At 37.7% G+C, this 288,358-nt stretch overlaps 1 protein-coding gene, 1 non-coding gene and 1 pseudogene across 3 annotated transcripts; all 3 read right to left on the bottom strand.

The window, feature by feature from the left end:
* Positions 1-56,966: 56,966 nt before the first annotated feature.
* Positions 56,967-57,038, bottom strand: TRNAK-UUU (transfer RNA lysine (anticodon UUU)). The gene has a single exon. It is a non-coding gene; the product is annotated as a tRNA-Lys (tRNA).
* Positions 57,039-79,109: 22,071 nt separating this feature from the next.
* On the bottom strand, positions 79,110-230,404 carry DMXL2 (Dmx like 2). 2 transcript variants are annotated; one of them, XM_059913301.1, is made up of 44 exons: positions 230,275-230,404; positions 198,261-198,386; positions 195,389-195,460; positions 191,333-191,411; positions 190,376-190,511; positions 189,667-189,733; positions 171,669-171,847; positions 169,472-169,655; positions 166,614-166,788; positions 164,719-164,958; positions 163,899-164,170; positions 162,558-163,254; positions 162,098-162,219; positions 149,703-149,792; positions 147,210-147,327; positions 142,551-142,670; positions 139,074-139,301; positions 135,521-137,197; positions 132,417-132,527; positions 128,826-128,995; positions 123,596-123,693; positions 122,989-123,154; positions 121,404-121,668; positions 108,406-109,484; positions 107,806-107,997; positions 105,734-105,810; positions 104,069-104,199; positions 101,976-102,224; positions 98,873-99,051; positions 95,003-95,133; positions 94,426-94,511; positions 93,794-93,995; positions 92,814-92,931; positions 89,144-89,206; positions 87,635-87,721; positions 87,429-87,550; positions 86,146-86,284; positions 85,423-85,483; positions 85,162-85,289; positions 84,532-84,609; positions 83,637-83,728; positions 82,879-82,931; positions 81,285-81,502; positions 79,110-80,549 (listed from the first exon to the last, which is right to left on the bottom strand). In XM_059913301.1, exons 1-44 carry the CDS (start codon positions 230,359-230,361, stop codon positions 80,340-80,342), a joined length of 9,174 nt encoding a protein of 3,057 aa, XP_059769284.1. In that variant the 5' UTR covers positions 230,362-230,404; the 3' UTR covers positions 79,110-80,339. The 2 variants fall into 2 exon arrangements, with proteins under 2 accessions (XP_059769284.1, XP_059769285.1); XM_059913302.1 differs by having other exon boundaries at positions 104,069-104,196.
* LOC132359386 (HUWE1-associated protein modifying stress responses 1-like) lies at positions 153,989-154,589 on the bottom strand (annotated as a pseudogene).
* Positions 230,405-288,358: the final 57,954 nt, after the last annotated feature.

The raw sequence follows: 288,358 nt of genomic DNA, 5'->3' as shown, positions 1-288,358 counted from the left end.
GTCAAAGAGGTGGCTGAGGAGAAATATCTGTGAGTTTGAAGACATATCAAGAGAAACCTTTAAATCTCAAAAGAAAAGAGAAAATGGGCAGGAAAGAAATCAACAGAACAGAGTAATCAATAATTGTGGAACAATGAAAAATGCTGTGACCTATACGTAATGGGTATAGCAGGAGGAGAATAAAGATAAGAAAGAACAGAAAATATTTTTTTAAAATGACTGAGAATCTCCCCAAATGAATGTCTGACACTAAAACTACAACATCCAAACTTAGAGGAACATATGAATAGTAAAGAAAACTGACCAATATCTCTCAGGAACATCAATGCAAAAATCCTCAACAAAATATTAACAAATCAAATCCAACAATATTTTGAGAGAATTTTATATCATGAATGAGAGGGACTAATCCCAGGTCTGGAAGGCTGGTTCAACATTCTAAAATCAAATAATTTTATCCATCATATCAACACCCTAAAGACAATCATTAGCATATCAATAGATTCAGAAGACCTTTGAAAAAATCTAACACCCATTGTTCATAAAAACTCAGTTAAAGAAATAGACTGGAGCTTTCTCAAGTTGATAACAAAGTTCTACAGGAAAGTTTTATCTTACATCATGATTAATGGTCAAAAACATGAAGGTCTCCCACTAAGTTCAGGTAAAAGCAAGGATGTCCCCTTTCATGACTCCTTTTCCATATTTTACTCCAAGTCCTTGCTAATGCAATAAGGCAAGAAAATAAATAAAACAAATACAGATTGGGTAGAAAAAAATGAAAGCAGCCTAAATAAAATGTGGACCAATATACTTTATGGACACCTCACCAAGGAAAATAGACACTATGCTTATAAGTATACAGAAGAATAATCCAGATTACATGCTGCCATGAAAAAGCAAATTAAAAATACAATTGCATACCACTACATAACACTTAGAATGGCTAAAATGTGAACAATGACAAGAACAAATTCTGTAGGGGATGTGGAACAATAGGAAATGTCATTTGTTATTGGTGGAAATGAAAAATAATATAGCTACTTTGGTAGTCTGATTGACACTTGCTATAATATTGAACATTCCCTTACTGTACAATCTGGCAAATGTTCTCATGGATATTTACTGAAAGTAGTTTAAAACATACTTCCAGTCGAAAACCTGCATATGGATATTTATAGCATCTAATTCAATATTGCCAAAATGTGAATGAAACTAAGGTGTCCTCCAATAGGTGAATGAAATGATATAGTATTAATATATTCTGGGAATGGGATAATATTGAGCACTAAAAAAGTAAGCTATCAAGCCATAAAAATATATGGGAATTCTTTTTTTTTCTTTTGAAATATAGGTGATTTTCTTTATTTTTTAATTTAAATTTTATTGGAGTATAGTTGATTTACAATGTTGTGTTCATTTCAGCTGCACAGCAAGTGATTCAGTTACACATATGCATATATTCATTCTTTTTCAGATTCTTTTCTGATAAAGGTATTCCCAGAATATTGAGTAGAGTTCCCTGTACTATACAGTAGTTCCTTGTTGCTTATCTATGTTATATATAGTAGTATTCGTATGTTTACCCCAAGTTCCTGATTTATCCCTACACCCCACCTTTCCCCTTTGGTAACCGTAAGTTTATTTTCCAAGTCTGTGAGTCTGCCTCTGTTTTGTAAGTTAGTTCATTTGTATCAATTTTTAGGTTCCACTAGAAGTGATATCATACAATATTTGTCTTACTCTGTCTGACTTACTTCACTTAGTACAATCATCTCTGGGTCCATCCATGTGACTGCAATTGGCATTATTTTCTTCTATTTTATGGCTGAGTCATATTCCATTATATATATATATCACATATTCTTTACCTATATTCATATGTTGATGGACATTTTGGTTGCTTCCATGTCTTCGCTATTGTAAAGAGTGTTGCAGTGAACATTGGGGAAGATGTGTCTTTTCGATTTATGCTTTCCTCCAGATATGCTCACAGGAGTGAACTTGCTGGATCATCTGGTAGCTCTATTTTATTTCAATTTCATATTTTTTGGAGTATAGTTGATTTACAATGTTGTGTTACTTTCTGCTGCACAGCAGAGTGAAGCAGTTATACATATATCCAATCCTTTTTGGATTCCTTTCCCATACAGGTCATTACAGAGTATTGAGTAGAGTTCCCTGTGCTATACAGTAGACCCTTATTTGTTATCTCTTTTATATATAGTGGTGTGTATATGTCACTCCCAATTTCCAATTTATCCCTGCCGCCTCCCCTTACTCTGGTAATCTCCATTCTGTGCTCCACAGTGGCTGTTACCAATTGGCATTGCCACCAATAGCATAGTATTGGTGGTGCAGTGGTTAAGAATCCACCTGCCAGTGCAGGGGACACAGGTTCGAGCCCTGGCCCGGGAAGATCCCACATGTCGCAGAGCAACTAAGCCCGTGCGCCACAACTACTGAGTCTGTGCTCTAGAGCCCACGAGCCACAACTACTGAGCTCACGTGCCACAACTACTGAAACCTGTATGCCTAGAGCCTGTGCTCTGCAAGAAGAGAAGCCACCGCAGAGAGAAGGCTGCATACCACAGCGATGAGTAGCCCCCGCTTGCTGCAACTAGAGAAAAGCTGCGCGCAGCAACGAAGACCCAACACAGCCACAAAAAAAAATAGTAAGTTTCTCTTTTTGCCACACCCTCTGAAGCATTTCTTGTTTGTAGACATTGTGATGATGGCCATTCTGAGTGGTTCCAGGTGATATTTCTTCGTACATCTGATTTGCATTTGTCTAACATAAAGCAATGGTGAGTATCTTCATATGTGCTTTTTTTTTCTGAACAGTGTGAGTAAAATTTACCCCTTGAAAAAGGGTTATTGAAAGGTTGCCTTGTTTTGAAGTCTATTTCGATTGCCTACCCCAAGACATTTTTTGAGGGCTGTTGTCATTTACAGCTCCCCAGGCATTGTGAATATGAAGTGCCTATAAGGTCCAGTTTTAGAGTTGTTGTTATGGGAAACAGAAGGCGGCAGGATTTCTACTATCCCTCTCTGGTTACCGACACAAACTTAGGTGTAGGGAAAGTCTTGTTCCTTGTTTTTAAATTAGAGTGGAATGTGCCTGACCAAACATGTAAGGGCTTCTGTCCCATTCCTTCTTCCCCCTTACCTTTCATCCCCCGAACAAATACAAACCCCTGCAAAATCACCTGTTGAGGGTGCTGTCTTGCAGAGTGGGATGACCCTAATGAAGGAGTCTGGAGGTCGGAACCCCAACACCAGGATATGTTGAGACCAGGTGATTTTCCAAATGTCATCCAGCCCAGAGAGTCCACCATCCTTTGGGTGTCAGAGGGTTGGTTTCGTAGTATGAGGGCACACTTAGATCTGGAGATTGTGATCCCATGCAGAGGGGACCAGGTGCTACATGTTCAAGGGGGGCGAATTAGCTGGCATGTCCTCCCAAGGTCCTCAGGCCCACAACAGTCCAGCCTTGGGACCAAATTGGGTCTGTGTCCAGGGATGTGACACTAGCACGTTCACTGTGACTAAACGAATTTAGTGATCATTTTTCTTTTCTGTAATTTAATTTTAAATTTATAATGGAGTATAGTTGATTTACCATGTTGTGTTCATTTTTGATATACACCAACATGATTCATTTATACAGAGACTACTATATATTCTTTTTAGAATTATTCTCCCATTGAGGTTACTACAGGGTGTTGAGAAGAGTTCCAAGTGCTCTGCAGCAGGTCCATGTTGATTACAAGTTTTCTCTCTGTAAATATGTATATTCTAACTCCAACTTCATGATTTATGCCTCCAAAATACCTTTCCAGTTCGGTAAGCATAAGTTTGTGTTCTAAGTCTGGGACTGTTTCTGTGTTGTAAGATAGTACCTTTGTATCAGTTTTTAGATTCCACCGGTAAGTAATATCATATGATATTTATCATTGTCTGATTTATGACACTTAGTATGAATGTATCTAGGTCCTTCCCAGTGGCTGCAAATGGCCTTATTTCATTCATTTCATGGCTGAGTAATATTCCATTGTACATATGTACCATAATTTCTTTATCCATTCTTCCTTCCAAGGACTTTTAGGTAGCTTCCAAGTAGAGGCTCTTGTAAACAGGGCTGCATAAAGGTGGGAGTGCCTGGGTCCTGTCAATTTATGTTTTTTCCAAGATACAGCCCAGGAGCGGAAGCGCCATATGCTCTGAAGCTCTGTTTTTTAGATTTTTAAGGAATCGCCATCCACTTCTCCAGAGTGGTTGTTAGCAATTTACATTCCCACCATCAGCTTGTCAGGGTTCCCTGTTCTCCACGCCGTGTCCTGCATTTCAGGTTTTACACTTTGTGAGGTTGGCCATTCTGACTGGTGTGAAGTGATACCTCTTTGTAGTATTGATTTGCATTGTTTACCTGATTTGTTGGCCAAAAAGGGAGTAAGGGATTTTCCTGAATATATTAAGGAATAACGCATATGGCCTTTTTGGCCAACTGCATCATTGGTGATGTTCAGCAGCTTTGCATGTGCTTTAATGGCGAGTGCAAACTACCTCTTGAAATCCCTTTCCTGCAATTCTGCCTTGCTTACAAGTGCTTTACGAATATTTGGCTCAAGAAATGACTCCATTAGAGGTGTCAGTTACAACCCTGCATGTTTGTGAATTGCAGTGCCCCTGAGCACCAGTTTTTAACTTGTTGTTTAGGGAAGCAGCCACAAAGGGGCAGGATTTCTACAAACCCATTCCGGTTACTGGGGCACCTGAAGAATAGGGAAATTCTTCCAGATTAGGAAACTAGAGTGGCATATGCCTGTCCAAACATCTAGGGCTTGTGTCTCATTCCATCCCCCCATTCCCCTTCTTCACCTGGAAAATTCCAAGCTGTGCAAAACCGGCTGTTGAGTGTGCTGCCTTCCCAAAGTGGGAGACTCTAAGGAAAGAAGCTGGAGGGGGGAACCCGAATACCAGGAGATTTGTAGATGAGGTGACTTTTCCAAACTCTTCCTGATCAGACAGTATAGCATCCTCTGGTTGTCCCATGCATGTTTTAGCTGTAGGAAGGTTCCCCTGCACCTGGAGATATGGGACCCATGGAATGGGGACCAGGCAGTATTACTCTAAAAGGGCTGCATTTGCTGTCCCATCCTCACCAAGCCTCTCAGACCCACGAGTGTAGAGCCTAAGGTCCCATTCAGCTGTGTGTCTAGATGTAGTCAGTCCAGGTTGCATCACAGCCCCTGAATAAATTTTGTAAGAATTTCTCTCTCCCTCACTGTCTTTTTTTTTTTTGTTCTTGTTATTTAATTTTATAATGGGGTATAGCTGATTTTCAATGCTGTGTTTCTTGCTGCTCTACATCTATCCACTTGATTCACTTAAAGAGAGACATCAATAAATTCTTTTACAGATTCTTACCAGTCTTATATATTCTTTTCTGGTGACAACAGTGTGCTGAGTCCAGTTCTTTGAGCTATACAGTAGGTCCTGTCGATTACGTATTTTGTTTAGAGAACCGTATCTATGCTAATTTCAACCTCCTGGTTTATGCCTCACCCCACCCCACCTTTCTTCTTTAGCAGACATAAGTGTGTTTTTTAAATGTGTGACTCTGTTTCTGTTTTATAATTTAGTTCATGTGTAGACATTTTTAGACACCATCTGTAAGTGATACCTTATGGTAAGTCTCTTTTTATGTCTGACTTGTCACTTAGAATGATCGTACCTAAGTCTCCACGAGTTGCTGCAACTGGCCTTATATCATTGAATTAATGGCTGAGTAATATTCCATTGTACATAAGTACCACATCTTCTTTATCCATTTTTTCCTTCCAAGGACATGTAACTTGTACCCAAGTCGAGGCATTTCTAAACAGAGCAGCACAAAATGTAAGGGTGCCTGTGTCCTGTCGATTTTTAGTTTTCCCAAGATATACGCCCATGAGTGGAAGGGCCGTATGCTCTGTAGCTCTGTTTTTTAGATCTTTTAGGAAACACAGTACTCTTCTCCAGAGTAGCCGTTGGCAATTTACATTCCCTCCAGCAGCATAACAGGGCTCGCTTTTCTTCACGCCCTGTCCTGCATGTGGTTTTTACACTTTTTGAGGATGGCCCTTCTGACAGATGCGAATGGATACCTCTTTGTAGTGTTGATTTGAAGTGCCTGCTTTTTTGATTGGGAAAAAGGGCGTGTGCTTTTTTCCTGAATATATTCAGGAAAAATGCATATGCCCTTTTTGGCCAAATTCATCATTGGCGAAATTCAGCCGCTTTTCATGTGATTTAATGCCGAGTCCGATCTACTTCTTGAAATCCCTTTCCTGAAATTCTGCCTTGCTTTCAACTCCTTTTCGATGACTTGCCCCAAGACATTTTTCAACGATAGGTATCATTAACAACCTGCCGGTTTGTGAATTGCAGTGCCCCTGAGCTCCATTTTTCAACCTGCTTTCATGGGAACTGGCCACAAAACAGCAGGATTTCTTCAAGCCCTATTCTTGTTCTGGGGTCAAGATGAGGTTTTGCTAAATTCGTCTTCCTGATTAGAAATTAGAGTGAAATGTACCTGTCCAAACACCTAGGGCTTATCTCTCATTGGTTCCAACCGTTCCCCTTCATTCTATGGACAACTTCCACATTGTTCGAAACAGGATGTTGAAGGTGGTGATTTCCCGAGTGGGGAGATTGTTAGGAAAGAGGCTGGTGGAGGTAACCTGAGCACAAAGAGATGAGAAGATGAGGTGCCTTCTCCAAACTCTTCCCGATCACATTCTGTACCATCTTCTAGGTTTCCCATGCATGTTTTAGCTGTAGGAAGGTTCCCCTGCATGTGGAGATTTGGGTCACATGGAATGGGGACCTGGGAGTAGTACTCTATAGGGGCTGCATTTGCTGACCCATCATCACTAATCCTCTCAGGGCCATGAGTGTCCAGACTTAGGTGTCATCCAGCCTGGGTCTAGATGTGGTCAATCCAGGTTGCATCACAGCCCCTGAGAGAGTTTTGTAAGATTTTCTCTCTCTTTCACAGTATGTGTTTTTTTTTCTTTTTTAATTTATTTTTATAATGGGGTTTAGCTGATTTTCGATGCTGTGTTTATGCTGCTTTACACCCACTTGATTCACTTACAGAGAGATATCAATACATATGTTTTAAGATTCTTACTAGTCAGATATATTTTTCTGTGGTGAATAGGGTGCATTGTGTCCAGTTCACTGAGCAATGGGTAGGTCTTGTCTATTACATGTTTGGTTTATGGAACGGTATCTGTGCTAATTCCAAACTATTGCTTTATGCATCACCCCACCTCACCTTTCCCCTTAGGCAGCCATAAGTGTGTTTTCTAAATGTGTGACTCTGTTCTGTTTTGTAATTCAGTTCATGTGTAGCGATTTTTAGATTCCCCCTATAAGTGATATCTGATGATAAGTTTCTTTTTCTGTGTGACTTATTTCACTTAGAATCATCGTACCTAAATCCACTCATTATGCTGCTACTAGCCTTATGACATTGATTTCATGGCTGAGTGATATTCCATTGTACATAACTACCACAACTTCTTTATCCATTTTTCTCTTTCCTGGGATATTTAAGGTGTACCGAAGTCAAGGTTCTTGTAAAGAGAGCAGCCCTAAACTTTGGGGTGCCTGTGTCCTGTCGATTTTTGGTTTCCCCAAGATATACGCCCATGAGTGGAAGTGCCCTATGCTCTGTAGCTGTGTTTTTTAGATGTTTTAGGGAACACCATACACTTCGCCAGAGTGGCTGTTGGCCATTTACATCCCGCCCATCAGCGTAACAAGGCTCCCTTTTCTCCATGGCTTGTCCTGCATTTCTGGTTTTTACACTTGTTCAGGATGGCCCTTTTGACCGACGTGAAGTGAGACTTCTTTGTAGTGCTGATTTGCATTGCCCACGTGTTTGGTTGGCCAAAAAGGGCGTATGCGTTTTTTCCTGAATGTATTCAGGAAAAAACGCATACGCCCTTTTTGGCCAACTGCATCATTGTCTAAGTTCTGCCGCTTTTCATGTGCTTTAAAGGCGAGTCCAGTCTACCTCTTGAAAACTGTTTCCTGCAATTTTGCCTTGCCTTTAAATCCTTTTCGTTTCCTTACGTGAATATATTTTTGGTCAATAGTTATTATTTATAACCCTGCAGGTTTGTGAATTGCAGTGCCCCTGAGCTTCATTTTTCAACTCGCTTTTTTGGGAACTGGCCACAAAACCGCAGGATTGCTTCAGGCCCTATTCTGGTTCCAAGGGGCAGGCTGAGCCTTTGGTTAATTCTTCTTCCTGATTGGAAATTAGAGTGACATGTGCCTGTCCAAACACCTAGAGCTAGTCTCTCATTGTTTCCCCCTCTTCCCGTTCGTCCTCCAGACAATTTGCAAACTGTACGAAACTGGAGGTTATAGGTGCTGATTCTGCAAGTGGGGAGCTTGTTAGTAAAGAGGCTGGAGGGGTGAACCCAACTACCAGGAGATGAGGAGATGACGTGCCTTTTCCAAACTCTTTCCAATCAAACGGTGTACCATCTTCTGGGTGTCACAGGCATGTTTTAACTGTAGGAAGAGTCCCCAGCATGTAAGGAGAACACCAGGGATTTTTCCAAATCAGTGTCTCCCCGAACCCCAAACTGGGAAATTTTTAAGCTTCGGGTACATATATGTTCATTAAGGGCCATGGGCAGTAGGCAGAGTCCGAGCTTTAGATGATTGAAGTCTTCAGGGTCAGAAGCGCTAACCATCGGCCTACTTTAGGTTACATTTTATCTGTTGCTGATAGATGATGTAGATATAGATAAATATCTTTTCTTTTTCAGATCATTTCCCCTTAAATGTTATTACAAAATATTAAGTGTAGTTCCCTGTGCTCTACAGTAGTTCCTTGTTGATGATCTATTTCATACATAGCAGTGTGTATGTGTTAATCCCAAACTCTTAATTTATCCCTCCTCCAGGGTTTCCCCTTTGGTAATAATAAGTTATAAGATTTTATACTTCTCAGAAATGGGGGAGCTGAAAGAGAGGTATCATTTTCAGTGGAAAAACATTCAAAACTAGGTTGAAGCTTCAGCCGAGATTATTAGATGTACACCCTTGGAAAGAAATCCCTTCATTTCTCTAATGTTGACCTGAAAAGTAAGACAGACCCCTCCACTGAACTTGCTTATAATAAAGTGATGGAAATATCAAATGGAAGTGTTAGAAACGTTATTTTACACGAGCCTTATACACTGCTCTACGTTAATAACAGTTTGGCTCACACATCTGTTCATTGAAGTTACAATGTTCTCAAATTCTGTCACTGATCCTCCAGAGTGGGCCCCAACAAGGGTCCCCCTGCCCAGTGTCACTGGAGCCAACAGAACGAGACAGAGTTTGGTTCAGAAGCCAAGGAAAACTTTATATTTTGATCAGAGAATGGAGAGGTGAGAGCGTGCGCTCCCCCACAGGCTGTGGGCAGGGCTGCTGTGTAGGGATCCCGTCAGCGTCAGCGGGAGGGACGGGGCGGAGCTCTCGAGGGCCGGGTTGGCTGGAGCTCAGGCTCTATGTCGCGGAGTCTGCATGGGGCCCCGAGAGCTGAGGTGTTGGCCCAGCCATTTTGCACTAGGAAATCGGGTCTGAAGTGCCGGGTGTGAGGCCTCTGAATGCGGAACCGTAGCAGCACGTGAAATTAGACAAAGCACAAAGGAAAAAAGGTTAGACTTTATTTTATTGCCTAGATTATATTTTTATCTCCCAGGAATTTTTAATGGGCTTTGCCGGTGACAAACCCTTCCTCTGCCTTTAGTCCCATTCCTCATTATTGGGGCGCTGAGGGTGCAGACCCCTCTTCTGTAAATGCTTCGTGTTGAGTTGGGAGTCCTCATACCCAGGGGGAGGGGCAGAACTTATCCCCAGCAGCCTCCAGGTGAGGTTGATTGTCCCCAGGCCTCTTCCCTCACTGCTCGTCTGCCTGAGCACCAACATTTGAAGTTTTATAGAGTCTAATGACTTTTAAGGGTCCAGGAAAGAGATGCCCAGAGACACTAGGGTGGCCGGTTTTACCCCGGCCCCACATTTATTCGGCCACCTTAGGCTGACGGTTTCTGCCAGCCAAGACGCTCTGACCAGTAGTCTGTGCTTTCTTCAGTTAGGCCACTGAATTAACTTAAAAACAGCACCAGGTGTCAGATCCCTGCCTGGTCAACTCCCAGAGAGTCCAGGGCCGGTGGTGATCCAGGACCATGATGGCCACTGAGTCAACGGACTTTTGAAGTAGCCAGGAGTCCAGCCGGTCTCATTGGCCGCCGTCACCGCGGTGGCTGTTGGCTTTTCTATGGTGACAGCGTTATATACGCTTCCCCCGCCAAGCTTATTAGCTCCCCTCTGGGTGCGATAATTCCTGCAACCAGTAGTCTGCTCTTATGCGGCACACTCTTGTTGTTTTCTGGAAGAGAAGCTCCAGGTCAAGTGATGGTCACACAAGTCGTCATGGGGGCCTGTTGCCCCAGGTTGTCTCACAGGAGGTTGGAGCTTGAGGGCCTCCTCACTCGAGGTCAGTGTGCCCACGGAGCGATCCCTGCAACTGCAGGGCATGGTGGGTGGTTAAGATCACCAAGTGGGGTTCTTTTCCCTTAGGAGTCAGCTGGCCTTGCGGGCTGCTGATTTACAGGTTTTTAGATACCCCCAGTATCCTGGCTGGGTGGGGCGGCAGGCCCAGCCCTTGGTTACCGTAGTTTCCCCTACCTGGAGCGCATTCTTGAGTTGTTCCATTTCAAGTGGTCCCAGTTTTTGCACTAATACTCCAGGGGCGATTCACCTTCTACCGGGAAGGTAAAGGTCAAAGGGTTTAGTTAAATTTGGGAGGTCCAGGGCAAGGGCCTGAATTAACTGCTCTTTCAATTCTTGAAAGGCCGCTTCTGGATTCCATTCAAAAGGATCATCATCTTTTCCTTTCAATGTTTCATATAGAGGCCCAGCTATTAGACTGTAGTTAGGGATCCAGATGCAGCAAACCCCGGTCTCTCCAGGAACCCTTAAGCTGTTTTCTTGTTTTAGGAAGGGTAAGGCTGCAAATGGCTTCTTCCCTTTCCTGGGATGGGCTTCTCCGACCTTCTGTGAGAATGAAACCCAGGCAAGTCACCTTCGTCTGTGATATTTGAGCCTTTTTCTTGGACACCTTCTATCCTTTTTTGCCAGGGTAGTTCAGAGACCTCCTTAGTAGGGCTGGCGATCAGAATGTCGTCTGCATATTGAAGGAGGGTTCACTTCTCCAGAGGTAGATCTTTTAGGTCTTTAGCTAAAGTTTCCCCAAAGATGGTGGGGGAATTTTTGAACCCTTGCTGTAGGACAGCCCAGCAGTATTCTTTTTGTTGTATGTTGAGTCCTGCCAGTCAAAAGCTAAACTTTCTTGTGACTCTGGGACTAATGGAATACAGAAGAAGGCATCTTTTAAGTCTAATACAGAATACCACGTCCTGGTGGATGGTGGAATGACGAGCAGTGTGTAGTAATTAGGAACTACTGATGTATATCCTCGGTGGCTTCACTGACTGTCCTGACGTCCTTTACCAGGTACCCCGCAGCCCACGGGGCTCTCATGGGCAGGGCCCTCCCAGGATACAGAGATCACCTGGGCAGGTACCCTGGCAGGACTGGGCACACAGGAACTGTGCACATAGCCCTCATTGCAGAGCACCCCCAGCTCACCTGTCAGTCAGAGCTGACACAGAGCACCTCAGAGCAGGACTTGAACTAACAAACAGCAGCTCCGACAGGTCTGTGACCCTGGGCTTCACTCTGTGCAGCCTCACTCCACCTGGTCTTCCAGAGGCTTCCACTGCAGCTGGGGCACCAGGCCTCTGTCTCCACCCACCACCCCTCCTCTCCCTTACTCATGGCTTCTTCTCATTAGGAGAAGGTCTTCTTGAAGTTGTCTCCCACTCATGGACCAGATAAAATGATTAGAAAACAAGCCAGAGCTGCAGTCTCTTGTCTATCCTGACCCTCAGGACGCCACACCTATTGCTTGGACCTGGCCAGTGCAGCAGGGCCCATTTTCTCCAACTCTGCGCCCCTGATGGGCAAGGATTGGCTGACCTGCGCAGCCTCACTTGGCCGGCCAGCCCTCCCCAGGTGTACCCCTCCAGGCAGCAAGAGTGCCTGCAGCTGTGCCTGACGCCATATTCTCTGCCCCGTCAGCAGTCTTGGGGCTGGGCTGGTGGGACGGAGTAGGGCCCACGGCCTTGTGGGATGCCCGGTGTGAGTGCGGCTCTGCTGGACTTTCTGCAGGAGTTCCCAGGCTGCTCCCTGCTAAGGAAGACGATGTGTCACCCATACCTGCCATTGGAATTTCTCCCCGGGCAGAGGTGAGGAAGCAAGAAAAAAAGCAGTGGGGGCCAGGACAGGAGGGGTAACTCAAGTACGGAAATGGAAAGCTTCCAGAAGAGTGCCCGGGGCCACGACAATCCTGGCTGGCCTACAGGCACCGACTCGGCCTGCGTGCTGTCGCTGGTGTGGCTCCAAGTCCCTTCCTCTAGGCGTTAAAGTCTTTGTACATATTCAGGTGTTTTACCTGGGAAGGGTGGAAAAAGTTCAGGAGCAGCTGGCCTGGGGCTTAGCTCACGTTTACTTAGAGACGCCTCCTCACGGTCCCCCAGCTTTGCAATGAGGACGCTCCTTGCGGGGGTGCTGCTGGCTGTGTAGGAGACGATTCCCCACCTCTGACCAACTTCAGAATTGTTTACCACTGGAGCAAGTGCCCTGATAGGCTTTTCATCTTCATATCTGGTGGGTTCTGGGTTTTTTTTCCTTTTTTTTCTCTTTTTTTGGTTCAAGGTAGGTTTTATTCCTTTTTTTTGTATTTATAGATATAAGCATAGAAATAATTCATTCATATAAATACGTCTATGGGAAGAGAAGAACTTTTTCTTTCTGTTTTATTATTTTTTAATTTTTTAATTTAATTTAATTTATTTTTTTATACAGTAGGTTCTTATTAATTATCTATTTTATACATATTAGTGTATATATGTCAATCCCAGTCTTCCAATTCATCCCACACCCCCAGCCACTTTCCCCCCTTGGTGTCCATACGTTTGTTCTCTACATCTGTGTCTCTATTTCTGCCCTGCAAACGGGTTCATCTATACCATTTTTCTCGGTTCCACATATATGCATTTATATAAGATATTTGTTTTTCTCTTTCTCACTTACTTCACTCTGTATGACAGTCTCTATATACATACACGTCTCTACAAATGACCCAATTTTGCTCCTTTTTATGGCTGAGTAATATTCCATTTGTATATATGTACCACATCTTCTTTATCCATTCGTCTGTCAATGGGCGTGTAGGTTGCTTCCATGACCTGGCTATTGTGAATAGTGCTGCAGTGAACATTGCAGTGAATGTGCCTTTTTGAATTATGGTGTTCTCTGGGTATATGAGGGATTGCTGGGTCATATGGTAATTCTATTTTGTTTTTTAAGGAACCTCCATACTGTTCTCCATAGTGGCTGTATCAATTTACATTCCCACAAATAGTGTAAGAGGGTTCCCTTTTCTCCACACCCTCTCCAGCATTTGTTGTTTGTAGATTTTCTGATGATGCCCATTCTAACTGGTGTGAGGTGATACCTCACTGTAGTTTTGATTTGCATTTCTCTAATAATTAGTGATATTGAGCAGCTTTTCATGTGCTTCTTGGCCATCTGTATGTCTTCTTTGAAGAAATGTCTATTAATATCTGCCCATTTTTGGATCGGGTTTTTTTTTTTAATATTGAGCTGCATGAGCTCTTTATATATTTTGGAGTTAAATCCTTTGTCTTTTGATTCATTTGCAAATATTTTCTCCCATTCTGAGGGTTGCCTTTTCGTCTTATCTTTTCTTTTGCTGTGCAAAAGCTTTGAAGTTTCATTAGGTCCCATTTGTTTATTTTTGTTTTTATTTCCATTACTCTATGAGGTGGATCAAAAAATATCTTGCTGTGATTTATGTCAAAAAGTGTTCTTCCTATGTTTTCCTCTAACAGTTTTATAGTGTCCAGTGTTACATTTAGGTCTCAAATCCATTTTGAGTTTATTTCTGTGTCTGGTGTCAGGGAGTGTTCTAATTTCATTCTTTTACATGTAGCTGTCCAGTTTTCCCAGCACCACTTATTGAAGAGACTGTCTTTTCTCTATTGTATATCCATGCCTCTTTTGTCATAGATTAGCTGACCATAGGTGCATGGGTTTATCTCTGGGCTTTCTATCTTGTTCCATTGATCTATGTTTCTGTTTTTGTGCCAGTACCATATTGTCTTGATTACTCTAGCTTTGTAGTATAGTCTGAAGTCAGGGAGTCTGATTCCTCCAGGTCCGTTTTTTTCCCTCAAGACTGCTTTGGCTATTCGGGGTCTTTTCTGTCTCCATACAAATTTTAAGATATTTTGTTCTAGTTCTGTAAAAAATGCCATTGTTAATTTCATAGGGATTACACTGAATCTGTAGATTGCTTTGGGTAGTACAGTCATTTTCACAATATTTATTCTTCCAGTCCAAGGACATGGTATATCTCTCCACCTGTTGGTATCATTTTTAATTTCTTTCATCAGTGTCTTATAGTTTTCTGCATAGAGGTCTTTTGTCTCCCTAGGTAGGTTTATTCCAAGGTATTTTATTCTTTTTGTTGCAGTGGTAAATGGGAGTGTTTCCTTAATTTCTCTTTCAGATTTTTCATCATTAGTATATAGGAATGCAATAGATTTCTGTGCATTAATTTTGTATCCTGCAACTTTACCAAATTCATTGATTAGCTCTAGTAGTTTTCTTGTATTGTCTTTAGGATTCTCCATGTATAGTATCATGTCATTTGCAAACAGTGACAGTTTAACTTCTTCTTTTCCAATATGTATTCTTTTATTTCTTTTTCTTCTCTGATCGCTGCGGCTAGACCTTCCAAAACTATCTTGAATAATAGAGGTAAGAGTGGACATCCTCATCTCGTTCCTGATCTTAGAGGAAATGCTTTCTGTTTCTCACCATTGAGAATGTTGTTTGCTGTGGGTTTGTCATATATGGCCTTTATTATGTTGAGGTAGGTTCCCTCTATGCCCACTTTCTGTAGAGTTTTTATCATAAATGGGTGTTGAATTTTGTCAAAAGCTTTTTCTGTATCTATTGAGATGATCATATGGTTTTTATTCTTCAATTTGTTAATATGGTGTATCACATTGATTGATTTGCGTATATTGAAGAATCCTTGCATCCCTGGGATAAATCTCACTTGATCATGGTCTATGATCCTTTTAATGTGTTGTTGGATTCTGTTTGCTAGTATTTCATTGAGGATTTTTGCATCTATGTTCATCAGTGATATTGGTCTGTAATTTTCTTTTTTTGTAGTATCTTTGTCTGGTTTTGGTATCAGGGTGATGGTGGCCTCATGGAATGAGTTTGTGAGTGTTCCCTCCTCTGAAGTTTTTTGGAAGAGTTTGAGACGGGTGGGTGTTAGCTCTTCTCTAAATGTTTGATAGAATTCACCTGAGAAGCCATCTGGTCCTGGACTTTTGTTTGTTGGAAGATTTTTAATCACAGTTTCCATTTCATTACTTGTGATTGGTCTGTTCATATTTTCTATTTCTTTCTGGTTCAGTCTTGGAATGTTATACCTTTCTAGGAATTTGTCCATTTCTTCCAGGTTTTCCATTTTATTGGCATAGAGTTGCTTGTAGTAGTCTCTTATGATGCTTTGTATTTCTGCTGTGTCTGTTGTAACTTCTCCTTTTTCATTTTTAACTGTATTGATTTGAGTCCTCTCCCTCTTTTTCTTGATGAGTCTGGCTAATGGTTTATCAATATTGTTTATATTCTCAAAGAAGCAGCTTTTAGTTTTATTGACCTTTGCTATTGTTTTCTTTGTTTCTATTTCATTTATTTCTGCTCTGATTTTTATGATTTCTTTCCTTTTTCCTAGCAGTCTTTCCTTTCAAAACTTTGGGGGTTTTTTTCTTCTTTTTTCTCTAGTTCCTTTAGGTGTAAGGTTAGATTGTTTATTTGAGATTTTTCTTTTTTCTTGAGGTAGGCTTGTAGAGCTATAAAATTCCCTCTTAGAACTGCTTTTGCTCCATCCCATAGGTTTTGGATCGTCGTGTTTTCATTGTAATTTGTCTCTAGGTATTTTTTGATTTCCTCTTTGATTTCTTCAGTTACCTCTTGGTTATTTAGTAATGTATTGTTTAGCCTCCATGTGTTTGTGTTTTTTACGTTTTTTTCCCTGTAATTAATTTCTAATCTCATAGCGTTGTGGTCAGAAAAGATTCTTGATATGATGTCAACTTTCTTAAATTTACTGAGGCTTGATTTGTGAGCCAAGATGTGATCTATACTGGAGAATGTTCTGTGCACACTTGAGAAGAAATGTTATCTGCTGTTTTTGGATGGAATGTCCTATAAATATCAATTAACTCTATCGGGTCTATTGTGTCTTTTAAAGTTTCTGTTTCCTTGTTTATTTTTCATTTTGGATGATCCGTCCATTGGTGTAAGTGAGGTGTTAAATTCCCCCTCTATTATTGTGTTACTGTTGATTTCTTCATTTATAGATATTAGCAGTTGCCTTATGTATTGAGGTGTTCCTGTGTTGGGTGCATATATATTTATAATTGTTATATCTTCTTGGATTGATCCCTTGATCATTATTTAGTGTCCTTCCTTGTCTATTGTAACATTCTTTAAAGTCTATTTAAGTCTATTAAAATCTATCCATTTAAATCTAAGTCTATTTTTTTTAATAATTCATTTATTTTATTTATTTTTGGCTGCGTTGGGTCTTCGTTGGTGCACGTGGACCTTCTCTAATTGTGGAGAGTGTGGGCTACTCTTCATTGCGGTGCGCATGCTTATTGTGGTGGCTTCCCTTGTTGCGGAGCACGGGCTCTAGGCTCAGGGGCTTCAGTAGTTGTGGCATGTGGGCTCAGTAGTTGTGGCACACAGGCTTAGTTGCTCCGCGTCATGTGGGATCTTTCCGCACCAGAGCTTGAACCCATGTCTCCTGCATTGGCAGGCAGATTTGTAACCACTGCGCCACCAGGGGTTAAAATCTGATGAGTATTGCTACACCAGCTTTCTTTTGATTTCCATTTGCATGGAATATCTTTTTCCATCCCCTCACTTTCAGTCTGTATGTGTTCCTACGTCTGAAGTGGGTCTCTTGTAGACAGCATATATATGGGTCTTGTTTTTGTATCCATTCAGCAAGCCTGTGTCTTTTGGTTGGAGCATGTAATCCATTCATGTTTAATGTAATATCGATATGTATGTTCCTATTACCATTTTCTTAATTGCTATGGGTTTGTTTTTGTAGGTCCTTTTCCTCTCTTGTGTTTCCCACTTAGAGAAGCTCTTTTAGTATTTGTTGTAGAGCTGGTTTTGTGGTGCTGAACTCTCTTAGCTTTTGCTTATCTGTAAAGCTTTTGATTTCTCCATTGAATGTGAATGAGATCCTTGCTGGGTAGAGTACTCTTGGTGTAGGTTCTTCCCTTTCATCACTTTAAATATATTGCGCCAGTCCCTTCTGGCTTGTAGAGTTTCTGCTGAGAAATCAGCTGTTCCCTTGTCTTTTATTTGTCATTTTTTCCTTGTTGTTTTCAATAATTTTTTGTTGTCTTTAATTTTTGTCAATTTGATTATTATGTGTCTCAGCATGTTTCTCTTTGGGCTTATCCTGCCTAGGACTCTCTGTGCTTCCTGGACTTTGGTGGCTATTTCCTTTCCCATGTTAGGGAAGTTTTCAAAAATAATCTCTTCAAATATTTTCTCGGGTCCTTTCTCTCTCTCTTCTCTTTCTGGGACCCCTATAATGTGAATGTTGTTGCAGTTAATGTAGTCCCAGAGGTCTCTAGGGCTGTCATCATTTCTTTTCATTCTATTTTCTTTTTTCTGTTCTGTGGGAGTGAATTCCACCATTCTGTCTCCAGGTCACTTATCCGTTCTTCTGCCTCAGTTATTCTGCTATTGATTCCATCTAGGGTATTTTTCATTTCAGTTATTGTATTGTTCATCTCTGTTTGTTTATTCTTTAAATCTTCTAGGTGTTTCTTTTTTAATTCTTCTAGGTGTTTGTTAAACGTTTCTTGCATCTTCTCGATCTTTGCCCTCATTCTTTTTCCAAGGCCCTGGATCATTGTCAGTATCATTGTTCTGAGTTCTGAAAGGTTTCCCTCTTTTGAATTTTTTGGTTGATTTTCGATCTCTGGATTTTTTTGGGGCACGTGTCATTTAGGGACCTGCAATTATTGTTAATATTAAGTGATCATTAGCACTGGGTTTAAAGCTGCTGTTGTGGGAAACGGCCACAAGGTGGCAGCGTTTCTCCATTCCCAAATCTAGTTACTAGGGCAGTAGATCTTTCCTGGAAGTCATGTTTCTAGGTTGTAAATTAGAATGGAATGTGTCAGGAAAAACCCCCATAAGTTTATGTCTCAGTACATCTTGTTCGTTGTTTTAATGTATTTTTTCTAATCAGGGTAATGATTAGAATATTATTTGTTCTAAGTGTACACAATCTGGCTCATTAGTACATTATATATATCTATTCAAGTACAGATCCTCTTCTCATGTAAATTAATACAGAGTGTTCAGTAGCCCTGCCTTGGTATATGGTCGGTCTTTTTGATATATGTATTTTATATGTATTGGTATAGGTATGGTAACCCTAATCTTAATTTATCCATTCCTCCCACCTTTCCTTTTAGATAACCATAGTTTGTTTTCTAAGTCTGTGAGTGTCTTCTCTGTGGAAATAAGTTCATTTGTGTCAGTTGTTAGATAACACCTAGAAGTGATATCATAAGATATTTGTCTTTTGCTTTCCGACTTACCTCATGTTCTGTGATTATCTCTAGGCCCATTTATGGTGCTGCAAAGAGCAGTGTTTCACTGTTTTCAATGGTTAATATTCCATTGTGTACATGGATCACTTCTTGTGCATTCGTCTGTTGAGGGACATTTTGGTTGCTTCCATTTCTTGGCTATTGTGAATATGGATGCAGTGCAGCTTTGCCAGCCTGTGTCTTGTCAATTCTGGTCTTCTGAGGTGATAGGCCCAACAGTGGGCCTGATGGATCAAATGATAGCTCAATTTTTACTTGGAAACGTAGCTCCTTTCTGTTCTCATTATTGGCTCTTACCCCTTTACATCTCACCAGCAGCTGGAAGGTACACAGTTCTCTAAAACCTCTTCAGCATAGTTTTTGTAGACTTTTTTGCTGATTGTCATTCGACTGGTGTGTGTTGAAACAATTTTGTAGATTAGATTTGCTTGAGTCTAAGAATTCCTGGTGTTGAGCTTTTAGCCATTTTCCTTTTTTAATTTTAAAATAGCGAGTAAAACTTAATTTTTCATACGATTTTCTTGAAAAATTTGCACTGTTTTGAGTTTTTTTGGCCATTCCCTCCCTCAGGACATTTTTTGAGGGCAAGTGTCCTTTACAGCCCTGAGTCCTTGTGAATATTAAGTGACCATTAGCTGTGGGTTTAAAACCGCTCTTGCAGGAAACGGCCATAAGGCGGCAGCATTTCTACATTTACAACTCTGGGTACATGGGCAAGAGAGCCTTTCTGGAAATCGTGTTAGTAGGCTGCAAATTAGAGTGGAATGTGCCAAGTCAAACCCCCAACAGCTTATATCTCCTTACTTCTTGTTTGTTTTTTAAATTTAACTTTTATTTTGTATCAGAGCAAATTTGATACAATGTTGTGTTTTTTCTGGATGTACAGAATCTGGTTCATTATATCTATGCATCTATCTATTCATCTTTGGATCCTTTCCCATGTAGGTTATTACAGAGTGTTGAGTAGACCTCTCTTGCTATTCCATACGTCTTTGGTGATTATATGTTTCATATGTATTAGTATAGGTCTGTCAACCCCCATATCCTAATTTATCCATTCTTCACACCTTTCCATTTGGTTAAATGTAATTTTGTTTTCTTAATCTATGAGTGTCTTTCTCTAGGAAATAAGTTCATGGGTATCAATTTTTAGGTAACACCTATAAGTGATATCATAGGATATCTGTATTTCGGTTTTTTCCTTACTTCAAGTTGTGTGATTATCTCTAGATCCTTCTTTGTTGGTGAAAACGGCACTGTTTCATTCTTTTCCATGGTTAATATTCCATTGTGTACATGGACCACTTCTTCTTTGTGCATTCATTTGTTGATGGACATTTTGGTTGCTTCCAAGTCTTGGCTATGGTAAATATTGCTGCAGAGTAGGATTGTCAGCCTGTGTCTTTTTGATACTGGCCTTCTCAGGTGATGGCCCAGCAGTGGGCTAACCAGATCATATGGTAGCTCAATTTTTACCTTTAAACGCACGTCCATTTTGTTCCCACTACTGGCTGTTACCATTTTACATCCCACCAGCAGGTAGAGGGTACACAGTTCTCTACAACCCCTTCAGAATTTATTGTTTGTAGACTTTTTTGCTAATGATCATTTTGACTGTTGTGAGGTGTACGTTTTTGTAGATTGGATTTTCATGTCTTTATTAATTTCTGATGTTGAGCATTTTCCCCTGCCCCTTTTTGGTTAAAGAACAAAAAAAGAAAAGAGAAAATATGAGTAAAATATGCCTCTTGAAGTTGTGTTCTTGAAAGTTTGCCCTCTTTTGCAATTTTTGGTGTATTTTCAACCCCAGGATTTTTTTTGAGGGCAGGTGTCATTTACGGGCCTGCAATCATTGTGACTCTTAAGTGACCATTTGCACTGGGTTTAAAGCTGCTGTTGCAGGAAACGGTAAAACGGTGCAGCATTTCTCCATTCCCAAATCTGCTTACTAGGACAACACAGCCTTCTTGGAAACCTTGTTCCAAGGCTGTAAGTTAGAATGCAATGTGGAGAAAGAATCCTCATCATTTTTTGCCTCATTACTTCTTGTTCGTTTTTTTAATTTAATTTGTATTTTTTATCACAGTAAATTTGATTACAATGTTTTGTTTGTTCTAGGTATGCAAGATGTGGTTCTTTCACACATACACATATATCTATTCTTCTTCGGATCCTTCTCCCATGTAGCTTATGACACAATGTTGAGTAGTCTTCACTTGGTATTCCGTAGGTGTTTGGTGATTATGTATTTCACATGTGTTTGTATATCTCTGTTAACCCCAATATGGTAATGTATCCAATCCTCACACCTTTCCATTTGGTGAACCATAAGTTTTTTTAATGAATCTGTGGTTGCCTTTCTCTGTGGAAATATCTTCATTGGTATCAATTTTTAGGTAACACCTATTAGTGATATGATAGGATATGTGTCTTTCGCTTTCTGACTTACTTCAAGTTGTGTGATTGCCTCCAGACTCAACTATGATGTTGCAAACTGCATTGTTTCATTTTTTATCCTTGGCTAACATTCCATCTGTGCATGTACCAGTTTTTCTTTTTCCATTCATCTGTTGATGGACTTTTTGTTTGCTTCTATGTCTTAGCTATTGTGATACTGCTGCAGTGCAATTTTACCTGCCTGTGTCTTTGAAATTCTGCCTTGTTAGGTTAGAGGCCCAGAAGTGTGCCTGCTGGATCATATGGTAGCTCAATCTTTACCTTTTAAGGGCACCTCTATTCTGTTTTCATAAGTGGCTCTTAGCAGTTTATGTCCCACTTAATATTGAGGGTATACTTTTCTCCACAACCCTTTCAGCATTTATTGTTTTTAGGTTGTTTTTGCTGATGGTCATTCTTACTGGTGTGAGCTGATACCTCTTTGTGGTGGATTTACATGTGTCTAATCATTCCTTATATTGAGGTTTTAAACATGTCCTTTTTTTTTTTTAAAGAGTCAGTACAACTTACCTATTCAAATTGTTTTCTTGAAGTATGGGCCACATTTTGACTTTCTTTGGCCATTACTTCCCTCAAGACATTTTGAGGGCAAGTGTCATTTACAGCCCTGCAGTCCTTTTGAATTTGAAGTGACCAATAGCACAGGTTTTAAAGCTGCTGTTGCGGGTAACGGCCACAGGGCCTCAGCATTTCTACACTGCCCTCTCTGGTTACTAGGGAAACGGAACCTTCCTGGAAGTCATGTTCTTCGGTTGTAAATTCGAGTGGAATGTGACCGGGTAAACCTCCAAAGCTTATGTTTCCTTACTTATGTTTGTTTTTTATATTTAATTTATATTTTTTATTGGAGTAATATTCCATTGTGTACATGGACCACTTCTTCTTTGTCCATTCATCTACTGATGGACATTTTGGTTGCATCTATGTCTTGGCTACTGTGAATATGGCTGCAGTGCAGCTTTGCCAGCCTGTGTATTGTTGATTCTGGTATTGTAAGGTGATCGGCCCAGCGGTGGGCCTGCTGGATCGAATGGTAGCTCAATTTTTACTTTTAAACGTAGCTCCTTTCTGTTCTCATTATCGGCATTTACCACTTTACATCTCACCAGCAGCTAGAGTGTACACACTTCTCTACTAAATTCCCTTCAGCATTTATTGTTTGTAGACATGTCGCTGATGGTCATTTAACTGGTGTGAGTTGAAGCCTTTGTGTAGATTAAATTTGCATGAGTCTAATAATTCCTGATGTTGAGCTTTTACCCATTTTCCTTTTTGTTTTTTAAAAGAGTGTGTAAAATTTACCTTTTCATACTATCTTCTTGAAAAAATTGCTCTCTTTTGAATTTTTTTGGCCGTTCCCTACCTCAGGACTTTTTTTGAAGACAGGTGTCCTTTACAGCTGTGAGTCCTTGTGAATATTAAGTGACCATTATCTGTTGGTTTAAAGCCACTCTTCCGGGAAATGGTCACAAAAGGCAGCATTTCTGCATCTCCAACTCTGGGTATTTGAGCAAGACAGCCTTCCTGGAAATTGTGTTAGTAGTGTGCCAATTAGTAATGGAATGTGCCAGGGCAAACCCCCAAGAGCTTATATCTCCTTACTTCTTGTTTCTTTTTTAAAAATAATTTTTTTTCTTATCAGAGCAAATTTGATAAAAGTGGTGTGTTTGTTCTACGTGTACAGAATCTGGTTCAGTGTATCTATGTTACATGTATTTATCTATGGATCTTTCCCATTTAGGTTATTACAGACTGTTGAATAGACTTCTCTGGGTTCTCCATAGGTCTTTGGTGATTATATATTTCATATGTATTAGTATCTGTCTGTTCACCCCCATATCCTATTTTAAGCATCCCTCACACCTTTCCATTTGGTTAAACATAATTTTGTTTTTTTAATCCGTGAGTGTCCTTCTCTTGAAAATAAGTTCATGGCTATCAATTTTTAGGTAACACCTATAAGTGATATCATAGGATATCTGTCTTTCAGTTTCTTTCTTCAAGTTGTGTGATTATCTCTAGGTCCTTCAATGGTGGTACAAAGAGCACTGTTTCATGCTTTTCCATAGCTAATATCCCATTGTGTACATAAACCACTTCTTTGTTCATTCATCTGTTGATGGACATTTTGGTTGCTTCCAAGTCTTGGCTATAGTAAATATTGCTGCAGTGTAGGATTGCCAGCCTGTGTCTTTTTGATCCTGGTCTTCTCATGTGATAGGCCCAGCAGTGGGCCTACCAGATCATTCGGTAGCTCAATTTGTACCTTTAAACGCACGTCCGTTCTGTTCTCACTACTAGCTGTTACCAGTTTACATCCCACCAGCAGCTACAGGGTACACAGTTCTCTAAAACCCCTTCAGCATTTATTGTTTGTAGACTTTTTGCTGATGATCATTCTGACGGTTGTGCCATGAACATTTCTGTAGATTGGATTTGCATGTCTTTATTCATTTCTGATGTTGAGCATTTGTCCATGCCCTTTGATTGGTTAAAGAAAAAAAAAAGAAAAGTAATAATGTGAGTGACATACGCCTTTTGAAATTGTCTTCTTGAAAGGTTGCCCTCTTTTGAATTTTTTGGTCGATTATGGTCCCCAAGATTTTTTTTAGGGCAGGTGTCATTTACAGACCTGCAATTATTGTGAATAGTAAGTGACCATTAGCACTGTGTTTAAAGCTGCTTTTGCAGGAAACAATCACAATGCTGAAGCATTTCTCCAATCCCAACTCTGGTTACTAGGGCAACAGTGCGTTCCTGAAAGTCCTGTTCCTAGCTTGTAAATTTGAATGGAATGTGCCAGGAAAAACCCCCATAAGTCTATGTCTCATTATTTCTTGTTCGTTTTTTTAATTTAATTTTTGTTATCACAGCAAATTTGATTACAATGTTTTATTTGTTCTAGGTGTGCAAGATGTGGTTCTTTTACACATATACATATATCTATTCATCTTCGGATCCATTTGCCATGTATGTTATGAAACAGTGTTGAGTAGTCTTCTCTTGGTGGTCTGTAGGTCTTTGATGATTATATATTTCACATGTGTTTATCTTTGTTAACCCAAATATCCTAATGTATCCAATCCTCACACCTTTCCATTTGGTTAACCATGTGTTTGTTTATTGAATCTGTGATTGCCTTTCTGTGTGGAAATATCTTCATTGGTATCAATTTTTAGGTAACGCCTATAATTGATATCATAGGCTATGTGTCCTTTGCTTTCTGACTTACTTCAAGTTGTGTGATTACCTCTAGACTCATCTATGGTGCTGCAAATGGCATTGTTTCATTTTTTTCCTTGGCTAATATTACATCTGTACAGGTACAAGTTGTTCTTTGTCCATTGATCGGTTGATGGACTTTTTGGTTGTTTCCATGTCTTGGCTATTGTAATACTGCTGCAGTGCTGTTTTTCCTGCCTGTGTCTTTCCATTTCTGTCTTCTTAGGTTATAGGCCAAGGAGTGGGCCTGCAGGATCATATGGTATCTCAATGTTTACCTTTTAAAGGCAGCTCCATTCTGTTTTCATTAGTGGCACTTACAAGTTTACGAGCCACTTAAAGTTGAGGGTATTCATTTCTCCACAACCCCTTCAGGATTTACTGTTTGTATTTTTTTGCTGATGGTCATTCTGACCGCTGTGATCTGATACATTTTTGTGGTTGGATTTGCATATGTCTAATAATTCCTTATATTGAGCTTATAGCCATGTACTTTTTTTTTTTTAAAGAGTGAGTAGAGCTTACCTATTCAAATGGCTTCTTGAAGTCCGTGCCATATTTTGAATTCTTTTGGCCATTACCTCCCTCAACACATTTTGTTGGCAGGTGTCATTTATAGACCTGCAGTCCTTGTGAATATGAAGTGATCTTTAGCACAGGTTTTAAAGCTGCTGTTGTGGCAGACGGCCACAGGGCGGCAGCATTTCTACATTCCCCACTCTGGTTACTAGAGAAACAGTACCTTCCTGGAAGTAGTGTTCCTTGGTTGTAAATTAGAGTGGATTGTGCCCGGATAAACCCCCAAAGCTTATGTCTCCTTACTTACGTTTGTTTTTTATATTTAATTTATATTTTTTATCGGAGTAACATTCCTTTGGGTACATGGACCACTTCTTTCTGAATTCGTCTGTTGATGGACATTTTGGTTGTTCCAAGTCTTGGCTAGGTTAAATAGTGCTGCAGTGTAGTATTGTCAGCCTGTGTCTTTTTTGATTCTGGTCTTCTCATGTGATAGGACCAGTAGTGGGCTTACCAGATCATATGGTAGCTGAATTATTACCTTTAAACGCACCTCCTTTCTGTTCTCACTACTGGCTGTTACCAGTTGACATCCCACCAGCAGCTAGAGGGTACAGTTCTCTAAAACGCCTTGAGCATTTATTGTTTAGAGATTTTTGCTTATGATCATTCTGACTGTTGTCAGGTAAAAGTTTTTGTAGATTGGATTTGCATGTCTTTATTAATTCCTGATGTTGAGCTTTTTCCATGGCCTTTTTTGTTAAACAAAAAAAGAAAGAAAGAAAATAAAAAATATGAGTTAAATATGCCGCTTGAAATTGTCTTCTTGAAAGGTTGCCCTCTTTTGAATTTTTTCTTCGATACTCGAACCCAGGATTTTTTTTGAGGGCAGGTGTCATTTACAGAGCTGCAATTCTTGTGACTATTAAGTGACTCTTAGCAGTGTGTTTAAAGCTGCTTTTGCAGGAAACAGTCACAACAAGGCTGTGTGGCATTTCTCCATTCCCACATCTGGTTACTAGGGGAGCAGAGCCTTCCTGGGTGTAATGTTCCAACTTGTAAATTAGAATAGAATGTGCCAGGAAAAGCCCCCATAAGGTTATGTCTCATTACTTCTTGTTGGTTTTCTTAATTTAATTTTTATTTGTTATCACAGCAAATTTTATTACAATGTTTTGTTTGTTCTAGGTGTGCAAGATGTGGTTCTTTTACACATATACATATATCTATTCATCTTCGGATCCATTTCCCATGTGGGTTATGACACAATGTTGAGTAGTCTTCTCTTGGTATTCCGTAGGTCTTTGGTGCTTATATATTTCACATGTGTTGGTATATCTCTCTTTACCCCCAATATCCTAATTTATCCAATCCTCACACCTTTCCTTTTGGTTAACCATAAGTTTGTTGATTGACTCTTTGATTGCCTTTCTCTGTGGAAAAATCTTCATTGGTATCCATTTTTAGGTAACACCAATAAGTGATAGCATAGGATATGTGTTCTTCCCTTTCTGACTTACTTTGAGTAGTGATTACCCCTAGACTCATCTATGGGGCTGCAAACGGCATTGTTCCCTTTTTTCCTCGGCTAATATTCCACCTGTACATGTACCAGTTCTTCTTTTCCATTGATCTGTTGATGGACTTTTTGGTAGCTTCCATGTCTTGGCTATTGCAATAATTCTGCTGTGCAGTTTTGCCTGCCTGTGTTTTTCTAATTCTGTCTTCTTAGGTCATAGGCCCAGGAGTGTGCCTGCTGAATCCTATGGTACCTCAATGTGTACCTGTTAAAGGCACCTCCATTCTGTTTTCATTAGTGGCTCTTACCAGTTTAGTCCCACTTAGAGATGAGGGTACGCATTTCTCCACAGCCCCTTCAGCATTTATTGTTTGCTTAATTTTTGATGATGGTCATTCTGACCGGTGTGAGCTGATATGTTTTTGTAGATTGGATCTGCATGTCGTTAATAATTCCTAATGTTGAGGATTTTTCCACGCCCTTTTTTTTTGTTGTTAAAAAGAAAACAAAAAGTACGTGTAAAATATACCTCTTGAAATTCTCTTCTTGAAACCTTGCTCTCTTTTGAATTTTTTGCTCGATTTTTGACCCCATTATTTTTTTTTTGAGGGCGTGTGTCACTTACAGGATTGCAATTGTTGTTAATATGTAGTGAACATTAGCACTGGGTTGAAAGCTGCTGTTGTGGGAAACGGCCAAACGGCAGCAGCGTTTCTCCATTCCCAAATCTGCTTACTAGGGCAGCAGAACTTTCCTGGAAGTCGTGTTCCTAGGTTGTAAATTAGAATGGAATGTTCCAGGAAAAAACCCCATAAGTTTATGTCTCAGTACATCTTCTTCATTGTTATAATTTAATTTTTTTAATCAGGGTAATGATTAGAATATTATTTGTTCTAGGTGTACACAGTCTGGTTCATTTGTACATTATATATATCTTCATGTACAGATCCCCTTCCCATGTAAATTAATACAGAGTATTCAGTAGACCTCCCTTAGTATATGGTCGGTCTTTTTGATATATGTATTTAATATGTATTGGTATACGTATGGCAACCCTAATCTGAATTTGTCCATTGCTCCCACCTTTCCTTTTAGATAACCATAGTTTGTTTTCTAAGTCCGTGAGTGTCTTTCTGTGTGGAAAAAAGTCCATTTGTGTTAGTTGTTAGATAACACCTAGAAGTGATATCATAAGATATTTGTCTTTTGCTTTCTAACTTACCTCATGTTCTGTGATTATCTCTAGGATCCTCGATGGTGCTACAAAGAGCAGTGTTTCGTTGTTTTCCATGGCTAATATTCCATTGTGTACATGGACCACTTCTTCTTTGTCCATTCATCTGTTGATGGACATTTTGGTTGCTTCCATGTCTTGGCTTTTGTGAATATTGCTGCAGTGCACCTTTCCCAGCCTATGTCTTCTCGACTCTGGTCTTCTCAGGTGAAAGGCCCAGCGGCGGGCCTCCTAGATTGAATGACCCCTCAATTTTTACTTTGAAACGCAGTTCCTTTCTGTTCTCATTATTGGCTGTTACCACTTTACATCTCACCAGCAGCTAGAGAGTACACAGTTCTCTAAATCCTCTTCAGCATTTATTGTTTGTAGACTTTTTGCTGATGGTCATTCGACTGGTGTGTGTTGAAAACTTTTCGTAGATTAGATTTGCATGAGTCTAATAATTCCTGGTGTTGACCTTTTATCCATTTTCCTTTTTTTTTTAAAGAGTATGTAAAACTTACCTCTCATACGATCTTCTTGAAAAATTTGCTCTCTTTTGAGTTTTCTTGGCCACTCCCTACCTCAGAACATTTTTTTGAGGGCAGGTGTCCTTTACAGTCCTGAGTGCTTGTGAATATTAAGTGACCATTAGCCGTGGTTTAAAGCCGCTCTTGCGGGAAATGGCCACAAGGCGGCAAAATTACTACATTTACAACTCAGGGTAGTTGGGCAACAGAGCCTTCCTGGAAATTGTGTTAGTAGGCTGTAAATTAGAGTGGAATGTGCCAAGGCAAACCCCCAACAGCTTATATCTCCTTACTTCTTGTTTGTTTTCTAAATTTAATCTTTATTTTTTATCAGAGCAAGTTTGATAAAAATGTTGTGTATGTTCCAAGTGTACAGAATCTGGTTCATTATATCTATGTATCTATCTATTCATCTTTGGATCCTTTCCAATGTACGTTATACAGAGTGTTGAGTGGACCTCTCTTGGTATTCCATAGGTCTTTGGTGATTATATGTTTCATATGTATTAGTGTAGGTCTGTCACCCCCATAGCCTAATTTATCCATTCCTCACACCTTTCCATTTGGTTAAACATAATTTTGATTTCTTAATCCATGAGTGGCCTTTTCTTGGAAATAAGTTCAAGGGTATCATTTTTTAGGTAACACCTATAAGTGATATCATAGGATATCTTTCTTTTGGTTTCTTTCTTACTTCAAGTTGTGTGATTATATCTAGGTCCTTCTATGGTGGTGCAAACAGCACTGTGTCATGCTTTTCCATGGCTAATATTCCATCTGTACACGTACCAGTTCTTCTTTGTCCATTCGTCTCTTGATGGACTTTTTGGTTGTTTCCATATCTTGGCTATTGTAATATTGCTGCATTGCAGTTTTGCCTGCCTGTGTCTTTCCATTTCTGTCTTCCTAGGTTACAGGCCAAGGAGTGGGCCTGCGGGATCATATGGTATCTCAATGTTTACCTTTTAAAGGCAGCTCCATTCTGTTTTCATTAGTGGCACTTACCAGGTTATGAGCCCCTTAAAGTTGAGGGCATGCATTTCCTCACAACCTCTTCAGCATTTATTATTTTTATATTTTGCTGATGGTCATTCTGACCGGTGTGAGCTGATACCTTTTTGTGGTTGGATTTGCATATATCTAATAATTCCTTATATTGAGCTTATAGCCATGTACTTTTTTTTTGTTTTTTTAAGAATGAGTACAGCTTACCTATTCAAATGGTTTCTTGGAGTATGTGCCATATTTTGAATTTTTTTGGCCATTACCTCCCTCAACACATTTCGTTGGCAGGTGTCATTTATAGCCCTGCAGTCCTTGTGAATATGAAGTGATCTTTAGCACAGGTTTTAAAGCTGCTGTTGCAGCAAACGGCCACAGGGCGGCAGTATTTCTACATTCCCCACTGTGGTTAGTAGGGAAACAGTACCTTCCTGGAAGTAGTGTTCCTTGGTTGTAAATTAGAGTGGATTGTGCCCGGATAAACCCCCAAAGCTTATGTCTCCTTACTTGTGGTTGTTTTTTATATTTAATTTATATTTTTTATCGGAGTAATATTCCTTTGTGTACGTGGACCACTTCTTCTTTGTGGATTCATCTGTTGATGGACATTTTGGTTGTTCCAAGTCTTGGCTAGGTTAAATAGTGCTGCAGTGTAGTATTGTCAGTCTGTGTCTTTTTTTTTTTTTTTTTTTTTAGTCTGTGTCTTTTTGATTCTGGTTTTCTCAGGTGATAGGGCCAATGGTGGGCCTACCAGATCATATGGTAGCTCAATTTTTACCTTTAAATGCACTTCCTTTCTGTTCTCACTACTGGCTGTTACCAGTTGACATCCCACCAGCAGCTAGAGGGTACACAGTTCTCTAAAACCCCTTGAGCATTTATTGTTTAGAGATTTTTGCTTATGATCATTCTGACTGTTGTCAGGTAAAAGTTTTTGTAGATTGGATTTGCATGTCTTTATTAATTCCTGATGTTGAGCTTTTTCCATGGCCTTTATTGTTAAACCAAAAAAAAAATGTAAGTTAAATATGACTCTTGAAATTGTCTTCTTGAAAGGTTGCGCTCTTTTGAATTTTTTCATTGATATTCGAACCCAGGGTTTTTTTTGAGGGCAGATTTCATTTACAGTGCTGCAATTCTTGTGAATATTAAGTGACCCTTAGCAGTGTGTCTAAGCTGCTTTTACAGGAAACAGTCACAAGGCTGTGGCATTTCTCCATTTCTCCCCTCCCCATGTCCTTAAGTCCATTCTCTACGTCTGCATCTTTATTCCTGTCCTGCCCCTAGGTTCTTAATAAACTTTTTTTTTTTAGATTCCATGTATGTGTTAGCATATGGTATTTGTTTTTCTCTTTCTGATTACTTCACTCTGTATGAAAGACTCTAGGTCCATCCACCCCACTACAGATAACTCAATTTCATTTCTTTTTATGGCTGAGTAATATTCCATTGTATATATGTGCCACATCTTCTTTCTCTGTTCATCTGTCGATGAACACTTAGGTTGCTTCCATATCCTGGCTATTGTAAATAGAGCTGCAATGAACATTGTGGTACACGACTCTTTTTGAATTACGGTTTTCTCCGAGTATATGCCCAGTAGTGGGATTGCTGGGTCATACAGTAGTTCTATTTTTAGTTTTTTTTAAGGAACCTCCATACTGTTCTCCATAGTGGCTGTATCAATTTCCATTTCCACCAGCAGTGCAAGAGGGTTCCCTTTTCTCCACACCCTCTCCAGAATTTATTGTTTGTACATTTTTTCATGATCTCCATTCTGACTGGTGTGAGGAGATACCTCGTAGTTTTGATTTGCATTTCTCTAATGGTTAGTGATGTTGAGCATCCATTCATGTGTTTGTTGGTAATCTGTATATCTTCTTTGGAGAAATGTCTATTTAGCTCTTCTGCCCATTTTTCGATTGGGTTGTTTGGTTTTTTGATATTGAGCAGCATAAGCTGCTTGTAAATTTTGGAGATTAATCCTTTGTCAGTTGCTTCATTGGCAAATATTTTATCCCATTGTGAGGGTTGTCTTTTCATCTTGTTTATGGTTTCCTTTGCTGTGCAAAAGCCTTTAAGTTTCATTAGGTCCCATTTGTTTATTTTTGTTTTTATTTCCATTTCTCTAGGAGGTGGGTCAAAAAGGATCTTGCTGTGATTTTTGTCAGTTTTCTGCCTCTGTTTTCCTCTAAGAGTTTTATAGTGTCTGGCCTTACATTTAGGTCTTTAATGCATTTTGAGTTTATTTTTGTGTATGGTGTTAGGGAGTGTTCTAATTTCATTCTTTTATATGTAGCAGTCCAGTTTTCCCAGCACCACTTATTGAAGCAGCTCTCTTTTCTCCATTGTACATTCTTGCCTCCTTTATCAAAAATAAGGTGACCATATGTGCGTGAGTTTATCTCTGGGCTTTCTATCCTGTTCCATTGATCTACGTTTCTGTTTTTGTGCCAGTACCATACTGTCTTGATTACTGTAGCTTTGTAATATATTTGGAAGTCAGGGAGCCTGATTCGTCTAGCTCTGTGTTTCTTTCTCAAGATTGCTTCGGCTATTCAGGGTCTTTCATGTTTCCATACAAATTTAAAATTTTTTTGTTTTAGTTCTGTGAACAGTGTCATTGGTAATTTGATAGGGATTACATTGAATCTGTACATTGCCTTGGGTGATGTAGTCATTTTCACAATATTGATTCTTCCAGTCCAAGAACATAGTATATCTTTCCATCTGTTTGTGTCATCTTTGATTTCTTTCATGAATGTCTTATAGTTTTTGGAGTACAGGTTTTTGCCTCCTTAGGTAGGTTTATTCCTAGATATTTTATTATTTTTGATGCAGTGGTAAATGGCATTGTTTCTTTAATTTCTCTTCCTGATCTTTCAGTGTTAGTGTATAGAAATGCAACAGATCTCTGTACTTATTTTGTATCCTGCAACTTTACCAAATGCATTGATGAGCTCTAGGAGTTTTCTGGTAGCATCTTTAGGATTTTCTATGTATAGTATCATGTCGTCTGCAAACAGTGACAGTTTTACTTCTTTTCCGATTTGGATTCCTTTTATTTCTTTTTCTTACCTGATTGCCAAGGATACGATTTCCAAAATATGTTGAATAACAGTGGAAAGAGTGGACATCTATGTCTCGTTCCTGATCTTAGAGGAAATGCTTTCAGTTTTTGAGAATGATGTTAGCTGTGGGTTTGTCATACATGACCTTTATTATGTTGAGGTAGGTTCCTTCTATGCCCACTTTCAGGAGAGTTTTTATCATAAATGGGTATTGAATTTTGTCAAAAGCTTTTTCTGCATCTATTGAGATGATCACATGGTTTTTATTCTTCAATTTATTGATGTGGTGAATCATGCTGAGTGATTTGCAGATATTGAAAAATACTTGCATCCCTGGGATAAATCCCACTTGATCATGGTGTATGATCCTTAAATGTATTATTAGATTCAGTTTCCTAGTATTTTGTTGCGGATTTTTGTATCTATGTTCATCAGTGATATTGGCTGGTAATTTTCTTTTTCTTGAGGAATCTTTGTCCGGTTTTGGTATCAGAGTTTTGGTGGCATCATAGAATGAGTTTGGAAGTGTTCCTTCATCTGCAATTTTTTGGAACAGTTTCAAAAGGACACGTGTTAGCTCTTCTCTAAATTTTTTTTGAAGTTTATTTTACTTATTTTTTTATACAGCAGGTCTTTATTAGTCACCAATTTTATACACATCAGTGTATACATGTCAATCCCAATTGCCCAATTCGTCCCACCACCACCCCTACCCCCCCACCGCTTTCCCACTTTGGTGTCCATACGTTTGTTCTCTACATCTGTGTCTCAATTTCTGCCCTGCAAACCGGTTCATCTGTACCATTTTTCTAGGTTCCACACATATGCGTTAATATACGACATTTTTCTCTTTCTGACTTACTTCACTCTGTATGACAGTCTCTAGATCCATCCACGTCTCTACAAATGACCCAGTTTCGTTCTTTTTTATGGCTGAGTAATATTCCATTGTACATATGTACCACATCTTCTTTAACCACTCGTCTGTCAATGGGCATTTTGGTTGCTTCCATGACATGGCTATTGTAAATAGTGCTGCAATGAACATTGGGGTTCATGTGTCTTTTTGAATTATGGCTTTCTCTGGGTATATGCCAGGTAGTGGGATTGCTGGATCATATGGTTATTCAATTTTTAGTTTTTAAAGGAACCTCCTTACTGTTCTCCATAGTGGCTGTATCAATTTACATTCCCACCAACAGTGCAAGAGGGTTCCCTTTTCTCCACACCCTCTCCAGCATTTGTTGTTTGTAGATTTTCTGATGATGCCCATTCTAAGTGGTGTGAGGTGATACCTCGTTGTAGTTTTGATTTGCATTTCTCTAATAATTAGTGATGTTGAGCAGCTTTTCATGTGCTTCATGGCCATCTGTATGTCTTCTTTGGAGAAATCTCTATTTAGGTCTTCTGCCCTTTTTTGGATTGGGTTGTTTGTTTTTCTAATATTGAGCTGCATGAGCTGTTTATATATTTTGGAGATTAATCCTTTGTCCATTGATTTGTTAGCAAATATTTTCTCCCATTCTGAGGGTTGTCTTTTCGTCTTGTTTATGGTTTCCTTTGCTGGGCAAAAGCTTTTTAAGTTTCACTAGGTCCCATTTGTTTATTTTTGTTTTTATTTCCATTACTCTAGGAGATGGATCAAAAAAGATCTTGCTGTGATTTATGTCAAAGTGTGTTTTTCCTATGTTTTCCTCTAAGAGTTTTATAGTGTCCAGTCTTACATTTAGGTCTCAAATCCATTTTGAGTTTATTTTTGTGTATTGTGTTAGGGAGTGTTCTAATTTCATTCTTTTACATGTAGCTGTCCAGTTTTCCCAGCACCACTTATTGAAGAGACTGTCTTTTCTCCATTGTATATCTTTGCCTCTGTTGTCATAGATTAGTTGACCATAGGTCCGTGGGTTTATCTCTGGGCTTTCTATCTTGTTCCATTGATCTATGTTTCTGTTTTTGTGCCAGTACCTTATTGTCTTGATTACTGTAGTTTTGTAGTATAGTCTGAAGTCAGGGAGTCTGATTCCTCCAGCTCCGGTTTTTTCCGTCAAGACTGCTTTGGTTATTCGGAGTCTTTTCTGTCTCCATACAAATTTTAAGATTTTTTATTCTAGTTCTGTAAAAAATGCCATTGGTAATTTGATAGGGATTGCATTGAATCTGTAGATTGCTTTGGGTAGTATAGTCATTTTCACAATATTGATTCTTCCAGTCCAAGAACACGGTATATCTCTCCATCTGTTGGTATCATCTTTAACTTCTTTCATCAGTGTCTTATAGTTTTCTGCATACAGGTGTTTTGTCTCCCTAGGTAGGTTTATTCCTAGGTATTTTACTCTTTTTGTTGCAGTGGTAAATGGTAGTGTTTCCTTAATTTCTCTTTCAGATTTTTCATCATTAGTGTATAGGAATGAAGGAGATTGATGTGCATTAATTTTGTATCCTGCAAATTTACCAAATTCATTGATTAGCTCTCATAGTTTTCTGGTGGCATCTTTAGGATTCTCTATGTATAGTATCATGTCATCTGCAAATAGTGACAGTTTAACTTCTTCTTTTCCAATTTGTATTCCTTTTATTTCTTTTTCTTCTCTGATTGCTGTGGCTAGGACTTCCAAAACTATGTTGAATAATAGTGAGAGTGGACATCCTCGTCTTGTTCCTGATCTGAGAGGAAATGCTTTCAGTTTTTCAACATTGAGAATGATGTTTGCTGTGGGTTTGTCATATATGGCTTTTATTATGTTGAGGTAGGTTCCCTCTGTGCCCACTTTCTGGAGAGTTTTTATCATAAATGGGTGTTGAATTTTGTCGAAAGCTTTTTCTGCATCTATTGAGATGATCATATGGTTTTTATTCTTCAGTTTGTTAACATGGCTTATCACATTGATTGATTTGCGTATATTGAAAAATCTTTGCATCCCTGGGATAAATCCCACTTGATCATGGTGTATGATCCTTGTAATGTGTTGTTGGATTCTGTTTGCTAGTATTTCATTGAGGATTTTTGCATCTATATTCATCAGTGATATTGGTCTGTAATTTTCTTTTTTTGTAGCATCTTTGTCTGGTTTTGATATCAAGGTGATGTTGGCCTCATAGAATGAGTTTGGGAATGTTCCTTCCTCTGCAAATTTTTGGAAGAGTTTGAGAAGGATGGGTGTTAGCTCTTCTCTAAATGTTTGATAGAATTCACCTGTGAAGCCATCTGGTCCTGGACTTTTGTTTGTTGGAAGATTTTTAATCACAGTTTCAACTTCAGTACTTGTGATTGGTCTGTTCATATTTTCTATTTCTTCCTGGTTCAGTCTTAGAAGGTTATACCTTTCTAAGGATTTGTCCATTTCTTCCAGGTTGTCCATTTTATTGGCATAGAGTTGCTTGTAGTAGTCTTTTAGGATGCTTTGTATTTCTGCTGTGTCTGTTGTAACTTCTCCTTTTTCATTTCTAATTTTATTGATTTGAGTCCTCTCTCTCTTTTTCTTGATGAGTCTGGCTAATGGTTTATCAATTTTGTTTATCTTCTCAAAGAACCAGCTTTTCGTTTTATTGATCCTTGCTATTGTTTTCTTTGTTTCTATTTCATTTATTTCTGCTCTGATCTGTATGATTTCTTTCCTTTTGCTAACTTTGGGGGGTTTTTTTGTTCTTCTTTCTCTAGTTCCTTTAGGTGTAAGGTTAGATATTTTATTTGAGATGTTTCTTGTTTCTTGAGGTAGGCTTGTATAGCTATAAACTTCCCTCTTAGAACTGCTTTTGCTGCATCCCATAGGTTTTGGATTGTCGTGTTTTCATTGTCACTTGTCTCTAGGTATTTTTTGATTTCCTCTTTGATTTCTTCAGTGATCTCTTGGTTATTTAGTAACTTATTGTTTAGCCTCCACGTGTTTGTGTTATTACATTTTTTTCCCTGTCTTTCATTTCTAATCTCATAGCGTTGTGGCCAGAAAAGATGCTTGATATGATTTCAATTTTCTTAAATTTACTGAGGCTTGATTTGTGACCCAAGATGTGTTCTATCCTGGAGAATGTTCTGTGAGCACTTGAGGAGAAAGTGTACTCTGCTGTTTTTGGATGGAATGTCCTGTAAATATCAATTAAATCTATCTGGTCTATTGTGTCATTTAAATCTTCTGTTTCCTTGTTTATTTTCATTTTGGATGATCTGTCCATTGGTGCAAGTGAGGTGTTAAAGTCCCCCACTCTTATTGTGTTACTGTCGATTTCCTCTTTTATACCTGTTAGCAGTTGCCTTATGTATTGAGGTGCTCCTGTGTTGGGTGCATATATATTTATAATTGTTATATCTTCTTCTTGGATTGATCCCTTGATCATTATGTAGTGTCCTTTTCTCTGGTAACATTCTTATTTTAAAGTCTATTTTATCTGATATGAGTATTGCTACTCCAGCTTATTTTTGTTTTCCATTTGCAAGGAATATCTTTTTCCATCCCCTCACTTTCAGTCTGTATGTGTCCCTAGGTCTGAAGTGGGTCTCTTGTAGACAGCATACAGATGGGTATTGTTTTTGTATCCATTCAGCAAGCCTGTGTCTTTTGGTTGGAGCATTGAATCCATTCATGTTTAAGGTAATTATCGATATGTATGTTCCTATGACCATTTTCTTAACTGTTTTGGGTTTGTTTTTGTAGGTCCTTTTCTTCTCTTGTGTTTCCCACTTAGAGAAGTTCCTTTAGGATTTGTTGTAGAGCTGGTTTGGTGGTGCTGAATTCTCTTAGCTTTTGCTTGTCTGTAAAACTTTTGATTTCTCCATCGAATGTGAATGAGATCCTTGCCGGGTAGAGTAATTTTGGTTGTAGGTTCTTCCCTTTCAACACTTTAAGTGTATCATGCCACTACCTTCTGGCTTGTAGAGTTTCTGCTGAGAAATCAGCTGTTAACCTTATGAGAGTTCCCTTGTATGTTATTTGCTGTTTTTCCCTTGCTTCTTTCAATAATTTTTCTTTGTCTTCAATTTTTGCCAGTTTGATTACTGTGTGTCTCAGCGTGTTTCTCCTTGGGTTTATCCTGTATGGAACTCTCTGAGCTTCCTGGACTTGGGCGGCTATTTCCTTTCCCATGTTAGGGAAGTTTCCGACTATAATCTCTTCAAATATTTTCTCGGGTCCTTTCTCTCTCTCTCTTCTCCTTCTGGGACCCCTATAATGCGAATGTTGTTGCGTTTAATGTTGTCCCAGAGGTCTCTTAGGCTGTCTTCATTTCTTTTCATTCTTTTTTTTTTTATTCTGTTCCACAGCAGTGAATTCTACCATTCTGTCTTCCAGGTCACTTAACCGTTTTTCTGCCTCAGTTATTCTGCTATTGATTCCTTCTAGTGTAGTTTTCATTTCAGTTATTGTATTGTTCATCTCTGTTTGTTCTTTAATTCTTCTAGGTGTTTGTTTAAAATTTCTTGCATCTTCTCGATCTTTGCCTCCATTCTTTTCCCAAGGTCCTGGATCATCTTCACTATCATTATTCTGAATTCTTTTTCTGGAAGGTTTCCTATCTCCACTTCATTTAGTTGTTTTTCTGGGGCTTTATCTTGTTCCTTCATCTGGTACCTAGCCCTCTGCCTTTTCATCTTGTCTGTCTTTCTGTGAATGTGTTTTTAGTTCCACAGGCTGCAAGATTGTAGTTCTTCTTGCTCCTTGTCTTCCGTCTGGTGGATCTTCTCTAAATGTTTGATAGAATTTGCCTATGAAGCAATCTGGTCCTGGACTTTTGTATGTTGGCAGCTTTTATTTAGTTTTTTAACATCTTTATTGGAGTATAATTACTTTACAGTGGTGTGTTAGTTTGTGCTGTATAACAAAGTTAATCACTACACATACACATATCCCCATATCTTCTCCCTCTTGCGTCTCCCTCCCTCCCTGCTATTCCCGCCCCCTCCCCCAGGGTGGTCACAGAGCATTGAGCTGATCTCCCTGTGCTATGCGGCTGCTTCCCACTAGCTCTCTATTTTACACTTGGTAGTGTATATATGTCCATGACACTCTCTCACTTTGTCCCAGCTTACCCTTACCCCTCCCCATGTCCTTAAGTGCATTCTCTACATCTGCATCTTTACTCCTGTCCTGCCCCTAGGTTCTTAATAAACTTTTTTTTTTAGGTTCCATATGTATGTGTTAGCATACGGTATTTGTTTTTCTCTTTCTGATTACTTCACTCTGTATGACAGACTCTATTTCCATCCACCTCACTACAAATAACTCAGTTTCATTTCTTTTTATGACTGAGTAATATTCCATTGTATATATGTGCTGCATCTTCTTTCTCCGTTTATCTGTCGATGGACACTTAGGTTGCTTCCATGTCCTCGCTATTGTAAATAGAGCTGCAATGAACATTGTGGTACGTGACTCTTTTTGAATTATGGTTTTCTCCGAGTATATACCCAGTAGTGGGATTGCTGGGTCGTACAGTAGTTCTCTTTGTAGTTTTTTTTAAGGAACCTCCATACTGTTCTCCATAGTGGCTGTATCAATTTCCATTTCCACCAACAGTACAAGAGGGTTCCCTTTTCTCCACACCCTCTCCAGCATTTATTGTTTGTACATTTTTTCATGATCTCCATTCTGACTGGTGTGAGGAGATACCTCATAGTTTTGATTTGCATTTCTCTAATGGTTAGTGATGTTGAGCATCCATTCATGTGTTTGTTGGCAATCTGTATATCTTCTTTGGAGAAATGCCTATTTAGCTCTTCTGCCCATTTTTGGATTGGGTTGTTTGGTTTTGTGATATTGAGCTGCATAAGCTGCTTGTAAATTTTGGAGATTAATCCGTTGTCAGTTGCTTCATTGGCAAATATTTTCTCCCATAGTGAGGGTTGTCTTTTCATCTTGTTTATGGTTTCCTTTGCTGTGCAAAAGCTTTTAAGTTTCATTAGGTCCCATTTGTTTATTTTTGTTTTTATTTCCATTCCTCTAGGAGGTGGGTAAAAAAGGATCTTGTTGTGATTTATGTCATAGAACGTTCTGCCTCTGTTTTCCTCTAAGAGTTTTATAGTGTCTGGCCTTACATTTAGGTCTTTAATCAATTTTGAGTTTATTTTTGTGTATGGTGTTAGGGAGTGTTCTAATTTCTTTCTTTTACATGTAGCTGTCCAGTTTTCCCAGCACCACTTATTGAAGAGGCTCTCTTTTCTCCATTGTATATTTTTGCCTCCTTTATCAAAAATAAGGTGACCATATGTGCGTGGGTTTATCTCTGGGCTTGCTATCCTATTCCATTGATCTACATTTCTGTTTTTGTGCCAGTACCATACAGTCTTTTGTTTGTTTGTTTTTTCATCTCTCTCTTTTTTTGTAACATCTTTATTGGAGTATAATTGCTTTACAATGTTGTGTTAGTTTCTGCTTTATAACAAAGTAATCAGTTATACATATACATATATTCCCATATCTCTTCCCTCTTGCGTCTCCTTCCCTCCCACTCTCCCTATCCCACCCCTCTAGGTGGTCACAAAGTACCGAGATTATCTCCTTGTGCTACGTGGCTGCTTCCCACTAGCTATCTATTTTATGTTTGGTTGTGTGTATATGTCGATGCCATTCTCTCACTTTCTCACAGCTTACCCTTCCGCCTCCCCTTATCCTCAAGTCCATTCTCTAGTAGGCTTGTGTCTTTATTACCGTCCTGCTCCTAGGTTCTTCATGACCATTTTTTTTTCTTAGATTCCATATATATGTGTTAGCATACGGTATTTGTTTTTCTGTTTCTGACTTACTTCACTCGGTATGACAGTCTCTATGTCCACCCACCTCACTATAAATAACTCAATTTCATTTCTTTTTATGGCTGAGTAATATTCCACTGTATATATGTGCCACATCTTCTTTATCCATTCATCTGTCGATGGGCACTTAGGTTGCTTCCATGTCTTGCCTATTGTAAATAGAGCTGCAGTGAACATTTTGGTACATGACTCTTTTTGAATTATGGTTTTCCAGGGTATATGCCCAGTAGTGGGATTGCTGGGTCGTATGGTAGTTCTATTATTAGATTTTTAAGGAACCTCCTTACTGTTCTCCGTAGTGGCTGTTTCAATTTACATTCCCACCAACAGTGCAAGAGGGTTCCCTTTTCTCCACACCATCTCCAGCATTTATTGTTTGTAGATTTTTTGATGATGGCCATTCTGACCGGTGTGAGATGATATCTCATTGTCGTTTTCATTTGCATTTCTCTAATGATTAATGATGTTGAGCATTCTTTCATGTGTTTGTTGGCACTCTGTATATCTTCTTTGGAGAAATGTGTATTTAGGTCTTCTGCCCATTTTTGGATTGGGTTTTCTTTTGTTTTTTGATATTAAGCTGCATGAGCTGCTTGTAAATTTTGGAGGTTAATCCTTTGTCTGTTGCTTCATTTGGAAATATTTTCTCCCATTCTGAGGGTTGTCTTTTCATCTTGTTTACGGTTTCCTTTGCTTTGCAAAAGCTTTTAACTTTCGTTAGTTCCCATTTGTTCATTTTTGTTTTTATTTCCATTTCTCTAGGAGGTGGGTCAAAAAGGATCTTCCTGTGATTTATCTCATAGAGTGTTCTGCCTATGTTTTCCTCTATGAGTTTGATGGTGTCTGGCCTTACATTTTGGTCCTTAATCCATTTTGAGTTTATTTTTGTGTATGGTGTTAGGGAGTGTTCTAATTTCATACTTTTACATGTACCTGTCCAGTTTTCCCAGCACCACTTATGGAAGAGCCTGTCTTTACTCCACTCTATATTCTTGCCTCCTTTATCAAAGGTAAGGTGATCATATGTGCGTGGGTTTATCTCTGGGGTTTCTATCCTGTTCCATTGATCTATATTTCTGTTTTTGTGCCAGTACCATACTGTCCTGATTACTGTGGCTTTGTAGTATAGTCTGAAGTCAGGGAGCCTGATTATTCCAGCTCAGTTTTTCTTTCTCTAGATTGCTTTGGCTATTCAGGGTCTTTTGTGTTTCCATACAAATTGTGAAATTTTTTGTTCCAGTTCTGTGGAAAATGCCAGTGGTAGTTTGATAGGGATTGCATTGAATCTGTAGATTGCTTTGGGTACTAGAGTCATTATTACAATGTTGATTCTTCTAATCCAAGAATATGGTATATCTCTCCATCTATTTGTATCATCTTTAATTTCTTTCATTAGTGTCTTATAATTTTCTGCATACAGGTCTTTTGTCTCCTTAGGTAGGTTTATTCCTAGATATTTTATTCTTTTTGTTGCAGTGGTAAATGGGAGTGTTTTCTTAATTTCACTTTCAGATTTTTCATCATTAGTGTATAGGAATGCAAGACATTTCAGTGCATTAATTTTGTATTCTGCTACTTTACAACATTCATTGGTTAGCTCTAGTAGTTTTCTGGTAGCATCTTTAGGATTCTCTATGTATAGTATCATGTCATCTGCAAAGAGTGACAGCTTTACTTATTCTTTTCCAATTTGGATTCCTTTTGTTTCTTTTTCTTCTCTGATTGCTGTGGCTGAAACATCCAAAACTATGTTGAATAATAGTGGTGAGAGTGGGCAACCTTGTCTTGTTCCTGATCTTAGTGGAAATGGTTTCAGTTTTTCACCATTGAGGACGATGTTGGCTGTGGGTTTGTCATATATGGCTTTTATTATGTTGAGGAAAGTTCCCTCTGTGCCTACTTTCTGGAGGGTTTTTATCATAAATCAGTGTTGAATTTTGTCAAAAGCTTTCTCTGCATCTATTAAGATGATAGTATGGTTTTTCTCCTTCAATTTGTTAATATGTTGTATCACATTGACTGATTTGCATATATTGAAGAATCCTTGCATTCCTGGGATAAACCCCATTTGATCATGGTGTATGATCCTTTTAATGTGCTGTTGGATTCTGTTTGCTACTATTATGTTGAGGATTTTTGCATCTGTGTTCATCAGTGATATTGGTCTGTAGTTTTCTTTCTTTGTGCCATCGTTGTCTGGTTTTGGTATCAGGGTGATGGTGGCCTTGTAGAATGAGTGTGGGAGTGTTCCTCCCTCTGCTATATTTTGGAAGAGTTTGAGAAGGATGGGTGTTAGCTCTTCTCTATATGTTTGATAGAATTCACCTGTGAAGCCATCTGGTCCTGGGCTTTTGTTTGTTGGCGGATTTTTAATCACAGTTTCAATTTCAATGCTTGTGATTGGTCTGTTCATATTTTCTATTTCTTCCTGGTTCAGTCTCAGAATGTTGTGCTTTTCTAAGAATTTGTCCATTTCTTCCAGGTCGTCCATTTTATTGGCATAGAGTTGCTTGTAGTAATCTCTCATGTTCCTTTGTATTTCTGCAGTGTCAGTTGTTACTTCTCCTTTTTCATTTCTAATTCTATTGATTTGAGTCTTTCCCTTTTTGTCTTGATGAGTCTGCCTAATGATTTATCAATTTTGTTTACCTTCTTAAGGAGCTAGCTTTTAGTTTTATTGATCCTTGCTATCGTTTCCTTCATTTCTTTTTCATTTATTTCTGATCTGATCTTTATGATTTCTTTCCTTCTGCTAACTTTGGGGTTTTTTTGTTCTTCTTTCTCTAATTGCTTTAGGTTTAAGCTTAGGTTGTTTATTTGAGATGTTTCTTGTTTCTTAAGGTAGGATTGTATTGTTATAAAGTTCCCTCTTAGAACTGCTTTTGTTGCATCCCATAGTTTCTGGGTTATCATGTTTTCATTGTCATTTGTTTCTAGGTATTTTTTGATTTCCTCTTTGACTTCTTCAGTGATCTCTTGGTTATTAAGTAGTGTATTGTTTACCCTCCATGTGTTTGTATGTTTTACAGATTTTTTCCTGTAATTGATATCTAGTTTCATAACATTGTGATCAGAAAAGGTACTTGATATGATTTCAATTTTCTTAAATTTACCAAGGCTTGATTTGTGACCCAAGATATGATCTATGCTGGAGAATGTTCCATGAGCACTTGAGAGAAAGTGTATTTTGTTGTTTTTGGATGGAATGTCCTATAAATATCAATTAAGTCCATCTTGTTTAATGTATCATTTAAAGCTTGTGTTTCCTTATTTATTTTCATTTTGGATGATCTGTCCATTGGTGAAAGTGGGGTGTTAAAGTCCCCTACTATGATTGTGTTACTGTCGATTTCCCCTTTTATGGCTGTTAGTATATGCCTTATGTATTGAGGTGCTCCTATGTTGGGTGCATAAATATTTACAATTGTTATATCTTCTTCTTGGATTGATCCCTTGATCATTATGTAGTGTCCTTCTTTGTCTCTTGTAATAGTCTTTATTTTAAAGTATTTTGTCTGATATGCGAATTGCTACTCCAGCTTTCTTTTGATTTCCATTTGCATGGAATATCTTTTTCCATCCTGTCAGTTACAGTCTGTATGTTTCCCTAGGTCTGAAGTGGGTCTCTTGTAGACAGCATATATATGGGTCTTGTTTTTGTATCCATTCAGCCAATCTATGTCTTTTGGTTGAGGCATTTAATCCATTTACATTTAAGGTAATTATTGATATGTATGTTCCTTTTACCATTTTCTTAATCGTTTTGAGTTTGTTATTGTAGGTCTTTTCCTTCTCTTGTGTTTCCTGCCTATAGAAGTTCCTTTAGCATTTGTTGTAAAGCTGGTTTGGTGGTGCTGAATTCTCTTAGCGTTTGCTTGTCTGTAAAGGTTTTAATTTCTCCATCAAATCTGAATGAGGTCCTTGCTGAGTAGAGTAATCTTGGTTGTAGATTTTTCTCCTTCATCACTTTAATTATGTCCTGCCACCCCCTCTGGCTTGCAGAGTTTCTGCTGAAAGCTCAGCTGTTAACCTTATGGGGATTCCCTTGTGTGTTATTTGTTGTTTTTCTCTTGCTGCCTTTAATACGTTTTCTGTATATTTAATTTTTGATAGTTTGATTAATATGTGTCTTGGCGTGTTTCTCCTTGGATTTATCCTGTATGGGACTCTCTGTGCTTCCTGGACTTGATTAACTATTTCCTTTCCCATATTAGGTAATTTTTCAACTATAATCTCTTCAAGTATTTTCTCAGGCCCTTTCTTTTTCTCTTCTTCTTCTGCGGCCCCTATAATTCGAATGTTGGTGCGTTTTATGTTGTCCCAGAGGTCTCTGAGACTGTTCTTAATTCTTTTCATTCTTTTTTCTTTATTCTGCTCTGCAGTGGTTATTTCCACTATTTTATCTTCCCAGTCACTTATCCGTTCTTCTGCCTCAGTTATTCTGCTACTGATTCCTTCTAGAGAATTTTAAATTTCATTTATTGTGTTGTTCATCATTGTTTGTTTGCTCTTTAGTTTTTCTAGGTCCTTGTTAAACGTTTCTTGTATTTTCTCCATTCTATTTCCAAGGTTTTGGACCATTGTTACTATCATTATTCTGAATTCTTTTTCAGGTAGACTGCTTATTTCCTCTACATTTGTTTGGTCTGGTGGGTTTTTACCTTGCTCCTTCATCTGCTGTGTGTTTCTCTGTCTTCTCATTTTCCTTCACTTACTGTGTTTGGTGTCTCCTTTTCACAGGCTGCAGGTTCGTAGTTCCCGTTGTTTTTGGTGTCTGCCCCCAGTGGCTAAGGTTGGTTCAGTGGGTTTTGTAGGCTTCCTGGTGGAGGGGACTTGTGCCTGTGTTCTGGTGGATAAGGCTGGATCTTGTCTTTCTGGTGGGCAGGACCGCATCTGGTGGTGTGTTTTGGTGTGTCTGTGACCTTACTATGATTTTAGGCAGCCTCTGTGCTAATGTGTGGGGTTGTGTTCCTGTTTTGCTAGTTGTTTGGCATAGGGTGTCCAGCACTGTAGCTTGCTGGTTGTTTAGTGGAGCTGGGTCTTAGCATTGAGACTGAGATCACTGGTAGAGCTTTCGCCATTTGATATTACGTGGAGCTGGGAGGTCTCTGGTGGACCAGTGTTCTGAACTTGGCTCTCCCACCTCAGAGGCGCAGACCTGACACCCGGCCAGAGCACCAAGATCCTGTCAGCCACATGGCTCAGTAGAAAAGGGAGAAAATAAGAAAGAAAGAAAAAAATAAAATAAAGTTATTAAAATAGAAAATAATTATTAAAAATAAAAAAAATTTAAAGTAATGAAAAATAAATAAAAGAAAAAAGAAGAGAGCAACCAAACCAGAAAACAAACCCACCAATGATAACAAGTGCTAAAAACTATACTAAAAATACAAAAGATACCAAAAAAGAAAACCACCAAAAAAAAAAAAATTTGACCAACAGAACCCTAGGACAAATGGTAAAAGCAAAGCTATACAGACAAAATCACACAGAGTAGCATACACATACATACTTACAAAAAGAGGAAAAGCAAAAAAGTATATATATCATTGCTCCCAATGTCCACCACCTCAATTTTGGGATGATTCGTTGTCTATTCAGGTATTCCAAAGATGTGGGGTTCATCAAGTTTATTGTGGAGATTTAATCCACTTCTCCTGAGGCTGCTGGGAGAGATTTCCCTTTCTCTTCTTTGTTTGCATAGCTCCTGGGATTCAGCTTTGGATTTGGCCCCCACCTCTGCAGGTAGGTTGCCTGAGGGCACCAGTTCTTCGCTCAGACAGAACAGGGTTAAAGTAGCAGCTGATTAGAGGGCTCTGGCTCACTCCCACCAGGGAGAGGGAAGGATATGGAATGCAGGGCAAGCCTGTGGCGGCAGAGGGCTGTCTGACATTGCAACAGCCTGAGGCATGCCTTGTGTTCTCCTCAGGAAGTTGTCCCTGGATCACGGGACCCTGGCAGTGGCAGGCTGCACAGGGTCCCAGGAGGGGAGGTGTGGATAGTGACTTGTGCTTGCACACAGGCTTCTTGGTGGCTGCAGCAGCAGCCTTAGCATTTCATGCCCATGTCTGGTATTTCCACACTGATAGCCGTGGCTTGTGCCCATCTCTGGAGCTCATTTAGGCAGTGCTCTGAATCTCCTCTACTCGCACACCCCAAAACAATCGTCTCTTGCCTCTTAGGCAAGTCCAGATTTTTTCCGGGACCCCTTCCCAGCTAGCTGTGGTGCACTAGCCCCCTTCAGGCTGTGTTCATGCAGCCAACCCCAGTCCTCTCCCTGGGATCTGACCTCCAAAGCCCGAGCCTCAGCTCCCAGCCCGTGGGTGAGCAAGAAGCCTCTTGGGCTGGTGCGTGCTGGTTGGCACCGATCTTCTGTGCAGGAATCTCTCTGATTTGCCCTCTGCACCCCTGTTGCTGCACTCTCCTCTGTCGCTCTGAAGCTTCCCCCCTGCCACCCCCCTGTCTCCACCAGTGAAGGTGCTTCGTAGTCTGTGGAAACTTTTCCTCCTTCTAAACCCCCTCCCAGTGGTGCAGGTTCTGTCCCTATTCTTTTGTCTCTGTTTTTTCTTTTTTCTTTTGCCCTACCCAGGTTCATGAGGAGTTTCCTGCCTTTTGGGAAGTCTGAGATCTTCTGCCAGCGTTCAGTAGGTGTTCTGTAGGCGTTGTTCCACATGTAGATGTATTTCTGATACATTTGTGGGGAGGAAGGTGATCTCCATGTCTTACTCTTCTGCCATCTTGAAGGTCTCTTGTTGGGGAGTTTTTAAATCACAGTTTCAATTTCATTAGTTGTGATTGGTCTGTTCATATTTTCTATTTCTTCCTGATTCAGTCTTGGGAGATTGTACCTTTCTAAGAATTTGTCAGTTTCTTCCAGGTTGTCCATTTTATTGACATATAGTTGCTTGTAGTAGTCTCTTATGATCCTTTGTATTTCCGTGGTGTCTGTTGGAACTTTTCCTTTTTCATTTTTTTTTTAAAGAGATTGGAGTTTGTTTGTTTATTTTTGGCTGTGTTGGATCTTCATTTCTGTGTGAGGGCTTTCTCTAGTTGCGGCAAGCGGGGGCCACTCTTCATCGCGGTGCACGGGCCTCTCACTTTCGTGGCCTCCCTTGTTGCGGAGCACAGGCTCCAGACGTGCAGGCTCAGTAGTTGTGGCTCACAGGCCTTGTTGCTCCGCAGCATGTGGGATCTTCCCAGACCAGGGCTCGAACCCATGTCCCCTGCATTGGCAGGCAGATTCTCAACCACTGCGCCACCAGGGAAGCCCCTCCTTTTTCATTTTTAATTTTATTGATTTGAGCACTCTTCTTTTTCTTGGTGAGTCTGGCTAAAGTTTTATAAATTTTGTTTATCTTTTGAAAGAACGGGTTTTAGTTTCATTGATCTTTTCTATTGCTTTCTTTGTCTCTTTTTTCTTTACTTCTGCTTTGATCTTTATGATTTCTTTCCTTCTACTAACTTTCGGTTTTATTTGTTCTTCTTTCTCTAGTTGCTTATGGTGTAAAGTTATGTTTTTTATTTGAGATTTTTCTTGTTCCCTGAGGTAAGACTTTATTGCTATAAACGTCCCTCTTAAAACTGCTTTTGCTGTGTCCCATAGGTTTTGGATTGTTGTGATTTCATTTTCACTTGTCTCGGGTATTTTTTTATTTCCTCTCTGATTTCTTCAGTGATCCATTGGTTGTTCAGTAGCATATTGTTTAGTCTCCACGTGTTTGTGTTTTTTACAGTTTTTTTTTCTTGCAGTTGATTTCTAATCTCTTAGCATTGTGGTTGGAAAAGATGCTTGATATGATTTCCATTTTCTTAAATTTACCAAGACTTGCTTTGTGTCCCAGAATGTGATCAGTCTTGGAGAATGTTCCATATGCACCAAGAAGAATGTGTATTCTACTGCTTTTGGATGGATTGCTCTACAAATATCAATTCAGCCCATCTGGTCTAATGTGTCATTTAAGGCCTGTGTTTCCTTGTTTTTCTGTCTGGATGATCTGTCCATTGATGAAAGTGGGGTGTTAAAGTCCCCCCACTATTGTGTTACTGTCCATTTCACCTTTTATGGCTGTTAGTATATGCCTTATGTATTGAGGTGCTCCTGTGTTGGATGCATATATATTTACAATTGTATCTTCTTCTTGGATTGATCCCCTGATCATGATGTAGGGTCCTTCTTTGTCTCTTGTAACAGTCTTTATTTTAAAGTCTATTTTGTCTGATATGAGTATTGCTACTCCAGCTTTCTTTTGATTTCCATTTGCATGGAATACCTTCTTTCCATCCCCTCACTTTTAGTCTGTTTGTGTCCCTGGATCTGAAGTAGACAGCATATATATGGGTCTTGTTTTTGTATCCATTTCAGCCAGTCTGTGTCTTTTGGTTGAAGCATTTAATCCATTTATGTTTAAGGAAATTATCAGTATGTATGTTCTTATTGCCATTCTGTTAATTGTTTTGGATTTGTTTTTGCAGGTATTTTTTCTTCCCTTCCTATTTTGTTCTCTTCTTTTGTGAGTTGTTGACTAACTTCAGTGTTTGGATTCCTTTTTCTTTTGTGTGTGTGTATCTATTGTTGATTTTTGGTTTGTAGTTACTATGAGGTTTTGATATAGCAGTCTATATATATAAACAAGATTCTTTTAAGTTGCTGGTCTTTTTATTTTAAGTGCATTTCCAATATCCTGCATTTGTGCTCTCCTCTTCTTAAAATTGCTGGTTTTGATATCAGATTTGTGTGCAGATGATTTCCCACCTTTACTGTATGTTTGCCTTTACCAGAGAGCTTTTCCATTTGTAATTTTCTTGTTTTTAGTTGTGGCCTCTTCTTTTCCACCTAGAGAAGTTCCTTTAGCATTTGTTGGAAAGCTGGTCTGATGGTGCTGAAATCTCTTAGCTTTTGCTTCTATGAATGAGAGCCTTGCCTGGTAGAGTATTTTTGGTTATAGTTTCTTTCCTTTCATCACTTTAAATATATTATGTCTCTCCCTTCTGGCCTGCAGAGTTTCTGCTGAAAAATCAGCTGATAAACTTACAGGAGTTCTCTTGTATGTTATTTGTCATTTTTCTCTTGTTGCTTTTAATATTTTTTCTTTTCTTTAATTTTTGTCAGTTTGATTACTATGTGTCTTGGCATGTTCTTCCTTGGATTTATCTTGCTTGGGACTCTGCACTTCCTGGACTTGGGTGACTGTTTCCTTCCCATATTAGGGAAATTTTCAACTATTATCTCATCAAATACTTTTTCAGGTCCTTTCTCTCTTCTTCTGGGACCCCTATAATGTGAATGCTGGTGAGTTTAATGTTGTCCCAGAGGTCTCTTAGATTATCCTCATTTCTTTCCATTCTTTTTTCTTTAGTCTGTCCCTCGGCAGTGATTTCCAGCATTCTTTCTTTCAGTTCACTTATCCATTCTTCTGCCTCAGTTATTATGCTATTAATTACTTCTAGTGTATTTTTCATTTCAGTTATTGTATTGCTCATCTCTGTTTGTTTGTTCTTTAGTTCTTCTAGGTCTTTGTTAAACATTTCTTCTATCTTCTCGATCTGTGCCTCCATTCTTTTTCCAAGATCTTGGATCATCTTTACTATCATTACTCAGAATTCTTTTTCAGGTAGATGGCCTATCTCCACTTCACTTATTTATTCTTCTGGGGTTTTATCTTGTTCCTTCATCTGGGACATATTCCTGTGCCATCTCATTTTGTCTAACTTTCTGTGATTGTGGTTTCTGTTCTGCAGGCTGCGGGGTTGTAGTTCTTCTTGTTTCTGCTGTCTGCCCCTTGGTGTGGATGAGGCTGTCTAAGAGGCTTCTGCAGGCTTCCTGGTGGGAGGGACTGGTACCTGCCCACTTGTGGGTGGAGCTAGGTCTTATCCCTCTGGTGGGAAGGGCTGTATCAGGGGGTGTGGTTTATTGGGCAGCTGTGTGCTCAGGAAAACTTTAAACAGCCTGTCTACTGATGGGTGGGGCTATGTTCCTGCCTTGTTGCTTGTTTGTCATGAGGTGTCCCAGCACTGAGCCTACAGGCTGTTGGGTGGGGCCAGGTCTTGGTGAGAAAATTGCACCCTCCCAAAGGGCTCACACCAATGAGTGCACTCCAGAACTGCTGCCGCCAGTGTCCTTGTCCCCACAGTGAAACATAGCTATCCCCTGCATCCACAGGAGTCCCTCCAATACTAGCAGGTAGGTCTTGCCCAGTATCTTGTGAGGTCACCACTTTTTTTCCTGGGCCCTGGTGCACATGAAACCCTGTGTGCGAACTCCACGAGTGGTGTTTCTGTTTCCCTCAGTCCTGTGGGATTCTTGTGATCAAACCTCACTGGCCTTCAAAGACAGATTCTCTAGGGGCTTCTCCTCCCATTGCCAGAACCCAAGCTAGGGAGCCTGACATGGGGGTCAGAACATTCACTTCTGTGAGAGAACTTCTGCTGTATAATTGTTTTCCAGTATTGGGGTCACCCACCTGGCATGTATGGGGTTTGATTTTATTGCAGTTGTGCCCCTCCTACCATCTTGTTGTGGCTTCTTTGCCTTTGGATGTAGGGTATCCTTTTTGGTAGGTTACAGCATTTTTTTTTGTCAGTGGTTGTTCAGCAGTTAGTTATGATTTTGGTGTTTCCATAAGAAGTCATGAGCTCACATCCTTCTATTCTGCCATCTTGTCTCCATCCTGTCCTCTCCATTACTATGTTGAATAAAAGTGGTGAGAGTGGCCATCCTTGTCCTGTTCCTCATCTTAGAGGAGAAGCTTTCAGCTTTTCACCTTTGAGTATGATATTAGCTGTGGGCTTGTCATATATGGCCTTTATTTTTTGTTTTTTTATTGGTAGAATATAGTTTTATATTGAAGTATATTTGATTTACAGTATTGTGTTAGTTTCTGCTGTACAGCAAAGGGATTCACTTATACACACATACACACATATATATGTATACATATGTATATATACATATATATGTATATATATATATATTCTTTTTCATATTCTTTTCCATTATGGCTTATTACAGGATATCGAATATAGTTTCCTGCGCTGTACAATAGGATCTTGTTGTTTATCCATTCTATATATAATATTTTGCATCTGCTAATCCCAAACTCCCAATCCTACCATCCCCCAGTTCCCCCTCCCCCTTGGTAACCACAGTCTGTTCTCTGTGTGTCTGTTTCTGTTTCATAGATAAGTTCATTTGTGTCATATTTTAGATTTCAGATATAAGTGATATCATATGGTGTTTGTCTTTCTCTTTCTGACTAACTTTGCTTAGCATGATAATCTCTAGGTCCATCCATGTAGCTGCAAATGGCATTATTAGATTCTTTTTTATGGCTCATTAATATTCCATTGTGTGTGGATATAAATACATATATATATATATATCACATCTTCTTTATCCATTCATCATTATTCATTATTGAGAAATAATGCTGCTATGAACATCGGGGTGCAAGTATCTTTTTGAATTATACTTTTGTCCTGATATATGCCTAGGAGTGGGATTGCTGGATCATATGGCAACTATATTTTTAGTTTTTTGAGGAACCTCCATACTATTCTTTACAGTGGCTATACCAATTTACACTCCCACCCCGGTGTAGGAGGGTTCCCTTTTCTCCACACCCCCTCCAGCATTTTTAATGACTTTTTAAATGATGGCCATTCTGACAGGTGTGAGGTGGTACCTCACTGTAGTTTTGATTGCATTTCTCTAATAATTAGTAATGTTGATCATCTTTTCATGTGCCTATTGGCCATCAGTATATCTTCTTTGGAGAAATGTCTAATTAGGTCTTCTGCCCATGTTTTGATTGGGTTGTTCATTTGTTTGTTTGTTTGTTGATATGAAGTTTTATGAGCTGTTTGTATATTTTGGAAATTAAACCCTTGTCAGTCGCATAATTTGCAAATATTTTCTCCCAGTTTGTATGTTGTCTTTTCATTTTGCTTATGGTCTCCTTTGCTGTGCAAAATCTTATAAGTTTGATTAGGTCCCATTTGTTTATTTTTGCTTTTATTTCTATTGTCTTTATAGACTGATCTAAGAAAACATTGATACCATTTATGTCAGAATGTTTTGCCTAATTTTTCTTCTAGGAGTTTTATGCTCTCTTGCCTTATATTTAAGTCTTTAAGCCATTTTGAGTTTATTATTGTGTATGGTGTGAGGGTGTGTTCCAACTTCAATGATTTACATGCATCTGTCCAACTTTCCGAACACCACTTGCTGAAGAGACTGTCTTTTCCCCATTGTATATTCCTGCTTCCTTTGTCGAAGTTTAATTGACCATAGGTGTGTGGGTTTATTTCTGGGCTCTCTATTCTGTTCCTTTGATCCATATGTCTGTTTTTATGCCAATACCATGATGTTTTGATTACTGTAGCTTTGTAGTATTGTCTGAAGTCTCAGAGGTTATGCCTCCTGCTTTGTTCTTCTTCCCAGACTGCTTTGGCAAGTCTGGGTCTTATATGGTTCCATATAAATTTTAGGATTATTTGTTCTAGTTCTGTGAAAAATGTCATGGGTAATGTGATAGGGATTGCATTAAATCTGTAGATTTCTTTGGGTAGTATGACCATTTGAACAATATTAATTCTTCCAATCCAAAAGCATGGGATTTTTTTCATTTCTTTAAATCATCTTCAATTTCCTTTATCAATATTTTATAGTTCTCAGCATATAAATCTTCTACCTCCTTGGTCAGGCTTATTCCTGTGTTTTTTGTTTTTTGTTTTTTTTTTTGATGTGACTTTATTTCTTTTACTATTTTTTTTTAAATTTTTTTGCTGCATTGGGTCTTAGTTGCAGCATGCAAGATCTTTTGTTGCAGCACATGGGCTCTTGCGGCACACGGGCTTCTCTCTAGTTGTGGCACATGGGCTCAGTAGGTGCAGCCCGTGGGCTCAGTTACCCAATGGCACATGGGATCTTAGTTCCCTGACCAAGGATCAAACCCACGTCCCCTGCATTGGAAGGTGGTTTCTTAACCACTGGACCACCAGGGAAGTCCCTTGATGTGACTTTAAAAGGGATTGTTTTTTCACTTTTCCTTTCTGATATTTCATTGTTAGTGTAAACAAATGCAACCAATTTCTGTATGTTAATCTTGTATCCTGCTAAGTTGCTGAATTTGTTTTTATCAGTTCTAGTAGTTTTTGTATGGAGTCTCTAAGGTTTTCTATGTTTAATACCATGTCATGCTATAATGACAATTCTTCCCTTCCAATGTGGATACTTTTTATTTCTTCTTCCTGTCTGATTGCTGTGGCTAGGACTTCCAGAACTATGTTGAATAGAAGTGGTGAGAGTTGGCATCCTTTGTCTTCTTCCAGAATTAGCAGGAAGGCTTTCAGCAGCTCTTCACTGTTGAATATTATGTTGGCTCTGTGTTTGTCATAAATAGCTTTTATTATGTTGACAGATGTTCCCTCTATACCCACTTCGGTAAGAGTTTTTATCATGAGTGGATGTGAATTTTATCCAATGCTTTTTCTGCATCTATTGAGGTGATCATGTGATTTTTATCTTTTCTTTTGTTGATGTAGTGTATCACATTGATTTGCATGTGTTGAACCATACTTGCAACCCTGGAATGAATCCATCTTGATCATGGTGTATGATCCTTTTTATGTGTCGTTGGATTTGGTTTGCTAATATTTGTTGAGGATTTTTACATATATATTCACCAAAGATATTGGTCTGTAATTTTCTTTTTTGGTAGTGTCTTTGTCTGGTTTTGGTATCAGGGTGATGGTGGCTTCATAGAATGACTTTGGGAGTGGTCCCTCCTCTTCAGGCTTTTGGACGAGTTTGAGAAGGATTGGTGTAAGTTCTTCGTATATTTGGTAGAATTCCCCAGTAAAGCCATCTGGTCCTGGACTTTTGTTTGCAGGGAGTTTTTTTGTTTGTTTGTTTAAATTACAGATTCTGTTTCACTTCTAGTGATTGGTCTGCTCAAATTGTCTATTTCTTCTTGATTCAACTTTGGTGGGCTGTATGTTTCTAGAAACTTGTCCTTTTCTACTAGGTTGTCCAATTTGTTGGCATATAATTGTTCATAGTATTCTTTTATGGTTTTTTGTATTTCTGTGGTATTGGTTGTAATTTCTCCTCTGTCATTTCTTATTTTGTTTATTTGGGTCCTCTCTCTTCTACTTGGTGAGCCTGGCCAGAGGTTTGTGGATATTGTTTAACCCTTTAAAAAACCAACTCTTGGTTTTTATTGATTTTTTAAATCTCTATCTTATTTATTTCTTCTCTGATCTTTATTATTTCCTTCCTTCTGCTGACTTTAGGTTTTTTGTTTTTTTAAAATTAATTTATTTATCTTTGGCTGTGTTGGGTCTTCGTTTCTGTGCGAGGGCATTCTCTAGTTGCAGCTAGCGGGGGCCACTCTTCATCACGGTGCATGGGCCTCTCACTGTCACGGTCTCTCCTGTTGTGGATCACAGGCTCCAGATGCGCAGGCTCAGTAGTTGTGGCTCACGGGCCCAGTTGCTCCGCAGTATGTGGGACCCTCCCAGACCAGGGCTCAAACCCATGTCCCCTGCATTGGCAGGCGGACTCTCAACCACTGCACCACCAGGGAAGCCCTGACTTTAGGTTTTGACTGTTCTCTTTTTTCTAGTTCTTTTAGGCGGCAGGTTAGGTTGTTTGAGATTTTCCCTTTTTTGAGGAAGGTCTGTATCTCTCTGAACTTCCCTCTTAGGGCTGCTTTTGCTGTATCCCATAGATTCTGTATGGTTGTGTTTTCATTGCCATTTGTCTCAAGGTATTTTTTAAATTTCCTCATTGATTTCATCATTGGCCCATTGGTTTTTTAGTAGCATGTTGTTTCATCTCCATGTAATCTTTTTTTTTCCTTCTTTTCCTTGTTTGATTTCTAGTTTCATGCTGTTTTGGTCAGAAAAGCTTGAAATAATTTCCTCTTAAATTTGTTGAGTCTTGTTTTGTGCCCTAGTATGTGGTCAGTCCTAGAGAATGTTCCATGTGCACTTGAAAAGAATGTGTATTCTGCTTTTATTGGATATAATGTGCTGAAAATATCAATTAAGTCTAACTGTTCTATTGTATCCTTTAAGATTTCTGTTGCCTTACTGATTTTTCTGTCTAGAAGATCTGTCCATTGATGTGAGTGGAGTGTTAAAGCCTCCTAATATTATTGTATTCCTGTCAATTTCTCCCTTTATATCTGTTAGTATTTGGGTGCTCCTATATTGGGTGCATATATATTAACAAGTGTAATATCCTCTTCTTGATCCTTTTATCATTATATAGTGTCCTTCTTTATCTTTCTTTGTGGCCTTTGTTTTTAACTCTGTCTTGTCTGATATGACCATTGCTACCCCACTTTCTTGTCATTTCCATTTGCATGAAATATCTTTTTTCCATACCCTCACTTTCAATCTATGTGTGTCCTTTGCCCTATAGTGGGTCTCTTGTAGGCAGCATATTGTAGGCTTTTATTTTATTGTCCAATCTGCAACTCTATGTCTTTTGATTGGTGTTTTTAGTCCATTGACATATAAGGTAATTCTTGATAAATATGTATTTTTTGTTATCTTAAAATTTGTTTTCCAGTTGATTTTGTATTTTTTCTTTGTTCCTTTTTCTTTTTGATTTTCCTATTGTGGTTTGATGGTTTTCTTTTGTATTAGGCTTGAGTACCTTTCTTTTTGGTTTTTGTGAATCTGTTTTTGATTTGTGGTTACTCTGGTTTTCAAGTATATTAACCCATAATTCTATCTATTTGCTTTAGACTGGTAGTCATATAGACTCAAACACATTCTAAAAAAAATCTGTATTTTCTTACTCTCCTCCCCCATATTTTATTATTTTGATATCCTTTTTATATCTTCATGTTTATCCTTTTGCTGTTCATTGTGGTTATCATCACTTTCACAAAAAAATTTTTTTTATCTGTGTACTGGCTCATTTAAGTGATTTACTTTCCAGTTGTGATTTTCTTTCCTATAGATTCTTGATTCACTTCTATTTAGAGAAAACATTTCAATATTTCTTTCAGGATAGGTTTAGTATTGCTGTACACTTTTAGTTTTTCTTGTCTGAGATTCTTTCTCTCTCCTTCTATTCTAAATGATAATCTTGCAGGGTAGAGTATCCTAGATTGCAGGTTTTTCCCTTCCAGGACTTTGAATATATCTTGCCACTCCCTTCTGGCCAGCAGTGGTTCTGTAGAGAAATAAGCTGATAGCCTTATGGGGGTTCCATTGTAATTAACTCTTTGTTTTTCTCTTACTGTCTTTAGAATTCTCTCTTTAACTTTTGCCATTTTAATTATGTCTTCATGTAGGTCTGTTTGGGTTCATCTTCTTTGGGACCCTCTGTGCTTCCTGTATCTGTATATATGTTTCCTTCTTTAGGTTTGGGAAGTTTTCAGCCATAATTTCTTCAAATGCATTTTTGATCCCCTTTTATCTTTGTTCTCCTTCTGAGATCTCTATCATGCATAGATTGGCACACTTTCTGTTATCCCATAGGTCTCTTATATTGCTTTCATTTTTTTTTATTTGTCTTTATTTCTGCTGTTCTGATTGGTTGGTTTCTATTATTCTATCTTCCAGATTACTTATTTGTTCTTCTGCATTATTCAATCTGCTATTCATTGCCTTTAGCTCAGCTTTCATCTCAGCAAATGAGTTTTCTTATTTTTCTTGTTAGTTCTTTATAGTTTCTAGTTCCATTTTACAGTAATCTGCATTTCTATCAATAGCCTTTCTTAATTCCTTAAGTATTTTCTATATTTTTTAAATTTACTTTTTATTTTGGCCACACCACAAGGTTTGTGGGATCTCAGTTCCCCAACCAGGGATTGAACCTGGGCCATGGCAGTAAAAGTGCCAAATCCTAACCACTAGACCACCAGGGAACTCCCTCCTTAAGTGTTTTCATTATCTCCTTTTTGAACTTGATGTCTATTAGACTGAAAATGTCTGTTTAATTCTTTGTTCTTTCACAGAAATTCTCTTGATCTTTTAATTGGGAATGGTTCCTCTGCTTCTTCATTTTGTATCTATTTCTCTGACTCTGTGAGTTTAGGAGAAAGTTATCTACTGTAGTCTTGAAGGGCTGTTTTTTGTGGGAGCATGCCTGTGTAGCCTGTGTGAGTTTAGTATTTTTGGTGTGAGGGCTGTTTTTAGTATGGATGCCTGCCATGTTTTTCCTCAGTGTGTGCTGGCTGTTATCCCCTTGATAGGGGGTGAGACTGCTGTTGTGATGATCAGAGACTGCACTGGCTATTGAGCAGGGACTCCTCTTTCCTCTGTGGTTATCACAGTCCTGTTGGGAGCAGGGTCTGCTCCCTAGTTGTTGGAGTAGATGCCCCCAGATCCATTTCTGAGCTGCGGTATAAGGTAGGTGGGATCACAGTGCTCATGCTGGGAGAGGAGTCACTGAGTGTTCCTCATATATGGCCTTTATTATGTTGAGGTTCATTTCCTCCATACCCACTATGTTGGGAGTTTTTATCATAAATGGATGTTGAATTTTGTTAAATGATTTTTCGTATCTATTGAGATGATCATATGGTTTTTATCCTTTATTTTGTCAATGTGGTATATCACATTGACTGATTTGTGGATGTTGAACAATCCTTGCATTCCTGGAGTAGATCCTACCTGATCATGTTGTATGATCCTTTAATGTATTGTTGAATTCAGTTTGCTAATATTTTGTTGAGGATTTTTGCAAGTAAGTTCATTAGGGATATTGACCTTTTAATATCTCTTTAATTTTCTTTTTCTTTGACATCCTTGTCTGGTTTTGGTATCAGGGTAATAATGCTGGCCTCATAAAATGAGTTTGGAAGAGTTCCTTCTTCTTCATTTTTTTGCAAGAGTTTAAGAAATTGTTATTAATTCTTCCTTGGATATTTGGTGGAATTCACCAGTGAAGCCATCTGGCCATGGGTTCTGGTTTGTTGTGAGGTTTTTGATAATTGATTCAACCTTGTTTCTAGTAATTGCTCTGTTCACATTTCCTATTTCATCATAATTCAGTCTTTGTAGGTTGAATGTTTCTAGGAATTTCTCCATTTCTTCTAGGCTGTCTAATTTTTCAACACTTAATTCTTAGTGGTCTCTTTTGTTTCTTTGTAACTCTGTGGTATCAGTTGTAACTTCTCTTTTATTTCTGATTTTGAGACTTCTTTTTTTTTCCTGATGAGTCTAGCTAAAGTTTTGTTGTATTTTATTTATCTTTTGAAAGAGCCAGTTTTTAGTTTCATTGATCTTCTCTACTGTCTTTTTAGTCTCTATTTCATCTATTTCTCTTCTGATTATTTCCTTTCTTCTATTAACTTGAGGCTTCATTTGTTCTTTTTTTCTACTTTCTTAAGGTGTAAAGTTAGGTTGTTTATTTGAGATTTTTTTGTTTGTTTGCTTCTTGATGTAGGCATTTATTGCTATGAAATTCTTAGAAATGTTTTTGCTATACCCCTTTTTTGTAGGTTGTCTTTTCATTTTCATTTGTCTCAAGGTATTTTTTGATTTCTAATTTCATTTCTTTGTTAACCCTTGGTTGTTCAATAGCATGTTGTGTAATCTCCACATATTTGTGAATTTTCCAGTTTTCTTCTGTAATTTCTAGTTCCATACAATTGTGGTCAAAAAAAGATACATGTTATGACTTTAATTTTCTTAAATTTATTAAGACTTGTTTTGTAGCCTAACATAGGCTCTATCCTAGAGAATGTTTCATGTGCATTTGAAAAAATGTGTATTCTGTTGCTTTGGGATGGAATTTTCTTTATATATCTGTAAGTCCATCTGGTTTAACATGTATTTTAAGGCTAATGTTTCCTTATTGATTTTCTGTCAAATGATGTATCCATTGATGCAAGTGGGGTATTAAAATCCCCTACTATTATAGTATTGCTGTCTATTTCTCCCTTTAGGTCTGTTAATATTTGCATTATATATTTAGGTACTCCTATGTTGGAGATTTATATATGTATACACACACAAATGTTATATCCTCTTGTTTAATTAACTTGTTTATCATTATGCAGTGCCCCTTTGTCTCTTATTACAATCTTTATTTTAACATCTATTTTGTCTGATGTAAGTATAGCTATCCTAGCTTTCATTTGGTTTCCACTCGCATGGAATATCTTTTTCCATCCCTTTACTTTCAGTCTATGTGTGTCCTTATATCTGAAATGAGGCTCTTACAGGCAGAATATAGATGGTTTTTTGGTTTTTTATTCATTCAGTCACTCTGTGTCTTCCTAATGGAGACTTTAGGCCATTTATATTTAAAGTAATTATTTTTTTAATAATTTTTTTAGAAATATTTATTTATTTGTTTGTCTGTTTATTTTTCTGTGCCAGGTCTTAGTTGCGGCATGCAGGATCTTCGTTGTTGTGTGCGGGATCTTTAGTTGCAACATGTGAACTCTTAGTTTTGGCATGTAGGATCTAGTTTTCTGACCAGGGATTGAACCTGGGCTCCCTGCTTTGGGAGCATGGAGTCTTAGCCCCTGGACCACCAGGGAAGTCCTTAAAGTAATTATTGATAGGTAGGTACATATTGCCATTTTGTTCATTGTTTTCTGGCCATTTTGTATTTCCTCTGTTCACTTCTTCTTCTGTTGCTCTTTTCCTTTGTGCTTTGATGAATTCTGTAGTGATATGTTTAGATTCCTTTCTCTTTTGTGTATTTACTATAGGTTTTTTGCTTTTTGGTTACAATGAGGCTTACATATAACAACTAATATTTATAATAGTCTATTTTACACTGATAACAACTTAAGTTTGAATGTATTCTAAAGTTCTAGATTTTTTTACTCTCTCCCACAATATTTTATATTTTTGACGTCACATTTTACATCTTTTTATCTTTGTATCCCTTAACTAATTATTTTAGTTATAGTTTTGCTACTTGTTTTTTTACCTTCAAGCTTTATAAGTGATCTTATATCTACCACTTTTGCAATATTACTATATTCTGAATTTTACTATATATTAACATTTACCAGTGAGATTTATACTTTCGTGTTACTAATTAGCACCATTTTCTTTCACCTTAAAGAAGTTCCTTCAACATTTCTTATAAGGCCAGTCTTTGGTGATGAGCTCCGTTAGCATACACTTATCTGGAAAACTTTTTATCTTTCCTTCAATTCTGAATGATAACTTCCAACCAAGAATACTCTACCCAGCAATGTTATTTCCTTCAGAACTTTGAATATATTTCTGCCTCTTGCTTCTGGCCAGCAGAATTACTGCTGAAAAACCTTCTCTTAGTATTATGGGGGTTCCCTTGTATATAATAAGTTGTTTTTTCTCTTAATGCTTTTAAGATTCTCTTCTTGTATTTAGCTTTGAACATTTTAATTATAATGTGTCTTGTTGTACCTCTCTTTGGACTCATCTAATTTGGAAATTTCGGGCTTCCTGGATTGGATATCTGTTTCCTTCTTCAGGTTAGGGAAGTTTTCAGCCGTTATTTCTTCAGATAGGGTTTCTGCCCCTTTCTCTTTATTTGGGATCCCTATAATGCAAATGTTGATCTGCTGATGTTGTCCCATAAGCCATTTTCACTTTTTTTCCCATTTTTCTTTTTTGCTCTAATTGAGTGAGTTCAACTGTTCTGTTTGATTTCATTGATCCTTTCTTCTGCTTTATCTAGTCTGCTATTGAACCCTTCTAGTGTATTTTTCAACTCAGTTATTGTATTATTCAGTCTGTGACTTCTATTTGGTACTTTTTAATATTTTCTATCTTTGTATTTCTCACTGTGTTCATTTCATTCTTCTCCCGAGTTCAGTGAGCATCTTTATAACTGTTTTGAATTCTTTATCAGGTAAATCACTCATCTACATTTCATTAAGGACTTTTTCTGAGGTTTTATCTCATCCTTTCATTTGGAGCCTATTCCTCTGTTTCTCACTTTGCTTGACTCTCTGTGTTGGTTTCTATGCATTAAGTAAAACAGCCACCTCTTCTATTCTTGAAGGAGTAGCCTCATGTAGGAGATGAAAATTATGGTTCAACCCTGCCTAGCTCTTGGTGGTCTCTCAAACCACTGTGATTGTCCAAGTTGCCTATTTTATTTTTAGCAGTTCCCAGTAGCTGAGAGTGTGCCAAGAACTATCAGTGCCCCCAAGGGGAGAATCTCAGTCAGCACCTAGATTCAGGCTGATTGGAAGCCATACCCTCAGGTGATAAGTTGGGACAATAATAATGCCTCTCAGGGATCACTGTCCTTCAATGCCTGATATCCAGTGTCTTGAGCCACTGTATTATATATTTTGTATATTTTTCTTTTTAGTTGTTTCAAGCAAGAGGGTAAATCTAGAGCCTCTTACTGCTTTTACCTGACAGAGGAAGTTTTCTCCCTCCATTTGAAAGCTCTCACTCCCTCTGAGCATTTAGGCTTAATGTATCCTGTCCTAGATGGGTAGCTTGGGGGCAGTTTTGCTTTAGGGACTGGGATAATAAAGTTTCTCGCAAGCTTATTTCCTCTGGCTCTTCTTGCCAGTGTGCATACTCTGACCTCCGTTACTTCAGAGCAATAGGTGTGTATATATAGCTTAAGTTAAATCATCCACCATGAAGTCCAAAGATCTACCTAATAATACATGTCTACCATATATTTCTGAGAGACTTCATATCTGTGAACAGGATTTAGATATCTGAATAGGATATCTGAATAGGATATCTGAATCTGTGAACAGGATTTAGATATCTGTAGAGCAATATTTACAATTCAATGTAGGGCTATGTGGGTGTGAACTCAGGAGTCAAACTAATTTGAATCCTTACACTACTGAGTTATACTTTTTAATTTCTCAACTGACTCTCAACTTTTTTTACCTATAAAATAGGGATTTTGAAATCTATTTATCTCTAACAATAGAAACCATACCTCATAGGTCTCTTTTGGGGGGTTAAGTGAGATAATCTATGTAAATTGCTTAGCCCAGGGCTAGTATGCAGTAAGTATTCAATAAATGATCACCACCATGCATCATCATTTTCCTGGAGGAAACAGCATCATAATTCCATCTCAATCTCATCCAATACTTTCAGTGGAGCCTAAATATGTACATATTCAAGGTATATAACATTGACTCATGCAAATTTAACTTTATATAAGTTATACCATCAGTCACAATAAAATTTTAATTATAGAAATAGCTTATAATGCTTATATAGTCACAAAGTAGAACTTCTGGTTTCAGCCCCAACTTGTAAAGAGCTTGGAAATCATCATTCCTGTCCTTACCATAAGAAAAAAACCTGAACAAAATGAAAATCAACAGTTTTTCTTAGCTCAACCAGAGAACTGAAATCACAGGGAAAACTGCCCCTCCAAAAACTGAAGAGACAGGCAAATAGAATCACAGCTTACTGGGAGCAGAAGCTGCTACAGCCAGTCACTGGTAGGAATATGGAGTAATTGACAAATTATTGGAGACTGAGTGTGGACCAGCTTGAGAGTTACAAACCAATTTGGGGCCCAATCTTAGGGGACTTTTGTGGGTTTTACCCCCAGAAGTTTCACCAAGTTCTCAGTTCTCATGATAAGTAAAGAAACAAAAATAAGGGAATTCCCTAGTGGTCCAGTGGTTAGGACTCAATGCTTTCACTGCTGTGGCCCAGGTTCAATCCCTGGTCAGGGAACTCAGATCCCACAAGCCATGCAGTACAGAAAAAAAAAAAGAATTATACTGGACTTTTTTTTCTTTCAGACACCATGCTAGCAAAAAGAGAGTGGTGTGAAATATTTAGTACTGAAAGGAAAAGAACACCAACCTATAATTCTGTACCCAATGAAATTAGCCTCTAAAACTAAAGAGGAAATGAAGACTTTCTCAGACAAGCCACAACTGTAGGAATCTTTCACTAGCAGGCCTGCCTTGCAAGAAATGTTGAGAGTTCTTCAAGAGATAGAAAATGATACGGGTCAGAAATTCAGATCTACATAACGAATGGAAGAGAATTAGAGAAGAAGTAAATGAAGTTAAAATCTTATTTTTTATTCATAATTGATTTGCATATGCAACTGTTCAAGGTAATAATAGGGGCAACGTATTGAGATGATGGATAAGGGAAATGAATGACAGCAATGTTATAGGATGGCAGGGAGGAGCTGGGAACACTTATAATGTACCTGTACTACCTATGAAGCAGTATAATGTTATCTGAAAGTAACTTAAATTGGTTGTAAATGTATAAGGCAAACTCTAGAGCAGTCACTTAAACTCCTTTTATAGAAGTATAATAGATTTAGTAAGAAAAGATAAAGTTGAATCATAAAATTCTCAGCTAAAACCAGAGAAGGCAGAAAAAGAGGAAGATTTTTAAAAGTGCAATAAAGAGAAAACAGTTATAGTTGTATTAATATATACCATGTTCATATTAATAATCACTTCAAATGTAAATGGTCTAAATACACCAGTAAAAGAGACAGTCAGCTAGGATTAAAAAAAACAAACAAAACCCAAGACCCAACACCTACTTTAAATCTAGACACAGATTAAAAGTAAAGAAATGGAGAAAGATAAACTATGCTAACACAAATCAAAAGAAAACTAAAGTAGCTATATTAATTTCAGATAAAGCGACTTTGTAACAAGTAAAATGATGAGGGATAAAAAGGAGCATTACATGATAAAGGAGTCAATTCTCCAAAAAGACATACAGTCCTTAACATGTCTGCACCCAAAAGCAGAGCATCAAAATACATGAGGCAAAAACTAATAGAAGTGCAAGGAGAAACTGATAAAGCAAATACTATAGTTGGAGACTTCAACACCCCTTTATCAGTAATTGACAGAAAATCAGTAAGGATATAATTGAACTTAACAGCACCATCAGTCAACTGGATCTAATTGTTAGATGACATATTCTATAAATATCAACAGCAGAATACACATTCTCCTCAAGCTCATAGGGATATTTACCAAGATAGACCCAAATTCTGGGCCATAAGGCATGCCTTAATAAATTTTAAAGTATAGAGATCATACAAAGTATGTTCTCAGGCCAAAACAGAATTAAACTAAAATCAATAACAGAAAGATAGATAGCTGGAAAGTTCTAAAATATTTGAAATTAAACAATACACTTTGAAATAACACATGGGTTAAAGAAGTGTCAAGAGAAAGTTAAAAATATTTTCAACTAAATGAAATACAATCTATCAACTTGTGGGATGCAGCAAAAGCAGTACTTATGTGCATTCAGTATTATGAATTTTCCTATATTAGAAAAGAAGTTCTAAAATCAGTTATCTAAGTTTACACCTTAGGAAACTACAAAAAGAAAAGCAAGTCAAAAGTAGAAGAAAAGAAAGAAAAATTAGAGCATAAATTAATGAAATTTTATAAAAAGAAATCAATAGAGAAGAATAAACAAAACCAAAAGCTGGTTCTTGGGAGAAGATCAATGAAATTGATAAACCTGTAGCCAGGCTAACCAACAAAATAAAAGAAAACACAAAGCAGTAATACTGGAAATGAAAGCGGTGTCATCACTACTGATCTTATGTACATTAAAAGGATAAAAAGGTTTGCATTTCTCTAATAATTAGTGATGTTGCACATCTTTTCATGTGCCTCTTGGCCATCTGTATGTCTTCTTTGGAGAAATGTCTATTTAGGTCTTCCGTGCACTTGTTGATTTTGGTTGGTTGGTTGTTTTTTTTTTTTGATATTGAGCTGTCTGTATATCTTGGAGATTAATCCTTTGTCCATTGATTCGTTTGCAAATATTTTCTCCCATTCTGAGGGTTGTCTTTTCGTCTTGTTTATGGTTTCCCTTGCTGTGCAAAAGCTTTTAAGTTTCATTAGGTCCCATTTGTTTATTTTTTATTTCCATTACTCTAGGAGGTGGGTCAAAAAAGATCTTGCTGTGATTTATGTCAGAGTGTTCTTCCTAACCTAGAGACTGTCACACAGAGTGAAGTAAGTCAGAAAGAGAAAAACAAATATCGTATATTAATGCATATATGTGGAATCTAGAAAAATGGTACAGATGAACTGGTTTGCAAGGCATAAATAAAGACACAGATGTAGAGAACAAACGTATGAACACCAAGGGGGGGAAGGGGAGGAGGAATGAATTGGGAGATTGGGATTGACATATACACTAATATGTATAATAGATAACTAATGAGAACCTGCTGTATACCACAGGGAACTCTACTTCACTGTACAGTAGAAACTAACAAAACATTGTAAAACAACCATACCCCCCCCAAAAAAGATAAAAAGGAATATTGTGAATAACCTATACTCACAAATTTCATAAATGAAATGGACCAATTCCTTAAAAGATATGATGTACCAAAACTCACAAAAGAAGAAACAAGTACCTTAATAGTACACAGGGGACTTTCATGGAAATGAGACTATTCTGTATGACTCTGTAATGGTGGATACATGATATTATACACTTGTCAAAACCCACAGAACTGTACAACACCATGGGTGAAGCTTAATATAATTCACGGACTTTAGTTAATAATGCATCAATACTGGTTCATTAATTGTAACAAATATATCACGGATGAAGCTTAATATAATTCACGTATTTCAGTTAATAATGCATCAATACTGGTTCATTAATTGTAACAAATATATCACACTAGTGCAAAATGTTAAGGGAAACTGGGAGGGGGGGTAAATGGAAACTCTGTAGTATTGGCTCAATTTTTTTTGTAAACCTAAAATTGTTCTTATAAAGTCTATTAACTTTTAAAAACCATACAAATTAGTGTGACACACGGCAGACTGCTATAAAACACACAAATTTAGTGTGACACATGGCAGACTGCTATAAAACAATAGCTCAAAGCAGTTGGCAGCTATCATAACGCCTTTGAATTTCAGCTTCAAAATTCTATTATCTTGGGGAGATCAAGATGGTGGAGTAGAAGAATGAGGAGCTCACCTCCCCCTCACAAACACATCAAAAATACATCTACATGTGGAACAATTATCACAGAATACCAGCTGAAAGCTGGCAGAAGATCTATTATACAACCAAAGCTGCAAGAAATATCTCCATTTAACCGGGTAGCACAAAAGGAGAAAAGAAAAAAAAAAAGGAAACGGGATGGAACCTGCATCCCTGGAATACAGCTGTGAAATAGGAAAGGTTCTCTCACCCTGGGAACCTCTTTCACAGCAGCTAGGTGATAAAACCTGGGCTTCAGCAGACAGACCTGGGGAGACGACTCAGTATGGCTGCATGGAGACAACCCAAAAGGCCTGGAATATGGTCTGGTGCATCACAGGGGGTACACGCAGGCCAAAGCACAGGTCCGCCGCAGGAGCCCTATTATCAGAGCGCAAAGGAGGGGTGTGGGTCTGCCACAGGAGACTCACTGTCAGCATGTTCACGGCGAAGCGCAGCTCCAGCCACAGGGGCTTTAGGAGTACATTCACGCCAGAGGTGGGTCTGACGTCTGAGCTGATTGTGAGCGCTCTGCAGAGGGGTCTGATCCAAGGGCAGTGGACTTTGTGGGCATGCACACCAAGTAGCGGGTGGCTTCACAGAGTCACACGTCCCAGTGGACAGCCCCTGGGGGGGAATATGCAGTTATGCTCCAATAAATTGGACAACCTAGAAGAAATGGACAGGTTTCTAGAAATATACAGCCTGCCAAAACTGAGTCATGAAGAAACAGAAAATTTAAACAGACCAATCACTAGAAGTGAAATAGAATCTGTTAAAAAAAAAAAAAACTCCCTGTAAACAAAAGTCCAGGAGCAGATGGCTTCAATGGAGAATTCCACTGATCATACAAAGAACTTATACTGATCCTTCTCAAACCCTTCCAAAAGATTGAAGAGGAGGGAATACTCCCAAAGTCATTCTGTGAAGCCACCATCACCCTGATACCAAAATCAGACAAAGACACTTCCAAAAAAGAAAATTACAGGCCAATATCTTTGGTGATATAGATGCAGAAATCCTCAACAAAATATTAGCAAACCAAATCCAACAACACATATAAAGGATCATACACCATGATCAAGTTGGATTCATTCCACGGTCACAAGGATGGTTCAACATATGCAAATCTATCATTGTGATACACCACATTAACAAAAGAAAAGACAAAACCACATGATCATCTCAATAGATGCAGAAAAAGCATTGGATAAAATTCAACATCCATTCATAATAAGAAAACTCATCAAAGTGGGTATAGAGGAAACATCTGACCACAATAAAAGCCATCTATGACAAAGCCATGGTCCACTAATACTTAACACTAATCCTAAATGGTGAACTGTGGAAAGCTGAAAGCCTTCCTGCTAATTCTGGAAGAAGATGAGGATACCCACTCTGACCACTTTTTTTTTTTTTAATTGGAGTATAGTTGGTTTACAATGTTGTGTTAGTTTCAGGTGTGCAGCAAAGTGAATCAGTTATACATATACATACATCCACTCTTTTTTAGATTCTTTTCCCATATAGGCCATTACAGAGTACTGAGTAGAGTTCCCTGTGCTATACAGTAGGTCCTTGTTGGCTATATATTTTATATATAGTAGTGTGTGTATATACCAATCCCAACCTTCCAGTTTATCCCTACCACCCCACCCCCATCCCCTGGTAACCATAAGTTTGTTTCTACATCTGTAACTCTAGTTCTGTTTCGTAAATAAGTTCATTTGTACTCTTTTTTTAGATTCCACATATAAGCAGTATCATATGATGTCTTTCTCTGACTTCCTCAGTATGACAATCTCTAGGTCCATCCATGTTGCTGCAAATGGCATTATTTCATTCGTTTTTATGGCTGAGTAATATTCTATTGTATATATGTACCACATCTTTATCCATTCCTCTGTTGATGGACATTTAGGTTGCTTCCATGTCCTGGTTATTGTAAATAGTGCTGCAATGAACATTGGGGTGCATGTATATTTTCAAGTTATGGTTTTCTCCTGATATATGCCCAGGAGTGGGATTGCTAGATCATATAGTAGCTCTATTTTTAAAGGAACCTCCATATGGCTCTCCATAGTGGCTGTACCAGTTTACATTCCCACCAACAGCATAGGAGGGTTCCCTTTACTCCACACCCTCTCCAGCATTTATTGTTTGTAGATTTTTTGATGATGGCTATTCTGACCAGTGTGAGGTGATACCTCATTGTAGTTTTGATTTGCATTTCTCTAATAATTAGTGATGTCGAGCATCTTTTCATGTGTTTGTTGGTCATCTGTATGTCTTCTTTGGTGAAATGTCTATTTAGGTCTTCCACCCATTTTTTGATTGGGTTGGGTTTTTTTGATATTGAGCTGCATGAGCTATTTGTATATTTTGGAGATTAATCCCTTGTCAGTTGCTTTGGTTGCAAGTATTTTCTCCCATTTTGAGGGTTGTCTTTTCATTTTGTTTTTAAGTTTAATTAGGTCCCATTTATTATTTTTTAAATTTTATTATTCTAGGAGGTGGATCAAAAAAGATCTTGCTGGAGATTAACCAAGATGGCGGAGTAGAAGGACGTGCTCTCTCACTCCCTCTTGCGAGAGCACCAGAATCACAACTGGCTCCTGGACAATCATTGACAGGAAGACCCTGGACTTCACCAAGGAGGATACCCCACGTCCAAGGACAGAGGAGAAGCCACAGTGAGACGGTAGGAGGGGCACAATCAGAGTAAAATCAAATCCTATAACTGCTGGGTGGGTGACTCACAGACTGGCGAACACTTATACCACAGAAGTCCACCCACTGGAGTGAAGGTTCTGAGCCCCACGTCAGGCTTCCCAACCTGGGGGTCCGGCAACGGGAGGAGGAATTCCTAGAGAATCAGACTTTGAAGCCTAGTGGGAATTGATTGCAGGACTTTGACAGGACTGGGGGAAACAGAGACCCCACTCTTGGAGGGCACACACAAAGTAATGTGTGCATCGGGACCCAGGGGAAGGAGCAGTGACCCTGGGGGAGACTGAACCAGACCTACCTGCTGGTGTTGGGGGGTCTCCTGCAGAGGCGAGTGGTGGCTCTGTTCCACCGTGGGGATAAGGACACTCACAGCAGAGGTTCTGGGAAGTTCTCCTTGGCGTGAGCCCTCCCAGAGTCTGCCATTAACCCCACCAAAGAGCACGGGTCGGCTGCAGTGTTGGGTTGCCTCAGGCAAAACAACCAACAGGGAGGGAACCCAGCCCCACCCATCAACAGTCAAGTGGATTAAGGTTTTACTGAGCTCTGACCGCCACAGCAACAGTCAGCTCTACCCACCACCAGAGCCTCCCATCAAGCCTCTTAGATAGCCTCAACCACCAGAGGGCAGACAACAGAAGCAAGAAAAACTATAATCCTGCAGCCTGTGGACCAAAAACCACAGTTACAGAAAGATAGACAAGATGAAAAGGCAGAGAGCTATGTACCAGATGAAGGAACAAGAAAAAACCCCAGAAAAACAACTAAATGAAGTGGAGATAGGCAACCTTCCAGAAAAAGAATTCAGAATAATGATAGTCAAGATGATCCAGGACCTCGGAATAAGAATGGAGGCAAAGATTGAGAAGATGCAAGAAATGATTAACAAAGACCTAGAAGAATTAAAGAACAAACAAACAGAGATGACCAGTACAATAACTGAAATGAAAACTACACTAGAAGGAATCAATAGCAGAATAACTGAGGCAGAAGAACGGATAAGTGACCTGGAAGACAGAATGGTGGAATTCACTGCTGCGGAACAGACTAAAGAAAAAAGAATGAAAAGAAATGAAGACAGCCTAAGAGACATCTGGGACAACATTAAACGCAACAACATTCGCATTATAGGGGTCCCAAAAGGAGAAGACAGAGAGAAAGGACCAGAGAAAATATTTGAAGAGATTATAGTCGAAAACTTCCCTAACATGGGAAAGGAAATAGCCACCCAAGTCCAGGAAGCACAGAGAGTCCCATACAGAATAAACCCAAGGAGAAACACGCCGAGACACATAGTAATCAAAGTGGCAAAAATTAAAGACAAAGAAAAATTATTGAAAGCAGCAAGGGAAAAACGACAAATAACATACAAGGGAACTCCCATAAGGTTAACAGCTGATTTCTCAGCAGAAACTCTGCAAGCCAGAAGGGAGTGGCATGATATACTTAAAGTGATGAAAGGGAAGAACCTACAACCAAGATTACTCTACCCGGCAAGGATCTCATTTAGATTTGATGGAGAAATCAAAAGCTTTACAGACAAGCAAAAGCTAAGAGAATTCAGCACCACCAAACCAGCTCTACAACAAATCCTAAAGGAACTTCTCTAAGTGGGAAACACAAGAGAAGAAAAGGACCTACAAATACAAACCCAAAACAATTAAGAAAATGGTCATAGGAACATACATATCGATAATTACCTTAAACGTGAGTGGATTAAATGCCCCAAGCAAAAGACATAGACTGGCTGAATGGATACAAAAACAAGACCCATCTATATGCTGTCTACAAGAGACCCACTTTAAACCTAGGGACACATACAGACTGAAAGTGAGGGGATGGAAAAAGATATTCCATGCAAATGGAAATCAAAAGAAAGCTGGAGTAGCTATACTCATATCAGATAAAATAGACTTTAAAATAAAGAATGTTACAAGAGACAAGGAAGGACACTACATAATGATCAAGGGATCAATCCAAGAAGAAGATATAACAATTATAAATATATATGCACCCAACATAGGAGCACCTCAATACATAAGGCAACTGCTAACAGCTATAAAAGAGGAAATTGACAGTAACACAATCATAGTGGGGGACTTTAACACCTCACTTACACCAATGGACAGATCATCCAAAATGAAAATAAATAAGGAAACAGAAGCTTTAAATGACACAATAGACCAGATAGATTTAATTGATATATATAGGACATTCCATCCAAAAACAGCAGATTACACGTTCTTCTCAAGTGCGCACGGAACATTCTCCAGGATAGATCACATCTTGGGTCACAAATCAAGCCTCAGTAAATTTAAGAAAATTGAAATCATACGAAGCATCTTTTCTGACCACAACGCTATGAGATTAGAAATGAATTACAGGGAAAAAAACGTAAAAAGGACAAACACATGGAGGCTAAACAATACGTTACTAAATAACCAAGAGATCACTGAAGAAATCAAAGAGGAAATCAAAAAATACCTAGAGACAAATGACAATGAATACACGACGATCCACAACCTATGGGATGCAGCAAAAGCAGTTCTAAGAGGGAATTTTATAGCTATACTAGCCTACCTCAAGAAACAAGAAAAATCTCAAATAAACAAGCTAACCTTGCACCTAAAGCAATTAGAGAAAGAAAGAAAAAAAAACCCCAAAGTCAGCAGAGGAAAGAAATCATAAAGATCAGAGCAGAAATAAATGAAATAGAAACAAAGAAAACAATAGCAAAGATCAATAAAACTAAAAGTTGGTTCTTTGAGAAGATAAACAAAATTGATAAGCCATTAGCCAGATTCATCAAGAAAAAGAGGGAGAGGACTCAAATCAATAAAATCAGAAATGAAAAAGGAGAAGTTACAACAGACACCACAGAAATACAAAGCATCCTAAGAGACTACTACAAGCAACTTTATGCCAATAAAATGGACAACCTGGAAGAAATGGACAAATTCTTAGAAAGGTATAACCTTCCAAGACTGAATCAGGAAGAAACAGAAAATATGAACAGACCAATCACAAGTAATGAAATGGAAACTGTGATTAAAAATCTTCCAACAAACAAAAGTCCAGGACCAGATGGCTTCTCAGGTGAATTCTATCAAACATTTAGAGAAGAGCTAACACCCACCCTTCTCAAACTCTTCCAAAAAATTGCAGAGGAAGGAACACTCCCAAACTCATTCTATGAGGCCACCATCACCCTGATACCAAAACCAGACAAAGACACTACAAAAAAAGAAAATTAGAGACCAATATCACTGATGAATATAGATGCAAAAATCCTCAACAAAATACTAGCAAACAGAATCCAACAACACATTAAAAGGATCATACACCACGATCAAGTGGGATTTATCCCAGGGATGCAAGGATTCTTCAATATACGCAAATCAATCAATGTGATACACCATATTAACAAAGTGAAGAATAAAAACCATATGATCATCTCAATAGATGCAGAAAAAGCTTTTGACAAAATTCAACACCCATTTCTGATAAAAACTCTCCAGAAAGTGGGCATAGAGGGAACCTACCTCAACATAATAAAGGCCATATATGACAAACCCACAGCAAACATCATTCTCAATGGTGAAAAACTGAAAGCATTTCCTCTAAGATCAGGAACGAGACAAGGATGTCCACTCTCACCACTATTATTCAACATACTTCTGGAAGTCCTAGCCACGGCAATCAGAGAAGAAAAAGAAATAAAAGGAATACAAATTGGAAAAGAAGAAGTAAAACTGTCACTGTTTGCGGATGACATGATACTATACATAGAGAATCCTAAAATTGCCACCAGAAAACTGCTAGAGCTAATTAATGAATATGGTAAAGTTGCAGGATACAAAATTAATGCACAGAAATCTCTTGCATTCTTATACACTAATGATGAAAAATCTGAAAGAGAAATTATGGAAACACTCCCATTTACCATTGCAACAAAAAGAATAAAATACCTAGGAATAAACCTACCTAGGGAGACAAAAGACCTGTATGCAGAAAACTATAAGACACTGATGAAAGAAATTAAAGATGATACCAACAGATGGAGAGATATACCATGTTCTTGGATTGGAAGAATCAACATTGTGAAAATGACTCTACTACCCAAAGCAATCTACAGATTCAATGCAATCCCTATCAAATTACCAATGGCATTTTTTACGGAGCTAGAACAAATCATCTTAAAATTTGTATGGAGACACAAAAGACCCCGAATAGCCAAAGCAGTCTTGAGGCAAAAAAATGGAGCTGGAGGAATCAGACTCCCTGACTTCAGACTATACTACAAAGCTACAGTAATCAAGACAATATGGTACTGGCACAAAAACAGAAACATAGATCAATGGAATAAGATAGAAAGCCCAGAGATTAACCCACGCACCTATGGTCAACTAATCTATGACAAAGGAGGCAAAGATATACAATGGAGAAAAGACAGTCTCTTCAATAAGTGGTGCTGGGAAAACTGGACAGCTACATGTAAAAGAATGAAATTAGAATACTCCCTAACACCATACACAAAAATAAACTCAAAATGGATTAGAGACCTAAATATAAGACTGGACACTATAAAACTCTTAGAGGAAAACATAGGCAGAACACTCTCTGACATAAATCACAGTAAGATCTTTTTTGATCCACCTCCTAGAGTAATGGAAATAAAAACAAAAATAAACAAGTGGGACCTAATGAAACTTCAAAGCTTTTGCACAGCAAAGGAAACCATAAACAAGACGAAAAGACAACCCTCAGAATGGGAGAAAATATTTGCAAATGAATCAACGGACAAAGGATTAATCTCCAAAATATATAAACAGCTCATTCAGCTCAATATCAAAGAAACAAATACCCCAATCCAAAAATGGGCAGAAGACCTAAATAGACATTTCTCCAAAGAAGACATACAGACGGCCACAAAGCACATGAAAAGATGCTCAACATCACTAATTATTAGAGAAATGCAAATCAAAACTACAATGAGGTATCACCTCACTCCTGTTAGAATGGGCATCATCAGAAAATCTACAAACAACAAATGCTGGAGAGGGTGTGGAGAAAAGGGAAACCTCTTGCACTGTTGGTGGGAATGTAAATTGATACAGCCACTATGGAGAACAATATGGACGTTCCTTAAAAAAGTAAAAATAGAATTACCATATGACCCAGCAATCCCACTACTGGGCATACACCCAGAGAAAACCGTAATTCAAAAAGACACATGCACCCGAATGTTCATTGCAGCACTATTTACAATAGCCAGGTCATGGAAGCAACCTAAATGTCCATCAACAGACGAATGGATAAAGAAGTTATGGTACATATATACAATGGAATATTACTCAGCCATAAAAAGGAACGAAATTGAGTCATTTGTTGAGACGTGGATGGATCTAGAGACTGTCATACAGAGTGAAGTAAGTCAGAAAGAGAAAAACAAATATTGTATATTAATGCATGTATGCGGAACCTAGAGAAATGGTACAGATGAGCCAGTTTGCAGGGCAGAAGTTGAGACACAGATGTACAGAACGGACATATGGACACCAAGGGGGGAAAACTGCGGTGAGGTGGGGATGGTGGTGTGCTGAATTGGGCGATTGGGATGGACATGTATACACTGATGTGTATAAAACTGATGCCTAATAAGAACCTGCAGTATAAAAAAACAAACAAAACAACTAATACTAAACTTTCATTGGGTTATTTGTATGGAAATATGTTAATATAAATGTTTCAGACATTACATGAAATTTCTAAAAATCGTAAAAAAAAAAAAAAAGATCTTGCTGCAATTTATGTAAAAAAGTGTTCTGCCTATAGTACTCTGAGTTTTATAGTGTTTAGCCTTACATTTAGGTCTTTAATCCATTTTGAGTTTATTTTTGTGTATGGTGTTAGGAAGTGTTCTAATTTCATTCTTTTACATGTAGCTGTCCAGTTTTCGTAGCACTGTTTATTGAAGAGACTGTCTTTTCTCCATTGTATATTCTTGCCTCCTTTGTCATAGATTAGGTGACCATAGGTGCGTGGGTGTATCTCTGGACTTTGTATCCTGCTCCGTTGATCTATATTTGTTTTTGTGCCAATACCACTCTGTTTTGGTTACTGTAGTTTTGTAGTATAGTCTGAAGTCAGGTAGCCTGATTCCTCCAGCTCCGTTTTTCTTTCTCAAGATTGCTTTGGCTATTCGGGGTCTTTTTGTGTTTCCATACAAATTGTAAAATTTTTTGTTCTAATTCTGTGAAAAATGCCAGTGGTAATTTGATAGGGATTGCATTGAATCTATAGATTGCTTTGGGTAGTAGAGTCATTTTCACAATACTGATTCTCCCAATCCAAGAACATGGTATATCTCTCCATCTGTTCGTGTCATCTTTGATTTCTATCATCAGTATCTTATAGTTTTCTGAGTACAGCTCTTTCCCCTTCTTAGGTAGGTTTATTCCTAGGTATTTTGTTCTTTTTGATGTGATGGTAAATGGGATTGTTTCCTTGATTTCTCTTTCTGATCTTTCATTGTTAGTGTGTAGGAATGCAAGAGATTTCTGTGCATTAATTTTGTATCCTGCAACTTTACCGAATACACTGATGAGCTCTAGCAGTTTTCTGGTAGCATCTTTAGGATTTTCTATATATAGTATCATGTCATCTGCAAACAGTGACAGTTTTACTTCTTCTTTTCCGATTTGGATTCCTTTTATTTCTTTTTCTTCTCTGACTGCCGTGGCTAGGATTTCCAAAACTATGTTGAATAACATTGGCAAGAGTGGACATCCTTGTCTTGCTCCTGATCTTGGAGGAAATGCTTTCAGTTTTTCACCATTGAGAATGATGTTAGCTGTGGGTTTGTCATACATGGCCTTTATTATGTTGAGGTAGGTTCCTTCTATGCTCACTTTCTGGAGAGTTTTTATAAATGGGTGTTGAACTTTGTCAAAAGCTCTTTCTGCATCTATTGAGATGATCATATGGTTTTTATTCTTCAGTTTGTTGATGTGGTGAATCACACTGATTGATTTGCGAATACTGAAAAATACTTGCATCCCTGGGATAAATCCCACTTGATCATGGCACTCTCACCACTTTTATTCAACATAGTACTGGAAGTCCTAGCCACAGCAGTCAGAAAAGAAAAAGAAATAAAAGGTATTCAAGTTGGAAGGGAAGAGGTAAAATTGTCATTATATGCAGATGATATGATACTCTAGGGTTTGTCTTTAGGGTTTTCTATATAAAGACTCCACACAAGATCTATTAGAATAAATGAATCCAGCAAGGTAGCAGGATACAAGATTAATATACAGCAATCTGTTGCATTTCTTTACACTAACAATGAATTATTAGAGAGATAGTAAAAAATAAAGGATTATTTTTTACTATTTTTTAAATTTTTTACTGATGTGTTAAAAATCACATCAAAAAAAAAAATCTAGGAATAAACATAACCAAGAAGACAAAAGACCTATAAGCTAAGAATTACAAAACACTGATAAAGGAAACTTAAGATGATTCAAAGAAGTGGAAAAATGTCCCATGCTGTTGGATTAGAAGAATTAATATTGTTAAAAATGGCCATACTGGGCTTCCCTGGTGGCACAGTGGTTGAGAATCTGCCTGCCAATGCAGGGGACACGGGTTTGAGCCCTGGTCTGGGAAGATCCCACATGCCGCGGAGCAACTAGGCCCGTGAGCCACAATTGCTGAGCCTGCGCGTCTGGAACCTGTGCTCCGCAACAAGAGAGGCGGCGATAGTGAGAGGCCCGCGCACCGCGATGAAGAGTGGCCCCCACTTGCCGCAACTAGAGAAAGCCCTCGCACAGAAACGAAGACCCAACATAGCCATAAATAAATAAATAAATAAATAAATAAATAAATAATAAATATTAAAAAAAAATGGCCATACTACCCAAAGAAATCTACAGATTCAGCGCAATCCCTATCACATTATCCATGAAATTTTTTACAGAACTAGAACAAATAATCCTAAAATTTATATGGAGCCATAAAAGACCCACACTTGCCAAAGCAGTCTGGGAAGAAGAACAAAGCAGGAGGCATAACCCTCCCAGACTTCAGACAATACGACAAAGCTAAAGTAATCAAAACACCATGGTATTGGCATAAAAGCAGACATATGGATCAATGGAACAGAAGTCCAGAAATAAATCCACACACCTAAGGTCAATTAAACTTCGACAAAGGAGACAAGAATATACAATGGAGAAAAGATAGTCTCTTCAGCAAGTGGTACTGAGAAAGCTGGACAACCGCATGTAAATCAATGAAGTTGGAACACACCCTCACAACGTACACAAAAATAAACCCAAAATGGCTTAAAGACTTAAAACAAGACATGACAGCATAAAAATCCTAGACGAGAACAAGGCAAAACATTCTCTGACATAAATAGTAGCAATATTTTCTTAGATCCGTCTCCAAAGGCAAAAGAAATAAAAGCAAAAATAACCAAATAGGACCTAATGAAACTTAAAAAGCTTTTGCACAGCAAAGGAAACCATAGACAAAATGAAAAGACAACCTTCAGAATGGGAGAAAATATTTGCAAACCATGTGACCCACAAGGGATTAATTTCCATAATATACGAACAGCCCATACAACTGAATATCCAAAAAAAAAACCCAATCAAAAAATGGGCAGAAGACCTAAATAGACATTTCACCAAAGAAGACATAAAGATGACCAACAAACACATGAGAAGATACTCAATATCACTAATTATTAGAGAAATGCAAATCAAAACCACATGAGGTATCAATTCACACCAGTTTGAATGGCCATCATTTAAAAATCTATGAACCTACTGTACATAGCACAGGGAACTCTACTCAGTACTCTGTAATGGCCTATATGGGAAAAGAATCTAAAAAAGAGTGGATATATGTATATGTATAACTGATTCACTTTGCTGTACAGCAGAAACTAACACAATGTTGTAAATCAACTATACTCCAATAAAAATTAAAATCTATGAATAACAAATGCTGGAGAGGATGTGGAGAAAAGGGAACCTTCCTACACTGTTGGTGGGAATGTAAATTGGTGCAGCCACTATGGAGAACAGCATGGAGGTTCTTCAAAAAACTAAAAAAAGATTTATCATGATCTTGCAATCCCACTCCTGGGCACATATCCGGAAAAATGAAAACTCTAATTTGAAAAGATACATGCACCCCAATGTTCAAAGTAGCACTGTTTTCAACAGCCAAGACATGGAAGCAACCCTACGTGTCCATCAACAGATAAATGGATAAAGAAGGTGTGGTACATATACACAACGGAATACTACTCAGCCATTAAAAAGAATGAAATACTGCCATTTGCAGCAATGTGGAGAGACCTCAAGATTATCATACTAAGTAAGCCAGACAGAGAAAGACAAATATATGATATCATTTATATGTGGAATCTAAAAAAAATAATACAAATAAACTTATTTACAAAACAGAAACAGACCCACAGACATAGAAACAAGCTTACGGTTACCAAAGGGGAAAGGTGGCATGGGGGATAAATCAGGAGTATGGGGTTAACAGATACCCACCACTATATATAAAACAGATAAACAACAGGATTTATTGTATATGACAGGCAACTATATTTAGTATCTTGTAATAACCTATAATGGAAAAGAATCAGAAAAAAAATGTAACTGAAGCACTTTTCTGTACACCTGAAAGTAACACAATATTGTAAACCAACTACAGTTTTTTAAAAAATTCTATTATCTTGCAGATTCTAAATCAGCTGGTACTGTTTTAGTATAAAACATACAATGATGGAGAGAATGCAACATATACAGATTACTGTATACAGAACTGTGGTAAGTGTCTGTATATGTTTACAATTTTTGTCTAACTTGTGTTCCTATGTATTCATTCAGGCATCCTCCCTCCTCCTCTTTTCTTCACCATTCCACATAAGCACCATCCCCAGCTCAGCTCCTTCACCAGTGTGGGTGCCAAAATCCACTCTCAGTTCAATAAACAAGGTACAGTGGAGTTAGTTCTTATCCAGCTAAATCCCAACATTGCGTGCCTTCTGTCTGGTCACCGCTGTATCCCGTTTCCTAGAAGGGCTTCTGATATAGAAGGCACTCATAAATATTTGAGTAAATGAATGAACTGCCTAATACCTTAAGAATTCTCTCACAGTTAAGCATTTTATCAAAGTTAAAATGATCTCAACTGTTAAAAATATTATCAAAGAATGCCAGACCAAACTGAGGTAAAACTCTAACAAATAACATTTATTTTTCTTTTACATATGTATTTCACAGCCCAAACACCACATTGCCTTCAGAGAAAGGTGCTCTTATGCCATTATATTTTACTATATACTGCACAGGCATTAAACATTCTCATTAACGTGATGAGACAATTTGCTGGTAAACATTTAAACACAGACATTGGTTTCAATACTTCAAGAACATATTTTTGGTCATAACCAAGAAGTACATCAAAATATGACAACACTGGCTAATATTTTTCAAGCAAATAATATTTAACTCTCTGCATAGTTTATACAATAGGCTGTGGTAATAAATAATATCACCAATCTCATCAACTATTAACTGGCCACGAAAAGCCTAACATTCATTTTAATTATGATATGAAATGCTCTATTGGTATAGTTTCAACATAGCCTTAAAATGTTGTGGGTGTTTTAACCTTGAATACGTGAAAAGAAAAAGTACTAAACTGGACTAAAAAAGAAGTACTAACTTGGTATGTTTTGGTTAACTACCAATATGTCATGTCCACGTATTACATTCCTAACATGAAGGCAAATATTTAAATAGAAAAACTAGCAGTCCAAAAAATGTGAATGTGCAAATTGTGAGGAAAACATTGCATTTAAATTTGCACTCATTTGCAAATTACAGTACTAGATCAGTATAAACACTAACAGGAAAAATATTCAGCAGGAAAGAATGGGAACGACCTCTCACAGCAGAGAACTAGTCACTGTGCGCTGCTGCAAAGTGTGCTTACACGCAGCTTACAGTGTGTGTCTGGTGTCCTGGAGCTTCTAACTCCTTATGACTATTCTTCATTCAACAAAGGAGACTGCAGGCATGCTTCAATCAGTGGTAAGAATAGGAAGAAAAACCTGAAACAGCAACATTTTCTTTCTTGATTTGGTGTAAAGGTCCTTCTCATTATTATAACTAACTTACTTATATGCTAACTTCTAACCTCAAATGTTTTCTGAATCAGGTTTGCTAAATGCTGTAAAGAACAGCTACCCTTCATACAATACTAGGTTTTGTTTTAAGTATGTCAGCATGATAAAAGGTACACATGCACAGTCATTCTACCAGCCCATATACACAAAACTCAGCCTAAAACTCAAGCTTGGATCAGATTCAAATTCTACACAGAGATTCTCTGTATTGTTTTCAATGGGTTAACAACTGCTTGGAAAGCAGAAATGCCTAATAATTTCTGCAGTGTGTTTTTTAATTGAAATGTTTATAAAAATAAAGCCCCAACCTTTAAGTCTATAGAATGTCAAGAATGCTATGAGGGATGTTAAAAGCACTGGGCAAAACCCTCGTTTTCAGCGTCCCGTCTGCCCCACAGGAGAAGATCCGGTTGCCCTGGGTGATGTCGATCTGCATGACTCCAGCCCCAAGGTTTCTGAATATGGACTGTTTAGCATGTTCATTTTTAAATGAATGAAGTAGGCCATGGCCTGTCAACCTCCAAACCTAGTTTAAAGAAAAAGTGAAAACAAAAAGTGTAAGTCATTTAAAAAAGAGAGAAAGAGACGAAAAAATTTTAAAAACATGGCCTTCACCTCTGTTCTCCCAGCCCAACTGATCTCATTAAAGCCCAACTTTCCTGTCCACTACCTCTTTCCTAACAGTTTACCTAACTGGAAATAATACCATTCACAGGGCTCATTTACCATCCTTACACTTCCCTGTACCTTCTTTCAAATTCCTCTCTTCACATCCTCTTGTTTCATATTAACCATATATACCCCATCTCTAATTCAATTAAATATTTCAGTTAATTCAGTTAAATACATTCCTAACGCTAAGTTAGGCCCTGGGACAATATAAAAGAACAGTACCACCTTGCTTCTCTGGAGACCTCAACTGTACAAAACAGAGTCAGGTACTGGAGGCAGAGGTGGGAAGAGGGGAGGGGGATGATGTGAGAAACCAAACTCATGTCATCAAAAAATCGATGCATTAATTAAACTCATACACTTACTCAGAGTTCTTTAAAGCTTTTTAATGACCTGAGAGTATACTGAGATTGATTATCTGGATTTCTAGATCCTAACAATTTAGAAAGAACCACACAGAAGTAAGGGAGGAAGCAATATTTGCACGAAGAGGGCGGTGAGTTTTTTGGTTTGGTTCCCCCTCCCCAATCAATCTTGACAGCAGGTAAAGATAATATTTAGCACATTCCAACCTCTTGTACTGACTCACCTTTATGTTACCTTCTGCTGAACCTGTAGTAAAATATTCCTCACAGGGATCGAGAGCCAGCGCCTTAATTGCAGAGTCATGTGCCTGGAATGTGTGAATTAGCTGTCTCTGCCTGATGTCAAAAATGCAGATGTAGCCTTTCCTGCCTCCAGATATTAGGAGTTGCTGTTTTGGCGCGTACTGAAGCACTGTGGCACCATGATCATGGCATGTGAAACCTGAAGAAAAACATCAAGAGCCTTTCCCAAATGATGTCTACCTTAGCGCTTCTGGTAATATTTAAATGCACATTTAAGTAATATAGAAATTACTGTCACATTTTCCCTTCTAATTTCTATAATCATGATCAAAGTATTAAAAAAGATGGCAAGCAATGACAGAAAAAACATCTTATACATAATCTCAGTATGACAACACACACCCATATACACAGGAAGTTTAAACTTTATGCCCAAACTAAGTTATACTGTCTCATAAGAATGTAGAAGCAAAAGTGCAGAGGAGAACAAGCTTCTCAATGATACTCAATGTCTTCATTAATACCCACCAATAACAAGTATTTACCCTTTCCCAGTTCCTGCCTATACATAAAACCTCATCAGAAGTTCTTCTCTATAGCACAGGGAACTATATTTAATATCCTGAGATAAACCATAATGGAAAAGAATATGAAAAAGAATATATGTATAACTGAATCACTTTGCTATAAAGCAGAAATTAACACAACATTGTAAATCAACTATACTTCAATAAAATGTTTTTTTTTTTTAAAGTCCTTCTCAGCTAAGTAATTGAAACTACACTAGTGTGAAAATTACCAGCCCCAAGTTAAGGAGTTAACCTTCCCAGGACTCTCTGCATTCTAATATGATTAACAACCTTCCCAGGACTCTGTGCATTGTAATGTGATTAACACCTTAAACTAATATGTGGCAAATCTTTAAGAGATATTAATAATTATTCGCCAAAAACAAAGACTATTGCAATCAAAACTGGGAAATAACTACATCTTTCAAAATACACGTCAGCATAGTAAAAGACTCAAATCTTTTTTTTTTTTTTTTTTTTTTTTAACAAAGTCCGCCTAGCTATCTTTAACCCAAACTTACTAGAGCTTTGAGCACTCTTGGTGGTATTATGTGAAAGAGTGATCTTTAGGACAGCGATGTGGAAAACACTGTCTTAAAAGGAATAATGTTTAAATGGCATTATTCAGATTTCTAATGATAAGGCTGACTTTTACTTTACAGTCAGATTTAATTCTTTGAAATATGACCTCATTTCTGTTGAGCTCAAGGAATACTTTGCAACTGATTTCTTCAGCAGCCTTGTTAGTAGTGCCGCTCTCCATACCATATTTTCTGAATGGAATACAACACAAAGATTATTCTAGGCTAGCTGGGTTTCTGTGACCATACATATTTACCTCAGCAAGGTAGCCAGAAATTCTAGTTAACTTTTAGAATTTTATTCACTCTATACATTTTCCCATTTTTAACCCGTGAATAAACACGCACTGGATTTACTGGTTAAAATAAAACCAGGAAAGCATTCTTTCACAGTGTACTGAAAATCAAAGACTTAGCTCACTTACCATGAATGAGGCTGTTTCCGGGTGATATCAATGTGTCCCAGAGGCATACATTTCTAATAAAGAAACAATAACAAAAATACATCATAAACAAATTGTTCTAAGTCATCACTGGGATAAACTGCGTCTTTACATCAAATATTTTTACTTATTGAATCTTATGTTGTTTTGTTCACTCACATTTATAAAGCAGTGATTCTCAACTAGGATGAGGGTAGAGTTTGGGACTGGGGATATGTCTCTTCCAAGAGTTTATCCTTTTCAAACTACAGGGTCTGTCTCACATGGTCCCACCTAACTCTGCTCCATCTCATCCCCCGGCCCTATCTCTTTTCCATTATCACTCCACGGAAAATGAGACATGATTTCCTGAGTAGAAGAGATGCTTCTATATCCTTGGGGGTAAACACTGCAGGGAAATGAGAGGTGTTATTCATGGGCACATGTTGCCAATGAAAACAATCTGAGGCAAAGAAAATGTTGAGAATGATGGCTACAGAGCCTCAAAAACTTGACAGTATTAACAGCAATTAAAAAAATAGCTTTAACATAAAAATTCCACATACTTCTTAGTAGATTACATTAGGAGTAATTTTGGTCTTTCTCTTTTTGGTAAGGAAAACTACTTGAAGAATTATGTAACAAAGTTTTTGTATTCCTGAGGTGGAAAAACCTGACTAAATAGAAATCCATACTTTCTAGCAAGAATACCTTTCTGCCTAAAATATGCTTATTTCTTTTTTGCATCTCTGTCAACCTACCTATTGTCATTGGACTGTCCAGATGTGGCAACTAGACTTGAAGAGGTAACAAATGCAAAGTCACTTGTGGCTTTACTGTGGCACTGCCAACTCTATGGGAACAAAGTGCAGCTGATGTTATCTCAAAATCCAGCAAAATGTGGTACAGTACACACACACAGCTCTGCTAATCATATACTACATGCATGAGCTAAGAACATTTTTTAAAATCTAGAATAAAAATAAGTGATAAGAGGATTAGCTGTCATCTGCATGTTACTTGGTTAATACCCAATAATTTTTTAAAACTGGAAGAGCTGGCAGAAACATGGAATTAAAGGTTATGTTTTTTAGATTATGTAACAAAGGAATAAAACACCAAGTACATGAACTTAACCTTACAGCCTCGCCGTGCCCCGACCCTCCAAGTGCAGACATGCTTGTCTGCATCACCACATGTTCTAACATGATTTGGATTAATGGATGAAGTGGCCTATTGGGAGTGGTTATTTTATAATCTAATAAGAAACATTCTGGAGCAAACTGGCATACATGGAACCTGTCTGGTTCTTAATACAGTACCTAAAACGAATCACTATAAAACTCTATCACTAAGAAGTCAGAGATTTCAAAACAGATAAAAGTTAATAAAAATGTATCCTGAATAAGACCACACACAGAGAAGGCCCCTAAAAATTTCAAATATAATGGTCACCCTTCAAGCTGTGTAAAGCAAGTTTTTTGCGTTTTAGTCATTTCAGTCTAAAACTAGGGCAATGATGGTGCTGGGCCGTGGCTGCTGGACAGAGTGGTCCCTTTCCCAACAGATCCACCAATGGGATTCGCTGTCTGAAACAAACACTTCACAAACAAAGTGGCCTCCGTATGCGCTCTGCGAATGCTGAGTGATACTTACCATGTAAGGTTTGGGATTTGATGCAGTTTGGTTTACTTGCCAGATACTCAGAAAACCCTCTCCGTCTGCGACACCACACTGTAAGAATGGTGTAAATATTAAACACAGCTTCTGAGTAGCCATATCGAAGGTAAAATCATTTATGAAACGGAGAGTTACTCAGTCCCCACTTAACCAACATTCTGCCTATACCTATGCTCCTGCTGCTGTAGTTCTCAAGAAAGCCCAAGTACTGTAAATATCCTGCCACCTTTTAAATGCTTTTCCATGCCTGTTTCACTGTTTTCCTCCAAACTTCTGTAGCAGAACTTAGTAAGAAACTGGAAGGTTTCTCTTAGGTGTCTGACTCTGCACACAGGCACCATCAACACACTCAACAGAAACAGAATTCTTTACCCTCACAGAATATTTAGTATCTGTAAGTAGATGATTAATTAATCCACACAAAATTCTGTGGATTTATGCTTTTATTGAGAGCCAAGGGGCTATATAAACACACCATCAAACTGCCTGCTCAACTTAAATCCAGAGTGACTGAATTTGTTTTTAAGTGTAGTTTTACTAGCTATTTACTCATAAATATCTGCAATTCTTTTCAGACAAGTTTAGCAGTAACCCCCAGGAACTAACCTTGTTGCCTTGTGAATTGAAATATAATCTGGTAACTCTTGCATTGCCAGCTTGGCGGAAACAGACAAGCTGCTGAGGTCTTGTCCATTCAAACATTCGTACACTGCCATCCTGAGCACCTGTAAGATCTGAGATGCAAAAGCAAAAGCAAAAAATAAGAAACAAAGCTGAAGAAAGAGTTCCAACATTTCCCATTCTATAAGCCAACTTCAAAATGATAGAGATCACTTGCAGTCCTTTGATCATAAATAATATACTTACAGTATTGATGGACTGGGTGTGAGGTCGTTCTCTTAACATTATGTAGATTCCTTTTCATAAGCTTTAAAAGAAGATAAAAATGAATTTCTTTTGCAACACAGAAGAAATAAGGAAGGATATGATTCAGGCCAACTCTAATTCTGATAACAGTTATTCTCTTACACTGGATTATTACTAAAATAAATAAACCCTGTTGTGGATTTTCTGACCCACTAAATATACGACACTTGTCTGAACAGGCTGGGAAAGCATAGTCACTTACTGGCGTGCCCTGGTCTGCGTGGACTGTGAGGATACCAAGCTGCTTCATCTAGTGATAAAGGGAACTCTCCTCCAAGTGCCCCTCCCTGAGGGCAATCAGGAGTATCTCCAGATTCTTCAGAGCAGAACATGAGAATGGGACCCCTTTAACTACAGTGACTAACAACAATGTTATTGATGCATTTTTCAAACACTTACAGTAGACACAAATTCCTCTCTATCTCTGCTTTACCACTTTGTGCCTCTGTTTGCTCATCTATAAAATGAAAACCACTTAGGGTTGTTATAAGAAAAAGCATGCGCCTGACATAAAGAAATTCACAGCATGCTAGCTATCATTATTATGGTGTACTAACTGTTCACTGCCTCTGACCTTCAGCATCATTCCTATGTCAAAGTGATTTCAACCTATTTTTGAGCGAGTCCATATCCAGAAACCATACCTAATAGTAAAGAACATACCACACTAGCTCCAATGCTAGTCTGCCCACTGCCCAGCCACGGCAGAGATGAAGATGGATGCACCTGACTTGCTGAATGGGATGTTGCACTGGGTTGATAAAGAGCTGTAGTGGAACCACGATAATCAATATCATCTGAACTGTGGAAAACATTCATGTGTTACTGTGACAGTTCCATTTTCTCAACACAAATTCCAATTACAGAGCTTTTTATCTATCTGAAGGACAGTCTTTATTTAAAAAAAAAAAAAATGTATCAATATCCATAATAAAAACATAGGTACAAGTCCTAATCATCACCAATTTTAGTACTGGTTAACTTTTTCCCCTTAGGCAAAATATAAGTTTAGTCTAATGTCTGGGGGAATTTTATTGCTGCACAAATTAGAACAAATGTTTGTTTTGAAGTATTTAACACAGATTTTCTTTTTATCCTGTAGAGAAAAAGACTGTATGTTCTCTTCAAGTACAGAGATCCCATTTATAAAATTCAAACATTTTAAAGAAATTTGAGTTAAAAGTTTTCTTAAACTTAGGTACTAATTATCACATTAAATGTTAAAGTAATTTTTATGATGGGCCATATCATATTACATGGTTACATCTACTCTGAAGTATGACTGAAACCTAGTTGTATTATATACTAACGAGACAGAAACAGAAATGAAAGAGGCTATCATGGCACCACTCCCAGTACATAAAATTTCCGAGAGTCTGGAGAAAAGCAAGAGGGAGGGAAAACATGGAGGAGAAACCCCAAAATAGGAAAGCGTTACTGCACCCTTGGTACAGTGTCCATAGTTTTACTGAAAAGTAAAGTTGGCTACATTTTTATCTGAAAAGAAGGTATGCTTATAGAGAGATAATCAAGAAGAAACACTGAAAACTACTCAGTAAATGTGACTCATCAATCAGTCTAATATATTGGTGTATTCTGCTTTTTATGGTAATTATCCAGATCAGCTGAATCTATTGAATATTGTGTAATTTCTGACATTTCTTTGGGGTTAAATGTCAAAGTGGCAGTTGTTAGTGTTAGGCTCTGGTGTTGGGGATTATTCTGACTCAAACATTATGAATAATTCAGGGTCTAATGGAAGAAGTAGGAGTAATTTGTACACTGATGTAAGCAGAGCCCTTTATTGGCAGCTAAACCAATTATGTTTGTCTCCTTACCAAAGAAATACATAGTTTTCAAGACAACTGAAATCAAGTGCATAACCACTTAATAGGTTCTTTTTGAAGAAGACTACATTTAAAATTGATTACATAAGGCAAGCAAACCTTTTGGATTCTCTGTCATATTCTTCTCCAATCCATATGTATGACTGACAGGCCAGTAGAGAAGTAATATCAAGTTCTTGTACATCATGCGTTGAAGCCAAAACAATTTCATTACAGTTTGCCTGTAAAGCAAACGCAAAGTCAATAATTTAAGCAATTTCACTAAAACAAAGTACTACATTCTTTATAATGACTAAAGATTTTACCTTATTAACAGAAAATGCCATGATCATATCTGACTCCTTATGAATGATTTTTGCCTTTCCTCCTGGATAGCCCAGATCTGCTTCAACCTACAAGACATTTGTCAGCAGTTTTAGTTGTTGCAGCACAGCTCCATACAGATATATGTACATCCCACAAAACTTAAAAGGAGGACAAGAAGAAAATGTAGCAGTAGCAGCAGCAGCAAGAAAAAAGGTACCAGTAATTTTAGTGTGTTGAAAATTAGCTGTGGAATTAGCTTAGATTCTCTGATGCCCTGTAATCACCCCAATTACAAAAATTTCCATTGTGATTACAGGATACGAGTAACTGTCACAAAAGATAGCTAACATAATTTTCATTAGTATTTATAACAGTAACGTGTCTCTTATCTCTTCCAAAAGTGCACAAAGATACAGCAGTAAGAATGTGAGAGAAAAAGACACAATCAGAAAGACAAAGGAGTCACATAAGAAGTGAAATATTTTTAAATAAGGGTGATGAGATAGGAATAAGAAGTTGGGTAGAAGAACAGTTAGAAAGTAATGAAGGAGGGCTTCCCGGGCGGCACAGTGGTTAAGAATCCACCTGCCAGGGGACACGGGTTCAAGCCCTGGTCTGGGAGGATCCCACATGCCGCGGAGCAACTAGGCCCCTGCGCCACAACTACTGAGCCTGCGCGTCTGGAGCCTGTGCTCCGCAACAAGAGAGGCCGCGATAGTGAGTGGCCCCCGCTTGCCGCAACTAGAGAAAGCCCTCGCACAGAAACGAAGACCCAACACAGCCAAAAATAAATATAAAAAAAAATGCAATAAAATTAAAAAAAAAAAAAGCTAACTATTATTGTTATTAAAAAAAAAAAAAAAAAAAAAGAATCCACCTGCCAATGCAGGGGACACAGGTTCAAGCCCCGGTCTGGGAAGATCCCACATGCCGTGGAGCAACTAAGCCCGTGTGCCACAACTACTAAGCCTGTGCTCTAGAGCCCGCAAGCCACAACTACTAAGCCCGTGTGCTTAGAGCCCGTTCTCCGCAACAAGGGAAGCCACCACAATGAGAAGCCTGCACACCGCGACTAGAGAAAGCCCGTGCGCAGCAACGAAGACCCAATGCAGCCATAAATAAATAAATTTTTTTTAATTAAAAAAAAAAGAAAGTAATGAAGGAGATTGATGAGAGGAAGGTGTAATGCTTAGAGTTGAAGGTGATGGGGAGAAAAGAAGAGGCAGAATCAAGAAAGAGGCAAGAAAATACAATCATGTTTAAGAACAGATGGGGAAAAGGGACAGAACTGAAGATGGAAAAGGAAGCAAGAAAGGGAAGAACCAATGGCAAGAAAGATCAAGCTGGACACAGTGGAGCTTCTCCTACCCTGTGCCAGTGAGGTGTGTGGGAGCAGTGAGCACTCTGACTAGTTAGCCAGCTGGGCAGGTCATGATTAGTATCAGAGATGAGGGGTTAGCTCCTTGAATTTTAAAGAATGAGCTAAATTCGAGAGCGTGGAATACTACCTTGATGTGGCAATCTTCTGCTATGCAGTTTTGTTTGACCTGCTCCACATGTTCTTCTATAGACTAAACAACACCACACCGTCACAAACACAAAACACATGCATGAAACGGAATTATTAAAAAAATGAAAGTTTTCAAACTGAAACGGTTGCTCCATCACTTGATGGTAAAAATGAATTTGCAAGCTTTAAAATGAATTTAAAAGCACATCAAGAAAAAAATTAAACTGAGTAAAATGTGATGTCATCAGAAAAAAACAACACAAAGCAAAACAGGCAAAATTAATGTATTACATATATAAAAGCAATTTCAAAATAAAAATTCATTATTTGTATGTCAGTTATGTAACTTGGAAGTTCTAACTTAAACTGTAATCTCTAAAAATAAAACCTACTTGTACAAGCAGATGCATCCTCTACTACATAGATTCCTAACCTATAGGGGTTTATTTCAAATAAATAAAAACTATTTTTTTCTAAACACAGATTAAAAGTACTGATAATTATTTCACTCTTACTCATAAGGAATATATCCATGAAGAGACAGTCAAGGATTAAAATTCACATCAACCATTACACTATACATAATCTTATGATTTTCTCCTTATAAGTAAATGTTTGATGAGATGAGGCATGGGAAAGAAATCACACAAATAACTTGCTTCTGGTTGATGACAGGGCCATTAGGAATGGCTATAATCAGAAGCAATATTTCTGCTGTGCTGTGGAAACCTCTGAAGGTTTGATCAGAGCAATACATTCCTACCAATACTTCCCTGAAGTGCCTGCTTCTCTTTCAGCCAACAGGACCCCAATTCTCCATGCCTTGTGCAACTGCTCAAGGGCTGCTGCAGCTGACACTGAAGGAATGGTACACGTGTGCAAGGGCCAACTCAGCAAAAGCCAAACTGCAGAAGAACCTATTTGCCTTTAATCAAGTGGCTAAGTTTGCCACATTTATCCATTTCACAAAAAGTTGTTTTGTGGAATAGTCTTCTCTAACATACTCAGTGAGTAAAAATACCTTCTTCTGAATATACCTAAAATTTCAGCATTTCTCAGAATTTTATTTTTATTAAGTAATTTTTAAAAATTAGCCAATTTTAGCATTCTTAGGATTATTTTGCCAGTTTTGCTAATTAATCAATTCACTGAATTTACCAAATTTATTGACCACCAATATCCTATTTAACAATCTAAAAAGATAAAACACTCTTATTAAATGGGTAGTTTTAATAAGTTCTGCGTATTTCTTAACTAAGTGACCAATTTTACTTTGCCTCAAGAGCTTTCACATTGTTTTCATAATTTTTTTCGTAAATGAAAACCATTTTTCAGCAGATATGTGCTATTCAATACAGTAGCCACTAAACACATATAGCTTTAAATTTAAATTAAAGAAAATAAAAAATTCAGTTCCTCAGTCACACTAGCCCACTTCAAGTGCTCAATAACCACATGTGGCTGGTGACTACTATACTGTACAGAACAGACATAAATTTCCATTATCAACAGAAAGTTCTATCGGACTGCATGCAACAAGATATTAATTTCATTCAATAATTTAAAATTCAAAGGTACAAAAGGGTACATGATAAAAATTCTTCCGTCCAGACTCCCAGCCATGTACTTCCCTTCCTGGAGCCAACCAATGCTTACACAGCATTTTAAGAAATGTTCAATTTATCTCTGTCCCACCTCCCTGTACATGGAGAGCCTCTTCTGGTAGAAAAATAGAAAAGAACACACAGCTTGGGCTGCTGATCCCAAGAGCACAGAAATGGAGGGGCATAAAGAAGGGGAGGTAAGGGGCAGAATCGGGGAGAAACTTGGTTAAGGAAGAGGGAAACCAGAAAGGAGACAACAGGTCCTCAAGAGCAAGACAAGAGTCTGAGGGTCCCAGCAACCTAGACCCAGTCTTTCCATAGCACTCTGAGGCTCTGACAATCCAATGAAACAAAACTGCTAGAAACCTTATGAATAATTACAACATATCACTGTGTTTAATAATTTGAAGAACTAACAACTCAGAAAATTGATCCTTCAATGAACTCTCTTTCTGTGAATAACAGAGCCCTAAGTGAGCAAGTATCTTTTATCTTAAATCTATTTCTTAGATTTCTGTATCTTATTTTATAGAACTCAGTATCACTATAGGAAATGCAATAAACAATGGATTAAACGAAAGAGGAAATGAATTTGGCTCTGATTCCCCTAACAAAACCCTACATCAGTAATTTCAATACCATTGGGGCCTTTTGTTATCAAATAAGCTTATAAGACACAAAAGAATCTCTACAGTTCACTCCTCTAATTCCTCACTTAAGTACATAATTTTTAAATCTACAGAAAAAATAAATGACTGTTCACAGGACTGCCCACAATGACCATCCAGGTAAGTGGGTAGTGGAAAGAAAAGAACAAATCTGGTCGGTTCTGCTGCTCTAGGTATGGAGAACATTTGAGAAGCAGTTCTATATGCTACCTTGGGAAACTGAGCCACATAGACTGTCCCTCTCGGTTTTCACTTTTCTAAGTGAAATATAATTCATTTTTCTTTTCTCATAGTTTTTGTTGCCAAATCTTTTTTTTTTTTTTTTTTAAAGATTTATTTATTGATTGATTGATTACTATGTTGGGTCTTCGTTTCTGTGCTAGGGCTTCCTGTAGTTGTGGCAAGCGGGGGCTACTCTTCATCGCGGTGTGCGGGCCTCTCACTGTTGTGGCCTCTCTTGTTGCGGAGCACAGGCTCCAGACGCGCAGGCTCAGTAGTTGTGGCTCACGGGCCTAGTTGCTCCGCGGCTTGTGGGATCTTCCCAGGCCAGGGTGCGAACCCGTGTCCCCTGCATTAGCAGGCAGACTCTCAACCACTGCGCCACCAAGGAAGCCCTGTTGCCAAATCTTTAATCACATGTGACACTCTACTCTGAACACTACTCTCCAAACTGCTCATTACCTCATTAAATAGCCAAATGGACTGAAATGCTTATATATAAAACATCTGTGTACCCCTCATTTTATAATGAAGAGATCGTTTTAAGTTCTAAAGTGTCACTCTCTCAAATTCATGATTCTTCTTGAATCCTGTATGGCATTACATTATTAACTTATGTATAGCTTAAAAATCACCATGCAATGTAGAATCTCTGCCTCACTTTGTAAATGCAATCAATCTTCCTTCATCATATTTAGTGTTTCTGTAGTTTAATCTCTCTCACAAAATTATTCTACAGTTTATGCTGTTCATTTTTAAATGCTAAACAAATAAAAATGCTTTTAAAGGGTTATGCTGTATTTTCAATTAAATGATATTCAGAGAATCATAACATAGAGTATACTCATTTATATACTAAGTTCCCCAAACCATCCCTCACAATGTTTATTACATATGTAAAGGCCCAATGGCAAATATTATAAAGGACATACTAACTTTCACCTGATTATACAGGATTTATCGAAGGACCTATGTTGTTTCATTGTTATGAAATAAAAATTGTACGTTTTTATCTTAAAAAAAAATTCTCTGTAGTTTGATAAACTATTACCTATGATGTATGAAAGATAATGAGTTCCAACCAAAAGTAAATTTCAAATAAATCAAGCTGGCTTCATTAGAAATGTTAAAGAAAACAAACAAAAATTACAAGAGAGAATATTTTTTTCTAAAATACCTCACTCTGCTTTCTTTTCTTAGTGAAAATATATCTAATAAATGTCTGTTGAAGTACTTCTTGTTTAACAAGGAAATGCCAAAGTCGTTTGACTGGAAGCGCAGAAGAATCCCGGGATCTAGTTTAAAAGAAAAAAATCAACATATCACACTATTTAGTCTATATTCTAGTCTATAGAAAATGTTTCATTATTTGCAGATAATTTTTTTAAAACCTCCATTATTGCAAAGAAGATACAGCATTAAGCTCAACAAAATTTTATAATTTATAATTTATTTCACTTTTAATTTTTAGTTCTACAAATCATTCCTTCATCTAGCAATTAATTCTCTAATTACAGATTCTCTAAATGGACAGGTTGGGCTGAGAGTCAATTGAATCTCATTATTCTCTTTTTAAATTATACTTTAGGTTGGTTCTGTTGGTTACAGCATATCACCAATGAATATAAATGAATATAAAGTCCCACATTTCATTTTTAACAGCCTAACAAGCCTAACAAGCTAAAAATCCTTGCTCTTTCAAGCTTATGAGCAATACTCTAAATCATGGCTGGCTGCCTCAAAAAAAGCATGCTGCTTATCAAAAGGGGCCTAGATGGACAGATAGAAGATCAAAACATCAATAAAAACCTTACTGTGTTTACTATTAAATTACTGACAAAAGGTCAGTAGCACCTTGTTTGAATATGTAGATTGTTATCCCAAAACATTTCTGTTAAGAGTTCCTAAAATGATGACAAAAATAAAGGTTTTGTCCTGATTATAAAATTAGTATGTCTACTGAAGTATAGGTAATATGGGAAAAATAATTTTTATCCAGATTTCTGATATTTTCCTTGGCATATACTGCTAGAAATAGTATTGCAAGTTCAAATTTATGAGTGTTTTGAAGGCTACTGGCATATTATTTTGCCAAACTGACTTCCAAAAAGGTTAAACCAAGCTACACTCTCATTACCATTGTAAGAGAATTCTTACTTGAATGGAGTATTTTCAGGTTCTAGCATTGCTTTATTTCGAAGAATTGCTGGTCCAGCTCCTACTGAAAGGTCAGTTGGATATGTGTTGACATAGTTGGGGGGAGGACCTTCAAATTGATCCATTTTCTCTTGCAAGATCTGCTCCCAATTCTCCAAGTTTTTAATCACAGCAATACCTAATGGTGATGTTACAGGCAACTCTAAAATGTAATAGAATATGATATTTTACTTTGATTAAAAATGTTGACCATCACCACATATTTACAAGATCCAAATTCTTAGAGCCAAAATTTCTGAAAATACAAATAAATCTGAAAATGTTAATCTAACACCATTTTGATATTTAATGCTTTGAACAAAACAGAAGACCAGCTTTCTAAAATGAGCTAAGAAAATGTTTAGCTTCTCCACGCTGGTTTCCTGGTTTTTCTTCCAACCTTCTAGGTCGTCAGTGATTCTTGCCATATGAATTAAAACCACAGAATGGAGCCTAAGATAAATAAGACCTCATAACATCTCCAATGCTGTATTTTTTTAGTACCAAATGTTCTTTTATATGGATTTTGTAAAGAGAAACTTGATGATAATTTGTTGTATTTAATAACATTAATTTTCAAATTCCAAACTTACCAGAGAATTCCAATCCAGCGATGGGAAAGAAATTCTTGACATTGTGAAGTACTAGCTTAACCATTGTCAAATGTAGAAGAGCCCAGCTGTTCAAAGGGACAAAAAAAAAAAAATCTCCTTAATTGAAAAATAAAATCATGAGAATATAGTACTGATCCCTGTCAACTGTTTGGCCCAATCTCCCACCCAGAAAAAAAGCTGTTTTTTTCTAACAACTTACTATTAAAAAAGAGTACCTTTGTAGTCTGAAAATAAAAGATATGCAACAATGTATTACACTTGCACTATCTGAAATACCTAATGGAAAGAGATTTACCACACAGCTACATGAAATTTAATAGCATATCAATAAATTATGTATTTTTTCTCACTAAAAATGTTTGTGCCAGCTATTCTTTGAAACTGGAGGTGAAATACTCTACTATCTAGCAATGTACCTCAAAGGTACAGAATTCCTAACCTGAAAACACAGGTCAGTTCTTGTATAAATTCATGAGAGTAATGTTGTTTAAAACTAGTAACATCAGGTACTTCTACAAAAGAAAAGACAAAAAGAAAAGAGGAAAGTTTTATTTACCTATAGGAGTTAGGGTCTTGGTGTTCCTGTATCTGTGTATCTGAAAAAAAAGCATCATCTTCTTCTTCATCACTATGAATGCTTTCATCAGAATCATATATAACTCCACTATCAGACAAAGGGAGAAATGGCTGCAATAAAATGTGAAGTTATTTTTAAATGTATAATTGGGTTATTTTTATCCTAACTTAATATTGAACATTTTAAATGGTGTCAACCTAAACTAAAATTTTCTTTTGAAAATGATACTAGACCTAGGAAAGTCAGGAAAACCAGGTTAAAACTCTCAGATTCAATAAAATAATGGAGTAGCTAGATACGACACAAATATTTTTTAAAATCAATGGTCTTTTTCTCATATATCAGCAATAACTAGTTCAAAAACTCTGAAGAAAAAAGGTGCATTAAATAACATAATACCAAAGGAAAAACTTTATGAAAACTGAAAGAGCTACAGTGAAGGAAATTACAAATCCCTCTAAAAGCTAAATAAGGAGACTGAAACATGTAAAAACTATCATTCTTTAATTTACAGGTTTTAGGTAATTGCAATAAAAATCCCCATGGGGATTTCTTTTCCTTTTTTGAAACTTGATAATGATTGTAAAGTTCATAGGGAAGAAAAAAATAGGTAAGATTAGCTAAGAAATCTTTCTAAAGTGAAAGATACTATTTCTTAGTGGATATTAAAATAAGTAATTAAAATAAGTGCAGTCTAGCAATTGATCAGTGGAAAAATATAGTCCAAGAAGAGTATATAAATAAGAAATTAATATATGACAAATATAACATCTTTTAAGTCGTTGGGAGGAAAGGAAGGACAACCAGTGTAAGTGTGAGAACAGAAGATAAAGAGGGCACCCAAAGTCTGATCTTCACTTCATTTTAGATCAACAGGAGAGTTAGAAATTAAAAAAGAGAGTTAAAAGTTAAAAAGAATTAGGGGGAAGATGGGCTTCCCTGGTGGCACAGTGGTTAAGAATCCGGGTTCAAGCCCTGGTCTGGGAAGATCCCACATGCCGTGGAGCAACTAAACCCATGTGCCACAACTACTGAGCCTGCGCTCTAGAGCCCGTGAGCCACAACTACTGAGCCCGCGTGCCGCAACTACTGAAGCCCGCGCGCCTAGAGCCCGTGCTCCACAACAAGAGAAGCCACCACAATGAGAAGCCTGTGCACCGCAACCAAGAGTAGCCACCACTTGCAGCAACTAGAGGAAAGCCTGCGCGCAGCAACAAAGACCCAACATAGCCAAAAATTAATTAATTAATTAATTAATTTAAGAAAAGAATGAGGTGGAAGAGAAGGTGGAGGAAACAAAGGAGGAGAAGATAACAAAAGTAAACATTTATTAGTGGAAAGGACTTTCTCTGCTTAAAAACAATGCAACAAATCATTTTTAAAAGTATGGATAGACATGACTAACTTTTAAAAACTTCTGTATGTCAAAAGCATAAAATTAAAAGGCAAATAAATCATTTTTTAAAAGTATGGATAGACATGACTAAATAAACTTTTTAAAACTTCTGTATGTCAAAAATATAAACAAAATTAAAAGGCAAAGAATCTGGAAAAGGTATCACAAGTAAGATAAATTGTTAATATCCTTAATAAATAAAGAGTTCATTAAAAGTAAGGAAAAACATTACAATTCCAATAGATAATTTTGTTCAGAACATGAACAGTCAATTCCTCACAGTAGAAAACCTAATGGCAATAGGTTCATTAACATTTTTTGATATCACTAATAGGAAATAAAAATTATTTAATCAAATTAACAAAAATGAAACAGGAATACTTAATGAGGGTAAAGTCAGATGCGTGCTCACTATTCTCAAGAGAGTATAAATCAGTAATCTGAAGATATATATCAAAAGATATATATATAAATATATATATATATATATATTTCAGATATATATCTGAAATAATCAGAATGTGAACAAGGCTTATCTAAAAAGATACTAATCTCAGCATTATTTATAAAAATGGAAAAATAAATACAGCAAATACTGATAGGCAAATGGTTATATAAACTATAGTATACTCATCAAGCTGAATAGTTATTTGGTCATTAGAAATGATATGTACCCAGAAACAAAGACAAACCCAGTAACAATGAGCACCCATACACCCACTTGTGGTTTCTAAATTATAATTTCCCACAAAAAGGAACCAGGTTCTTTGGAGGTTGTTCCCACTCTGGGGCAGGAAATATGCAAAATTAGCCTAGAATAACTTAAGCTAGAAAGAAAAGAAACTCAAAGACTATTGGAAGAGTTCTCAAAAAGATTCAGGAGCCAACTGGAAGAGGCTCTCATTGGCAAAGATGGGACAATCTGAACATCCATAAGAATAATAACTGTACTGGATTAAAATACATAAAATATGTTTAAATCCATAATATAACACAACTAATAACAAAACAAAGCTCACTGCTTCCTCTGAAGGATGCTAGAGAATCAACTCATCACTTTGAAAACTGGCACAAAAAGCAAAGAATAAAGCACTTTTCCTGTCTTTCTCTTTCAAAATGTAATTCAGGATAACCAAATAGGATGATGGAAGAAAGTATTCCAGCAAATAAATGAAGACTAAATGAGAAGATATATCATAATTTTAAAACTCCCCTAAATTTAAAATAATGGACTTGGGCAAAGATCATCAACTAACATCTCAAAAAGAGAGTTTCCTGATGGAAATACACAAAACCACCTATGAAGTAATCCTGTACTCCCCTTTCCCTATCCAACCAGAATGGAATCTGATAAAGCCTCTAAATTTAACTTTCACTTTACAGAAAAACAGGAATCAGGGGAACATGGTCAGAAGACCAAACATGCGGATGCCATCAGCAAAAGCCACTGAGAAATTTTAAAGGACAAATTTGGGGGCCAAAAATAGGGGGGTGTAAATTTAACAAAGAGAGATGGAGGTAGAACCTATAGATTAAAAGAAACTTAAGACGTATCAACCAATTGCAATGTGTGAATCTTATTTTGGACCCTGATTTAACAAACCAACTGTTCAAAAACATTTAAGGTATAATGGGGAAAAATGTGAACACTCTCTGGATACTTGATGATATTAAGGAATTGTGTGTGTGTATGTGTGGTGTGTGTGGTGTGTATGGTGTGTGTGGTGTGTGTGTGATAATGCTAGTGTGGTACAGGTTCAAAATCCTTCTTTTTAAAAAATAAATGGTGAAATATTTATGAATGGAATTTCATGATGTTTGGATTTGCTTCCAAACAATCTGGGGAGTGGGAAGAAGTATAAATGAAACACATGTAAAGAGGGAACACAGGTAAAGAAGGAAACCTATCAATAGAAGATGATGTGCTTGAAAAAACAAAGTGCAGAAAAGCACACACCCAACACGGTACAAAATGGGACTATGTTGGATCCAGTCACCGTGAGTATTCTGATCCCCAGAGAAGTTTTCTCTGCTTTGGAGAAACAGAGATATGTCATGGGGCCTCATGAAACCCATGGTCTCATGAAACCCTCAAACACCCATCCATCTCCTTCTGCTCTAGTTTCATGCTGACCAAGGGAACTACTGATAATCAGAAGAAGGGAAGTTAGACGGTAGATACAGGTATTCCAGTCTCTAGAAAAGGATGATGCTGATTATATGTTAATAAACTAACTTCTGGTTTATACCTAAGTCCCATATGATTTTAATTTGTCTGGTCCATTTCAAGTATCTGATCATTCTTGAATGATTATTCAGCTTCTGGAGTTGAGAGATTAATGTCTAAACTATGGTGATTCAACCCAGAAGCTGCCCCGTCATTCCTATGTGATGCAAACCTAAGAGTTAATAAAACAGACACACATAAAGCTTGCATTCCTCACGCCCCTTACCTTTGCAACAAAATAATCCCACATACTGAGTTCAGGAGGAATAAACTTTTCTTTGTAAGATGGTCTTTCTGCAGGCACTGGTGGTGGGGTAGCATCCTTTACAGGTCTTCCAGGAACCAGCATTCGCATGTTAAACCTCCTGCGGTGTTTATCTATGTCTTCAGAAGGAACAGGAGGTGCTGAATAAAGATAGAAAAAAAAGCCGGCCTTATTTTCCATTATTAATTCAAAGAGTTATTAACCTTTCTTTTCATCCTACTCTTGCCATGTTTTTAGTGTAGACTAAATTACCTACATCTGTGCTTCTTTACTTTTCTAGTTACTGCATCAGTTTTCCAACAATCATGGCAGAGATGCAGATGAGGATAGAGTATAAAAGATTAACTTGCAATGAAGCAGCCTATGTGCTATACAGAATAAGAATTCAAGCAATTCTATATACAGTGTATTAAATAAATGATATATTCAACAAATAGTACAGAGAGTGCTTGAGTGATTATTTCTGGCTATGTTGTTCAAGAAAGATTCATTGAATGAATATGTAGGATGTAAAGTATGCCTTAAAAGAAAAGCAGAAGCTCACTGTGAAAAGAGGAAGTTGACACCAGAAATGAACGACCAAAGGTTTGGCTAAATGAGGAGTAAACTTCTTTTGCTAGACAGGTGTCAGGGAGGGGAATAACAACGACAGTCTGGAGTTAGGGTGGGACAAGCCTGTGGATAGGAAGCTGGGAGCTCATCCTATGGGCAATTCTTATGAAAGTATCTTGAACTAGGAACATGATGAGGTATAGTCTGCAGGATCAATTAGAGAAGAAGATGGAAGAATCTGACACAAGATGGACCTGAACTAGTATGGTGGGTGGTAAAGACCGAGAGGAAGTGTTAGATATGAGAAATACATAAAATAAATATCAAAAGGATTCAGAACTAATTGGATATGAGAGAACCAGAAAGAAGTCAACCTGGTCCTCTTCTGAAGCTCCCCGTCGTAGAAAATGATAATTCTATCTCAAGTTCTCTTTGATGAATATGACCACTTTTCACTCTGTCCATCACTAGGCTAAACCACTTTTATCTTTTTTTAACTGAGGTGAAATTTATATAAAATTAACCATTTTAAAGCGTACAATTCAGTGGCATTTAGTACATTCACACTGTTGTGCAACCACCATCCCTATCTAGCTGCAAAGCATTCTCACTACCCCAAATGAAAACCCTATACCCATTAAGCAGTCACTCCCCATTCCTCCCTCCCTCTAGCCCACGGCAACCACCAGTATGCTTCCTGTCTCTATGGCTTTACCTATTCTGAATATTTCATATAAATGGAAGCATGCAATGTGTGACTTTTTGTGCCTGGCTTCTTTCACTCAGCATAATATTTTTGAGGTTCATGCTAGCTATATAGCATGTGTTAATTCTTCATTCTTTTTTACAGCTGAATCATACTCCATTGTACTTATATACCACATTTTGTTTATCCATTCACTCTTGATGGTAATCCACAATTATCTTTTAAGTGGGCTATTCCCAGAGCCTCCCACATGGGCTCCCTACTTTTATTCTTTCACAGTCTATTCTCCACATAGCAGTTAGAGTGGGTCTTTTGAAAACCTAAATCAGATTATGTCACTCCTCTGCTTAAAACCCTCCAGTAGTTTCCTATCTTTCTTTAGAAGAACAACGATAGTTTTACATGACCCATGAAACCCTCAATGACCTTGGCCCCAGTTACTTATCTTACCTCATCTCTGACCACACTCCCCTGGGTCAGGATAGCCATTCTGGCCTCCACTGTAGTTCCTGGAAAAGGTCAAACTAGTCCTACCTCATGACTTTTGCACTCACTGCTCCGTCTGCTTGAAATGCTCTGGCCCCAGATATCAGCACGATCTGATTTCCAACTTCCTTAGGACTCTGCTCAAATGCTATCTAATCAGAAATGTGTCTTCTGATCACCCTAACTAAACTGTTCCCATCCCCTTTCCCTCATCATTCTCTGTCCACTCACTCTGTTTTATTTTTATCGTAGTTCTTCTCATACCTGAAATATTATCACTTGTTAATTTGTTGTGTTTACCTCTAGTGGATGTAAGCTTCATGAAGGTAAGGGATTTGTCTGTTTTGTTCACTCCCATACCCCAAAAGCCTGGCATAGAGCAGGTATAGGTAAATGCAAACATGAATACGTACTCAGAGGTTTAAGCATGATGATCTGATGAATGTATTACCTACCATGAAAAAATAATAGAAAACTCAGGAAGAGAAAAGAAGTGATTTGGGAGGAAAACTTTTAAATTTACAGTGGACTACAAGTAGGTAGGAAGATGGAGATTAAGAGTCATCCACATGCAACGGGAGTGGCGACAACGCAAGTTGATGAGATTGCCTACCTTACTCTGACTTATGTAGGAACCTATCCATCTGATGCGATCTTGGGCAGTAAAGACACAGGTTAGAACCTGTGCCATTTAAACTCTCTGTGCCACTAACTCCTCATCTGTAATATGACCATTTCTAAGGATGAATTAAGACAGACAATTTCTGTGTTTCAGCGCCAAGGTGTAAACCTTTCTCATGGCGTCAGTCTATATCTTACCATCCTACCATCTTAAAAAGTGGGCTAAAAAATCTATTTTGGTCCATAAGAAAAAAAAGAGGACAGAAAATGGAATTTAAAAACCATGTGCATGATTGGAACAGCCTTCTTGTCTATGACCATAAACTTAATCTGAAGCCAACTACTGGTATACTCTGTAAAGATTATGAGGATTTATTTAAATCTTCTTTCTCTAATTAAAAACAATCCTTTTTCCATGAACTTATTCCTTAACATTGTCTCCTTGCTTACCATTACCTTTCCTTTTTTCTTTTTTATCCTCCTCAAATTTGTCCTGGTTTACCAAAAAATGTTAAACTGAAACTATATTCTTTATTCTAACATGAGTTTAGTTATTTATTACCCTAACAAGAGTGATTATACCTTAAACATCAGTGATTTTTCAAAATAAAAATTCTTAGAACATTAAAAAAAATCTTTTACTTTCACATTGGAAACTATTTACATTTACATACATTATTGATATCAAATTTATCTTACCTGAAATATTTTCTGATTGTCTTTGAGGCTTCACAACAAGTTTTACACCTCCCCCAAAAACAGCAGCCCACATTCGATTGTTTAATGGGTGGGCTGCAAGTCGAAATAATTCATTGGAGGAATTTGTGGCAAGAGCATGTATCAATAAACTTAAGTACACAGCAACAACAGCTTCACACAACAAAATGTTCAATTTTGGCTGGTCTTCATCTTGGGCTGAACTCAAGAGATTAATAAGTGAACTCACACCTGTAAGGGTATATAATATTATAAGAAGTATATCAGCATAAAGCTCCAGAAGGAAAAGAAATCCAAATTTGCAGTTTAACCAAAATTATGTATCTATATTATACTATATATATAGTGTGAATACATACACATGGAGATATATATATATATCCATAATTTGAGCAACAAAATAAATGATAGGAATGGTTTATAAGCTATAGAATAAAATAAGAATCCATTCATCCCTACTGATATAATAAATGAGTGAATAAGTAAACTAAAAGAAGAGAAAGCTCTTCCTCACAGAATGATTTCAACTAATACGTAGAAGGAAGGATAGAATTAGAAAATCACCATCTAGTAATCCCCACAGTAATATCTGATTCAGTCAGGAGTCATCACTGGATGCTATAATTAGTGGGTAAAAGTATGATATTTTACACAATCTCAAACATTCTCTTCAAAAGATACTTACTAATTGCAAAGGAAAAGAAAGTAACTTTACAAAGGAGAAATCTGGCAGAAACTACTATACAAAGTGATCAAAGTTAATGGCACCAGTAATGGCACCAAGTGGCATCATGTGCCTCTTGATATTTTACACTGAGAAGGGTACAATATCTCTTCATAACCTGAATCTAATATTAAGAAGACATCAGAAAAACCCAAATGGAGGGACATTCTAAAAAATAATTGGCTAGTACTCTTCAAAAGTGTCAATGTCATGAGAGACAAAGAAAGAAGGAGGAATACATATTAGAGGAGATTCATGAGACAATACAACTAAATGTTACATGGAAGACCTTAGTGGGACAACAGGTGAAACTGTCAAAAAATCTATAGATTAGAGAGCAGTATTGTATCAATATTAAGATGCTGAATTTGATAACAGTGCTATGGTTATGTACAATAAGAGAATGCCTGTTTTTAGGAAAGATAAACTGATATATTTAGATGTAAAGGGGCATCATGTCTGCAACTTACCCTCAAATATTTCAGAAAAAAGTATATATTCACACAGACACACAATAAGTGAGTGAGAGAGGAGGAGTGAATAACAAAGCAAGTATGGTAAAATGTCACTGTTTGGGGAACCTGGGTGAAGGTTACACAAAAATTGTACCATTTATGAAACTTTTGTTAAGTCTGAAATTATTTCAATAAAAAGTCAAACGACAACAATATGTTTTGAGAAACTTATGCATAAATGAATTTTAAATACATTTAAGTCTGTCTTTGAGTCTGTCACTTCCTTCTACTGCCACTCTTCACAATGATCATTAACATGTAACCACAGAATTATAAAGCAAGTAGAGCAAAAATTAAATGACGTGGCAGATGAGGAAAGTATATTAAGAGAGTGGAGAAGGTTTGAAATAACTGATATGGAGAGTGAGAAAGAGCCAACCGGAGGAAGAGGACCGGCAGACACCATGATATATGTGCCACAGAATGGTCACTCCTGTCCTAACATACATCTACACTCTTGAGAATAACTGTATTCTGATGTATCTGTGAAAAAAAGCTCTGTGATACTGGCTCTCTAAGATTCTAATTCAGGATGTCTAAGGATAGGAAACATGACGTGCTCACCCTTGCGAAGGATGTTAAACCTTGCTTTTTTATGCTGGTCAACACAGCTGGTTTTTGAAGTCTTAACTTTCTGAGTCTTCAGACAACATTACAGTACTTAAGAATTCCTAATCCATGGCAGAAAACATCATCAAAAACAAACAAATAAAAAACTATTCACCAAATCCACAAACAACAACAATCAGGAAACCAGTTGGTAGCTTTGTAAAAAGGAGTTGCCAAATAGAAGATTTAAAAAACAAACAAACAAAAAACACCACTCAAATTCTCACCAGGCCATTGAGCAGGAGAAGAACTTGGTGTTGCATGTTCTTCAATGCTTTCTGTCCTTAGCCTTCGACGATCACTTAAAAGAAGCCCTTGATAAGCCATTCCTGTAAACTGGTTCCCTTCTGTCTGACTGCTAAAACAAATAAGGTTCAGTTATTTATCGTCCTAATAGAGGTAACAAGCAATTATACCCTATACGTATTTATTTTAGATAACTGTAACAAAAACAAAACTCTTAAAACTGAGTTCACTGTTCTAATAAAAACTTATTTCAGAAAGTTCTTTAAATTAGTTACAAATATTTATCGATAGCTTTTTAAAACAAAATACCAAATTTTCTATTTAGGCAGATGACATTTAGTCATTAAAACCTTTTCCAAATGCCACCTAATACTTAAAAATCTTTTCTATATTCACTTATTTGTATTTTTTTTTAAGTCTGCTGTAAGGAGACTACTGTTGGTACTAAGATATATCAGAAAGTTTCAGGGCACTATTTTGTTGCATTTCTTAGTTCTGTAAAGTTGTGCAAGCTCAACTCTGAATTAAAACATCAACTAAAATCTGAAGAATCCTACTTTAGAAATACCTAGTCCTAAAGCCAAATGTGCCCAAATATTTACTTTCCTCATCTTTATGGAGTGGGGGAAGTACAAAAGAAGAAAATAAACCTGACTCCCTGGAGAGTCAATCACAGCCTAAAAACTAGAAAATACACATTTAAACAAAATTTATTTGGATTCTCATCTGGTGCCATTTTAAGCAGTGACTGATATCAAACAAGTTGTCTTTGATCATTAAGATGACCACAGTCAACCAAACAAACTCTTTTTCACTTATTTACATTTCCAAGTTTTTGGAGTTACTTAGACATGGCCTTATTAGGCTAACATCAGAGAACAGGCCATTTTGAGAGAGTAATTCCCTATACAATAAAAAATCTTCCCACAAGAGACTGCTGAATTTATAAGAAAAAAATCTAGACATATGTGTAATATAAATTTAATGTGATTCTATTTATATTACAAACTTCATTTATTAATATAATCCATTTAAATCTAGGTCATCTTTCCGAGTGATTCAATTTCTTACTACTTATACTGCCCTAGTCATTAAAATACAGAGTATACACTGATGAAGGCAATTAGACATTTAACAAAAATTCAAACCATTACATCTATTGATATCACTTCTAAAGACATACAGAAATGGGTAAGTAAAATTGATTTTAATAATTCAATGTTAGGAATGTACTTTCTCATTTTTCAAAAGTTCTTCCTCTTTCAACTGAAAACCAAACAAACAGAAACTAATCTAATGCTAAAAGGAATAGTTCCTAAGGGGGAAAAAATAAGAAAACTTCATATCATAAATTACTTTGGATAGCGAACACTTCTTTTCTTGAAAACAAAAAAAAAGGTGGTGATGATAATTTTCCTTTACTATTTGTCATTTTCTATATGTCTCTTGTTACTAGGTAATAGCTAAACTAAACAAATAATTATTTTATTTCTCATTCTCATCTATTAAAGTACACATGGCAGTCATATTTGAGGATTTTTCAGTCCCTAGGAAGCAGAACTTTAATATAACTCTGGAACAGTTTAATGCTTTTGCTGTATTAATACTATTTGGGTAATTTTTTTTTTTTTTTTTTTTTTTTTTACCTGTAGCTATGACTGTCACATAATGCTTGGTAAATTGATGCAGAAAGTGATGCTGCTAGTGAATGAAGTGTGTGCACCTAAAACCAAAACAGCCACAATTACATTTTGTACTAACATTTCTACACAACAGTAGTATGTTAAAAATCAGAAAATACCCAGGAAACTAGCAATATCATAAATAAGACTAGGTCCTACATGAGACTACTAACTCTACCTTAAAGCTTCTAAAATAAAACTCATCCAATTCAATATCCATGCTCACAACAAAGCTAACTGATTCATATGCATCTTTATCAAATATTTATTACTGTGAGCCTGCCACTTAGCAGGCCCTAAGCAAAGTGCCAACGTTCACATTGCTGGGACTGTGTCCTAGCATGCTAATGAATAGCTTAAATAGTAATACTCAAGAAAAGCAGAACCAAAATAAGCAGAGAATTTTCAGAGCTTTTATTTAAAGTTGCCTTATGAAAACTTCTCCTTGATGAAACTAAAAATTTGATCTTATCAGTAAGAATGAATTAAATGTTTAGAAAGTATATCAATCACTGTCTGAAATGGTTAATTTTCCAGAAAGCAAGTAATCCACTTAGTACTTAGAAGTAATGCAGTCTTAGAATTTTAAATTTTGAAAGTTTAAAAATTATCAATATAATATAAAAACCACATCCTACAATACCACACTGAATCAACATTTTGAGACTCACACAATCTTAAAATTTGAAGGGATCTTAGAAATAGTTTCATACTTTTTGAAAGCTTATCCAAATTTCTAGGAACTAGAAATGTTTACTTAGAGCTTATATGCATTGAATGCATTTTCTGCATTTCCATATTCACCTATCAAATAATTTAAGTAATCTCTGCTAAACTACTGATACAGATTAATTCATGCTATGGATTAGAAGTCTCTAATAGGATGATATGACCAGCAAACCTTGGGTCCTTCAGAAGAATGTACTACCAGAGGTTGAATGTACCTTTCAAACAAAAAGATTAAAAATAAAAATACTGGGGACCTGAAATGACATCAGCCACTGGAATTGGAAAAAGCACAGTACAAATACACTTAGGCTAGCACAGTGGAAGTCTGATCATCTCTCCAGATCCTGCCACACTCCCTACTGTTTCTTAGAATCTATCCATTTTTAAGTTTTCAGCATAGGATATAGTTTTAATTTGGGGTAGTAACTCTGCCAAAACTCTAATTGCCCCCAACTATTCCACAGCCTCCAACAAAACACAATCATCAGCGAGACAGTAATGAGGGTACTTTCTCTGGGACTATTTCTAATCAATCATGATTCTCTCAAAGATACCCCCCTGCACTTATATTTTCATAATATCCTGGCATCTAAGCAAACAGTTATAAATATTTCTACTTAATGATTCATTTAACGGAGATGGAGAATCCAAAGGAATATTTGGCAAGAATACTGTCTAGAAAGTGAATTTTATTACCAAAAAAGTATTTGCCTGTCTTAAAGGAGGATAATAACTTTTCCACAAGTAAGAAGAAACTGTTATATTAATTTCAGGTATACAGCACAGTGTATATTTTTATAGATTATCCTCCCCTTTAAAGTTATTACAAAATAATGGCTCTATTTCCCTGAGCTGTACAATATATCCTTGTTGCTTGTCTATTTTATGCTTAGTAGTTTGTATCTCTTAATTCCCTACCCATAATGTGCCCCACCCCCACACACACACTTTGGTAACCACTGGTTTGTTCTCTATGTCTGGGAGTCTGTTTCTGTTTTGTTATATACAGTCATTTGTTTCATTTTTTAGATTCCACATATAAGTGATAACATACGGTATTTTTCTTTCTGTCTGACTTACTTCACTTAGCTTAAACTCCATCCAAGCTGCGGCAAATGGGAGAATTTCAAGAATGCTTAACTTTCAAATTACATTCATTGGACAAATGGTCTTGAACTAATCAGACTGAGAAGGTAGCAGATAAGAGTACTGTAAAATATTTCTTCTAAGTTCAAATTGGAAGACAAGTATAACACATTTACCTTCTCAGTGTGTATAACACCAAATGATCATAAACTCTACATTACCTTCACATCTTCAATACTGGGATGAGGTGGTGTTTTCATCTGAACAATAGTATAAAGTATATCATGGATGTGATTATTTAAGTACAATACAGGATTAGCTATGACTGTTTTTGTTGAAGCAATACTTGCTGAAAGCAGAGGTAGGGTGGTAGGCAGTGGTAGTGGAGACTGGAGCTGCTTCACTGTAGTTTCCTGTGAGTGATAGGAGATTATTTTTTCCGTAGTTAAAATGAAGGACAAAAAAAGCAATTAATAGTTATATGATAAAAATACCGGCAGTAAACATCTGAGTAAAAGCAATATGTTAATGTGCTTGCTCACTTATTCTACAAAAATTGATTGTGTACCAGGTCCTATGCTTAGATGCAGAAGATGTAAAGATGAGTTTGACACAGCTGTGCTCTCAAGCTTTTAGCCTACTCCTAATTACCAAAACTTTTGTCTAAAAAGACCCATGCAGAGTGTAAATATGTGCCTCCTATGAATAGAGGAGCTAATCACATTAAGATTAACCAGTAAAAAGAGCTTTACAACTATAAATGAAGGAGTTATTGAAATTATTAAAATAACCAAGATTGAAAACAAAAGTAAAGTCAATACCTGCTGTGATTCTTGTAGCAAAAATTTGAGTTCCATCCTTACTGAGGCCAGACCACCACCCTGGGCCCCATGAAGGCTACAGTAACTAAGAAACACTCTGAGGAGATCTTGGTTCTTCTGCAACCACAACTTCCGTCTTTCTGCATGCTCTCGTTTAGCCTGTAGTCTCCGCCTTTCTATTTGGTGCCACTCATAGGAACCAATATCTGGTTTGTCCACCATTTCTTCCTGATCCAGAATATCACTCTCTACTTTGGAATACATTTTACTGGCATATTCTTTAATAACTGATTCATGATTACATATCTCATGCAAGGCAGCAATTTCCTTTTCAAGCCAGTTATAGAGTTGAAATCTGAGTTTTCCACCATCTACTTCATAACCTGTAGCCAATGTTCTTAGTTCAGTCATAAGGATCTTTAAACAAGCTCTGAATTTTAGTTGTTCAGCAATCACATCAACTTCAGAATCACCTTCAAGGCAATCCTCTTCCTGAGGAGTCAATAACATATTACGGTCTGGGGCTTCCTGATCTTCTTGTCTATCTTTTCCCCTGACAGCTGTACTTTTCATTACTAAACCGACAGCACCTTCTTCCTCTTCTTCTAAGGCACTATCGTGCTCTTCACCCCAGTCAAGAGTAAGAGGTTCCTCTTCAACTTTTACTATTGGCTGACTCCAGTCAATCTGTGATGAAATTATGTTTGACCAATCAATTCCAGAACTTCTATCACCATCACTCAGAGTTTTTGATTCTGAAGGTACATCATCCGTCTTTTTAAAAATGAAGTCAGGCTGATCTTTTTCTGAAGGTAAGGCAGACACTTTGGTAACTTTTGGAATTTTGGAGAGCACCTCCAAGGCTAAAACAGGACATCCAACTTTAAAATGAGCATTTGCTGTAGTAAAGAATAATTTTCTTTCTATGAGATTAATTTTATCAACAAAGTTCTTCTCCGTTTTGAGACCTAAGGTTGCCAAAGTTCCTTCAGGGGAGGCAAGGTTTCTTCGAATAAGCAAAGGATGAGTTCGAAGGTAGTTGTAGAAACTAAACACCACTGGGTTACAAGATTTGATAACTATAGAAATCAAACAGATACAATCACAAGGTATTATGTTAACTTGTAATTATATTACAAAAAAATAAAATGTCAGCATTTCCTCAAAATAAAGGACACTTAAGTATTAAACTAGGATTAGTTAAACTATGATATACCCACAAAATACAGCTAAAATAAAAAGAATTTTCCTGTTTTGCTATGGAGTGATATCCAGAATATATTAAGTAAAAGAAGATGAAGAAAAGTATATATACTAAACTACCTTTTATCTAAGAAAGTAAAGAGGGAACACATACACACATTCACACACACACACACGCACACTTGTATTCTTTTAAATGGAAGGAGAACACACAATTTTTTTTTTCAATTGGTCCCCTAAAAAAGGAGGCAAGAACAGGGTAGAGAGACGAGGAAAGAAGCTAGATTTCTCTGAAAATACCTTGATTTTATTGTTTTTATTTCAAAACCACTTCAACATTTTATATAATTCTAAAAGAAAATTAATTTTTAAAAATTCACAATAAAAGCAAAAGCAAAATTAAACAAATTATTCTTTGTATCAAGGTGGTAGCATAACCACACGAGAGGAACTATAAAGTGACTTAAAAATAAGTAATTTAAAAAAATAAGTAATTTGACTGAACATCCTTAGTGGGATATACTATCAAAACAAAAAGAACTGCAAAGAGGGAGACCTTCAAGATGGCGGAGGAGTAAGACGTGGAGATCACCTTCTTCCCCACAAATACATCAAAAATACATGTGCATGTGGAACAACTCCTACAGAACACCTACTGAACGGTGGCAGAAGACCTCAGACCTCCCAAAAGGCAAGAAACTCCCCACGTACCTGGGTAGGGCAAAAGAAAAAAGAAAAAACAGAGATAAAAGAATAGGGACGGGACCTGCACCAGTGGGAGGGAGCTGTGAAGGAGGAAAGGTTTCCACACACTAGGAATCCCCTTCGTGGGCGGAGACTGTGGGTGGCGGAGGGGGGAGCTTCGGAGCCATGGAGAAGAGCGCAGCAACAGGGGTGCGGAGGGCAAAGCGGAGAGATTCCCACACAGAGGATCGGTGCCGACCAGCACTCACCAGCCTGAGAGGCTTGTCTGCTCACCTGCAGGGGCAGGTGGGGGCTGGGAGCTGAGGTTCGGGCTTCCGTCGGATCCCAGGGAGAGGACTGGGGTTGGCTGCATGAACACAGCCTGAAAGGGGCTACTGCACCACACCTAGCTGGGAGGGAGTCCGGGGAAAAGTCTGGAACTGCCTAAGAGTCAAGAGACCACTGTTTCGGGGTGTGCGAGGAGAGGGGATTCAGAGCACCGCCTAAACGAGCTCCAGAGATGGGCACGAGCCGCGGCTATCAGCGTGGACACCAGAGACAGGCATGAAATGCTAATGCTGCTTCTGCAGCCACCAAGAAGCCTGTGTGCAAGCACAGGTCACTCTCCACACAACCCCGCCCGGGAGCCTGTGCAGCCCGCCACGGCCAGGGTCCCATGATCCAGGGACAACTTCACCGGGAGAACACATGGCGAGCCTCAGGCTGGTGCAACGTCACGCTGGCCTCTGCTGCCGCAGTCTCGCCTCGCATTCTGTATCCCTCCCTCACCCTGGCCTGAGTGAGCCAGTACCCCCTAATCAGCTGCTACTTTAACCCCGTCCTGTCTGAGGAAAGAACAGACACCCTCAGGCGACCTACACGCAGAGGCGGGGGCCAAATCCAAAGCTGAACCCCAGGAGCTGTGTGAACAAAGAAGAGAAAGGGAACTTTCTCCCAGCAGCCTCAGGAGCAGCAGATTATATCTCCACAGTCAACTCGATGTACCCTGCGTCTGTGGAATACCTGAACAGATGATGAATCATCCCAAAATTGAGGTGGTGGATGTTGGGAGCAACTGTAGATTTGGGGTTTGCTTTCTGCATCTAATTTGTTCCTGTCTTTATGTTTATCTTAGTTTAGTATTTAGAGTTGATTATCACTAGTAGATTTGTTTATTGATTTGGTTGCTCTCATCCTCCTTTTTTTCTTTTATATATATAGGTTGTTTTTTTTTTCCTTTTTCTCTTTTTGTGAGGTGCGTATGTGTATGCTTCTTCGTATGATTTTGTCTGTATAGCTTTGCTTTTACCATTTGTCCCAGGGTTCTGTCTATCCATTTTTTGTTTTTTGGGTTTTTTTAGTATAGTTTTTAGCACTTGCTATCATTGGTGGATTTGTTTTTTTGGTTTGCTTGCTCTATTCTTTCTTTCTTTATTATTACTTTTAAATTTTTTTAATAATTATTTTTTATTTTAATAACTTTATATTATTTTATTTTATTTTTCTTTCTTTGTTTCTATTTTTCTCCCTTTTCTACTGAGCCGTGTGGGTGACAGGGTCTTCGTGCTCCGGCCAGGTGTCACGCCTATGCCTCTGACGTGGGAGAGCTGAGTTCAGGACACTGGTCCACCAGAGACCTCCCAGCTCCACGTAATATCAAATGCCAAAGCTCTTCCAGAGATTTCCTTCTCAGCGCTAAGACCCAGCTCCACTCAATGACCAGCAAGCTACAGTGCTCGACACCCTATGCCAAACAACTAGCAAGACAGGAACACAACCCAACCCATTAGCAGAGAAGCTGCCTAAGATCATAGTAAGGTCACAGACACACCAAAACACACCCAATGGACACAGTCCTGCCCACCAGAAAGATAAGATCCAGCCTCATCCACCAAAACACAGGCACGAGTCCCCTCCACCAAGAAGCCTACACAACCCACTGAACCAACCTTAGCCACTGGGGGCAGACACCAAAAACAACGGGAACTACGAACGTGCAGCCTGTGAAAAGGAGACACCAAACACAGTAAGTGAAGGAAAATGAGAAGACAGAGAAACACACAGCAGATGAAGGAGCAAGGTAAAAACCCACAAGACCAAACAAATGAAGAAGAAATAGGCAGTCTACCTGGAAAAGAATTCAGAGTAATGATAGTAAAGCTGATCCAAAATCTTGGAAATAGAATGGAGAAAAGACAAGAAATGTTTAACAAGGACCTAGAAGAACTAAAGAGCAAACAAACAATGATGAACAACACAATAAATGAAATTTAAAATTCTCTAGAAGGAATCAATAGCAGAATAACTGAGGCAGAAGAACAGATAAGTGACCTGGAAGATAAAATAGTGGAAATAACTACTGCAGAGCAGGCTAAAGAAAAAAGAATGAAAAGAACTGAGGACAGTCTCAGAGACCTCTGGGACAACATTAAACGCACCAACTTTCGAATTATAGGGGTTCCAGAAGAAGAAGAGAAAAAGAAAGGGACTGAGAAAACATTTGAAGAGATTATAGTCAAAAACTTCCCTAATACAGGAAAGGAAATAGTCAAACAAGTCCAGGAAGCACAGAGAGTCCCATACAGGATAAATCCAAGGAGAAACATGCCAAGACACATATTAATCAAACTATCAAAAATTAAATACAAAGAACAAATATTAAAAGCAGCAAGGGAAAAACAACAAATAACATACAAGGGAATCCCCATAAGGTTAACAGCTGATCTTTCAGCAGAAACTCTGCAAGGCAGAAGGGAGTGGCAGGACATATTTAAACTGATGAAAGGGAAAAATCTACAACCAAGATTACTCTACCCAGCAAGGATCTCATGCAGATTCAATGGAGAAATTAAAACCTTTACAGACAAGCAAATGCTAAGAGAATTCAGCACCACCAAACCAGCTTTACAACAAATGCTAAAGGAACTTCTCTAAGCAGGAAACACAAGAGAAGGAAAAGACCTACAATAACAAACCAAAACAATTAAGGAAATGGTAATAGGAACATACATATTGATAATTACCTTACATGTAAATGGATTAAATGCTCCCACCAAAAGACAAAGACTGGCTGAATGGATACAAAAACAAGACCCATATACATGTTGTCAAAGAAAGACCCACTTCAGACCTAGGGACACATACAGACTGAAAGTGAGGGGATGGAAAAGATATTCCATGCAAATGGAAATCAAAAGAAAGCTGCAGTAGCAATTCTCATATCAGACAAAATAGACTTTAAAACAAAGACTAATACAAGAGACCAAGAAGGACACTACATAATGATCAAGGGGTCAATCCAAGGAGAAGATATAACAATTATAAATATTTATACAACCAACATAGGAGCACCTAAATACATAAGGCAAATACTAACAGCCATAAAAGGGGAAATCGACAGCAACACAATCATAGTAGGGGACTTTAACACCCCACTTTCACCAATGGACAGATCATCCAAAATGAAAATAAATAAGGAAACACAAGCTTTAAATGATACATTAAACAAGATGGACTTAATTGATATTTATAGGACATTCCATCCAAAAACAACAGAATACACTTTCTCTCAAGTGCTCATGGAACATTCTCCAGGATAGATCATATCCTGGGTCACAAATCAAGCCTTGGTAAATTTAAGAAAACTGAAATCATATCAAGTATCTTTTCCGACCACAATGTTATGAGACTAGATATCAATTACAGGAAAAAATCTGTAAAAAATACAAACACATGGAGGCTAAACAATACACTACTTAATAACCAAGAGGTCACTGAAGAAATCAAAGAGGAAATCAAAAAATTTAATGAAAACTCAAGACCCAAAACCTATGGGATGCAGCAAAAGCAGTTCTAAGAGGGAAGTTTATAGCAATACAATCCTACCTTAAGAAACAAGAAACATCTAATATAAACAACCTAACCTTGCACCTAAAGCAATTAGAGAAAGAAGAACAAAAAAACCCCGAAGTTAGCAGAAGGAAAGAAATCATAAAGATCAGATCAGAAATAAATGAAAAAGAAATGAAGGAAACTATAGCAAAGATCAATAAAGCTAAAAGCTGGTTTTTGAGAAGATAAACAAAATTGATAAACCATTAGCCAGATTCATCAAGAAAAAAGAAAGAAGACCCAAATCAATAGAATTAGAAATGAAAAAGGAGAAGTAACCACTGACACTGTAGAAATACAAAGGATCATGAGAGATTACTACAAGCAACTCTATGCCAATAAAATGGACAACTTGGAAGAAATGGACAAATTCTTAGAAATGCACAACCTTCCGAGACTGAACCAGGAAGAAATAGAAAATATGAACAGACCAATCACAAGCACTGAAATTGAAACTGTGATTAAAAATCTTCCAACAAACAAAAGCCCAGAGCCAGATGGCTTCACAGGCGAATTCTATCAAACATTTAGAGAAGAGCTAATACCTATCCTTCTCAAACTCTTCCAAAATATTGCAGAGGAAGGAACACTCCCAAACTCATTCTACAAGGCCACCATCACCCTGACACCAAAACCAGACAAAGATGTCACAAAGAAAGAAAACTACAGGCCAATATCACTGATGAACATAGATGCAAAAATCCTCAACAAAATACTAGCAAACAGAATCCAACAGCACATTAAAAGGATCATACACAATGATCAAGTGGGGTTTATCCCAGGAATGCAAGGATTCTTCAATATACGCAAATCAATCAATGTGATACACCATATTAACAAACTGAAGGAGAAACACCATATGATCATCTCAATAGATGCAGAGAAAGCTTTCGACAAAATTCAACACCCATTTATGATAAAAGGCCTGCAGAAAGTAGGCATAGAGGGAACTTTCCTCAACATAATAAAGGCCATATATGACAAACCCACAGCCAACATTGTCCTCAATGGTGAAAAACTGAAACCATTTCCACTAAGATCAGGAACAAGACAAGGTTGCCCACTCTCACCACTATTATTCAACATAGTTTTGGAAGTTTTAGCCACAGCAATCAGGGAAGAAAAAGAAATAAAAGGAATCCAAATCGGAAAAGAAGATGTAAAGCTGTCACTGTTTGCAGATGACATGATACTATACATAGAGAATCCTAAAGATGCTACCAGAAAACTACTAGAGCTAATCAATGAATTTGGTAAAGTAGCAGGCTACAAAGTTAATGCACAGAAATCTCTTGCATTCCTGTACACTAATGATGAAAAATCTGAAAGTGAAATTAAGAAAACACTCCCATTTACCACTGCAACAAAAAGAATAAAATATCTAGGAATAAACCTACCTAAGGAGACAAAAGACCTGTATGCAGAAAATTATAAGACATTTTTGAAAGAAATTAAAGATAATACAAATAGATGGAGAGATATACCATGTTCTTGGATTGGAAGAATCAACATTGTGAAAATGATTATACTACCCAAAGCAATCTACAGATTCAGTGCAATCCCTATCAAACTACCACTGGCATTTTTCACAGAACTAGAACAAAAAATTTCACAATTTGTATGGAAACACAAAAGACCCTGAATAGCCAAAGCAAACTTGAGAAGGAAAAACGGAGCTGGAGGAATCAGGCTCCCTGACTTCAGACTATACTACAAAGCTACAGTCATCAAGACTGTATGGTACTGGCACAAAAACAGAAATATACATCAATGGAACAGGATAGAAAGCCCAGAGATAAACCCACGCATATATGGTCACCTTATCTTTGATAAAGGAGGCAAGAATATACAATGGAGAAAAGACAGCCTCTTCAATAAGTGCTGCTGGGGAAACTGGACAGCTACATGTAAAAGAATGAAATTAGAACACTCCCTAACACTATACACAAAAGTAAACTCAAAATGGATTAAAGACCTAAATATAAGACCAGACATTATCAAACTCTTAGAGGAAAACATAGGCAGAACACTCTATGACATCAATCACAACAAGATCCTTTTTGACCCACCTCCTAGAGAAATGGAAATAAAAACAAAAATAAACAAATGGGACCTAATGAAATTTAAAAGCTTTTGCACAGCAAAGGAAACCATAAATAAGACGAAAAGACAACCCTCAGAATGGCAGAAAATATTTTCAAATGAAGCAACTGACAAAGGATTAATCTCCAAAGTTTACAGGCAGCTCATGCAGCTCAATATCAAAACAACAAACAACCCAATCCAAAAATGGGCAGAAGACCTAAATACACATTGCTCCGAAGAAGATATACAGATTGCCAACAAACACATGAAAGAATGCTCAACATCATTAATCATTAGAGAAATGCAAATCAAAACTACAGTGAGATATCATCTCAAAACGGTCAGGATGGCCATCATCAAAAAATCTACAAATAATAAATGCTGGAGAGGGTGTGGAGAAACGGGAACACTCTTGCCTTGTTAGTGGGAATGTAAATTGATACAGCCACTATGGAGAACAGTACGGAGGTTCCTTAAAAACCTTAAAATAGAACTACCATACGACCCAGCAATCCCACTACTGGGCATATACCCTGAGAAAACCATAATTCAAAAAGAGTCATGTACCAAAATGTTCATTGCAGCTCTATTTACAATACGCAGGACATGGAAGCAACCTAAGTGCCCATCGACAGATGAATGGATAAAGAAGATGTGGCACATATATACAATGGACTATTACTCAGCCATAAAAAGAAACGATATTGAGTTATTTGTAGTGAGGTGGATGGACCTAGAGTCCGTCATACAGAGTGAAGTAAGTCAGAAAGAGAAAAACAAATACCGTATGCTAACACATATATATGGAATCTAAAAAAAAAAAAAAAAGGTTCTGAAAAACCTAGGGGCAGGACAGGAATAAAGATGCAGATGTAGAGAATGGACTTGAGGACACGGGGAGGGGGAAGGGTAAGCTGGGAGGAAGTGAGAGAGTGGCGTGGACATATATACACTGCCAAATGTAAAATAGCTAGCTAGTGGGAAGCAGCTGCATAGCACAGGGAGATCAGCTCGGTGCTTTGTGACCACCTAGAGGGGTGGGATAGGGAGGGTGGGAGGGAGACGCAAGAGGGAGGGGATATGGGGATATATGTATATGTGTAGCTGATTCACTTTGTTATAAAGCAGAAATTAACACACCATTGTAAAGCAATTATACTCCAGTAAAGATGTTAAAAAAAAAAGAACTGAAAAAAAAAAAAGCTTAAACTCTTCTCAGTAACCATATTGTTATGAAAATATCTACATCATTATTCTGAAACTATTATATGTATATAAAACAGCAAGTAACTATGTTAATGTCATAAGAATCCAAGCTTTTCATTATAAGACACAAATTTGAAATCTCAGAAGAAAGAACCCTATACTCCATATCTGAATTAGAAATGTGATACATGTGAACACATGTATCTCGGGTGGAGGGGTGGGGGGCAGTGGAATTTCCTACCTTCATTCACTGAAATGGCCTAGAAACAATGACCAAACCACTAGCAGTGAGAATCCCTGTGCCCAGGCTGTGGTCTCTAAATGTTACTCCCAACTAAAAGGAACCAGGATTCTTTGGAGGAATGGCCATTTCCAGGTCTTGGGCAGGAGATGCATAAGATAAGTCTGAAACATCTTGCCATAAGCTATCAAAGAATAATGTCAAAGGCATTCAAGAACTTAAAGAGGCTCCGATTGGTTTAAAATGAGATAATCTGAGCATCCATACTAATAACCTGCAATGGATTAAAACACAAATCTATCTAAATCTATGAGCTCAAAATAACCTTAAAAGGGCTTCCCTGGTGGCACAGCGGTTAAGAATCCGCCTGCCAATGCAGGGGACACGGGTTCGAGCCCTGTTCTGGGAAGATCCCGCAGAGCAACGCCGCGGAGCAACTAAGCCCGTGCGCCACAACTACTGAGCCTGCGCTCTAGAGCCCGCGAGCCACAACTACTGAAGCCCGTGCGCCTAGAGCCCATGCTCCGCAACAAGAGAAGCCACCGCAATGAGAAGCTTGCACACTGCAATTAAAGAGTAGCTCCTGCTCGCCGCAACTAGAGAAAGCCTGCACACAGCAACGAAGACCCAACACAGCAACGAAGACCCAACACAGCCAAAAATAAATAAATAAATAAATAAATTTTTTTAAAAAAACAAAAAAAAACCTTAAAAACTAAAAGCTAATTGGTCACCTTTGTAGGATGCTAGGGAACCAAGCTATTATTTTGAAAATTGGTAAATAAAAAGAGGAAGAATCAAACATTTATGTTCCCTTTACTATGCATACTACTGGAATTCAGAGTAATCAAACCATTGCCAAGGGAGACTGTACTCTAGAGAAGCATTCCAGCTCATAAAGGAAAAATAAAATGACGTATTTAGAATATTATCAGTTTACAAACACTAATGAAATAAGGGATGTGGGCAGCAGTCATTGATAGCTGTTAATTTCTCAAAAAGCAAAATAAGCTAACATTATGAGTTCCCTGGTGGAAGTACTCCACCCAACTATGAAATATTTCTGCCAGAAAATCTGATAAAAGCCTCTAAAAATCTTAATTACCAACTTATAGGAAATACAGAGAACACAGGGGGAAAAAACATTAAGTGAAACATCAGGGACACAACCAGCAAAATCCAAAACTCAAGAAACTACAGGACAAACAATCCGACTTCTTTAACAAATAAACTGGGGGAGGGGGAGAGGGGTAACTAAATATGGATCAAAACAGACATAAGAGGCACCTCAGCCAATCACAATATATAGGCATCATTTGGATCTTGATTCAAACAAATCAACTGTATAAGATTTTATGAGAGAACCAGGGAAATATGAACACACTGAGTATTTAATTACTAATAAAATTGGTATGTGTTACAACAATGACATGTGTTATTGTTTTTTAAAGAGTCCTTATTTTTTAGAGATGCATGTTGCAATATTCACAGATGAAATGATCTGTTGGGTTTGCTTCAAAATGAATCTATACAGTATTGAGAATGGGAGGGTGTGGAAAGGATGGGAATATATATATATGACACGAGGTTGGTTATGAGTTGATAACTACTGAAACTGGATGATAGGGTCACAGACTTTCATTATATCATTCACTCTTTTATGCATACATAACAATTTCCCCAGTAACAACCTTTTAAAAGTTAACCTGGAAAACATTAAGAAATAAACAGAATCTTCCTTCTGTAAAAATGTGTATATTTTATTAAAATTACCTGGGTAGCTCAGATATTTATTTTTCTTCTAAAGGTTTTATCTCCTTTCCTTTAAAAAAATTTTAAAATATTTACAGTAGTCCCTCCTTATCTGCAGTTTTGCTTTCCATGGATTCAGTTACCTGAGGTCAACTGAGGTCCAAAAATATTAAATGGAAAATTTCAGAAAAAAACAATTCATACGTTTTAAATTGCAAGTGGTTCTGAGTACCATGACAAAAATCTCGCTCCATCCTGTCCAGAGTATTCCACCCATTAGTCATTTAGTAGCCACCTGGATTATCAGATCCACTGTCATGGTACCACAGTGCTTGTGTTCAACTCACCCTCATTTTATAAGACTTAATAACGGCCCCAAGTGCAAGAGTAGTGATGCTGGCAGTTCATCTATGCCAAAGAGAAGCCGTAAGCACTTCCTTTAAGTGAAAATTTGAAAGTTCTCTATTTAATAAGGAAAGTAAAAAATTTGTAAGCTGAGGGTACTAAGATCTATGGTCAGAATGAATCTTCTGTCCATGAAATTGTGGAGCAGGAAAAAGAAACTCATGCTAGTTTTTCTGTCACACCTTAAACTGCAAAAGTTATGGGCACAGTGCATGGTAAGTGCTTAGTTAAGATGGAAAAGGCAATAAATTTGTATGATAAGATTCTGAGTGAGAGAAACCACATCTTTCATTACAGTATATTGTTATAATTGTTCTATTTTATTTTATTATTAGTCACTGTTGTTAATCCCTTACTGTGCCTAATTTATAAATTAAACTTTATCATATATATATATTAAAAAAACATAGTTTATATAGGATTTGGTACTATCCACAATTTCAGTCATCCACTGGGAGTCTTGGAACATAATCCCTGTGGATAAGGGGGGACTACTGTATTAAAATATTATATTTCTTTTTTGTAAAGAAGAAAGTAAAAATTGAGCCTCAATCTCTTTATTCATGTAAGCTCTTTTAGTGTTTAAAAATAATATGTAATAAAAATAAAAGGCTAGAAAATTATAACTATGGAAAGTACAAAATGAAAAGTAAAAGCTTGTATCTCCCCACTCTTACTCCCAAAAGATAACCAGTGCCGGTAGTTTCTTGAGATCTGTTCCAAAAAACAAAAAATGGAGAGGGAGTGGGAACCAGACACAGTATGTGTGTGCACACACGTGTGTATATGAATGACATATATACATAAAGTGCAACAAGAACCATATTGTTCTATATCTTACTTTTTCACTTAATAATACAGCACATATTAACACATCACTCTACCCCATTTTTAATAGCACACTGTTTCTATAGTATGGATATATTATAATTTATTTAACTATTCTATTGATGAATACTTAAAATGTTCCATTTTTAAAATTATTGCAAACAATGCTGCTAGATACCTTCCTAATGCTTTTAAAAATCTAAATTATTTGGGATAACTAAGAGTAAAGAAAGTTTGCCACACAAGAATAAAGTTTTTGTAGGCCCATACACTAAACCAATATGTGTAACAGCCAAAATTTACACTTTTTTAGAAAACCGGCTATTATGATACATGGAAAGACCTGTGTAATGTGGAAACATTCTGTATGCTTCAGTCTAATATATATGAAATTAGAATAGTATGGTAATCTTATATGCCTTGATATATAGCCATGAGAGTAAAAATGTGTGTGAAGTCTTCTTTTACTACTCAAATTATGATAACAAAATGCTAGATTCAATTATAGACAGTAAGTGACTAAACCTTTAGCCACACAAGAAATTTTGATACTAATTTCTCAAAGTTGAAAAGTAAATCTGGTAATGATCGGTTTTGTGTGTGTGTGTATGTGTGTGTGTGTGTGTGTATTATCTAAGTGAACATCAGTTCAGAAACTGTCTTCTTTTAAAAAAGAAAAAGAGAAATCCACAAAATGTTCTACCTTGATGTTCATCATCCTCCTTTGGTGTTTGTTCCAATAACGTGTCCAAGGCTCGGGCATAATCTTTCATTACCCAGTAGGCAAGACTGCGTAAGAAAGGATCAGGATGTAATCTTTTGCAATCGAATCCTGAGGCATCCTTTTGGCAACCCAAAATCTTCTGATTTAGGATGGATAGATAAGTGGATGAAGTCTCAAAATCAGATTCATATAAACGGGCAATTACCATGGCTAGCTGGATATCTTCCATTTTTTCAAGACATACCTATAAATTTAAATATTAAGAAATACTTATTTAATGATAATTATTTAGAGATATGAAATATCCCACTGATATCCTGAAGTTATCCACTATTTATATTCTCACAGTGGAGGGAAGAGGTCCAGAGGTTGAGACAGTGAAGGGTAGTTAAATACTTGCTTGAAAGGAGATTAAGGAATAGCAGGAAGATTAAGAAACTAGAACTTAGTAGCTTCCAGCCTAGAAAGATCATTTATAAAAAATGCATAAAACGAAGTATATCAACACCATCTCAGATCAATTCAAATAACATTCATCTTTAAATTAAATACCACTTATGACATCTGAATTTATATACATCAGTTCCTCTTAATTTCCAAATATATTTCCATATAAACATAATTATTACTATTTTAAAAGAATCTTCTACTTACATAGCAAATAACTTAAGAAATAAAGCCACATACTCTATTCTTACTCTCTCTGAGTTTATATTCTAAAGTAGCTACTCATCTGAGAATCTGAGGTCATTCAGGCAACATGAGCATCTCTCACTCAATCAACATTTCTCTTCTTTGCCTGAGTATCTTCTAGGCTAAGCTTCCCATTTCAAAATTATAAATATTTGTTACTTTAAAAAATCATACATCTGAGATAATTTTGAAAATATGACTAATTCTAAACATAAAGTACTTTCACTTTGTTGGATGTTTCCTATTTTTTCTATGATGTATTATTTCCGATTATGTTTTTCCTTCACCTGTTTGGATTATTCATTATAATAATAGGCATCCTAAAAGGAATATCTCATAAACAAACAGAAATATTTGTAATTACTCTCTTAATCAGCTACCAAGATTGTGTATCAAAAAATGCGAAGTTTTACCTCTTCCCATTCACCTTCCAATATCTGAGACTACATTTCAAAACAGTATAAACTGCAATCTCAGTTCCTTATCTATGAATTTCATTTAGAAGAAAAAGAACGTAAAATATCTGCCTGTCTACACAAAGTAAGGAGATTGTGACCTATACGTACTTAAATAGTTCAGAATCACAAGATGGTCAGGAAAAAGATATTCATAAACCATTTTTTCCATACACTTATACTTGAAATACATATACTTATCTTGAAATGCAATATTCTCTATATAAAATTTTTATGTTTCTACATGTATTTATTATTCCATTATCATTGTGCCACTATTGAAGTTAGTAATCTCTGTAGTTATTCTCTACCCTCTATCCTTACAAACATATGACCAAACATTACAGTCTCCTCCATGATCTTCCCAGGTTTTCAAGCTCTTACAGGTAATTCATAGCATGTTTTCTTAGTTATACCTCAATGGCATCTTTCAATGAACCAGCTAACAAGAAAAAAGCAGCAGATTGTTCAAAGCGTTGTTTTCCAAGTAAAGAGAAAGCGTTTTTCAAAGCGGCTTTACGCCATCTATCTTCATTAAAGTTGTGGCTGAAAAATGTTGTCATTTTTTCATCGTGCTGTGACCTAGGAACCAGAGCACAAACATCAGTGGTTGAACCATATTTAAAATAGTTTTAATCCTTTACAGAATATATGAAAATAGAAAATGAAAACCTCAAACATCCATCTAAAAGAAGAACAATAACAACTTTAGTGGTAGGTATTTGTTATTAAGCTTCTCTTCATTTCTTCTAATAAGGAGAAAACTCAAAATACCTTATGTATACATGAATAGGAAGCAAGTGCACTCTTTACTTTCCAAAGTGCTTTTATCAACTTATTTTTAACAATATCCCACTCTTTAGGTTAAGTTCAAATGATATTCTGCCTATTTGTTTTGCAGATAAAGGAATCAAGGCACAAAAAAGGAAACTGATTTATCTAAGTACTTTCAAAAGCATTATGTTTCTGAGTCACAGCACAATCTTCATTCCATTAAACCATATAAGGGTTGAGGAAATTTACCTAAACAAACCCCACACTACTGCTTTCTTCTTCATTGAAAGGTAGAATAATGCAGCATCCAAGGCATCATTGTTCCTTTGAAAAGAAGCTTTGGCAACCTAAACAGTCAATAAAAAATTATACTGAATTAACTAGTTGATAAACAAATTACAACAATTAATGCTGCCCTACTACTTCCATGGCTGACAGAAACTATGCAGATTGGAAGAGCTATTCCATCCACAATTGCCAGTAGCTTATAATACATGCTCCTAGAAACAACCCTTTGTATACCAGTAATTACAATAAAAATAATAACAGCAACTAGTATTTACTGACTACTTACCATGTACTAGACACCTTTCACTTATCTTACTGAATCACCATGATCCAAGAGGTACTATTATTATGCCCATTTTACACATGAGGCAACTGAGACACAAAGAGGTTAACTGAATTGCCTAAGGTCACACAGTAAGTAAGGGGTGTAAAAGGGATTAGAACCCAGGTAGTAATAAAACTGTCTAACATAGGAAACAATAAAGAATGCAGAATATTTGATAGGTGAGACCTTTTCTTTTCTTTTTTTTTTTCTGGCTGCACTGCACAGATTGCAGGAAGTTAGTTCCCCAACCAGGAATCGAAACTGGGCCCCCAGCAGTGGAAGCACAGAGTCCTAACCATGGACCACCAGGGAATTCCCAGTGAGAACTTTTCTCGAAAATTAGACATATTAAATTTCTTAATGTTTTGTAAAAGTTAAAATGCTGACTTCTATGGTACGTATATGTGATTTCACAATTTAAAGCTCTCTCAACTAATATTGATACAGACAACTGTAAATAAATATCAATTATACTCACACACATGCATACACACACATTTTTAAAAATACAGACAAAAATAAATGTTTTAGTTTTTTTTCTTTAAACATAATTTTCCAGTATTTTCTTTTTTTAAAAATTTATTTATTTATTTTTGGCTGTGTTGGGTCTTCGTTTCTGTGCGAGGGCTTTCTCTAGTTGCGGCAAGCGGGGGGCCGCTCTTCATCGTGGTGTGCGGCCTCTCTTATTGCGGGGCACAGGCTCCAGACGCGCAGGCTCAGTAGTTGTGGCTCATGGGTCTAGTTGCTCAGCGGCATGTGGGATCTTCCCAGACCAGGGCTTGAACCCGTGTCCCCTGCATTGGCAGGCAGATTCTTAACCACTGCGCCACCAGGGAAGCCCTCCAGTATTTTTCAATCAAATTCTGACAGTTCTGAAGGACTGACACATTCTTTCTGGCATGTAATTAAAATACAGGTGGTTGAAGCTCCATTATTTTGAAGGGCTTTCAAATTTTAGGTCTTAGAAATTCCATGTGAAAAAGCCTTAATGAATACATAATTCCCCTTGTACCATAACTGATAACCTCCTTTGAGCCATATGACCAAAGTTGCTGAATTTATAAAGAACCAATCAACTCAATGTAAGTTTAAAAATTATTAAGCCAGTAACACTGTTGTACATAATCATATGGTTTTGAATACAGTACCATACAGACCACATATTTCTCAAAGATACTGATATACCCTCTGCAAATAACTAAGTTGAGAGGCATAACGATAAAAAACAAAGGATGTTTTATTAATGAACACTGACTGATGGTAGAGCAGGAAGCTACCAAGGCATGGTAAAGAGGTGGAAAGACACCTAAAATCACATCACAAAAACGCTTTTATTCCTCTTCCCCTTTTTCAGTATTTTCTCTGCCTTCAATCATTTAGCTTAGTACTTCAATGTTTAATAATTTTTATAAGAATTTTTATTCATCTTCAGCTAATGAGTTTTTGGACTGGCCAAAAAGTTCCTTTGGTTTTTAAGTAAAAATAAAATATGCATCTTTCATTTTCACCAAGAACTTTATTGAACAACGTATTCACCATTTTGTTCCACTACCTTCTGCCAGTTTTCAAGCAACTTCATAATTCCATCTTCCCAAAACTTTTTATCTTTTTGAGCAAAGAACTGTTCCAGGTGCCTTTTACAGTCTTCCAGGGAATGGAAATTTCTTCCATTAAGAGAACTTTGTAAAGACCAAAATACACGGAAATCTGAAGGTGCAACGTCTGATGAATACAGCAGATCAATCAGAATTTCCCAGCCAAGCGGTAACAGTTTTTGCCTGGTCATCAAAGAAACATGTGGTCTTAGGTTATCCTGATGGAAGATTATGTGTTTTCTGTTGACTAATTCCGGATGCTTTTTGTCAAGTGCTGCTTTCAGTTGGTCTAATTGGGAGCAGTACTTGTTGGGATTAATCGTTTGGTTTTCCAGAAGGACCTCATCATAGAGGACTCCCTTCCAATCCCACCATATACATAACATCACCTTCCTTGGATGAAGACCGTCCTTTGGTGTGGTTGGTGGTGGTTCATTTCGCCTGCCCCATGATCTCTTCTGTTCCACATTATTGTACAGTATCCACTTTTCATTACCCATCACAATTTGTTTTAGAAACGGAACGTTTTTGGTACCTTTCAGTAGAGAATTGCATGAGGAAGTACAGTCAGGAAGGTTGTTTTTGGCTTAACTTACGTGGAACCCAAACATCAAAGCAATTAACATAACCAAGCTGGTGCAAATGATTTTCAACGCTTGATTTGGACATTTTGAGAATGCCGGCTATCTCCCGCGTGGTATAACGTTGACTGTTTTCAGTTAATGTCTCGATTTGATCCCTATCAACTTCAATTGGTCTACCCGACCGTGGACCATCGTCCAGCTTCTCGAGAAATCTCCAGCACAAAACTTCGCAAACCACTTTTGACATGTTTGATCAGTCACAACGCCTTCTCCATACACTGCACAAATCTTCTTTTGCGTTTCAGTTGTGTTTTTACCTTTCTTGAAATAATAAAGCATAATATGCCAAAAGTGTTGCTTTTTTCCTTCTATTTTCAATATTAAAATGGCTACACAAAAATTCACCAATTTTGATAAGTTTTTTTTTAAATGCGTGCTGACATGACAGCTGTCACAATACAATCTAAAAATTTCTTTCGAATGAAGTTGAAGACAACTAAGTGCTACTAGAGCCATCCTACAGAAAAAAACGAATGAACCTTTTGGCCAACCCAATATAACATATATCTCAAGGGAAAAAATTTTACGTATCCTTTTGATTTAATTTTCAGAGATAAGTTACTTGTGGAAATAAATCATATGTATATATCAGAAATACTCAATTATAATGACACAACACACTGATGACAAGAAACTGAAGAGACTTTGTAGGCAACATCTGAACATTTCAGATAAAATATGTCCTCCTCTTTTTCCATTGCTTTGGGATATGAAAAAAATTTAATGGGGACTTCCTGGTGGTCCAGTGGTTAGGACTCGGTGCTTTCACTGCTGAGGGCAAAGGTTCAATCCCTGGTCTGGGAACTAACTTAAGATCCCACAAGCCGTGTGGCGTGGCCAAAAAAAAAAAAAAAAAAAAAAAAAAATTAACGTAGATACTGTGTAATTTATATGCTATAACAATTAATTTCCCTGTACATCAGAAACTACATCTCTTGGTTGGTATGACAACAAATTCCTTCTTACATCTGCCTATCTTGAGAAGAGAAATACTTATATCTTATTGGCAGCCTTACATGTAGCAGGAAAATGACAGTTTTACACTTACATTTCAAACTGTGATGTGAGGACCATGAACACCAGAATCACAGGATGCTAATTCAGATGAAGATGCCACAGCCCTACCACCTCCAACCTACTAAATGAAAACTTCCGAGAGTGGAAGTGAGGGATGTGTGTTTCAAACAAGTTTGCCAGGTGATTCTTCGAACACTAAAATTTAGAAACTACTACTGTAGAGGAATAAATTCCTCTTGGGAGAAATGAATTCATACTCCACAAATGTAGTATCATTAATTGTACTTCTGAGAATTTCAATGGACTCCTAAAAGTAAACAAAATAATGACAATCCCACTCTCCTAATCACGACAGAGTAGAAAGGGCACAGACTAAATCTAACACTTTTAAATGATGGGAGTTTGGGCTGGTCACCCAACCTCTCTGAGTCGTAGTTCTATCAGGTGGAAAATCAAGATGGTAACATGCAGCTGATGAGAAGATTATATGAAATAATTTATGAAAAGCAACTAGAACCAAACCTGGTACACAAAAGGTGCTCAATAACGATTAGTTTCTGCAACACTGAAAGAATTTTCAGCTTCTACTAAAAAAACTTTAACAATTTTTTTTCTACTAGAAAACTGATTCCAAAAACCCATTAAAATTTATAGCATGAGGGGACTTCCCTGTTGGCACAGTGGTTAAGAATCCGCCTGCCAATGCCGGGGACACAGGTTCAATCCCTTGTCCAGGAAAATCCCACATGCTGCAGAGCAACTAAGCCCATGGGCCACAACTACTGAGCCCACGTGCCACAACTACTGAAGCCCTAGCGCCTAGAGCCCGTGCTCTGCAACAAGAGAAGCTGCCGCAATGAGAAGCCCGCGCACCGCAACAAAGAGCAGCCCTCGCTTGCCGCAGCTGGAGAAAGCCCGCACACAGCAACCAAGACCCAATGTAGCCAAAAAAAAATTAATTAAATAAGTTAAAAAAGAAATTTATAGTATGTGTCATTTGCTGCCATAGATATGTTCTTCAAGTGCACACAAATCAAAATCTGTTGAATGGTATTTTAAATGTGCACAGGAAGTTTGGTATTTATTAACCTAGCCATGCAGAGAATCTTTTATATAAAAAGAACGATTTGGGACTTCCCTGGCGGTCCAGTGGTTAAGACTCCACGCTTCTGTGCTTCCACTGCAGGGGGTGCGGGTTCCATCCTGGTTGGGGAACTATGATCCCGCAAGCCATGCAGTGCAGCATGCATAAATAAATAAATAAATAAATAAATAAATAAATGAATAGAACTTTTTTTTCTATGTAATGTACATAACTGACATACAGTCTGTATTTTCTTAAACTAGGATGCACCTCAACTGACAGCAGAAAATATTCCTGTTCCATAAATATTATATACTTAGTATATATGGCAAAAGACAATTGATATACTGCTTGGACATTTTATAAAGGTCAAGTTTCAGTTTTAAAGGTCCAAAAATTTTTATTTAAGAAGTTCTCAGGATCTCAAGGTGTACATACTAATCCCTCACCACAGGTTTTCTGGAAGATAATATCTTTTATGCTTTAAGAAAAGACTTAACTTCAAAATCCAATGAAGTAAAGTTACCTTTTCAATGCATCTTCGAAGAGTGTTAATATTCCTGACCCACCAACCTATTCCCATAGCTCTTAACTCAGACCACTGAGGGTTCCCTCTCTGAATTGCCGGAATCATATTAATCAGCTCTTCCTCAGCCTCAGAATGAAAAGCCCAGGCAAAATGGCAAGTAGACACACCTAAATTAGAAATACAAAATAATAAGTTTCAGAACTATATCAAAACAAAAACAAAACCAATTTTTTACATAATCATGTATTTATTCATTTTGGAAACAATTTTCAAGCTGAAAAAAAGTATCAAAAGATTTCATCATTCAGGATTTTATAGTATAAGCTTCTACATACAAGATCACTGACAGGATACATAAAACCAAAATCTTTCTGAAACGTATTCGCTGCAAGAATAGAGATAGTAAAACTTAATTGCTGGAAAGAAAGATATTTGAATATCAAGCCATTCATATGTACGTACACACACCAAACTGATCAAGAGTAAAAGCTCTGGTCAAGTCAAAATATGTTGGTCCATGTACATGGATGTTGTTTCACAGTGCCACTTGCTTGCAGACCATACCCTTCAGTACTGGATATGGAAAACTGCCCCATTCATCCCTCCGGCCAAGGAGCTACATATCACTTCAAAGCAAGCTTTAAACTTGATGAGAGTTCTGGGGAAGAATAGTCAGGAGGCACATTCCTCTGCCTTTGGTGCCTCAGTTAAAAAGAGTTTAAAGCGGCCTAATTACTGATGGCATATGGCAAACACTTTTATGCCCTGGTAAAAGACTGACAGGGATCTAGGCTGTATTTAGAGGCAACAAATAGGGTTTAGTGACACCCTCAGTGAGTTTGTTAACAGTTGAACAACTGATAACACTTTACTCCACTTAGAGCAGGTGAAGAAGAAACATGAGAGAAGTGAACCAAGGAGTGATGTTAGATAGTGGGAATGCCGCTGGGAAGAACCCCAAGGATCCCAGGAAAGAAGCCAGGCTAGTCGAATCAGCCATCTATTAGAATCCCTTTGGAAACAAAGAAATGCCTGAGGTCAATGACGGTCTGATAGTCACATTACAACACAGGACTCCCAACACTGTAAGGCTATCAATATTACCACATATAATTTTTTTCATTAACAACTACTATATAGATTTCCCATATAGTTTAAAGCTTTTCTAACAATTACTGCTTCCCAACAGTTCCTTTGGAAAGTATTAAAAAAACTATTAGGACCATTTTAAATAATAATCTTAAGTCTTTGAAATTCCTCATTGCTAACATTTATATACAACTGTGTTTGAAATCATATCACAAAATCAATGCAACAAGCCTTAACTGTCACTATAAATTTAGGGGGAAAATGGACAAAACTTAAAAACATCAATTTGTATTTTTTCAGAACCTAAAAAGCAGATTAATTCTCTCACTATTTAAATCTGTCTGATTCAAGAAATAATCACTGAATGAAATAACTATAAAAAAACTGACACTTTGCTTTAGAAATTGCTATTATAAGGCAATGCAAAATGCACACTTTTGCTGATATAAAAATTTTAATATAAAATAACAATATAAAGTATATTCTATACCCTTAAATGAAATTTGATTGATTACATTTTTGGTATGACTAAAAGGAAACAAAAATACACACAGGCATGTCAGAGGAATCTGGTTCAGAAAGAAGATTAAGAGAGCAGTAACTCTATTTGGAAATCTAACTACTAGAAGTGAAAAAAGGTATTAGGAAGAAAAAAACCAGGGGCACCAGTAGGCACTTATTTTTATTTGCCTACCAATGGCAGGCTATTCTTTGCAATATATCTCTGTTCTTCTTAGCTTGTCTACTAGCTAAAGTTTTTCCCCGGACCATCACCTACAATAGCAGTCACTTTTCTCATCTCCAATGTTTTAACTGTATCAAAGGGAAAATGGAATTTGACAAAGCTTTAGAAATTTGGGTGTTTTAGGTCCCCCTAGGCAATGTACACAATTGTCATTAAGTGATTCAGTACCATATGATCATCATTTAAAACTAAAATTTTAAATTTTAAAACTAAAATTTGAGATACCATTTTTTAAACCTATTCCAAATGGCATAAATTGTTTTAAATGATAATATCAAGTGTTGCAATGAGTTGAGTTTTGGCATCATCAAACACTGGTTCTGGGAATGTAAATGAGCATGGTCTTTCTGAAAGTCACAATACTTATCAAGAGTTAAGACTTTTCAAGCCCTTTGATTCAGTAATTTCACTACTAGAAAACAAACATGAGGAAGTAATCAAATATATACATAAATATTTATATGCAAGGTTATAAGGTCATTCATTAACAGTGATAATTCAAATAGGAAAAAACCAGCAAAATTTGTATTTTTAGAAAAAAATAAAGGACTATATAGACGAATTATAGTTTAAAAACACAACAGAATATGATATATGTTTAGAATCATATTTTCAAAGAACATTTATTGAGGGTAAAGGGTAAAGGGTAAGTACTGTGGGTAAGAGTAACAAACTATAAAGCCTGGTATTCCAGGTCCTACAGTACTAAAGCATATTTTATGGGGTTGTATCCAGGATGCTGGTTTCAAAAGGAACACAGCCCACGGCACTGGAATTCTCTATTAACAAATAGCCCTATATCTTGGCAGGTCACTTTAAACTCTATAGTTTTGATTTTTTTTTTTTTTTTTAAATTGAGGTTGATCTGAGTTGGAGAGAAACTTGAGGCTGTGTTTTTTTTTTTTTAAACAAATTTTTTTTTTAATTTTTATTTATTTGTTTCTTTATTTATGGCTTGTGTTGGGTCTTTGTTTCTGTGCGAGGGCTTTCTCTAGTTGCAGCAAGCGGGGGCCACTCTTCATTGCGGTGCGCGGGCCTCTCACTATCGTGGCCTCTCTTGTTGCAGAGCACAGGCTCCAGACGCGCAGGCTCAGTAGTTGTGGCTCACGGGCCCAGCCGCTCCGCGGCACGTGGGATCCTCCCAGACCAGGGCTCGAACCCATGTCCCCTGCATTGGCAGGCAGATTCTCAACCACTGCGCCACCAGGGAAGCCCAGTTTTGATTTTTTAATCTATTAAATTAGGGGGCTGATATAAACCTATATATCGCAAATCAGGGTATGTGGCAATGTGCTAGAAGTATACAAATCTACTGGATTACTATACGGCAGATATTTCTGAAACATCAGCTTTACTTGTAAGTAAATAACTTAGAACATAATGCTTATATTAAAATAAACACAAATAATAATGCATAGGACAAAATTTACATAATTTTTAAAGAAAAGCTATCAGGCATCATAGAAATTCAGGGCCACTGTAGGTTACAACCTCAGGCATACCAAGTTTACTTAAACTACTATGACTTTAGTGACTGAAGTCTGAGAAACTGAGACAGATGAGCAAAAGTCACAGAATACAGCTGAAAAATAACATAGAAAAAAGGTAAGTGGGTATCTTATCTTCCTGTGACAGGAAGATCTTAAGGCTAGTGATAGGTATGCATATGTTGACTTACTAATGCTTATACACAAATATGAATATACTAACCACTTCAGTACGAAATAAAAGCTGCACGAAGGTTCAAACAATACCTTGATGAAGTAGCTGTACTCGGTATAAAGGAGGCAGTGATGTCAAAAGGCAAGTGTGCAAGCGCATAGCTAGTAAGTACCGCAAACCACACTCATCTAATGTGTCTCTTCCTGCAAAGAGGAAATATGTTTAAGGAAAAAGGAATGCAACAAATCACAAACGAGTAAAAAGTTAGAAAATAAACATTAAATTTAATAATAATAATTTACACACAATATATATTTTTTTGAGTGTATTCCTTTCTGAACACTTCAATATCTTTATTTATACCGCTTTACAAAAAGCGTATTTATATAATAAAACTGCCAAATGAAAAATAATTGGGAAAAATATAAGTACCTATTAGTATAGGTAATAATAGTACTTAGAGCTACTCATAATAAATGAAAAGGAAAGAAATCTTGAAATCCAATAAAAAATATATTAGCTATAGTAAGTTAGGTATAATTTTTTAAAATACTTCCTGTGCAAATTCAGATGAGATTTAAAAACAGGAATTACATAATAAAGTAAAATTATTTATTATATGATTAAATAGGTAATATTTTCCAGGTTGGTTAGCTCCAATGAAATTCAGAAGATTCATTATTCAAAGATTTCAAATTTGACCCCCAGGTTAGTGTTACCAAGTTAAGGCTGAACTCTAACCTTGATTCCACAAATTTACTCTTAGTCAAAAGTTGAGCAGAGGTATGAAAGCGTGGCAAGTTTACTCAAAATTATAGCCATTGTTGGATAAAAGAAACAGAAAAATACTAACAGCGCCTAGCCTGGTAACTGCCACTTAGGAAGTACTCAAGAGTATTGAATCAAATATTTTCTTGAAGAAAATAAAACGTTTTAAATTGTCAAAGTTCCACCTCTACTTCCCATCAGCTATATTTAGTCATCCACTCACTCATGTATTCATTCAACAAAGTAAGCATCCGCTACATTGAAGGCACAGTTTAGGTACTGGGGGTTTGGCAGGGAATAAGGCAAAGTCCCCACTCTCAGGGTGCTTACAACTTAGGAGACAGAGACAAACAATAAAGAAGTAATGTGTCTCGTGGAAATTAACACTATTGAGAGAAATAAAGCAGGACTGAGAGAAAGGGAGTGCTGGGGTAAGAGGGTTCTATTTGATATAATGAGGCCAGGGAAGAACTTTCCAATAAGATGACATTTCAGCAGAAATCTGAGGAGGTTAAGGGAATGAGGCACGCCTAAATCTGGAAGACAAGTATTCTGTGCAGAGGAAACAATATGCGCAAAGACTCTGAGACAGGAATGTGCCTAGTGTGTTTGTGGGACAGCAAGGAAGACAATGCAGTAGAATGGAAGTGAGCACAGATCACAAAGAGCCTTGTAGATCACTGAAGGATTTGGCTTTTTGTTCTAAAGTGAGATGGGAAGCCACAGTGTTTGTTGAGCAGAGGAGAGATTTAATGTGATTTTGTTCTAAAATAATCACTAGTTCCTATGCAAAGAACAGACTAGGGTAACAAGAACGGAACAGTTTAGTAGGAGACTTTGTCAATAATTAGGCAGGATGTGACGTGACTTGGACCAGAGTGGTAACAGGAGAGGTGATGAGAAATGACTGGAGTCTCCATACAGTAGAACTAATAGCATTCGCCAATGGACTGGATTAGGGCAGGAGAGAAAGCAGAGTCAGGAATACCTCTAAATTGTCTTACTTGAACAAATGGAATAATTCATTTACTTAGAATCCATTTACTGAGATGGCAACTATTTAATCTCTGAGCTTCAGTTTCCTACCTGTGAAATGGAGACATTCATTCCTGCCTTATCTACCTAATGAAAATCCGCTGTGACCAGGAGGAACCATTTTTATATTGCCTAACTAAGGATACAGTTTTGTATCCGAAAATTTAAACTATTTTTCATGGATTATGATGTATCTATTTTCTTAATGTCTCAAGTAAAAACTCTAACATATATTAAGTTTGCAACAAAGGCTTAAGGCTGTTCTGGGGAGAATCTTGCTCAACTGCACACAACCTCAAAATGATTCAAATTTTTTTTAATTAATATGGTTAGAAAATAACTCATAGGCAAAATCCTCTAAAGGTCACTAGTTATTTTAATCTACAGAAAACCTTGGAGATATATTATAAAGGCATAAACCTATATGAAGAGATATATTCCAGGTAGCTTTGAGGAACAGTCTTTTTCCCTCAAACTTGGAAATCTTGTGAAATAATTAAAAGAGTATAGGCTTGGAGGCAATGATTTACCCACATCTGAACCCCAGTTCTGCCATTTACTACCTATGTGATCTTATGTGTCACTTAATCTCCCTAAGGATCAGTGTCTTCATCTATAAAATTAAGTATAATAGTAGCTACCTACTAGAAGACTGTTGTAATAATTAAATACAATAAAGTACATGAAGCACCTGGCACATAGCAATTGTTCACTCCTCCACAATATTTACTGAATGAATGAATGATCAATCATTTTCGGTTTCCTTTGCTAATGTCATCATTTAGAATCAACACCATTACCTTCAACTATCTGCATAAAAAAGAATGAAATCTAGTTTCAGGAGGCAGCCAAAATTTTTCCGGTTACAGAATGAATTAAGCAAGACACATGTTACATTAAAATGTATGAAAACCTCTTTCTCAAGAGACTTTTTGGAGAAAATTAGGTAATTATAAAAATTATTTATACCTAGAAATGCGAAGATGAACAAGTTGAGCCCAGGAGGTCCTTACAAGCCTGGTGGTTCAATAGTAAAATTAACAAATGGGCCATTATTATCACTAAAATTAAAATTAAAATAAACCATAGGAATCAATCTGTTCAGAAAAACAAAAGACTATATGTCCAAAATGATATGAAGGTTTCAGGGTAAAAATTCATGTGAGGATGCACACAGATATCACAAATACATAAAGTCACATGCACAAGTCACAGCCTACCCCAATCACCTTTCCTTTTACAATTAATCATATTATGTAATAGTAACTATCAACTAGAGAGGTCATTTCCCTGCAAGGTTTAAAGAAAGACTGCAATTTAATACGTGAGTCATTATATAGATAAATACAAACAGTTCTATTAATGATAACTTTATAAATTTTTAGTTATTTACCTGAGTAACTCTTATCTCTGTTTTCATCAAGCTCAGTACTGGTGGTAGCCACTGTATCAGCCAAAGCTACAAGGAACATCTGCTCCAAACGGGTAAGGCCTGGGAGACTTGAGTGCATAAGATGACTTGAAAGTACCCTAGCATGTTCTTGGCCAAAGTAAGCTGGTCCATATTGAGAAAGATTTATTACTTTTGATTTGTTTTCTCTTTTTTCTGGCTCTAAGTCAATATCATCTGTTGTTATATCCTGGATTTGGAACAGCTCTGAATACTGATCCTCTTGTTGACTTTCCGTATGATCTTCGTAGCTCCGTGGTATTTTTGTACTTTCTTCTGAAATTCTGTAGGTTGTATCTTGATCGGCAGCAAGCAATGCATATAACGGTAGTGGAGGAATAGAGTCTATCTCAGTATAATCTCGAGTACCATCTTTCCCTATGGTGACTGTATCCTTTGCTGTACTGCCACTTACACTAATGGTTCGAGAAAGATGTCGCTTAGTTCCTTCTCCAGCATCAGCATCTCTAACTATTGCAACTTCTCCTGCAATGCATTTTACTAAATGAGAGAGAATAGCTTTAGCCCTGCGAACTTTCCCTAAATCCATCAATTCTAACAGCTGGGTTGGATGATACTGCGGGAGAGTAGGGGAAAGTACATGTGCAGCCTCAAATAAGCCACCATCTTGAGCTACAGTTGGTGAACAAAAAATATCATCAGCAATAGCTGCTCCCTCAACAATACTTTTTCTTGACAACATATTAGATTTAAAGGCAGAATGATCTTGTATTGCTGTCTCTTCTGCATCAGGACCATCAGCGTCAATGTCTCCAAATTTGACAGCATGCTTCCACTGTGCATATACATGCATTTCACAATCCATTCCTACCACCAATATCCCATCTCTTACCCAAGAGAGAGAAACAGGCAGTGAAGGTGTACCATCAACAGAAGACACTAAGTCTATAGATCTAAGAAGAACCCATCTTGACCTAACTCCTTGCTTGATACTTCCACCTAGTGGTAAAGTAATGACAGCTACTCCATCCTTACTATTGATTTGCTCAGTCACAATTCCTGAAAGCCGCCCATACATGAAGATATTAGCACCGACCCCTACTGTGAGAATGTGGGAGCCATCTTCTTTTGATACCCAGTCCAAATGTACTAAATGTTTAATATTCGGAATAAGATATCTATCCTTGCTCAAAAGTGCATCTGATTTGCTGTACACAAAGAGATTACTGTCGACACTGACCCTTGAATCAAGTACACTCCCAACTTTGACCAAATCATCAAGATGAATTGTTTGTTCTAAAACCCATTCTGACCCTCCTGTAGATTCACATTCAAATATGCAAACATGCATGGAAAATTCTTTAGAAACAAAACCATTGTGATGGATAGGTTGTTTGTAAGCCACTGCAAGGCGACCCGTGTATGAACAGCTAACAGCAACTGGTCTTCCCACAATGCTCACTGTACTGCTGTTATCTTCTCCTTCATCATTCATCAAGGGCCATCTCCTCCAATGATAGGTTTCCTTCTCATCACTTTTACATTGTAGATTGGTTTCCATACTACATTTCCAGAAGCGTACTTTATTGTCAGAACAAGTTGTAACCACTAAATAAGGTGCCAGGCACACTGGATAAATTGAAGAGGAACTCAGGTGGCCTTAAAAAAGAAAAAGCAGATTGTCATAATAATAGAAACACAAAATAATATGCTAATAATCAAATTCTAGAATGTGATTAATCCAAATCCACTATGAGCTTCTTCAGAGTAACTCTGCAGTCCCCTGCTAAACCAAATATTTCATTAAAATAAAACTCAAAAGCAATGAAACAAGTCAATGCTTAATCAATAAACCTGTCACCTGCTGTAATTTATATGTCTTTACCACACATGCCTCACTGGACTTTCATTCTACATCTTTTATCACTTTCATCATAAATACTTAAATAGTCATTAAAATTTGCCTTTCAAATTCCCCTAACTGGCCCTCAAATAATCCAGACACTACATCTACCTGCACCACAAAATGTTTTCAGTCAGCTAAACAGACACTAGATCTCACCTTCTTCACCAGGTTTAATTCATGCTCTCCTAACACTGAACCAGAACCCTCATATTTATTCCTGACTGCCAAAGACTAACACTTCCCATCTACTGTCAACTATAACATGAGGGGAGGGACTTCCCTGGTGGCGCAGTGGTTGAGAATCCACCTGCCAATGCAGGGGACACGGGTTCGAGCCCTGGCCCTGGAAGATCCCACATGCCTAGGAGCAACTAAGCCCGTGCGCCACAACTACTGAGCCTGTGCTCTAGAGCCCTCAAGCTACAACTACTGAGCCCACATGCTGCAACTACTAAGACCCGTGCCTAGAGCCCGTGCTCCGCAACAAGATAAGCCACCGCAACGAGAAGCCCGCGCACCACAGCAAAGAGTAGACCCCGCTCGCCACGACTAGAGAAAGCCCGCATGCAGCAACGAAGACCCAACGCAGCCAAAAATAAATAAATTAAATAAATTAATTTTTAAAAAAAACAACTATAAGATGAGGGGTAATAGTGATTAAGATTGGGATCAGAAGGCCTGGATTCAAGTTCCATTCTATCAATACCTTCCTAACAGTGGGAAAGCCACTTAAACATCCGAGCCTGTTCTATCTAAATAATAGGGATCACGTTACTACTGCCCTTGGAGTGTTACTGTCCAACAAGACATTTGAAAGCATTTTACAGAGTCCCTGCAAAATATTATTTATCATTATTAATTCCAATAAACTTATTTGAGTGTATCCTAAACTTCCCAAATACTTTGAAAGATTCAAAAGCTGACCTAAATCTGCACCAGCCACAAAAGCCCAGAGTAAACTCTTAATGTGGACTTTCCAACTCTGATTCCAAACCTGTGTTAGGGATGAGTAAGAGAACCTCATACTCAAAATCATTCCCCAGTAATTAGAATAGTCTTGAACCTCCAATTCTGGTTCCCCAAAAACACTATTCGAGGAACTCAATTCAAATTCCACAAATGACAGAACATTTTAAAATACAGATGCCAGTCCTGCTCTTTAAACTACTTTACCAACCTTGCTAATGTCAGTATCACTCTAGGCAAACCAAACTCTAATCCTGTATCCTACATTTTTCCCCCAAAGTATCTGCCAACTCTTGGTCAAACATACTTAATAATAGCAATAATGTGGGTGAAAAGCCTTAATTAAAAAAAAAAGCTTCAATAATTCACATATGACCATATTTTTCTTTGCAATTTCACTATCACAGTATTCCTATTTATAGGAAATCACAGCGTAGGCAAGAAACCTTGCATTAAAATGTTCACACTATTTTCTGCCAAGCTGATTACATTTATCACAGGAAATTATTTCTAAAATAGACATGTTTCTAAACAGAGGTATCATTAGTAGAGAACAAATCTTTATTTCAGTGTCAACTCTGCACATATTTCAGAAGAGTTCACCCATTTTATGCACTGAAGATTGCTCTGAGCTACAACTGTCCGGTCTTTAAGTTATGTTACCTGCTGAAGGCGTTGCTCTTATTACTTCAGCTCCTACTGGGAGATCAAGAGGTTGGCTATATACCAGTCTAGAACTCAGAATCAGTTTACTAGCAGTTTGAAGGTTGGCAATTGATGAAGAATGTGGCATGGGGCTCATACTAGGAGAGGTTTCTGGAGAAGAGTCTACGTTCTTCTGTCCAGGGACTGAAAGTAGACTCTCTGATGAAACACCTTCTGAAGCTTTAGCTTTGAAAATAAATTATGAAATTATGAAATACATTAGTATCATCACTATATACATGAGCTAGAATAATATTTTGTGATGATTTAAGAAACATGGTTTCTTAAAAGTGCTCTGGAGACAAGATCAATTTTCAAACTTTTGCTCAGTTACCTTGATAGAATTTTTTTTTTAACTATTTTACTCTTTCTTAGCATCACCAATTATATCACAGGGATATTGTCAGTGAAGAATCACAACATGTACGATCTAGAAAAAAAACAAGTTCTCTAGCCCAGTGTTCTCAACCTTTAAAACACATCAAAAGCTTGAGGAACTTTTAACATGAAGGTTCTCAGGCCTAACCACAGAAACACTGACTCAGTTGTTTTGGGGTAGATCCCATAAATCTGCATTAATAAGCAGCCAAGGTGTTTCTGAAACAGATGGGTCATAAATCAAACTTTGAGAAATAACAAGTTACTGCCTCACTTAATAGATGAAGAAATTTAAACTTGGAAAGCGTAATGATTTTCCTTAGGTCATAAAATTAGCTAGCGGTAAAGAAGACACTAAAATACCAGCCTACTAACTATCAAGTGCTGAAACAAGATAATAAACAAGATCTCAAGAACATATAAAAGTTCCTAACAAATTTAAGATAGTATTAGTTGAATGGCTTTGTAAGCATATTGACCTTGATCTCTGTCCAAAAAGTTTCCAGCTTTCACATTCAGGTGGAGTGTAAATCTCTAAGCAGATTTAGTTATCTGTGCTTCTGCTACATGTAAGAGATACTTTGCATCACATTTTTATTTGTATGTCCATCTCTCTCCCCCCATTAGACTATGAATTCATCAAGGGCAAGGATGAGGTCTTATTAGCTTTGTACATCCCGAGTAGCACCAGAATACGGAGAGATAATAATCAATCCCCTTTTGCTTCTGGTGGATTTTAAATATGTCGACCTCTTTTATAATGGCAGACCACTAAATAAGAAATGTGAAAACATTTTTTGTAAAATAGAATAAGATGACAAACTTGAATCAGTAGTCAGAAGACAGAAATACTACTCCTACTCTAAAACTAACTAGATATGTTGCCTTAAGCAAGGTACTTCATCATCTCTAGCTATTTTCTCACCTGCAAAATAAGGCTGAATTGAATCATTTCTCTTTCTACAAACCAGGCAATTTTCTAATGTATATATCTCATGCAAAGAAAGAAAATAAGAGCAGGGGAAAAAAGCAAAAGAGAGGCTTTAAAGCCAGAAGACCTAATTTTGAAACTTAGTCTGTGACAAACTAGATGTGTCATTTGGTCAAGTTACTTAATATTATTCCATTAGTAAACTGAGGGTAACATCTATCTCACATATATAAAGTTACTATATCAGTGCCTGGTACCTAGAAGGTACTCCAAATGTTCCTTCCCCACCTAAATGTAAGTCTATCACTTCACCCTTTGCCAGGATTTTCAACACACTGCTAAATTCACATATCAGCTTTAATGGCAATGTACACCATGTTAAATCTGCTGCACATTTTAGAACCAAAATATAGATGCTTTATGTCAAAGCTAAAGATAGCATATGATTTGTTTGCTTCTATTGTAATCTTACTGTTTGTGACCTTTTACTGCTGTCACAAACAGAGTAAGCAAGGCAACTCTACACTAGCCCTGACCTGAGGGGAACAGCAGTGGGATACTTCCTCCATAAGCAGGGGGACAGAAGGCATCACGTGATTCCTATCCTACCACAAGGATCTGTTACTACCTCTATTAAGCTCTTGAGAACCATTCCTGGCTCTGTGCCCAACTCTAGAAAATACTATATTCTCCGGTGGGTTAAGAATTCTCTTCCCGGAGGGTATTATGCTAAGTGAAATAAGTCAGATGGAGAAAGACAAATACTGCATGGTTTCACTCATATGTGGAATCGTTTTTAAAAGTAGTAAGTGAACAAACAAAACAAAACAAAGACTAACACATAGATACAGAGAACAGATTGGTGGTTACCAGAGGGGAAAGGGGGTGGGGAAGGGCAAAATGGGTAAAGGGAGTCAACTCTATGGTGACAGATGGAAACTCTACTTTTGGTGGTGAGCACACTGTAGTGTATACAGAAGTCAAATTAGAATGCTATACACATGAAACTTATATGATTTTATAAACCAATGTTACCTCAATTAAAAAAAATAAAAATAAAATTCTCTTCCTGACAAGCTTTTATCAATAGATCCCTCTACTCTTGCATTCCTGTGGAACAACATGTAACGCCAAGAATTAACTCCAAAGGCTTTGAAAATTTTTTTGGATTCCTCCTACCACAAGAAGATTAGCCTCAACTAGGCACAGGTAAAGGTTCTATTGAATCATTTGGCTTTTCCAGTCCCAGTTCATGGCCCAGTTAGAACTGCTATTTACACAGTTTTGTGATAATGTGGATTACAAAGAGAACAAAAGACATATACATTATTATTTCTCTGTATTAAATGTTTAGCATGTATAAAATCATTAAAATTATATAACCATCAGAAATAATAAAATATTTTCAAAACTCTCAAATATCTTGGGTTAATCAGTTTAAAGTAGATTCAGTTTGATATGGCTAACTATGCATTTCTTCATTTAAACAAGTATCTCTCAAAAAGTAAGTTTGTTTTAAAAAGAAAGATTCATAATCAATTTCTGTACTTCATATTACAGATCTTCTAATTTGCTAAGACATCAATATAAATATGTATAGCAAAAGCATGGCTGAAATAATTTTTTTAATCACTGCTGCATTTCCTAATATTCTACAAAACCAGTTCCCCTTTTGAACGTCAGATGCTCAATCACATTTTTCTAAATAGCAAATCTTCTTTTAGTGATGCTAAAGCTAATGTGTATGGTATCAGATGGCAGTGTGTATTCACCAACAAAAAAATACAACATTAATTCTATGCGCAAAACTGATTTATAGAGACATGGTATCTAGAACAGAGTCATAATAGGCATTTAATAAATATTAATTAAAAAATAAATCAATCAAACTTTTTTTTTCAATACGTCTAATGTGCCCGTTGACTGGTTTGTTTTTAGATTAACCTGTTTCATTAATGATTTATGGCCTTGTAATTAAAAGTTTGGCTTATACATACTTCAATTCAGCAACTCAATTTACAGTTCACTGGATCTTCATTTTAAAGAATTAACCAACCTAAAGCATATCCAGTAAAATGAATTTATTTCATATCATCTCTACATAAAACTGTAATATAATTACTTACCTAAACATGCCTGTACAGATTTAAGATGAAGGTGCCACATATGGAGAATAGAGCAATTATTGCTGTCTTTTTCAATTACTACTAGAAAGAACTTTTCTGAAAATGGTGGTGGTCGGTATCCTATTGTTAAAGGAAAAGAATATTTAAGTTAACATGTTTCTATAGGGTTAAGAGAAAGGCATTTTAAACAAAATCTCTTGATATGTATAGAAGTTGGGAGGAAAGGGAAGAATAGAAGTATAGAAGCAGTTTTTTTTTTTTTGTGACTATGAGACTAAACTAATTTATTTTTATTTATTTATTTTTGGCTGTGTTGGGTCTTTGTTTCTGTGCGAGGGCTCTCTCCAGTTGTGGCAAGCGGGGGCCACTCGTCATCGCGGTGCGCGGGCCTCTCACTATCGTGGCCTCTCTTGTTGCGGAGCACAAGCTCCAGACACGCAGGCTCAGTAGTTGTGGCTCACGGGCCTAGCTGCTCCGCGGCATGTGGGATCTTCCCAGACCAGGGCTCGAACCCATGCCCCCTGCATTAGCAGGCAGACTCTCAACCACTGCGCCACCAGGGAAGCCCCTAGAAGCAGTTTTATATAACTTTTATGCTAAAAGTTAGGTGGCTATCTAAGACTAACAGGGCTACAACAAAAGTACAAAAGTCAACATGAAGGGATACCTACTGGTCAAAAATGAGACAATTTGAGCATCAAAGAATAAAAATGAATACAATTTATTAAAACACACTGAGTTCATAAGAATACCAAAAGAGAGAGGGCACATAAGAAAAAAAGGAAAGGAAGGACAAGAGGACCAGAAGGACGAACAGAAAGGAAGAGAGAAAGGAAGAGAAAGACACAGAGAGAGAATGCAAGAGCAAGAGAGGGAGAAAAAGAACAGGAGCAAGTCAGCCTCACTGGATGCCCCCTGAAGTAACTGGGGCACTAACTCCTTAATTGGAAAATTGGCAATTAAACGGAAAGAATGAAGTAAACAGGTATCCTGCTTTTTCTATATGTAAAATAGCATTTTTTTAAAAAATTAATAGTCATGGGTGGAGGGTCAATGATGGTGGTACAGGAGAGACTTTTTAGAAATTTTATGCATTTTTTATGAAAAGACATTATTTGTGAACATAATTTTCCCTATTGACAACTGCATTTTTCATATATGAAAACGAGATCTACAAAGGACAACAAAAACTTTCTTTAAAAATGAAAACCTATACATTATATGAAATTATGGGTGTGAAACTTTTGAAAATTGTGAAGCAGTATAGAATTTAAAGACTCTTTCATTTGATAAAAAAGGAAGGAAGGAAGGGAGGGATGGAGGGAGGGAGGAGGGAAGGAAGGAAGGAAGGAAGGAGAAAAAAGAGAAAAAAAATGAAAACCCATATTGGCAATGAGCACGGCTAAAACTCAAATTGTGGCCTCTAAATACCATGCTCCATTGAAAGGAACAGTTTGGAGGGATGACTCCATTCTTGCAAAGGCTATCTACAAGATAAGCCTGGCATATCTTGCTGTGCCTGAAAGAAAGCAAACTATCAAAAATAATGAGGTTGTGTCAAAAGGACTCAGGACCAACTTGAAAGGGTCTTCACTAGCCTAATACAGGACAATGCAAGCATTAGAATTATGACTGCAAACTGACTGAAATATGCTAAGTACATAAAAATTCATGAGTGATATGAGTATATCTTTGTATGTGTATTATTCTTCAGTAGTTTTTCTAAAATGGGTTCATAATGATTCACAAAATAAAAAGAAAGACAACAACAACAATAAATTCATCCGTAACGACTGGCAGCAACCTGGGCACAAACTCCTTTGAAATCATCAATTAAAGGGAAAGAACTAAGCAAAATCATCAATTAAAGGGAAAGAACTAAGCACTTACGCTCGCTTTCCTAAAAATAACTCTATTTCAAAATAGCCAAAAAGCTGCCATTGGTAAGGGAAAGCTTTTCCTTACAAATGCTTTCCAGCTAATAAATAAATGAGAACTGATAAAACTAGAAAATCACACTTGTGCAATCCTTAATGAAATAATTGATTGGAAAGCAACAATATCAATGGAAGAAACCATGGGATAATAGATTGCTGGCAAGTTTTACACTGGTGCCACCAGGTGAATTTTCTGAATCTTAGCATCACTAAAAACGAGACATCCTAACATTATGTTCTTTCTTATGACCTTCTATGATGAACAAAGCAACACCTAGGAAGTTGAACCTGGATCAAATCAAGTCTACAGAGGTAATTTGCACTTTACAGGAAAAATTTTAAATGAAGTAACTGGTCAGAGAAATTCCTATAAAATAACTTTCTCTAAAACAAGTCTGTGGCATGATAAGAGTATAAAGGGGGATTACTTTAGCTTAAAAGACTCTTAAAAAATGAAACACAGTGTGTGGACTCTATATGGATATGGATCCAAACAAATTAAGAACAAATAACCCTGACATTTTTTTGAGACAATTAAATGAAGTAAATATGGACTAGTTATTACAGAATTCTGAGAAATTTTGTTATTTTATCAATGTGATAACAGCACACATGTAAGAAAGTCATTTTTAGAAATGCATAAAGTACACAGGAGCGAAACAACATGATGGCTGAGTTTGCTTTAAAATATTTCAGGAAAAAAGGAAAAGAAAAGAAAATAGGGTAAATAAAGCAGGTGACAAAATCTTAAAATCATCAATCTAAGTTATGGGCATAGGAAGGTTCCTTTAACTACGCACTCTACTTTTGTCTGTAACTGGCATTTTTCTTAATTAAAAGAGTAATTAATTTTTAACTAAAACTTAGAAAATACAAAATACAGCAGGGTCAGGGAAGAGGAGAAATACACATTTCAAGTCCCTTAAGAAAACAGCTATAAAATCAAGAGAAACTTTGTACAAAAACTAAAGGAAAACCAAGAAAAGCATCAGGAAATCTTTCGGCCTGATTTCAGAGTGACATAAAGAAATATCTGGGATTGACATATATACACTAATATGTATAAAATAGATAACTAAATGAGAACCTGCTATATAGCCTAAGGAACTCTACTCAGTGCTCTGTGGTGACCTAAATGGGAAGGAAATCCAAAAAAGAGGGGATATATGTATACATATAGCTGATTCACTTCGCTGTACAGCAGAAACTAACACAACATTGTAAAGCAACTATACCCCAACAAGAAGAAAAAAAAAAAAGAAGAAGAAATATCAAGGGAATTCCCTGGCGGTCCAGTGGTTAGGACTTGGTGCTTTCACTGCCATGGGCCCAGGTTCGATCCCTGGTTGGGGAACTAAGATCCCACAAGCCAAAAAAAAAAAAAAATATATATATATATATATATATATCTCAAAAGAGGGAAATAAAATAATATTTTTAAATGCAGGTCTTCCAATTAAAAATATTATTTAAAAAATACCAACCTTATATAAGCATTGTTTTCTAGTAGGTTGGCATGTATTCCCTGTCAGAAGTAGCATGATAATTGATAGTTAGATTTGCAGGAAAGCATATAAAAAAGTTTAACCCAAGTAAAGGTGAAATACTATGGAAAAGCACATTTTAAATCTATACAGTACTGTTATGCTATAGTGACAGTGAAATAAAACTGAACGTGACAACTGAATAACTTAGAAAGAAGAAAAGTTCTGATCTATGAAGAAAGATGCATGAAAGGGAAAAAATTATTAGTCTGAGGGGTTAAAAGATGTTTGAGCTAAGCCTCACAGAAGACAGAACTCATTGTGATTTTCCACTAAAGAAAACGAAATTAACGGTACAAATTCAGTAGAAATACCTTCCTTAAATGACTATACATAATTCTGTGATAAAAGCTATACTAAGAAAATTAGATATGTCCTTCTAGATACTTACAATCTGTAACCAAATGAGATAAAGTATCTGGAAACCCTTTGTAAACTAAAAACTATTAATCACAGAAAATGAATTCTTAAAGTAGGACATGTCTTTCCTACCTTCAAACAGAAAGTATTCTACTCAGTATGTTCTATTTTCAAATTTCATTTTCAAATAGAACATGAAAGTTTTATAATTACAAAGTATAACTTCTAAAAGGAATATTTTAAGCTAAATAATAAAGTTTAAATATCATACGGTTTGTTCTTGAAAGGTCTTAGGAGAACTACTTTCTTTCACAAGAAGAAGAAAGAAATACAACCCTTCAGAGAGGAAAACTATGAGATGGTACCTTTAATTCCTGGTATACCATACAACATAATACCTAAGCGTACCTAAGCTTCCTGGTATACCATACAACATAATATCTTCCTCCTATATTTATCAATAATCTTTAGTAAACTTATATTAATTGGCTTCCTTAAGATACCAGAGGGATACTTACTACCAATCAAAATAATTTAATTGTGGAGTTGAACAACTAAAGTTAAGTTTTTAAACAATAAAACTAGGTTTCATAAATAACATTTCTTGGCAAAAGGCTATGTCACCAGAGAACCTGTCTTTCAAAATATAATTTTTACCCTCATGTGTTCTTCACCTACAAAAAAGCATTTCTGATAGAACTGGTGTATTTGCCAAAAATCATGAGTGATGACTTTTGATATAAAGATCCACACTCAATGAAAGTTTGGAGGTTTTCTAAGATTAAGGTATAGAATTCAAGACTATTTTTTAAAAGTACCTTGTGATGGTTGAAAAAATATTTCTGTTTCCTTTTTCTCCATATCTTCCTTATGCGGTTTATATCCTCTAATGAAGTCTTCTTGAAACACATGAAGCAACTGTGTATTTGAGCCACACTACAAATATGAAAAAAGTAAAGTTTTATCTTTGAAATTCTGTATCTTCCACCCACTACCTCCCCAAGAACCCTAATATAAAATAGAAGAAAAAAATCTCTCTAACAATTTCTATTCTTTATAGAATGACTAATTAGAATGGAAAAAGCAAGAGAAAAACATCATTAGATAAATTACTTTCAAAGATGCTATAGTCAATAGCAGAACTGTGAAACTCTAGTAAAAACAAATCAACAGGTTTGCACCTCAAAAAAAAAAAAAAACAGTTAAGTAATCTAGGCCACTCTGAGTTCAAAAATATCAGGTCTCATGACTGGCTGGAGGTGGCCATGCAGACCATATTAAGCACACTACCATAGGTTCTTTTTCTAATTCTACTTGAGAACCAAAAAAAAAAAAAAACAACCAGAAAGGTCCTCAAAGTACTTCCAATAAGTCTGTCTAGTGGGAATTATGAAGGATCCTATAACAGCCAGTGGGAATGACACATCTCTGAAGAAATGTATTTACATTTAAGTAACTAAGATTTCTAAAAGAATAGATGAAACATCACAGTCAGCTGATGCTACAAAATCATGTTTGGGACCACACAGAGATGAGTAAAGATAATCACAAATAGCTACTTAGAATCACAAAAGTGAACTGAAATTCAAGGAAAGGCTAAATCCGAACAAAAGCTTATTATGGAAGTAGGTCAAGACAATTTGATGGCTGCCCCACAGATTTCAAGGAAGGCAAGCAGCTATGATAATCTTGGCACTGAATGGATGGGCTATAATCTTAGAGAATAAAGCAAATCAGCCTCCTTTCATAGTATTGATAGAAGGAAATAAAATGACTATGACATTAGGTTGACCCACAAAATTTTTATGAAAGTTATAAGGTATTTTTATGTCTCTCCATACAGAAACATAAAAAAATCCCTTCACATTCATAGCATAAAAGGTCACCTCCCCCAGGGAAGAAGAATAAATGAAAGAAAAGGGAAGGGTGATGCTTTCATGGATACAGAAAGCATACAGCACATTGGAAACAAACATAGAATGATTTATAAGCCTAAGCCATTTATCAGTGCTTGCAGTTTACCAGCCCTTGTGATAAAGATAGCCACAAATGGAAAGGGAAAAATCTTCAATAAGTATGAAGTAAAAAGCAAAATGCTAGGTGAAAGAGGTCTGTAATAATATCCCATGGTACAGAGTAGAGAAGGGGCTACACTGGGGAAATGAATTTAACTCGCAGTTCACTAAAAATTAAGACATTTATGGGTTGAAGCTAATACACTCTTCTCCCATATCCCTATGGAGTGAAAAAAAGGAAATCACAAGTTAAGGGTTTCCTAGGAGGCGTTAGTAATTTGAGTCCGGCAGCCACATTTCTGTTGTCAAGAGCTGATGTGGTAATTTCTCTACATTGGTGGAAATTATTACATTTTCCCCAACAGAATGTGCAAGGCATCATGGAAAAATAATGACATAATACTATATTTGTTTTTAAATATGGTTGGCTCTTTCTTCATTCCCTTGTTTGAAAATAGTTGGTAACTTCCTCATCAAAGTAAACTTTTTTCATATTTGGAATGAATATATTACTCCTCTCCCCTTCAGTCCATAAACATGATCCTGAAGAAACAAACATGAGGGCTGTAATGGGATTTACAAACTCCCTGTAGAGGGAAGGGTTCTCCTTCTTTTCTAGGTAGGGGCTAGGAAAGAACAGTGCCTACACAAAAGACCTGTACTTAGAAAGTAAATGCATACTTTGATCCTACTTCTATCTTCATTTTAATGGATCTCATAAAAATATCTAATACTCAGCCTAACAAAGCAAACACTCTTAAAGCTGATGTCACCATCTACTGAGTTGAAATGAGTAACAATATAAAAAGAAAAACCACAAACCGAGCCTCTATGCAGCTGTACTGTATTTTCCTTCATGGCTTCCCTGACTGAATCAAATGACCTTTAAACAGGAAATAAGGCTACAGATACAATTCAACTGGAGACGAAGAATTCGTAAATCATTGGAGATTTTCACTAAGGAAATCAAGAGAAGTTGGCTATATTTAGTATCAAACAAGAGAACTATTCTGAAATGAAATATAGTTGACTCTTGAACTGCACAGGTCCCCTTACATGGGAATTTTTTTCAATAGTAATTATTACAGGACTACTCAGTCTGCAGTTAACTGTATATGCAGATGCAGAACTGAGGATGCAGAAAGCTGACTGTAAGTTATACGTGGATTTTCTATAGTGAGAAGGGTCAGTGTTCCTAACCCCCAAGTTGTTCAAGGTTCAACTGTGTATCTTATGCATATTAAGCACTCTGGGACAAAGTATGTTAGTATCACCAATTCACAAGCATGTTTTTACTTGGTTGGTTATTGCATTGAGTTCAATAATGCAGCCAGGTCGAGCAGTAGACTGTTGGCTCACAATATTAAACACTTCTCCAATAAGTTTCTGTGAAAAAAAAAAAAAGTTAATGATCAACAACATATGAATCTACTGTCAATATGACACAGCATCTCGGACATTAAAGGCCCTTCTAAATATTCACTGACTAACAAATGGCAATTCATACATTCAAAGAAATATTTCAACTTTCTTTACTCATTCTCATTTTAAAAATTAACTAAGGAAAAAAATCTATAGTGTTTACATAAACAGTATATAACTTCAAGGCATCTAGTTCTTTGAACATGTCTTCATTTAGCAACCTTAATGCCCCATGAGAGATCTGGCTGAGGATCTAGCCCTATGCCTGTGTGTATGGTTTGCAGATCTGCAATGCCATTTAAAAGTACAACCCTGCCAGATCGAAGATAAGGGCAAAGGTTGAGAAGTGGGACTCTGTGTCTTGGGATGGGGATGTGTAAACTAAAAGGAAGCCTAACTTTGAATCCCAAAACCCCAAAACCTTTCTGCTGAAAAAAGCAGTTTTCCTTCTCCCTCCTTCCAAGCAGCCTTCTCTAGCATAAAAACTGAGATGCCCATTCTCCTCAGCAACACCTCCACTATTTACTACCTTCAGGCCACTAAGAGGAATAAGATCCCAGCTTAGCCTAGGAGTCTAAGTACAAGGTTGGCTATGGGAAAGCAGCATATACACCGGAGTTATAGGATCTTTCCAATTTGTATCAGCAGAATTCCAGAGTGCATGAATGGGAACAGATTATAGGGTTATTAGACAAAGGAGGACAAAATATGTGCTTGGGTAGGGCTGAATTTGTTATGGGTATATTCACCCAAGATTCAGGATTTAAAATGTTAGCTCAGACACCTGGAAGTGGTGCCAACAGTCTGCTGGGTTTGTCCACTTGAAACCTGGACTCAACTGTGGCCTACAGTTGGTGAGATTAAAACACTGGAATTTCTCTAACACACCATGAATCTTTGCTACTTAAAGTGTGGTCACTAGACCAGCAGCAACAGCTTTTCATAAATGCAGACTCTCAGACCACAAAGCTAATACATCTGCATTTTAACAAGCTCTCCAGATGATTCATGTGCATCCTGAAGTTTAAGAAGTACTGCTGCAGATCAATGGTTCTCAGCCTTGGGTGCACACTGAACAACCTGGGGAGCTTTAATAATCACTGATGTTTAGATCCCACTTTCATACATTGACGTACTGGTCTGGGGTACAATCTGATCATCAGGCATTTTACAAGCTCCTCAGCTACTTCCAACATATAGCCGAGGCCGAGGTCCCCTCACAGGAATACCTATTCCAGCTAAGGATGTGCCTTCCCTGCCCACAATTATTCTGCCAGCGCTATAACCAATGGACATACCGAATGCCTTATTCAACACTACAGGATCCTGCTCAACTTCACCCTCAATTTAAAGGGGGCACCAAAAGCTCAATAATCAAGATAAATAATATCTTAATGCAATATTTTTAAATAAAAATTAATGTAAAAAATCATAATGAACAAAATAACAAAATCTTTTTTTTTTTAATATTTGTTTATTTATTTGGCTGCGTCGGGTCTTAGTTGCGGTATACAGGCTCGTCACTGCTCGCGCTGGCTTCTCTCTAGTTGCAGTGGGCGAGCTCCAGAGCGCACGGGCTCAGTAGCTGTGGCACGTGGGCTTACTTGCCCTGCAGCATGTGGGATCTTAGTTCCCCAACCAGGGGTCGAACCCGTGTCCCCTGCATTGGAAGGCAGATTCTTAACCACTACACCACCAGGGAAGTCCCGCAAAATCTTAAATACAGGATCCAGCAGTGTCTTGATGAGCCATACTGGAGCCTAAGGCAAAAGTAAAACTGCACAGACATGTTTTTATTTTTTAACGGTTATTTTTTTTCCAGAACATTAAAGTGGTTGAAAAATATTTAAAAATTGAAAAGTAAGTGTATTAAAACTCATAATATTATTTTAAATTTAAGTTCATTTTTACCAAAAATAAGATTAATTATAATTTTACTTTTCTAGCTTTAAGAAAGCAAACATTTTTTTTTCATCTACTTCGATTATCTTGTTTTCAATATAGACAACTTCCTTGTTTGACAGTCTCTTGACCAAGTGACAATCTTAGTTTTTTTTTTTTATTAACATTTTTATTGGAGTATAATTGCTTTACAATGGTGCGTTAGTTTCTGCTGTATAACAAAGTGAATCAGCTATAAGCATCCATATAATCCCATATCCCCTCCCTCTTGCGTCTCCCTCCCACCCTCCCTATCCCACCCCTCTAGGTGGTCACAAAGCACCGAGCTGCTCTCCCTGTGCTATGCAGCTGCTTCCCACTAGCTAGCTATTTTACATTTGGCAGTGTATATATGTCCATGCCACTCTCTCACTTCCTCCCAGCTTACCCTTCCCCCTCCCCGTGTCCTCAAGTCCATTCTCTACATCTGCATCTTTATTCCTGTCCTGCCCCTAGGTTTTTCAGAACCTTTTTTTTTTTTTTTTTTTAGATTCCATATATATGTGTTAGCATACGGTATTTGTTTTTCTCTTTCTGACTTACTTCACTCTGTATGACGGACTCTAGGTCCATCCACCTCACTACAAATAACTCAATATCGTTTCTTTTTATGGCTGAGTAATAGTCCATTGTATATATGTGCCACATCTTCTTTATCCATTCATCTCTCGATGGACACTTAGGTTGCTTCCATGTCCTGGCTATTGTAAATACAGCTGCGATGAACATTGTGGTGCATGACTCTTTTTTTTTTTTTTTAAGATTTTATAACAAGAGTGGCATTTATGTTTCTTAAAACTACCTTTTATAGTAGAGTATAATACAGAAAAGAAGACACTTTAACAAGGAAATCAAAATGCTTAAGGAAAACACAACTCCATCAAATACTACCATGCACTAAAATTAATCTGACAAACTATGTACACGTCTAGTAATTTTTTTTCAAACTTAATGGTAAAAGATGTGAAACTCTGATTCAGTAGGAACAGATCAATCTCTATTTTGCCTGGGTTTCAAACTTTCTGACGGCATCAACTATTCCACTATATTAGAAACAGCAAGCAGTCTTAAGTACTGCGTCCATACATCATGGACTTTCTTGCAATAAAATGTTTTTGTGTTTTTAACTTATCGTAAACTATCTCACAATCAAGAGGGAAAAAAAAACCAACACTTTTTCCAACTCCATGTTCTGAATGCGGTTTTAGGTAAAGAATCAATGTTTGCCAAAGAGAACAAGAATCTCTGTAAGCATTAAAGCTTTGATGATATAGAAGCCCTTTGTATATATCCCAGTTTTTATTAGCAGGTTACTTTATTTTAGATGACCTACACTATGGCTCATAAATGTGAACTTTTAACAGGACTCATGACCTAACTCACTAATTACTTCTATCTGCTTAGTCACTTGCACAATCCATGTTTTCATCTTGGCTTCAACCAAGTCTTATTATTCTGTTGTTTTATTTTTACAGCAGTATTGAATGTCCTATAAGTACCTCTCCCAGTTCTATCTGGAAGCCTGTATTAGAGAACAAGCAACAACAAACTTACTGACTATATACCCCAGGCTTCTCCAAAAATACTTAAACCCCTCAGCCAAAATGCCTTTTTATGGCAGGTCTGGCCTGGGGAGATGGACCTGTTCTCTAACAGTCCTGACTATCAAAGCAAGGCCCTAAGGAACAACAGACATAAGGAAAGTCAATTTAATTTTTCTTACATCTGTCCACTCCCTCTTGGGTCATCAACGCTCACGTTCTACAGGCACACTCAATAACCTAAGGTATCAAAGGGAGTTCCCATGAGAACAAGCCCAACAGTTATCTGCCTTACTTGCCTGTCATTGACTAGGCTCTCCAGCTAAGTATAAATGCAATAAAATTCTTAAGACACAAGAACTTCCTCTTTGACTCAGAAGAGTAAGGAAACATGTACAACATAAGCGTGTAAAGCAATAAATTCTAATCAATGTTGCAAAAAATGCTGTTATGGTAACACCAATCAGCTCAAACTAACTTTCTAAAAACATGTTTTAGGATAGGCTGGCTAACACTCAAAATTGCCCATATAAGTTCTTAGCTTACATTCTATTTAAACATTTCCAGAGCAAGTAGTAACTAGAACAGACAAAAAACAGACAATATATCTGGACCTAAACCTAAATGTGAAATTGGGTCCACAGGCACACTCTTAACCATTTTCCCAAAGAAACATGTTTAAACGGCTTTACCATGCAGAGCTATGGCTTCCCGGAAGGGTTGCAAATCAGTCTCTACAGATGAGCTAGTTTCCGTTGAAGTAGCTCGGTTAGGGGACACTACAGTCAGTCTTGGGGGAGCTCTAGAGTTTCGTGGTGGAGGAACTTTTCCACACAGGAAGCTGATCAAATCTTCTTTACGAATCGTTCTTCTGAGCTTTTTAACCCAAGCCAACACATCCTTATTGCGTCGCTGATAGCCAATCTGAAGTCCAATATCACAACTTCCCTGATGGGTATCCACGCTTTCTTTGTAGAGGCTGGTGACGGCGGTGGCTGCCTTTTGGAAGGGAACGGCCACGGCGGTGGCCGAGGTCTGGGACAGGTGTCACAGCTTCTGCTGCTTGTGCTCGGGCTGCGCGGCGGCCGCCGCCTCCTCCTGCAGCTCGGGGGGCAGCTGCTCGTCCTGCTCGTCCTCGGCCAGGCACTGCCGCTCCCACTTGAAGAACCAATGCTCGGGCGTGCTCCTGGATCTCGGCCTCGCCCTCCTCCTTCCGCTCCTCCATCCTCCGCGACCTCCCGTGGCCTCGCAGCCGCCGCGGCCGCGTCCTCCTCAGGCGGGGCCCCGCAGGAGCTTGGTCGTCGAGCGGCCCGGCGGCGGGGCCCAGCGGCCTTCAGCAGCTCCTCGCAGCGGCCCAGGCCTTCTGCACCCTGACGGCCTGCGAGCCCCGCCCCGCCGCTCCGCGCTGCCCGGGATGACCCCCGCCCCGGTCCTCCCCACCCCCGGCCCCTGCAGAAGGTTGCTGCGAACCGGATGAACGCCACCGCCTCTCGCCTCGCCGGCCTGATCGCGTCTACCGCCCGCCATGGCGCCGCGGCCTCCTTATGGCCGCCACCGCCTCAGACTGCCGACCGCTCCCCGTAGCCCTGCCTGCGCTGCCGAGCCCACCCCAAAGACTACATGACTTTTTGAATTATGGTTTTCTCAGGGTATATGCCCAGTAGTGGGATTGCTGGGTGGTATGGTAGTTCTTTAAATAGTTTTAATTTAACTTCAGCTTACTAAAACTTCTTTTTGCAGGGCAACATTGTGACTTATCTTTTTTTTTTAAGTTCCCAAGTCTACTTCTAAATATGGATAAGACATCACTAATCATTAGAGAAATGCAAATGAAAACTACAATGAGGTATCACCTCACACGGATCAGAATGGCCATCATCAAAAATCTACAAACAATAAATGCTGGACAGGGTGTGGAGAAAAGGGAACTCTCTTGCACTGTTGGTGGCAATGTAAATTGATACAGCCACTATGGAGAACAGTATGGAGGTTCCTTTAAAAACTAAAAATAGAACTACCATACGACCCAGCAATCCCACTACTGGGCATATACCCTGAGAAAACCAGACTTCAAAAAGAGTCAGGTACCACAATGTTCCTTGCAGCTCTATTTACAATAGCCAGGACATGGAAGTAACCTAAGTGTCCATCGACAGATGAATGGATAAAGAAGATGTGGCACATATATACAATGGAATATTACTCAGCCATAAAAAGAAATGAAATTGAGGTATTTGTAGTGAGTGGATGGATCTAGAGTCTGTCATACAGAATGAAGTAAGTCAGAAAGAGAAAAACAAATACCATATGCTAATACAAAGATATGGAATCTAAAAACAAAAAAAAATGGTTCTAATGAACCTAGGGACAGGACAGGAATAAAGACACAGACGTAGAGAATAGATTTGAGGACATGGCTAGGTGGAATGGTAAGCTAGGACGAAGCAATAGAGTGTCATGTACATATATACACTACCAAATGTAAAATAGATAGCTAGTGGGAAGAAGCCGCATAGCACAGGGAGATCAGCTCGGTGCTTTGTGTCCACCTAGAGGGGTGGGATAGGGAGGGTGGCAGGGAGCCGCAAGAGGGAGGAGATATGGGGATATATGTATATGTATAGCTGATTCACTTTGTTATAAAGCAGAAACTAACACACCATTGTAAAGCAATTATACTCCAATAAAGATGTTTAAAAAAATAATAATGTAAAATATTCACTACATGTTGAAATTCTATTTTGGATATATTGGATTAATGAAAATATGCTATAAAATTAATTTCACCATTTTCTTTTCACTTTTAAATGCTTGCTAGAAAACTTTTAAGTTACATGTATGGCTCACATTATATTTCTATTGTACACTGCTGTTCTAGACGCATCAAGAGAAAGAGAGAGAGAGGGAGGGGTTACTAATAAAAGAATAAGAGTATTATAGGTATAAGACTTCTTATCAAAACACTGGAGGACAGAAATAATGGTCTCTAAATTTCTGAGGGGAAAAAAAAGATCTTAAATCTATAATTTAATATCCAGCCAAACTTATCAATTAAATATGAGGGAAAGGGACTTCCCTCGTGGTCCAGCGGTTAAGACTCTGCACTCCCAATGCAGGGAGCCCAGGTTCGATCCCTGCTCAGGGAACTAGATCCCACATGCTGCAACTAAGAGCCTGTATGCCGCAAAGAAGACCCGGGGCAGCCAAATAAATAAATAAATATTTTAAGAAATAAATATGAAGGTAAAATAAACACTTTTCCAGCCATGTTGGATTCAGAATGATTTCAGAATCCTTATCTACCAGGCAACCTTTCTTTTTAAAAAATTTACAATATTTGAGGAGGTACTCTATCGACAGTACAGGAGAGAGAGAAGCAGCTCACGGTCCAGGAAACAGTGGTGGAATTCTAGGTGTGAAACGGAGAGGATGACATGTCTGCAGCATCCCGAAAAACACAGCTCAAATTAAAACACCAGATCAAAAGACCCTAAAAGGAATTCCTCCAAGAACAGAAAGAGGAAGATTTAACAGGCAGGACAATTAAGAAGCTGGAAGCTCTTAGCCCAGTGGGGAAGAAGACTTAGGTTTCTTTTTTTCCTCTCAACAAGAAAAAAGAAGCCCAAGAAATTAGAAATGCCAAGAAAACAACTGAAAAATTAGAGAAGAAAGTTTTGATTCAAATACAAGACGAGCAAAACTGTGGCCTGATCACTTGATGGAATATAAGAGAGGTCATTTGACTTTAACCCTTTGGACTTTCTCCTTTGAGAGAATCTGTGACAAATCAGTGACAAATAGTTGAAATGATCACATTTACATAATTATAATTAGATGGTTACTAGTTTCAATTTTTATAATCAAAACATAAGACCTAATTTTAGTTATAGAATAGAACGTGCATGTCATAAAAGACATTGTAAAGGTAACGCTCCAGTTGGCAGAAGTCAAGTTGAGAGCAGGAGGAGGGAAGGGTGAGTGCAGGGGTGCAACTTTCCTCGTTTTACTTTGGGATGATAAAAGAGATACTGTGTAAAGAAGACAGAATGAAAATACAGGATTATGTATACATCACTTAAAAGTATAAAGGCAGCTAATAGAAAAACCACACACACTAATACAGCTAGCAAAACTCAGTGGAGAGAGAGAGACAAGTGGAATGTGAGCTGAATTCCCTGTCTATCAAAGAAGATGGAAATGACTTGATTTCCACTGCTGGTAAATTAAGAAACTGAAATCTAAGCACATCATTTAGAATTATGGTGGTAACTTATCAAAAGAATTAAAAACAAAAGGTTTAAAGGGGTTTCCAATGAAGTGTGGGAGGTGATACAGAGTTTTAATTTAATAACAGTACAGTACATGCTGTTTGAATTTTGAAACTGTGCACACGTTTAAAAATGTTTTTGAAAATACATTTATAAAAAATTGATGTTGGGCTTCCCTGGTGGCGCAGTGGTTGAGAATCTGCCTGCCAATGCAGGGGACACGGGTTCGAGCCCTGGTCTGGGAAGATCCCACATGCCGCGGAGCAACTAGGCCCGTGAGCCACAACTACTGAGCCTGCGCGACTGGAGCCTGTGCTCCGCAACAAGAGAGGCCGCGACAGTGAGAGGCCCGCGCACCGCGATGAAGAGTGGCCCCCGCTCTCCACAACTAGAGGAAGCCCTCGCACAGAAACGAAGACCCAACACAGCCATAAATAAAGAAATAAATAAAAATTTAAAAAAAAAAAAAAAAAAAAAAATTGATGTTAATAGGTATAAAGAAAGCCTTAAAGAGTAATTCTTTCCTAAAAAAAAAAAAAAAAAAAGAAAATAAGAACAGTTTCAAATCAAGAATCTAAGCTCCACCTGCTATATAAAATAAAGAAAAAAAAAGGAAAAAAAGAAAAGGAAAAAAAAAAAAGAATCTAAGCTCCTAGGACTTCTCTGGCAGTCCAGTGGTTAAGAGTCCACACTTCCACCACAGGGGTCACGGGTTTGATCCCTGGTCCAGGAACTAAGATCCCACATGCTGCACGGCTTGGCCAAAAAAAAAACCACCAGAACCTAAGCTCCTATCTCAAGAAACCTAGTAAATGAAAACCAAAAAAAATCAAGCGTAAGGAAGAAAATAATAAAGATAGGGCAGATACTAATGAAAATTAAAACAAAACCAAAGAGTTCAATGAAACAAATAGCTGGTTCTTTAAAAACATCAATAAATTAACAAACTTGCAGCTGAAAAGAAAAAAAGAGGGAAGATGCTAATAACCATATCGTTAGCATGTGCCCCTCATGTAACACAAGAAGCGTACTTCACACACCTGAGGTATTTTTCCCCAAATCTCATAACTCCAGTCTAACCATGAGAAAAATAGCAGACAAACCCAAGTCGAGGGAAAATACTATAAAATATCTCACCGGTACTGCTCAAAACTGTCAAGGTCATGAGAAAAAGCTGATGAAGATGAAGAAAACTTAGAAACTGTCCCAGATCAGAGAAGACTGAGGAGACATGACGACTAAATGTAATGTGGCTTTGTGGATGAGGTCCTGGAACCTCAACCTTAGTGGAAAAGGACATTTGTGGGAAAAAATCAGTTAAGTCTTAATAAAGTCTGGGGTTTAATTAATCATATCACACTAATAACGGTTTCTTAGTTGTGACAAATGTATTCTGGTAATATAAGATGTTAACAATAGGGGTATATGGGAACTCTGCACTATATCTCCAACTTTTCTGTAAACCTAAAACTATTCTAAAATTAAAGATTTGTTTGAAAAATTAAGTCACTGAATTAATTATTGTTTTCAGAGTACAAAGAGAAAGAGAAAGATAGGCTTATTAACAGAGGCTGATGGTTTAATGTTAATAAAGATCAGGAGAAAAAAGAACTCCTAATTCCTACTTTGTCTCTGGTCTTCTATTTCAAGAATTTAGCTTGCAAAAGTAGAAAGGACCAAAAATTTTCTACAATGAATAAGTATTACTTCTTAACTTTAAAAAAAAATAATGAAAATGAAGGGTTTAAGAAAAAAGTACATTGGTAAGTACATTGGAGCAGAAGACCAAGATAAATTTTAAAATTCCAAGAATGTATCCAACTGCTCTAAATGAATTTATACTTTCCTGGAAAAAGTAATGCCCAGGTTATTGAGAAATTTTGCCAATGAGAACAATGAACCACAGAGGATGTTCTCTCTGAGAAGTCATGGGGATTGCCACAGCCAAAAGACTAAAAATAGGCAAAGGTTCCAATTTTCAAAAAGGAAAACAACATACTTCTGTAAGTCAGAATAAAGAGCCTGATGTCTACCTAGTACAACGTTTTAGTCATCAAGAGACATTAGGATACACACATTCAACCTACTATACATTAAAACAATCATCTCCTACAAATCTGACTTCCTTTTTTGACTGCAAAAGATATGGCAGACAGGGTGTATTTTACTTCAGTGAAGTACACCACAAACTGCCTCATGCAAATCCTTGGGATAAGCTAGAGAAATATTCTAGACAATAAAAAATGGAGAAAGATTTCAAATGTATACTGCTAGGTTCTTTCTTCAGTCCAGTACTGTTTAACATTTCTGTAATTGACTTAGATGAAGATGTAGAACAACATTCATCAAATAGGCCGGTGATATAAGTCATAAGTCAAAGCAGTAACGCAAGTAACAGAATCTGGATTCAAAAGGATACTGAAAGGATGTACTGTTAAGCTGAGCCTAGCAAGGTGAAATGTAATAGGGAAATAAGTCTATATTTGGGTCCCAAATTCAAATGCACAAATACAGAATGGCTTACTAGCAAAAAAAAAAAAAGACTCTGTGATATTTAATTGAAAGTCAGCTCAATATGAATTACATACAAAAAATGTGGCGTGCCTGCCCAAACATAATAGTATCTACTGAGAGACGCCACAATACTGCTATATTCTAGTGATCCTACGATGCCCGGTGTATAGACAATCTGAAAGCTGCTCAGAAGAGTAACCAGGGTCACATATAAAACAGATAAATTTATAGGCAGAGGAACAGCAGGTTTGGCCTGAGGAAAAAAATTGGGGGGTTCCAAGACAGGTGCCCCTCATGAGGTGCTCTCACATGTAAGAAATCTTAGACTTATTCTAAATGGAACTAAAGCTAACAAGTAGAATTTAAGGATTACAAGTTTAATTTCAATATAATAGTGATGGTAATTCAAAGACAGAATGAGCTACGTTTAGAGTTGAGCTTCCCTCCTTGGAGGCCAGATGACAAATTGGCAGGAATGTGGTAGAGACAAAGTATCAGATGGCTGGTTAGACTAGGGGACCTTTAAATCTTCCAACTCGATAATTTTAAAGATGCTACTTTTCTAGACTTTCTCTATGCCGAACTTGTGGCTCCAGTCCAATTACCACTGTTTCTGGAACAAGCCTTATTTATACACGTACTTTCCTGTATCCACTCAGGCTATTCTATCACTCAGCAAAGACCAAGGATTTGTCTTTCTGAATCTTATCAAAAATGAACTCATATACTGTCCTTAATAAAAACTTCTATGCCTACCCTACTCTGATCTCTCTTGCCCCTGAATTATGAAATAGTGTTTGGCAGTTAATTACATACCAACTTCAGACACCTCTGCTTCTGTCTTAAACCGTTATTTAACCTTTTATAATAATTTCTCTCCTCTGCTAAATTTAAATTCCCTTAAAGGCAGACACTGTATTCTCTACACGTCTAGGGGTACATGGCAGACATTCAAAAACAGTCTTTGAGGGACTTCCCTGGTGGCGCAGTGGTTAAGAATCCGCCTGCCAATGCAGGGGACACAGGTTTGAGCCCTAGTCCGGGAAGATCCCACATGCCGCGGAGCAACTACGTCCGTGCGCCACAACTACTGAGCCTGCGCTCTAGAGCCCACGAGCCACAACTACTGAAGCCTGTGCGCCTAGAGCCCATGCTCCGCAACAAGAGAAGCCACCGCAATGAGAAGCCTGTGCACCGCAACAAAGAGTAGCCCCCGCTTGCCGCAACTAGAGAAAGCCCATGCGCAGCAATGAAGACCCAATGCAGCCATAAGTAAATAAATAAATAAATAAAAATAAAAATTAAACAAAACAAAAACAGTCTTTGATTTTCAATATTGGAAACATTTTTTATTAGAAGTTATTTTATTAAAAGGCACGTTTTTATAGGTAAATGGAAAGTTCACCATTCAAATCTGAATACTGACTAATATGCATGACTTCCAGTTCAAATAGATAACTACCAGAATGAGACACTGCCACCCACTGATAACATATTCTAACCAGAGGACTTTTAAAATAGTGAATCAAGCTCAGAAAAGTTCAAATTTTCCAACCTAAACATAGAGGTTGGTAGAGCTGCCTTAAAACCTTTCCTGAGCAAAAAAAAGATTAACAGAACCAAACTAAAGAGTGAAAAATGTCAAGAAAAAAATCACATTTTAGAAAAAAAATCATATTTATTTCTTTAAATGTAAAACGTATTGATGTGTGATGTGATGTACAGACTGTAATTTTTTTTTTTTTTTGGCCGCGCTGTGTGGCTTGTGGGATCTTAGTTCCTCAACCAGGGATTGAACCTGGGCCACAGCAGTGAAAGCGTCAACCGACTGTAATTTTGATTCATGTAAACTGGAACACAAATTAAGAAAAAACAAACTAGTCACACAGAGCCCAGAACAGATGCTCACTCCCTAAACACCAACTAACAAATAAAAGTCCTAGACAAATTAAAAGAGAATTCCTTATTAGTTTAGATATATTAATAAAGATTAGGAAATACTTACTGAAGATTCTGGATCTGACAGTTCATCCAATAATTTCCTTGCATCTACCACAGCTTGGTAGAGTCTCAGATTTTTGCCATCAGAAGCAACAAAGCAAGCACTTGCAGAATTGCAATATGTGCCTGAGAAAGTAAACACTTTGCATTATAATATATAGTTTATTTTTATTACTGGCTGAAGTATGAGAAAAAAATATTCACACTTCTCTTTTTAGACATAACCATGGTCCAGAAACACAGATACAATTAATAGATATAAAATTATTAACCAAAAAAATTCAACAAATAGGTTATGAGAGGGAAAAGATGAAAAACAAAAGTCTAGAAACTCTAAACGTAAGTCTGATGCTTACATTCTGAATACTTATTAAAAATCTTCCTAATGACAAATATAAATCATTTTATATATAAATAACTGTCTTAAAGCTTTTATTAATTTCACTATTAAAATGAACACTTACCAAGACAGTAACTAGGAATAAGAGTTGGAAGCCAAGCAACATTAGAGAAGGCTGAAGTATGTAAAGAGTTAATTCGCGCCAACTCTGATACTCCTCCAGTGTATGACAAAGGTCCTATTGGGTCCACGCGCCACAGAATAAGTTCACTGTAGATGGCATTCGGGTCATGAAATGTACGTGTTGCTGCATTTCTGAGAGGCTGTTTCGAGGAACCCTTTATGTGTCTTACAGGATCCATTAATCTACTTAATTTATTGTCTGAGTCCCACTGAAAATCCGATTCAGGAGTCAGCAGAGCATTATGATGAGATGATGTCAATAATAATGGTAAAACTGAATGACATGCCAGGTCATTGAGGTGAAATCTATGACCACAATATCTAAATTTGTGAGATACAGTTAGAACAGTGGTAAAGGCAGACTTATCAGCAAAAGTGACCGCCCATTGATTTAAAGAGCCATCTATGTGTTTAGAGACCATCATTACTGTGGGAGCTAAAATGTTCATATTTGTACTGTGTGGTCCAGAATGCAGCTGTGATCCATGAGGACTGCATTCAGCCATCATGTCTTCATGTAACAGAGTGTGGTGAGAATCATTTGTAGCATTTATACAGGCATACATCATGATATTTTTACTAAGAGAGCTTGCATCACCAGATGGAAATGCAACAGGAATCCGAGAAGAAAAAGAAACCTGAAAAACACAATTACATGATTCAGTGTAAGCAGTCTGCCTCCTCTCAAAGTCTTCTAAAAATACTTCCATTTTCAAAATGTCAACCCTCAGCTTCCTAGCAAAATATATCATTTTCGACCTCATTATGGTCTAATCCTTTTCCTCTATTTATATAGTATCATATCTCTATTCATCGCCTATGAGAAAACTGAAGAAATAGTTTCAAGTATTTGAAACTTGAAACTTGCCTGTACATCTAGATGACTACAACCATAAATCTAAACAAATACTGTTCAGAATGATAACCAATAAAGATAGTAGATTTAATTAATAAAACTGAAGAAGTGGAAGGGACTCATCCTGAGTCACATTTTTAGGGTAGTTTCTTAAGTTTATTCAAAATATTGTGAATTCCCAGAAAAAATGAATACACATACATTCAAGTACTCAGTATCACATTTCAAAGCCAAATTCATTTTACTTAAATTAATCAAGTTTATAAAATCTGTGGTCATTGACCCCCCTTTGGTAGCAAGTTATTCTCTTCTCAGTTGCTTATCAAAAATAAAATCATTGAGTATTTCTGAAAACCTGCTAAATCTGAATAGCATCTGTTTTACTTTTTTAAGAAATGTAAAAATTGCTTCATCATTAAAATATACCTGGACTTGTCTAAATATTCCAGGATTATATTCATCCAAATACTTTACATGCCACACTAGGAAGGTACCATCTACCGGGTGTATAGTAAAAAGCATGTCAGGATTCTTATTCCATTCAGTTAGCAGCATTTCGATCTTCCGATCAAGCAGGACTGTAGGCAGTGGCATTGGTACACCAGGTCGTGAACAGGTTCTAGGACTTCCCTCTCTTTCTCCATCTTCATGTTCTGATGATCCTGTACCTGCTTCAGATTCTCTATCCAGGGATAATTCTAAATCAGAAAATAAATTTATCAGTACATACTAACAGAAATACTATAGAAAATTCATTTACATACTAGACTATCAAATTCATTTACATACTAGACTATACTACAGAAATTCATTTACATACTAGACTATCAATAAATAGCATACTAACTTTAGAAATCATGAATCCCTTTTCCAACTTATGGCCAGGAAAAAAAAACAAGGAAGGAAACTATTTTCTGGTCTGAACTGAAAATTACTACATTTCTTAGTTTTAGATGAATCAAAATTTCATTCACACTATCACATTATCTTTATTATTACCATTATTAGCAAAACCTGTTCCCCCCCAAAAGCATGGCTTCCAAAGTAATATATTACTGAAAGCAATAGGTTATAACAAAGCAAAGTTAGATGGTAGATGGTCCATAGTAGATGGTCAGTAAAGACCTGTGGAATTAATGGAAAAGTGAAAAGGAAGGAGGGGAGGAAGGAAAGATTACAAACCAAAGGTGGTTTCACAAAAAGCTGTCAGCTTGTAAAAAAGAAAATCTGAACACAGGATACTAACCATGGTCTAGTTTCATACGTAAACCCCTCTCTCTTTCCTCCTGTGAACGTTCCTCATCTTCTCTATCTCCTTTGTCGTTTTCATGATCTACCTGCTTTTCAGAAAGTTTTCGTAATTGCTGCATAAATATTTCAGTAGATGATGTAAAATGAAATTCTTTGTTGTTTAACCAATGAACTACAAAGCCCCCATTTCCATCATCAATGTTAAATACAGTGCCAACCAAGACATTTGGAATATCTGTAGAATCAAAAAAGATAAAATTTCAATGTGAATTTCTAATGTCTTTTAAAATATTACATGTGCCTATAAAGACTAATTCCATTACACAGAAAATGTGATAAACAAAAAGTAAACATAACTCTAGCATGATTTGAAATTTTTAATTGAATTCAATGGTAAATGAACTAATGGCATAGACATATGGAATTAAATTACTAATTTAAAAACGAAACACACCAAATGCACAAACTTTTATTGAATCCTGGTTTGGGGATGAGGGAACAGAAAGACAAAACAGAAAGGCAAATCTAAAAGACATTTTTGAGATGACTGAAATTTAAATATGAACTGAATATCACAGATTATGGAATTATTTCTAATTTTCTTAGGTATGATAATGATATTGTGATTATGTAAGACAATTTCCTTATTCTTAGGAGATACTTGCTGAAGTATGTAAGGATGATATGCCATATGTGTAACTTACTTTGAAAACATTAAGAAAAAATTTCACTCACACACACACCCACATATAAACATACATATGTGTGTATATACAGAGAGAATAAAGCAACTGGCAAAATGTTAGCAATTGTTGAATCAAAGTGTGTGAAATGAGTGTTCACTGTACTATTCTTCCAACTTTTCTGACTGTTTTAAACTTTCCTCAAAAGTCGGGGGAAAATAATGCCAAGAAAGAACACAGGAAGGCAAGCAAACTTCTAAGTATAGCAGATTTTCTCCACGTGGGGTAACTGAAATTCACGCTATAGATCAGTTCACGTAAAACAGTATAATTCAAAAAAAAAAATCTCCTTAATCCCAAATCAAATTATAAATAATCCATTCAATAGAAAGAAAAAGATACTGTGGGGGAAGCATCCAGATATCACTCTTTTGGAACTGTGTTTGCTAAATACCATCATGATATAAATAAATATTTAAAAATAAAATCCTCTGCACCCTGAAGCAATAGACTTCCATTTCAATAAAACGTAACTATAACTTTATACAAATATAGTTCTTCCAGCAATGTAATATGAAACTAATAGGCCTTGTCATATGTTTTTCATGCAGAAAGAAAACAATGACCTTAAATAGAAGCTTTAAATATGCTCTTGCCAACAATGAACCTGCCTCAAAATACTTCTCAACGACATAGGAGGAAAAGAGCAAAAAGAAAACATCAAGGTTAGAAGAAAAACTATCTTTCCCGAAGTGTAGAACAAGAAAGTCTATGAGGGTACAAAACAAGATATGCTGAAATATAAGAAAAACTATGCAAAAATATACTTAGATAAAGTTATAAAGAAGAGTTGAGAAGAAAGAATAATAGTGAAAATACAAAAGGGTGGGAAATCACACTAATTAACCAGACTGCCACCACTTGTGTTCATCTCCAGGTTCAACTAAAGCTCTAATTACCTAGAAACTTTGCCATATTCTAGACAAACAATGGTGCTCAAAAATACTTATTTGAAGTTATTCCCCAAGGATCACATAGTCTCAATTTAAGAAATGGCACCTTACATTTCTGTTCCAATTAAGAAGTATTTTAAAAGGAAACATGGAGTATTAGCATAAAATTAGAAACAGGTTATAAAAGTAGTCCCACTTTTCTATTTATTTATCTTACTTCAGCAGATAAGAAATAAAACTTTACTATCCTTTACCTGTGGCGGGATTGATGCTCGCTGCAATGTGAAAATGACACAGTGCATTTGCATGATGGGAAATGTGTCTTTGAACTTCATGCGTTGCCATCTGGTCATGCATTAATTCAGTGTGAGTTACAAGAATGGAAGACTTCCTTTGTCCTTTTCTTAAATTTTTCAAATGGTGTATTGTCTAAAATAGAAAAATAATTACTAAATCCAAGTCTAGGAAGTCTAATAAGTGCTGATCAAAGTACTTTTGATTATTAAGGATTTTACAATTTTCCTCTCTGTAAAACCTGACCATCTTAAAGGAAACTTTAACTACAATAGAACAACTTAATATATTCTCCACTGGTCTTGCAAATTTTATAGTTCAAGGCAGTAGATGCTCAAAAACACTTATTAATATTATCTGCAGAAACCCCTATAAAGATTAGGAGTCCAAACTCTAGTTTTTTCAGGATATCCCAGTACTGAGACGAAATTTACCAGTCATAAGGGTGTAAAAAAAAAAAAAATTCCAAATCTTCCTACCAGGAAGAATATTCCTCCCCAAAATTCTCACTTAGAACTAAATAGCCAGCTAAATAATCTAATATATAACCTCTATTATAAAGACAAAAAGAGGGTACAAAAATACAGAATAACAAGGGGAACCTTAACTTAGATAAGAGTAGCCAAGAAAGACCTCATGAAAGTGTTGACCTGTGGAATTTGTTCAAACTGAGATATGTGCCTATGATAAAAATTCTGTATTGGCATACTCCATCATCTGAACTATTCTGACACGGGACCATGTCAACTCTCAGTACAATCTTTTCTCCACACCATAACCCCACCACACAGTGATTCCTTATTCTGTCACTTAACAATACCATGCTTAATAATAATATACCATTCTTTTCCTTTGTTCCTTGCAATCAATTAAATAAAATGTGGCATCCTCTCAGTTCTTTCTGCAGTAAAGTAAAACATCTGGTCCTTCCTTTCAATTCCGCAGCCCTTGTCCCTTTTCATGTGAAAAACAGTATCAGTTCTATGGTGTGTCCTCTGTCTCTGGTCTCCCTGCTTATTTCTTTGATTATACCTATCAAATTATTTTCACTCGATCTTTGACATTTATCATTATTTTAAATTAGATTGCCAAGGCTGTGCTATATTGGTCGGTTATCTTCTCCTAGGAACAAAATGTATAATTTAAGTATATATAGAATTATATAGACCTTGCAGTTAGGGGTTTTATAGGAAAGGACATTAGAAAGCAAAATAGCGCATTTTTCTACTAAAAACAATTTTAACATCACTAATTGACAACATTTTATTAAAAGGCAGCAAAAATGTGTCAAATCCCTGATTACATATTATTATATTTTTGCTTTTATTTTATGTAGCAGTTAGTAATTCGATTTAACAAACACTTGAAAAGAAATATATTAGATAACATGAAGGATATAAAGATATCTAAAAGCCCTTAGTCTCCAAAAGCTCATATGTAATTTAAAGATAAAATGTTACACAAGTATATATAAATTATTGTAAACATCTAGTAAATGAAGTACTTTTTCCCACTAAATTTCAATCAATAGCAAAACATATTATAACTCTAACTGTTCTGACTTCTGCTTTAATTTCATTTATGCTTTAAATGTTGAAAAAAACTGTATAAATAGTACTCAATCACAGATAGCATCAGAGCAGGACTACTTTACATAAAACTTTAAAGGACCACATCCTTAGCCTATTAAACCCCCAAAATACTTCTGCTTGCCGAAACTGCAAAACCATTTTGGCTATGCAACCATTAAAGTGTTAATGTAAACGTGCAATGTAAAAGTATAATAATTAGTAATGTACAGAGATGTTTATAACACATTAAGTATAAAAAGCAAGTTATAAAACATTACTGCATAATATGATCTCAATCTTGTAAATAAAAAAAAATGTACAAACACACATAGTGGAATAGTTGGATTATAAACTCTACACTTTTTTTCTTTTTCCTAATCTAATTGTAGAATAAGCATATATTCTTTGTGTAATAAAGTCACATGAAAAATCAAGAAAATTAGCAATCTAGGTTTACTATAATAAATTTCTGGTAATTTTTAATAATGTGTTTATCTCATTTTATTCCCTAATCATAATGGGCACAACAGTTCATACTATATTATAAATAATATAATTTCTTAGAAAGCACTTTTGTTTTATATATAGTATTTAAAAGCTAGAAAAATTATTTCACTTTCAAAATATTAAACCATGAAAACTGTGCAATTATATAAGTTCACTTAATATCTTAACACCTTTATTCTTATTCATAATAGTCATTTTTAATTAGAAAAATAAATGTAAAATTTAATCCTCGTGAAACAAAAGCAAAATATTTTTATTTTTATCTGTTTATTTTTTTAAAGATTGCTGTGGTTTAGTTTATTTATTTATGCATGCATGCATGCAGCGCCGCACAGCTTGTGGGATCTTACTTCCCTGACCAGGGATCGAACCCAGGCCCAAGCACTGAAAGCACCGAGTCCTAACCACTGGACTGCCAGGGAATTCCCCACAAAATATTTTTAATTACAACCAATTTCAAAGACTTTTACATGTTTTATTAATCAAAGCTGCCTACTCCTATAGATTTTCACACTCAACATGCAAATTGAAAGAATTAAATTTATACTATTTATCTAGACTACATATCTGAGATCATTACTGTCTGTATCTGTCTTCTAAGTGACATAAAATAAGTGAGAATTCTTTGCCATTAATTTCGTCATTATGTGTACCATTCACCATCTGCAACTTAGCTTATGAATCCCCACCATACTCACATTATCTTCAAGATTCATTTACCATTTTAAATAATACAGTACCTCAAGAGCATGTTGTACTCTGTCTTTGTGTCTTCCAGCATGAGTAAGGTTGCTGGCAGTGCTGGAAGTGGTAGTCTCACAAATCTGCTCACCCAAAAGACAGTCTTCTGGTAATACGGTTTCTGCCCATAGCCGGCAGACACCATCATGGCATGAAGTTAATAACACATTACAGACAGAACCTCTAATGATAAAGAGAAATGAGCAAAAGTTACTATAAGTATCAATGACATGAAAAATTAAAGGCTATTAATATTTAGTTCTTCATCCTTAAAGATGACATTAACGCAAAACAGTATGATCTACGTGTAGTTATTTTTCCAATAATGATAATGGATTTCTACTGACTATTTCACACTCTTACCAAACCCCATTTATTACCTGCTCAGACCTGCAAGGTGGTAGGCTGGACATAGGGTGCAATCAGTTACCATAAAATAAGAACAACCTAACTGTCCCTGACACTCACCTTAATTCATTAAACTTATGTCTTGAACAGCTAAACTAAATGACAGTATAGTATGCTTCCAATTGCTTTAGAAATTACATTGTGTGGAGAAAGAGTATCAATGGAAGAGCTTGAAATCACGTACAGTACGGCTGTGAACATCATAAAAACTAGGAAATGGTCCTGACGAAGGAAACAGAAATTAATGCCAGATTATACATGTGCTGCTTGAAAACAAGGCTCTGGAGGATTAGTATCTCCTAAACAAAACAAACTAAACATCAAAAGAAAACCTACATTTCTGTCATTACAAATTGCAGAATGACCATAATAAAAGATCATTAATTATAATTAAACTACGTGGTTTATGGCAGTAGGTCCAGCATTTTGTTTTATCCTTCTTATAACCTAAACAGTTATAAATAGGTAAACAAATTTATTAATAATAAAACTGTAAGGAGACTATAACTTCAAACTATAAATCAATTTCTATTAAGTTAAGCAAAAATGTCACAGCATCAAGCAGCTGAAGTGGTTTAACCACTAATCGTGAAAAAAAAAACAAAAAACAAAAAAAATTTTCCCATTAAAAAAATGCTTACACAGAATCTGACTCAGTCAAAGGTAAAGTGTTCTGCAAATGTTTTCCATAGATGCAAATAACTTAAACAGATTAAGCTAGAGTAACCTTTTATTTAGATTCCAAAAATGTATAAATTCCCCATGTTATCATTTACTGAGCACCTCCATAATAGGTGTGCTATATTTCCCATCAAGTGCAAACAGTGCTCAGATATATTTAGCAGATGAAATAACCCTTCCTAAGCAAGCATTTTTAGAACTGTATATATAATACAGGAATCATTGGTATGGGCTGTTTTGTAGTTTGCTTAATCTTCTAAACACTTTTTTTTTTTTATTTAAAACATCTTTATTAAAGTATAATTGCTTCACAATGGTGTGTTAGTTTCTGCTTTATAACAAAGTGAATCAGCTACAGATATACACATGTTCCCATATCTCCTCCCTCCCGCATCTCCCTCCCTCCCACCCTCCCCATCCCACCCCCCCAGGCGGTCACAAAGCACCGTGCTGATCTCCCTGTGCTACGCGGCTGCTTCCCACTAGCTATCTATTTTACATTTGGTAGTGTATATATGTCCATGACACTCTCTCATCCTGTCACACTTTTAAGAGATGCTGTAACAATGAAGAAAAACTTATAATAAATCCTTTGAGAAGTTTCTGTTGATAGCCCTAAGATAAGAAAAACTTGGCCACTTTATTCACTGTATGTATATGATATGCCTTCCCAGAATGCATATTACTGACAGTTTATTACTATGTTTTATTCTCCCTCAGTGTGTGCTTTCCTGTTACTTGCAAACGTCTCCTTCCTAGAATCTACTGCTGCTGCTGATACTGACAATACCAGCTAATGCTGCCTGGGCGCACACTATGTGCAAAGGTCTGTATAAGCATTCACAAGCACTCACACATTTCAGTCTCATACAACTCTCTGAGGTAGGTACTACTACTACCCCCATTCTACAGAGGCATGGAGAGCTTAAGAAATTTAGTCAAAAGCTCACAAAGCTGGTAACAACAGCAGAATCCGAAGTCCGGCAGTTGACGCCCAGAACCTCTGCTCTCCATTGCCACCTTGTCAATTAAAAGGACCTTTGTTTTCATTATTTTTATGAACATATAAGTAATACAAAATGAAGTTCTATGACACAGTTGTCTAACCTGGGCATATATTTGCTAGTTTTACGCCATGAAAAACCTGTCACAGCTCGCGGATGTGCCAAATAGACAAAGGAAAACTGGGTAGACGCCTGTCTCCTTTCCACTTCATGATGATCCAGAGGTATAATTGAAGACTTCCAACCAGTCATAGGGTACCACACTTTCAAAAGACAATCATCCTGTGAAAATATATAGGCCAATATAAAATTAATTTGTATCTACACATTTCAAAATTTAAGTGGTTTGAAGAAGCTTTAAAAATTAAGCTCTGTTGCTGTCAGTTTATTTATCTCTTGTAAAAATAAAATAGTGTGTGTGTGAAAAAAAAATTAAGCTATATATAAAAACTAAAATGTGACCTATATATAATACAAAACTAAACCTAAAATGATGCTTATTATTCTAAATAATACCATTCTTGAGAAATAAATGGTCAGTGTGCTCATTATCAATCTTCTCTACACAAAGGTGCTTTTCAAACAGAGATTGAAGCCAAATTCCCCCACTTCAATACACAAGGGTCACTGTAAAGAAAAGACTCTGGAACCAGGTGCTAGCCTGGATAAGAAAGAAGCCATGTTATCTGTCACTGTTATCATCTCCTTTTTGAAGAGATCTAAAAGGATGAGACAAACCCTTTTTAAATATGAATTGCTTCTTACTCTAAGTCAGGATTCAGCAAACTCTTCCTGTAAAAGGCCAAGTTAAGTTAGACTTTGTGGACCACACAGCCTGTGACACAGATTCTTCTTGGGTTGTTTTTTTTTTTCTTAGAACCCTTCAAAAATGTAAAATCCATTCTTGGTTCATGGGCCATAGTGTTCTGATTCCTACTCTAAATGATGAGAGGGCATCTAGGCAGTTTTTGGGAACCACTTCTATGCCCACTTAAGAAATTTAAAGGTATAACAATAGGCACTGACTTTATCATTTTACTTAGTTCTAAGAATTTTGTTAAAGGCCTAAATAATTTTATCTTATTTAACAGGAACTATCTTTTATAGTGCTTCATCCTCTATGGTGAAAAGTACATGAAGGAAAATAAAAAATTGATAACATTTATGTAAAAATCTCAATCTCTAAAAAACAATGAAATTACGTATCGGTCCAAATATTTTCACCTGGACTAGACAAACACTTCTGTTTTTTTCCATCTTAGTATTCATTCTCAATCTATACTACATAATGTATGTTTCCACTAAGGTCTCATTTATTCGGATATTTGAATTACACAACATATCTCTTTAAGTACTTATTCTGAGACAACCACTTAACAGTGCACTCACTAGTTGCTTTCCTCCAAGTACTTTCTCCACCTTAGCATCATCTTCACCTTCCCAAATTTACGGCACGACCTATGGCAGTAGTTTCAGACTATGTACCACAAAAACCCTCGAGGTACCTGAGAGCCCTTAAGGAGTCATAAAGGAAAGTCAGAGAGCCTCCACAAGCCGAGCAATCAAGCCCCTTTTCCCATTCCCGCCAGCTTCCCCCTCAAATGAAGCAGCCTCACCATTCTCACCTGTTACTACCTAAAACTCTAAAACCACACAGAATTAAACTAGAAATCAGTACAAGAAAGATAGCTAGAAAATTCCCAAATATTTATAAACTAAACAAAAACACTTCTAAATTACAAGACAAATTTTTTTTAATTTGTTTATTTTATTTTTGGCTGCACTGGGTCTTCGTTGCTGCACGCAGGCTTTTCTCTAGTTGAGGTGAGTGGGGGCTACTCTTCATTGCGGTGTGCGGGCTTCTCATTGTGGTGGCTTCTCTTGTTGTGGAGCATGGGCTCTAGGCGCGTGGGCTTCAGTAGCTTGTGGCTCGAAGGCTCTAGAGCACAGGCTCAGCAGCTGTGACACACGGGCTTAGTTGCTCCGTGGCATGTGGGATCTTCCCAGACCAGGGATCGAACCCGTGTCCCCTGCATTGGCAGGTGATTACCAACCACTGCACCACCAGGGAAGCCTGGCAAATTTTAAAATATGTTGAACTGAATGAAAATGAAAGCAAAACATAAAAATTTGGGGGTTGCAGCTACATTAGTGCTTAGAAGGAAATGTATAGTTTTAAATGCTCACATCAGAAAAGAAGAAAGGTCTCAAATCAATGGTTTAAGCTTCTACCTGAAGCATCAAATAAGAGCAAAGAGAACTCATATTAAAGAGATATAAAGAAGAATAAAAACCAATGAAATAAAATACAAAAATTATAGAGAAATCAATGAATCCAAAAGCTATTTGTGAAAAGATCAATAAAATTGATAATCTATCTAGAAAGACCAAAAATATTTAGAGAGAAAACACAAATTACCATTATCAAGACTGAAAGATGGGACCTGGCTACAGATCCTACAATATGTTAAACCCCTCGAAAGACAATTTCAAAAAAAAATTGACAAAGGAAGAAATAGAAAACCTGAATAGCTCTACATCCATTAAAGATGCTGAGTTCACAATTTCAAGTCTTCTCACCAGAAAACAAAACCCTAAAACTACAACTAAAATCTGAGACTCAGGTGGCTTTACTGATGAACTTTACCAAACATTTAAGGAAGAAATAGCACCAATCCTTCACAAAGTGTTTCAGAAAATTGAGGAAAAGATCTCACTGTATAAGGGCAGTATTATTACCGAGATACCAAAACCAAAGACATAAAAAAACTATACAGGAATATCTTTCATGAACAAAGATGCAAACACCTTTAAACCTAATCCATCAGTATATTAAAAAAAAACAAATCATGACCAAGTGGAGTTTATCCCAGCAAAGTGAAGTGGGTTTAACACTGGAAAAATCAATAATTGCATTTCATCATAGTAACAGAATGAAAAAGAAAACCTACATAATTATCTCACTATATGCAGGAACAGCACTTGACAAAAGGAAACACTAATTCATGGGGGAAAACAACACTCTCAGCATATAGGAATAGGAAAAATAAAAGGGAACATATACAACATGATCAAGTTGAGTGACTCTACAATAAACCTACAACTTACATCATATATAATGGTGCAAGACAATGCTCTTCCCATAAAATTGGGAGCAATACAAGAACGTCTGCTCTCATCAATTCTACTCAACATTGTACCAGAGGTCCTAGTACTTGCAATATATTGGGTAAGGGAAAAAAATAAAAGGTATACAGATTAGAAAGGAAGAAGTAAAACTGTCTTTATTCACAAAATCCTAAGAAAACTACCCAAACAGGCTGCTAGAACTGATAAGCAAGGTCATAAGACTAAGGATCAAAATTCAAAAATCAATTCCATTTCTATATTTAGCAATAATTAGCAATGTAATTTCTGTAAATACCTTTTACATTAGGAAGATAAACTTAAATTGTGTACCCTGAAAACTATGAAACGCTGCTAAGAGAAAGAAAACCTAAATAAAAAGAGAAACGTACCACATTCGTAGATAAGAAGACCAAATGTGGGACTTCCATGGTGGCGCAGTGGTTAAGAATCCGCCTGCCAATGCAGGGGACACAGGTCGATCCCTGGTCCGGGAAGATCCCACATGCTGTGGAGCAACTAAGCCCGTGCACCACAACTACTGAGCCTGCGTTCTAGAGCCCACGAGCCACAACTGCTGAAGCCCATGCACCTAGAGCCCATGCTCTGCAACAAGAGAAGCCACCACAATAAGAAGCCGGCACACCGCAACGAAGAGTAGCCCCTTCTCGCTGCAACTAGAGAAAGCCCGCACACAGCAACAAAGACCCAAAGCAGCCAAAAATTAATTAATTAATTAATTAGTTTTTTAAAAATTAAAAAAAAAAAGACCAAATGTTACTAATGTACAATTCTTCCCAAATTGTTCTATAGAGATACAACGTAAATAAATAGCATCAAAATCACAGCAGGCTTTTTTGTAGAAACTGACAAAATCTGTATGGAAATCAAAGGACTGACACCACCAAAAATATTTTAAAAGAAAAGTAAAAAGTTAGAGGAAACTACTTGTTTTTGGAACTAACTATAAAGCCACAACAATCAAGACACATATTATTAGCATAAGGGGATATATATACACACACATACACACACACACACACACACACATATATATCACAATGGAACAAAACAGAGAGGCCAGGAACAGATCCACACATGTATGGAAAACTGATTTTCAACAAAGTTGTCTAGGAAATTCAATGGAGAATGGATTGCCTTTTTAAAATGCCACTGAAATATCTTGATATACCTCTGGGGAAAAACTGACTTCAAATCAAATGCAAAAAAACCACCTCAAAATGTAAAAGTCAGGGGCTTCCCTGGTGGCGCAGTGGTTGAGAATCTGCCTGCCAATGCAGGGGACACGGCTTCGAGCCCTGGTCTAGGAAGATCCCACATGCCGCGGAGCAACTGGGCCCGTGAGCCACAATTACTGAACCTGCGCGTCTGGAGCCTGTGCTCCACAACAAGAGAGGCCGTGATAGTGAGAGGCCCGCACACCGCGATGAAGAGTGGCCCCCGTTTGCCGCAACTGGGGAAAGCCCTCACACAGAAATGAAGACCCAACACAGCCAAAAAATAAATAAAAAATAAATAATTTTAAACAGCCCTGCCAATGATCCTAAAAAAAAAGTAAAAGTCAAAACTATAAAACCTCTAAAAGAAAACATAGTAAAATATCTTTGTGATTTCAAGGTAGACAAAGATTTTTTAAATCTAGGCCACAAAAAGCACAAACCAATTTTTAATAATTGATGTTGGATTTCTTCAAAATTAAAAACTTCTGCACATCAAAAGACATTGTTTAAAAAAATAAAAAGGCAAGTTACAGACTGGGAGGAAGTATCTATAATACATTTATCTTTCAATTGTAGTAAATATACAAAGAACTCTTATAATTCTATAATAATGAGAAAACAAACCCAATTTTTTTAATGGGCAAAGGACAAATAAACACTTTACCAAAAAAAAAAGTATACAGACAGGCAATAAGCATGTGCTCAACATCATTAGAAATCAGAGAAATACATATGAAAACCACAATAAGACACCACTACCCAGTCTATTAGAATGGCTAATATTAAAAAGGCTGACAATGCCAAATTTTGGCAAGAAAGTGGAGCAACTGATATTATTCCATTGTTGGTGAGTATGCAAAATGGTACAACTTTGGAAAGCGCCTGGTACATCTTTGTAACGTACCATGTGACCCAACAATTCCACTCATAGGTATTTTTTACCCATGAGAAGTGAAATGTTTATACAAAGACTTGCAAATGAATGGTCATAGTAGCTTTGTTCATTTTAGCCTAAAGCTCCATACAACCTACATGTCCATCAACAGGTGAATGGATAAACAAATTATGATATATCCATATAAACAGAATACAACTCAAATAAAAAGAACAAATTACTGATGCACACAACATAGATGAATCACAAAACACTGTGCTAAGTGCAAGAACTCAGACACAATAGAGTATACTACACAATTTCATTTACATACAACTCTAGTGAAGAAAAATCTAATCAATAGTGTTAGAAAGCAGAGCAGCTATTTATTATCTGGAACTAGGAATAGGAGTAAGGGTTAATTGGGAAGAAGTAAAAGGAAACCTTCTGAGATGACGTAAGTGTCCAATAACTAGATCGTGGTGGTGATTACATAGGTCTCTAAATTTGTCAAAATACACTGAACTGCACATTTAAAAAATAATTTCATTTTATGTTAATTATACCTTTTAGGTTAATTACACCATATAAAGTTAATTATAAAAAAGACATAACAAGATTTATATAAAAGGATGTTCATTTTTAATGGCAATAGAAAAAAATTAGAACCACTAAATGTTCATTAATAGTTATCTGGTTAAGTTAAACCATGGTATACATTCATTCATATAATGGAAAATTATGTTGCCTTTAAAAAGAAAAGATATATCTGTATTGACACATCAATCTATGATACAGTAAGTGAATAAATCAGCTTAAAGTATATGTACACACACACACTTCTGTATGGTTTACAAAGGCATCAAAAAGTCTAAAAGAATATATATTAAACAGAGAACAGTGGCCATTTTTTTTTTTACTGGGGGTATGGCTATTTGGCTGGAGATTTTCATTTTCTCTGCATGTTCCTCTTAATAATAAATACATATTATGTTAAAGAAGTAAAGATATTCCCATGTTAAAGGGGGAATAAAGGTCAATAAGCCAATCCTTAAATAACCAAAACACTAAATCTAGGTACAGAGACACGCTCTCAAGAGGAGGAAAAGCTTCAGGGAACATTCTGTAGCCAGCTGCTTCCCTTCCTGCCAAAATCACCCTCCTCAAAAATTCTTCTCACCTTAGCCCTTAGAAAACCCAGTTTTTTTCTCAAAAGAGTAATCCTCTATTAAAGAAAAATGGTTTTGAAAAAAAAACAAGGTATTTTAAGTTACATTCAAATTTTAAAAAATAGAAATTATATAAAGTGTTCAGATACAAACTTCATAAACATGAACAGTATTTGTTTTTATTGAACAAATATAATGCTTTACAATTTTCAAAAGTTTCACACACATGATTTCATATAATCCCATAATAACCCCCTTTTTAAAATCCCCTACCCCTACATTGCCCTCTCCCACTTCCCTCTCCACAATGGTAACCACTAGTCTGTTCTCTGTATCTGTGAGTCTGCTTTTTTTGTTTTATTCACTAGTTTGTGGTATTTTTTAGATTCCACATATAAGTGATATCATACAGTATTTGTCTCTCTGACTTATTTCACTTAGTGTAATGTCCTCCAAGTCCACCCATGTTGCTGCAAATGGCAAAATTTCATTCTTTTTCATGGCTGAGTTGTATTTCATTGTAGGAATATACACACACATACCATGGAGGGCCCAAATCAATAAAATCAGAAATGAAAAAGGAGAAGTTATAACTGACACCACAGAAACACAAAGGATCATAAGAGACTACTACAAGCAAATATACACCAATAAAATGAACAACCTAGAAGAAATGGACAAATTCTTAGAAAGGTACAATCTCCCAAGACTGAACCAGGAAGAAATAGAAAATATGAACAGGCCAATTACCAGTAATGAAATTGAAATCAGTAATTTTAAAACTCCCAACAAACAAAAGTCCAGGACCAGATGGCTTCCCTGGTGAATTCTAACAAACATTTAGAGAAGACTTAACACCTATGCTTCTGAAACTATTCCAAAACACTGCAGAGGAAGGAATACTGCTGAACTCATTCTATGAGGCCAGCATCACCCTGATACCAAAACCAGACAAAGGTATCACAAAAAAATAAAATTACAGGCCATTATCACTGATGAACATAGATGCAAAAATCCTCAACAAAATATTAGCAAACCAAATCCAACAATACATTAAAAGGATCATACACTATGATCAGGTGGGATTTATCCCAGGGATGCAAGGGTTTTTCAATATCCGCAGATCAATGTGATATACCACATTAATAAACTGAAGAATAAAAACCATATGATCATCTCAATAGATGCAGAAAAAGCTTTTGACAAAATTCAACACCCATTTATGATAAAAACTCTCCAGAAAGTAGGCATAGAGGGAACCTACCTCAACATAATAAAGGTCATATATGACAAGCCCACAGCTAACATCATACTCAACAGTGAAAAGCTGAAAGCATTTCCTCTAAGATCAGGAACAAGACAAGGATGTCCACTCTCACCACTTTTATTCAACATAGCTTTGGAAGTCCTAGCCACAGCAATCAGTGAAGAAAGAGAAATAAAAGGAATACAAATTGGAAAGGAAGAAGTAAAACTGTCACTGTTTGCAGACATGATACTATTCATAGAAAATCCTAAAGACACTACCAGAAAACTACTAGCGCTCGTCAATGAATTCGGTAAAGTTGCTGGATACAAAATTAATATACAGGACTTCCCTGGTGGCACAGTGGTTAACAATCCACCTGCCAATGCAGGGGACACATGCTCGAGCCCTGGTCTGGGAAGATCCCACATGCCGTGGAGCAACTAAGCCCGTGCACCACAACTACTGAGCCTGCACTCTATAGCCCGCAAGCCACAACTACTGAGCCCGTGTGCCACACCTACTGAAGCCCAAGCGCCTAAAGCCCGTGCTCTGCAACAGGAGAAGCCACCGCAATGAGAAGCCCGAGCACCACAACAAAGGGTAGACCCCGCTTGTCGCAACTAGAGAAAGCCCGCACACAGCAACAAAGACCCAATGCAGCCAAAAATAAATAAATAAATAATTTTTTAAAAAATAATATACAGAAATCTGTTGCATTTCTATACAGACACAATGAAGTATCACAAAGAGAAATTAAGGAAACAATTGGGACTTCCCTGGTGGTCCAGTGGTTAAGAATTGCCTTCCAACGCAGGAGACGCGGGTTCAATCCCTGGTCGGGGAACTAAGATCCCACATGCCATGGGGCAACTAAGCCCACGCATTCTAGAGCCCACACGCCACAACCAGAGGGCCCATGTGCCACAACTACTGAGCCTGCATGCTCTGGAGCCCACACACCACAACTAGACAGAGGCCTGTGCACCGCAATGAAGAGCCCACGCGCCGCAATGAAAGATCCCGCGTGCCGCAACAAAGATCCCACGTGCTGCAACTAAGACCCAATGCAGCCAAATAAATAAATAAATAAATATTTTTTAGAAAGAGAGAGAAGTTAAGGAAACAATCCCATTTACCACTGCATCAAGAAGAATAAAATACCTAGGAATAAACCTATCTATGGAGGTAAAAGACCTGTACTTGGAAAACTATATAAGACAGTGGAGATTTGAGGAGAGTGGCAAGCTCTGAGAGCGCATGGAAGCTCTGTCCCCTTTCCCTATACCTACCCGGCGCATATCTTCCATTTGGCTGTTTCTGAGTTATATCCTTTTATAATAAATTGGTAATCTAGTGAGTAAATGCATTTCCTGAGTTCTGTGAGCTGCTCTAGCAAATTAATCAAACCTAAGGAAGAGGGTCTTGGAAACCTCTAACTTATAGCCATTGGTCAGAAGTATAGGTAACAACCTGGGCTTGCAACTGGCCTCTGAAATTATGTGTGTGGGAGGGCAGTCTTGTAGGACTTGTGGGGAGGAAAAATACTTCCCTCTAACTTTCTAGATTTTTCTGGCTGTTTAAGAATTAAATTGACATGAGACAAATTAACAAGAGAAAATCAAATCGAATTTTATACATACTGGAACCCCACCCCACATATAAGAGAGGTTCAAAGACAGAAAGGTCTAAGCCATTCTAAGCTAAGGAATGGGATAGGGTCCTGGGGCTTCCAAGGACTGGAGGGTAATTCCAGGACTATAAGAAGAAGAGCAGATGTTGGGTAATTAGATGTTTGCCCTGCCATACGGATGGGCCACTCAGAAAAAATTTATCTCTGGTAATAACTCTTTTTCTGGGAAAGACCCTCAATTAAATTCTTCTAGGTAGTTAAGGGAGGGGCAAAATTTCCTCTTGAACTCACAGGGTCTCAGTTGCCTTTAGTTCAAAATAATCCTTATGCAAAAGTGGCACATTTGGGGGGAAAAAAAAATATAAGACAGTGACTAAAGAAACTGAAGATGACAAAAACAGATGGAAAGATACATCACATTCTTGGATTGGAAGAATTAATATTGTTAAAATGACCATACTGGGAATTCCCTGGTGATCCAGTGGTTAGGACTCCACGCAATCTACAGATTCAATGCAATCCCTATCAAAATACCAATGGCATTTTTCACAGAACTAGAACAAATAATTTCAAAATTTGTATGGAAACATAAACAGAATTTAAATAAACACCTAGCAAGCAAACCAAAAAAAACAATTCTTGAGCTGAAGATTTAATCAGGTATGTCTTGTGGGGGGAAAAGGCTCTTTAATAAGTAAGACTCTATGCTCAGATAAAAAGTTAAAATACTCTTGAGCCCTCTAAAAATTTAATTTACCACACATTAAAAATAGATCTTGGGACTTCGCTGGTGGCAGAGTGGGTTAAGAATCCACCTTCCGATGCACGGGTTCGAGCCCTGGTCTGGCTAGATCCCACATGCCGCAGAGCAACTAAGCCCAGGCACCACAGCTACTGAAGCCCATGCACCTAGAGCCCGTGCTCTGCAACAAAGAGAGGCCACCGCAATGAGAAGCCCACACACCACAACGAAGAGTAGCCCCGGCTCGCCGCAACTGGAGAAAGCCCGCGCACAGCAACGAAGACCCAACGCAGCCAAAAATAAATACAGAAATAAATAAATTTATTTTGTTAGAAAAATAGATCTTACCATCAAAAGTACTCAATGAACTATAATATTAAAAATCCTGAAGGTAATTGGATTTGAGTCCCCAAACACCTGAGCTGAAATTCTGTCATGTGTAGCAGAGGCGCTGGAAAATGCCTTCTAGTGGTAGATTACAGTGACTCAGTTATCCACTCTTTTCTAGATTCTATTCCCATATAAGTCATTACAGAGTATTGAGTAGAGTTCCCTGTGCTATACAGTAGGTTCTTATTAGTTATCTATTTTATATATAATAGGATATATATATATATATCCTTGTGCTATAAAGTAGGTTCTTATTAGTTATCTATTTTATATATGTCAATCTCAAAGGCATTCTTATCTTTCCCTCAGAAATGTGAAACACTTAGCTCTTAGGAGAATTGAACATTAAAAGCTTAAGGGAACGTGACTAATACAATGAAAAAAAATACTCAATAATCAATTGCTAAGGCTGTGTGCAATAAAAATTCAGAGAAAAAAGGTATTAGGCGTTATGGAGTGCACAAACAGAATCGCCTCTGAGGAGCTTAAAATCTAGTTGCTCCATTTAAGAGGACATACTTTTAGTCTTTTTACTTATTTTTGTCTGAAGCACAAAGGTATCTTTCAGATTCATTAGGGAGTTCAAATAATCAGAAGATGTTTAGACAATGAATAATGATCATCTATCATGGCTCATTAATAGTTTTTAAAGCAACAAGTGACCCTGTCAAAAGACCATATATCCTAAAATAGTCTCAAAGTTTAGCCAGCTGTAACACACAGCAGAGACAAACGTCACACACTGGGTGAGCAAAAGGAGATAATCAGAAACATTAAGAATGTATGAGGGAAATCGACTACAAGCCCTGTCATTCAGCTACAAAAAAATAAATTCTGCCAACAACCTGAGTGAGCTTGGAAAAGGGTTCTGCCCTAGTCAAGTCTCCAGGTCAGAATTCATCCCAGCTGACACCTTTATTGCAGCCTTTAGAGTCCCTGATCACGGCACCCAGCTAAGCTATGTCCGGACACCAAACCCACGGAAGCTGAGATAATAAATGTGTGATCTTAAGTTGCTAAGTTTGTGGCAATTTGTTACGCAATAACAGAAAACTAATACAAACTCCTACTGACAGTGTTACAAGTAAAATTAAGGCAGGCAAAGGGAATAGAAAGTACAGTGGTAGGTGAGATGCAATTTAAAAGGGTGCTTTAAACAGTGACAGTGACATTTAAGAAGTTAAGGGGAAAAGCCACGCAGGTCTCTGGGGGAAGGATTTTTCTGGGTAAAGAGAATAACAATTGCAATAGAAAATGAGGAGAAAAACTTGGAGACAGCAGCTATAAGCAACCCTTTCGAGGTGTTATAAGGAGGGCACAGAATTAACAGAAACTGAGAGAGAAGGTCAAGAGATGGTTTTTGTTATTGTTGTTGTTCGTTTGTTTTAGAATGGGCAAGATTATAGCACATTCGGTATGCTGTGCTGTATTAGTCAGCTCAGGTTGCCATAACAAAATACTATAGACTGGGCGGCTTGAACAACAGAAATTTATTTTCTCACAATTCTGGAGGCCAGAAGTCTAAGATCAGAGTGTCAGCATGGTCAGGTTCTGGTGAGACCTCTCTTCCTGGCTTTTTGACAGCAACCTGCTTACTGTGTCTTCATGTGGTAGAGAGAGAACAAGCTCTCTGGTATCTCTTCTTATAAGGGTACTGTTCCTATCATGAGGGCCACCCTCATGACTTTATCTAACCTTAACCTCCAAAAGGTCCCATCTCCAAATATCATCACTTTGGAGGGTTAGGGCTTCAGCATATGAATGGGGAGGGGGGACACAAACATTCAGTCCATAACATATGCTAATGTGATGCCCCAATGGAGAAGGGAAAACTAATTGAGAAGAGAGGAGAGCACTGCAATACTGAGGTCCCTGGGTAAGCAAGGACAAACGGAATCTAGTCTACATGTGGAAGAACTGGCCTTGTATAAAAGCAGACCATTCATCCATGGCAACCCAAGGGAAGGCAGAACATACATGCACAGATGTAGGGAGATGAACAGATACAGGTAGGTGGTGGGAGTTTATCAAAGTTCTCTTCTGATTACATCTATTTTCTCACGTAAGAATCCATAGTACACAAATGCTAAAGTGGGAGCATGGACTGTCATATGGGACTCTACCAACACCCAATGGCATAGAGCTTCAGTTTAAAATACAGTAGCTACATAGAGACAACACACGGTGTTCACGCAAGGTGATAAGTCAGATCAGAGGTGCCTGCATAACACCATAAAAATAAAAAAAAAAACACAAAGAAAAAGACCCCGAAGGACTATCGCTAAATGAAAGGATGAAATCAAGAAAAAACCCTCTCTGAAAAGGAATATGGTAAGGAAGGGTTCATCTGCATCTGAACTCTGAGCGAAGGAAAAAGTCTCCGCTGGGCATCTGTAATGACAAAACAGGCCTCATGAGACCCAAGCGCACACTGTGTGGCACAACTTCCAAGCTGAGAATTTAGTTTAAACTGGGTGTGCCTCCAGGTGCCTGGCAGAAACTATATAAACCTTTCCTAGAAGAATGCATACTCAACCCAGGCCTCAAAGCATCCCTACGAATGCACTTGCAATAAATATTTTCTCAATGAAATACAAAGCCAGCTGATTTTGGTGCTGTGAAATCTAAAACATCTGGGTTAAAATCCCAGCTCTACCTTCTGACTATCTGTATTCTCAGGGAAGTTCTTAAGCTGCAGTTTCCCCTTCTGTAAAACAGTTGCCCCATAGGCTTTTGAAGGCACGGTTTCTGGTACGTAACTATCAACAGCTACCGGTCGCTATCATAACAGTATCAGTAGTTATTAGTCTAAAATTACTGATAAGTTTTACTTAATAATGCAAAATAAAAGTTGTCACCACCAATAAAATACTTCTGCACCATCCACCACCACCCCAAAACAACTGAGCCTGACTCTAATCTATACTCTGGACAACCCATGAATCAAAAAGTGAATCACACTGAAAATTAGAAAAATTTGTATTTAGAATAATAATAAAAATAATACACATCAAAAGTTATGGAATTAAAAAAATCTTATGGGATAAAGCTAAGCTTAAAGGGAAATCTATAGTGTTAAATGTATACATTAAAAACAAAAAAGGCTGAGAAAAACAAAAACAAAAAAGGCTAAACATCTAAAAAAGTTTGAGAAAAACTATTAAGTGTGCAATAGCATTACGTCTTTAAAAATGTACATACCTTAATATTTAAAAATACTTTATTACTAAAAATGCTAACCATCATCTGACAACACAGGGTTGAAACAAACCTTCACTGTGTTAAAAAACGCATTATCTGCAAAGCACAAAAAAGCAAAGCACAATAAAACCAGGTATACCTGTACAAAAAAGGAAAAATTATTTGCCAAGCCTCACTTTAACACAGAGATCTCATAAATCCTAAATAAAATATTAGCAAAGCAAATCCAGCAAGGACAATACATTACAATCAAGTTGAGATTATTCCAGAAACACAAGATTTATTTAACACTTGAAAATAAGTCCAACATATTTCATCTTATTAAATAAGAAAATAATGATAATATCATTAGATGCAGAAAAAGTATTTGCTCAGATTCAACATCATTTGTGATTTAAAAAAGAAAAATCCTAGCAATCTACAAATAAGAAGGAAACTTCCTTTATCTGAAAAACAGTATCTATAGTAAACACCTACAGTAAATATCACACTTAATGGTGACACAGTGAAAGGCATCTTTTTGATACTGGGAACAAGGAAAAGATACCTACTCTCACCACCTTTACTCAACACTATACTGGAGGTCCTAGATACTGCAGAAAAAAAGAAGACACAAAACACTTAAGAGTTAGAAAAGATGAAATAAAACTGCCATTATTCACAAATAATAGAATTATGCACATAGAAAATTCAAAGGATCTACAGAGGACTTGTTAGAATTAATGAGTTTATTAAGATTGCTAGGTATAAACCCAATATACAAAAATTAATTGCATTTCTATATACCAGTAATAATTATAAAATGATACCATTCATATCATTTTCGACATCAAAAATATCAAATACCTAGGCATGAATCTAACAAAAGATATTTAGGACCTCTAGAAAAAATTATAAAACATTACTGAAAGAAGTAAAAAGATCTAAATTAAAGACTATGTCATGTTCATAGATGAGAAGACTCAACTGTAAAGACGTCAATTCTCCCAAAAGTGATCTACAGAGTCAATGAAATATCAATCAAAATCACAAGAGGTTTTCTGTTTGTTTTATAAAATTTATTATGCTCATTCTAAAATTTATATGGAAATACAAAGGGCCAAAAATAGACAGGATAATCTTAAAGAAGGAAAACAAGATGGGAAGACTTGCTCTACCAGATATCAAGACAATTTAAAAGCTATAGCAACAAAGGTGGCATTACTACAAGGAAAGACCAATGGACTAGAGAAAAGAATCCAGAAACACAGCCACACTAGTATGGACATTTGATTTTGACAAAGGTGGCAATAAACAGCAATGGAGAAACAAGAGGCTTTTCAACAAATTGTGCTGGACAACTGGATATCCATACAGAAAAAGTAAAACCTGACCCCTTCCTCAAACCATACCTAAAAACTATTCCACATAGGTTTTAGATCTAAATGTGGAAGACAAAAAATTAAATGTCCAGATTTTAGACCAGAGGTTCTGAGGTCTTCTGACCCAAGGCACCTGCAGATAGAATTCAAGATATAAAAAATATTTTTGATACCTCAACTGTATCCTCTCATGCCTTAGCATTTTAGTGAGGCAGTTCCAATTGACAGCATCTACATATCTTTGCCTGAGTTTTCCAGGAATTGTTTGTAAGTGCTGAGAATTAATGCTCTGCTCTCACCAGCCTTCAACCCATGTGTGTATGTGTGATGTGTCTGAAGAACAAGTGTGAGGAACATAATGTTGTGAGGACCACTAACTCCCAGAGTTAGCCAGAGATTTAATCTTGTTAATCACCTGCATGATAATACACTCTTTTTAAAGCACCTTCACTTCCCTGCCTCAAATCCAGTATATTTTTTTGTGAGCATTGCCCATATTAATTACTTGAACTCAAATCCTTGCCTGGGGGTCTGCTTCTTGAGAAACCAAGAAAACCAAGACCCAGAGTTACAATGAACTTGAGTAGGGGGAAAAAAATTACTTCTCTATTTTTGTAACTGCTAATTGAAGGAAATGCTAAATTTGTTATGAATATAAACATACCAAAATGATGTTAGCAGTACTTGTGACTTTGTCTCTAACAGAAATCACAGATGTTTTAATATTACATGACAGCTGCTGCAGATACCTCCAAATATTTTTTACATTCCTCACTACATTGAAACCATTATTTATTAGTTTACTGCTAAACCGCACATGATCGCAGTCTTTCTGCCTATAATGTTATACAGTCCTCCTGTCTATAATGTCATCAACTATTGAGCAACTAACTATCTCTGTGCCAAGTAATTATTCAACCACAAAACAGTTGAGTGTTCTACAACTAAAGATTAACTCAAAAAGCCTTGGGTGAATTCTGATGTCCTTGGAAAACCTATCCTTGCCTTGTAAAGTATAATATGGAAATTTTAATTCATACACAACAACTAAATACAATTAAACTTTAACCTGTGATTTTTTTAATGTAATTTTTTCTTACTGAATACATTAACTAAAAAGTACATAATTGATATCATCACAAATTTGTTTTTTAATATCTTGAAGGTATATTTCAATAACCATATGGTATCATTTTTATAAGTTCAAAACTATTCAAAAATAAAAATTATATTCTTTGGGAATTTACACCTGTGAAACTATTTTTTTAAAAAAAGCAATGAAATAAAACATAAAATTCAGGATTCTGGTTGCATAGGTGGGAGGGGAATGAGGAGATGCAAGAGGAAAATAGTAACCCATTAGTTTTATGTCCTTTGTCTCAACTGGGTAGTGGGTACATACATGTGCATTTGTTTAATTATTATCTTATATATAAGTTTTATATATATTCATTTTATACTTAGGAAATATTATGTATTTAAAAAGGAGCATTCATAGAATCAGAAAAAATTCCTGAAAATCAAAAACGTGATAGCAGGAAAAAATTATTTCTAAGTTAAAGCTGAACACCCCACCCAGAATTTAAACAAAAAAAAAAAAAGAAGAGGGGATTAAAAAAAAGAAAATTAGAGGATCAGTATAGAAGGATCCACATCTGAATAAGGGGAGATCCAGAAAGAGAGAAAAGAGAATATGAAAGGAAGGAAATAACACAAAAGGAATAATATAAAATAATCCCCCTGAACTGAAGGACAAGAGTTTTCAGACTGAACAGGCACATCAAATTGCCTGCACAAAAAAAGTCTTTATCCTTTAGAGAGACATACTAAATATTTATAGTTGACTGACCCATACCACGATATCTTGAAATTTTAGAACACCGGGATAAGGGGAACATTCTTAAAACCTCTACAAGCTGGGAGAGCATGGTCATAATGGCACTATACCTCTCAAACAGCAACACTGGAAGCTGGAAGGCAACAGAAGCATGATTTTTAAAATTCTGAAGGAAAATTAGTTCCAACCAATGCTATGCCCAATCAAATAAAGCATAACAAAGAAGAAAGAACTGTTCAGACTTGCAAGGCCTCAAAAATGCTTTTTTTCCCATTCATCTTTTCTCAGGAACCTACTGGAGGATATCTCCATCAAAACAAGGAAAGAAGATGATAAATGATGTGAAGAAACAGGGAATTTAACAAAGGAGATGGGCAAAGAGAATCTCTCGAGGTTGGTAAAAGAAAGTCCTGATATGAGAGCTCTACTATTTTAGACTCAGAGAACAACTAAGCCAGATTGGAGCAAAGAGAACAGACATTTCCAGGATACCTCCTACGTGGGATTATACTGAGAAAAGATCCAAAGAATGTCAGAGGTGTGGGGGATGAATTAGGTATATAGAAAACTAAGCAAACAGTAAAACAAAGTAATTATTAACACCAAAGTAATTATTCCATGAAAAATCTTTTATACACTCCTAATAATGTGAATAATAAATAGTGATTTTCCCAAATATTATGAGATGCTTATATCAGAAAGACAGGAGGAAGGGAAGTGAGTATGTGTATGTGCTAAGTGGAGATGAGGTTGGGACATCAGCTAGAGAACTAAAGTCTCAGCCTCCATAGTAGCAAGGCCAGAAATGATACATAAAACCAAAAGGAAAAAAAATTTTTTAATTTTAAAATGGGAGCATAATCAAGTTACTAAAGAATATGGAAAGAAATACTAAACTACGCAATTTTAAGAATCACTGCCTCTAGGACACAGGAATTAAGAGTGAGAAGAAGGGAGTGCATCTTTTCATTGTAAATCTAGTAGCAATATTTTACTTTTCAAATTATGTACATATGCTATTTTTTAAGCCTAAAAATTAATTTTAAAAACCATAAATTTTCACACGGGTCAAATAAGAATAAAAATAATAGCCATTATTTCCCAAATGCCAACTACTTATGGGAAACATAGCAGATCGTTTATAAAAACTATCACTATTCCTCAGGCCATCTTTGTAATGTAGGATTATCCTAATTTTACAGATGAAAAAACTGAAAATGAGAATGAACAAAGAACACTTTTGTTTTGTTTTTTCCGTTTATGTTTTGTTTGGTCCTTTACCTTTCCAGCAGTAGCAAAATATTCACCATCAGGGGACCACTCCATCAAATGTACAGATACTGAGGTTCTAAAAAAACAAAATTGAACAGTTAGCATTTTTAAAATCTGGAACACTATATATATAAATGGTCAAAATAAGATTTTCATAATATCATCAAAACAAGAGTGTTTTCACCTCTCTAAAAATAAATCTAAATATTTCACCTCCCTAAAAATACAAATTAATTCATTAAAGCTAATCCAAAGCTCACTTTGGGGAGCCAAAGAAGAATGCAATTAACATGCATAAATGATATCGCAACCTACATGCCCCACCAACACCCTAATGTAACATTTTGAAAACTGAGCTCATCATCTTCCCAGGCTAGTTGGATCCCTTCACATACTCCATATTGTTAATGGATCCCTTCACATAATCCTTCCACTTGAAAGAGTGTCTCACAACTTTCACATCTTCCCTCTCCCTATCCCACCTATATCTCATGCATTAATGAATAATTCCTACATATCAACCTTCTCAACCCAAGTCCTGAGGTTATTAACTATGAAAATATTTTCATCCTTTTTTAAAACAATCAATTGTAGCACAGATTAAAGGATGATGTTATAATGGGTTTTGGTTAGAAAAAGTCTATTTTTCTAGGCTTCTAAGAACATATCTCAGGAAGCATTTTTTTAATTAATGAACATAACAGAGTTAGACACTAACTTGCACTGCCAGATGCACTTCCAATCATTTAAAACAGGAGGAATTTTATTATCGATTTCTTCCTCCTCTTCCAGAATGTCACCTCCTGGAGGAGCCCACAACTGAATAGAATCAGTTGCTGTCAACAATCTGTTATCTGAAAATTAAAGAATGTTCAGATGAATAAGCAAGGATTATCTAGAGAAATAAATGCACATGTGGGCTTCTGCTTAGGTCTATAAACTATTCTGTGAAAAATAAGCAATATTGTCTATGAAAAACACTTGTGGATTATATCCATTTAAAAGTGAGAATCCACTGACAAGAAAACTTGAGGGAAACTTGAGAACAAAAAAGAAAAGCCTCCTGACAAAGAGCTATTGTCTATCAGGTAAAACTTAAAAAAAAAAAATAACAACAGAAGTAGAATAACAAAACAAACCCCGAAAAACTCTGATATATACAACACAGAATATTCTCAGGATATAAGACATAACTAAAGATTAATGAAATTTGTTTTTCTACATGGACTATTAAAATTACCCTCACTAGTTGTGAATGTAAAAAGGGACAACAGCCATTATCATTAAAAGTTTCTAAACTTTCAATATTAAAGACAGTAATTTCCCGAAATACAAATAACAAAATGAGATAGGGTTTTTCTGATCTTGTTTTATTTCTGATTTTATTTCTTAATAAAAACAGTTGGAGTAAAGTGCAGCACATTAATTAATAAAAGAAATCATCATTGTTTCTTGGAACAAAACATTCAAAAGTAGCGGGGAAAGCACAGAACTAACAGTAAATTAAGCACTGTACAAAGCAGTGTATATGAAAAAGAAAAAGGTATACTCATTCACTAGCAAAAAGAGAATACTACTGATCATTTTCTTATTATGGGAGACTATATCACATTGTAATCACACACTTAAAACAAATATTAACTTTTCATAATTTCTAAAGATAATTGCTAAATACCTTGAGGGTCCCATGCTAAATTGTATGTCACGGAACTCAAAAAAAACTGCCCAGTTTTAAGCCACTGACACTTGAGTTGCTGAAACATACAGAGAGAAAGAAAAAAGAGAAAGATATGTTTTCAAAGTAATATCCACAAGCACTACCATATTATCATTTTCTTCAACTGAAGACTATGATCTGAAACAAAGATGTAAATATTTCACTATTATTTTCAAAATACTGTTTTTAAAATAATTTCCAATGATTCCACTTACTATTCTACCATATCAGGCTGTTTGCCACGCCCAAACAAAGCATGTCTCCCAGGCTTCCTTCCATGTCTATAAACACAATCTTTTTTTTTTTTTTTGGCTGCGCGGGGTCTTCATTGCGGCATGCGGGATCTTCAATGAGGCATGTAGGCTTCTTAGTTGCGGCATGCAAACTCATAGTTGCGGCATGCACGCAGGATCTGGTTCCCCGACCAGGGAGAGAACCCGGGCCCCCTGCGCTGGGAGCGCAGAGTCTTCTCCACTGGACCACCAGGGGAGTCCCCTATAAACACATTCTTATTCTTAGCGTATCCCTTCCTCTCTTTTCCGCCTGCAAACTCCTATGGTTACATCAAGATCTAGCTAAATCATCACCTCTGCAGTGAAGCCTCTTCTGACATCCTGGCAGCACTCAGAGCACTTTTTACTTATATTCTACCATTATAACACTGGTCACACTGAATTATTTGTTTATATATCTGACTCTCCTGTTACACTGCAACTCTTCAAGGGCAGGAATTATGCCATAATGAGCTTTGTGTATTCAGTGTTGTAATGACTGGTACACAGATGCTCAATAAATGTTTATAAAAACAAAGTAAATGCACATTAGAAAGAAGTACAAATTAACACAATCCTATGGAGTCAATGTCTAAAATAAAACTAGATATACCTTCCAAAAAGCCAACAAATTTGAACCATATAATATATAAAACCCACAAACCTGACCTATATTTGAATAATTTCCATTCTATTTTCTTACTGTTTCCATTCTAAAGTGTAGAAAGATTTAAAATTTAAAAGTCACAGCTCTTTCCTATGAAATACAGTAAGTAAAAAAGTTTAGATATCTCTTTGCAGTAGACAAACATAAAATGTTCTTTTGTGAAAGTACAGTGCAATGTAAAGCCATGTCAAGGCTTTTTATAGGCAAGTTATACAGTAATTGCTTGGCAAGTAATAATTTAATAAATGGCAATGCCCTCTCTTATTATAAAACTTTTTAAATGTTTAACAATAAAATAATTTATTCAAGATTTCATGACTATCTAGAGGTGGAATCTTAAAATACAACTATAAAACCTGAACTTCAGTATCCAAAAGTAATTTTATATTTTTTAATCAGGGAAAAAGTTATTTTTTAAACCTTATCACTGCTGACCCAACAACAATCACAACAGTATTTTAAATACTGCTCAACAGAACTATTTTACAGTAATAACAAAATCATTCCTAAAACTAGAGCTATCCCTAATATTCTTTCCATTAGTGCTTCTCAGAGTGTAATCTGTGGACCAATTACATTGCAGAAATTTGGGGAGTGAGGTCTGGAATCTGATTTTTTTTTTTCCATTTTTTTTAAATGTAATTTTTATTTTATACTGGAGTATAGTTATTTACAATGTTGTGTTAGTTTCGGGTGTACAACAAAGTGAATTAGTTAAACATATACATACATCTATTCTTTTTCAGATTTTTTTCCCATATAGGTTATTACAGAGTATTGAGTAGAGTTCCCTGTGCTATATAGTAGGTCCTTGTTGATTATCTACTTTATATATAGTAGCGTGTATATGTTAATCCCAAACTCCTCATTTATCCCTCCCACCTTTCCCCTTTGGTAACCATAAGTTTGTTTGCGAAGTCGGTAAATCTGTTTCTGTTTTGTAAATAAGTTCATTTGTATCACTTATTTATGGAATCTGAATTTTTTTCTATAAATTTATTTATTTTATTTATTTAGTTTTGGCTGCATTGGGTCTTCGTTACTGCGCATAGGCTTTCTCTATTGTGGCGAGTCGGGGCTACTCTTCGTTGCGGTGTGAGGGCTTCTCATTGCGGTGGCTTCTCTTGTTGCGGAGCATGGGCTCTAGGCACGCAGGCTTCAGTAGTTGTGGCTCGTGGGCTCTAGAGCACAGGCTCGGTAGTTGTGGCACACAGGCTCTAGAGCGCAGGCTCAGTAGTTGTGGCACACAGGCTTAGTTGCTCTGCGGCATGTGGGATCTTCCCGGATCAAGGCTCGAACCCGTGTCCCCTGCATTGTCAGGCAGATTCTTAACCACTGTGCCTCCAGGGAAGCCCCTGAATTTTTAAATATGTACTCTTGATGACTCTTAAGTACTCTGAAAATTTAATATGCATTTCATAATATTATCATAGGGAAGAGACTATGATATAATTTGTACTTCTGGGGGGAAATGTAAAAAAAATATTCATATACATACATTTAATGAAAAATATCAAAACCACTTACTTACTGCAGTTAAGAATACAATTTTTTTTTAATTACTGGTAAATATGTCAAGAGGTGAAATCTTGGCGTTCAGATTTCACACTGGCAGTTTTAACTATTTGTGAGTGATGGTGGAGTTCTAATGCATGTAGTAATTTTAAAATTTAAAAATTTTTCTAACCATATTGGATTTTCTGAATATTAAGTAAGACAAAATATAATTCAGCACCCAGTGAGTTTACCTAACCTCCTAACTCCTTCATTCAAATATTTAGAAGTACCTGTTATGTTCCAGATACTGTTCTAGTACTTGAGATGCATCAGTGAACAAAAGAAACAAAGCTCCCTACCCTCATGGAGCTTACATTCTAAATAGTAATCTATAAATAAATAAACAAGATAAGTGCTCTATTGAAAAAGGTTTAAAAATAGAAGGATAGGTGGGTTAGAAGGAAGGTGGGAGAACCAAGTGGCAATTTTTAAAAGGGTGTTCAAGGGACTTCCCTGGTGGCCCAGTGGTAAAGAATCCGCCTTCCAATGCAGGGGATGCAGATTCGATCCCTGGTGGGGGAACTAACATCCCACATGCCTCGGGGCAACTTAGCCCGCCTGCCTCAAAGAGAGAGCCCGTGTGCCGCAATCTACAGAGCCCGCCCGCTCACCCCAACTAGAGAGAGAAAACCCGTACACCACAACTAGAGAGAAGCCCTCACACTGCAAACAGAGAGAAACCCGAGCAGACCACACACCATAACGAAAAGATCCCGCATGCCTCAACAAAGATCCTGTGTGCCGCAACTAAGACCCAACACAGCCAAAAAAAAAAATTAAGGAAAATAATTATTTTTTTTAAAAAAGGTAAGGGCGGTCAAGGCAATTGAGAAGGTATTACTCATTGAGAAGGTATTACTAAGCAAAAATTTAAAGGATCTGTAGGAACTGGCCCTGGAGCTATCTAGAGAAAGAAGGACATTCCAGACAAAAGAACAACCAATGAATGCAAAGGCTCAAAGATGAGAGGGCGACTATCCAAAGAACAGTGAAAATGCCAGTGTGGCTGGAGTGACCAGAGAGGACAAAAATAGTAGATGAGCTCTGAGAGGTAATAAATGGGTGCAGGTGCGGGGGCAAGGCGGGGGTGGAGGAAGAAGGGCTGTAGTCCATTCTAAGGCTTTTTGGCTTTAAATGTGAGAGAAGTATGGAGCCATTAGAGTTCTTAGCAGAGAAGTGTCATGATCTACTCTGCTGAGAACAGAGAAAGGACAAGGGGATAGATATTAGACAGGAGACTAGTCTAGTAATCTAGATAAGAAACAACAGGAGTTCACCTGGGGTAGATCCCAATTAACAAGGCAAATCTCAATAAGCAATATCCTAGGAAACTGATTTTCTAAAAGGCCTAGGGATATTTTCCTAGTGAATGTAAAAGACCTTACCATAAAGCACCAGACTAACTTCACACTGATATTCCAGACCACCTTCAGCACCAGCTCCTAAGGAGCTCTTTATTGCTGTCAACAGGATTCCAAACTCAATTATAAAACTTTTCTACTACCATTTAATACTTACACAATTTCTCTTATGAGAATTTATGCCCAAGGGCTCAAAAATACAAACAGCATTACCATATGAAGCTGCAACCTAAAAAAGAATGAACAGAGCATTAATATTTAAGGAAAAGAGAAAATAAAGGAAACTTCCTTTTCACAATAATGTATAAACTGATTACATACAATCCCAATACAGTATTTATGGTTTTTTCCCTTCCATAAATATAACTGGAAAAGTACTGGATTTAAGAATCTCTTCTCTTATCAAAAATTCAGCAGGCTTTATTTTCCATATCAAATACAAGGTTGACCTATTCAAAGAAATCACCCTTTCCTATAAAAATTTCATTTTTAAATACAGAAATAACTTTTATTAACGAAGACACATTTCAATGGTACATCTGTCAGAAACTTTACAATCCAGTGAAAATAATATAAAAACCATGAGAAGTAGAAAAAGACGTCAAAGAGCAACAGGTTTTAAAAATATATCAAATAAAATGCCATTAACTATACCATCAAACAAAAAATACCAATTGGGAACACCATGTAGAAGGAGGAATAGAGAAAATGGACTAAGGAGAAACCAGAGAGACATCCACTGCAACTGGAGGAGAAACAGCTGATATAGACATCTCTAATGGACTTAAGCTAGGGGTTTGGGGGCCAAGAGGACTTTGCTCCAGGTCACATACCTGATGAGAAGAAACACAAATTCCTCCGTTCCTAGGAGCTTACCAGAGCCTGTTTTCCAATAATTCCTTGAAAGCCAGTTCCCAGTTTATCCTCCTCTTGGCAAGAGGGAAACAACTACAGGGAACAGACCAAAAACCATCTCTTCTCACACCTCTAGGTCTATGGGTTAACCTATAAAGCTAAATTAGGTTTACATGCTTTTAAGGCAAGCCGAAAAGGTCTACTGTGATTTCAGGGCACTCTAATGCAAAAGAAGTGATTTTATTTATTTATTTATTTATTTATTTATTTATTTTTAGTATCTATAGTCACTCAGAGTGTATTTATTTATTTATTTATTTATTTATTCATTTTAAAATATTTATTTATTTTGGCTGTGCCAGGTCTTAGCTGCACCATGCAGGATCTTCGTTGAGGCATATTTAGTTGCGGCATGTAGGATCCTTAGTTGCAGTATGCGGACTTCTTAGTTGCAGCACGCTTGTGGGATCTAGTTCCCCGAACAGGGACCGAACCCGGAACCCCTGCATTGGGAGCGCGGAGCCTTACGCACTGGACCATCAGGGAAGTCCCCAAAAAAGTGATTTTAATTGTTATTTAATATCTAACTTTCTTTCCAAGAAAAAGCTTTTACTCCACAATGGTAGGGGGAGAGCTACTTAAAATGCCTGGCTATGGTAACACTTAGGTAAAAAGTGTTATGAATGATCACATTCAACATGTCAATGAATGAATGAACGAATGATTATAACTGGTTAATACAAAGTCATAAATCTGAAAGTAGTCATCACAAGGACTGGGGATAAATGAAATAAAAGAAGATGGCAATAAAAGACAGTGAATCAGAGATGTCACAATTTGGGCTTCTTTACCTTCAACCAGGTTAGAAAAAGTAAAAACATGGTTATGAAAACCAAGGGCTTCTATATTTAAAAAAAAAATAAAAACAAAAACAAAAATTTTGCTCCCAGAGTATCTGTTTATTGTGATCATCACCAGCACATAATTTTTTAAAATGCATCTCTGACAACTATCGTAACAACTCTAAGCAGGTTTAAAGCTACCATGCTTGGAATAGGGAGATGAGCAATGAAAAATTAATGAGAGAAATCTGACACTCTGAGTGTTTTCTAAAGAGTAAGCAATACTTAGGGAAAACAACTGGGGAAAAAATTCAGAAAAGCAAGAAACAAGCATCAGAAAACACCAGAAAATTCAGTGTTTCAATACTATGTCAATTTTATCATTGGATTGTCATATAGTGGCACATTTACCCAAATATTAAAGCTTAATACAAACAGCAGGGTAGGACAGTAGAAATGATATAATATCACAATTTATTATTTGGCATAAATTTGCATGATTACTATTTATTACCATGAATATTCCAATTTAACATATCCTTGATAAAATTTATTATTACTTAGTAAAGAACAATTTTTAGAACACTAAAACTGTTTAAATTATTACAATTATTACAGGAAAAATATCATTCTTATATTCCCATAGAAACATTTAACTCTGCTACACAACATTGGCCTTAATGAATTGCTAAAATATACAGCAAATATGCTATATTTACTTAACATATAATAAAATTTGATGTATATTATGTGTGAAATTTTGGGGGAGAGGAACATATGATGAAACTTGAATTATTTTAAAATAAATCCTCTGTTTAGAGTCTGAGTGAATGAACTTTAACATTCTTCAAACAACAAATAAAGTTTCATTAAATTAACAGAAACTTTACAAAGCATCACTTACATGACAAATATTATATTAGATGCTAACAACTTGCTACATTTCTTGATAAAAATTTGATGTTATTGTAATTTGGGAGAGATAAGGTATGCTAGATATAGAAGATAAAAGTTTACTTCCCTGCTACTGGCTTAATAGCTGCTAGAACTATCAACTGGCAGAATATTAGTACACACAGGAATGTGAAGCCTACAAATCTTTTAAGACAGTATATACAGGTAGAACAATTAATTATCACTTATCAGCTTAATGGCTCTTTAAAATTTGTACACAACCTATCATTTTACCCACTCCTATTAACAGCCATCTAAGCAAGGTATAATACATAATTAGAAATTGTAGGCAAGCCTTGTATAAAAGCATAAGAATACTCTCTGAGATTGTTAAATACATTAAAAGATGACATTTAGTAAAGTAAATAAATCCCTTACTCTTCCATGTTGGTTAGAACACTCCACACAGCTGACTTGGATGTTTCCATGCTTAGCACCAGGAATGATCTGCACACATTCAAAGTCATTTGCCAAAATAACAATATCACAGCCCGATCCATATGCCTAAAAAGAAAAGTTTTACATTATGTAAGATATGTAATTTGTGAATTATTTTAGTTTATCTTAGTTTTTGTTGCTATTGCAAAGGATACTGTGACAAATTTTACAAAAATAGTTAATGTAAGAATATTAAAAATGTCAATTTCCAAATCAGAACATTAAAAGTCACACCAAAAACATGGGGTGACGACACACCATGCATTATCACTCAACAACTGCTACTAACAGGAAAAGGGTTCTTCCAGGTCTTAAACACTATTGCCTCCATCCCTCATAAATCTTTCGGTTTAGAATTTCTCTCTGAAGCTCATCTCAGTAAACCCTAAAGAATAAAACCTCCATCTGAAAGCAATAAGGTATTGAAGGCTGCAATTACATTCCCAGGGTTCAAACCAGGCTTGAGGAAGATCAAGATAGAAATCAGATGCATTTTCCAACACAATTCCACATGGCTTAAAGAGCTTGTTAAATAGACATGAACCCCTGAGGCAGAATTACATGCACTAAGGCAAATGCTAAACAAACTCAACTGCCGAAGTGAATCCATAACGAAGCCAGCCTGCCTGCCCCCTCCCCTCAACCTTACCAGGCAGGAGAGAAAGACAGAGAGACAGAGAGAGGAAACCAATCCAAAGTGGTTACACACACACACACACACACACACACACACACGCTAAACAAAATAAAAAATAAACTGATTTATATAAAATGTGACAAGTATTTGGTCTGGAAAATAAAATAAAACACAAAGTCAAGTTCCTGGAAAATTCCCTTGTTCAAAAGAACTATAATGAGCAAAACCACATATTTCTTCCTATTGCCACACTTCTTGGTGTATGCTATTCCTGTTTTGCAACTTTGTGAATTTTATGATGACATAAGGGGCAGAGGGTGGGGACATTTTTCTTTTTCTTCCAAACTCAACTTATGATTAAATATTCAAAACAACCTAACAATGTAATTCCCAAATGAAAAAGCCCCATAAAAAGCAACATAAAGCTTATGAGGTGGTATTTTTTTCCCACTATTTCTACAGCCTTAAGCAATATGGTCATGTCCTACAAAATACAGATATCCAGTAGCCAGGGCTGACATGTGATGACAGCTAATCCAGTGAGGTCCACATACGGCTGGTAATGAAAGAGGGAACTGAAGATAAAGACCAGAGAGGAAGACAGACACTACTTCTACTGGTTACTGAAACTTCCAGTGTTGCCAAAATCCTGCTCTAACTACTATAAACTATCTTCAACTCATGTGTCTGCATATACCAGAAAGTCCCCCAAATGAAAAACAAAGACAGAATTTTCAGCAAAGGAACTATGGGGAAAAAAATCACTCCCAGGAGGAAATAACCACTTATACTCTCATAGACAAAGCAGATTTGCTATACTATGCATTCAAGAAAGGTAAACTGAATGGGAATCCTGAGTGTAGGTAGAAGAAATATTTGTGTCACCATGCTAACCTTTACACTTATATTATCAAAATAACAAAAATAATCTTACCCTTAAACATTTCACAATTTCCAAAGTGCTTTATAGCATTATCTCAGCAAAGCAGATTTTTGGTAAGAGCAAAACTTTACCTAGTTTGGAATCACCACACGCAGGGTTTTCAGTGTTGGTTCTGCAGTACTATGGGATCTTAAGCAAGTTACTTAAGCTCTCTGAGCATTTCCTTGTGGTAGAATGGAAGAAATAATACTTATTTCTTATGATAGAAAATCTATTTACATAGTGCTTAGCACACGTCACTCATTAAAGACACAAAACAGTGCATGGTGTCCCAAGTCTGGGCTAGCAACTGGGAATACAAAAACACAAGATGTGGTCCCAGTGAGTCTAATGGGGAGACAACCAGGTGAATTACCAATCACAACTAAATGACAAACTGCCCATGACAGAGAGATATCTATAAGTTACTGGCAAAGACAAAAGGTACTCAATGAACGTTAAATCGGGACTTCCCTGGTGGCACAGTGGTTAAGAATCTGCCTGCCAATGCAGGGGACACGGGCTCGAGCCCTGGTGTAGGAAGATCCCACATGCTGCGGAGCAACTAAGCCCGTGCATGCACCACAACTACTGAGCCTGCGCTCTAGAGCCCGCGAGCCACAACTACTGAGCTCATGCACTGCAACTACTGAAGCCCACATGCTGCAACTACTGAAGCCCATGCGCCTAGAGCCCTGCTCTGCAACAAGAGAAGCCACCGCAATGAGAAGCCTGCGCACCGCAACCAAGAGTAGCCCCCGCTCGCCGTAACTAGAGAAAGCCCGCGCGCAGCGACGAAGACCCAAAGCAGCAAAAAAATAAATAAATAAATAAAAGTTAAATCACTCCCCCTTTCATCTTTGCAACAAACCTGAGAGGAAGAGAGTATCATTATCATTACATAAAGAAAGATTCAAGTTCATTTATTTGCCCAAGATTATACAGTTAGTAAGTGGAAAATGTTCAAACTCAGGTCCTTACAATTCTTATGTTCTTTTCCCCTACGTTACATGTCAAAGAGACATAAAATATTTCAGATAAGTATTAGCACACTTGCTTCTCTAAAGATGGGCCATCCCCAGCAACAGCTGCTCTAGACATAGGCTCTTACTGCTCAGTCACTGAAGAGGATTTTTACTCCTCCCTAGATAGCCATAATTGCCCGACCTTTGCCAGAGGACATGTACCATGCTCCTTAGAAGTAGGGAATCTTGCAATTTTTCTGAAATGCAATAGTTCTCAAACCTGGCTGCATCAAAATCACCTAGGGAACTTGTTAAACATACAGATTGCGTGGTCCCACCCCAGACTTACTAAATCAGAATCTTCATGGATAACAGAATTTGGCAATATCTATCAAAATTTTAAATACAATATATCCTTTGATTGACAAGTCCCTATTTTACTATAAGCATACTAGCAAAGCTTGCCAAAATATATAGAGGACATTCACTGCCTCATTATTTTAAGCAGCAAAAACTGAAAATAATCATACCATCTATCAGTAGGGAAGTGGTTAAATAAGTTACTGAATATCCATCGAGTAGAATACTATGCAGTTACCAAAAGTTTAGAGACCATTGGTCTAAAATGGTCTCAAATCCCTTATCAAACTAGTAATTACCATCATAACAGAACAATAATGTGTGGCACTAGCATCCTGTGGAACCACACCTAGGCAATACCTACTCTTTTATATAACATCCATGGTCATGGCTAGAACGGAACCCCGTAAATTACTGCACACAAAGCGTTGGAAAAGTACAGAAGTTGAATATTATTATTCTTCACCTTTCTCTAAAGAGTCTAAAATACATATAACCCCAAGTGTGCAAGAACAGGGGACTCATGATCAGTCAGTACTGAATCACATGCATTCTATAACTGAAGGCGCATAAGATTTTAATGATTTATATACATGTGTGTGTGTGTGTCTGGTTCCTACTACACTGAGAGGTCCATCAGAGCAAGGACCATGTTCTTGTTTACCACTGTAGTCCCAGCACCCAGCATGCACGCAGCCCTCAATAGATACAGATATCTGTATAACAAATAAATGATTCAAAATCTTCCTAATTTCTGGCTCCAGAAGTCTATGTACCTGGAAACTTGGTCAAAGAACATGGAGCTCAGACAGCTGATACAAGCTAATAATTTGGCCAAGTTTATGATGGTAGCTATACAAGGAAAGAGAAGGATATTTTGGCTTATCTTCCAGTCTAACAGCATCATGGATTTAGAAGACCTACCAGAAGAGAATCTATCAAAGCCTTCCTTAACAATTTAGCATTTATTGAATACCTTCTATGATCAGGCAGTCTGCTAGGGTCTTTATGAATATCATATCTTCACAGGCCCCCTTGTAAAGGTGAAGAAACTGAGGCCCAGAAAGGGTAAGTAACTCGCCCAAGTTCACAGAGTGAGGATTCATTTGCTTCATAGTAAAGCTCCTGCTCTTTCCATTGCATCACCCCAACTCCACTAAGATGTCTTATTAGCACTAAAAGGCCCATGTTCATATTTGTAATCCCAAGTACAATTTCCCACAGCATCTAGCTCAGAGTAAAGACCAGTAGCTGAGAAGGTTTATACAAAATCTGTAATTACTCAAGAGATTTCCATTCTTTCAATTTTAGGTCAAAAGCAATTTGTTTCATTCCTCTTTTTCAGAATTCAATTTTACCAGAAAAATTTATAGTGCAGAAGGAAAAGCGGGCGCTCACTGAGACTACAAGCAAATACTAAAATGATGCCAGAGAGTACAGGATGTGGGCTCCTTTGTACTAGGTAAATAAATATCTCTGACTTGGCTGAGTATAAACTAACTACTCCACATGTGGTAGAGAGGCTACAGGATCACTACAGGGAAGCAGGAAAAAGGGCACTAAGCCCTTTCTGGAACAAATGAAATCCCTTAACCAAGTTCTTCCCTTGGGTTCCTGGGAGAACCACCCCTATGCCATAGCACCATACACCAGTGTCCTGCACTAATAACAGTACTGAGGTATATAAAATATTTCTCAAAGTCAAGGATATGGTATTGGCCCAAACGCAGAGATGAAGTCCAAGAAAAAAGGAAGAATCTTAGAAAAACATCCTTTCCTTCTATTCACGTGGGAGTTTTTTTTATGGAAGGACTGAACCGTCCTTATGATGAAGAATTAATAGCTAGCTGACAATTTATAACTAAGAGATAATTGTGTAGCACAAGTTCTAAAGGCAAAGACATGCTTTAACCCTCACTTGTTTTAACCTTACTTTTGGAGACTGAATCCATCCTGTTAGGAAAGAGAAAACTAGTCTCTACTTTGAGCACTGAAACTAAGTTTCCAACCTGATTGAAGTTTTCAACCTGAGCCTAGTGGGTGTGAATCACAGATGGTCTCAGGAGGTCTTTGAAATCCTGGAAATTATATTTAAAGCCATGTGAATGTGCTAATTTTCACTGGGTCCATAGATCTCATTAGTTTGTCTTAAAGAATCTCTTCCTTAGACAAAGTGTGTTATCCCAAAATTATTATATGGGAGCTAAAAACCTGAGTATTTGTTATTACCAAGATTCTATGTTTTTAGTTGTGATATCCAAAATATCATTAGGAGAGTCCTGTCAATTAGCTGAGGCTGAAAAACAAGTGACCCTCTTCTTTTACCTTATTAAAATGTTACACTTGAAAAAAAGTTAAGTATCATTTTCTAAAGCCATAAAATCCTCTGAATTAACACACTTTCGTGACAATAATAAAATACTGTTGCCTTCTCTAGAGGGTTCAATGTCATTCTGAACAATGATTAAGTGTAGGTGAATAGGCATAACACACTCAGTCTTCTCTAACCTCAGTTTTATATATACGAATTGCCTTGACTACATTATTTTCAAAAATTCAAATAAGTAATACTCATATCCCAAACACTGTTCTAATTTCTCAGACTTCCCTTAAGTCTTAGATAAATTAAAGTGTAAAGTAGAGAAATTTTTATTTTTTTGGCCACGACTTGCAGCTTATGGGATCTTAGTTTCCCTACAAGGGACTGAACCCAGGCCCTGAGCAGTGAAAGTGCCAAGTCCTAACCACTGGACCACCAGGGAATTCCCAATTTTTTAAAATTTATTTTTCCTATTTTTTTAAACATCTTTATTGGAGTATAATTGCTTTACAATGTTGTGTTAGTTTCTGCTGTATAACAAAGTTAATCAACTATACATATATCCCCATATCCCCTCTCTGTTGCGTCTCCCTCCCACCCTCCCTATCCCACCCCCCTAGGTGGTCACAAAGCACCAAGCCGATCTCCCTATGCTATGTAGCTGCTTCCCACTAGCTATCTATTTTACATTTGGTAGTGTATATATGCTACTCTCTCACTTCGTCCCAGCTTACCCTTCCCCCTCCCCATGTCCTCAAGTCCATTCTCTACATCTGAGTTTTTATGCCTGTCTTGCCCCTGGGTTCATCAGAACCTTTTTTTTTTTTAGATTCCATATATATGTGTTAGCATACGGTATTTGTTTTTCTCTTTCTGACTTACTTCACTCTGTATGACAGACTCTAGGTCCATCCACCTCACTACAAATAACTCAATTTTGTTTCTTTTTATGGCTGAGTAATAAATCTTACACAAACATGATCTTTCCTATAAGAATACAGAGTATGAATACATTATACTGGAATTTTCTATGGAGTAGTTGGATGCTTTAACATCCTGGTAGGTACAGGGTCAAAGTTTGAGATCACTGACAACTGTTGACAGATGTGTCTAAATTTTAAAAAGAATAGCACTGATGAATCAAGAGGTACTAAGCATGTTGAAAGGTTTCACTAATTTAACAAGGTGTTATAGTCTAATTTAACAAGAAAACTCTACCAAGAGTGTTACTGTTAAACTCCCACCTCTCCCTGAGAGTTTTGATTCATATAAATATAAGGCACATGTTATTAAAAGCTAGAAAAATAATTACAAGAAAGAGGTGCCATTTATTGAAAGCATGCTGGGTATAAGTATTGTACTATGCATTCCACATCCCTAGTCTTTCTTTCAAGACTGCAGTAAACCTAGAAGTTGGTTATTAATCCCACTTTAATATAAAGAAATGGAAGTTCATATGATTTAATCAAAGTCCTAAGTCACAAGGCAAACACATACTGGCATGCAAATTTAGATCTTTTTACACTGTTTTATACACTTCAATAATGACCATCTTCTATCATATTGTTTTCTAGTGCTTAAATTTTTGTTCATCCTATTGGTTAATTACATAAATTCATTTAAATTCTTCATTTCTGCTGTGATTTCTGCTCTATAAACAAACAAAAAACTAAAGAGAATACAAGGTTGTCTGGGCTTTCATGATTACTTGGTTGTATAAGTCACCTTAAGGAAATAGTCTTAAGAGGTCAGTGTTGACCTATGAAAAAATTTTACAACCAAGAAAACAATGCACATATTAATAAAAATTTCCCAAGAAAACATCCTTTCCCTCTCTTCATTTTAGTCACCTAGTTAAAACCCTAACTGCTTATGATACTCACAGAATTAAAAATTAACTTCTAAAATGGACAAATAGGTTTCCTTATTGAATGCTGAATGGATCCCTTATTAAGCTAGAACTTTCAAATAGTACTTATCCATTAAAGCTAAATAAACCACTTAAGGTGTTTTATTTTGTTTTCAATGACAAAATATTCTTTTTTATAGAGAGAATAACACATGTACTAAATTTTAAAACTATATAGGAAAATTAAGTCACCTTCTTAGCCTTGACCGTCCCCGCTCATAGCCAAGAAGCAATAACTTAACAGTTACCTATGAATGCCTCCTGAAATGTTTAGTGTACATATAAGTGTATCTACATATAAATCTTTCTTTTTAACATAAAGGGATTACGCTATACACAATTCTGTAACTTCTTGTCCACTTAATTAACAATATATCTTGAAAACTTTCCAAATCCCACAGAAGGAATTACTTCATTCTTCTTAATAGCTGCATAGTATTCCATTGTGTGGCTTTGCCATAATTAGTTTAGGTTGTTTCCAGTCTTTTACTATTGTAAAAAATGTTTCAATGAACATCTTCATGTATATGACACTATGCATATGTATGGAAATATACCCATAAAATAAATTCTAAGACATTACTCGCTGCGTCAGTGATTAGAATTAATAACTAAAGCAGACCACACTTCAAAGAAAATCATACTCCCCAGATATAAAAAAGTACCTGTTTGTCCACTTCATCACTAATCCTGATCATTATCAAATGTTTTAATCTTTCTAATCCAACAAAACCTGGCATCTACTTGTTTTAATTTGTATTTTTATTAGGAACATCTTTTCATATATTTATCAGCCATTTATATTTCTTTCTCTTCAAACTGACTATTCATATTACTGGTCCATTTCTTTTTCTGTTTTTTTCTGCCACACAGCGCAGCTTGTGAGATCTTAGTTCCCCGACCAGGGATGGAACCTGGGCCCCTGACAGTGGAAGTGGGGAGTCCTAGGCACTGGACTGCCAGGGAACTCCCACTGGTCCATTTCTTAACTGGGTCTTTAGCCCTGTTGTTCTCAGTGATTTATAAGAGCTCTTCATAGAACTTATCCTTTGTCATATGTAGCTAACAAATTCTTTTTTTTTTTAACAAAATGCCTGACCTGAAGATATATGAAGGTGCAACCATATCAAAGAAAACATTTTCTTAATTGAGATAGTATATTAATATAATACACAATTCCAATTTTTAAAATTTTATAAATAGATCATAAGAAGCCACTGACCATTTTAAAACCTAATTTATGGCTTACCAGGAAACCACAGATTTATGCATAAAAAATACACATTCTGGACTTAATGAGAGTTCTCAAAATGAAATTTAAGTCTACAAAATGAGTACTTTTTTTTTTTTTTTTTGGCTGTGCTGGGTCTTGGTTGCAGCATGCGGAATCTTAGTTGTGGCATGCATGTGGGATCCAGTTCCCCAACCAGGTATCAAACCCTGGCCCCCTACATTGGGAGCACAGAGTCTTACCCACTGGACGACCAGGGAAGTCCCTATGAGTACTTATTATCAGCAATATATTCAATCAGCCTCATCTGTCTTCCTATAAGTTTCTACACCTAAAGTCAAATCCTTACCATTATCAATTACTGCCTACCACCACCCCCCAAAATAAATAAGCCTCCTGTCATTCAGATACAAGTCTAAACTACAGTTAGAAAAGGGCGAGAGGGTAGTATTTGAAAAGAAGCTCTTCCTTCCACACGACTAAGAACACATTTTACTGAGATGATTCAATCATTCTAACAGTTCGAAGTTCATTCAAGAATGCTGAATGAGCAAAATAAATGAGAAAGAAACTATATATTAAAATAAACAAGACAACAAACAAAAACTAAATATTATGCAAAAAGCTCAGAGTAAGCCAATGATGCGTGAAGCAATGTCGGAAATAATCTACTATGACTACTTGTGTGGTAACCAAAGGGACGGTTCCTCTTAGAAACAACCCACATCAGGAAATGCAAAATTAACAGACTACTTATAAGTAACAGTAGAAGAAAGCAAAGCTGCAAGCAGTATGCTAAGTGATACATAAGACAAAGATTAATAGCATGTAAAAACAAAAATTTATGGCCAGAAAAAAGGAAGGAAGAAAACTGAAGAAAATACTACATATTTGTGATTAAGGGGTAAGAGACAAAATGATTTTTGTTTTAATTTCTTCCTAACAACCCCAGAGAAGCAACTGATCTGAAAGTAGAACTTTCTCTAATTAAAATTAAAACTTTAAATTTAAACAAGAACTATTTTTAATATTAGTCAAAAGCTAGCCAATTTTGATAATTTACTAACAAGATGCACCTATAAAAAAACTTCTAAATACTAAGATAAAAAGAAACAGACACCTGTAGTCCAAACTAAGCCTATTTCAATACCCCTGAACCAAGAACATATGTTTTTTTAATTTACTGATACTAGTACCATCTGAAAGGAAAATGAGACCTTGAAAAGAAAAATATGCAATAATTAATTAATTAATTCTAATTAACCATTACAAAACCAGCTCTATCTCCAGCTTGCCTGCATTCTCATTAAAAGGTAGGCCTGGAAATAAAACCCAAAAATTATCTTCTCTTATAATTATTTTATGTCAGTGCTAAGAATAAACCATTCAAAGTATTAATTATCAAAAATATATAAAGGAAATCATAGTAATACTGGTAACAATAAGCCCCATGGACTGGCCAGCACGTATAAAAACTTAGAGTCACCTTTCAGCTTCAAATTTGTTCTCTAAAGCTTAGAGTATAAAATAATTTGCCTCATAGAGAATACTGAAGTAAAATACTACTTTTTAAAACTGCTACATCTAAAGAAATAAAATGAGATTTTTGGACGTTAAATTATTAGATATAGAGAAAATAAGTACCTAATTATCTTGTTCCTTAATTTGCTCTTAATACATTTTCCATTTGAAAGGATTTTAAAGTTAATAGTATATTATGTAGCAATATTAATATGTAATGTTTATGACAACTTTCAATTATTTTGTAACTACTGGCCATTTCCAGAAGATCATTTAATCTAAATGTTGATATTTTGAGGGAGATGGTCCTGACAGTGTTCAAAAAAATATTGCCCAAATAATATGATTAAACTATTAAATTATAATTAAACTTCCAATCCTGCAATATGATGGAAAGAGTACATTCTTGAGAATCTAGAGGTGCTAACACTGACTATAACAATGGGCAAATCACAGTCTCTCTACAGATAATTCCTCAATCAGTCAAATGAAAGATTGTGACTAGATCACTTCTGAGACCCCTTTCAACTTTTAAACTGTGATTCTGTTAAGTGTACACAAATTTGCTTCAAAAAGTCTTGATAAAAAGATTAAATAATCCAGTGTACACTATTTTACATAGAACCCCAGCTAAATGTTCTATATCTTGTGACTCTTTCCCCTACTCAAAGCTGACAGGAGGCAAGGATGGGTCCAGAATAATGACCAGTGACTAACAGCTGAAAAAGATGAGCTATGCTGAAGTCTATTCTGGGGAATTTAAACCAGAAATCCCAGAGTTTGCAAGAAGAGCTGAGCTAAAAAGTCATACATATTCAGGGATAAGGCAGCCATTAAGAACCGTGTGCGGGGCTTCCCTGGCGGCGCAGTGGTTGGGAGTCTGCCTGCCAATGCAGGGGACATGGGTTCGAGCCCTGGTCTGGGAGGATCCCGCGTGCCGCGGAGCGACTAGACCCGTGAGCCACAATTACTGAGCCTGCGCGTCTGGAGCCTGTGCTCCGCAACAAGAGAGGCCGCGATAATGAGAGGCCCGCGCACCGCTATGAAGAGTGGCCCCCACTTGCCGCAGCTAGAGAAAGCCTCGCACAGAAACGAAGACCCAACATAGCCATAAATAAATAAATAAATAAAATTAAAAAAAAAAAAAAGAACCGTGTGCAATTTGAAACTGAAATCACCAGTTTGAGAAGCAAATGGATCAGATATCTGAAAATAAGAAAGAACTCATTAAAAAACATGTATGCAAAATCTCTAAGAAAACGCGGTTTATTCTACCAGCTTTTTAGTTCTAATCACTCTGAAGCTCAGTTGCCCTTCCTTGATGATTCATTGTGTATACTGAAATAAACCTTGTTTTTACTTCAGTTCATCTGTCCCTTGCCCTGACTGGAACTGAAACTGGTATGAAGACTGGGGATATTCAGAGCAGGGCTTCAAGGAAAATATGGAATTGTCCATGATATTAGAGCAGCAGCAATGAGGACACTAGGATAGAAAGCTGGCAAAAAAAATGTATAATAAAGTTACAGTTACTAAAGTAGCCATCTGTGATCCCATGGGACCCAGAATATGTACTAGAGAAAGGCTTTTGGAGCACTAAATAGCCGAATGTACTTTTTTCAGCTTTGAAGAATGAACAGCAAAAAGCAATGAGCAAGAGTATGGTGCACCTGTCACTCTCATACACTATTGCAGTATAAAAACATGTGACTTTTCTGGAAGGCAATTTGGTAATATGAATTAATAAGAGACTGCAAAGAGATTTAAGTACTTTGATTCATTATGTCTATTTCTAGGACTCTATCCTGAGAAAACATTCAGATGTGCAAACAAACATTACAACTAGTACCAAGATGTTTACTGCAGCATTATTTAAAGTAATAAAAAAAAAAAAAAGGAAACAACCTAAACATCCCATAATAGAAAAATTATGGTTTATCACGTCAAGTGTATTGTCCATCAGACTTGCAGACGTTTCTAAGCAAAACTGCCCCACCCACAGCCTGGGCAGACAACGTGACCAACACTCACCGCATACAACTGATTGCACCAGGGTGACACCTGATTCCAAAGGCCAAGAATTTAATACCAAAAGCTACAGGCTGGCCAGCAACCCATGATATGGCCTGGCTTAAAAAAGGTGAGCTGGGTCAGACTGCACTTTCTGGATATTCGAGGAAATACCAAGAAATGTAGCAGGTAGTAATAGGCAGTAAAGCCAAAAGGACTTTATGTACACAGAGGCCAGGGCTGTCCCTGGGGTCCTCATGCAAGCCAGTTTTAATGGATCCAACACAGGGAGAGGTTGAGATATTATGAGAGCCACACAGTCCAACACAGACAGAGCAACCAGTCCCACGAGCCGACCAAGTTCCTGATATCTGAGGCCCAGTTGTACTACGTACGACTTGTGTTAGAAGATTCTTGGAAGAGTTGTCTTGTCGACTGAAAAAAATTACACAACCTAAACGTTGAGAATTATATTTTATTTGGCGGACTTTCTGAGGACTTCAAGGCCAGGAGGCAGCCTCTCAGGTAGTTCTGAGGGACTGCTCTGAAGAGGTAAGGGAGAAGCCAGGATATATAGGAGTTTTGCAACAAAGACCAGGTAGTCGCAACATGAGAAGATTACTGTTAACTAAAGAAAACCAGACATCTCAAGTTAATGAATTTAGCACTTTTCTACGTATGGGAAGATGCAAGAGTCTGGGCTCATTGAAATCATTGCTTTGATATGCACCTTAGCTATCTAGGACCAGTATTCTTCCCCATCCTGAGTCCCCTCAGCGTGCACCTTTGGGGGTGGCTGCAGCGGCTGATGGCTTGACAGCAGGCAGCCCATTCACCTCTATCCTGTGCTCCTTCAGGGCTGGGGGTGGGGGGGCGGGAGGCTAGTGGCTTGATGGCTGCAGCATCCTTTGTTTACTGATATGGCAGGCCACAGTTTTCCCTCACAGTCTTCTACTCCTCTTCTGTATTCTTATAATTCCCCATTGCTTAAGGTAATTTGTTCCTTGTACCATTTAAGTCTCAACAAATATTCACAGCGGGATGACTGTGGGGATTCAAGTCAACAAAAATGTCTACTGAGCAGTTAGCGTGGACCAGGCATACAGGGCAGAATGTGATGGAAAACAGGCAGGGTCTCTACCACATGAAGTTTACTTTTCGCCAGAGGACAGGGAGAGGTGGATGGTAAGTTTTTGTTTTTGTATTTTTTAATTTACAAAGAAGGCTTGAGAGTCTCATTAAACATAGCAAACAAAAAAAAAAAACAACAAAATACATCTATATCCACTCCCTCACAAAACTCCATTAAGTCGATTTTTTTAAAAAGCTAGAGGTGTACATAAAACAGACACCACAAAGAATAAACTAAAATGAACATGTGCATAACCACCACTTAAAAAGGAAGACACTATTTCCAGCAACCCAAAAGACCGTGTGTCCCTTCAAAAGGACACTTCTCTCCCGCAAGCGAAGTAGCACTGCCCTGACTTTTTTGAGAAATCACTCCCTTGCTTTCCTTTGTAGTTTTTCTACTTCTGCATGCATGCCTAAATAACATGGTTTAGTTTTGCCGGCCCTCTGAACTTTGTGTACATGAAATCATACTGCATGTGTTCTTTTATCTTGCTCTTTTCATGAACATTTGGTCAGAGGTTAATTCATGACACATATAGCTGTGATTCATTCATTTTCGTTACTTATTAATACTCCCTTGTATGTACCACAATGTATCCATTCTAATGTTCCTGGACTGTTTGCATATTATTAAAAACAATGCTGTTCTAAGAAACAAACACAATGCTGCTCTGAACATTCTTGTAGAGATATCCTGCATATTATATGTTGTTTCTCTAGAATATATATAGAGAAGAAGAACTGATAGATCATAGACAATATGTATCTTAAATTTTGGTATATAATGATAAAGCATTTTCCAAAGTAGCTGTATGAATTAATATTCCCACTAGCAGTGCATAAGGATTCCCATTTATGGATATTCTTGCCATCACCAGATATGTCAAATTAATCTTTTGCAAATGTGGTAGGTATGCAATGGTATTTCCTGATTTCAACTTGCATTTCTGCTTACTAATAAGGAAGAGCCTCTTTTCATATGTTTGCTAGTCATCTAGACTTTTTCTTTTTGTGAAATGCCTGTTCAAGACTTTCATCCACTTCCTATTAAGTTCTCAGTTCTTTTCTTACTGATTTATAGATATTTTTATATTCTGGATACCAATCCTTTGTCAAATATATGTGATGCAATTATCTTTTCCAAGTCCATGGCCTGCATTTTCACTCTTCCTTATAATTAGATTCCAGTTATGCATTTTGGGCAGGAACATCATAGAAATATAGCCATGTTCTCACTGCATTTTACTAAGAGGCACATTTGTCTACTTGTCCCATCTCTGGTGATGTTAACTTCGATCAGTTGATAAAGGTGGTATCTGACAAGTTTCTCCTCTATAAAGCTATTATTTTTCCTTTGTAATTAATAAGCATTTTGTGGGAAGATATTTTGAGGTTATATAAATATCTTGTTACTTATCAAACTTGTACCCACTAATATTAGCATCCATTGGATGATTCTTGCCTAAACAGTTATTACTATGATGGCTGCCAAATGATAATTTTCTTCTTTTTTTTGTTTTTTGGCCTCGCCATGCAGCTTGTGGGATGCTAGTTCCCCGACCAGGGATCAAACCTAGGCCCTGGGCAGTGAGAGCACAGAGTCCTAACCACTGGACCACCAGGGAAGTCCCCTCTTATTTTTTTTTAACTGAAGTATAGTTGAAGTGTAGTTGATTTACAATGTTGTGTTAGTTTCTGGTGTACAGCAAAGTGATTCAGTTATACATATATATATTCTTTTTCATATTCTTTTCCATTAAAGTTTATTACAAGATATTGACTATAGTTCCCTATGCTATATATAGTAAGACCCTGCTGTTTATCTGTTTTATATATAGTAGTGTGTCTATATTAATCCCAAACTCCTAATTTATCCCTCCCCGAGTTTTCTTATTGATTTTTGTACTTTTTATATTAAAGATCATGAGTTCTTACCTCATTCAAAGGGTGATAATCCACTACTATCACTTATTTTCATATTCCAACTGTCCCAGACTTGGCCAGTAGGAACCCTTCAAGCTAGCCCTGTCTTCTTTTGACATGTTCTCGTCATTCTTTAACAATTCCTTACTTTCTGGCATAAGAGATTCCAGGCTTATCTAGGCTTATCATCCAACCTAGAATCAGCTATTTCTCCAAGGAATGCTGTTTCTTTTTAGTGGAGAATGGTATTTAGAAAACAAGATCTTGATGCCAGTTATGTTTCTGCTACTGGAGTACTAACTGTGTCTAGGCCCTCTCAGCTGACCAACTAGGAAACAGACGTGTGTGTGCGTGCACTTGAACACACATGCATATGTGTGTGTGTATGTAGACATCCACATACAGTTTCAACTCTCCACTGAAAGGTTTAAAAGCAATGACATCCAGGACATGCATACATCCCCACCATATCTATACACCTCTATACCTATACATCATTGCTCTCTCCCTTTCTCACTCTCTAAATATATATATATACACAAACAGACTCACACATTATAAACACATAACATATACATATATGGATATACACACATACATATGAAGTCACACAGATGTCTCTGGTCTGATTATATCTACCACAGGATTCATTCTAGCCTTCCTACATTCCATATTTTGAACTCCCTTCTTCAATTATGAGAAACCTGATTCACATCATAAATTATTTATCTATAATTGTGGTATATTTGGTGTTTTGTTTAAGAAATATTTTGCAACCTGAAGGTCATGAATAAATTTTCTATACTGTCTTCTAAAATCTTTATTGTTCTGTCTTTCACACCTAGATCTGTAATCTACCTGGAGTTAATTTTTGTGTATGGGGTGAGCTAGAGGCCAAGTTTCATTTCTTTCCTATATAAATAAGAAAATGTCCCAGCACTAATGACTAAGAAGATCAACCATTCTATACTATTCTACCACGTCATCTTTGACATAAATCAAGCATCAGGTGGGACTTCCCTGGCAGTCCAGTGGTTAAGACTGTGCTTCCACTGCAGGGGGCATGGGTTCGAGCCTTGATCAGGGAACTGAGATCCCACATGCCACGCAGTGTGGCCAAAAAAAAAAAAAAAAAAAAATCAGGCATCAATAAATGTGTGAGTCTGTTTCTGGTGCTCTGTTTTGTTACTTTGGTATATTTGTTCTTAGGCCACCGCCACACTACCTTAATGACTACAACTTCTACAAGTCTTCAGCTGGTAGAAGTCCTCTCATCTTAGTGTTCTTCAAGATAGCCTTATCCATTCTTGGCCCTATCTCTTTCCATAAAATTTAGCATCATTCTGTCAAATTGCACAAATCCTCTTTAAGTTTTTGACTGGGAACACATCAAAGCTATAAATTAGCTTGGAAAGAACTGATATCTTTATACTAGTCCATAAACATGGTATTTATCTCCCTTTATTTAGGTTTCTCAATAAAGTTTTATTAATTCTGCCCACAGAAATCTTCTACATGTATTATTAGACTTATTGCTGGTCCTTGATATTTTTTGATGATATGAAAAATGGTATCATAGCTTTGGTTCCAAGTAAGAATAACAATATGTCTCTCCCACTGAATGCAGCCATAAAACATGGACAGAATGCATGGAACAAATATTTTAAAACTCTGAAAAGTAAATGGTAGTAGATGAACGAAGTAAGAACAGAATTTGAAATCCACTGTATTAGCAGAGAGTTTAAACTTAGGACGAAACCAAAACACACACAAAAAAAGACCTCCAGGAGAAGCCATTTATTTTTGGTTCAAAAAGTAGGAAAAGAGACTCTTAATTTTCAAAGAGAGGGAGAGAAAATTCCCCATTTATCCTTTTTTTTTCTTTTCTTTTCTCCATTTTCTCACATCCCAGCCCCCAAGCAATCCCAGAGCTCCAATATAAAGAGCTATGATCCCAAGAGAGTGGGGGAAATCCCAGTTGCTTTTTTTTCTTTCTCTGTCCTACTGCTGCTTGGCACTGAACACAAATACAGTCACAGGAAGCACAGAGCAGGGTTAACTAAAGTCTCAACTTTCCAGCCAGAGAACCACCAAGGGGAGCCCTAGCAAAACAGAAAGTACCACAGAAATCACAAAAAGGGAAGAGCTCGGAAGAACAACCCAATAAACTTTTTTATAAACTCCTGGGCGCAGCCCCTGGCAGCACATGCACAGATCATACCTAACACAGCCGAATAAACACCTCTGAGATCTGAACTACAGGAGATACCACTGCCCAGGTCTTATACTGGCCACCTGTGGCACGTACACAGGTTATAGCCAACTAGCACTGCAAGGCCTTTGAAAATGGAGCTCACACTGAAACTACAACCTATAGAAGGCTGGTCAGAACTTTTGGCATGAACCCAAATAAACTGATTGCCTGCTAAAACAAAATATCAACATCCTCCATAGACTTTACACAAGACCTAGAGTTTCATAACACAATATTTTAAACAGTCCAGGTAACAATGCAAAATTACTGAGCATACAAAGAGCTAAGAAAATCTCAACTCACATGGGAAAAGACAATCAACAGACACGGATTTTGAAATTAACACACAAACACGTTAAAGTGACTACTATAAAAATGCCATAGAAATATGAATACCCTCAGATCAGTAATCTAAGCTTCCATATTAATCAATTAGAAAAAGAAGAGAAAAACAAATTCAAAGCATGCAGAAGTCATGAAATAATAAAGATAAAAGGAGAAATCAAAGTGACAACAGGAAAACAATATACAATGTGAACAAAATAAAAATCTGGTTCTTTGAAAAAGTTCAATAAAACTTATAAACCTCTAGAAAGACACACAGAAAGAGAAAAGACATAAATTACCAACACCAAAGAAAAAAGAAAAATTGGGACTTCCCTGGTGGCACGGTGGTTAAGAATCCGTCTGCCAATGCAGGGGACATGGGTCCAAGCCCTGGTTCAGGAAGATCCCACATGCCGAGGAGCAACTAAGCCCGTGCGCCACAACTGAGCCTATGCTCTAGAGCCTGCGAGCCACAACTACTGAGCATGCGCACCACAGCTACTGAAGCCCACGCACCTAGAGCCTGAGCTCTGCAACAAGAGAAGCCACAGCAATGAGAAGCCCGTGTGCTGCAACAAAGAGTAGTCCCCGCTCACCGCAACTAGAGAAAGCCCGTGTGTAGCAACAAAGACCCAACGCAGCCAAAAATAAATTAATTAATTAATGAAAAATAAAAAGATAACTTTAAAAAAATTTTTTTTATTTTAAAAAATAAAAAAGAATAAAAGAAAATACCAGTACTAATCTTGCAAACATTAAAAAGATAATAAAATACTATAAACAACTTTATACACATAAACATGACAGTGAAATAGAAAAAAAAAAAAAGACTAATTCCTCCAAAACCAGAAACTACAAAAACACACCCAAAATGAAATACGTTACCTTAATAGTCCTTTAATTGTTAAAGAAATTGAATGCGTAGATAAAACCCTAAAATTCTGTGCAACTGAAACTAATATTGTAAATCAACTACAGTTCAATTTCTTTAAAAAAGACCTTCTGAAACAGAAAAGTCAACACCCAGATGATTTCACTGGAAAATCCTACTAAAATTTACAAAATGACACCAATTCTACCTGATCCGTGACAGAAAATAGAAAAGGAAGGAATACTTTCAAACTCATTTTATGAAACCAGCATTACAATTATACCAAAACCAAACAAAACCAATATGAGGGGAAAAGACAATGGATCAAGAATGAACATAGATGCAAAAACACTCAACAGAATATTAGCAAATCAAATCTAGCCCTATATAAAAAGGATAATACACACCATAACCAAGTGGGGCTTATACCAAGGCTGATTTTATTTGCAAAAAATCAATCAATGTAATCTACCACACTAACAGTTTAAAGAAGAAAAAAAATCACATGACCATATCAATGAAAATAAAACATTTGACAATATTCAAGATGACTTCATGATAAAAACTTCCAGCAAAAAAGGAATATAAGGACATTTTTTCAATCTTATAAAGGGCATACACAAAACAAAACAAAATGTAGGACTAGTCAGTGCAGTAAGTACAATAGAGTAAATTAGACATGACTTAAGATAGGATTAGCAGGACTTCCCTGGTGGTCCAGTGGTAAAGAATCTGCCTTCCAATGCAGGGAACATGGGTTCAATCCCTGGTTGGGAAACTAAGATCCCACATGCGTTGGGGCAACTAAGCCCCAGCGCCACAACTACTGAGCCTCAGCTAGAGAGCCTGCATGCTGCAAACTACAAAGCCTACACACTCTGGAGCCCACGTGCCACAACTAAAGAGAGAAAACCCACAGGCCACAACTAGAGAAGCCCTGAGTCGCAACGAAAGATCCCACATGCCTCAACGAAGATCCTGAGTGCCACAACTAAGAGCAACTAAGACCCGAAGCAGCCAAACAAACAAACAGAGAAAGGATTAGCAAATGGATTAGAAAAAACCAATTAGAATTCTAAAAAGGATGAAAAGAAAATACAGTAGAGAGGGTTTTAGACATAGAACTAAAGGGAAAAGGTCTAATATATATATATATATATTTTTTTTTTGGTTGCATTGGGTCTTCGTTGCTGCGAGCAAGGGCTACTCTTCGTTGTGGTGCATGGGCTTCTCATTGCAGTGCTTCTCTTGTTGTACAGCACGGGCTCTAGGCCCGCAGGCTTCAGTAGTTGCAGCACGCAGGCTCTAGGGCATGTGAGCTTCAGTAATTGTGGTGTGGGGGCTCAGTAGTTGTGGTGCATGGGCTTAGTTGTTCCGTAGCAATGTGGGATCTTCCCGGACCAGGGCTCGAATCTGTGTCCCCTGCATTGGCAGGCGGATTCTCAACCACTGCGCCACCAGGGAAGTCCTAATGTATTTAATATATTAGTCTCATGAGGTCAATGGGGCAGAGACAATATTTGAAGAGCTATTAGCTGAAAATTTTCCAGATTTGATGAAATACATCAACTCACAGATTCAAAAATTTCAAAAGTCCCAAACAGGATTAAAAAAAAAAAAAAAAAAAAAGGACACCTAGACACAACACAGTAAAACACCAGAAAGACAAGAAAAACCTTACAAGCAGCTAGAGGGAAAAAAATTAAAATACAACTTCTAAAGAAGCAACAAGCTGGCAGCTGACTTCTCAACACAAACAGTGGAGGCAAGAAGATAAAGGAGTGATATCTTCAAGATGCTGAAAATACTGCCATCCTCAACCTATGCAACCTAAGCAAAAATGTCTTTCAAGAATGAAACACAAAAGGGACTTCCCCGGTGGCCCTGTGGTTAAGAATCCGCCTTCCAATGCAGGGGACACTGGTTCGATCCCTGGTCGGGGAACTAAGATCCCACATGCCGTGGGGCAACTAAGCCTGCACGCTCTAGAGCCCGCACACCACAATTAGAGAGCAGACACACACACAATGGAATATTACTCAGCCATAAAAAACAGAATGAAATAATGCCATTTGCAGCAACATGAATGGACCTAGAGATTATCATACTAAGTGATGTAAGGCAGAGAGAGAAACACAAATATCACATGATATCACTTATATGTGGAATCTAAAAAAAAAAAAAAGATACAAATGAACTTATATACAAAACAGAAATAGACTCACAGACACAGAAAACAAACTTATGGTTACCAAAGGGGGAAGGGGAGGCAGGGATGAAGTAGGAATTTTGAATTAACATATAAAATAAACAAAAAGGACCTACTCTATAGCATAGGGAACTATATTCAGTATCTTGTAATAACCTATGATAGAAAAGAATCTGAAAAAGAATATACATATATGTATAACTGAATCACTTTGCTGTATACCTGAAACACTATAAATCAACTGTACTTCAATTTTAAAAAAATTTTTAATAAATAAAAATAAATTAAAAATAGCTTTGTGGTATGCAGGTAATGTAAGTCTTAAGAATATAATACATTCTTAAATGTATATATTAGAAAAAGAGGCTGGAATGTTTATCTCAACAAATTAAGAAGAAAACAGCAAAACTAATCCAAATAAAGCAGAAAGAAGGAAATAATAAATCAAGAATAAGAGTTAATGAAATAGAAAATAAATATATAACAGAAAGAACTAGTAAAGTTAGAAGTGGGTTATTTTAAAAGATTAATTAGGTTGATAAACCTCTACTGAAGGAAAAGAGGAGCCACAAATAACTAATGATAGGAAAGAGAAAAGAAGCAATATAACAGATGCTGCAAACCTTAAAAAGATAGTAAGAGGTCGCTGTGAACAATTTTAAATTAATAAATTTGAATATCTACACAAAAGAATAAATTCTTACAAAACTAACTACCCAAAACTCATTCAGGAAAAAAATACAGATAAGCATTCTGAAATCAAATAAGCCTCCTCCATGAGGCCTCTGTCCACTTTACCAAAATGGTAAGAGGGGTTATCTCTGGATTGTACAATTACAAATGATTTTATCTTTGTTCTACATTTTTCAAACTATCTACAAGGGCATGTGTTACTTTTTAAATTTTAAGGGGAGAAAAAAGAACTTGGAGCCTCAGGTTCCGGTCTTTGTTTTTTCTCTCTCATTGAAGTATAGTTGATTTACAATATTATGTTAGTTTCAGGTGTAGAGCACTGTGATTCAGTATTTTAATGGAGTATAATCTACAATTATAGGTTATACTCCACTAAAAGTTATTACAAGATAATAGCTATGATTCCCTGTGTTTTACAATATATACTTGTTGCTTACCTATTTTATATATAGTACTTTGTATCTCTTAATCCCATTCTTCTAATTTGCCCCTCCCTCCCTCCTTCCTTCCCTCTCCCCTTTGGTAACCACTAGTTTGTTTTCTATATCTGAGTCTGTTTCTGTTTTGCATATCATTTGTTTACATTAATTTTTAGATTCCACATATAAGTGATATACAGTATTTGTCTTTTTCTGACTTATTACACTAAGCATAGTATTCTCTAGGTCCATCCACATTGCTACAAATGGCAGAATTTCATTCTTTTTTATGGTTGAGTACTATTCCATTGTGTATATATGTATCACATCTTCTTTATCCATTCATCTGTTGATGGACACCTGGGTTGCTTCCGTATCTTAGCTATTATAAATAGTGCTGCTATAAACATTGGGGTGCAGGTGTCTTTTCAACTTAGTGTTCTCATTTTTTCTGGATATATACTCAGAAGTGGAACTACTGGATCATATGGTAGTTCTATTTTTAGTTTTTTGAGGAACCTCCATACTGTTTTCCATAGTGGCTGCATCACCATTTACATTCCTACCAACAGTGTACAAGGGTTCCCTTTTCTCTACATACTCTCCAACATGTATTTGTAGACTTTTTGATGATAGCCATTCTGACAGGTGTGAGGTGATATCTTGTTGTTTTTATGTGCATTTCTCTGATGATTATCAATGTTGAGCATTTTTTTATGTGCCTGTTAGCCATCTGTATGTCTTCTTTGGAAAAAAAAGTCTATTCAGGTCTTCTGCCCGTTTTTTTTTTATCGGGTTGTTTGTTTTTTTGATATTTTTTTTTTACCTATATATTTTGGAAATTATCCCCTTGTCAGTCATATCATTTGCAAATATTTTCCATTCCACAGGATGTCTTTTCATTTTGTTGATGATTTCCTTTGCTGTGCAAAAGCTTTTAAGCTTAATTAGGTCCCATTTGTTTATTGGTTCCAGTCTTAATGCTGCCACAGGGTCTGCTGTGTAGCTTTGATTAAATCCTTTAATTCCTAGATCTGAAATGCCTATACTAGATCTAAACCGTAAAACATTTCATTTCATATACCAATTTAACATACAAGATGGATATTAATCCTTCCATTTCAAAAAAAATTGTCGTTTCTATATATCAACCACATGCAACTGGCACTATTAAATACTGCCAGAAAGAAGGGCTATTGTTCAACTACTTTACCAAGTTAACTAGTTTATAGCTTAAAACAACATACACCAACAGTGTACAACAGTGCATATTTAATAGCTGGTTTGCCTTAGAGGGTATGCACAATGCCTAGGCGCTCAAATATTTTTTGAATCAAGGATGACCAGAAAGTTAGGCTAAACAAAATTCTACTAGGAAAAGGAAACTTTCCTTTTTACTTTCTATATTTCAACATTGTTTGAATTATGAGTTTTTCACAATGTAGATATTACATTAATAATGTTAAAACAAAAAATTGAGTTCTTTATGGTTTTTGTTTGCTTTTTGGTTTTAATGGCCAAATTGGGCTTTTGATTATAGAAAATTTTTCCAGCATAAAATGATAGCCATGTTTAAATGTTCCATTTGTCTATGTATTAGCATATTCTTCCTTTTTTTTTTGCCCGCGCCCCACAGCTTTCCCCGACCAGGGATTGCACCCTCATCCTCAGCAGTGAAAGCACGGAGTCCTAACCACTGGACCACCGGGGAATTCCCAACATTCTTAAAATTACTTTCTAAAGAAAATCTTGCTTCTAATCAAGAATACTCCTTTGGCTGAGTTCAGTTTACCCCCAGGTGGGGCAACCACCTCAATCATGTCTTTGTCAGGCTCCTCAATTTTCAATTCCAGGCCCAGCTCAGCTATTTTTTAAAACCTGTAACTCTTAAAATAAAAAATCTCTACAGTCCAGGTATTAGGTTAATCTCTAATTTTTTCTGTATTATGAAAGTCGTTCAAAAGCAAAATTGTGAAAATTTTAGAACTGCTTAATAGGCACATAATCTGTCAATTCCTCTCAATACATTAATGTGCATCCTTAGATTAAACCAGACCAGCAAAGCTTTATACCTGGATTGTATTCTCTTAGCTCTCCTTGTCCCCATCCTATAAAATTCATTTATCTAAATATGGCCTAATGCCATTGACCTATATCAAAAAGTACTGTAAAAAACAGCCTTATAAAAGTGGTCACCATATTTACTCTAAGGATGTTGAATATTACACTAAGCACCCTTTCCATTTATTAATTTATTGGGTACTATTTTGTACCCAATAAATTTTTGTTCTAGGTGCTAATGAAATAGCAGTAAAGGGTACTGAAGGTACTCAGGTCTTTTCTCTGAGTGAAAAAAGAAGTCATTTGAAAGTTCTGAATGAGAGACTAATAAGATCTGATTTATACAGTAACAGGATCATTCCACTATTATGTTGAAAATAAACTGAAGAAGTATAAGACTAAAGGCAGACAAGGCAAGGAGACCTGCTAAGAGCCTATTGCCATAATCTTGGAAAGAGATGATGGTGTCCTGGACCAGGGTGGTAGCAGCACAGGTGATAAGTGGACAGATTCTGGATGCATTTTGAAGGTATAGCCAACAGAAGTTGCCAACATTAGATCCGGGGTGTAAATGAAAGAAAACAGTGAAATATTCCAAGGGAACTGGGGAAAAAAAAAAAAAGGTAAGGTAGCCATTTACTGATTTAGAGAAGGCTGGAGGAAGAGAATGTTATGAGACAGCTATTAGACATTCAAAAGGGAGATGTCAAAGAAAAGCTGGATACAGAAATCTGAAATCAGGCTAAGAAGCAGTACTTAAGGGAAGTAAACGACAACCAGGAGAGCTAAGTAACGAAACTATTTCAATGAGGAAGAAAAAGCAATTTTACAGGACAGAAAAGGAGAAACTGTTAGAGCAATGCCCCTGAGTAGATAAGAGGGGATGGGACCTGGGATATTGGGGTTTCTCACAACTGCAGCAGTATTGACATTTTAGGCTGAGTAATTCTTCATCGTGGGGAGCTGTCTTGCACATAATAGGATGTTTATCAGGATCTCTGGCCTCTGCCCACTAGATGCTAGTCCTTCCCTACAACCTTGTCAACAATCAAAAATGTCTCCAGACACTGCCAAACGTCCCAGGGGACAAAATCACTCCCAATTTAAGTTCATCGGTACCAATGGAGGAACTGGCCTTTCCTGGAAACACTGACAATTCATCCATATAAAAGATGCTATGGTTAGAGTACATGATAATAATTTGAATCTCCTTCTGATTAGATCCTCCTAAGTACAGATATAGTCAAGGCCAGAGAAGACATGAGGAAGGTGCCAGCATATAACAAAACCGAAGTCATTACTCCTAGGAAAATGTCAGCATTTTGTTATTGAAATGAAGCGACCATATAAGCTATGTGTGTCTTTGAACTTAGTCTAAGCCAAAACTTTTATGTTTTGGGGGAGGGGAGGTCCAATCTATGCCCCCTTGCATAATGCCCATATAGTTTCAGGTTTCCTGGGTTTTTTCTAAAATCACAAGAGGAAAACGTCATGACTTAGTATGAATTAAATTAAATATTATTCCTGAGTGGGCTCAATTTTTAGAGGAATAGCCCTAAAGGAACACATCTCCAATGATAATCTAAGAGGATGACATTTATGCCTTTCAAATCACCCCACCAAATTATCGTGTAGTGTTTAAAGGAGTCTGGTTCTATTCAGTGACCCCTTTATACCTAGTGTCTTCTCCATCAAAGAGATATAAGCTAACCATATTTTTAGGTGTTTAGGATGGAGGGAAAGGGGAGCATTAAAGGAGCCCTTAGCAATCATGAAATGAGAAAGTTTGAGAATAAAAGCACAGTCAATTGGTTTCACATATTATACGTCAAGTGTCAGGGTTACATGAGCTATCTCTAAGAGAAAGAAAATACAGTCACACCACCTGTGAAAGTTGCACCTGCTTCCCTGCTTCCTCAATAACAAGTCCTATCCTGTTATATCATAAATTAGAGTTCCAGAGCAAAAATAAAATGAAAAAGGATTCTACAAACTCAAAAAGATTGAAAACCCTAAAACTTCTATTAAAATATTTGGTTTCCAAACTTGTTTAAAAAATAAGCCACAAGCTAGAAGAGCCTTACTGAATCTGAATTACAGATATTCTCTATTATTATCCCCTTTTAAACACTGCCTTGCTTTCTATCACTGAAGGAAATTAAATTGGTCAGGCATGACTTGTTTTTCCACTGCGCCATTACGGCTGTAACCCAACATCCTATACTCTTTTTGATGATTAAATACTGAGACTCTGATTTGTTCTAAAAGTTTCTCAAGATCCAAATTAAGATACTGATTATAATTTCTTCTTTTAATTGAAGTATTTACATACTTACAATGTTGTTAGTTTCAAGTGTACAGCAAAGTGATTCAGTTATACATATGTATGTATATATTCTTTTTCAGATTCTTTTCCATTATAGGTTATTACACGATATTGAGTATCATTCCCTGTGCTCTACAGCAGGTCCTTGTTGTTTACTTATTTTATATATAGTCGTGTGTATGTTAATCCCAAACTCCTCATTTTTCTCCCCCCACCCCCACTATCCCCTTTGATAACCATAAGTTTGTTTTCTATGTCTGTGAGTCTATATCTGTTTTGCAAATAAGTTCGTTTGTATCAATATTTTAGATAATTTCTAAAGTCATCCTTCAAATACTCAAAAAGCTAAGAACAGAAAGTAAAGGAGTAAATCTATTTAGTGGGTGGATGAACACCATCACCCTGGCCCATCTCCCACTCCGCACTGTACTCTGACAGTACCATCTACCAGATACTGAGGACACAATCATAAACAAGAGCCTCCTTCTCAACTGTGAGCCCGAAGAAGAACCACTACTTCACAAAGGCTCTGCATGGCTTAATCCCTGAGCCAGAAAGGAAGTCAGGCTCCCTGACTGTAAAGTCTGACCAACAATCTTGTACATACATACAAGTGGCGGGGCACAGAGACGCTAGACCCATATCCTCACCATAGTCACTTTATGTTTCTGGTCCATTTTCTCTTTTGCCCCTTGGAAATCTCTAGAGAGGTCTGTATAAATGCCATCCAAGGTCTGAATAGTTAAAGAGAACCTAATTTAAGAACCTCATTTTACAGATGAAAAACCTAAAAAGTTTCAGCGATTTGGCCAATGTCATATAAGTAGTTGGTCTCTGACTTCCCATTTCTGAGGAGGCATTATTTGGGGTTATACCAGAGTTTCAGGGTAGCTGCTAGGAGTCTTCTCACTCTAGAAGGCAGGCTAATTAACAATCTACCTAGGGACATAAGTAAAAACTTATAGAACCTCATATTCACCTACAGGCTGACACCAAACACAAGGCCACACACTCTAAAAGATACCAATTTAAATAAACAAGAAGCTACTCTCCAAGAATAAATGGGCCAATTTCTCTTGGGAAACAAGCCTGTTCTAAATTCTTCACTTCTGTCTTTCCCTTTATTCTCAGCATAGGATGTCAATAGGTAAAGTCATTATACCTATTGATAACCAGCCAGTACAAAAGCATTTTTCTGTCCAACTCTCCAATTCCCCTGGCCAAAAGTGATCTCTTATTCCTTCTGAATTCCCACAAGAATTTAAGTGCCTCAAAATACCACACAGCTGAACTGCTGTGGTTAAGTATATGTCTTAACTCCCCTAGTAGATAGATTACCAGTTTCCTAAACTTTTTTAATAAACTCCCTGAAATCCGGGCTATTATTTTGTTGTTCTTTTTATTTTTTTTTTTAACTCCACAGAGCCACAGACATCCATGTGTTCAACAAACATTTGTAAATGTATAAACAAGCTGATTATTTTCAAAGTTCGGTGTTGCCATAATTCTAGGACTAGAATGTTATTATGCTACAGTAGAATTAAAATATATCTAAATGCCCAAAAAAAGAGTTAATATATGACATATATAACATGTAACATAACATTATCTTCTAACTTTTAAATAAATGTTTTTTCATTCATTTCATTCACTACTAGAAAAAACAAAAACAACAAAAGTCAAGAATGTCAGAATACAAATATATTTTCCTAAAAAGCTAAGGGTAATGTTTGCAAATCATATTTTTCAAAATTCTAACAGTATTCGCTACTTATTAAAGAAGCCCTGTGGGTTTTTTTTTAAGTCCTGTGTTTTGTTTTGTTTTTTTAATCACTTTTGTGAAGGAATAGTCACCCAATAATGTATCCTTTATATCACACCACTCCTTGGCTTTTGTTGTTCTTACCATCTAGAAATGCCTAATACTACTCTGTCTTTCCAAGTGTCAATCTTCCATGAAATCTTTTATCTTCCCAACTACATGTGATCTCTTTCATCTGACTTACACTGTAATTATGTACATCATTTTTTTCTCTCTGCCGGTATATTATAAGCCCCCTGAAAGTGGAAATGAGTTACTAATTTTTGTAAACTTTTTTCATCAATGTGTTGAATTCATATCAGAATGGAGTAACATCAACTGCCTCTATATGTCTGAAAATATAGTCTGTACCCCTTAGGTGAAAAAAATACTTTAATTATATTAATAATCATCATGTACCATCACTATTTTAATTAATATTCTAATGCTTACAGAAAAGTAAAATAAAAAAAAACTAAGGACTATTTTCAGAAAGTAATAAACAACATAAATAAGGAGAAATTTAAACTATCTGTTGCATTAAGCCTTAAAACATCCACTTACCTGTAAGAAGGTAGTTGGAAATGTCTCGATGGCAAAATAAACTACAACAAAGCTCATACATCAACCTTGGACTACCTGGGACCTGACTTATTACAGGATAACAATATTTCCCAGAACTTAGATCTTACATTGAAAAGAACAGAATGATCAAAAGGTGATACTTATACAAGTGTATTTATAAAATTACAATTGAGTGTTTTAAAAAACTCCTGACTGCCAAAACACAAGTGAAAACCATCACATGCTAGCGCTAAAAGTGCTAGCACTAAAAGTACTCATCACTGGGTTTGTCCACTACCAACTGCATCACCATGTCAACACAGTAGAGATCGTGCCCTGACAACATAACCAAGCAGACATTCACTGCCCAGCCGATCACACCACCACCACCCACCACCTCCCATGCACAGTGCAATATATATATATATAACAGACTGTTTTTCAATTACAGTGTCATGAACACTTCAAAATTCTTTTAGAACAATTCCTTTTCAAAAACTTTGCTTATAGACTCTGAAATAAATGATCTGCCCTATTTTGAAAAGGTCCTCAGGTTACCACTGGCTAGCTCCAAGACAGTCTTACCTTCTACACTGGCCATGTCCAGACCTTCCCCACATATACACACCCTTCAGAGCAAGAACTCTGACAGGAAAGAAACATACTACAGAGAAAAGCCCACCAGATGAGAAGTCACAAGACCTCCATTCCAGTCCCGGCTGGTCCTCTTGCTAGTCATCTGACCCAGAACTAAAGTTTTTTCATCTGATTGCTATACAAATCAAATGGCACGCTCTACATAAAGGAGTTTTACCTTTTTTTTTAATTTCATTTTTACTATACTAACACAGGCATTGAAATAATTGTTAGCTGATTCCTGAGTACTTGAAAACAACTTGTTCTCATTTTTTTCAAGCAACTCTGTTCTTCAGAGTCCAAAAGGACATTTCTAGTTCAAGGCAACATTATAACTGGATCAGTGCATTCAAAACTAAGATATTGGGACTTCCCTGGTGGTCCTGTGGGTAACACTCCATGCTCCCAATGCAGGGGGCCAGGGTTCGATCCCCGGTAGGGGAACTAGATCCCACATGCATGCCACAACTAAGAGTTCACATGCCGCAACTAAGAAGCCCACATGCCGCAACTAAGACCAGGCACAACCAAAATAAATAAATAAATATTAAAAAAAAAAAACTAAGATATTAAAATGAGATGGTGTGCAACATGGGTGTGTAAATGCCAAAGGGCCAAAATAATCAGTGTCACAGGCAGGCATCCTAAACCAGGTAAATTTTGAGTCATTATTTGGGAAAACAAAAAGCAAGGATTCTCTTGTTGCAACATAAAAATGTAGGCTAGAGTGAGAAGATTGATATGTCTACAGCAGAGGGGCCAAGATGAGGAGTATATATAATCAAATGTAAAGTCAAAGATGGCAGAAGAATATCTGACAAATTTAAATTTCACACCACAGCTCTTAGAAACAACTACATATTCTTCAGCCAAGAATGATATGGTGAAACGCTATTTGAAGATTATTATACCAGCAGCTGTGTGGAGGATGAACTGAAGTGATCAGAGATGTCAGGAAACCAGTTTGGAAGTTTTTAATATTAAGTAATACAAATAAGGTTCTAAAATAAGCTGGTAACTAAGGACATGAAAAGGGGTAAATCTGGTAGTCACTGCAGAGAGTCAGCTAGATTTGGTGACAGGTTGAAAGAGGGAGGTGGAAAAGATCTGAAAATGATTCCAAGGACCTGGTCATGGGCGGCCTACAGCATAACCACACCTGTGCAGCACTAATGGTTCTGGCACTGGCTTTTCCAGGCTGCACCTGAACCTGTTTAGCCCTATATACCAGCCTCACAATGAGACACCACTCTACCTTAGATGGAAACAGAAAACTACCACGACCATAATAGTGTGGAGATAACCCATAAACCAAGATTCCAGATTCATTTCTTGATGGAGAAAGCCTGTTCTTCTAACCCTGGGAAACCTCCTCCCCACATACACAACTAGGGGAGAGGGAAATTTCTTCTCTCTATGCCCCCCAAATTGTCTACACACTTGAAGCCCAAGCTCAACACTATATGGATCTTTTAGGTCACAAGTACACAAAACACAGATAACACCATTGATAGGGATAGGTGTTAACAATATAAGTCAGGCAAATTATATTTTTTAAGGGTTCATTCTAAACTGGTACAAAGCCAAGTTGATTACATTTAAAATTAAAATGGCCAAAAAGCAATCTTATGGGGTTATTTCTAATGTATCACAATGATAGATAAATTCTGCTCCTGAACGCACTGTGCTACATAATGATTCTGCAGTTTTGCAGGAGCTTTTCTTATTTCTGCAGCTTTAAAAACATGCTACTGGAAAGCAGACATCAGATCAGAGTGTTTCCCTTGTCTAAAAAGCATACCATTATGCTATTTCCAATTTCATCAAGGAGAATGGTTATTAATAACAATGTTTATTTAATCGAGGTCTAATTGTCTACAGTTCCTTCCGAGGAGGACCATGTCTAAATTTAACACAAAAAAGAAACTCATGTTAATCCATGGGAGTCTCTCTGTGGGTAAATGAAGCTCTAGAGCTTGGTTGGAATTGGCTATACTAACAACATTCCATTCTCAAAAGGATTAATCCATCCAAGCTCCTTGAGAAACATGTCTATTTCATCCAGATTTTTAAGAGGTTCTAACACATTATCGTTTACATACACTTTAATCTCACAAACAGGAAAAACACTGTCATAAAATTTTCACATTGCGCTATCTTTAAAACAAACCAACCAGCCTACCTTGCAAACGGATTAAAATATTATCTAGGGAGGTTACCAAACCGTGATCTCGTGATAAATAAGAGCTCTCCAGGCCACTGTCACTCTAATTATTCCATTCCAAATTTCTCGGAGGCAGAGAATGAATTTTTCCATTTTCTTGTTGGGATTAAGATTCTGCATATCAGGAGGTACGGAGGGCTGGGCTTAAAGCCACCTGCTCCAGCGGCTCCTCAATGCCCTAACACAACGGGCAGGGGGAGCCAGGCGCAGCATCGCCTCCACGCTCCGAGACGAGACAAGACCGAGTCTCTGCGCCTCCATGCCGAGAGCAGGTGCGAAACGGACGCAGGTGAGAAACGGACGCTCTGGGCTTTCAGAGGTTTCACCTTCCTCCACCGCAGACCCAGGGCCATCCTAGGAGAGGAACCGTCTGGTGCAGTCACCCCCGGGGCCCGTTTGCTGAGGGCGGACAGTGCGGTGGATTCCTAAACCTCTCCCCTGACTGGCAATTTCCTACAGCAGCCGCAGGAATCACAGTCCCACGGCCCGCCCCGCTAAATTGGGGTGCAAAGGGGACTCGGGTGGGGCCTACCAACACCTCGCAGCCTCCCGGGGAGCTGTGGGCCGGGGACAGGGGGTCTTGGCCCCCGCGTAAAGACCGCGGTCACTCCCCCTTGGGCTCCCGGACACCGCTCACCGTGAAGGGGACATCCTCGACGCTGCCCACGGAATAGCAGTTGTCTCCAGGGTTGACAGCTCCGGTGAGGACCTGATGCAGATGCATCTCCGGAGCCCCGGCTGGCCAGGCGAACGCACTAGAGACTCAACGAGCCCCGCTCCCGGCCCTCCTCCGCCCGCGAGAGCGCTTCCCGCTCCGCCTCCCTCGGGACCCACCCCGCCGCGGCTCGGGCTTAAGGCCTCGCCCCCCTTTTGCCTTCCCCCCGCCTGGTCCCAGCCATGGGAGCTCCTCGACCGCCGCCGCCGCCGCCGCCGCCCGGATCGCCGCTCGGCTGCGGAAGTGCCCGGATGCTCCCACTGCCTGCTGCACCGGCGCACAAATGCGGGAGGAGGGCAAGGGTGCTTATGAAGTGGGGGGAGCGGAGGGGGAGGGGCTGGGGAGCGCGCGGCCGGGCGCGTGCTGGAAGGGACGCTCCACCCGAGGGAGATGGGCGGCGCGCGCGTCCACCCTCGGGGCAGCGTCGGTCGACTGGAAGGGTAAACCCCTCCTTCCGCTGCTAAACCCTTAGCTCAGTCCTCCCCCGCCCCGCGTTTGCGCGTGCGCGCGCAGAGGTTTCCAGGGCAATTGCGCGCGCCGCGCGGATCCTTGTCCCAGGATTGCGCGCGCAGAGGTGCGGGAATTCCCTTGGAGCCTCCAGACTGAGGCCGCTGGGGGCGGTCGCGGGGGTGGCCGCAGGGCGGAGCGGAGGTCGCTCCGGGCCAAGCCGCAGTCCCACTCCGGAGACTCACAGCCAGTAGGCTTCGATGAGTCTTTAATCCATTACCAAGTATACTGCATGATGGTCAGTGCAGTTGACTTCAGGAGGACACCCGTCAGCGGAAAATTCACCTCGGGAAATCTTAGATCCCTTAGGGCTTTTTTCAAGTACAGTGCATAAGATATTTTACTTTATGTAAACAATAAAAACATCTTGCAACTGTGTAGAGAAGCCGTACTCCCCTAACAGCAAATTATTTTGTTCCCACCTTTTGTGACGGTTGTTCTAGACAGCGAAAGGGCCCCCTGGAATGAGTGACTCCTCTAGGCTCTTTTTTCATGCGCGGTGTCATAGATTCTCACAGAATCGCCTGATTTTTCCAGACTGCTAACCTTTGATACAAGGATCAGATCCCTGCTCCAGTTCAATTCGTCACAGGGCTTTGAGCCTATACTGTGTGTGATTAAGTCACTGGGGCAAGGAAGTAGAAGGAACTAAGTTACAACTATCTATAAAAACAGGCAGAATGCGAAAAGTGTTAGGATTGAGACACAAAAGTCTATGCACCACAAAAGAGGAAGAATACTTTTGACTAAGGGGATGGGTAAAGTGTTATGGAGAGGCTGATATAAACGCTGCATTCAAATAGAGAAAATAGCCTGAGCTAAGGCTTAGAAGTGTGAAATGACAGGATGTGTTAGAGGAACAAGGATTAGATTAATGTTTAAGGCTGAAGATACATAGGGTGAGAAAAGGAATGGTAGTTAACAAGAGATGGATACAGCCAAGAGGTAGCTTGTGGCCAGCCTGAACATATAGAGGCTTGAATGCTCCACTAAGAAGCTTAGATTTCATTCCCCGTGCAGTGGGGGGGGGGGGGGGGGGGGGGGTGGCGGGGGGGGTCCATCAAATGCTTCTGAGCTTTAGGAAGGTGCTTTAGGAAGGTGACTCCGCATCAATGTGAAGAATATTTAGAAGAGTGGGGAAGATTGCAGGCAAAGACCTGGCAGAAGTTGGTAATCTGCTGAGTGGAAGAAGGAATCAAAGATAATTCCCAATGACCTAGGGCATTTTCATTTTCATTTAGTGGCATAACTGTTCCCCCAGTCACCCAAACTAGAAACTGCAGAGCCAATTTCAGTCCCATTCTCTCTGTTGTCCATATCCAAGGATCCCTTTTCGAGGTCCCTAGTTCATGCCCTTCATCATCCCTACTGCCCTTTACCTTCATTTAGACCTCATCATGTCTCATGTAATTACCCTAAAAGCCTCCTAACTGGTTTGACTGCCTTCCAACTCTGTGCTCTCCAATCCATCCACAGCTCTGCGGCCTGAGAAACCTTTTTAAGGGAAAATTTCTCTGCTTAAAATCTCCACTCCCTACAGCTTCTGCCTAATCTTCCAGGTTTATCTCAGACTGTTCCCTCACACCCACTACGCTTCAGCCCCACAGAGCTATTTGCTATCTCCAAGGCATACTGTGTTCTCTTAATCTTCCCAGTCATTGCTCTTTGCTCTGTCTGAAATGCCCTCCTTGCCCTTGTTGATCTGACAAACCACAATTTAGTTTAGAAGTCACTTACTCAGTAAAACCTCTCTTGTCTAGCCCCAAACACCTTAAGGCTTCTTCCTCTTGAAACACACACATCACATAGCAATCTAAGTGTGGGTTTGTGTCTGTTTCTTCTACTAGAGTTGTAGATATTTCAAGTCAGGATCAGTATCTTATTTTCTCTGTGTCCCGGGTGCCTGAATCATAGTACTTTACTTGTACTGACATACAAGATTTTAAAGTGAATAAGACCACCCAATTTTTCATGAAAAATTTATGGGGTAAAAAAGAACCTGTTAGTATACATGTATTTATTTGTGTGTGTGAAAGTGTTTAAATGATTTTCAGTGGTTTTGTGGAAGTATTACATACTCATGTTAATGGAGTATACTATGTACAGTATATTGGGTTCTAGGAAATCACAAGTTCTGTATATTTAATTGTATACTACTAACCATGAATAAAGGTACTAAGCCACATTTTTTTTTAAATAGTGAAAATATTGCAGACAACAAAATGCACACACAAAAAATGAAGCCCCACACTATGCGTGAAGTACCATAAAGGCAAATACTGGTGCTGCATCTTGGTACTAGCAACTAAACAGCATGCCACAGTATCAAATAAATTTGGGGTAATTCCTATATATACAGCATGTATCAGTGAGAACTGGTATACAGCAAGCAGTTAGATACAATAAATTTAAATAAATTCCCTTATAAGAAGGAACAGGGACTTCCCTTGTGGCGCAGTGGTCAAGAATCTGCCTGCCAATGCAGGGGACACGGGTTCGATCCCTGGGCCAGGAAGATCCCACATGCCGCGAAACTACTGAGCCCACGTGCCTAGAGTCCATGCTCCACAACAAGAGAAGCCACTGCAATGAGAAGCCCACCCACCGCAACAAAGAATAGCCTCTGCTCACCACAACTAGAGAAAGCCCACACACAGCAACGAAGACCCAACACAGCCAAAAATAAATTAAAAAAAAAATTTTTTTTAAAAAGGAACAAAACATACAACAAATTAATAGATTTGAAGAAATTCCAACATCATGTTCATACATAAAGGCAGATATTTTACTAAACAGTAATACATGTTGAATAACAGGAAAAAATGAATATGATATAGAAGCTACTGTTTTAGTGAATAACAGCTGTATACTAAGAAATGAACACTGGGGACTTCCCTGGCGGCGCAGTGGTTAAGAATCCGCCTGCCAATACAGGGGACACGGGTTCGAGCCCTGGTCTGGGAAGATCCCACATGCCGCGGAGCAACTAAGCCTGTGTGCCACGGCTGCTGAGCCTGCACTCTAGAGCCCGCGTGCCACAACAACTGAGCCCACATGCTGCAACTACTGAAGCCTGAGTGCCTAGAGCCCATGCTCCGCAACAAGAGAAGCCACCGCAAGGAGAAGCCTGAGCACCGCAACGGAGAGTAGCCTCCACTCTCTGCAGCTAGAGAGGGCCCGCGCGCAGCAATGAAGACCCAACGCAGCCATAAATAAATAAATAAATAGATAGATAAATAAATAAATAGTTCCCTTAAAAAAAAAAATGAACACTGTTTCTAAGTGTCATAAAGACTTTAATCTTCACCCTCAAAACTTGAAACCCATATTTTCAAAGCTTGAAACCCATTGCTACTACTGGATTTTAGATGAGTCTCTTAATTTTCGACTTTTGCTGCATTAGATACTGAGTCAGGGACTTCCCTGGCGGTCCAGTGGTAGTTAAGACTCTGCGCTTCCACTGCAGCGGCACGGGTTCAATCCCTGGTGAGAAAACTAAGATCCCGCATGTTGCACGGGGCGTCCAAAAAAATTAGAACCCGAGTCAAGGAATTCCCTGGTGGTCCAGTGGTTAGGACTCCGTGCTTTCACTGCTGAGGGCCTGGGTTCAATCCCTGGTCGGGGAACTAAGATCCCACAAGCCACATGGCAGTGCAGCCAAAAAAAAAAAAAAACTGAGTCAAAAGCATTACCAAACAAAAACTTATACTCAGATTGTCAATAGGATTTTTAATTTCACATTAGTTAAACCATTTTACAATTGGCTCTCATTTTACAACATTCCATGAAGTTTTGGCCCATTCACACAGTTGTGAAATTGGAGGCCTCTTCCTTTTGGTATCAACTCAAAATCTGAAGCCTGCATGCACCTATACCTCTCTTCCCTCATGAATCCTTTAAATGACTTCTTGATAGCAACATCTCAAAGTTGCAACTGGCTGGTTAAGTCTCCTGGAAATACAGCCAAGCCTTTGCTGTCCAACCTGATCAACCAAAACTCATTCCAGACTAATATGGCAAGTTTCCTTAGTAGCCCACCCACTAGGACAATTTTACCACATTTTAACTGTCCACAGTCATTTCTTCCTTGTTCATCAACATTTTGCATGGACCTAAAAATAAAGTGGGGATTCTTTCTTCTGATCTGGAAATGACTTTCTTTTAAAAATTAGAAACAGTATCAGTTTTGTATCATTAACAAAATATTCCAATACAACTGTAAGGTATGGCTTCTCATGTCCACAACTTTCTGTTTTTGATTGAGGTATAATTGATATATATTAGTTTCAGGTATACAACATAAAGATTCACTATTTGTATATATTGCAAAATGATCACCACAGTAAGTCTAGCTAACATCCATGACTTCACATAGTTATGAAAATTTTTTTTCTTTTGATGAGAACTTTTAAGATCTCTTCCCTTAGCAACTTCAAATATGCAATATAGTATTATTAACTATAGTCATCATGCTGTACATTGCATCTCCATGACTTATTTATAACTAGAAGTCTACAAGTTTTAATAGTAACAAATATTGTACCTTTGGGGTTGGGTTTAATGGAACACTGGATGTCTGAGGTACTTAGTTTCCCAGCAGTAATCACATACTCATGTGCACTAGTTATCTATTACTGTGTAACCAATTACCCCAAAACTTAGTGGCTAAAATCAACAATAAACACAAAGTTTCTGTGCCTCAAGGATTCAGTAGTGGCTTAGTTGGGAGGTTCTGGTTCTGAGTGTCTCAAAATGTCAGCTAGATAATAAAAGAAGCTAGACACAAAAGACCACATATGGCATGATTCCATTTCAATTAAGTTTTCTGAAAAGGCAAATCTATAGACATAGAAAATAGATTAGTGGTTGCCTGGGGCTGGTGGTGGAATGGGAAGTAAATGCTAATGGGCATGGGGTTTCTTTTGGCATGATGAAAATATCCTAAAAATAGATTGTGGTCATGGTTACGCAACTCTGTAAATTTACTAGAAATCATTGAATTATGCACTTAAAATTAATGAATTTTATCATAAATAAACTGTAACCTCAATAAAGCTATCTAAAAAAGAAGTGTCAGCCAGGGCTGCAGTCATCTGAAGGCTTGACTGAGACTAAAGGACCCTCGTCCAAGATAGCAGACTCTCTGGCTGGCAAGCTGACCCTGGTAGCTGGAGGGAGGGAGGGGAGGGGAGGCCTCAGTTCCTCGCTATGTGGTCCTCTCCATAGCGCTACAAGACATAGCAGCTGGCTTCTCCAAGAGCAAGTGATCCAAGAGAGAGACCAAAGTGGAAACTGCAATGTCTTTTATAACCTGGCCTCAGAAGTCACACACCGTCACTTCTACCATATTTTATTAGATACACAGGCCAGCCATGATTTAGTGTGGGAGAATATTTCCCCAAAGAGTGAATACCAGGAAATGAGAATCACTTGGTGCCACCTTGGAGGCTGACTACCACACCCAGAACTCAAGGATTTTATTTTCAAGCGTTAAGGGGCATCATTTGTGTTGTTCTTCTTCTTACCTTCAGAGGTAATTGGAAGTTCTACTCGTAAATCTAAAATGCTGTAATGCTGACCTTTGATATGTCTGTTATCAGTTCTTTATTGGTGAACTATCGGTATGTTTTAAATATTGAATTTCCCAAGTGAGTCCATTTGTTTGATGGGTCTAATACCCATATTTTTAAATGTTTACTCTACTTGTGGAGACCTTACAGTTTTCTTACAGATGTCTCACACTTCTAAGAAGCTATTTTCTTTGGTTGATAGCAATGAAAGCCCTGACTCCCTCTACCAGTTCCTTTTGCAAAGTCTAATCACTAAGTCTGAAGTTGATGTAGTAGTAATGCCTTCATTGCTTTTGAGTCATAAGCTATAGTGGTAACATATTTTAATCTAAAATATCAAGGGAATGACCCTATTTAAGTTATCTATTGCTGTGTAACAAACCACTCTGAAATTTAGTGGCTTAAAACAATGATTTATTATTTCCTTTTTTTTTTTTTCTTTTTCATCTTTATTTCTTACTCTCTGTGGATTGAGTGGTGAGTTCCTCTGCTGGTTTCACTTGGACTCACTCATGCAGCTGCATCCAGCTGGAGGGGTCACCTGGGGTAGAAGGTCCAAGATGGATTTAAGGCTGGCAGTTGATGTTATTTGTTGGTTGGTATGCCTTGGTTTCCCCTCCATGTAGCCCTTCTCATCCTCCATAGGCTAGACTGACTGCCACAGCAGTCTTGGGTCCAGTCTTGAAGGTTACACGCAGAGTCACTTCCGCTACATTACTTGGTCCAAACAAGTCACAATGTCAGCACAGATTCAAGGGCTAGCGAAATAAATTCCACCTTTTGATGGGAGGAACAAAAAAGTCACATTGCAAAGGGTTATAGGAGGCATCGTTGTAGCCATCTTTGCAAACAATCTTTGTCATAGACCCAAACTTTACCTCTGATCATCTCTATAGCCTCTGATTTGTTATTTTTGCTTTGTTTTAATTAAATCCTTTTAATTAAGGATTTAATTTTCCATCCACTTGTAGGATGGAAAAACGTATATATTTGCTATGATGTCTTTCTCTGCTACAGGCAGCATCAAATTACTGTCTTCTTGGTGACTATACCTCAGAGTATTAGCTATTTAATTCACACCTTATGCCTTTAGTTTTTTTATCTCTAATATGGGTACATTGAACACAGGGCAATTTTTTTTTTTCTTTGGCTGCATTGGGTCTTCGTTGCTGCATTCTAATCCTATCTCATATTTTTAGCATTTTTTTAAATTCCTAAAGCCTGGCAAAGTGCCTGAACACAGTAGGAACTCAAGAAATGTTTATTAAGCTAAGTAGTTATTAACTATATTGGGGGTACATTATGTAAACTGAGTTAGTAAAAATGTGACACATATTTTGGAACTCACATATCTTTCCAAGACCTCAGAAAACAAAATACTCCATCCTGTGGGGAGGGGCAGATTGTAGTTGTGGGGACAGAGGCTACTGGCATTGAGATAAGTAGTAAGGACTGAACAATAGTTGAAATTAGTTACCAAAGCTTAGGTATGGCCTGCTGAGTAGTACACGGACCATTCTGTGTCTCTGGAGAAAAGAATTCATATTGCTGGCGTGGGTCCTGAGAAAATAAGCCCTTAAATAGGGAGTAATAAGTTAATCTGGTCCTAGAGTTAGAGAATGAAATGAACTTAGGTTCTTCTGGTTGCTGGAGAAAAATCAATCATGCAAATATCCAGGCACTATGGTATTGAGATCACCAAGGACTGTACAGTACTCTTAAGGATGGGCCAAGACAGTCGGAGGACTGGGCCCCTTAACACTATACCCCTAAAGAGAGGTGAGAGGGGACAGGAATCAGCACTTCCTCATGGTGTCCCCTCCTGCAAGAAAGAATTCATATCTGAAGGCAGAAACAAGAAAGAAAGCTCAGGAGGGTCTAGCTCCAATGGTGATGGTAATAACAGTATGTATGTGCCAACGTGGGGGTGTGCTGACATGCATTAGGTACTAACCCAAAAACTGAAGTTCTAACTTAACTCTTCTTTTAATCTAGTTCTAAATGTTGCAAGCACATTTGTATAGGCATATTCCTGTGACCACGTGTGGAGCAAGACTATAAAAACTGTTCAAGGACGAATGTTCAGGATATATTAAGGTTTTATTATGTATTTTATTTTACTTTATATTATTTGTACCATAAATGCCACTTTTTACTGCTTTTTGAAGAAGGAGCCTGATATTTTCTTCTTTTTTTTTTGAATTTTATTTTTTTTTATTTTTATTTTTATTTTTATTTTTTAGAAAGATATATGCCATGCATTTCTTCTTTAGGTCTTTTTTTTTTTTAATTTCTTTTTGGCTGTGCTGGGTCTTCGTTTCTGTGCGAGGACTTTCTCTAGCTGCGGCAAGCGGGGGCCACTCTTCATCGCGGTGCGCGAGCCTCTCACTATCGCAGCCTCCATTGTTGCGGAGCACAGGCTCCAGATGCGCAGGCTCAGTAGCTGTGGCTCACGGGCCCAGTTGCTCCGTGGCACATGGGATCCTCCCTGACAAGGGCTCGAACCCGTGTCCCCTGCATTGGCAGGCAGATTCTCAACCACTGCGCCACCAGGGAAGCCTTTATTTTATTTTTTTATACAGCAGGTTCTTATTAGTTATCCATTTTATACATATTAGTGTATACATGTCAATCCCAATCTCCCAATTCATCACACCACCACCACCACCACCCCCGCCACTTTCCCCCCTTTGTGTCCATACATTTGTTTTCTACATCTGTGTCTCAATTTCTGCCCTACAAACCAGTTCATCTGTACCATTTTTCTAGGTTCCACATATATGCGTTAATATATGATATTTGTTTTTCTCTTTCTGACTTACTTCACTCTGTATGACAGTCGCTAGATCCATCCATGTCTCTACAATTGACCCAGCTTTGTTCCTTTTTATGGCTGAGTAATATTCCATTGTATATATGTACCACAACTTCTTTATCCATTCGTCGGTCGATGGGCATTTAGGTTGCTTCCATGACCTGGCTATTGTAAATAGTGCTGCAGTGAACATTGGGGTACATGTGCCTTTTTGAATTATGGTTTTCTCTGGGTATATGCCCAGTAGTGGGATTGCTGGTTCATATGGTAATTCTATTCTTAGTTTTTTAAGGAACCTCCATACTGTTCTCCATAGTGGCTGTATCAATTTACATTCCCACCAACAGTGCAAGAGGGTTCCCTTTTCTCCACACCCTCTCCAGCATTTGTTGTTTGTAGATTTTCTGATGATGCCCATTCTAACTGGTGTGAGGTGATACCTCATTGTAGTTTTGATTTGCATTTCTCTAATAATTAGTGATGTTGAGCAGCTTTTCATGTGCTTCTTGGCCATCTGCATGTCTTCTTTGGAGAAATGTCTATTTAGGTCTTCTGCCCATTTTTGGATTGGGGTGTTTGTTTTTTTAATATTGAGCTGCATGCACTGTTTATATATTTTGGAGATTAATCCTTTGTCTGTTGATTCGTTTGCAAATATTTTCTCCCATTCTGTGGGTTGTCTTTTCGTCTTGTTTGTAGTTTCCTCTGCTGTGCAAAAGCTTTTAAGTTTCATTAGGTCCCATTTGTTTATTTTTGGTTTTATTTCCATTACTCTAGGAGGTGGATCAAAAAAGATTTTGCTGTGATTTATGTCAAAGAGTGTTCTTCCTATGTTTTCCTCTAAGAGTTTTATAGTGTCTGGTCTTACATTTAGGTCTCTAATCCATTTTGAGTTTATTTTTGTGTATGGTGTTAGGGAGTGTTCTAATTTCATCCTTTTATATGTAGCTGTCCAGTTTTTCCAGCACCACTTATTGAAGAGACTGTCTTTTCTCCATTGTATGTCCTTGCCTCCTTTGTCATAGAGTAGTTGGCCATAGGTGCGTGGGTTTATCTCTGGGCTTTCTATCCTGTTCCATTGATCTGTATTTCTGCTTTTGTGCAAGTACCATATTGTCTTGATTACTGTAGCTTTGTAGTAGAGTCTGAAGTCAGGAAGTCTGATTCCTCCAGGTCCGTTTTTTTTCCCTCAACACTGCTTTGGCTATTCGGGGTCTTTTGTATCTCTGTACAAATTTTAAGATTTTTTGTCCGTTTCTTCCAGGTTGTCCATTTTATTGGCATACAGTTGCTTGTAGTAGTCTCTTAGGATGCTTTGTATTTCTGTGGTGTCCGTTGTAACTTCTTTTTCATTTCTAATTTTATTGATTTGAGTCCTCTCCCTCTTTTTCTTGATGAGTCTGGCTAAAGGTTTATCAATTTTGTTTATCTTCTCAAAGAACCAGCTTTTAGTTTTACTGATCTTTGCCATTGTTTTCTTTGTTTCTATTTCATTTATTTCTGCTCTGATCTTTATGATTTCTTTCCTTCTACTAACTTTGGATTTTGTTTGTTCCTCTTTCTCTAGTTCCTTTAGGTGTAAGATTAGATTGTTTATTTGAGATTTTTCTTGTTTCTTGAGGTAGGCTTGTATTGCTCTAAACTTCCCTCTTAGAACTGCTTTTGCTGCATCCCATAGGTTTTGGATCATTGTGTTTTCATTTTCATTTGTCTCTAGGTATTTTGTGATTTCCTCTTTGATTTCTTCAGTGATCTCTTGGTTATTTAGTAATTTATTGTTTAGCCTCCATGTGTTTGTGTTTTTTATGTTTTTTTCCCTGTAACTGATTTCTAATCTCATAGCATTGTGGTCAGAAGAGATGCTTGATATGATTTCAATTTTCTTAAATTTACCAAGGCTTGATTTGTGACCCAACATGTGATCTATTCTGGAGAATGTTCCGTGTGCACTTGAGAAGAAAGTGTAATCTGCTGTTTTTGGATGGAATGTCCTATAAATATCAATTAAATCTATCTGGTCTATTGTGTCATTTAAAGCTTGTGTTTCCTTATTAATTTTCTGTCTGGATGATCTGTCCATTGGTGTAAGTGAGGTGTTAAAGTCCCCCACTCTTATTGTGTTACTGTCGATGTCCTCTTTTAGAGCTGTTAGCAGTTGCCTTATGTATTGAGGTGCTCCTATGTTGGGTACATATATATTTATAACTGTTATATCTTCTTCTTGGATTGATCCCTTGATCATTACGTAGTGTCCTTCCTTGTCTCTTGTAACATTCTTTATTTTAAAGTCTATTTTATCGGATATGAGTATTGTTACTCCAGCTTTCTTTTGATTTCCATTTGCGAGGAATATCTTTTTCCATCCTCTCACTTTCAGTCTGTATGTGTCCATAGGTCTGAAGTAGGTCTCTAGTAACCAGCATATATATGGGTCTTGTTTTTGTATCCATTCAGCAAGGCTGTGTCTTTTGGTTGGAGCATTTAATCCTTTCATGTTTAAGGTAATTATCGATATGTATGTTCCTATTTCCATTTTCTCAATTGTTTTGGGTTTGTTTTTGTAGGTCCTTTTCTTCTCTTGTGTTTCCCACTTAGAAGAGTTCCTTTAGCATTTCTTGTAGAGCTGGTTTGGTGGTGCTGAATTCTCTTAGCTTTTTGCTTGTCTGTAAAGCTCTTGATTTCTCTGTCGAATCTGAATGAGATCCTTGCTGGGTACAGTAATCTTGGTTACAGGTTCTTCCCTTTCATCTCTTTAAATATATCGTGCCACTCTCTTCTGGCTTGCAGAGTTTCTGCTGAGAAATCAGCTGTTAACCTTACGGGCGTTCCCTTGTATGTTATTTGTCATTTTTCCCTTGTTGCTTTCAATAATTTTTCTTTGTCTTTAATTTTTGTCAGTTTGATTACTATGTGTCTCAGCATGTTTCTCCTTGGGTTTATCCTGTACGGGACTCTCTGTGCTTCCCGGACTTGGGTGGCTATTTCCTTTCCCATGTTAGGGAACTTTTCGACTATAATCTCTTCAAATATTTTCTCTGGTCCTTTCTCTCTCTCTTCTCCTCTGGGATCCCTATAATGTGAATGTTGTTGCGTTTAATGTTGTCCCAGAGGTGTCTTAGACTGTCTTCATTTCCATTCATTCTTTTTTCTTTAGTCTGTTCCGCAGCAGTGAATTCCACCATTCTGTCTTCCAGGTCACTTATCCGTTCTTCTGCCTCAGTTATTCTGCTATTGATTCCTTCTAGTGTAGTTTTCATTTCAGTTATTGTATTGTTCATCTCTGTTTGTTTGTTCTTTAATTCTTTTGGGTCTTTGTTAAACATTTCTTGCATCTTCTTTATCTTTACCTCCACTGTTTTTCCGAGTTCCTGGATCATTTTCACTATCATTATTCTGAATTCTTTTTTTGGAAGGTTGCCTATCTCCACTCATTTAGTTGTTTTTCTGGGGTTTTATCTTATTCCTTCATCTGGTACAAAGTCCTCTGCCTTTTCATTTTGTCTATTTTTCTGTCAATGTGGTTTTCCTTCCACAGGCTGCAGAATTTTAGTTCTTCTTGCTTCTGCTATCTGCCCTCTGGTGGATCGGCTTATGCCTCTTAAACAATGAGAGCCAAAGGGAATCCCTCGACAGACACACCACAACTAGTTTCTTCTGCCTGCAGTTTTTTCTTCCCTCCCTCTTCTCCCTCAGCTATAATTTCACCTCAGTTCAACTCTTTTTTTCAAACCCCAGCTTAAAAATCACCTCCTAGGTGAAATCTTCCCTCCCCAGCGATGGCAAATAAATTGATCCCACCTGTGTTCACAAACATCTTCATGCCTCCATTATAGGACTTATCACATTATTTCTATTAAAGTATACTTTTTCAAAGAGCCAAAAGCACCACTACCATGCAAATATAAAATGAAATTGTGCCAAATATTTTATTCAGCTCACTCGTTAATGAGGAAACCAGTAAGATGTTAAAACAAGTTCATCTTCACTTACAGAGATTTATATGCTCTGCCTGGCAACATTCATTTGCATTGCTATGAACAAGAATTATTTGTATTGCTATTAGCTTCCTAAAATTTAACTTCTACTCTCACAGAGTTTTAAAGTAGCCTAGTCAATAGAAAATCAATCAAAAAGAATAAGATAATCCCTAAAGTTCCCCCCAACACTCTACTGAAAGGACATCCAATCATTTCTTTTGCCCATTTCCAAGTCTTGGATAATGTTTCCTGACACTTTATCACTTGGATATCTGTCTACAGTCCTGCCAGAAGATGAATTCAAAGCTAGATCTTCAGATACTGGTTCAATACGGAGCTCCTGCTTCTTTCTCTCCCTCCTCCTCTTTATCCTCCTCCTCCTTCTCACTTACCTCTTTTTCCCTGCCCTTCCCCTCTTCCCTTCATTCCTCCTTCCTTCCCTCCTCCTCCCCTTCCTTCCTCCCCCCTCTCCTTTTCCCTCCCTCCCCCTGTTCTCCTCCTCCCCCCCCCCCTCAGTTTCCTCAGCTCCTCCTCTTCCTGCCTTTTGGATCATACTCTTCCTTCCCAAGTGGTCTGGGGCCTTAGAGCATGGGGCAGAGAACCGAGGCTAGCACTGTGCTGAGAGAGACAAGGTATAGCCGGAGTCGCTTGGAAACATGTTGCCCATGAGAAGGGAAACTCATCCCTAGGCCCTGCTTGGTACCAGGATTCAGTGGTCTTCTGAGGAGGAAAACAAGGTTATTTAGCAGAAGATGAGAAGACAACATCAGAACTTCTATATCTCCTATTTAAAAAAAACAACAACAACAAGTGAAATCAGCCTTCACAAAAAGGACAAGTGGCTGAAGAAGATTTCCACAAAGAAACCAAGATTAAAGTTAACAATGATGATGCCAGTAGAAGAAAAGAAGAACTGGGCCATTCTGTCATGTCCTCTCCTCACACAGACTTTTGACCAGCCACCTTAGGAGATGAAAACAATGGTTATCTAATAAGATCTGAAATAAAATCCAATTGTTTGGCCAAAACCAATTGAAATTATCAAAAAGATTTACATCCCTATTGTTGATACCAACCTATCCCTAAGAAGATATTGTGCTGTGAGATATTAGCTAACGAGAGTATGTAGCCCTCACAATTAGAAAAACATTTTATTTATTTTTTTGCTTTGGTAACCTTGGAGAATTTATTATTCCTTGTTCACACTCTAATATATGCTTTATTTCCTTTCCCTGCACTCTTTCTTTTTTTTTTTTTTTAACATCTTTATTGGAGTATAATTGCTTTACAATGGTGTGTTAGTTTCTGCTGTATCACAAAGTGAATCAGCTATACATATACATACATCCCCATATCCCCTCTCCCTTGCGTCTCCCTCCCACCCTGCCTATCCCACCCCTCTAGGTGGACACAAAGCACCGAGCTGATCTCCCTGTGCTATGCGGCTGCTTCCCAGTAGCTATCTGCTTTACATTCTGTAGTGTATATATGTCCATGCCACTGTCTCACTTTGTCCCAGCTTACCCTTCTCCCTCCCCGTGTCCTCAAGTCCATTCTCTATGTCTGCATTTTTATTCCTGTCCTGCCCCTAGGTTCTTCAGAACCATTTTATTTTAAGAAAAATATTTTAAAATACTGCTCATTTCATTATCTAATCGTTTCAAAAATTTATGTTTTGTGTATGGGCATGCTTTACAATGTGCATGCATTCATTCCTTCACTCAACAAAGCATTGATCTGGAGACCCTGGGGATACAGTAATAAAGCAATCATGTGGCTCTCATGGAGCTTATATTCTCATGGGGAGAGGCCAACAATAAAGAAAAAGCATAGAGAATATAGTGTCCACTATAGATTTTAAAAATTTGGTAACCACACACCTAGATATTTAAACATGTTCCTTTGTCGTGGATGTTATTTTGAAGGAAAAGTTTGAGAGGTACTAAGATTAAACCTAACTCCAAAATAGTGATGGCTTAACACTCACCATCCTCCCAACCCCTGCCAATGCTCACTTCTGTTCACCCTTCTTCTCTTGTATTATCTTGAATAAAATAAAATTCCAAGAAAAAAGAAATACTGAGGTCCTTTGTGCCAAGCTCCAAGCAAGATTCTAGCAGACACAAATGTGACACAAAGGCAGGAAAATATCTTCCCGGATCTCAGCAACCTATTTAGTGTATGTTAAATGTATGTAAGCAAATAATTTATAGACAATATATTAGAGCTATATGGTTGCGGAAGATTAATCTGTGACATCAACAAAATGGAGCAGTGAGAGAACTGGGAAACAAAGGACACAGTTACGGTTATTCTTAAGAAAGAAGTGATCCCACGCAACACTAAGGCAAAACCAACTCATGATTTACCAACTGAGAATTCAGTTCAACCTCACACACACACAAATTTTTGAATGCCACTCACTATTGGTATGTTAGGAGCAGGGAAACTGAAGAAGCTACAAAGAAGAGGAGATAATATTGATAGGTAATATTTACTGAGCACATTATCTTTAATACTTGCAAGCACCTCATGACCTAGGTACTTTTATGAATCTGTGAGTGAGGGTAAAATTTCCACCCTACCTCTCTTGAGTTCCTGTGGCTAGACTAAGAATAAAATTGACCCAAGACAGATTAACAGGAGAAAAAGGAACAAATTAATTTGTGTGTACAGAGGTCTCATAGAAATAGGACCTAAGAACTGTTCAAAGCAGGCAGCTTTTATACTTTTTAGACAAAGAAACAATAAGTTTGTGAGGAATTGACAGGATAAATAAACCGGGCTTTGGATGCTTCATTAGTGAAGAATCTAAACGGAGTTTGGGCTCCAGGTAGTAAATTAAAGAAATAACAAGGTTTCTTTATATCCAGGCTTGCCTGCCATTTCAGTAAACAAAGGATGTTGTGGGTCCTAAAGCCATTAGCCACTGCAGCCAAGTGCGCCCTGAGGGGAATTCAGGATGGAGAAAAATAGGATACTGGCCCTAGACAGTTAAGATGCATATCAAAGGAATGATTTCAATTAAGTCCAGACTCTTGCATCTTCCTATACATACAAAAGCACTAAAATCTTTAACTTGAGATGTCTGTTTTTGGTAATAGCAGTAATCTTTTGATGTTTGACTACATGGTTTTTTTTTTTTTTTTTTTTTTTGGTTTGTTCTTGTTGTTGTTGTTTTGAAGCAAAAACTCCTATATATTCTGGCTCCTTCCTTGCCTCTTTACAACAGTCGCTCAGCGCTACCCGAGAGGCTGCCATCCTGGGCTATAGTCCTCAGTAAGGCCACGGAATAAAATATAATTCCCAATCTTTAGGTTGCAAATTTTTTCAGTCAACACTCCAGATGTGGGAAGTGCACCTTCCACGTGAGAGATTTATTTCCTGCTTTCAGGAGACAGAAAGGAGGATCAAAGTCCCTCTTGCACTGACCACTTCTTAAGTAACTTTAATTCGAAAATAATCAACTTGCCGTAGAGGCATATTTGGGCACAGCCTGTCTGCCAACAAATCCCTTTTCATAGATGAGGAAACAGAAGAACACTGAGGTCATACAATGCCAAATCTTGCCTTCTAGGAGCTGAGAGTCTAATGAAGTAAGAAAAATACAAAAACCACACAGTCACACAAAAATGACAATGGTATTAGGAACTACATAGTAATAATTAATTGTGCCAAATATAACAGACATATTTTGGGATGCCAATCTAAACCATGCTCCTTCTTTGAAATTGCCTCCATCTACCTTCTCTGCTAAAAGGGAAAACTAACTGACCATGCTTGTCCCATCTGACTGCCACAAAGGCTTGCATCAGCTAGTTGGATTGGGGCTCCACACCCATTCAACTGAGAACCAGCATATAGGCCGGCTGGACCAATCAGAGTCTCTGAGCTGGGAATGTGAAATTGAGACATGGAGATCCTGAGTTGAATCGTGATGGGTATAGGACTTGAAAATTTTTGTAAATGTAGGACTGAAGTGAGCATAAGAACAGGCCAAACTATGGAGAAGAAGAACCCTAAATGAGTAGAAAAGTCTGGGCTACAGAGAGAAGCAGGAAACAAAGTACAGCACAATAGGAAGCAGAGATGAGAGCCATTAGTAATGGAATGCAGAGACTCTGGCCTTGCATTTCCAAGTGCAGATCCTGCGTGGCCCAGTTGCCTTTTCTTTTCTGGATGCCCATGAGATGCCTGCTGCATCCTTTTTATAAACCCTCTCCTTGCCCTTCTGTTTTAGGTGAACAGTCCTAACTTGTCAGGCTCATGAAATATTCACCAGACAAAGAAGTGTGAAGAGCATGTGCAAAAACAGAGGCAGCAGGTCCATGGGATGCTCAAAGAAGGCCAATCACCTCACAGAGACTGAAGAGCGGGCTCCATCGTTATCTCTGTAGGCTTCTAGACCGAGGTTCTGCTCAATTAGCCTTTGTTTACTTGAGTTGGCTCCTTTTCCTACTGTACTATCCCTTACCTAGAGGTTTCTTCCCATCTCTCTACCCACTACCATGTGAGCGTGTTTCGGCCCTCCTGTACTCCTTTATTTCCAGATGGCTGAATGACTTTCTCACTGACTTGAGTTGAAGGTGTGAGGAGTACCAAGTCCAAAGCTAGCAGGCCACACAATTTTATTTTAGACAGACATATGAACTGTAATTGCACTAAACATTTTTTTATAATAAAAATTGGATAGTTTTTAATTTTAAATAGCTGGCTACTTGCAGGGAGAATGCTAAATTAAGAAAGCCATCATTCCCTAAAACTCTTTCAGCTAAAGAATAAAATCACATTACCTTTATGTAACTGAAACAGAATTATTAGAGCTTTAACCATTGGCCTGTTGCCAGTCATTCCTATGGGACACTTTCTGCCCATTTTCAAGCTACAAAATCAAACTTGGCTTCAGATTCTCCACACTTTTAACTCCTAATAAGATGTTTCCTCTGCATTATCAGCCTCTAATAGATTTTTACATTTTGTCGTCGTTTTAATTTTTGAATGAGTTTGTGTGGTAATTGACTGGCTAGCTTTATAACCCTTTTCTTGCTTTTGTTTTGTTTTGTTTTGTTTTTCAATAGTTTTCTCTTAGAGTCTGGTCAATATGTTGGCAGGGGTTCATGAATTAATTGTGCATAAAAGAGCAAAGTAATGTTAGTTTGAGATTATCTCACTACATAGAACTTGATGATATTACTGTGATGGGATCTTGCCTGAACCCTAAGAGGAGTCATCCTGGTGAACTGAACACCCCGGGACAATCACAGGCCTTATAATAAATTATCTACACCTGTGGTACATAAACTTTCAACTCAATCAGTTATTATTCCTGCCGTCATCATCCTCCATCCCACCCGAATCTGAAACATCTCAACCAAATTGGAATTACGTGAAAGAAAGGGGTGAAGATGAGGATTATTCTGGACTCTACCATCTAGTCCTCTGGGTTCACAACATTTCTTTTCACTTTGTAATTTAAGTTCTGGTTTCTTTCCATATGAGAATCCGAGTCTGCTAAGAAGGTATTTACACATCTCATTCACTTATCAGGAACAAAAGGATAATTCTGAAAGATTAAAGAAACATCTCTTGTATTTCATCTACTCTAAAACACCACCAACTCTAAGACTACCGTTATTTCATAGACCAAAGGCAAGAACAAAAACTGCCAATTAAACCATTGACTGATGCTGGGCTAACTGCAGAAGCACCACCTGGAAAGCCTGTTAAGCTCCAAGATCATGGGCCCTACTCCTAGAGATTCTGATTGAGTAGGGGTTGTAGTTTTCCCCTGGTGTTTCTAATGAACAAAATCCCAAGGGGGAGGCAATGTAGCACGAAGAATAGTGAAATATGCTAGGTTCATATCCTAGATCTACCACTTGCTAATTATGTGATCTTGAGCACGTTAAGCATGTCACACCCTAGTTTTTCTAATCTGTAAAATGGGGGTGATAGTAGTGCCTGTCTCATGGGTTGTTGCAAGAATTAAGTAAATTAACACCTAGGAATTAAATTTTTTTAAAAAATACATATATGTATTTAAATATGAAACACCTCAGATACCGCCTAGCACAGAATAAGTGCTATGTAAGTGTTTCAGGTCAAATTTAATAATAATAACAACAAATTATTATTATTAAATTTCACCTAGCAAATACATCTGTATCACTGAGACACTGTAAAGCCTAGGGACAGTACTGGTGAAAGTAATCAAAAGAATATTTATTGAACATTTACTACAGACCAAGTGCTCAAAAAATGGTATCTCTCTTTTGCCTCGTATGTTTGGAGAATTCAATAAAAATTTATAATAAAGCTATGATCTGGTTCCTGTTTCCTAACTAAATCATCAGAAAAGGTGTCCCTATTACTGAGCCCTCTCAGGCAAACACTACGTATCTTTTACAATGATAAAACTTCACTTAATAAAGCATGTGATAGGAATGCATAACTTCAGTTTTCTTAAATAAGTTCACTCCCCCTACTGGATTCAGTGCAGCTGGAGAGCAGGGACTGTCTTTGGCTTTGGGTTGGGATTGTTTTGGTTTTGTTTAATTCTGTGTTGTTTTATTTTCATTTTATCTTGTGGTGTTTCCTTTATTTCTTCTAAATGTACCTCATGAACATCCAGGGGTATCCCTTGATTCTAATTGCCATGTTTGGGTAAATAAGCCTCCAGTCAATTTGTCTTTGTCTGTTGTGGTTTTATGTGTCTTTTATTTATTCACCCATTCATTCCAAAGACTTTATTTGAGCTCCTTGCTTGGCCCAGGACCTCTGTTAGCAGCTGGGTTATGCACAGTTTCTGCCCTTGCAGGGCTTGGAGTCTAGGGACACCATAAACTATATTATTATGTCTATGCCTGACACTAAAATAAGCACTTAATAAACATTTTTGGCTGAAGCACTGAAACTTCCTTGTTTTTTCTCTCTCAAGATTTGCAAATGGAGAATTTCCTTTTGGTTCTTGAGTCACCCCTGGCTCAGGCTAACATCCAGATACTAGTGAATGGGCCTTAGCGAACTTAAAGATGAGTTACCACTTTAAACAAATGACTAATGGAATATAATTTTATGCTTCACACTGCAAATTTGTAATAAATATTGATACCAGAAATGGCAATATCACTCAGCTCCACTTTTCTGTGACTTAAGATGTACTCATTGAAGAACCAATGATCTTAAAAATAGGGCAGGACTTGTTTGATTGATATAATGTAGAGGTAAGAGCACAGGCTTTATTCTACAACAACTATACATCAATTAAAAATAAATAAATAGGGACTGCCCTGGTGGCACAGTGGTTAAGAATCTGCCTACCAATGCAGGGGACATGGGTTCAATCCCTGGTCTGGGAAGATCCCACATGCCGCAGAGCACCTAAGCCCAGGAGCCATAAATACTGAGCCCGTGCGCCTAGAGCCCCGTGCTCCACAACAAGAGAAACCACTGCAATGAGAAGCCCATGCACCACAAAGAAGAGTAGCCCCCCGCTCGCCGCAACTAGAGAGAGCCCATGTGCAGCAACAAAGACCCAGTGCAGAGGAGGAGTTTCAAGATGGCAGAAGGGTAAGACGCGGAGATCACCTTCCTCCCCACAAATACATCAGAAATACATCTACATGTGGAACAACTCCTACAGAACACCTACTGAATGCTGGCGGAAGACCTCAGACCTCCCAAAAGGGAAGAAACTCCCCACTTACCTGGGTAGGGCAAAAGAAAAAAGAAAAAACAGAGACAAAAGAATAGGGACAGGACCTGCACCAGCGGGAGGGAGCTGTGGAGGAGGAAAGGTTTCCACACACTAGGAAGGCCCTTGGCGGGCAGAGACTGCAGGTGGCAGAGGGGGGAAGCTTCAGAGCCACGGAGGAGAGCACAGCCACAGGGGTGCGGAGGGCAAAGCGGAGAGATTCCCGCACAGAGGATCGGGGCCGAGCAGCACTCACCAGCCCTAGAGGCTTGTCTGCTCAGCCGCTGGGGTGGGCGGGGGCTGGGAGCTGAGGCTCGGGCTTCGGAGGTCGGATCGCAGGGAGAGGACTGGGGTTGGCGGCATGAGCACAGCCTGAAGGGGCTAGTGCGCCACAGCTAGCCAGGAGGGAGTCCGGGAAAAAGTCTGGAGCTGTCAAAGAGATGAGAGAAGACTTTTTCTTGCCTCTTTGTTTCCTTGTGCGTGAGGAGAGGGGATTCAGAGCGCCGCTTAAAGGAGCTCCAGAGACGGGCGCGAGCCGCGGCTATCAGCGTGGACCCCAGAGACGGGCATGAGACGCTAAGGCTGCTGCTGCCGCCACCAAGAAGCCTGTGTGCGAGCACAGGTCACTCTCCACACAACCCCTCCCAGGAGCCTGTGCAGCCCGCCACTGCCAGGGTCCCGTGATCCAGGGACAACTTCCCCGGGGGAACGCGCGGCGCGCCTCAGGCTGGTGCAACGTCACGCAGGCCTCTGCCGCCACAGGCTCGCCCCGCATCCGTACCCTTCCCTCCCCCCAGCCTCAGTGAGCTAGAGGCCCGGAAGCAGCTGCTCCTTTAACCCCGTCCTGTGTGAGCAAAGAACAGATGCCCTCAGGCGACCTACACGCAGAGGCGGATGCAAATCCAGAGCCGAACCCCGGAAGCTGTGCGAACAAAGAAGAGAAAGGGAAATTTCGCCCAGCAGCCTCAGGAGCAGCGGATCAAATCTCCACAATCAACCTGATGTACCCTGCATCTGTGGAATACCTGAAGAGACAATGAATCATCCCAAATTGAGGAGGTGGACTTTGGGAGCAACAATATATATATATTTTTCCCTTTTTCTCTTTTTGTGAGTGTGTATGTGTATGCTTCTGTGTGTGATTTTGTCTGTATAGCTTTGCTTTTACCATTTGTCCTAGGGTTCTGTCTGTCTGTTGTTGTTTTTTTTATTACTTAAAAAAATTTTTTCTTAATAATTATTTTTTATTTTAATAACTTTATTTTATTTTATTTTATTTTATCTTCTTCTTTCTTTGTTTCTTTTTTTTTTCCCTTTTACTCTGAGCCTTGTGGAGGACAGGCTTTTGGTGCTCCAGCCAGGCGTCAGGGCTGTTCCACTGAAGTGGGAGAGCCAAGTTCAGGACACTGGTCCACAAGAGACCTCCCAGCTCCACGTAATATCAAATGGCGAAAATCTCCCAGAGATCTCCATCTCAATGCCAAGACCCAGCTCCACTCAACGACCAGCAAGCAACAGTGCAGGACACCCTATGCCAAACAACTAGCAAGACAGGAACACAACACCATCCATTAGCAGACAGGCTGCCTAAGATCATAATAAGGCCACAGACAACCCAAAACACACCACCAGACGTGGACCTGCCCAGCACAAAGACAAGATCTGGCCTCATCCAGCAGAACACAGGCACAAGTCCCCTCCATCAGGAAGCCTACACAACCCCCTGAACCAACCTTAGCCACTGGGGACAGACACCAAAAACAACAGAAACAACAAACCTGCAGCCTGTGAAAAGGAGACCCCAAAAACAGTAAGTTAAGCAAATGAGAAGACAGAGAAACACACACCAGATAAAGGAGCAAGGCAAAAACCCACCAGACCAAACAACTGAAGAGGAAATAGGCAGTCTACTGGAAAAAGAATTCAGAATAATGATACTAAAGATGATCCAAAATCTTGGAAATAGAATGGAGAAAATAAAAGAAACGTTTAACAAGGACCTAGAAGAACTAAAGAGCAAACAAACAGAGATGGACAACACAATAAATGAAATTAAAAATTCTCTAGGAGGGAACAATAGCTGAATAACGGAGGCAGAAGAATGGATAAGTAACCTGGAAGATAAAATAGTGGAAATAACTACTGCAGAGCAGAATAAAGAAAAAAGAATGAAAAGAATTGAGGACAGTCTCAGAGACCTCTGGGACAACATTAAACACACCAACATTCGAATTATAGGGGTCCCAGAAGAAGAAAAGAAAAAGAAAGGGACTGAGAAACTATTTCAAGACATTATAGTTGAAAACTTCCCTAATATGGGAAAGGAAATAGTTAATCAAGTCCAGGAAGCACAGAGAGTCCCATACAGGATAAATCCAAGGAGAAACACGCCAAGACACATATTAATCAAACTATCAAAAATTAAATACAAAGAACAAATATTAAAAGCAGCAAGGGAGGGCTTCCCTGGTGGTGCAGTGGTTGAGAATCCGCCTGCCAATGCAGGGGACACGGGTTCGAGCCCTGGTCTGGGAAGATCCCACATGCCGCGGAGCAGCTGGGCCCGTGAGCCACAGTTACTGAGCTTGCACGTCTGGAGCCTGTGCTCCGAAACAAGAGAGGCCACGATAGTGAGAGGCCAGCGCACCGCGATGAAGAGGGGTCCCCACTTGCCGCAACTAGGGAAAGCCCTCGCACAGAAACGAGGACCCAACACAGCCATAAATAAATAAATAAATAAAAATTAAAAAAAAAAAAGCAGCAAGGGAAAAACAACAAGTAACACATAAGGGAATCCCCGTAAGGTTAACAGCTGATCTTTCAGCAGAAACTCTGCAAGCCAGAAGGGAGTGGCAGGACATATTTAAAGTGATGAAGGAGAAACACCTACAACCAAGATTACTGTACCCAGCAAGGATCTCATTCAGATTTGATGGAGAAATTAAAACCTTTACAGACAAGCAAAAGCTAAGAATTCAGCACCACCAAACCAACTTTACAACAAATGCTAAAGGAACTTCTCTAGGCAGGAAACACAAGAGAAGGAAAAGACCTACAATAACAAACCCAAAACAATTAAGAAGATGGGAATAGGAACATACATATTGATAATTACCTTAAATGTAAATGGATTAAATGCGCCCACCAAAAGACATAGATTGGCTGAATGGATACAAAAACAAGACCCATATATATGCTGTCTACAAGAGACCCACTTCAGACCTAGGGACACGTACAGACTGAAAGTGAGGGGTTGGAAAAGGATATTCCATGCAAATGGAAATCAAAAGAAAGCTGGAGTAGCAATTCTCATATCAGACAAAGTAGACTTTAAAACAAAGACTATTACAAGAGACCAAGAAGGACACTACATAATGATCAAGGGATCAATCCAAGAAGAAGATACAACAACTGTAAATATTTATGCACCCAACATAGGAGCACCTCAATACATAAGGCAAATACTAACAGCCATAAAAGGGGAAATCGACAGTAACACAGTCATAGTAGGGGACTTTAACAGCCCACTTACACCAATGGACAGATCATCCAAAATGAAAATAAATAAGGAAACACAAGCTTTAAATGATACATTAAACAAGATGGACTTAATTGATATTTATAGGATATTCCATCCAAAAACAACAGAATACACATTCTTCTCAAGTGCTCATGGAACATTCTCCAGCATAGATCATACCTTGGGTCACAAATCAAGCCTTGGTAAATTTAAGAAAATTGAAATCGTATCAAGTATCTTTTCTGACCACAATGCTATGAGACTAGATATCAATTACAGGAAAAGATCTGTAAGAAATAGAAACACATGGAGGGTAAATAACACACTACTTAATAACCAAGAGATCACTGAAGAAATCAAAGAGGAAATCAAAAAATACCTAGAAACAAATGACAATAGGGACACAACGACCCAAAACCTATGGGATGCAGCAAAAGCAGTTCTAAGAGGGAAGCTTATAGCTATACGAGCCTACCTTAAGAAACAAGAAAGATCTCAAATAGACAACCTAACCTTACACCTAAAGCAATTAGAGAAAGGAGAACAAAAAAACCCCAAAGTTAGCAGAAGGAAGGAAATCATAAAGATCAGATCAGAAATAAATGAAAAAGAAATGAAGGAAACGATAGCAAAGATCATTAAAACTAAAAGCTGGTTCTTTGAGAAGATAAACAAAATTGATAAACAATTAGCCAGACTTATCAAGAAAAAAAGGAAGACTCAAATCAATAGAATTATAAATGAAAAAGGAGAAGTAACAACTGACACTGCAGAAATACAAATGATCATGAGAGATTACTACAAGCAACTCTATGCCAATAAAATGGACAACCTGGAAGAAATGGACAAATTCTTAGAAATGCACAACCTTCTGAGACTGAACCAGGAAGAAACAGAAAATATGAACAGACCAATCACAAGCACTGAAACTGAAACTGTGATTAAAAATCTTCCAACAAACAAAAGCCCAGGACCAGATGGCTTCACAGGCGAATTCTACCAAACATTTAGAGAAGAGCTAACACCTATCCTTCTCAAACTCTTCCAAAATATAGCAGAGGAAGGAACACTCCCAAACTCATTCTAAGAGGCCACCATCACCCCAAATCCAAAACCAGAAAAAGATGTCCCCAAAAAAGAAAACTACAGGCCAATATCACTGATGAATATAGATGCAAAAATCCTCAACAAAATACTAGCAAGCAGAATCCAACAGCACAGTAAAAGGATCATACACTATGATCAAATGGGGTTTTTCCCAGGAATGCAAGGATTCTTCAATATATGCAAATCAATCAACTTGATACAGCATATTAACAAATTGAAGGAGAAAAACCATACTATCATCTCAATAGATGCAGAGAAAGCTTTCGACAAAATTCAATACCCATTTATGATAAAAACCCTCCAGAAACTAGGCATAGAGGGAACTTTCCTCAACATAATAAAGGCCATATATGACAAACCCACAGCCAACATCATCCTCAATGGTGAAAAACTGAAACCATTTCCACTAAGATCAGGAACAAGACAAGGTTGCCCACTCTCATCACTATTATTCAACATAGTTTTGGAATTTTTAGCTACAGCAATCAGAGAAGAAAAAGAATTGGAAAAGAAGAAGTAAAGCTGTCACTGTTTGCAAATGACATGATACTATACGTAGAGAATCCTAAAGATGCTACCAGAAAACTACTAGAGCTAATCAATGAATTTGGTAAAGTAGCAGGATACAAAATTAATGCACAGAAATCTCTAGCATTCCTATACACTAATGATGAAAAATCTGAAAGTGAAATTAAGAAAACACTCCCATTTACCACTGCAACAAAAAGAATAAAATATCTAGGAATAAACCTACCTAAGGAGACAAAAGACCTGTATGCAGAAAATTATAAGACACTGATGAAAGAAATTAAAGATGATACAAATAGATGGAGAGATATACTATGTTCTTGGATTGGAAGAACAACATTGTGAAAATGACTCTACTACCCAAAGCAATCTACAGATTCAATGCAATCCCCATCAAACTACCACTGGCATTTTTCACAGAACTAGAACAAAAAATTTCACAATTTGTATGGAAACACAAAAGACCCCGAATAGCCAAAGCAATCTTGAAAAAGAAAAACGGAGCTGGAGGAATCAGGCGCCCAGACTTCAGACTATACTACAAAGCTACAGTAATCAAGACAGTATGGTACTGGCACAAAAACAGAAATACAGATCAATGGAACAGGATATAGAAAGCCCAGAGATAAACCCACACACCTATGGTCACCTTTTCTTTGATAAAGGTGGCAAGAATGTACAATGGAGAAAAGAGAGCCTCTTCAATAAGTGGTGCTGGGAAAACTGGACAGCTACATGTAAAAGAATGAAATTAGAACACTGCCTAACACCATGCACAAAAATAAACTCAAAATGGATGAAAGATCTAAATGTAAGACCAGACACTATCAAACTCTTAGAGGAAAACATAGGCAGAACACTCTATGACATCAATCACAGCAAGATCCTTTTTGACCCACCTCCTAGAGAAATGGAAATAAAACTAAACAAATGGGACCTAATGAAACTTAAAAGCTTTTGCACAGCAAAGGAAACCATAAACAAGACGAAAAGACAACCCTCAGAATGGGAGAAAATATTTGCAAATGAAGCAACTGACAAAGGATTAATCTCCAAGATTTACAAGCAGCTCATGCAGCTCAATATCAAAAAAACAAACAACCCAATCCAAAAAAGGGCAGAAGACCTAAATAGACATTTCTCCAAAGAAGATATACAGATGGCCAACAGACACATGAAAGAATGCTCAACATCATTAATCATTAGAGAAATGCAAATCAAAACTACAATGAGGTATCATCTCACACCGGTCAGAATGGCCATCATCAAAAAATCTACAAACAATAAATGCTGGAGAGGGTATGGAGAAAAGGGAACACTCTTGCACTGTTGGTGGGAATGTAAATTGATACAGCCACTATGGAGAACAGTATGGAGGTTCCTTAAAAAACTAAAAATAGAACTACCATACGACCCAGCAATCCCACTGCTGGGCATATACCCTGAGAAAACCATAATTCAAAAAGAGTCATGTACCAAAATGTTCATTGCAGCTCTATTTACAATAGCCAGGACATGGAAGCAACCTAAGTGTCCATCATCGGATGAATGGATAGAGAAGATGTGGCACATATATACAATGGAATATTACTCAGCCATAAAAAGAAATGAAATGGAGGTATTTGTAACGAGGTGGATGGAGTTAGAGTCTGTCATACAGAGTGAAGTAAGTCAGAAAGAGAAAAACAAATACAGTATGCTAACACATATATATGGAATCTAAGGGGAAAAAAAAGGTCATGAGGAACTTAGTGGCAAGATGGGAATAAAGACACAGACCTACTAAAGAATTGACTTGAGGATATAGGGAGGGGGAGGGGTGAGATGTGACAGGGTGAGAGAGTGTCATGGACATATATACACTACCAAATGTAAAATGGATAGCTGGTGGGAAGCAGCCGCATAGCAGAGGGAGATCAGCTCGGTGCTTTGTGACCGCCTGGGGGGGTGGGATGGGGAGGGTGGGAGGGAGGGAGATGCAGGAGGGAGGAGATATGGGAACGTGTGTGTGTGTGTAGCTGATTCACTTTGTTGTAGAGCAGAAACTAGCACACCATTGTGAAGCAATTATGCTTCAATAAAGATGTTTAAAAAAAAAAAAAAAGACAACCCTCAGAATGGGAGAAAATATTTGCAAATGAAGCAACTGACAAAGGATTAATCTCCAAGATTTACAAGCAGCTCATGTAGCGCAATATCAAAAAACCAAACAACCCAATCCAAAAAAGGGCAGAAGACCTAAATAGACATTTCTCGAAAGAAGATATACAGATTGCCAACAAACACATGAAAGAATGCTCAACATCATTAATCATTAGAGAAATGCAAATCAAAACTACAATGAGATATCATCTCACACCGGTCAGAATGGCTATCATCAAAAACTCTACAAACAATAAATGCTGGAGAGGGTGTGGAGAAAAGGGAACCCCTTGCACCGTTGGTGGGCATGTAAACTGATACAGCCACTATGGAGAACAGTATGGAGGTTCCTTAAAAAACTAAAAATAGAACTACTATACGACCCACATCCCACTACTGGGCATATACCCTGAGAAAACCATAATTCAAAAAGAAGCATGTACCACAATGTTCATCGCAGCTCTATTTACAATAGCCAAGACATGGAAGCAACCTAAGTGTCCATCCACAGATGAATGGATAAAGAATATGTGGCCCATATATACAGAGGAATATTACTCAGCCATAAAAAGGAACGAAACTGAGTTATTTGTAGTGAGGTGGATGGACCTAGAGACTGTCATACAGAGTGAAGTAAGTCAGAAAGAGAAAAACAAATACCGTATGCTAACACATATATATGGAATCTAAAAAAAAGAAAAAGAAAAGAAAATGGTCAGAAGAACCTAGGGGCAAGACGGAAATAAAGACGCAGGTCTACTAGAGAATGGACTTGAGGATACGGGGAGGGGGAAGGGTAAGCTGGGACAAAGTGAGAGAGTGGCATCGACATATATACACTACCAAATGTAAAATAGATAGCTAGTGGGAAGCAGCCGTATAGGACAGGGAGATCAGCTCAGTGCTTTGTGACCACCTAGAGGGGTGGGATAGGGAGGGTGGGAGGTAGGGAGATGCAAGAGAGAAGAGATATGGGGACATATGTATATGTATAACTGATTCACTTTGTTATAAAGCAGAAACTGACACACCATTGTAAAGCAATTATACTCTAATAAAGATGGTAAAAATAAAAGACCCAATGCAGCCAAAAAAATAAACAAATAAATAAAATAAAAGTCTCATGAGAGACAAAGTTAAAAAAAAAAGAATAAAACTACACCTCTAAAAATATGATTATAAGGATTAAATATAAAAATATATGTGTTTAGGATCTAGCACACAATAGTCACTCAGTAAAAGTAGCCACGTTACCTGTTTACTCACACTACTTCTATAAAGTATTTGGAACTTTCGTGATGTCTTTTTTTCGTTATATAAACACACAAAGAGGGACTTCCCTGGTGGCGCAGTGGTTAAGAATCTGCCTGCCAATGCAGGGGACACGGGTTCGAGCCCTGGTCTGGGAAGATCCCACATGCTGTGAAGCAACTAAGCCCGTGTGCCACAACTACTGAGCATGCGCTCTAGAGCCTGTGAGCCACCACTACTGAGCCCACGTGCCACAACTACTGAGCCCATATGCTGCAACTACTGAAGCCCACGTGCCTAGAGCCTGTGCTCCACAACAAGAGAAGTCCCCTCAAAGAGAAGCCCGTGCACCACAACAAAGAGTAGCCCCTGCTCGCCGCAACTAGAGAAAGCCCGCGCACAGCAACAAAGACCCAACTCAGACAAAAATAAATAAATAAGTAAAATTTTTTAAATGTTTTTAAAAAAACACAGAAAGACATTTTGAACAGGAAAACTACAGTTATATCCTCCTACTTTCACCTCTCACCCCTCACCACCTTCTTTTTTAAAAAAATTTATTTAGTTAGTTTTGGCTGCATTGGGTCTTTGTTCCTGCGCGCGGGCTTTCTCTAGTTGCAGCGAGTGGGGGCTACTCTTCGTTGCGGCGCACGGGCTTCTCACTGCGGTGGCTTCTCTTGTGGTGGAGCACGGGCTCTAGGCACACGGGCTTCAGTAGTTGTGGCTCATGGGCTCAGTAGTTGTGGCTTGCAGGCTTAGTTGTTCCATGGCACGTGGGATCTTTCCAGACCAGGGCTCAAACCTGTGTCTCCTGCATTGGCAGGTGGATTCCCAACCACTGTGCCACCAGGGAAGCCCCTCACCACCTTCTTATTCAAGTACAGAGCATGGGATTTCAAGGCTAGTCTTCAGGTAAGAAATCATTAAAAGCAGTTAAAGAAAGTATGAAGAAGAACTACCACATGATCCAGCAATTTCACTTTTGGGTATTTATCAAAACAAAACAAAACAAATCAAAAAACAAACAAACAAAAAAAACACTAACTAGAAAAGATATCTGCACTGCTATGTTCATTACAGCATTATTTCGAATAGCCAAGATATGGAAAAAACCTAAGTGTCCATCAATGGATGAATGGTTAAAGGAAATGTGATATCACACACACACACACACACACATACACACACACAAAATGGACTATTACTCAACCACCATAAAAAAGAAAGAAATCTTGCCATTATCAACGATATGGATGGACCTTGAGGGCATTATGCTAAGTGAAATAAGTCAGACAGAGAAACACAAATACCATATGATCTCTCTTATATGTGGAATCTAAAAATCAAAAACCCAAGCTCATAGATACAGAGAATAGATTGATGGTTGCTGGGAGAAGGAGAAGGAGAAAGAGAAAGGAAGAAGGAGCGGGAAAGGGAGAAGGGGAAGAAGGGGGAAGAATGGGAAAAAGAAGAGGAGGAGGAGGAAGGAGGAGGAGGAGGAGAAGTGTTGGATGTGTTTGAAGCAACCAGGAGAGTCCCACGTGGAGCTGTTGAGAAGAGATCAGGGAGTGTGAAGAAATGAAGGTTGCTTGGTGTCCAGGGTAAAATAAGGGATGGATCTTAGCACCATAGCAGCAAAGTGTAGCAGCAAATACAAAACAGAAAACGAGAAGAGAGACATTTCCATCTGGATTTATTCAGAAAAGGCTGTTGGAGAACTATAACAATGAAAGTAAACAAATCACCATTGGTTATGTTGGATCAAAATGCAGGACAAATTTAAAAGGGGCTCTTCACATACATATTCCTATTTTGAGATAATCTATACCCTATAAATTATTTTGTAGATAAGGAACTATTGTAGGCTTATATATTTAGTTTATTTTTTTAAAAAAACCCAAACACTTCTTTCCACAGAATATCATATCACTTTACTGTTAGGAATAAATATTCCTAGTTGATTTTTGGAATGAAATATAGGTATTCTGGTCTTAACATTGCTTCCCAAATTTAGTTTTAGGAGATGATACAGCAGAAACAATCATGTTGTTCTCTACATATATTATATAGTTTGAGGGAAAAAAATTTAAGTAATTAATTTATTTTGGCTGCACTGAGTCTTCATTGCTGCGCGCGGGCTTTCTCTAGTTGAGGTGAGCGGGCTTCTCATTGCGGTGGCTTCTCCTGTTACAGGGCACGGGCTCTAGGTGCACGGGCTTTAGTAGTTGTGGCTCGCGGGCATAGTAGTTGTGGCGCACGGGCTTAGTTGCTCCGCGGCATGTAGGATCTTCCCGGAGCAGGGCTCGAACCCGTGTCCCCTGCATTGGCAGGCGGATTCTTAACCACTGCGCCACCAGGGAAGTCTCTAGTTTGAGAAATGTTGAGATAATTCAGTAACCTTTTGTAGGGCAGTGATGAAATTCAAGACTGGACGGTGATTTATAGGTCAGTAGAAATATGTTGCTGCTTATTTCTGAATGTCAAGTTCCAGTGACCTCCTTTTTTTTTTCTTTTTTGTGTATCTTTTTCATGATTTAAGATTTTCAGGCATAAAAGAGAGGCAGAAGTGTCGGAGCCCAGAAAGAAGCTAAAATAGAAGCAGAGGGCAGAGGGATCCAAGGAATGTGGGCAGCCTCTAGAATATAAAAAAGTCTGGGAACAGGTTCTCCCCTAGAGCCCCTAGAGGCATACAGTCTTTGATTTTAGCCTCACAAGAAGCATTTCAAAGCTTAGACCTTCAGAACTTAAAAGAATAAAGTATGAAAAATGAAAGACAATGATGTGCCTGCACAGCCTAAAGATACAGTTTCCTCTAAAAATGAAATTATAAAAATGTACTTGCAGGGCTTCCCTGGTGGCGCAGTGGTTAAGAATCTGCCTGCCAATGCAGGGGACACTGGTTTGAGCCCTGGTCTGGGAAGATCCCACATGCCGCGGTGCAACTAGGCCCGTGAGCAACAATTACTGAGCCTGCACGTCTGGAGCTTGTGCTCCGCAACATGAGAGGCCGTGAGAGTGAGAGGCCCGTGCACCGCGATGAAGAGTGGCCCCCACTTGCCTCAACTAGAGAAAGCCCTTGCACAGAAACGAAGACCCAACACAGCCTTAAATAAATAAATTAATTAATTAAATTAAAAAAAGAAAGAAACTCCATACCCTTTAAAAAAAAAAAATGTACCTGCAATAGCTGAGATCAACGATCTGTGGAGATCATTCACACTAAGCGCTAAGGTCTAAATGGGTGCCCAGTGGTCTCCAGTGAGTGCAGCTCTACTGGTATATCTAAAGCCTTAACCTAGTTAGGTGCCTACAGGGGAAGGGGTGTTTCCAGTGGAAGGAACAATGATCCCATACCCAGTAAACCACCTTCATAGATAATTTGACTTCCCAATTGTATTATATAAAAGGAAAGAATACTGATGCAGCTGTTTTTGCGTGTGTGTGATTATAAATGAATACATAAATAGGCAGTTTCTTGTGAATCTTGTGTTTGTGTGAGTTCTTCCTTCTAAACTCAATCACAAAGTTGACAGAAAGAAATCAAGCTTTTGGCCTGTGAAGCACTCTATAGTGGTTCACAAGAATTTTTTTTTTTGGCTGCGCCGCACTGCTTGCGGACTCTCAGTTCTCCGACCAGGGATCGAACCCACGCCCCCTGCATTGGAAATGCAGAGTGTTAACCACTGGACCGCCAGGGAAGTCCAGTTCACAGGATCTTGATTGCCCTGGGAAACCAATTCATGAGGGGCTAGCTAGTATTTCCATTAACAATGATGAAGATGATGATGATGATGATGATGGTAATGATGGTGATAGCTACTATGCCAGGTGTTATATTAAGCACTTTACAAGAATCTCTTCATGTAGATAACCAACAAGGACCTACCATATAGCAAAGGGAACTGTACTCGATATTCTGTAATAACCTAAATGGGAAAAGAATTTGAAAAAGAAAAGATATATGTGTATGTATGCCTGAATCACTTTGCTGTACACCTGAAACTAACACAACATTGTAAAATCAGCTATACTCCAATATAAAGTTAAAAAAACAGTCTCTTCATGTAATCACCATAGCAATTCCCTTTTACAGATTAGGAAATGGGGCTTAGAGAGGTTATGGCTGCCTAAGGTGACACATATATGAGCTATGAGTCAAACCAGATCTGTCTATCTTGGAAACAAATACCTGATCATTGTTCTTGATTGCATCCCTCAAAAAACAAACAACAACAACAAACAAATAAATAAATATGTGTGTGTATGTGTATATATATATATATATATATATAGTTATCTAGATAGATGTAGGTATAGATATTGATATAGATATATATAGATATAGATATCTTCTTTGGATCCTTAATAAGCTTCTCTAGGACACTTCTAATTCCATAAAAAGGCAAATACATTTTATGACTCAAACTTGCTTCTTAGTGAGAGATGCCAGAAGGTTTAATGCAGGCAAATGCTATCTTAATTATCTAAAGAGGATAGTGGGGATACCAAAAGCTACAAACTAGTAAACCTAGAAAAGTCTTTAATAGATAATGAAACATATCTTGTGGCAATTCTTTGAAGGAATATATTTATCAGGAGCCAGCAGAGGCTCCATAGGAACAAATCATGTCAAATTTACTTAATGTCTACTTTTCAGTAGCATAACTAATGCCATAAATAACTTATTTTGTTTCAGAGAGAAATTTGACAAAACCCTTAATGGCTTATCATGCCAAAATATACATGCTGATCAAGGTTCCACTTGGTCTCTGCAAAATGGCAGATCCCTTGGTAAATTCACCATTGTTGAGATTCTGACCTTCAGCCTGGCCTGCTCAGAAACTGCACCTCTTCATGCTTACAAAATCCATGAGAAACTGATGATTAAGACCAAACACTTTTTATTATTTTAACAGTGCTATACTGAAATGTATTACACATAGAAAAAAAGCCCAGACAGTGGGGTCAATCATAGCAACCTATTCTCTCCCTGTGGATTTATTACACAGGAAGCTGAATCTTCAGAAAGTGTCTGTATAGGACTGGAATCAGATAAAACAAAGGGAGTTTGTTAGGTGATCCAAATATCCAACTCTGAACAGAGATATTCTATCAGGAGGCTTGACAAAAGTCTAGATGAGTAAGGCTGATATTGGCCTCAGGGATTCTCCTCTATTTCTCCACAGCAGATTCCACACCCTTATGATTGACACATCCTCTCTTTAGACATACTGTTAATCTTAGGCATTTCCCTCTTTAAGAATATGCTTTGAATATCTCAGCTGTTGATTTTCGGTTGAATTATCTGAAGTCCCCCCTTCCCTCCACTCCTAGTTCTTGTGTGGAGGACTTCCCTGCAACCCTGGCCTAAAGGATAACCTACAAGATATATACCTCAAGTGTGGGTTGATGGCACTCCAGCCACCTGGAAGTCATGTGGAGTCAGTACCCCTCTTTTCCTTACTCTGAAAGGTTTGGACGAAGATATTAAATGTTGTCAAATTTGTAGCTGGCCAGGATAGCTGGTGCAGGGGCTATCAAAGTACAAAATAACTTCAACAGACTAAAGTACAAAACTAAACCAATAATATAAGTATAGAGAATGAGATAGAGGTTCAAAAAACATCAATTACAAGTACAGTTTTGGAGAAATCTGATTTGCCAAAATTCCCATTTGAATACAGTTTTACAGAAAACCACTGTATTAATAGAAGCATCATTTTATTTTACTCTGCATTGATTCAGACTGTATCTAGGGAATAATTTCCAATTCTGGCTACCACAATTTAAAAGAAATTCTAATTCTAGTAAGTAACATCATAGAGAGATGACTGGCTAAGAGGTTCTGCCCCCAAATCTGTGTGTGTGTGTGTGTGTGTGTGTGTGTGTGTGTGTGTGTGTTTAGGGGGTTTCCCACACCACCAAGCAATTCTCCAACACTAGCTGAGTGTCCTACAATTCAACTCAATTTTGACACTATCCACCTGAGATAGCATCAAACCCCACAGATTAAGTGCTCAGTTCTACAAGAGTGCACTTCCTCGCTTCTTCAGAGGCCAATCAGAAGTCCAGGTTGTAATCAGAGGTTCCCACGACCACCTTCCTGGGTTCTATTAATTTGCTGGAACAGCTCACAGAATTTAGGAAACCAGTTTACTCACTAGATTACCAGCTTACCATAAAATATATAACTCAGGAACAGCCAGATAAAAGAAACACAGAGCAAGGTATGGGAAAAGGGTACAGAGTTTCCATGCTCCCTTTGAGAATCACCACTCTCTGCAATCTCCATGTGTTTGCCAAACCAGAAGCTCTCAAAACCATCCTTTTGGGGGGTTTATGGAGGCTTCGTTACATTAACACGATTGAGTAAATCATTGGCCATTGATGTTTATTCAAACTCCAGCCCCTTTCCCACCCCCATACCCTCCTACCCCCAGGTCAGGGGGGTGGGACTGAAAGTTTCAACCTTCTAATCACGTGGTTCTCTTGGCAACCAACTCCCATATTTAGACGTGTCCTAAAGCCACTTCATTAACATAATAAAAGACACTTTTGGTAATTCCCTGGCGGTCCAGTGGTTAGGACTCCGTGCTTCCACTGCAGAGGGCACAGGTTCCATCACTGGTCAGAGAACTAAGATCCTGCATGCTGCATGGCATGGTCAAAAAAAAAAAAAAAAGAGAGAGAGAACTTTTGTCACTCTCATTACTTAAGAAATTCCAAAGGTTTTAGGAGCTCTGTGCCAGAAATAGGAAATAAAGACTAAATATTTATTTCTTATTATAAATCACAATATCACACCAGCACTAAATTATTCATTCAAGAAGTATTTGAGTATTTTATTTTGTGCCAGTTTCTGTCTTACTGACAGGGGCACAGCACTGAAAAAAAAGACCAAGGTCCTGCCTCATGGTCCTTATATTCTAGAAGGAAGATAGGAAATAAGCAAATAAAAATATATGTTGGTTCTGGAGAAGTTCAATGAATAAAAATAAAGCAAAGCAAAGGAATAGAGAGAGAAGGGGAAGGCTGTTTGGGATTAAGTGGCCAGAGAAAACCTCTCCAAAGAAGCGACATATGAACAGAGACCTGGCAGATATAAGTAAGGCAGCAGTCGGCAAACTGTGGACTGTGGCCAAATTTGACTAGCTAGCTGCCTGTTTTTGTACAGCTCAAGAGCTAAGAATGCTTTTTATATTTGTAAATGATTTAAAATTTCTCGAAAGAAAAACATTACGTATATGAAAATCATATGCAATTCAAATTTGTGTCCAAAAATAAAGATTTGTTGGAATACATCCACATTTATGTATTGTCTGTGATTGCTTTTGTACTATCACAGCAGAGTTGAGTAGTTGCAACAGAGATGATATGGACCACAAAGCCTAAAAATATTGACTCTCTGGCCCTTTATGGAAAATGTCGACCCCTGAGCTAAAGGAGCAGGTCCTGCCAATATGTAAGGGAAGAATGTTTTGGCAGACAGAACAGCAAAAACAAAGGCTAGGACTATGCTTGGCTTGTACTCAAAGAACTGCACAGATAACAGTGTGGCTGGAGGGCAGGGAAGGAGAAGGGGACTGGTAGGAAATGGCAGGAAATGATAGCAGAAAGGAAACTGCGGGCCACATATTCTTAGGGTAAAGATTTTAAATGAGATGGGAAGCCACTTAGGGGGTTTGAAAACGAACTGACATGTTCTGACAGCTGGCTGATAATAGACTGGAGGGCCCAGAGTTCTTAACCTACATCCCATGGATAGGAAAAAGAAAGTGTCTTTATTGTCACTAGGTTTTAGTTGCAATTTAACATTTCCTTCAGTTATGAATATAGCCAACAAAACACAATGACTTTGTCACCAACAGAAATCACAAATATTTTCACATCAAATCACAGTTGTTGGGCTTCCCTGGTGGCACAGTGGTTAAGAATCCACCTGCCAATGCAGGGGACACGGGTTCAAGCCCTGGTCTGGGAAGATCCCACATACCACGGAGCAGCTGAGCCCATGCGCCACAACTCCTGAGGCTAAGCTCTAGAGCCCACGAGCCACAACTATTGAGCCCACGTGCCACAACTACTGAAGCCCATGAACCTGGAGCCCGTGCTCTGCAACAAGAGAAGCCACCTCAGTGAGAAGCTCGCGCACCACAACGAAGAGTGGCCCCCACTCACCGCAACTAGGAAAGCCCGCGCGCAGCAACGAAGACCCAACGCAGCCAGAAATAAATAAATAAAATAAATAAATTTACTTTTTAAAAAAATCACAGTTGTTTTAATCATCTTGAAATATCACATTAATATTTCCACTTAGAAATTATTACTATACCTTCTACTACATCTTATTTAATGTAATGATAAAGAAATATATGTAATATAGATGTATTATTTAATATATAATATATATTACACGTATATTATATATACATGTCACTATATCACAAATTTGTTTTTTAGATACTTTAATAATTGTATTTCAAAGTAACTTGTTTCCTGTTTAATGCAATGTGTTTTATTTTATGCATTTAAAAACATTCTTTTGGAGTCCATATGCTTGATCAGGCTGCCAAAGAAGTCTAGGGCCCAAGAAAGGATAGGAATGGAATCAGAGGGAAGCATTAGAAGGATTAAGTTAGAGAAGGAAAGACTAGGTGGGTCCAAGGTAGCTATTTTAATCTACCTGTCACATAGTAAGCCCTGAATATATGTTAATTATTATTGTCATTATTAAAATGTTGATGTATTTGTGGTCTTTTAGCTGTGTGTGATATATGCTGCTTTTGATCTGCATTTTTCACTAAAAAATAGATCTTAAACATCTTCTGTCACTACACATTTTTAATATCACTTTAATGGTCAAAGTATAGTTAATTGCAGAGGTGTATTATTATTTATTCAATTAATCCTCAATTACGGGACCTATACATTCTTGTCTTTCTTGTTATTAAAAAACCACGATAAACATCAACGTTAAATCTTTGCACATCGGGACTTCCCTGGTGGCGCAGTGGTTTAGAATCCACCTGAATGCAGGGGACACAGGTTCAAACCCTGGTCCTGGAAGATCCCATATACCGCGGAGCAACTAAGCCGGTGCGCCACGACTACTGAGCCTGTCCTCTAGAGCCCACAAGCCACAACTACTAAAGCCCGCCCGCCTAGAGCCCGTGCTCCGTAGCAAGAGAAACCACGGCAATGAAAAGCCCACGCACCGCAACGAAGAGTAGCCCCCGCTCGCCGCAACTAGAGAAAGCCCGCATGCAGCAACAAAGACCCAACGCAGCCAAAAATAAATTAAAAAAAAAAAAAAAAAGACACACACAAAACGACACACACACACACACACACACAAAATCTTTGCACATCCATGATTATTTCCTTAGGATAGATTCTAACATTGGAATCAGGATGCATTACTCAGCATACTAGATGTACAATTCAGTCCCTTGAAGATTTCCACTTCAACCTCCCTCCTAGTTGGGATTTCATCTTTCCTCCTTGGCTCACAAATACATGAGCAGCTGTCTGAGTTAACCCTCCTGGTTCAACCCAAGCCCCCAAAGTTTCCCCAGAAACACACACCCTTTGCCTGGTCTATTGACTTTTTATACAGAACTAAAGCAACAGGAACCAAAACTAAGTTCCTACCATCCACTGGGTGGCAGTATTTCCTAAATGTTGGGTAGAATATCTGGGAGGAAATAAATACCTTCTGTTATTTCAAGAGTACTTTCCATGTAAACCCAATCCTATAAAGTGATGTCCAGTGTCACATGAATGGAAAGAGGTAGGATTGTTTCAGCAGATACTTACTAGGTCAGTACATTGGTATGGTATTTCTAGAAGTTTATTTTGAGGATTGCTTCAACAAATAGCTTCTTTTTAAAAGCTTATAATGTTAATTTTTCTCATTAAAAGTATCAGATTGCAAAATTTTTTAATAGAGAAAAAATCACACATATTTTTATTAACATAACCTGTTAGCATACTATATTCCTTTCTGGTCCTTTTTTCTCTAAGTATATTTTTACAGTTGGAATCAAACTGTACATAAAATTTACTCCTACTTTCCTCCTAGGATTAATCATACTGAAAATTAATATATTAAAATATTAATAATATTTATTTCTAGGACAGGTGATTGTTATTTACTGCTTTAAAATTTTTGTATTTTCTACGTTTAAAATCAGAACGAATTTAATCCTAAAAAATTCTCTTTGGTTCCATTTACAACCTATATAATCCACCATTTCTACCCCTAGATGTATCCACAACAGACAGGCAAAGAAATGTGTTTCCAAAGGCACATACTAAATTGTTTACAGCAACATTATTTCAACTCTCAGTTGATGACCTTGCTTCCTATCCACTGCAAAAACTTAAGCAATCACAAGATGTCTTTCACAAGCCACCTACCATCTCCCATCTCCTAGCACCTATACTCAAACACTGGGCCTTCCTCCTGTTACTATGGAGGATGAAGAGATCATGCTATGGCCAGCCTGTCTGCTTGTGTCCTAGCTAGATCTGAAACCTCTCACCTATTCAAGAGCACAGCTCCAGCAATTTTTACCTCTCTGTCCTACATCAATTTTTTTTTTTTTGCTTTCTAACAGATTGTTCCCATCAACCTACAAATAAATATGCTGTATTTCCCTCATCTTTAAAAAAACCACTCTGGACCCCAATTCCCTCTCCAGCTCCTACTCCTTTCCCTCTTTCCCTTTACAAGAAAACTCAGTGGAAGATATGTCTCTACTCACTTTCCCATTTCTCTCCCCACGTTCCACCTTGAACCTGTCTAGTCAGGTTTGACTCCAGCGTTCAAACTGAGACTGTTCTCAGGGTCACCAGAGCCCTCCGTGTTACTAATTCCTAGGTTAACTTCTCGTCTTATCTGACCTAGCAACATTTATTAAGTTGATCACTCTCTCTTCCTTGGAATACTTTCTTCACTTGGTGTCCACTTGCTTGGCTTTCTTCCTATCATTTTGGCTGCTCCGACTGAATCTCTTTTTCTGGTTCTTCTTTATTTCACTTTTAAGTGTTTAAGAGCCTCGGAGCTTAGTTAGGTCTTGTCGCATTTCAATCTACACTCACTGAGATGATGATTTCATTCCGCTTCATGGCTTTAAATACCATCCATATGCAATCAACTTCCAAATTTACATCCCCAGCCTAGATTTCTCCTCTGAACTCAAGACCCGTATGTCCAGCACCTTGCTGGACACCTCCATTTGGATACCTAGCAAGGCATCTCAAGCTTTTTTTTTTTTCAATATTTATTTATTTGGCTGCATCGGGTCTTAGTTGCGGCATGTGGGCTCTTCGTGGTGGCATGTGGGGTCTTTCGTTGTAGCGGGCTTCTCTCTAGTTGTGGCGTGCGGGCTCCAGAGTGCGTGGACTCAGTAGTTGTGCACGCAGGCTCTCTAGTTGTGGCATGCAGGCTCTAGAGCACACAGGGTTAGTTGCCCCACAGCATGTGGGATCTTAAGTTCCCCGACCAGGACTCGAACCTGCATCCCCTTCATTGGAAGGCGGATTCTTAACCACTGGACCACCAGGGAAGTCCCCATCTCAAGCTTATCGTGTCTAAAACTGAGTTTCTGAGAGTCACTCACCACCACCACCAAACACACACACACACACACATACACACCTGTTTCTCTTGCAGTTTTCCCATCTCAACTGACAATTCCATCCTTCCAGTTGCTTAAGTAATCTTTGACTTCTCTCTCACACCTCACATTGTGTTAGTCACCAAATTCTGTTGGCTCTACCTTCAAAATACATCCAGAATGTGATCATTTCTCATAACTTCCACTGCTACCACCCTGGTCCAGGCCACCATAGGCTCTCTACTAGGTTCTACAACAGCCTCCCTTCTCTTCCTCTTTCTATGCTTTCCTCACTTGTCTGTTCTCAAAATGGCAGCCGAAGTGATCCTTTTATTTTAAAATAGTGAGTCAGATTCTGTCATTTCTCTGCTCAAAACTTTGTGATGGTTCCCCTATCATTAGCAACAAAACCCCAACTCCTTACTATGACCTGCAGGATCTTGTCTTTACTAACTATCTAACTTCATTCCATTCCCTTCTACTCCTCTCTCACTTCCTCACTCTACTGTGGCCACACTGGTCTCTTTGCCGTCCTGGAGCAGGCTGGGCACCATCCCATCCCAGAACCTTTTCATGTACATTTTCCTCTGGATAGCCCCCTGATATCCCCAGGGCTAGCTTCCTCATTTCCTTCTCAAATGTTTACTCAAAAGTCACCTTGTCAGGACTTCCCTGGTGGTGCAGTGGATAAGACTCCATGCTCCCAATGCAGGGGGCCTGGGTTCGATCCCTGGTCAGGGAACTAGATCCCACATGCGTGCCACAACTAAGAGTTTGCATGCCACAACTAAGGAGCCTGCATGCTGCAGCTAAGGAGCCTGCCCACCGCAACTAAGGAGCCCACATGCTGCAACTAAGGAGACCACCTGCTGCAACTAAGACCTGGCGCAACCAAATAATAAATAAATAAATAAATTTCTTTTAAAGTCGCCTTCTCATTGGGGCCTTTCAATCCCACCCCAAACATCATATCCCTCTACCTGCTTTATTTTTTCTCCTAAGCACCTGTTACTTTCTAACAATATATATTTTGCTTATCTGTTTTATTTATTTTCTCTTTCCACTTGAATGTAAGCTCCAGGAAGGCAGGATCTTTGTCAGTTTTGTTCACTGATGTTCACTGACTGTTCTGTTTACTAAGACTTTGTTTCAAAGCCTAGAATATGAATGGCATATGAATGGTGTATGCTCAAAAAATACTGAATTAATCTATGTATGAATGATGGTGGCCTGAATTAGGGCAGTGCGGGAGATGGAGAGGAGGGAGATGGATTGGACAAACAGAATGAAAATGATTGGTGAGCTGTGGGGTGCTAAGATGGAGTCAAATATGACCCTCAGTGTCTCAGTAGACAGTTGGCTAACATCCTCTGAGATACAGGAGGAATGAGGGTGGAAGGGGATTGAGTAGTTCCATCTGGTACCCGAGATGCTTATAGGTCATTCAGGTGCAAGTAGGCATCCAGAAATGAGGTCAGGGGATTGGTCAGGGATGGAGAGACAGAAGATGACCTTAAAGTCTAGAAATATAAATAAGATTATACCATGTATTATAATATCAATAAACAGTATGGTACATATTTACCCACGTTTCCATTGTAGAATCTTAATAAATATCTGGCAAAGGAAATGAGTTTCTCCTGTGAGATTTCTCAGGATGGCTAATCTTATCTATGTATGTAGCTGTCATTAAAAACTTTCCAAGAATTCACCAAATGTAAGCCTATCTTTGCTACTTTGTCTTCTTTAATGATGATATAAAGTTTTGAAGTATAAAGGATAGCCTCAGAGACTGTAAAGCCAATTCCAGGCAGCCCCCACAAAAACATACAACATATAGAGTTCTGCATACCAACCACAGGCTATAAAACTCCTTTAATTAAACTTTTCCCTATGGAATTAAAGATAATGTCCAGGAGTACTCTTCAAGGTTAGATATTAATTTTGTAATCAGAGTTATATTACTGCCTCAGGACTACCTTATGTACCTGTCCTGGTGTTCTGAAGGTCCTAAAACGTCATGAAAGCCCAAACCATCCCTTTTTCATGCCTTGGATATACCCACCCCCAACTCCCTTATTTCTTGAATTTTTCCTGCCTCCTTACCTTAGCTACTCTTCTCTCCACTAGAACAGCTAGTGCCCCCATGACGCTAAGCTCCATCAGGGCAGGAACCATATTTTCTTCACCACCATAAACTCAACACCAGCACATAGTAGGTACTCAATAAATATTCAGGTATCCAATGAGGATAGAGGTTCTATCTGACACATAATCCAAGCTATTACACAGTGTGGCAGACACTGTTGCTTGCCTTCTGGCAGCCATTCTTCAACCAACTTCTTTGCTGGCAAACCCAACTTTTTTCACCCCAGGAGTTCTAATTGTGAATATTATTGGTCTAAACTGTTAGTTCTCATCTTTAATCACACATTAGAATTACTTAAGGAGCTTTAAAACAAGACAGACGCCTGGGGCCCACCCCCAAAAATTATTTTCAGTTGGCTAAAATGGGAGCCCAGGCATCAGGTTTCTTTTTACTTTTAGTAAATTGATATATAATTCATATACCATAAGATTCATTCTTTTAAAATGTACAACTCAGTGTTTTAGTATGTTCACAAAATTGTACCACCATCAGCACTAACTCCAGAACATTTTCATCACCACAAAGGAAACCTGTAGCTATTAGAAATCACTCCAAATATCCTCCTCTTCCAAGTCCCTGGAAACCACTAATCTACCTTCTTTCTCTATGGATTTACCTATTCTGGACAATTCATATCAATGGAATTGTACAATATGTGGTCTTTTGGGTCTGATTTCTTTCATTTAGCGTAACATTTTCAAGGTTCATCCATGTTTTATGTCAGTACTTCACTCCTTCTTATGACTGAATAATATACTCTTTGAAAGTTACTATGTGCAGCCCATGTCTAAGGCATAGGGAGTGATGCTCCCTTTCCTTGAGGGTAGAGTATCTACATAAATTATATTGAATTCTTCTCCAAGGGAGAACTTGTCTCTTCTCTCACGTTTATTTAGTTATTCAATCAATCATTTATTTATATCAGTATGAACTCTTGGATATTTATTTTATACTTCGGATTATAACCCAATACTACTTTTTTTTTCTCAAATTGTTTCAGTTTTGGCCATTGGGAGCTCTTTCAGTTGACTCCCATGTCCCTTTGGTGTATCCCATCAATGTAGAGTTTTTATTTATTTGTTTTGAGCATTTTCTTACTTCCTAGTGCTATGAGATGGTCCAGGCTTGTCTTGTATATTTCCTGCCCCAGTTTTAGAATCCCTACTTCTCTAGGGTGCCCTGGATCCTTTTATTAAAGAGTGGTATTAGAAACTAAGATTTGAGCATTAGGTGTGCTCATTGCTACCAGGGTGTCTTTGCTTCTAGACTCCATATATGTAATTTTAAATGTCTTAATAGTCTCCTTTTTTTTTTTAAGGTAAAACAAAACAAGTGAAGTTGATTTTAATAATATTTCTTACACAACCTATGTAATCAATACACAATTTGTATTGATTGTGATTTTTACTTTTTTTTTCATATAGAGTCATTGAAATCTAGTATGTATTTTACATTTACAGCACATCTCATTTTGGACTAACCACATTTTGAGTACTCAATAGTCACATGTAGCTAGTGGCTGCTGTATTGAACAGTGCAGTTCTAAAAGCTTTATAGTTCCAGTTATTACCATGTGGTCTATTATTCATTTTGAATTAATTTTTTATGTATGAAGTGAGATAAGGGTTAAGATCTAATTTTTTTTGATACTCATATCCAGTTGTTCCAGTGACATTTTTTAAAAAGACTTTCATTTTTCTATTGAATTGACTTGGCACCTTGGGTCTTTTGCTGGATTCTCTACTCTGTTCCATTGATATGTATCTATTTTTAAGTCACTATCACACTGTCTTGATTATATAACTTTATGGTAAATCTCAAACTCAGGTAGTGTAAGAACTCCAACTTTGTTTTTTCTTCAAGATGGATTTGATGATACAATTCGTTTGCATTTCCCAATAAATTTTAGACTAAGCTTATTGATTTCTTCAAAAGAGCCTGCTGGAGTTCTGATTAGGATTGCATTGAATCTATAGGTCAATCTGGGGAGAATGGATACTTCAACAGAACTAATACTAATACATGAACATGGCCTTTCTCATTTATTTAGGTCATTTAAAATTTCTCTCTGCAATGTATTGCATTTCCAGCAGAGGGATCTTGTACATTTTACTAGATATATTCCTAGACATTTGATATTTTTTTGGATGCTGTTATAAATTGTATTTAATTTTTTTTCAGTTTTAAGAAGAATAAAGCTAGAGGCACGATGTTCCCTGATTTCAAACTATAGCAACAAAAACGGTATGGTACTGGCATAAAAACAGACACATATCAATAGATCAGTGGAACAGAATAGAGAGCCTAGAAAAAAATGTACACATATATGGTCAATTAATTTTGACAACTGAGCCAATAATTAATATACAATGGGGAAATAATATTCTCTTCAATAAATGGTGCTGGGAAAACTGGACAGCAACATGCAAAAAAATGAAACAGAGCCACAATCTTATGCCACATACAAAAATTAACTCAAAATGGATTAAAGACTTGAATATAAGACCTGAAACTATAAAACTCCTAGAAGAAAAGGTAGGCGGTAAGCTCCTTGACAGCAGTCTTGGCGATGATCTTTTGGATTTGACACCAAAAGCAAAGGCAACAAAAGTAAAAATTTTTTAATTTTAAATTTAAAAATTTAAAAACAAAAAATCAAACTAAAAAGCTCTACACAGCAAAAGGGACCATCAATAAAATTAAAAAGCAACCTACTGAATAGAAGAAAATATTTGCAAATCATATGTCTGATAAGGGGTTAATATTCAAAATATATGAAGAACTCATACAACTTAATAGCAAAGAAACAAATAATCTGATTAAAAAATGGGCAGAGGATCTGAAGACATTCTTCCAAAGAAGACAAACAGATGGCCAACAGGCACATGAAAAATGCTCAACATTACCAATCACGAGGGAAATTCAAGTCAAAACAGAAATATCACCTTACACTTGTCAGAACGGCTATTATTAAAAAGCAAGTATTGGGGAGGATGTGGAGCCAAGGGAACCCTCGTGCACTGTTGGTGGAAATGCAAACTGGTGCAGCCACTATGTAAAACAGTATGGAGGGTCCTTAAAAAATTAAAAATAGAACTATCATACGATCCAGCATCCCACTTCTGAGTATTTCTCTGAAGAAAACAGAAACACTAACTTGAAAAGACGCATGCATTCCTTGCAGCACTGCTTACAACAGCCAAGATAATGGAAACCACCTAAGTGTCCATCCACAGATGAATGGATAAAGAAGATGTAGTGGGGCTTCCCTGGTGGCGCAGTGGTTGAGAATCTGCCTGCTAATGCAGGGGACGCGGGTTCGAGCCCTGGTCTGGGAAGATCCCACATGCCGCGGAGCAACTAGGCCCGTGAGCCACAATTACTGAGCCTGCGCGTCTGGAGCCTGTGCTCTGCAACAAGAGAGGCCGCGGTGGTGAGAGGCCCGCGCACCGCGATGAGGAGTGGCCCCTGCTTGCCACAACCAGAGAAAGCCCTCGCACAGAAAAGAAGACCCAACACAGCCAAAAATAAATAAATAAATAAATATTAAAAAAAAAAAAAAAGATGTAGTATATATATACATTGGAATATTATTCGGCCATAAAAGAATAATTAAATCTTGCCATTTGTGATAACATGGATGGACCTTGAGGGCACTATGCTAAGGGAAGTAAGTCAGACAGAGAAAGACAAATATGGTGTGATCTCACTTATATGTGGGATCTAAAAACAACAACAACAACCTCAACCAAGCTCATAGATACAGAGAACAGAATGGTAGTTGCCAGAGGCAGGGGGTGGGGTGGGTAAAATGGGTGAAGGGAGTCAAAAGGTACAAACTTCCAGTTACAAAATAAATAACTCACGGGGATGTAATGTACAACATGGTGACTATAATTAATAATACTGTATTGGATATTTGAAAGTTGCTAAGATAGTGAATCTTAAAAGTTCTCATTACAGGGCTTCCCTGGTGGCGCAGTGGTTGAGAATCTGCCTGCCAATGCAGGGAACACGGGTTCGAGCCCTGTTCTGGGAAGATCCCACATGCCGCGGAGCAACTAGGCCCGTGAGCCACAGCTGCTGAGCCTGCGCGTCTGGAGCCTGTGCTCCACAACAAGAGAGGCTGCGACAGTGAAAGGCCCGCGCACCGCAATGAAGAGTGGCCCCCACTTGCCACAACTAGAGAAAGCCCTCGCACAGAAACGAAGACCCAACACAGCTAAAAATAAATAAATAAATAAATAATTTTTAAAAAAAATGTCCTTCTAGTTGGTTTGCTCAAAATAGCATCCAGCGAAGGCCCACACGTTGCATTTGTTACCTCTCTTAAGTCTTGTGAAATCTGGAACTGTTTCCATCCACACTTTTCCTTCCATTACAATGACTTGCTGAGGAGGCTAGAAGAGTCTGGTAGAATTTTTCACCTTCTGGATTTGTCTCATTGCTTCTTCATGGAAACATAGAATTTATTCCTAGAATTAAAGGTCTCCTAGAATTTAGGTCTAAAACCTTAATTAGATTCAAATAAGCATTTTTTTTTATCAAGACTACTTCAGAGATGCTTCAAACTGCATTGTAAGAGAATATTCATATGCCTGGTTGCTCCACTGTTTGTGATGCTAAGATTGATTCCTAGATTTGGACAATGACAGCCTGATTTTTTTTTTAGTATAATAGCTTTATTGAAATATAATTCACATACCATACTGTTTATCTACTTAAAGTGTATAATTCAGTGGTTTTTAGTATATTCAGAGTTGTGTAACCATTACCATAATCACTTTTATAAAAATTTTATTACCCCCAAAAGATAACCCATACTTATTAGTAGTCACCCCCCCACACAATTCCCAACCACCACCAGCCCCCAGCCCTAGGCAAACGCTAATCTACTTTGTCTCTATAAATTTGTCTATTCCAGACATTTCATGTAAATAGAGTCACACAATATGTGGTGACATCCTGATTCTTGCATTGTACAATTGCATCCTTCCTTTCCTCATGACTAGCAAGTAATCTGTCAGGTCAAAAGTTACTTAAATAGTGAAATCTCCTTTTCTAATAGTGTTCATATTAGGCAGTGAGAGGACAGATACACACATTTTAAAAATTAAAATATTATGTCAAAAATCCTTAAGTAACATTTATCTTTGATCTGTAGAATTTCTTGTTCCATTGAACTGGCAATTTCTTATTATGACATGATTTAAAGATACATATTCATTTAAAAATTTATGATAGTGCAAAAGAGGAGAGAGATGACCTTTGGAAAAGATAAATTGGCTGAGAGACTGACAAAACCAGGAAGATGATTTTTCATTGCACTTGTGTTCTTCTTCAGATCATTTCATTAGGACTCTCACATGTAATTCCAAAATAATTCACAGAGGTATCGATATTTACCTGTCAAATATTTAAATTAGTGATTCACTCCCTAACTTAATTGCACACTAGAATTACCTAGGGAACTTTTAAACACTTACAATGCCAATGTTCAGGTTCTACTCCAGGCCAAATAAATCAGCATCTTTGGAAACAGTATGGACACTTGGTAGTGATGCTTGTGTACTTAATTTTACATCCCTTCAAGAGGCACATAATGTCAAGTCCCATAATGAGTGATGCTAAGTTTCATCACCAAATTAAACTGGTGACTACCAAATAACTCCCTCTTAAAGGTACACGTCTTCTTTGCATTAGCAAGTAATTTGTGGGGTAATATTTTAGAAACTTGGAAAATTTTTCACCTAATGGTTTTAGGTGAATTCATTGATAATTCTTGCAATATGAGGTTGCAAAGTGGTGGTTTTCTAGTTCTAGTATTCTTTTCTAAGTTGTTAGTTTGCATCCTTCTGTAAAGAAGGAGGATTTCAACTCCCCCCACCCCTTTCTAAGCATCCATTATGGACCCATGGATTATTTTTCCTGTGTGTTACTTTCAGTTATCCTATGCCATTATTTTGATGATAAAAGTGTTCTGAGTTTGTAATTGGGGATCTCTTCAAGCTGGCTCCTGTTTATGTCCTTTGCCCATTTTTCTTTTGGACTACTCTATTTTATTATTGCCTATTAAGAACTTTTTATATATTATGTAAATTTATTTTTGCAAGTATTTTCCACAGTTTTTCAAACTTGTTATAACATCTTTTATAAAAAGATAAATTTTAGGTAGTTAATGTATCATTCTTTTCCTTTATGTTTTCTGTTTTGTCTATAATATTTAGAATAGCATTTCTCTTCTCAAGATCATAAAAGTATTCACACAATTTTTCATGTTTTCATATTTAAATCTTTGATCTATACACAACTTATTTCAATGAAGGTGTAAGGGATACATCTATCATTTAAAAAACTGCTAGTCAATTATCCCAACATCATTTATGAATTATCTTTTCCCCACTGATTTTTAAGTGCCACTTTTATCATATAATGAATCACCATATTGCAGGGAAAACAGTCAGGAAGCTATTGCAGTGGTTCTATTTCTGGACTATGGTATTCTGTTGCTGTGTCAGGGTCACAATGTTCTTGTTACTGTAGCTTTATAATTTAATATCTGTAAGAAATTTCCCTTCATTTTCTTTTAGAATTTTCTTGGTTATTTATCTGTTCATTCATTTAAAAAATATTTATTGAGCACCTACTAGATGCCAGACTCTGCTCCTGGTGTTGGAATTTTAAAAAAGACAAAATTCCTGCCTTTAGAGAGCTTGCATAGTCTGGAGGAGGAGATGGACAATGAAACAAATTTATTAAAGGTTGTAATAAATGCTAAGAAAGAAAGAAATAGAATGATGCAGCAGAAGATAACTCAGTGAGGACATTGATCAGGGAAGGCCTGTCTGAGGAAGGGACATCCGCCAGAATGAGAAGGAGCTGGGTCTGTGAAGGAGCACTCCAGGCAGAAGCAAGTGCAAAAGTCCTGTGTTGAGGGAAATCTTGTCATAATCTGGGAATGATATAAAGGGTCATGGGAGTGGAGCAGCATGAAAGAAGAGAAAAAGTGGATATTTTCGATCTTCTCCCCTCCCCCACCCCACCCCAGATTCACTGTTCACCCTGTCCTGTGCCCAAGAAGGCTAACTTCTAAGGACTGTCTCAGTGACTCCCTTGCCGTCTGGTTTCTAGTTGAGTTCAGCCACTGGGGGCCAGTTGTAGGAGATGATTGGAAGAGAGGAGAGTGGTGTCAGGAGATTTATTTCCTTGGCTCCCTCCCTGTTATATTGTCTCCTGTTGGCTGCATCCTCTACTGAAGGCCACAGTCCTGAAAGCTGGCCCTCTTACACAGCTCATACCAGGCTCAGGCCTTGGGTGGTAATGTCTCCCACCTGTGACCAGGCACAGGGTACTGCACCTCTCCATGTTGCTTTGCCCAAGCTCCATCCTTACCTTTGATCACACTTCCACTTTTTAAAGATCACTCTGGTTGCTTTAAAGTATGAACTGGAGGGATGGAGATAATAGGGCAAGAGGAAGGGAAGCAGAGAGATATTGACAGGAACAGAGTTAAAACCAGGACTGACTTGAAAATCTTGAATGTATGGTCACTGGCTGAGAAACACAGGACTCTGAGCTCCATTCATTCATTCAGTGTCTTCAATAACTATGTTCTAGGCACTATTATTGACACTTGGGATAGATAGATTAAAATTTACATAGTATGTTGAAAGAGAAAATTGGCAAAGAATAATGAAAAAGTAGAGCAAGGTAGAAGGGTAGGGAGTACAGGGGTGGCAGAAGTGATACAATTTTAAATAATCCATCAGGGAGAAGGTGACACGAGCCAAGATTTGGAGGAGGTGAAGAAATGAGCCGGGTGGAGACTGTTCCAGGCAGAGGAGGAAGTCACTGTAAAAGAACCAATGCGAGGACTAGTCTGACCATGCCTGGAACAGCAAAGGCTGGGGTAGCTGGATCTCAGAGACCTGGGGGTGAGTGGAAGGGAATGAGGTCAGAGAGGCTACAGGAATCATACCGTGCAGGGCCTTTCTTGGGGATTTGTTTGGGGTAGAGGGGGCAGAGAAGAGGGAACTCCTTTTCTTTGTGGGTCAACCTAGCCTCCACTTTGTGGAGAGGTGAGCACTCTCACACGGCCTCCTCCTGTCCACTGTTCTGTGACAGATGGGAGGGGAAATCCAGCAATCATTCTTAGTTTCTCAGAATGCATAAGTCCTGTCTAATTGTATCTACGCAGTGTCTAGCAAGAAATGCTGGCTTAATTCTCTGATGTCTGTAAAATGTTGACATCCTAGGAGGAGAAAACTGAAATTGTACCACTAACCCTGCAGGGGCATTGGCAGCTGAGTCATCTGGGGTCCCCATGGCAGCAGCATGCCTACAGGGGTGACTGGAGGATGGGCTTTGGAACACCAGAGCAAAACTATTGATTTTCCGTTCCACTGAGAAAGATGTTTACTTGTATTTTCGGATACACCTTAGGGAGAAAGAAGAAGAAAGAAAAACAGTCTCTCTTACTGCTGTCTCTACTGGTGAGCAGTAAATTTTAAATAAACCTTTTCTTTTAAAGCTTTTTATTACGAAGATTTTCAAGCTTATACAAAATTAGAGAGGATAGTATACTGAATCTGTGTACATGTACTCATTACCCAGATTTTCAGTGATGATCAACTAATGGCCAATCTTATTTTTTCTATTTATCTAGCTAGCTATATATTTTCTCCTGTTTTTTTTTTTTTTTGGTTTTTGGTTTTTGGTTTTTTTGGTTGGGGTGGTGCCCCAAGTGGCTTGCAGGATCTTAGTTCCCCAACCAGGGATTGAACCCAGGCCCTCGGCAGTGAAAGCACAGAGTCCTAACCACTGGACCACCAGGGAATTCCCATTCCTGGGAATTTAAAGCATATTCTTGGGGTTTTAAAGCATATTCCAGGCATCAATATGTATTGTGCCCTTACTATATGTCAGACATTATTCTAGATGCTTGAAATTCAGCAGTGAAAAAAAAAGTATATACACAAAATCCCTGTCCACAAGAATCTCACAGTCTAGTTGGGGGAGAAAGATAATAAATAAAATCAACAAGTGAATTATGTGGTATGTTAGATGGTAAGTGCAATGGAGAAATATAAGGCAGAGGAGGGGGAGGGAGCATGTAAGGACAGGGGGTACAACTTTAAATAAGGGGGTCAAGGTATGTGTGGTGAAGGCTGGGATGCACTGCTCAGATGCCAACCACTTCAGGACTGAAAATCTTATTCCCCTAGCTGTTGAAAAGAACCACCTCATCCAAGGTTCTGACTTCTTCCTGGGAAGGCCTACACCCAATGACTGATCTATGCAGAAGTATAAAGGCCTACTTTTTTTGCTCCAACTCCGGACAGCTCTGAAGGATCATCTCATCTTTAGACCTCCTTGTAGGGTTGGCTAAAGCCTCCACTGATATTGTATTGTGGCTCAATTTCTCCTGCTGGTAAATCCTTCCCATTTTTTTCCCTTCCATAGGTATTGATTCAAGAGAATACCCTAAAAACTTCCTGCCTGCTTATCTCCATTTCAGAGTCTGTTTCCCAGGGAACTCGACCTGAGACAGTAGGCCTTCCTAAGACTGAGACTTCTTAGCAAAAATATGATCTGTGTAAGGGATTAAGCCCTGGGACTATCTGGAAGAAGAACATTCCAAGAAGAGAAAGCAGCAAGTGCAAAGGCCCTGAGGCAGAAGTAGGCCTGCTGTGTTTGAGGAAGTCAAGAATGGCCTGGACTTCATGCAAGCTGAACACATCTTGCAACTAGTACCTTGTGAAGATCCACAAGGAAACACATGCCCTCAGTAATTTAGCAAATCCTCCTAGAACACACCCTACTGAAAGGATTCCCAGGTTGTATCCTTTATCTTCCTTCCCCACAACCCCAAAACCTGTACTACAGAACAGGGAAAAAACCTGGAATAATCCCCTATTCCTAATTCCCGGTGCCACAGAGGCCAGCTGCAGAGCCTGGGAGGGTGTAGGATGGGTAGTAACCTGAGGAGCCCTTGGGAAGCCTTAGCCCACCTCAAGCATGCCCCAGACCATCTAGCAGCTTTGCCCCTGGAAAGGGAGAGTATGGGTAGGGCTGATAGAGAGGGACGGTGTCCGGCATAGTTTGGCTACTTGAGGTACACCTGTGGCTTGGGAAAAGGTGTCAAGCCTCATGTAAGAGAACTGCTACGGATAGATTCATAAGGTGATAAAATTCCATTCGACAAATATTTACTGACTTCCTTATAATATACTAGGCACCAAGATAAAAAGATGAGTCCTGACCAGCTCCTCCCCTCAAGGAGGTCACAATAAAAAGGAAATATAAACAATGACCACGCACTGTAAAAATCATTTAGAATGGCAGTCAAGTAGTAGCAGAATGTCATAAAAGACAAAAAAACCCTTGTACTAGATTTTAATTTCCCCTCTGCTGACCTTATCACAATCTATTCTCATATCCCAGAAGAAGATAATTCATTACAATTGTCTGAAACACAATAGAATATGTTTTTAGTATATAAAATTGAATTATTGAATTGAATTGAATATAGATTATATTGATTTATTGAGTTTTTTTTCTGATTATAAAACGAGTACATATGCATGTTGAAAATTCAAGGAATTCTGAACTGCCTAATTAACAAGGAAAAAAAATCCTAACCTGGCTACTGTGAACATTATGGGAAATAAAATTTTCAAATCACTATTTACGAGCACACACAGGCACACACACACAATTTTTATAATAGGAATCATACCGCTAATAGGCAACTTGATTTTTTTTACTCAATAATGTTTAATCTTTCTTAAATATCAATACTACATTCTACAGTGTAGTGAGCATCTGTTGTTTTTGTTTGCCTTACACCCTCACCCTGATTCCTTCTGGGAAACTGCTCTACACTTGTATCTCTGGAGAGAGCCCTTGTATGACTCACACATTCCTCCCATGACCTCTGGAGCAAGAGATTGACACAATCTGGTTCAATCATGGTACAAACGAGGTAAGTGAACAACAAAAATCTTTGCCATTCAGCTGCCTCCTCCTCCTTCCCACTCTCAGATTCCGTGTTGGCACTTTGCACTCTGTAGGTGGCCTATCACATCTTGTCATTTGGGCCCATTTTCTTTATTCATATACTCTTTTCACTTCCATGTTTTTACTTTCCTTGTTTTAGTCTTTTTATTTGCTCATTTCCGTCATCCTTCGTTACTTCAACTTTCCTCTGATGGTGAATTTCCAGATTCCACATTTCTCTTTTGAGCTACACCAGTAGCCATCTCTAGTGTTGGCATCCTGTGTCAGTCTTTTCAACAGCAATGGATCCATTCCTATAGCTCTGTAGCTGTGTGAGCCTTTGCCAGCTCTGGCTCTCTATTCTTAGGCCTTTCATGAATACTCTTCTGCAAGACTACTCTTTTGTAAAGAAAATGCTGAGTGGATAATCATGCTGACAGAGTGACTAACAGCTCTTGAAGGAACTGGCAGCTCCTGGCCCTGCAAGACTGTCATGATCCTCCAATGTGGGATAGCCATCATGGTCTCAGCATTTGAAGACCAAAGGTAAACAGGCAACCCTTCATCACTTCATTAATTTACTTAAGCAAATGGATTTCCAGATGCTGTAAGAAGGGCTGAGAATTGAAGGGTAAGCAAGATAAGATCGTTTCCCTTAAAGAGTTCACCATTTAGTGGGATAGACAGCTAAATATGTAAGGAGATAATTACAGTGAGAGATACGATTTTATAAATATGTGTGTAAAATATCTTCTTAGAAAAACATGCACCAAAAGGAAATATGCCCAAAGTTAGCAGTGGTTATCTCTATCAGATGATTTTTCTCCTTTTTGCTTACTGTCTTTTCAGAATTTTTCCTTCAGTGTATATTTATTATTTTTGAAATGAAGAGAAAAGAATCATGTACAAAAAGCAGCACAATGGGATACATGCTACATTGGAAGTATGCACAGTATTCTAAGGAAGCAACTAACTTGTCTGGGGAAGGGAAAGAAAACCTTGCAATATCTTATACTCATATGGGTCTCTCACATGCCAACCAAATGCAACATATGGCCTTATTTGGATTCTGGTGTAAGCAAACCATCTGTAAAAATATTTATAAGGCAAGTGGGGAAATTTGAACTCTGACTGGATATGTGATGATACTAAAGGAATATTATTATTATGAGATATGATAAAGGTATTACAGTAATGCTAGGACAAAAAAGAACCTTATCTTTTAGGTAAACATACTGACATACTTGTGGGTGAAATGATATGAAGTTTGGGATTTTTACACGTAAATCATCCATTGGTTGGGAATATAAAATAAAAACAGTGGTCATGAGTTAATGATTATTGAAGTTAGGTAATGAATTCAAGGAGTTTGTTTCAGTATTTTTACTCCTTTTGTGTTTGTCTGAAATTTTCTATAATAATAATTAATATAATTATATAATTAATATAAAATTAATTATAAAATTAATAAATTATTAATATGATCATATAATTAATATAAAATTAATAAATTAAAATTAATAAATTATTAATATAATCATATAATTAATATAAAATTAATTATATAATTAATTATATAATTGATATAAAATTTTTCCTCAAATAAATATAAACAAGTTCAAATATCTCTATCTTCAAGACTCAGCACAAAAGGCATCTTCTATACCAGTGAATGAGCATACAACAATCAATCCACGTGTGTGTTCACACATATACAAGCAGCACTGACAAAGTCACTGTGCATTGTATGTTGTCTATTTCATGATCACCTGATCTGTGTCAATGACACTTGTCTTGCAACTTCAACATATATTTTTATATTATTCAATGTTTATAGTGTGCTTACACACAATAATCAAATATCTTAATTTTTTATTATTAAGGAAAGAGATCTTCTCTTTGAAACCTTTCCTGATCATTCACTCCATTATTTGCACCCCACCCGAACTCTGCATGTACAACAGGGAACCCATAACACACTCTCATGTTTATTTGTTCACTTACATTTAAGTGAGATCAATGTGTAGCACATGAAACCTATTCAGTAAATAGTTGTGGTGGTGCTTTTATAATCACAGTCCTTTCTTTCAGGCTGTAAGACCAGCAGTGACCATACCTTACTTATCTTTGTATACCCAGCAATTATCTCAATACCTGGTACATTTTGAGTACTCAATAAATATCTCTTAAATGAATGAATGAATAAATGAAACTTAGGATTACTCCACTCATAGACCTATACTACGTCTGTCAGAAACATCCGTAAGACTGAGGAATGTAAATGAATTCATGCCTTACAGTTTATTCAGTGCTCCACAGCTCATTTGGTCAGCAACAGAACATGTTCTTAGATTTAACACAGTCACTTTGAGTATAAATGGCAGAGAAAAGTCAAATACCTTTTTCATTTTTGGCAAGCAATACATTGTGCTCAATAGCCATCCCTTCCCTTAATTCCATACTGAGTCCCTCCCAACTGCAAACATACATTGTGGGGAGAGGTAAGTTAAGGACAGGACAAAGGATGCAGTGAGGCTGAGGCGACAGAGTAAATCTCAGTGACTGGCTATTTCACCTAATATTTGGTAATGTTTCTGAAAAGCTGAAAACACTTCATAACTTATTTTTTAGGCTGTGTCAAAATATTCCTGGCATCAAAATGATTTGATCAAGACATGTACTCAGTTGTTCTCCACAATTACACTGTAAGGTAAACAGAGCCTGCCACCTCTGTTTTAAAGAAGAGGAAAATAAGGAAATTTGCCCTTCGCTTGGCTGGGATTTCAAATTGGGAGACAATTTTTTTTTCATTCAGCCTACTGGGATATTAATGCTATGTCATCACTGCCAAGAAACAACTATTTGTTTTGAAGTAGGTGTTAGATCAAAAGTACTCTTTAGATTCTTAAAGAAAATATTTGAGTGATATCCAAATTCAAAGACCTCCAGAATGAGGGAGATTCATTTGTTTATTTTTAGGTACTTGAACAACTAACTTGCTCCTTGAAAAGCAGGGGTGCAGAAATCAAAGGCCTGATTGTGCTGAATTCTTCTCTTTGGTCATTATTCAGACTAGTTCCCAGCATGCCACAGTCCAAAGGAAAGGGTCCAAGCTCTGTTTAAAAATCAGAGACTAGGGCTTCCCTGGTGGCGCAGTGGTTGAGAATCTGCCTGCCAATGCAGGGGACACGGGTTCAAGCCCTGGTCTGGGAAGATCCCACATGCCGCGGAGCAACTGGGCCCGTGAGCCACAACTACTGAGCCTGCGCGTCTGGAGCCTGTGCTGCGCAACAAGAGAGGCCGCGACAGTGAGAGGCCCGCGCACCACGATGAAGAGTGGCCCCCGCTTGCCGCAACTAGAGAAAGCCCTCGCACAGAAACGAAGACCCAACACAGCCAAAAATAAATTAATTAATTAAAAAAAAAATCAGAGACTAAACAGCTTACTCAGCACCCTGCTCACATTAGTGTTGCTTGTATTCATCATTTTAAAGTCTTTTGATAGCTCCTTTTATGCAATAATCTTAGGCTTCTGGGAATATTCTCAAAATATAGGAAGAACCTCCCTGACCTAGTTATGATGAAAAATGCTTTTCATGACTACCCACTCTCTTCAAGGAACGCTGGAACAACCAAGTCCTTAGGCATAATTGAATCCTAGGGAAGAATTTTACAAAACTGCTGCTTTTTTTTTTTTCTTTTTTTTTCCTTTCTTTCTTTGAAGAGCGGTGTCCCATGGTGAGAAAGGGGAAATTTTTTTATTGAAACTGGCCCCCTATTGCTCACCTACCCTGGACTGATGAGGATATTCACCCTTAGGGGAACAAACAATGATTTTTGTTGCTGTTGTTCTGTTTCCTCATCTAGGAGAGTGAGAGTGTGCTGCAGCAATCTATTTGAAAGAATGTTCCTTAAATATCCCAATACAAAGGACTCCACAGAGCTGAGACACAAATAAGAGCACCAAGGGAGCCCTGGTACGTCAACCCAAATCACAAAAGGCACGGCTTTTCTAAGAATATAAGAATTATATCTACCTTTTAGGTACAGAAGGTGGAATGGAAAGAAGGGCTTTTTAGAGAAGGTATCCCAGAATAATCTCTGAGCAGAACCCCTTGCACAAGGTTA

Source organism: Balaenoptera ricei, chromosome 2 (assembly GCF_028023285.1).
Source record: "Balaenoptera ricei isolate mBalRic1 chromosome 2, mBalRic1.hap2, whole genome shotgun sequence".
Taxonomy (NCBI): domain Eukaryota; kingdom Metazoa; phylum Chordata; class Mammalia; order Artiodactyla; family Balaenopteridae; genus Balaenoptera; species Balaenoptera ricei.
The sequence above is the reverse complement of the archived record's forward strand: the minus strand, read 5'-3'. Positions and strand labels throughout refer to the sequence as shown.

Excerpts from the sequence above, each read along its gene's own strand:
- DMXL2 (XM_059913301.1), bottom strand. The coding sequence starts at position 230,361 with ATGCATCTGCATCAGGTCCTCACCGGAGCTGTCAACCCTGGAGACAAC. Across the intron at positions 171,848-189,666 it reads ATTTTGCTACTGCTGGAAAG|GATGATTGTCTTTTGAAAGT; the intron begins GTAAAGGACCAA and ends ATATTTTCACAG. Across the intron at positions 132,528-135,520 it reads CAGAGATAAGAGTTACTCAG|GAAGAGACACATTAGATGAG; the intron begins GTAAATAACTAA and ends TCCTCTTTGCAG.